At 42.5% G+C, this 258,894-nt stretch overlaps 11 protein-coding genes and 3 long non-coding RNA genes across 32 annotated transcripts; 8 read left to right on the plus strand and 6 right to left on the minus strand.

Annotated features, from left to right (window-relative positions):
* Positions 1-2,118: 2,118 nt before the first annotated feature.
* On the minus strand, positions 2,119-9,142 carry LOC122410646 (apoptotic chromatin condensation inducer in the nucleus). Of its 6 annotated transcripts, XM_043418944.1 has the most exons (10): positions 8,953-9,142; positions 7,691-8,259; positions 7,606-7,620; positions 6,717-7,525; positions 6,344-6,428; positions 5,905-6,226; positions 5,561-5,769; positions 5,054-5,284; positions 4,600-4,860; positions 2,119-3,927 (listed from the first exon to the last, which is right to left on the minus strand). In XM_043418944.1, exons 2-10 carry the CDS (start codon positions 8,255-8,257, stop codon positions 3,808-3,810), a joined length of 2,619 nt encoding a protein of 872 aa, XP_043274879.1. In that variant the 5' UTR covers positions 8,258-8,259; positions 8,953-9,142; the 3' UTR covers positions 2,119-3,807. The 6 variants fall into 6 exon arrangements, 5 of the variants coding, with proteins under 5 accessions (XP_043274879.1, XP_043274874.1, XP_043274877.1 ...); XR_006260996.1 differs by having other exon boundaries at positions 2,119-3,112; positions 3,642-3,927; positions 6,717-8,259; XM_043418939.1 differs by having other exon boundaries at positions 6,717-8,259.
* A 1,026-nt stretch (positions 9,143-10,168) lies between these two features.
* Positions 10,169-44,781, plus strand: Hr39 (Nuclear hormone receptor FTZ-F1 beta). Of its 5 annotated transcripts, none has more exons than XM_043419933.1 (6): positions 10,169-11,459; positions 33,056-33,503; positions 35,772-36,148; positions 37,091-39,031; positions 39,716-40,009; positions 40,139-44,781. In XM_043419933.1, exons 2-5 carry the CDS (start codon positions 33,320-33,322, stop codon positions 39,980-39,982), a joined length of 2,769 nt encoding a protein of 922 aa, XP_043275868.1. In that variant the 5' UTR covers positions 10,169-11,459; positions 33,056-33,319; the 3' UTR covers positions 39,983-40,009; positions 40,139-44,781. The 5 variants fall into 5 exon arrangements, with proteins under 5 accessions (XP_043275868.1, XP_043275869.1, XP_043275871.1 ...); XM_043419934.1 differs by having other exon boundaries at positions 40,142-44,781; XM_043419936.1 differs by lacking the exon at positions 10,169-11,459 and adding an exon at positions 15,701-15,826.
* LOC122411254 (uncharacterized) lies at positions 28,657-32,209 on the plus strand. 3 transcript variants are annotated; one of them, XM_043419940.1, is made up of 4 exons: positions 28,657-29,291; positions 29,376-29,449; positions 29,744-29,786; positions 30,205-30,302. In XM_043419940.1, the coding sequence occupies exons 1-4, from the start codon at positions 29,082-29,084 to the stop codon at positions 30,211-30,213; spliced, it is 336 nt and encodes a 111-aa protein (XP_043275875.1). In that variant the 5' UTR covers positions 28,657-29,081; the 3' UTR covers positions 30,214-30,302. The 3 variants fall into 3 exon arrangements, with proteins under 3 accessions (XP_043275875.1, XP_043275873.1, XP_043275874.1); XM_043419938.1 differs by having other exon boundaries at positions 29,083-29,291; positions 29,730-29,786; positions 30,205-32,209; XM_043419939.1 differs by having other exon boundaries at positions 29,084-29,291; positions 30,205-32,209.
* A 324-nt stretch (positions 44,782-45,105) lies between the features above and the next one.
* Positions 45,106-50,324, plus strand: VhaSFD (V-type proton ATPase subunit VhaSFD). Of its 2 annotated transcripts, XM_043419943.1 has the most exons (9): positions 45,106-45,339; positions 45,811-45,892; positions 45,974-46,163; positions 46,295-46,513; positions 47,384-47,485; positions 48,202-48,492; positions 48,676-49,082; positions 49,175-49,288; positions 49,359-50,324. In XM_043419943.1, exons 1-9 carry the CDS (start codon positions 45,282-45,284, stop codon positions 49,447-49,449), a joined length of 1,554 nt encoding a protein of 517 aa, XP_043275878.1. In that variant the 5' UTR covers positions 45,106-45,281; the 3' UTR covers positions 49,450-50,324. The 2 variants fall into 2 exon arrangements, with proteins under 2 accessions (XP_043275878.1, XP_043275879.1); XM_043419944.1 differs by lacking the exon at positions 47,384-47,485 and having other exon boundaries at positions 45,107-45,339.
* Positions 50,325-50,326: 2 nt separating this feature from the next.
* Positions 50,327-59,584, minus strand: RpI135 (RNA polymerase I subunit Rpl135). Its single transcript, XM_043419932.1, has 15 exons — positions 59,422-59,584; positions 59,024-59,356; positions 58,513-58,752; positions 58,080-58,402; positions 57,694-57,953; positions 57,364-57,606; positions 56,899-57,176; positions 56,593-56,790; positions 56,352-56,459; positions 56,093-56,269; positions 55,773-55,987; positions 55,554-55,692; positions 55,318-55,474; positions 54,821-55,239; positions 50,327-50,579 (listed from the first exon to the last, which is right to left on the minus strand). Exons 1-15 carry the CDS (start codon positions 59,488-59,490, stop codon positions 50,367-50,369), a joined length of 3,372 nt encoding a protein of 1,123 aa, XP_043275867.1. The 5' UTR covers positions 59,491-59,584; the 3' UTR covers positions 50,327-50,366.
* On the minus strand, positions 50,970-53,224 carry LOC122411255 (major heat shock 70 kDa protein Ab-like). The gene has a single exon (XM_043419942.1). The coding sequence runs from the start codon at positions 53,144-53,146 to the stop codon at positions 51,224-51,226; it is 1,923 nt and encodes a 640-aa protein (XP_043275877.1). The 5' UTR covers positions 53,147-53,224; the 3' UTR covers positions 50,970-51,223.
* A 650-nt stretch (positions 59,585-60,234) lies between the features above and the next one.
* Positions 60,235-65,331, plus strand: LOC122410980 (uncharacterized). The gene is made up of 3 exons (XR_006261045.1): positions 60,235-60,505; positions 62,955-64,581; positions 64,696-65,331. It is a non-coding gene; the product is annotated as an uncharacterized lncRNA (long non-coding RNA).
* Positions 65,332-65,444: 113 nt separating this feature from the next.
* Positions 65,445-68,603, minus strand: LOC122410979 (protein quiver). Its single transcript, XM_043419490.1, has 3 exons — positions 68,407-68,603; positions 67,896-68,081; positions 65,445-67,316 (listed from the first exon to the last, which is right to left on the minus strand). Exons 1-3 carry the CDS (start codon positions 68,465-68,467, stop codon positions 67,099-67,101), a joined length of 465 nt encoding a protein of 154 aa, XP_043275425.1. The 5' UTR covers positions 68,468-68,603; the 3' UTR covers positions 65,445-67,098.
* A 9-nt stretch (positions 68,604-68,612) lies between these two features.
* Positions 68,613-74,456, plus strand: LOC122410981 (uncharacterized). The gene is made up of 6 exons (XR_006261046.1): positions 68,613-68,781; positions 68,979-70,087; positions 70,614-70,950; positions 72,202-72,340; positions 72,845-73,081; positions 73,167-74,456. It is a non-coding gene; the product is annotated as an uncharacterized lncRNA (long non-coding RNA).
* A 14,678-nt stretch (positions 74,457-89,134) lies between these two features.
* Positions 89,135-92,225, plus strand: LOC122410866 (uncharacterized). Its single transcript, XM_043419316.1, has 5 exons — positions 89,135-89,168; positions 89,824-89,907; positions 91,332-91,526; positions 91,640-91,903; positions 92,034-92,225. Exons 2-5 carry the CDS (start codon positions 89,860-89,862, stop codon positions 92,223-92,225), a joined length of 699 nt encoding a protein of 232 aa, XP_043275251.1. The 5' UTR covers positions 89,135-89,168; positions 89,824-89,859.
* A 2,043-nt stretch (positions 92,226-94,268) lies between these two features.
* On the minus strand, positions 94,269-202,675 carry LOC122410675 (uncharacterized). The gene is made up of 4 exons (XR_006260998.1): positions 202,517-202,675; positions 94,822-95,088; positions 94,659-94,718; positions 94,269-94,567 (listed from the first exon to the last, which is right to left on the minus strand). It is a non-coding gene; the product is annotated as an uncharacterized lncRNA (long non-coding RNA).
* LOC122410673 (uncharacterized) lies at positions 118,994-120,528 on the minus strand. 2 transcript variants are annotated; one of them, XM_043419015.1, is made up of 4 exons: positions 120,384-120,528; positions 119,997-120,119; positions 119,745-119,915; positions 118,994-119,582 (listed from the first exon to the last, which is right to left on the minus strand). In XM_043419015.1, the coding sequence occupies exons 1-4, from the start codon at positions 120,432-120,434 to the stop codon at positions 119,310-119,312; spliced, it is 618 nt and encodes a 205-aa protein (XP_043274950.1). In that variant the 5' UTR covers positions 120,435-120,528; the 3' UTR covers positions 118,994-119,309. The 2 variants fall into 2 exon arrangements, with proteins under 2 accessions (XP_043274950.1, XP_043274951.1); XM_043419016.1 differs by having other exon boundaries at positions 118,994-119,667.
* LOC122410674 (uncharacterized) lies at positions 134,322-202,344 on the plus strand. Of its 2 annotated transcripts, XR_006260997.1 has the most exons (6): positions 134,322-134,733; positions 144,309-145,117; positions 176,874-176,992; positions 189,871-189,964; positions 193,337-193,559; positions 193,635-202,344. XR_006260997.1 is itself a non-coding variant. In XM_043419017.1 (5 exons), the coding sequence occupies exons 2-5, from the start codon at positions 144,896-144,898 to the stop codon at positions 193,502-193,504; spliced, it is 603 nt and encodes a 200-aa protein (XP_043274952.1). In that variant the 5' UTR covers positions 134,322-134,733; positions 144,309-144,895; the 3' UTR covers positions 193,505-202,344. The 2 variants fall into 2 exon arrangements, 1 of the variants encoding a protein (XP_043274952.1); XM_043419017.1 differs by having other exon boundaries at positions 193,337-202,344.
* A 35,487-nt stretch (positions 202,676-238,162) lies between the features above and the next one.
* On the plus strand, positions 238,163-245,470 carry LOC122410427 (synaptic vesicle glycoprotein 2C-like). Of its 5 annotated transcripts, none has more exons than XM_043418546.1 (13): positions 238,163-238,942; positions 239,195-239,506; positions 239,595-239,648; positions 239,924-240,085; positions 240,216-240,378; positions 240,704-240,825; positions 242,267-242,508; positions 242,664-242,824; positions 243,079-243,259; positions 243,466-243,583; positions 243,805-243,964; positions 244,255-244,382; positions 244,462-245,470. In XM_043418546.1, the coding sequence occupies exons 2-13, from the start codon at positions 239,437-239,439 to the stop codon at positions 244,551-244,553; spliced, it is 1,653 nt and encodes a 550-aa protein (XP_043274481.1). In that variant the 5' UTR covers positions 238,163-238,942; positions 239,195-239,436; the 3' UTR covers positions 244,554-245,470. The 5 variants fall into 5 exon arrangements, with proteins under 5 accessions (XP_043274481.1, XP_043274479.1, XP_043274480.1 ...); XM_043418544.1 differs by having other exon boundaries at positions 238,163-238,640; XM_043418545.1 differs by having other exon boundaries at positions 238,163-238,569.
* The last annotated feature ends 13,424 nt before the right edge of the window (positions 245,471-258,894 follow it).

A 258,894-nucleotide genomic window follows, 5' to 3' on the forward strand; every position in this document is an offset into this window, starting at 1 on the left:
CCGTAAATAATTTCAACAGAACAATTGGAAAAAAATTTCACAAATTTTGAAAAAACATTACATTAAAAAAAATACAAATCTGTAATTCGTTTGTAAAATGAAAAAAATTCAAATAAAACATGAGAAATAAAAAACCGAAATACCGCGCTTGAAAACATTTTGAAAAACGATGCCCCATTTTTCTAATCTTATTCTAACAACTAAATCAATTAAAAAAAAAATGGCATCTAAGTTACTTACAGCATTAAAATTAATAATATCAATTCGAGGCCAAGTATTTTCTAATAAATTGAAAAAAGTTACCACTTGAGGTACGTGCAGCACTAAAATTTATGATATCCAATCGCAGGACAAGTAATTTAAGTAATCCAAAAAAATCACATGCAAGCTAGTCATTTCTTACTCTATGGTGGCAGAAACTTTTAAGAAAATCGATTCAGACTTTCAGGATCTTCTGGTATTATTCATTATTCACAATATTCAACGTCGATTGGACCCATACAAATTATGTTTAAATATGAGTTAAAAGTACTTGTCCGGCTATAAGAAATGACTAGCTTGCATTTGATTTTTTTGGATTTAAAAGCTTCTTAGAACAATTTCATAATGGTGATATTTGGAGTTACTCATAAATTACTTGTCCTTCGATTGATATCATAAATTTTAGTGCTGCACGTAACTCAAATGGTAACTTTTTTCAATTTATTAGAAAATATTTGGCCTCGAATTGATATTATTAATTTTAATGCTGTAAGTAACTTAGATGGAATTTTTTTTTAATTGATTTAGTTGTTAGAATAAGATAAGAAAAATGGGGCATCGTTTTTCAAAATGTTTTCAAGCGCGATATTTCGGTTTTTTATTTCTCATGTTTTATTTGAATTTTTTTCACTTTACAAACGAATTACAGATTTGTATTTTTTTTAATGTAATGTTTTTTTCAAAATTTGTGAAATTTTTTTCCAATTGTTCTGTTGAAATTATTTACAGTTGGCTACATAATTTTTTTAAGGAATTTTTATTACATTTTTCGTGATATGATCAGGAAACACGGAAGCATCAATGTACTTGTCCCAACCGTTTTTTCCCTAAAGGTTTGATGAATATCCTTGATAATATTGATAATGAGAAAAAAAATTAATCTTTGAACTCAAATAACTCTTAAACCAATAGACTTAGCTAGAAATCATAAAAGACCTTTTTTGTAGAGCGTCAAATTCTCTATGAAAATATGTGTGTCTCGAAATTTTTAATTTATTTGTCCCAGAGTTATGAAATACTAAAGAACGAAAGGAATTTTTCTCATGTTATTCCCATAAGAATCTTAGGTTGGAATGCGGACTATCTTAGAGTTAATATTAAGAGCTCAAATTTTCAGGGAATTATTTTTAATTAATTTGGAAGCATCTAAGCCCCTGGGAGCAAAGAAATTCGAAAACACATCTTTTAAGGACCACCCTAATACATATATACATCACGAATAACAATAAATTGTACAAATTGGTAATAAGTTAAAAAAAAAAACCCCGAAATTCGATAGAAATAACTTTCTACAATTTCTTGCACCAATTTAAAAAAAATCTGACAAGTGTAAATGTGTGATAGATATTGCTTTTTCTCATATTATCTCTGTTGAGGCCATTTTGGCGTATAAGACGCTGTCTAGATAGCATAACTTTCGTACTACATTTGAGATTTTTTCACTCAAATTTTGTACTGGTGTTTTTGATTCTTCAGAATCACGTCAAATTTAGCATCACTATTTTTTGCATTCTAGTAAAACGGTGTTGCAATTGTTATTTTTTCAGCATTCTCACTTTTATGCGAGTCGTATGGACAATTGTCTCCTCTCAATTCTTGTACCAAATCCCAACAGTTCCAAATTCATTATATTATTCGATAAATTGCGAAAGCAGCATTCTAAAAAAAAACTAAATGGCCTTTAGTACGAGACATTATAAATGTAAACAAAAAAATTTAAATGCGACATATCAGATCTCGCTTGAAATGTATGTCGAAAATGTGAAAACTTGACATGATATCAGGTCGGAACAATTCTCCTTTCCACGATCAAATATGGTCAGGCTTTGTAGAAATGACATCGATGAAGAAACGAGGTGTGTCTTATTTTGGTGTTTATTGATAAATTTTACACATGAAATCATGGAATTCCGACATATTTATTTACAGCGGGTCTTGTGTCTATTTTTATTTTTTTTTTTTAATTATTAATGATTCTCTTTGAATGTCAGTGCGATTACGCTTACAAGCGACAATATTCCTAAACGTTCGCACGCTATTTTCATTTTGTGTTTTCCTTAAGATTTGTTTTTATAATTATAATATATAATTGCTGATTGATTTGTTTTTTTTGTTTCACATAAAACGTACTAGCGTACGAGCAAAATTCGTGGCTCAAGACTTTTTCTTCTACGAAGTCAAAATATTTTCAATCTCGATGAATTACTCAAAGGACTCTCAGATGACCCAACGCCCACCAACTTAGGTGCCTCTCGTCCACAAAACTCCAATTTCCATATAAAAGACAAATTTCTTGTTACTCAAAATCTATTATCACTAGTTTATCGTGACTTTGATAATAGCAGTGAGAGTAAAAACATCTCGCTTCTGGCTCGCGTTTTTTTGTTTTCTGTGTCTCTTGTTTCACGATTTTACAATGAAACTACGTTTGAAAATTTCTGTTCATTCGTGTATCTACGGATTTTGAATATTTATCATATTCACTGTTATTCCTGATGCTTATGGTTAAGCAATTTCGATGGTAACTAGTGATTTGAATTTGCACGTTTATAATTGAAGAAAGAAAAAGTGTCACTTTTATTATATTTCCCTACTGTTGGGTTACAAATTGGGTCTATTCATGAGCTGTACCAGAACTCCGATTAGCTGTTACGCAATACTATGTTTCGGATGATGATGGATTCACATCTTAGTTTTCATTTCAATATATAATCTCTTTATATTATAGAATCCCACGTTGCTCGCTGCATTACGATTATTCGTAATAATCAATAGCGGTCCTCCGTCAAACCACAGAGAATTCGTATTAGTGGCGCCAATGACGAATGTCAGAGAGGCGTACGTGGACGACCTGCAAGAAGCACTTTTTAATGCTGAGAATACGGGAATTCCTGGGAAATTTCCTCGAGTTTTCGGGAGATCATGCACGCCCGAAGGCGCGAGGGATATCGCGCTCACTCGAGTTACACAGTGGAAGAAGAACATGGGCAATTGAATGAACGTGGACGTAAACAAATCCGTAATTGAATGGCTAAAAAAAAAAAACTATTTAGAGAATCATCGGATGATTGATGAGAAAACAAATTTTTGAGGCAATAGAGAAAGGATATAAATGGAGAGGCCGTCGATTCGTACCGGTACCAAAATTCCCGTCGGATAGATCTACGAAATAATTGCAACGAAATTGAACGATAATTGCTCATCGTCATGATCATGTCAAACGGTAATGATCAATTCCACCGTTAAATAATATCGCGTTCAACAAATAGGCGTCCACACAACGTATATTTTTTATTTTGCTTTTTAGCTTATCTCGACAAAACGGACTTTATTGTCGAGGGGAGGGGGAAGGCGAGATAATCAAGAGAAACTCAACCCACTCAAGATCGTATAGTATCTCCGTTGATCATCCCCTCGCCCTGAATCGTCTCGACGACGATGACCAATATTTCTTTGACCCCTCCCCACTTGACGGCACGTATAATATAAAACCGAGGGTGCAAAGAAAATCAGAGAGGAGAAGGAGGAAAAACGTGTGGATTGTATTTATTTTCGTGGACTGCGGCGACGACGCGCATCACGATTCCTTTCTGCGCGTCTCATTTCCTCCAGTCTACGAGCGTGTTCTGCCATGTGCTGTCTCCGCATCTCTTCCTTCACCACGATCTGTTGAAAAAAAAAATTCCATTGTAATGTCACCGGTTTTCGCTCATTCTTCGTTTTCACAAAAGAGTAGATTTGGATGAAAATTCATTAGTGCTATTCAAAGATTCCTATTAGATCACCACCTCACAGGCGCTTATCACGATTTATGCGAGATGACGAGTCATAAAAGATTGTTGCCAGAAAATTGAATGTTTCTTTTTTTTAATTTTCAAATTTCACTAACAACACTTCTCAAAACGATATATTTGAAGAGCATCGAAATGAAGGATGATACATGTTAGGAAATGGTCCTGACTTGATGTAAAGAAAAGTAGAATCGTCAGTTTTTAATCAGGGTTTCATGACTCAAATGCCTTTTCCAGGTTCACATTACTGCTGAAATTTGAACTGATTGGGGATCCGAAAATAGACCTGAGAAAGTAATCTGGCGAGTATGAAGAAAGAAAAAAAAGTTTCCAGTATGAAAACTTCAGTGTTTTCTCTGTAATGAACCCCCCCCCCCCCCCCCGCCCCCCGGAACTTCGGTGGAAATCGTATTCAACTGATATCCAAACGAAGGATGAAGTTTGTAAAAAAACAAAAAATAATAAGTTCATCGACATTTGTTCCTAAGACCCATGTTTGAGATAAATCATTGACGAGGAGGTTAAAGATTTTGGAAAATTGTTTTACCTGCTCATTGGTAAGTGGTAGCCAATATATGCACGGTGTAGCTTTGGTTTTTCGGAAAAGATCATCAAGTAGCTTCGCAGGTGGTGGATCATCTTCCTTCTTTTTGAATTTTCGAGCTGGCGCTGGAAGGTGTGCTTCTAACGTTGGACTTCGACTCCTTTGCCGTCTCTTTTTTTCAAGCTCCTTCTTCTCGCGCTCCTTATCCTTTGCAAAATGTTGACCATCCTCCTTGCCTAAATCCCATTCCCTGACGACCGTTACCTATACAACGATCGTCACACAAGTTTCGTTATAAACGAAGGAGATTTTTAAATTCAATTTGAAGTTTGCATAGTCGGATACACCGATTTTTCGTTGCCTCCAACAATGCAAACTTCAATGTCGTTTTTTTTGTAATGGATCTGAAACAAATGTTGAAAAAATGATAAATCATTAAGCTACAAATATTTCGCACCTTCGTCGTGGAATTCGTTCTCTCATCTCGGGCCCAATCCTGCTGCCATCCATCGTTCACCGCCAGTGGCTCAGTTTTCCGTGACGCGGGTTGATCCTTCGCAAGCTCGCGTGCCATTTCCATGTCTTCCTTTGTGGCGTATTCTACTATTAATTTTTTTGGATTTGATACTGGCCACGATATTCCATGAAGGGCTTGCCTCGTCTCAAACGCCTGATCCTCGTTGCAATACTGTACAAATTCGAGATCAAACAAGCATTTTCAATGTTTGATTATTGTTCACAAAAGTATTATTCTGACATCGATATTTGAATGACTGGAACTATTTCTTGTTTTTTTTTTTATGATTAACTTTTATGTTCCCATGTTTTTTTTTCGAAAACCACCGATTTCAGGTGAGAAAGTTGATGCGCTTGATTGACAAATGTTCACCCATTTGTCAAAAACCAAGAATTTCGATTGCTTTAATATATTCCTGTCGACGTTAGATCAGTTCGATTTACGTACCTCTACAAAACACTTCGACTTAATGCGATCCATCCAGAACCCATTTTCTACGATGGTTCCAGTACGCGACAAAAGTTCCCGAATTTGATTCAAAGTAAAGGGTCGAACCAGATTTTTAATAAGAAGTATGCTCGTGGGTACAGCGGCAGGAGGACTCGGAGATTTGGCGTGTTGCGTGTCCTTCACAATGGAGATTTTCCGCCTTGAAACTGTAAATCGATGACATTATTGGTATTGATATTTTTGTCTTCTCTCAAATTTTGAAGAAAAAAAAATGTATTAGACTGAGAACTCCTATGAATATTCAAACATATAAATAATGAAAAAAAATAATCGATCCTTACCGATGTGATTGTCTCCTTTAGAATCTTTCTTTGATTCCGCGTTCTTCGGTTTTTCATCATCGCGTGATTTATGCTCTGTACCAGATTCACTCGTACTGTAACGTTTCTCTCGTTGATTTCGACGATCTCGCTCCTCGTCGTCGTCCTTCGAGAGACGAACCTCATTGATGGGCAGGGGCTTGGCGCCTGGTACAAGAACCTTGAGAGATTCCGTTGAAACCGAAAATGCTGGCGTAGGGTCGGTTGGTGTGAGAATCGTTCCCCAACGGCGTTTCTTTGGAATGGACTTAACATCATTTTGCTCGCCGCTCGCGTGATTCTCCTAAACATAAAGAACAACGTGATTTTTTTCAATTATTGAAACCCAGCATTTCACATTTTTCCAATTGAATAAAATTTTGATTGTTGAAATTTTCATTGATGAAGAATATTGACGAACCTTATCTTGATTGGCAAGATCGTTGGCCTCATTATCAGGAGCATTTTTCTTTGATTCCACGGATTCTACCGATGGTCTAGCAGCGCTAAAAGAAATAAATCGTTCGATTATTGTCGTTTCGAAAATGTTTAAAAATCCAGAAAAAGGAAGCTAGTGAATAAGTAAATGTGAAACACTAAAATATCTACATTAATCGCAATTTTACTTGTCTTGTTTCCCGATGAAAATGGAGGGGAATAAAATTGATGAATTACTTTTACCAATCGGGATATCCATTTTAAATATTTGGGCAAATCTTCTGTTTTAATGAATATTTGTTTTTGCTTTGATAGGAAATTAACGAGCTTGTTTTAAAATTTTTGCTCGAACTCACAATGATCTCTTCAAGTTGACTTTAGCAGGTTTGTAATTAGTTTGTGCCTGTACAACAGTAGCATTAGCTGCAGGAATTTGTTCGATTCGTTCATTATCATCGTTCGTCTTGGACTTATCATTCTCAACGATTTTTCTTTCATTATCAGTAGGAATATCGTTGCGAGTCGGTGACTCCGGTCGAATCTCGGGCGTTCGTGAAATATCTTTATTGTAATTGGATTCTTCGATGTTGGGCGAGTGATCTCTGGTAGAACGAGATTCCTCGAGGACGTTCCTCTTACTTCTCTTGTTATCTCGTTCGGGTTCGTCCTCGGATTCGCCGGTATCGGAATTGGACGAATCGCGATATTTGTCCCGATGCTTTCTCCTGCTGGTTGTACGTGGCAAAGGTGCTTTAGTAACTTTTTCTTTTTTATCGTTATCCTCAGAATTATCGTCGGAAGTATCGTCTCGTTGTCTCTTTAATGGAACGATGTCTCGACGTTTTTCATGTTCGAGTTCGTTCTCGTCGCTGCTGGATTCTTTGGAATCTCGAAGATCATTGTTATCGTCGGTTGTTTTAGCACTTTCTTCAAGGCTCGTTTCATTCTCGTTTTTGGAACAACGATCAAAAGTTTGTTGGTCATTAGGGACGACTTTGATCTCCGTATTTATATGATCCTCAATGTTATCTTTCTCCTTATTCTCCTTCTCAGCTTCCTTCTCAATTTGCCTCTCGGTCTCCGCTTCGTTGGAGATTTGTTCCTCATCGTGCTTGTTTCCGTCAGGATTCTCGTTGACGCTCGACTTCAGTTCGCCACCGCTTGGCTCAGGAATAGCATCGCTCGGTTTAGCATCATCTTGACGCACATTCGCGTTAATAACAATAGTCGTCTGGCTCGTCTCACCTTGATCCACGTAATCTATGTTTGGTTTCACGTCAGACAATTCGGCTGTTGCGATTTCGGGCGGGAACTCCTTGCTATCACTTACCTCTTCGCTGGAGTCCCGACCTTGTACAACGGAGGTGTTCTCTTCGGTCCTTGGAGCATCCTCAACGGTGGTCTTTGATGAGCCCACCGTCGTACGCTCATCGGATGAATCAATCTCCTCCGTTATACCTTCGCTGCCCTCATGCCATTTGCTACTTCTCTTCCTGCTCGACGAAGCATCCGATGTTTCTGACATATTGCGCTGTCTGCATAATTTTAATTTCTGTATCTCTCCAGGTGACGCATCTGCTCTAGCCACTTTCCATACTGAGCCAGCCTCTGTAGTTTGCTCCTCCTCCTCCTTGATGATTGAAATTTCTGTTGAAGTTACGCTACTCTTCGCTGTTTCATTTAATTTCTCAATGTCTCGACCCGCTAAATGCGACTGAGACGCTGTTTCGCCTTCATTTTCACGTGCCATTATTGCAACTGTGTCATTGCTGTTTTCTCGATCGGGCGATGTTGACGGAGACCTCTTGCCTCTTCTTCGTGTTGATTTTCTCGTTGGCTTCTCCACTTTCTTCTCCGGGGACGCTTTCCCCTTGTTTCTTTCGCTCTTGCGCCTCATTTCTAAAAGAAATTTAGAAAACGTTAACCTTCTCTGAAAATTCTGTTTATATTCAGAGTTGTTCTACTCCGATATGTACCACCTCTTTTTCTCTAATATTCAGTATTTAGACTCAGTAAAGAATATAAATGATAATATTCATTGAAAAGACAGAATTAATTTCAATCTGAGAATAAAAATAAGCGTGTAAGTGCATCGCCGATGTGCCAAAATTCTGCACCGAACTTGATTCAAGATGAAGCTTCTGAAGTGTTGGAGGATTGTAACACTGGCACCTGCGCCAAGACTAAAAATATTTGAAAAATTACTCAAACGTTACATATATGATAATGCAAAAGCCGATTTTGTCACGTATTCGCGCTAATGAATTGACCCTAATCGCGTTTTTATGACGTTCAAGGACGTGAGACAAGCATTCATCGATAGTGAAGTCGAAGTGGCCAATATCAACATTTACGGAGCATTCCATCGCGTCACGATTCCGTCGCGGCTGGAGATACACGTAACAATCGAGCTTCTAACACCACTAATCGCGTATGCATTTTTTCTGCATCGTTATGAATATGCAAACGTTTTGATTTCAGAGTCTGCTATAATTTGTGGTTACCCGAGGAGCGCGTACCCTGGGCATTTGGGTGAAAAAAAAAGGAACGAAAGAAAAAAATCTTCCGATGCCGGGAAAATCTTGTACTTACTTTTCCGAAGAGATCCCTCTAAACTTTCAAAGTTTCTCTCCCAAACTCGTTTGTTCTCGTTGCTTCGAAGACTTTTTTTCTATCTAAACACACATTTATCATTCATAAATGATATATCAGCGAATGAAAAATAGACGCTGTTTAACAATCCTTTAGGCAGGGGGGAGCCCACCGCAAATCTTTTTTTTTTCGATCAAACACGAACTTGATAAATTCTACCAAATGTCGAAGTCGAATGGAGAAGAACGTTTGTTTCTTACATTTTGTAGTTACTAAAACGGCCGACAGAGGGAAGAGAAAATTTGGTGGAATGGACGAATGAACATTGTCGATGAGATTCCACTGCATTCCTTTACAATTTATTATACCAAGATCTCAATCATTCAATTAATTTGTTCAATAAGTTTATAATAGTTGAGGATTCAGTGATAGTATGGAGCTCCGGGGATCAATGTACAAAATAACCAGCGTATACATATCGACAGAGCGAAGGATCTCCTGTCAATAAGCCAAATTCCTTTTTGATCGACGCACCATAAACGAATTCGCTTTTAGTTCCACATCAATCGCATCAAAAAATTAAAATTTATATCTGTTTCAAAGAATCGCGTAATCTATTGTGACGGTCAAAATTTCGAATAACTGTTATTCAATACTTAATGCATAATTTGAAATCCAGGAAAATGTCGGTCGATGATTTTATCTTCTACACGCAATACCTTCGTAATGATTTCTGGTTATTAACGTTTCAAAATTTTCAGTTTTAAGAAAACTATTGTTAATACAACATTTAATTCGAGTTTTCTGCAATTTCAGCCCCATATTCATAAAAAAATTGAAAAAATCATGCCTTTTTGTCTTATGTCGTACGCAGAAAGCAGAATAGACTTCTGAAAATCGAAAAAGTCATTCAGTTTTTTGAAACAATTTAACGAAAATGCAAATTGAAAAAAAAAAAAAAAGATTTTCTGACAACATTCGATGATATGTCTATAGAATTTATCGAATTTATCTAATGTCCAAGGCGATTGCGTGTGGGCAATCTTTCGCCACAATAAGGTGGCCTCTGACGGCGATGCACTGTAACGGAGGCCCGTCATACAGGAGCTTTGGGACAGCGCGACGAGAGTGAAGCAGCGGCACGGAGTAGAATCAGAGAGAGAGTCTCTCGTGGTGGTGCGGGAGAGCGCCGCGCCAGAGGAGTAAGGATATCGGGAAAGGCAGGCAAGCAGGCAGCAAGGAAGCACAGTACATCGAGAGACACGAAGAAAGAGAGTTCACGGTGTGTTTGTATGTGCGCGCGTGTGTTGTCGCTGGCCACGACTTGTGGCTTCTTCGTGTATTCTTTCAATGTTAAAAACGGTCAAGATAAATGCCTCGTTGACATAAAGTATCGGGAGAAGCCTGGCAGAAGGTTGAAAAAAGGCAACAGACAAAAAATAAACTACAAAGAGTTCAAGAAAAAAGAAATGAAAAAAACGTTCGCCAGCCGTTCTCCAAACGGTGACTTCGAGTCTCTCGGTGTTTCCGGTGGTTCCGTGTTCTCCTCGTGAGTCTCTCTCTCTCTCTCTCTCTCTCTTCTACCCCCACTCGACTCACCTGCTGAATATCCTCGCGACTCCTGGAGCGTTATCAAACATATTTTAGACAATGCAACAATGAATATGAATTTGCAACGTTCTCGACACGCGAGAAAACACGATTGTTTAGGGTGAAGCTCCACCTGCTTTATGGGAATTGCGCGAAATCTGTGTGTTCATAAGGATGAGAAAAAAACTCGCATCGATACCCCTGTGGAAGACAACAAAACTCACTTTCGTTATAACCTGCGAAAATCTGCACACGTTCAGTTAAAAAGAAGCGTGTTTCGCGCTGCAACAGAACGGATAAGAAACGGGAGTTTTTATTTTTTTTCTTCTCAAAGTTTTTTCCTCTTCTCCGCTGAAGTGTCGCGATATGGGTGCGAGCGAGAGGGATCGAAGAACCGAGAAATAACGCACCGACGTTTCGAGTTTAAAACAGAAGAAAGAAAAATATAATAGCCCGCGAGAGAAAGAAGGAGAGAAGTAAAGAAAGGAAAAGAGTGCGTAAGTGCCCTCTCGTCCGTCGCCCGGTTTACGCGTGTGTTTCCAACAAAAAAAATTTATTCCATGTGTGTCCGTGTGTGTCGCTAGTGTACCCGTTCTTTTCGGCGCGCAGTCGCACAACCGAGAATTACGCGCGTCGTGCATGTGTTTTTTATGTTCGCGCGTCTATACACGGATGTGTAAGCCTACATATATAACAGTTATGTGTTGTATACCCGCGCAGTTTAGAGTTAGTCTGCCCGGTGCGGTTTCTCTTTATATACGTATATTTCAATATATATCCATATAAATATACAACACACACGTACGCGACTGTACATGTATATAAAGTGGCCGTAAGATTCAATGTGTGGACTCGTCCAGGCTCACGCTCTGGCTCGCGCACACGTTCTCAGGGAGAGCAACGATAGAGAGCATGAGGTAAGTCACGAGCGAGGCCGATCACTCGCGGAGACGGAGACAAAAGTGGGGGCAACCCCCACTTTTTCCTCCTCGCGAGATTGCGAGTACAGAACTCGAGCGAGAGTGCTCCTGAAATCAGAGCGGTTATATTACATTGTTAGGTACCTTATATCTTGCACACACGAGGACTTTTCCCCCCGTTCATAAGGCTTTTTTTTTTACTTTTTTACACTCTCGTTCCTAACGGCGATTTCGGATAAATCCTCGGAACTTTGTCTCATAAGAGGACGACAAACGTTTCGTCCACACACTCGTTATGTCGCTCTCAAATGCTTCTTTTTATTATCTCATTCGAATACTCTTTAAACGTGATTTTTTTTTTCTTACGCGACGAAACGAGACCGCTGGGAGCAAAAGTTGACTCGACCTTCGAAATCGTTTAGAAAGGAATCGACGCAAGGGAATTTTCCATTTTTAAAAAATCTCCATCGCAAAACTTGCTCGCGTCGCGAGCCATTCTTTTTTATTTTCGTACTTGAACGCTCTTACCCCCTAAAATGTCGATTTTTAATTCGGCAATTTTACGAATGTCTTCGAACTGTTGTGAGCCGATTGAAAAACGTGTAAAGCACTCGCTATCCATTAAATCCAGTTTTTCGAAGAAACTACGATCCCGTACACAGCCCCGAGATTTAGGTCCGAAATGAAGCACCTGCCACGAGTTTTAGGCTAAAGTAACAATTGAATCTGAATTGCACACTCCAAGCGTATTGATTGCAGCGCGTGCACGAATTGTCAAAATTACTGGATGAATTTTCCCCCTAGCAGGAAAATGCTGATGTGAATAGTGAAAGCGCGGATTTAGGGGGTGAAGGAACCGAAGCGATTAAAAGTGGTTGAAAAAGATTGAAAAGGGTGGGGGAAAAAATGAGAGGGAAGTGGCGTGGCTGCGAAAAGCAAGCACTGCTCTCGCTCTCGCCTCTCTCGTGTTGATATTTCGGCATGGCGAGGCTCCTGGCCGGCCTTGAGCCTCCCCTGACGCTTCGTTCTCCGCTGTCTGTCTATCCCCACCATCCATGCGAACACACAGCTACATTAAAACGTGCACACATTCGACGATAATACGACTCCGGAGCTCTTTTCGTCTCGTCGATTGTAAATCGTCTTCTCTCCATTCTCGCCCGTCACATCGTCCCTATCCTTTGAGAATAAAACAACGCTTCCTCGAGTCTGATCAATTCGGCGATAAAAACTCGCCCGAAGTGGAAGAAAAAAACACCATCATCTAATAATCCGAAATGAAATTAGTATTTTTTTCACGTTCACTCAGCCCAACGTCGAGGGCATCGTACGAAATATTTTTTTAAGGTTAGTTTTCGTCCCGACTTTGAAACTTCGAGCGCACTTTCCTCAGTGAACGCCGCTCGGAACACCACCCGGCTTGTGATAAAAACTTGAATAAATAAAAAACTTCTCTGACTCTCGAAAATCTGTATTTTTCGAAAAAAACTGCTATCACTGTTCTTCCAGATTCGGCGCGAATGGCTTGAACTTCAAAAGATCGATTGAAGTTCGATAAAATCCTTTGTTTCATTTTTTCACCACCCCCCCAATTTTTGAGGTTATTTTTCTCACCCGAAGTGTCGGTAATTTCGAAGTGTCGAAGCAAGCATCATCGAGAATTTCAACGATTTTTATGCTCTCACATTTAATCCACGTGCGAAAACCCTCGAAGCGATGATTACGAGGAGAAAAATAGACAGAAAGATCGTAAAAGGAAACGGGAACGAATCGACAGGAGTGTCTCCGTGCGGTTGTGTCGCGCGTCGCCGCTCTCCCCCTCTCCTCCTCGTCCACCATCTTTTGCTCGTCCTCATCCCGCCTCGTTTCTCGCCTAGCGGTATATCGCGGTTGAGAAAATCCCTATTGGTTCAAACACTCGCGTCTCAACTTGCGCGTACATGATTCTGCTCTGCTACTGCTTTGACAATTCGATTTTCATTCATCCGCTCAAGTGGAATTACGAAAGTTTTCCAAACGAATTTTTCGTAAACCACCATTTTTCGGATTCCTTCAAATTTCATTTCCCGAAAAAATAGCACACGAACATTCCCGTGAGCGGGATCCTCCGTCAAATCGTTAAAAAATAAGCGAAACAATGAATTTTGAGGTTAGAATTTTTCGTAAGAGACGAAGTTTCATTTTCCAACGAATTTACAATCTTTAACCTCACTTTTCACTATTTCGCCTGAGCCGGTGACAGCAGTGACAAAAAACGAAGTTATCCGACCCGAAACAAAAGCTGTTGCGACTTTTTTTTCGATAATTCACGACCCTTTTCCAACTGACACTTGGCTAAACGACTGGAATCCGGTCCTCCATTTTGGCGTTGATTGCGTCATATTTTCTGTGTTCCGGCGGCGCGATGAATAATCGATCGAATCGCATAGTGATGAGAATCACAGTTCGGGCGTGTGAAAGAATCGCCGAAATCCGACAGGTCGTCGACGAAGAAAGACGAACGAAACGTTCGTTCTTACGAGGCTAATATGTTTACAGAGACGCAGACATATTTGCTTTTTTCCTCTGCGGAGAAATGCAAGAAACAAGAGACAAAAAGACAGTGCTCAAAGCAGTATATTTATACGAGAAACGGTAAAAGCCTAACGCAACAAGTTCGACCTTTCTCGATCGCAACAGTTTTACCCGGCGCATCTCTCGGCTTCTCGTCGTAAATTCACCGTCACCGTCTCTCGTCGCATACTTTCGCACTGTGAAAATCTTCGCTTCAGTTATTTTTTAAAAATCTTTCCGTATGAATATCGATAAAATGAAAATAGTCCCGAATCGTCTCGGCGGAGGTTCTTTGTTCGTCGATCTTGCCGCCCCCTTGAAACCGTGCGCTCGAAATTTGTGCTTTTCGCCATAAGGAGTTTTCGATTGGTTGTCACGGCGCGGAGTCTCGAGGTCTCGATGATCCCACGAGCCTCGTAATCGCTGTGCGCATCAGCGCGAAAAAATGTTCTTTTTTCCGTCGTTTATGTCCACGCCTCTCTCTCTCCCCCTGCGGACGGTGCTCGCTCTTTATTTACATACTTATTTACATTCGAGCGTTGCGAGAGACTCGAGAACCGCGCCGAGCAACCTTTGGAAGGTCGCGAACGACCGGCGTGAAAAACGACTTGTGAAATGTGTCACTTTTATTGGACATTCGCGGCTTTCATAATCGATATTTTTCCCTGAACACACGCCCGGTTTCCAGTGACAATAAACCCCCGATAAGTGCGAAAGTAAAATTGACATTTTTCCTAACCTCAAAAGACAGAAGTTTTGTTGAGCGTCACAAATATGAGGGACGAAAACCGTCCGAGAAAATTAATCCCCAGAAGCAAATTTGTCTAGCGATCTTTATTTATTCTCACGGGTCTAAGAGGCTCGCACGGGAGCTCGCGCGAGTCAAATCGTTTCAGATTTCCCACTCTCGATTCTCGACACACTCTGCTATTTAGCTGTTAAGTTTCTCGCGTGTGTTTTAACACATCACGCGAAATATACAAACGCAATAAATTCGACGATTTTTACGTCGGCCAGGGAAACGACTTATCACCGCGTACACGCTGATTCATAGCCGCGCCAATCGCGTTTCTATATCCCGTGTTGCGTGCACTCTCAGCACACACTACGTCGCTCCGTCGCGCCCTCTCTCTCCGTACGTGCATATATAAATACATAACGCGAGGTGAAATATCGCACACGCTCGAGCCTCAGTCCCTCAGCTTCGTGCCGACTGTTCTCCTTGGATTCATACATCTCGCTGTTCGCTCGCCTCCTCCCACAAATACCGTAATGCAATGGCGACATCAAAATGAACATATTCGTTGAAAAAACGCGATATAATCTGAGCAACTTTTGAGAAAAAAAATTATCAGAATTCTGTTGAGAAGCGAAGCAAATTTTTCGGGCGACGAAACTCATTTTTTAGGTTATGCAAGTAAAATGAAAAAAAATCCGATCGATTCGACAGTCACAAATGACAGATTCGCAAATTCCGATTCACTGGAACATTTGCCATCGATCGATTCAAAGAAAATAAAAAAGTGGCTATTTTCCCGAAAAACTGTCAATTTTGACGACGGAACAAACTTTTCTGAAGCACTAGTTGAGCTTTTCGGTTGCGAGCGCATCGAGCTTGGCCTTGGCGACTAGTTGGCGAGAGAGCCCAGGCCCGGGGTCACCTCGCCCCACAAGGAGCTCTGCGTTTCCCCCGGAGACTGGGAAGTTTACAATTAAAATTCGTTCGTGCCCAAGGAAAAGTCGAAAACAAAAAAATGGAGTTCGAAAAAGCTCGGTATTGCGGATCTACGGATTTTTCCACATTTTACAAAGTAAATATGTGTGTGCACGTGGGTGTGTATTCTTGGGCTTGGCACTCGAGTCTATATTTGCCGATTGATTCACGGGAGCGATCGTTCCCATGCGAGTGATCAAGTTTCAATATCCCTAGGAACAGCCACATTATCAAACAAATGTGCGAGTGCGTATGCGAAGACACGACGAAATAGTGATTTGGATGACGATCAGGTGGCTCGAGATTCCGGATCGGAATTGTTTCGACTATTTTCAAGTTTTCCCCTTAATTTTACGTGAGCCGAACAAAGCATATCGAGAAGTTCAATATTGACATCGACACATTTCATCGACACGGCGATTTATTCGTAAATATTTCGTTTTTTTAACCGAACCTACCTGGACCACACGGAAAGAGAGAGAGAGCTCCGCCGAAACATTCTCGAGACACGAGTCCGTCTCCCGCACTCGTTCGCGCTCATATGTGTGTGTGTGTGTTTGTGTATGTAGAGCTCTTAGCTCCCGTAATCGGCCCGTCGTCAGTTGCGCAAGTTGCCAGCAGATCTTATCGCATTCGCCGCCTCTCTCACTTACTCACTCTCACGAATTATACATTACGATATACGTGACGCGCTTAATACGTTTATATACAAATACAACGAGTTTTAGCAGCCGCAAAGAATTGTGGTAAAAGTATAAGGATCGAAGCGCCCCTGTGTGTTTACAGGCGAACTGGTGCTGCCGCCGCTTGGCAGTGTCGAGAAAAAGGGATACGTGCTCACGAGCTCTTCGCGTATTTAACCTCCGAGCACGAATAAAGAAGGTCCGCGTTGTGGGAGATTAAAGGGAAAGAGAAAAGTGTGGAAGCACACGTGGAAAAGTGTACAAAGGATATTGAGCTCGAAGAACAAAGAAAAAGAGCGAGTGAATTGGGAATCGTCGTTTGAGTTCATAAAGTTTCTTTATTTTTGACGGTTCGATGTTTTCTTGCTCCTTCGGAGGTGCGATCAATTTTCATGACTTTTGTCCGTTTCTTTCGACGTTTCGAGCCAAATCGATCGTCCTTGTGTCCCGAGGATCGGAGGTGTGTATGAGGAATCGAAAAATCTTCCTCGTTGAACGGAAGAATTGTGACTCGTCGAGACGTTCTTCGGTCGAAAGAAAGAGCGCGAACTCGCTGCGCTCGTTCGGCGTGTTAATCGTCGCGAATCCTTGAGACGAACGAACGATCGAACCGCACGAGAGAACACACGCCGGGACATCGCGCGCGCGCCCCGCCGCCACATATTATTACTTTATGAATATTGATGAACCTTTCTCGTAGACTTTGTGTTGCAGATGTCGCTACACTCGCGCTATCGCACCGTTCCTCCGGTGCACATCAGTTTACGGGCTATTCGAGACGAATTTTTCGATATTTTTACTCTCGTTTATCGCCAAGATGCTTGAAAAAAGTTACGCTCCGCACGGCTCATTTATATCGCCAATTTTCACGAAAATGTCGACGAAAAATGAAAATATAATCCTCTCAAACAAACGACTAATATTGACATACGTTTTTTCATTCGAGTTTGCTCGTCGAAGAATATTTGATTTGAAAACGAGGCAGCGAGCACGAGCACAAAAGAAAAATCGTCCGAATCGCTGAAAATTTCGTGCAGTCGCAGAAAAAGGTGAATCGAGCTATTTTTTTTGTTTTGAGAAAAAGACTCGAGGGAAAGGCAGCTTTTATTCGCGTTGAGTAGAATAAATTTAATTTGACAATGGGTTGAAAAATGAATAAACAATATTGCGAAAATTACACATGGAACAGCCCTTGTTTGCACGCATATCATTTTCCCTACAGACTCGGACCACGCGCGTTCTTCCCATGCCATTCTCCTTTGTCATTTGAAGAATTAAAAAAAAATCATTTTCCCTCTGATCTGCTTCGATGCGATGTGCATAAGGATTGCACACGCGCGCACGCACGCGGAGGCTTCGCAAACCGCTCACTCGCAGAGCTCGCAGTGGCAACTTGTGCAAACTGGTTAATAACTTTCATCCGTGGCATTCAATTTGAAAGAAAAAATAACCCGTCGCATATATTTATATACGCGCGTACACGTCGACGCTAAATCAAGCGTACGCTAAAAAAAAACAGTCGAATCGCTGATAATTCGTTTTTTTTATCCAACGAGTGCCACGAATGTCGATTATTTTTTGTCTTGAAGATGTATGGAACTGCTCGCACCTCGGCGGTCTCATTGACCGATTAGACCGTTATAACGATCATTTTTTAAATTCTGCACTTTCCGAAACCTACCGAATCTTCGTTACACAAAGTTATCATGACGTGTAAAAGAAGTTTTGAAGTTTTTGCCCACAAAAATGTCACTTCAATTGCCATAATAAGCAAAATAATATTCTTTTAGTTTCGGCTATAACAGTCGGAACAAAAAACGAGGTTAGGTTGCGTGTGCGGATCACCGACAGGGAGCGCAGCAGTCAAATTTTCCGTCCGAAGTTTGCCTCTTCCAGTGCCATAAATTTCGCGCCCCTCAAGAGCACGAATCAGACACTTGTTCACCTCGAATTTTCGAAAGTCAAATTTTTTGACACGGATTGACCGATTATAGAAAAACTCGGTCAACCCACGCAGGACGATGACAAAATTTAATCGGTCAATTCGTCTCAAAGAATTTTCCATTTGGCTTTTCTCGCGCTCACGGTGGCGCGACACCGACTGACCTAACCTCAAAAAATCGAGCCCACAAGCCGAAGATTTGGAACTCATTCGATAGTATAATTGACACGAGCAAAGAATTCTATCGGGTTATAAATAAAACAGCGGCACAATGGAACGTCGGGAATGGAAATAATGAAGAAAAAAGTGACCAATAACGACGTTTTAACTAGTTCATATAGACAATGTAAGATAAGTATACATGACAATAAATAGCTTATTAAATCGACGAAGTAACTCAAGCAGAAATACATAATGTTGTGCGAACGCCAACAAGCGGAGTTTTAATGGGATAATCTATAACGTTCTCGAAGAATAAGAACAATAATTCTAGCAGCGCATGTCTCGGGAGCGTTCGAAGCGTGCACTACTGTTAACTTCGTAACAGTACGTTGTCTGCGCTCTGCGTCGCGCTGTCGTCCCGCCGCACAGTATTTCCACGTTTCTACTTGTCTGTCGCGACCGAGTGGAATGGAGACTCGCGAGAGGGGAGGAAGCGCGGGACGATAGTCGTTTTTTCCTCCGTTTCGTCTCACACGGAGGTTCGTTCCGTGATCCTAGACACATCTACTAGTTGCACGTCCTGACCCGACGCAACGCAGGCTTCTTGACGTGAACTGCAACAACGCCTCCGAGAGTCTCACTTTTATATCTCGGGCGCTGACTTGCTTGGGATCCTGGCAGCCGATTGTGCGCGGAAAGCGAATAAGCCGCAGTTTCCTGAAGACGGAATGTCTTCGAGCGGTCTTTTTGTGGCTTGACAAATCCACGAATATTCCTGAAACTTTTCTCGGAATCGAACAATCGAATGAGACCTCGTCTCGGTCGGGACTTCGGAGACCCCTTGTACATGTCTCGCCGCACTTATGTCGCCGTCCTCGTTCACCTCTCGCTTATCCTCATAGGGAAACATTCTGAATTCCACGTACTTATTACACTGATGCTTATGCGACTAGACACTCGGGCATTGTTACGAAATTGCGAAATTCCCGCCTCGTTTGATTTACGATCGAACGATACGTCAGATGGCGTTCGAGTCGCGCGACGTAGCGTTGAGGTTACGTGGACTTGCAATTTTTTTCACCTCGTAATTTATTTGAATGTTACGAACAATTTTCTAGCAATTCAGTTCCGATTGTGCGTCCGTCGCGAATGTTAGGTTCAAACGCACGAAGCGCGGAAACTCGGCGTTTTTTCGTCAATTTTCGTGTTTTGTCGCCCTCCCGCGGACTCGCGGTGAAGCGCTGGAAACGATTCCCGCCAAATTGCTGATGGCGGTTGCCGCCATCTCGCGTGTAAACAAACTCGAACCGCGCGTGACAAATTCTAACAGTTTTTTTCCTGTGCACGCGCAACGTGCACGGAGTTGTTGCATTCGGCTCACCATCCTCTCATCGTTTATGAACGACGAGATAAATAAAGATACACAGAAAAAGACGAGCAGAGCAAAGGCGGCGTTGAGAGTGTTCCGAGCATGTAACTGTACATTTATGTTCGCTCTTCGCCCAACAGGGGAAAAGAGAAAGATACAGAGAAAATACAGATTGCTCTTTCTCTCTTGGTCCGCGAACTCGACCGTCGACCTTACGCTGTCTGGCTTCAAGACAGCACTCTCGTGACCCACGATTCCGTTCGTTCGTCCGAGCAGAGCTCGCTGCGTACATGCGCACACCGAGTCACTTCGCATCGCACGTGTGTCATCACCTTTTTTTCCATTCTTTCGGCAACGGGGAGCGAATCGTGGACGTTTGAACAAAGCGTTAAAATGGTCACCAACGAACTTTAATCGATTTTTGTGACGGAGCCAAAAGATAATCGAAGTGCAACGAAATTGACGTGTCGACTGAACATTTCGGATCGTCGCGAAAATTCCCCGTAGCAAACTCAACCAACGGACGAGTTTGACCGAATTCCGAAACCCCATTTTTCGCATCGCGAACTCAAAAACATCGAATTTTCATTGGATCTCGTGTAAAGGGAATGTTTTTCGATAAAGTGCTACAATCATCGATCCACGAAAATCCTCGGGGCGTGAATATCCACAGAGTTTGAAGGTCGATAAAAAAAAGTACCGAGGAAACGGCCAAATAGAAACCAAACGCCATTTTCCGTCGCTTCGATCCTCGAAAAATCATTTTTTCGAAGTACCGAAGAAAAAAGTGTTTCCCGCATGAGAAGCGTCGAGAAAAGTGAAAAAGGCTCACTCGGCGTCGAACGCTGCGTACGTAGGACTCGCAGGAGCGATCAGCGTAAGCAAAACTTTTGTAGCCACTTCGAGTAAGCCGCGGTAGCTCTTTACTCGGGCAAAAGAGCAACGAAAAAAAACATTAAAGAGACACATACGGAGGAGAGCGCGTGTGTGGGTAATGCACCGAGCACTGCAAGGCCCGACGTGCGCCCGCGGTGAAAGGAAAACACGCACGCGTTACATTTGTTACAGGTTTATTCAAAAAATTCGACCCTCCCGTTCCCGAATTCTTCGCGGATTCCCCATTTTTTCGTGTCACCAACTCCGGCGGCTGACTGAACCAAAAAATTTCCATGAACTGTCAAGCTTTGGGGTCGACGAGGTCCTGCTTCGAGCCTCGATGGCTCTCGGGAGGTTTAATTTTTGAAAAATCTTATAGAAAGTGCAAATCGAGGCTGGCGGAGACAGAGCCGAGTTTCTGGAGTGCGGAGGCCGCGGAATATGCATTTTCGCCTCTTTCGTATTCCATAAACAATAATAAATAACTACAGAAAGTGTGCGTACAAAGTTGAATAGAAACGCGAGTCAACATCTGGCATTTGAACAATGAAGTAAACGCGATTCCCGTTTTATTACGAAATAAACGTTGAAAAATCGTGATTGTGCTTTCGACGAGTTCAAATTGCGTCAATAATAACACCGTTAATAATAATAATCGAGGAACGAAGAATTACGAAATCGCAGTTGTCCAGAGTCATTTTTTCACCGTAAATTTTAATTACCTCCACCTCGGAGGCTTTTTCATTCTCAAAATAATGACGTAATGATTGAGAATTTGAAAAAACGACTGCACTCAAGGAGACACGCGATTTAATCGTTCGTGCACCGGTCTCTCGTCCCGCACACAGCCTCGCCGCTTTATTTTCCTTCCCATCGTCGTTCTCACTCTCTCCGTGTGTGTGTGTGTGTGTGTTTGTAAACGCACAGACGCGCGTTATGCTACTGGTACCTCAAAATAGAGACGTCGTGTTCGTCGGTCGTCGATCCCATCCGCGTTTTCACCACCTGCCACTGTTTCGTGCTGTTTCCTCTCGCTCCCCTGCGTTTCCTCTTCGCACTCGTTTACACCCCTCCGGGCGCAAACTTGTTGCGTTATTTGTTCTTATTCTTTCTCGGCGAGGCTCAGACCCATGTGTCTTAGGTCGTGCTACAGTCGAGGAAAACGGGGCGCAAAGTTTTCCGAGTTGGGTCACGATGGAGAGTGGAAATTGTCAACGGAACAGATTCGAAAAACATAGGAATTTCGCGGTAAATTTATGCTCGACTTTCCAATATTACGAAAGCCAGAACAGTGCGGATCCGAGCACAATTGACAGCTCGGTAATTCGTAACTGACGAGCGCCTCGCCCTGACCTCTGGTGGCCAAATTCTCAACCGCTCAATCCGAGTCGCCGCCTGTTGGGCTTTTCTATAACTAAGCGCATGAAAAATGGACGCTCGTTCCCCGTAAATTTGCTAAAACCACGCCCCCAGCGACAGTGATTAACAAAAAAATGGTGAAAAATAAGAAACCTCGATTTTTGGCTCCTCGATCCCAAAATTACTGTCCCGAGGGCAACTTCCCTAGCCTGAGTGTCGCAAGAAATCATTTTTATCCAGTGTGCAGACCGAATTTGGTATCGTCACGCATCGATACGGAAGGCTTGAAACAGCCCTTTTGACACGTCCCGAAGCGCTTCGAGATCTCTCAAAACAGTAGTTCTTAAATCTAATGAATTTCTTACATTCTTCTCCCTCGCCACAAACCCTAATCGAGGAACGAAATTCACAAGTTTCACACAACAGAAGCCTGAAAATATTGAAAAAATAATTAGGATCGCGCCTCGGTTGAGCAAAGTGTCATTTTTTCCCAGCACACTTTGAGATACGATTTTAGCCCCTCGTGCTTCGCCGGCTGACCGCCATTGTCCGTTATTCTCGCAGCCGGGCCGCGCGCGTTAATAGGAAAGCCAGTGAAAAGTATTTATATAGATAAACGCTGGCGCAATGTGCGGTGAGACTGAAGCGCGCACGCGGCCCAACAATCCGCGGCGTCGATGACCCGGGAGTGGGGATAAGGGACCTTGAGCCGCGTCACGTGACCCCTAAGGTGCACGGGGGCGAGGAGCGGGGTGGGGGGGGGGGGGGGGGGGGGGGGTTAGGGCGTCGAGGGCCTTGACCTTACCACCGGTGCCTGGGAAGAGGAGCCTCATGCTACTGACGCCACTGCTGCACGTTGCTCTTCCTTCCCTCCACTTTTTTCCCCCTTTTCCCCTCTTTCGCCTCTTCCTCCTCCTCCTCCTTGCTTCTCTGTTCCGTTTGGTCTCCAGCTCTGGTGTATCGCTGCTCCGCTGAGGATACAAAGCTGAAACCGAGCACCGTCTCGGCCTCGTCGTTGCCGCTTCCTCCCTTTTCTTTCTTTTCTTCTTCTCTCCTCCACCTTCCCCATCTCCGTCGCAAATCGTTCGATTACTTCTCGCGGTTACTCGACCGACTTACGCGGCCGCTCGCGCGGCTGCGTCCAAAAACATGCAAATGTTTTCGGGAACTCTCAGCTCGGAACGGCGTTTTAAATTACGAGGGGGAATCGAGACTCGTGCGAGGACCGGACGTTTTTTCTCGCCAAGGTCGACCCGGGAGACGGACTCTGCCGTGTCGTGGAGCTCGTCGAATCCTTGCTCCCAGTGAAACGGTGCATTTCTCGGCCTTGCTGCTCTCTGTGATCTATTGATTCTGGTGTCGAACGTAAGTGGGGTTAGAAAACCGTACGCGACGCCCCCGAGGCTCAATTTATCGAACTTCGATCCTACGATGGTTTTCAACGCGTCACGTTCGTTGGTGGAACTCGGGGGAAAAAAGCCTCCGTCTCCTCGTTCATCCGAACGCAGCCAGAGTTTCAATGTTTTTAAAAGCAGTCTAGACGTCTAGTCACTGCGTCGATAGCCCCTGATTACTCGTCAAAAGGGCGCGTTATTTTATAAACGAGCTTAGTGGACTTAAGTTGGGACGTAATATCGTCGAGAGTTTCGTATAACGAGTCTCCAGGACGAAGAAAAAAAATTTACGTGACGCGTTTTTTCGAGCGATTCGTCGAACGGAGTCGGACCTCGAACGGGCTTACGCTCGACTCATCCACGTAGGTGTGTCTCTTAATCCCTCTTCCCTTTCTTCTTCTTCTTCTTCTTCTTCTTATTTTTCTTCACTTTTTATTCTCAGCCGAAACGTCTGCGGTGAACCGAAAGAAACTGAGATTGTGAAGCACGGCGCGCTCGAGAAAGAGAGAGAAGGAACGAGAGACAATGAGGATTCGTGCTACGTTCGCTTTCACTCTGAATTTCAAGAGTGAGAGAAGCGCACGAAAGACAATGAGTAATAAACGCTACCCGTCGGCGGCTCCTCTCTCTGTAGTTGTGCTCCCTCTCGAGGATCACGCAGAAAATATATTCACGTCTCGGAGACCCCCCCTTCCCTCCCCAACTTTGTGCTTGCTCAATTTTTTATTTTCACAAATTAAATCCTTAGGATGATTCAGAGGGGGGATTAATGTCACAGACTTTTTATCTTTGCGGTAAAAAGAACGAGGGAATTATGAAAATCGTTGAATTGACAGCTGAATCTCGGAACGGGTTCAAACGATTGTTCTTGGGAGCACGGATCGTCGCCTAACCTCACTTTTCGAAATCGAGATTCTTCGACGCAGTTTGACCGAATAAAAAAGCGCTCTGTCAGCCTACGCAGGGCGATGGCAAAATGGGCTGACGTTTTCATTTTTTCGATGAGTTGTGGGAAAATGTCGCTTTCAAAATTTGCAGCTATCTCTCTCTCGCGCTCTGTAACCGTTTAGTGGAAAAGGTCGTCTGACGTATTTCTTAGAAGCCGCGAAAACTCGCCGGAATCATGAAGTTATTATTGACATTTTCGTTGAATAATTTACGTCTCAAATGCTTGAATTGGAAAGTTTCATGTCCTTGAATAAAACGAAAGAAGAGATCGATGAGGAATAATTTTTTTAAAGCGTTGGGTGTTGGTTCAACGGGGTTTGTCCAACGTTGTTCTCCCTGACAGTAGTACCTGACGCCTCGAAAAGTCACGAGAAAGAACGTGTGCCGCAGGTAACCGGGACGAATGTATCGAACAATGGCGCTCATTCATTCTCGAGGAAAAAAAAGGAGGACAGACAATGCTGGTTCGAGAGTTTTATTCTCGTATGTGCATAAGATATATGCGCAGTTGGTGTGACCTCCGAGTCAAGTTATCCCGATAATAACTAAAGTCTGGTCTGTAGGTTATAATATCATACCCACGGGAAAATGTCCCGACACTTGACAATATGAAACGATACCGTATTCAAAGTTGCGTCAACTCGAGCGTTTTTATTCTTTTCCGACGTCGAGGAGAATGGCCCTGGGTGGAGCGACACGAGCATCACGGGTCAATGAGACGTTCTCAGTGTCATCATAAAGCGCTGAAGAGAGGCCTGGGAGCGTAACAATCGAGAGAAAGAAAACAACGAAACACAGTAAAACTCGGTGGAACGAAAGTACAAGTGAGACGAAAGTGGCGCCCCTCAGCAGGGAAAAAAGGAAATAACACGAGATCTCACGACGCGGGACAAAATACACGCCCACAAAATGAGATAAACTCGCGGGGGGTACCCCCTCGCGGGAAAGGCTCGAAACTCGAACGGAAAATTGTTCTACCTCGTGGCTCTCGCAGTGTGTTTTGTGCTCGTGCCCGCAACAGGAGCCTGGACGGTGTTATACGAGGGAGGCCGAATTGACTCGAATGGGCGCGGAAATTGCCCCTCCTCACTGTGTAAAACGACCAACTCGCGGGAGTTCTCGGCGAGAGAGAGAGAGAGAGAGAGAGAGAAAAAGACAAAAAGAAAGAGTTGGGAGAGACTCGATCTCAGGCTGCCAAGAACGTATCTCGTGGAAAGAGAGTGGAGAGGCAAATAAAGATAAAGAAAAAAAAGGAATTTGAAAAAAATCACAAGGCAGGCAAGGCTGTGATATGTTCGTGGCGTTGCCCCGCACTCTTCTCTCTCACTCTTTTTCTCTTGTCGCGTTTTGTACCCTGTGGAGGGAAAGAGGTGGACCCGCAGGAATGCAGCAGCTCTTCTCTCCCTCTCGCTCTCGCTTTCTCTGCCCCCTGTCCGCGATTATCTATTTATTTTATTAAACGATAAAAAGTTGGAGAACAGGTTTCCGGCAGGCGTCGTTCCTTTCGTCTTTGCTGTCCTCGTCGAACCTCATCGTCGCCATCTCTTTTTCTCTTCTCTCTCTCTCTCTTCCTTGTTCTGTCATCTTCCTATTTTTGCCAAACGCTGGATGAGAAAAAATCTAAGTTTCTCGTTGACCCCGTTGTCACAAAACCTGTATTATAGTCTACGATCATTAACGCACGAAATGACATTCTCAATATCAGTGAAAAATTTATATTGGTCCTTCGTATCGCTCAATTGCGTACACGGACACTTGCAAAAGCGTTTCGTGTGTCATTTTGTAGTGGGAGAGGAAAAGGAATAAATAAAAATCGATTTAAAAAACCATTTTATTGATCTCACAGTAAAATTCGTCATTTTCCACCATTTTGTTTTCAGAACCCTTCTGTTTAGCATACAATCGCGACTGATATTGCATTTTTTATTTGGATTACACGGCCGTCGTGACGTGAACCTCAAAGTGCCTATTTTTTAACAATTTCCATTTCACTTGTTGTTTTTTTTAAATTTTTTATTTTAATTTTTGGTCCTGTCCAAGTGATTCTCTTTGCGAGCCTTTGAGTCCGAAAAACCAATGTTTATTTTATCACGAAGCACTTGTTACGTCGGGAAGTATTCGCTACAAAAAAAGTAACATTTTTCCGGTAGTTCCGCTCGAACGAAGTGGAGTTCAGTCTGCACGCGATCGTAGCAAAAAGGGCTGATTGCTTAACTTTCCATAAATTTACTTTCTCGTATCCGTGCGCTTTTAACCGCCGAGTGATTCTACGCCCTAATGATTTTTTACGTTCGACCTTACGACGACGAGGATCGCCAAACTCACGTGAAAATGTTCGTGGTTGCCTGCACAGCAAGAACTTGGAACGAGGAGTGCGTTTTGTTCCTCTCTCCCTCTGCCTCTTTCGTTATGCCCTTTTTTCTCGTGTGCGTACGTGAGCGTCGTTACATTGCCTTGTTCTTTTTTTCCCCGATTCTTTCTTCTCTTACCTCCTTCCTCCCCGACCGTTTTCCATTTTTCATTGCGTCCCAATCTTCTTCTCCCTCTCACATTCTTTCTTACGCATATCGCGCTGTTTCTACCTGACGCACTCGGTTCCCTCACTCATAAGAGGAGTGAGCAGGCCCTAGCGCCTCTCGCGGCCGGACCTCGAACTTTTGTACTTAACCTCTCGCGCTCGCCTTGCATGATCGAGTATTTATTAGACTTAATGAATCTGTGTTCATTAAAATCGTTCGTTAATTCCAGCTACGATTTGCTGTCATTAGATTTGGCAATTTGGAAGTGAATCTTGGAAAACGTATTTGAAACTCGCGTGCTTTCCAATAATCGGTTATTTCGCCTCAATCGTTGATTCGCGGTTATAAAATTGTACAATAATTTTCGAGCAAGATGTGCATTCTCGAAGCAGTTATGCTGAAAATACTTTTTCAAATCGCAAACTGTTCGCCGGCCACTAAAAATCCTCAGTTGATACTTTGGACGGAAATTAGAAAACGGATTTCTACTTCGTGAAATCTGAATTGATCGCTCCTCCGAATGTATACGAGGTTAAAACGGTTTTTCAATCAGGTTGAATAAAAAAAATGTCGAGTTATTGAATGTTTTAATGAATCGAATGATCCTCCGTACAAACAGAATAATCGTGTTTTCTCGAATTTAACGATCGGAAGAAATATTTTCCTCCTCTTTGTTTTTGACTTGTTTCGCGTCGCGTAAAGCCAGCATCCACGAGAGCAAGGGAATGAGAGACCCGCAATATTATACTCTAACGTGAGCCCGTGAGCCGAGGAATGCGTGGAATATTCTCGCTGTCGACCTCGCGTCAAGACCTCTCTCTTTCTCGCTTTCTCGTTCGTACACCGCTGCACCGGGCGTAGTAATATCGCAAATTTCCTCACAGCCACCGTCGCGATTTCGTTGTACGTATGCGACTCGGCCCGCAACCGATCGCGGTGGGCGCAACTATGGAGCTTCGAGAATACGACGCCAGAGGGCTGAGAAAAAAGACGAAGAGAGAAAGGGAACCACCGGTGATTCGCATGTCAGTCGCTCAAACATTGTTGAACGTACGAAAGTTGTCAAGTTTTTCATATTTTTTTGATCAAATAACTTCAGTTTTTTTCTCAATTTTTCATCGGTTTTTTAACCGTTCCTTCAAAATCATTCCGAAGAAACTCATCCGCAATAAGTAACAAAAGAGTATTCGAGAACGCCGGGTCGACATTTTTCTTCGATCGAACCGCAGCAGTCCGAAAATTCGTCTTTCTCGCGACGTTTCTGCACAAAATGCCACGTATACTCGAGGAAGAAGAAACCGTATTATAAACCTTGTCGTTTAGCTTATACAGAGACACACATGTAGTATTTATAACACGAAGTCGCGGCGCGAGAACCGACTATCCATCGTCTCTCCCCACTCCTCCCTCCTTTTCCCCCTTTTTCTCGCATATGTGCGTGTCCGTTTCCGCGGCGAAGGTCGTCCACAGGACCGGAAGTGGGCCGGCCTTGCCGGACGACCGTTACGCACGCTCTCCCAGAAAGCGCGTCGTTCGCATCCTCTCGTTCGCTGTCTTCTCCCTCTCTCCCTCCCTCCCAGTGTTGCCAACTTAGGGGTTTTCCCCCTAAATTTAGGGGCAACGCAGATGCCTAGGGGTTTTTTTAGGGGCAATTTTTTTTTGGGGGTTTTTTTAGGGGCAACTTTTTTCTAGGGAATTTTTTAAGGGCTACTCTCATTTCGAGTTTTCAAGTGTTCGGTGCGTGTTAAAGACGAAATATTCTACCGAGACCGAGACCGTGTTCCGATACTGTGAGTACTGTAAGCCCTATAGGGATGGTACAAGTAGACTACCGCGCCACTAGTGGTGAAAAGTGAAAATTTTTGGGGATCTTTTATCATTATTGTATTATTATTATATATATATATATTCAATTATTATGATTATATTTCAATCAAAGTATTGAAAGTGCTACCCCAAAAACTTATAAATTATGACATTAGAGGCGCCACGAGTACTTTCGACCTGCCCTCTATCGAATCTGCACCATCTCTATTCGCTCTGTGCGCGTGGGCGGAGCCAAAAATCTAATACTACTACACTAATAGTATTAGTGTGTTCATGCATACTGCCAGCGCCACCATAAAGGGGACTCCGGCGTTTTTGGAGGAATACGTATACACGACACACGCTCACTTTCAAAGTAGTATGTTTACGCGCACGGAGCGAATACCAAAGCAAATACTCGCAGTACTCACAGTCACAGTCAATATCGGAACACGGCCCGAGTCTCTTGATTCTGCTCGCTCGCGTACCTTCTCGGATTGCAAAGTAAGTCATTTTCGTTTTTTGAAGTATCAGCGAAAAAATAAAAAAGGTATTAATAATTCAAACTTATATTCAAATTCATTACAGCATGCCAAAAGAAAAAAACAAAAAATATCTGCAAAAATATGTAAAGTGTTGGGAGACCGATTCAGCGCTTCAAGGTTAGTTAACATGCATTTTCTAAATTCGAATAAAATATATATTCATTCTCAATTTTTTCTATTAAATATTATGTTTAATTATTACGCTCTGTCCGAACGACAAAACGGTTGTATGTAAAGATACATATAAAGATACGTGGAAGTTGAAAGTGAAAAACGAGGATCGAATGAAAATAGATTCAGTTTTTACGTTTACAAGATTATTAAACATAATCAACTCAAAATAATGATTGTTCCAATTCGGTTAGTTTAATCTATGAGATGAATGTTTACTACACAGGGATTTCTTCAAAGCTTGCAGATCAACCGAGGTTTTCAAAGTTTTTTCCTGAAAAAGGTAATTTAAGTTATGTGAACCAGTGTGTTCTGGTTCGGTTCGTAGAATGTGTTTGATTAAGAGCTTCATTTGGTGGTAGTTTCACTGGTTTCTTTTTTCCTTTTCATTCCAGGTAGTTAACCTCAATTTGATTCCATTTTCACCTCCTCGTCTTGCTTAGTTTCCTACAATTTTTCATCAGTATATAGACACTCGTACTCCTTCGATTCCTCTAATACTTTTAATGTTTCCTCCAATGTGTTTTCACCTAATGTTTTAATATTTCTTCAAGTATGCACTGTTTTAATTCTTCTTTATTTGTGATGGTCCGACTAACTATTTTAAACATTTGTTAATGTTTATATGGACTTTCGCAATTGATATTGATAAATATCATAATTTATTATTATTATTAAATGTCTTGTGGTTTACATTATAGGTTGGCTAGGGCCTGATCCAACTGATACATGTTCTGCGGTCTGCAAATATTGTCGAATATCGTTGAAAGCTCACAAAAAGGATTTGATGAACCACGCAAAGACAGAAAAACATAAAAAAGCTGTATCCTTGGACAAATCAGCAAAGACATTCGAACCGTTGACTTCAACATTTGAGCCAGTTCTGACAGAAGCAACGAAGATCGCCGAATTGAAAATTGCTGCATTTATTGCAGAACATAGTTCACTGCAGACTGTGAATCACATGATCGACATTCTGCCGCAGCTGGACCCTTCGTCACATATAATTTCGAATTTGAAACTCCATCGCACTAAATGTTCGATGTTGATCAAGAACGTCCTCGGGCCTTGTATGCTCCAAGAACTTATCCAAGAAATTGGCGACGGTCCATACTCACTCATAATCGACGAGAGTACTGATCTTTCAACGCAGAAGGTGTTGTGTATCATGTTGCGATTTTTCTCTTTCGAGAAACGAGAAGTGGTTACAACGTTTTATCGGTTAATCAAATTAATCGATGCCGATGCAAAAAGTGTGCATAGTGCCATTAAACTTCAATTAGAACAAGATGGTTTAAAAGTTGAAAATATGGTCGGCATTGGCGTTGATGGAGCGAGTGTGATGGTTGGAAAACACAACTCAGTTACAGCTTTGTTTAAGCGTGAAATAGATGACCTAATCGTTATGCCATGTGTTTGTCACTCACTTCATTTATGCGCTGAAAAAGCATCGGAAATGTTGCCTCGTCCATTAGAATTTTTGGTTCGAGAAACGCATAATTGGTTTTCTTACAGCCCCAAACGGTTAGAAAAATATAAGCTTTTGTACGAAACAATTAATGGTAGTGGAAAACCGAATAAAATTCAGGGTCTTAGCGGAACTCGTTGGCTTGCTCGATCCGAGGCTATCGATACCATCTTAAATCAGTGGGAAGAATTGCAATTCTTATTTTCAATTGCAAAATCAGAAGACAATTGTCACATGGCTGCTCAGTTATACAACATCATGATAAGGTTACCCTACAAAGCTTTTCTTATTTTTTTAAAATACGAACTGAAAAGTGTAACGCAATTAAATTTGCTTTTTCAAAGTGATTACGTAGAACCTACGAAATTACTTGAGGATCTTTTTTTGATGTTCAAAAACTTACTGCAAAAGCTCGTTGTACCATCGAGCTTGCAGAAATTAACTGACAGTGAATTGATCAATTTCGATTTTCAATCTTGTTTAATGCATACTTCAGCAATGTATTTTGGCTACGAGTTTCACGTCATTGCTCAAGATATTGAACCAACAGAATTATTGGATGTTAAAGAAAGGTGCAAAAAATTTCTCTGTACTTTGGCTCAAGAGGTTCAAAAAAGATTGCCGGACAACTTATCTATCCTAAAGACGATGGCCGATCTTCATCCTAAAATCGCATTATCGCGAATGAAACCCAGTTTAACAGGTATTATTGCAAAATTCCAACGCACTCACTTATACGGCAATAAGAATGAGACAGAGTCAGAATGGAATCAATTGCAAAATAAATCGTGGCCAAATACAGTCAATTCCGTTGAATTTTATTCAGCCGTTTTTGTAGATTATGATTCTGCTGGTCAAAAGCGATTTGAAAACATTGCCAAATTTTCAATGGCTCTACTTACACTTCCGATTTCAAATGCAAGTGTCGAACGCGCTTTTTCGACATACAACGTAATTAAAAATAAATTACGAAATAAGCTGTCTCTTGAAGTACTGCAAAGTATTATGATGGTACGGTTCACTTTACAAAGACAATCCGGATCTTGCGTCAAATTTGTTCCTTCTGCCCGTATGCTCGAAATGTTCAACGTTAGTATGTACGATTTCAAAAATGCAAACAATACTCAGAAACAATGTGATTCAGTCGATGTTGTCGACGAAATATTCGATAACTACATTGGCGAAATATGAAGACGCGGGAAAAAAATTCTTACAATAAAATGTCAATTGTTCTCTTATTAATTTGTTATTATAAATAACATTTTTCACTATTTGTATTTATTCCATTGTAAAAATTACATGGTGTAAATTAAATGATAATTTAATTCTCACTAAATGTTTTTTGTTCAATGTTTTTATTTTCCGATATTTTCATTAAATTTTCATTACAGGAATATTTTTTAGATTATTATAATAAAATTCATTATAAAAATGTTTATTTTTATTTAAAAGTATAATTTTAAGCAATATTCAATGTTACGAAGGAATATAGCGCTTCTTCAAAAATAGGGGTTTTTAGGGGGATTTCAGATGGATTTTGGGGGGGGACGGTCCGTAGGAGTTGGCAACACTGCTCCCTCCCTCCCTCGCGCGCTCTATCACTCTCTCATTTCATCTCTTTTCCTCTATCTCTTAATTCATTGAATATAATATAGCACCATATACCTAAGGTCGAGCAGGCTAATTACGATATCTACGCTTCATACGATTATTTTCTCTCCAGACAAAACTATTAGCCATTTTGTTTTTACCCCCTCCCTTTTTTCCACACCGTTACACGAGGATTTTAAATAATGACGAATTCGTAACGGTCGATCGAAGAGTTGTCGAGAGTCAGTGCCAATCAGTGAATTCCTCGAAATTTATTAGTGAAGTTGAATTTGTGCTGCTCCATCGTCAAAAAACACGCGATGAAATCGAAATTTTTCATTCAATAACGAAGAAATTGGAATTCGCGTAGATAACAAATTTTAGTTATTTTCGAAGGGAAAAGATAAATAAAAAAAAACGTAAATAAACGAATTTTTTCAGATTTTTCATCGAAAATGGTGGGTGACCGATAGTTTTTCTTTATTTTGTTGCAGATTCGGGTTCAATGAAATAAAAATTCTGTGATCACTTAATTATAAGATTCGAGATACAACGAATGTGTAACGAAGAAAAGGGGAAAAAAGTCAGAGACAAGCGTTCGATTCGTAAATTATAAATCTTTGGAAAAAGGTTTAAAAATCGAAGAGGAAGGAGGGAGCTACGGTGTTGCTCAGAATGGTGAGCTTGACGGTGAGAAAATACAGGCCCTCGAGTGACGACGATAGCGCGAGATACGCTTGGAGGATAGCCAGCTGAGAATGTCGGAACAAAACGGGCCTACGGAGGGCCCGGGCTGGTGGCCACCCTCGCAGTCCTGGAAGTCGGCTAGCAACGCGTCGTCGTCGTCGTCCTCATCGATTCCATCCTCGCGTTCACTCGAGGCTGGGAAAAATGTTTCTGTCACGACGATCAACGTGCCACCGGCCCAGGAAATGCACGACGGTACGTAAACACTTTTCTCTTCGGTGTTCGTTAGAAATCGCGACTCGTCTTAGATTCGTACCGGATTTTTTTCTCGGCCGAATGAAAATATTTCGGAAAAATCGAAAGTTCGAACGGTCGCCGATGAGGTGGCCGTCTGAGGAGGAGCGACCTCATTGACCTTGCGAGAAAGAGCGAATCGAAAAAGCACAACGCGCAGTCAGCAAAAATTCATCAAGTTGAAACTGAATGTCAGAAACACGCGGAACATTTTATTCATTAACACAACGAGATTCGTCTAATGAAAAGTGTCAGCGAACGAAATTCAAGAAAAACATAACCTCAACATTCATTTTTGGAACTGAAACTGGCACTTTTGTCGTAACTATGCTAAATTTTTAACTCGGTTAAAATATTGTCCACTAATGGAAAGAAAACTAAAATGCAAGCACGCACGGCGGCAACACGAACTTTTACCATGACACGGTCTTTACGCTCGCGGTCGAGCTTTCGAGACGTAAGTATTACCGTAGTTATTCCACACTGTTCAGAACCGGCATATATTCTCGGTTACGTATGAGTTGAAGCATTTGCCATAAAACGGGCGGCAAGTTGGCGGAGTCCACGTGTGTTTGGTCTTTAGAGCACGTCTCGAGTCTGAAAGTGGTAAACAGAAACGAGCTTCGCGAATAAACGACAATTATTGTTAGCCCTGGTTCCAGTGACCTCTCGCGGCGCTGCTGCTCTTTTCGTTCCCTTTTTTTTTTCCATTTATTTTCGTTGCACTGCGATCGTCGGATTTTTTTCCCTTTGATCAACTCGATCGTTTCTCTCTTCCTTCTCGTTTCTTGTTACAGAAATATGCAATGCGATTGTAAAGCTACCGGGTTGCTGCTGCTGCCACCGCCCCCGGACGACACAAGTTTGTACTCGGTGTCCCAAAGGTGGCGTTCGGGATCGGGGTAGCAGTCAGTTCGTTCGTGAAATTCCGAAAGGAAACGTCTTCGGCCATGTTTTTTTTCCGATTCGTCACTCGCGAAACGATTTGTTTGTATTTCTAACAGTGAAAAAGTGAAATTCTACGAGTTCCTGAGGATTTATTTCTCCGAAATTTCACGTTCCTTCAATTTTCTGAACGTCTACAGTGACTTATCGAACACCCTGTAATTTCACATGTATTTTGTCGACCTATGAAATACACGAGTGTTTTCACAGTCGCGAGAGCACCTTCTCTCCGCACTAACCCATAATTCCCACTCCATGCATTCCGAGAACTCTCGCAACGAAAGACTCGCAAATAAGAAGTAAACGACCGAGAGAGCTTAATTGTTTACCGCGCTACACACAACCGCTCTTGTTTTCAATATTATTTTATGGCCATTTCCTGCTGCTCGCTCGAAAAAGAAAAATCCTATCAAAGTCGAATTATATTTTTCAGTGTCGAGTTTTAATACGTCGCTCGTATAATTGTAGCAAAATCATTTTCTCTCGACAACACTCGACCAACGCTGCCACTCGATCGACACACGAGCTCGAGCTCCTCCATCCATAACGAACCGAGTTTCTCGCCGTGGAATTCGAACTGCAATTTCATATTACGAAAAATATCAAATAAAAATCGTCTATGATGCATCAACATTGACGTTTCTCATTGTCATTGAACCTCGTTCGACCGCCCCAAGCTTCCGTCTCGAATTCTCGTGGAACGTCCTTTTTCTGATGTACCACAAAACATTTCTCTCCTTCCGAGAAACAATTTTTCTGATTTACCTCCTTTTTTCAAAGCCGGGTGACCTAGAATTTTGTGCGGATTGAAAATTATCGCGAAATCTCTGAATTCAGAAGATTCGTCACAGATATTATTCCCGATTTCTCGGGCCTTTTCTCCGAAGAAAATTCAACTCAATTCACTCCTATTTTTTCTCGCCTCCGATTCCAGTCTCGCCAAAAAGCACCAACTTTCGATTGGTCATTTTATTTTTATCATTTCGAACAAAATCAGGCAGCCATTGTACTTAATTTCAATATTCCCGGCAACTCGAGCGTCTTTCGTCGTCGCTATGCGATAAAATTCTAAAATAAAACGCAAACGACATTCCGAAATAATTGATCAACTACTCGTGATTTAGTAGCTCTGTGAAAAAAAAAAAAAAAAAAAATATGTTGGAAAAATATTTCGCTGATTAATTTAAGGAGAAAATGTCGGAAAAGTTCGGTTATTCGAATCGAAAGAATTCCGTAAGCCCCCAACGATAAGATCTTTAAAATCGTACCGTTTTTATTGTGCAGGTAAAAGCGTATGCAAATATCTCGGAGGGCAGAATGGCGTGACGGTGTCGGTGGTCTCGAATTGCGGAAGTGGTCCAGGCAGCGCGATGGGGACGGGACCGGGAGGAGGGAGTGGAGGCGCATCTTCTTCGTGTCCGGAATCGAGTTGCCTCGAGGATTTTGAGGACAGCGACGGCGAAGTTAGTAAAATCGATTTTCGGGGGGTCAATCTACGAACGAAGAAGAAACGAGACGCCTCGGGTGGTGGTGGCGGATCGGAGAACGAATGCGGCGCCGTGGGCGCCGACAATCTCGAGCAACAACAGCCCGAGAGACCGATGTCATGGGAGGGCGAATTATCCGATCAAGAAATGTCTTCCAATACCATAACTAATCAGGTTCGTTTCAATTCTTTTCTTTCTCGAGACTATTTTAATGACATTTTTTTATCGCTGTGAGCTCGGCAGCCTCAGCATCCGCGTTTCATGACTTTTATGTCGTTTTATCAGAAATCATTTCAGACCGGATCGGGAGTCGAGTGTCGGAAAGTATTGAGAAACTTTTCATTCTTAATATCACTAGCTCAGACTACGGCAACAGTTTCTCTAGTCATTCAGTCGTATCTGTCAAGCTACAGGCCATGAGGTCATCCGTATAAGCCATCGGAGGCTGTGGACAGAATTAATAAATCTCAACCGTATGAAAAAAAACCATTCACCGTACGATCCGAATTTCGAAGTCTGGTAGTGCGGACATCGCTTCGTTTAGTCGGGATTGGAATGCCAGCTTTTCACTCGTTCGTTCAATGGGAAATGAATCCTGAAGAAACAAAATTTTACTTTCTTTTGTTACGCCATTTGTTTTTCAAACTTTTAAAAATTTGATGAAATTTGAGTAATTTATCAATGGGGGTTACTACGAACGTATTCAGGGAAATATGATCGTGGGGGAAAACCGTTTTCGATGGGATGGTTACCATTTATTCTTACTCGTATCTGAGAGTAGATAAGTTTGAATTCATTACGGAAGAGGGAAGCTCTATCCGGGAGTGTTTTGTCCGAGTTTTTGTGCTTTTCGAGGAATCGTTTTTCGTGGTAAAGAATTTATGGGTTCGAGAAACGTTTTGAGTATTTATGGTTTTATCACGTTTTTTTCATCGAAATATTTAGGTCCACCAAATAAATTTGACGACGAATGAAAAACATAAAATTCAGCAAGTTGTTTCGTTTTGTTACAAAAATATGTTCAATTAAACGGAGCTTAAAGTTTTGTGCGATTTGAAAAATGTTTGTAGAACTCGGGTTGATGAGAGGGGAAATGAGAAAGTTTTGTTTTCACAGGATCACGAGGAAACGTCGATGGAAGGGGTTCAGGTGTGCGGAGCGAGTCCGGGCCCACAGGAGCAAAAATTTCCGATAAAACCGGAGCCAGATTTCCGTTCGAGTCCGAGTTTATTGATAGGATCACACAACGACGGGAGTTTGGGGCTGTCGCACGTACAGCAAATGCAACAGCAGCAGCAACAGCGAGGTATCGATGGTTTGGAGTCGACGCAGCAGAGCGACCTGCCGTTGTTGGTTGGAAAGCTTTTGGGTGGTTACAGCAGTTCAACGCCGAATCACAGTCCGATATTGAATCCGCGTCATCATTTAACGAAGCACAGTCACACGAGGTCGCAGGTGCCCTCACCAGATTCGGCGATTCATTCGGCGTACAGCGTCTTCAGTTCGCCGACCCAAAGTCCGCATGCCGCTCGTCATTCGGCCCTGGGTGCTGGCAGTCCTGTGCCATCGTCGTCCTTGTCGCGTCACAGCTTCAACAATTCGACCTCATCGCTGTCCCTCTCGCTGTCGCATTCATTGTCTCGCAACAATTCGGACGCTTCGAGCAGTTGTTACAGCTACGGCTCGTTGAGTCCGCCCACCCATTCGCCGATCCAGCAACCGAGACACTCGCATGCGCAGCATCATCACCATCATCATCACCAACAGCAGCAGCACCAACAGCAACTGTCACAAGCCGGTAGCCCTCTGCATTTGGCTTCATCAACGGCCACCAATCCTCACAATTACGGTCATCAAAATTCGGAAATATCCTCCGAAGGCGGTCATCCCGAGGATCAAGAAGACTGTAAAATTCCAACTGCCACATCGGGCATCTCGACGAGGCAGCAATTAATCAATAGTCCTTGCCCGATATGCGGCGACAAAATAAGTGGCTTTCATTACGGCATATTTTCGTGCGAATCTTGCAAAGGTTTCTTCAAAAGGACCGTGCAAAATCGAAAAAATTACGTTTGTCTCCGAGGCGCCGGGTGCCCCGTTACCGTCGCAACCAGGAAGAAATGTCCTGCTTGTCGTTTTGACAAATGCCTCAATATGGGCATGAAATTAGAAGCCATCAGGGAGGATCGAACGCGCGGCGGTAGAAGCACTTATCAATGCACTTACACGCTCCCCGCTAATTTGATCGGGAGCTCCGGTGGCGGGATGCCGAACGATAAAATGACCGGTGGTAACTGCAGCCCGGCACCACCGGGCTCCGAGCACCATCATTCGGCGAGGCACCATTGGAATCACTCCCACAAAATTCAGGTAGTTCCACAACTGCTCCAAGACATTATGGACGTCGAACATTTGTGGCACTACAACGACAACGATCGCGTAACCGGCGGCAGTCAAAGTGGCAATGTCTCCGGCGGTGGCAATGGCTCGCCGATGCCCAACGACATCCCTGGACTTGGCGTTGGTGGCCTGGGCTCCGGTGCTGGCGCCGGAAGCCTCAATCCTCCAACCAACAACGGCAACGTTGACAATCGTTGTGAAACAACAAGGTCCAACAGTTCACCGTCCAGTCTCACCAACGAGCAACATCAACAAAACTCAACCTCCAATAACCCAACCAACGGCAGCAACAATCCGACCCCCAATCCCAATGGCAATACCTCACAAAATCCTGACTTTTTATCGAATCTCTGCAACATCGCGGATCATCGACTGTACAAAATTGTCAAATGGTGCAAAAGTTTGCCGCTCTTCAAGAATATCTCAATCGACGATCAAATTTGCCTGCTGATCAATTCGTGGTGCGAATTGCTCCTGTTCTCGTGCTGCTTCCGTAGCATGAGCACGCCCGGCGAAATTAGAGTCTCCCTAGGCAAATCCATCACTCTCGAACAAGCTAGACAACTGGGACTCGCAACCTGTATTGAAAGGATGCTCGCATTTACTAATAATCTGAGAAGGCTCAGGGTCGATCAATACGAATACGTCGCAATGAAGGTAATTTTTTCCATTCAAATTACCAAGTGACGCAGCTTTTTCACTTTATTGAACAGTATTATTGACAGTCTCTACTGAGTATTTAAACCGATCATGATTTTATGAACAATAATTGCGAACTGTGGAAAATTTTACAGTCGACAAAAAACTCCGACGATTGAATTGGTATTTTGCGTACCTTAGTTGCCGAAGTGAAGATACAATTTCGTCGCGTGGTTCTCGTTATCAGTTTCCAGACGTCAATTAGAAAAAAAAAACTCGATGATTTGGTAGTTCGTAATTAATGCTTAAATTCATATAGTGATTTAGTAACGATTTGTTTTCGGAAATTCAATGTAAAAATCATGCTTCAAATATAATGTTCGTTATTTATTACTTACCATTTTACGGACATGTTAAGACGCTTGAAGATCCGTTTGTCACGGCTTCAAATGAAAATAATATTTATTCTCTTTGTTGCACATTTGTTGACGTCATTTCGTGAAGCTGAATAAGGAAGTTATGCACGAATTACTCGCCTCATAATTTCAAGTTATTGTTACGTTGTCACACTGGCGTGGAATTAAAATTTCCATTGCGCAATCTTTTTTCGATGTTTGTTTATCCTTGTTATTTATAGCGAATGATTAACTACGTTCGAAAAATAAAAAAATGTAAATTTCATACGAAAAAACTGGTCCTCAGGTTATCGTTTTGCTGACATCGGACACGAGCGAGCTTAAGGAACCCGAGAAAGTGAGAGCTTCCCAGGAGAAAGCGCTGCAAGCTCTGCAGCAGTACACGATTGCGAGGTATCCGGAGATGCCGGCCAAATTCGGCGAGCTGTTGCTCCGAATACCGGATCTTCAGAGGACTTGTCAAGCCGGAAAGGAGTTGCTGAGTGCCAAAAGGGCCGAGGGAGAGGGCAGTTCTTTCAATTTGTTGATGGAATTGCTCAGAGGAGATCACTGAAACGTCCACAAGCTGCTGTTGTTGCAGGTAAACTTTTTTTCTACCGAAAAACACTCAAAGAACTGAATTTTCCATTCAATATTTCCTTCTGAACAGCCTTAAAGTACTTCAAAATAAATGAACGACAATAACGATCAAAATACTTTCTCATTTCAGCAGATTCCACGCTTATAGGGTCCATAAGCTCCGGGAATCAGGTTGTAGTAGTTAAGAAATGGGAAAGACAAAGAAGCTTTCCCGAAATATTGTTTTTTTTTTTTTTTTTTAATCAAGCAGACAAGATATCTGGATAAAAACAAAAACAATAAAAAAAAAAACAACAAACGACTGGTAACTCGCGCATAGTCCGTAATAGAGTTTAAGATAATGGTGAGGGGACTACTTTCTGATAGAACTTATTTTAGGAATAGGCTCATAGAGGACTTATATGATGATGATATATATACACCTAATGTATATATATAAATTTTATAAAACATTAAAAATGCTTCCATACGAGGCCTGAGCTCTTGCATTCCTGCCTTGATAAATCAGGAGTTTCTATGGCGGCCTATATTTGCATCTTACGTTCGTCCAACGTTACTCGAGAGTTGCGAGTGAGACTGAAACTTTGGCCTGGAGCGTCGTTTGCGTAAGAAATTAAAGAATGAGCAAAATAAAAAAAGGAAACACGAAACTGAGCTTCATATATATTGATACACAAATATAAGTATAAAAATATATATGATAGGGGCTTATTGAGATTTTTCAAAGCGAGTCCCGAGTGTGAGAAAATGTTTGCATACGTGTCCTCCCGTCGAACACTTATTTTTATGATTTTAAACAAACACAAACGTTGACGACGAATTACCAGTATTTTCGTACCGTGTCCTTTTTTTATGATAATTTTAAATGTTTACTTAATATCAATGCATAATTGTTCGTGTCCCGGTAATAAGAATGTACTTAAAAAAAATGAACAAACGAACGTTTTGGACGATTGATGTCGAACGAACTCGTTTAATTCTTCAAATGCTTTTGCATATATATTTATATACGTAATACGTATGTTCCGATGAACGAGCATTTAAAGAATAAAATTCGTATATTCGTTCATACGGATGCGTTGTTAACGGCACACGTATCTCGTCTAACCTCATCGAGGTTTAAAAAGTTCTTTTTGTTTGATGAGAAATTTCGTTGGAATGAAAGATAAATCCTTAGCTTGTAAGAACGCCGCGTTATTTTTATTACTTTTATATACGAAAATTCTTAATCCCCGACAACAGTTTTCCGTACTTTGTGTACATCCCTTTTGTTTTTTTTTTTTAAAAAAAGCATTTTTTGTAACGAATTTAGAGTAAGAAGTGTGCGTCCTGTGGAGATAATTCTCGTGCATTCCGGCTTTGGGAACGCGGATGAAAAATCCTTTTTATATATTCGTCATTTGCACCCGAGTTTATAATGTTTTTCTTTTCTCTTATCGTGGGCGTGCCTAGCGTGCCAAAAAGTGACGGAAAAAAAAAACAAAAAACAAATGCTATTTGTAAAGAGAGATTTAAAATCGTGGTCGAACGACGTAAAACACAATGTTCCGAGAGAGGTGAAATGATTTTTCACAAAAAAAAAAAAACATCATATAATACGAAAAAATTCATACGAACCGAAACCGCTGAAGGAAAATAAGAATGAAAATATCTCTAGGACGTGTCTATGAACCTGTTGAAAAGATACGATAAAGAGTATTGACATAGGCTACAAAAACAATAATAATAATAATAATAATAATGACGATAAGGATAACAATAAAAAGAAAAAAAAATGAGAAAAAAAACGCCTTGTTGGCCAGCAGGAGAGAAACGTAGTCTCCGTAATTGCCTATCTATTATATGTTTCACGCGCCGCGTATCTCTCGCGATACGCGTTGGCGGCCGTGCGTTGTTGTTGGCCTTTCAAAGCTCGCCTGGCATTCCGAGCGATGCCGGTTGCGGGCTGAACGTAGCTTTTAACTTTTAACAAATGAAGGAGATGAAAAAATGCTTTATCAGAGATCGTCACACTGAGAAAAAAAGATGCTGTTCCTCAAATTAGACCGTACAGAGTGTCAAACTAATTTTTAGTAACGATGGAATCTTCAAGTTTTTCAACCAACTAAACTTTTGGAATTGATTTGAAATTTTTTCCTACCACGGAATTGAACGCAGCGAATGCATACGACCGATCATTCGGGCGGGTTTTTTATCCGCTGTTCATCAATCGCTTTAGTTAAATTCTAGATTTTTAATCTCTCAGTGAAATAACGAGTAACAATCCTCGTTCCGATCCATTTTAAACGGAAAATGTAATGAAAAACATTTATTAAACAGTATAAGTTTATATTAATGCGTATGCCGAAAAAAGACTGCATTGTGTGCGAGTTAGAGCGAACGAGAGAGAGAGAGAGAGAGAGAGAAAGTGAAAGAAAAATGGGAAATATAGCTTTGTCGTGTTCGCAGCGCGCGGTAAAAGTTTCACTTCGCAGGTTGACACGCACCAAATACAAGGTCACACATTCCTCGTATTACGTGCCGATAGTGATCAAATCGATCCACAAATATCGTATTTCAACTGACACAAACTCAATGAGATTCAATATTTATAAACTTTGAAATATTTCATCGTTACAACCAATAACGCAACTTTAAATCATTCACCCCGTTATTCGATTAATCGAAAAAAGTGAATTCGACGACTCCTCCAACATATCTGCAAAAGAAGGAAGTTCTGTGACGTAAAATTTTTCGTGGGAAGAGCTTCTTGGTATCGATACTTTGTAAGCTATTAATTAGCGATACTCGAAATGTCATGACCCGTATAGAAAGCCTGCTGGTGAAGGTTTTACCGAACGATGCAATTTATACATTCATATAATGTGTTCACATATGTATGTATATATGAGATGTGCGTGCACGGGGGCAAACGTGCATTATGTAATTTGCTAATAGTCCGAATACCGGAGGGAGAAAGTATAATCCGACGTAACGTTTTGAGTTTTGTTTTGTTGTTTATTATTTGCAACGTTTACCATCTCCTCGCATCGATTGGATCGATAATAAATGCAGAAAATAAATGTAGGAGAAAATATCTTTTATAGATAAAATAATATTTCCTGGATAGCAAATATTACAGAAACAATGAAAAGCGGGCACGCGATTTAACGATTATACTTAATATTTAAAATAAAGAAAACGAAAGATCCAGTATTTCCAATGATTTATTTATGAATTGGTATTAAAAAAAGTGGCAAAAACGTCGATGAAAAATAGAGAGAAAATTGCGATTTTACAATTGACAGAGTCGGACGTTGTCCAAGAATGTAAATATTGAATTGAAGAAATGTTGAAAACGATGATAATAACATTGCAATCGGCGAGTGACGTTTCAACGTCGAGGAATATAGATGTACTAAGGCGAACGTGGGCGCGTCAACAATAATGTTCTCAGTGAACGAGAATGCGAGGAATAATTTGTTTCAAAGTGTATTGGCAATAGCGAGAACGAGAGAGAGAGAGAGAGAGAAAGAAAAAATGAAAAGTGCGTCGTGATCGATTTGTGATTACGTCCTTGAGCGATAGATGCAAACGAGCGAGAATGCACGATTTAGATAATTAAGATATAGATATTTGCCTGTTGAAAAAAATGACTATTCTATGTTTATATTTGATAGCTATTTTTACGATCTTTTTGGAATATTATACTTATATTTGCAATTTGAAAATTGTTTTATCATTCATACATACATATTAATGAGATGCGAACATTTTTTTTACATCTAAATGAATTATTTATCGACATCGTGAGCGCGTGATTTTACACGTGTGTCAGTTGAATGAATGGTTTTAACTAAACGCATTAATTTTTGTTTTTATTTCAACTTTTTGTTTGTTTTGTCAATTGACGCATGAAAATTAAGAATCTTGTGGATATGCTTAAACAGTCCATTTTTCCCATTGTGAAATTCCATTTTTCGTTATTGATATTCTCGTTCAAATGAATTTATAAAAAAGCTCTATACTCAGCGCGCATCCGAGACTCGCCAACGATGACAATATTCGGACAAATGTGTCCAAAAAATGAAAAAAAAAAAAAATTAATAAATATACCGAAATAATGAGACGGAATTATATTCGATATTCGAAGAGCTTAAAAACGTACGATAGACTGGTAAACGACAATTACATTGTAATGGAAATATATCAATATTATATACACCACGAAAATCTATAGTTTCAGAAACGTAGTTTAAAGAGATTAAGGAATTCGTAAAGTTATTAGAGTAAAAGAAGAAAACGGCAGTGTAACATTGAAGAAAGGTGGAAAAAGCTTGTTTCCAGCCCTATAAAAACACTTTTTTTTTTTTATAGTAATAACGATTTTTTTTTCTTAGATACTCAGACCTATCGTAGTATTTCTTTTGAGGAATACTGAAAAACACGAGCGCGATTACTCAAACAGAGAATTCAATAAACTCGGTTTTATATTACTATTTTATTTTTTCAAGCTGGAGAGAATATCGAAGTGGGCAATGCGACTGATTCATCGATTACATATGAGAGGTAGAGGACCATTTGAAAATTTTTAAACAAATTTATGATAACTGCACACCATTGACGTTACGTGGTCGACGTTTATTGTCAATTCCGTACTCAAGGTAGGAACACGGCTATTCGAGAGAAAAAACAATGAACAAGAACGTATATATACAATAGCCAGAGCGTACTTTTATACATACAATACGAATTATTATTGCAAAATAAAAGAATATGAAACTTTTTACTGAACATATGTTTTGTCCGTTTGTGATTTTTTTCGAATTCGATGGAAATTCACAGTTCGCACGATTTTTCTTATTTAGTTTTTTTTAGGTTAATTTTCAGGTGTACGAAGGTGCCGAGGTGGGAAAAACTTGTTTATTATAAATCAATTGATAAATTACGTGTTCTTCTTCACAGTTCTCAATCTTTATTAATTCCGTAGTAAACAACTATTCTTATTTTGCTATCTAATTCATACGACATCGATTTTTCCGCCATATTTTAGACAACAAAAAAACCCTAGACTAGTGACTCGAAGGGAAAGTTTCCATTCGTGCAGTGGCAGCACTGAAGTCATCAGGTCTTGTGATCGAACAGCTGAATCAAGGGTGGACCGAATTCATCTTTAGTATTTTCGGAGCTCCGACGAAGTTGTGAAATAGCGATAAAGTGAAAGAATTTTGAAGGCGATTTATTCAGACTGAAAAGGCAACGATTTTCAAAAGACAGAACGAAGATATCTCGAGATGGCCGTTCGAGCCAGTATAAACGACATTATTCCTGCTCTGCCAGATGAGAGAACCGGTAATTGTTTGTCTGCTACTGCTTCACGAGAATCTTTTAGAACACACATGACTATGCCACTCCCCACTTTATCGCAGATTTATTATTAAATCTTTTTTCCCTTTATTTTAAATCCTAGAATGTCCTCATATTTGTTGCGGAATTACGAAAACTTGAAATTCTCGTATATTCATTCAATACTCTATAAGCCTATTCTTTTTTTAGTTATCTCAAGAATAAAAATTAACATTATTTTACTTTCTTATTTATACACGTACCTTTAGTAATCGGAGAAATAAAATCGAGTGAAAAAAACGAATAAACGAATTTCTCTTCTATTACAATGACACAAATTTCAATACTTTCGCACCAACATAGTAAATCCTTCCAAATTATACCCAATTTTTCATTAGAAAATGTAAAACTTCATAAATACAAAAACAGGATAGAAAGTCGAAATGAGAACTCACAAAACCATTGTTAATGCTTTAGATATTATTTCGGCAACCAGCGCTCTGCAGCAGCAGGCTGCGGACATAAGAAATCAGCGCATCAATTGGCAATCGTACCAGCAGTAATGTCTTTTATCTAAATGCAATTTTACTGTGTCGTGCTCTTGTTCCAGAATGATTGGAGGATAATTTTTGTTTGTCAGGTCGCAGATGATATCACAAGAAGATTATCTGTTTATCGTTGGTTTCGACACTAACGATTCGGCAGCCAAAGATGCCAAGTTGAAAGAAAATCCTGGTCAGGCTGCAAAAACATTTCTTAATCTTTTAGGCCATGTCTCGAAGGATCAAACCATTCAATATATTCTTGTCATGATCGACGACATGCTCCAGGTAAATCATATTTGTTCATCGCACTTTGTGCTCAATTTTTGCCAAACGCCTCGGTACAATTGAAATCTCAATGATCATTTGAGAAAGTTTGACATTTCGTAAAATCGCTTTTTTGAATTTTCTGTGCACAGGAAGACCGGAGCCGCGTCGAAATTTTCCGCGAACATTCGACTCGCAAGCGCGAATCGGTGTGGGGCCCTTTTCTCAATTTACTGAACCGACAGGACGGTTTCATCATGAACATGACCTCTCGTATAATCGCCAAACTCGCGTGCTGGAGTCACGAACTCATGGAAAAAACTGATTTACACTTTTATCTCACGTGGCTCAAGGATCAATTGAAGCTGAGCGTAAGTCATGAACGAATCGGGCGATCAACAGCTCGCACGTAAATTCGTATTGTTACGATGTAATCTTGTATGAAATTTTTTTATCTCTCTACTTCTCTGTATTTCTTGTGAATTTTTTTTAGTGGATTGGTACTCCGTACGATTAATTCGTTGTTTGTTTCAGGTTATTTGCTTTTAATATTTGACGAATAATCATTTTGACAGTAGTCTTAGAACGTAGAAATATCAGAGATCGGTTCCTTTACAATGAAAATTCACGAATCTCATTCGATATACTCAAGACATACCCTCAAGAATCCTAGATTTTCAGATAAAGATGCCCATTGAACGAAATTGAAGATCACATCACAGTAGTGAATCGAATTAGTTGAATTATTTTAGAATTGTTAAAAACAACAAATTTTCCTGAGAACGCAATTAAAAAATTATTAGTGTTATTCAAATGATGAGATATGAATTTTCATTGGGAGGTAGCGGAAATACTGAATAGAATTTCATGTAAAATATCGCTTTTTCTCTGCATGCTTTCTAGCTTGATATTCGCTTGTGTAGAATTTAGATAGTTCGCGTATTGGGGTTTAATGATTGACTAACAATTCAATATTTCGACCAAATTAATTTCGGTTTTCTTTCAGTGTCCCCCCCCCCCCCCCCCTCAGACCAAGTTAAGTTTCTCTCTAATTCTTTCTCTCTCCGACGAATCTCGATCACTCCGTTATCGCAGCACCGCCACGTTGCTTTTTCGCGGGGGTTCACGGAATTTGTTTTCTCGTTTTTTTGTCTTCCTCTCTTTTTCTCTTGTCGTTGGTTTCCTAGCAAAAGCGTATCGTAGGAGATGTTATCGACGATCGAACGGGGGTTGTTTTTTAGTTTGACGCCGTGCAGGAGTCGAGCTTGCATGCGGAGATTGCGCAAGACACCCCACCAGCCGAGCTTGGAGAGGCAACTGACCTCCAAGAATTGCCTAACGTGGTTCGTTCCGTTGAAAAACCATAAAAAATGAAGAAAAAGAATTTTATTTAACGAAATCGTTGCTCGATCGTGAAATATAGTTTTTTTTTAAGCGTATTATCAAACTATTGCACGATTTTTTTCGCTCGTATTGTCTTTGATCTTTGGAACTAGCACTCACACCTTAAAAAACAAAATTGTTTCTAGTTTTAAGCTATTACTAAATTTTTTTAGATATAATATAGAAATTTACAGTGATAAGCTGCACTATATTAAAAGTATTTGGATAATACTTAATTATTTTCAAAAATCGAATTATTTTGGTATCATTTTCTTACAAGTTTCACATCAATGCCACTGCTCAGTTACAGAATAGGCAGTATTTTCTTTTCTGTATGAAAAAAATGGATTTTTGGATGAATTTTGCAATTGGAATTGTTTCACTTTTTTTTTTATGAGGAACCATGTTTCCTAGTAATGTCAAATTTGCAGAAACTCAATATCGAAATATTTCATTTCAGAAATAAATAAAAAGCCACAAATTTTGAGTTTTGTTTAATTTACTTTTTAAATTGCGTTTGAAGTTTCGAGATATAATTTTGTCCCATGAAAGATTAGAAAAAACTTTGAACTTATTGGTAAAAATGAATGAAAGTTATTAACGAAAAAGTTTAATGACCAGGAATCTCGATGCTGAAAGGGCAGATAATGAAATTGAATTTTTTTCCCCCATACAGAACAACGAGTACATTCAATCGGTGGCTCGATGCTTGCAAATGATGTTGCGTGTCGACGAGTATCGTTTCGCATTCGTCTCGGTCGATGGAATTTCTACGCTTCTAAGTGTCCTCTCAGGACGTGTCAACTTCCAAGTACAATATCAGCTCATCTTCTGCCTTTGGGTGCTTACCTTCAACCCCCTGCTTGCTGAGAAAATGAACAAATTCAACGTGATACCGATTCTTGCTGATATACTCAGCGACTCGGCCAAGGAGAAGGTCACTCGTATCATCCTCGCAGTCTTTAGAGTAAGGAAATTTCGACTTAATTTTATTCATTGTCGATTCTATTACGAAAAAATTCTGCACAGAATATTTTTTATCTTTATTTTTTATTCTAAAATATTTTTTATTCATATTTTTTGTTCCTTGCTTTGGAAAAACTGGAAAATTTGATATTAAAATATTAAAAAATTGAATTTCGTTTGACAGAATCTGATCGAAAAGGTGGAAGACAATCAGGTCGCGAAGGAGCACTGCATCGCTATGGTACAGTGCAAAGTATTGAAGCAGCTGTCAATTCTCAGTCAACGCAAATTCGACGACGAGGATATCACGGGCGACATTGAATTCCTGAATGATAAGCTACAGGCGTCGGTGCAGGATCTCAGCTCGTTCGACGAGTATTCGACCCAGGTGAAATCGGGACGTCTGGAATGGTCGCCTGTTCACAAATCCAGTAAATTTTGGCGCGAAAACGCGAGTCGTTTGAACGAAAAGAATTACGAGCTGTTACGTATCCTCGTTCATTTGCTTGAGACGAGCAAAGATCCGTTGGTCCTGAGCGTAGCTTCTTTCGATATCGGGGAATATGTTCGCCACTATCCTCGTGGCAAGCAGTAAGTTTTTCAACGATAATAAACAGCAAAAAAGCAAATTTAATCTCCCTTAATGATTGATGAATTATTTTGGACGTCGTTTTTTTCCACAGCATCATCGAGCAACTCGGTGGCAAACAACGAGTCATGCAACTCCTTGGCCACGAAGACCCCAACGTACGGTACGAAGCTCTCATCGCTGTTCAAAAACTGATGGTTCATAACTGGTGAGTTTTATATTATTTTGAATTCAGAGCCGAGGAGAATGAGCAATACTAACGAATCGTTTTTTTTCAGGGAGTATCTCGGTAAACAACTAGAGAAAGAAACTGGCACAACGGGAGCCTCGGGTTCTAAACCCGGTACGCAAGTTCCGACGAAAGCGTAGATTCGTTTTTCGAGTACTTTGCATCGTGTGCGAGATCACCATGAAATAACGTCTAAAAAGAGAAGAAGCACGAGGAAAGATAAATATAATCCTAGTAGTTCTTACAGTCCGCAACCACCGGGTGGATCGCAGCTTAAAATCCATAAATCGATTGGACCCAATTCGACGCCCGTTACATTCCATGAATTTGCGTCCCGTACCGGTCACCCTTCAAATTTCAAAGTAGCGAGTGAGAAACCTGATGAGCGAAGAAGATCGTACACGAAAAACCCCGAAAATCTAAACGCAAAAAAAAAATAGAAAAAGAAACGATCCCCCAACAAAACGTACTTCCGGAGCTTGTGTCGCAGCAATCCTATTTTATTTTATTTTTACAAACAAACCGCCTCTCAATTTTTTCCCTTCGAATATCCAGTCGAAAAACATTTAGTTTATCATTGTTGAAAATATGTAAATACACACTCGATGAGCATCTGTGTATAGGAATAAACAATACGAAGGCGTTTTAGCGCACAGATTTGGGACTAAATCGCGATGAGGAGAAAAAAAAGCGAAGATTGTGAGACCGCGCGTTACGGAAATTGTGTAATATAATTAATAGTGTGACGCTCTTGTAAGTAGAAATGAGTCTAAGCGTTGTTTTATTTCGTCAAGTATTAATATCGAATAAATAAAACGAGAATCGTTATTATTGTTAAAAAATATATACATACAAAATATATATATCTTTGGCTGATACCGCGAGGAACGTCACATTCAAACAGCCTAGTTTTTGACGTTAAATTTCTCAGTATAAATAATTACGTGTTCAATCATGGAAAGTTTCAACGCGTAAACAATAAAAAAGAAGAAATAAAATAAATCTAACAAAAATATGTTCCTTTAAAAATTTATTTTTCACCGCATTTCCAAACAATTTAAATCTCCGTGAAAGCAAGTTTTATATTTATGTTACAAGATGTTAACTGCGTTACTAAATAACGGAATATGTAGGGTATGTCGACTTCTCTAACACTGTCGTCCGTTCCACACAGTCTGCAACGTTTCCTGCTCTCGCCCCAACCTGTGTTGTTCATCACCAGCTCCGTCACTGGACCCAGAAGTGTTCCACACTTTTTACACACGAGAGTCTATGAAAAAAAAAAAAAATTCATTGCAACAATGGATTTTGTTTCGGACCTGAGACGAAAACTGGAATAAACCATTTCCACCGTTAATACTTCGAAGAGGACGAAAGAGAATTTTATCGCTGTCAAAGACACTTCGACGGTTTTGAAAGCTCGTGATGCTTATTCCAAATGGTCTCTGTACCAAATACGATTTTTGCAAGCAACGGCAAGAGTTGTTGAATGGAGCATTCGACTATTTTTGTGGAAATTTTTGAAACGATTTCGACCGTTTTACTACGAAGGTAGATACAATTTCGAGAAAATCTAGCGAGACGTTTTGAATGAAAATTCCAAATATACAAGAGTCGAGTTTAACATGCGGAAAGGATCATCGAAATGAATAACACAGGATTAAAAAAAAAATTATCTTTTATTTACATCACAGGTTTTATAGCGTAGACTTTATATACAGTATGATCGATTACGCTGGTTGTTATTCTAATAATAAATAGTTACAGAAAAATCAATGATCATCTGTCATGTTCGGTATTCGTAAACCGATGTTAGTTCTCAAATGCGATGTGTTAAACTTAAAAAAAATCAGTCTCAAGAAATATTTACAATGAAAAATGAATTTGATAATATTGGGATAGGATTTTGGATGTTTAATCAACTTCTTCGACGGTGGGTCCGTTGTAGTTGTTGTTGGCCTGTCTGTACTGAGCTCCACAGTCTCCGGGTCCGGCGGTCGCTCCGCCCTGGTGGATTTTCGTCATAATGGGAGAGCACTGTTTCTGCAGCTCTTCGAGTTTGTGTTTGTACTCTTCTTTGTCTGCGAGCGTGTTGTTGTCCAGCCACTTGATGGTTTCGTCGCACAGTTGTTTCACACTGTTCTTGTCAGACTCGTTGAGCTTGGAGCCGCTCTCGTCGACGGCCTGTTTCACCGAGAAGACGTAACTTTCGATTTGGTTACGAGCCTCGACTCTCTCCCGTTGTTCCTGGTCCTGGTCTCGGTAACGCTCGGCTTCGGCGAGCATTCGGTCGATCTCCTCCCGTGACAGACGCCCTTTGTCGTTGGTGATGCGAACGTCGTTGCTGCGACCGCTCGCGGTATCCTTGGCGGTGACGTGGAGAATACCGTTGGCGTCCATGTCGAAGGTGACGTCGATTTTGGGGACTCCTCGAGGGGCGGGTGCGATGCCGCTGAGTTCGAATTTACCGAGAATGTTGTTGTCCTTGGTCATGGCACGCTCGCCCTCGAACACTTGGATGGTAACGCCCGGTTGATTGTCCGCGTACGTGGTGAAGGTCTGCGTTTGCTTGCAGGGGATGCGAGCGTTGCGCTCGATGATCTTGGTCATGACACCACCCGCGGTCTCGATACCGAGCGAGAGCGGAGCGACGTCGACGAGAAGAACGTCCTGGAGACTCGAGTTCTTGTCACCCTCGCCGGTGAGAATTGCCGCTTGTACGGCGGCTCCGTAAGCAACAGCCTCGTCCGGATTGATGGAGAGATTGAGTTGTTTGCCGCAGAAAAAGTTTTGCAGCATGGATTGGATTTTGGGGATGCGAGTGGAGCCGCCAACGAGAACGACCTCGTGGATCGATCTTTTGTCCAGCTTGGCGTCGGCCAGTGCCTTTTCGACAGGTTCTAACGTCGCCCGGAAGAGATCCGCGCACAGCTCTTCGAAACGCGCCCTCGAGATTTTCGTGTAAAAATCGAGGCCCTCGTAGAGGGCATCGATCTCGATGGTAGCTTCGGTGCTCGATGACAGGGTACGCTTCGCTCTCTCGGCCGCTGTTCTCAACCTTCGCAGCGATCTCGGATTCGATTTGAGGTTTTTCCTGAATTTTCTCTCGAACTCCTTGCACAGATGGTCAACCAGCCTCGTGTCGAAGTCCTCGCCACCCAAATGGGTGTCGCCAGCTGTTGATTTGACCTCGAACAACGAGCCTTCGTCGATCGAGAGAATCGACACGTCGAAAGTTCCACCTCCGAGATCGAAGATCAGAACATTTTTCTCACCTTTCAAGTTTTTATCCAAACCGTAAGCAAGAGCCGCCGCTGTTGGTTCGTTGATGATCCTCAAAACGTTCAACCCGGCTATCGCACCGGCGTCTTTGGTGGCTTGACGCTGCGAATCGTTGAAATATGCCGGTACCGTGATGACCGCATCCTTGACACTCTGACCGAGGTAGGCTTCGGCCGTTTCCTTCATTTTCGTTAGGACCATCGACGATATCTCTTCCGGATTGAATCTTTTGTTTTCTCCGCGAAATTCCACTTGAATCTTCGGTTTTCCACCCTCACTTACGACCTTGAATGGCCAATGTTTCATGTCATTCTGGATCTTCGGGTCGTCAAACTTCCTTCCGATCAACCTTTTCGCGTCGAAAACTGTGTTCGATGGATTCATAGCCACTTGGTTCTTCGCCGCATCGCCGATCAGTCGTTCGGTGTCCGTGAACGCAACGTAACTCGGTGTTGTTCTGTTGCCCTGATCGTTCGCGATTATTTCCACTTTGCCTTGCTGCCACACTCCAACACAGGAGTATGTGGTTCCCAAGTCGATTCCAATTGCAGGCATTTTTATCACTACTTTACTCCTCACTTCTTCTTTCAATGTGTTTTGTTTCGTTTCGATTATTGTACTGACGCTCTGCCGGCCGCCGCTCGTATTTATACTCCCGCTCGGCGGCCTTCTCCCTCCACCGCGCTCGAGAAGCTTCCACTGTCGTTGCGACGGAGCTCTCTCGAATGTTCCTTCTCTCAACGACCGAATAAATTCATGCTTTATTCCTTTTTTTTCTCGAAGTAACTTTCGTAAATTCGATACTTTCAGTGTTTTATTAATTTTCTGTCTCCGCTCTAGAACGATTTATAAACCTAAAATTTCTACAAAGTGTTTTATGTGAATACAGTAAACGATATCGAAACTTCGGGAACATTCGACGAGCAACAGCCAAATCGATTTGTCCCTAAATTCCTTTCATTATTCAATGAAACTCTTGCAAATTCCACACTTTCGTTGTTTTATCGATTTTCCGTGTCTTTTGTTGCACTATTTATAAATCTGAAGATGTTATAAAGTGTTTCGTGAAAATTCAGGTAAACGACATCGAAGCGCCGAGAAAATTCGACGCGCTTCTCGGTCGACCTTGTTATTGTATTTCCTGTATACCCGGTTTTGTTCTCGTCTCTCTGTGGCGAACTGTTTTTTTTTCACGGTCAATGCTCCACTCAGTCGCTAAATTTATTCAAGGCCGTTAATTTCGTAGCAAAGTATTGGAAAATTGTTTGATTCATCGTATTCGAAATATCTTCATAAATAAAGTACGAACATTCTCGAATGAGCCGGAACTTCCTGAATTCTATATTTTTCCAGAGATTTCTGGGGCTTATTGATCCGAAGGTTATCGCGATTCTGCAGAAAATTTATTCATTCCTTAAATAAATCTAGCTAAATTCGTCAAATTTATGCAAACTACCGTAGTTTTTCTCCGTTCAAACGTTCTGGAATAATCTAGAAAAATTCTTGAGATTTATCTGATCTGACCATAGAAGCATCTAGAAGTTTACAATTTTCGAGTGTGCACTCCAGATTTGAATTTATGACGGACCTTCAATGAAGAGGTTCAATATTTTTTTATTGATTTTTCATTCTTTTATATAATCAAAATAATTTTTCAATATTCGATTTTTTTTCGTAAAGTTCTAGAGAAATCTACAATCTTTCAGGAGATATCAATGGAATTTCGAATGTTTTTCATATTTCCACACGATTCTATTCGCTTCTGGAAACGTCAACATATTCGGTATCATTATCACTAATAATGAGCAGTAAACACCTGCGTCGAAGGAGGGGGAACGTAAACCAAGTGAGAGAATATCTCAAGTGTTCGGCGGGTCAAAAGTAGGCATACGGAAACAGCAGCAATTGAGATAATGAGAAAAAAAATTTTCGAATTTTCACAATTCCTGAGAAGAACAGCAATTTCGCCACGTAGTTTTCCCTTTCTAGCAATTGCTAGAACCATTTATTCCAAAAAGTGGTGTGTTTTTTCAGAAAATGAATTTCTTGAGTTTTCTCGTTGAATATTGAGTATTCCATTTCTATCGTTGAGTGTGTTTTTAATATTTCTTTACACTCTGTGGTTTCTTTTTCAAGAAATTCATCCTCTTCGAACATACCCCTCAAATTATAATGTTGAAAATGCACAAAATGAAAAATTAGATTTTGAGACTTGGAAAAGGAACTCACCGTTGTTTTGTCGGAACAGTGGAACAGCCGATCTTGCAACAGGAAAGCACATCCATGAGATATCAATGAATCACGTTCCATTTCACCAAATCTCACGCCGCCACCTCTCCGTCGACCCTTGATGGGTTGTCTGGTCAACATATCGATGGGACCAGTACTTCGGACTTGCCATTTGTCCGAAACCATGTGCCGCAGCCTTTGATAATGAACCACACCGAAAAATATATCTGCTGTCAATTCGCGGCCGTCGATGCCCGAGTACATTCTTTCGGTACCGTAGTAATTATAACCACCGAGTTCTAATAATTTTCCAAAATAATCGACGGCTGTGTCGTCCTCGGTGAAGCGGAAAGGCGTCGCGTCGTGTACCAGTCCGTGAATCGCTGCTGATTTACCGGCCATGACCTCGATCATCATAGCTTAAAAAATGAATAAATTGAATGGAAGAAATCGATCGAGGAGAATAAAATAATTTTGATTTTTTTCGAAGCCCTTACCAATTGTCATACGACTTGGAAAACCGTGAGGATTGAAAACAATGTCGGGTACGAGACCAGTTTCCGTGAACGGCAAATCTTCGGCTGGCCATTTTTGCGAGCAAATACCTTTTTGTCCGGCTCGTGACGCGAATTTGTCGCCGACACTTGGATTACGCTGGAAGATGCGATTTTCATTAATCAGAAAATATTTGACATTGGCAACCTTTGATGAATGAAATTTTTGAATTATTTACTGGAACGCGGAATGTTATGCAGGCTCGTCGAGGCACGTGATTGTGGAACGTCCCACAAAGTCGCACATTATCTACGAAAATTTCTTCCTTGCCTTTGTATTTTCCAATCACGTATCGTGACTGTTCAGCATCGTACATGCTAAAACCGAGGAAGTGGGTAAATACGCTGATAAACGTTGAGGGGATACTCGTTCATGTAATTTAACGCGAATCAATTACCAGTAATAAGGATCCCCGTCTTTGAGCGGAGTTCCAGGATTCGGCAAACCGTCAGGCTCCAATTTCTCTGCAAGTTCTTGCTTCTCAGGATCACGAGCAAAGTAACTTTTTGGATCTTTGAGATCGATGAACTCGGACTTGTAAATCATGCCGTGAGCCAAACCTCGTTCGTAAGCTGATTTGTTTATTATCATCGCATCTTCCATGTCATAACCCTGAATATAGTGAAAAATGATCGTGTTTGAATTATTATTGGAGAACAGGAAACATTAAAATGGAAAAGGAAGAATTTCGTTCGACACAAAAAAAAAAGCTCTTACCGTGTAAGAAATGACCGCAACGATTGCGTTAGTTCCCATAGCAAAATCGTCCAAATTTATATTATCATGATGCACAGGTCTGAATAATGGAGTTCCAGGAGTCTGAAGTCTGTACAATTTCGTCTCGGATTGTAGTTGCCACGTATGGCAAGGTGTGCCCATTGTTTGTTTACCCATCTGCAATTAAAAAAATATAAAAAATATTTCAATCATCACTGCTTATTAAACACTATTTTGTCGTCTCAACAATGAAATTTACCTGACACTGGTACATGTTTCTTGGACTTTGATTGCAATCGGGCATGGGAATGAGACAAGCAAGATTGCTGAGAAACGATGTTTTAGCGAGCTCTTGATGTGTAGTTAACTGCAAAAGTTAAGGGTATTTTTCACTAATGATTCGTTGGGATCATGACATAATTTACTAAAAATGTATTATTTAAAAGAATGATAATACAGCAGTCGATAAACTAAAATTGTGTTATTCAAAATATTCTTACGCCTTCGTAGGCTTCGGAAGGTGTGACGGAAACGTGCATGTAAACTTGTTCAAAAGTTCCGATGAGTTCAACTTTATTTGCAATTAAGTTGAGAACCGGTCTCATCATGCGTGCAGGTCCGGTGAACAAAAAGAGACCTGGATACTGCGATGGCACGTTTTTCTTTGGTACCAAAACAATTTCCATCGTGTTGGGAACCTGGAAAATGATTCAGTACAGTCATTTCTCTGCGATAAATTTATTTGTACCATCCCAGTACACTTCTACTGTGCGTCAGAAGGGCAGTGGGAAATTCTTCAGACTTACTTGCTTTCCATCGATCTTCAATAAACGAAGTTTGTCAACAACCCGCGAAACAATTTCATCCTCCATGAGACCGATGACTTTTCCGTCGAGCATTACCGTGTACGAAGTTTTCCAATCGTCAGCAATGTTGATTGGAACCATACCAAGATCTAGTAGAACCGAAGGAATCGCAGCTTTCAATTTTGGATCGGGGTGACGTGTCAAGGTACAGTTCATCGTCAGATGGTTGAGAAGACCGCAAGGTGCACCGTCCGGTGTATGTACGGGACAGATGAAACCTGTTGAAAAATGCATTTCCATTCAGTAATAATATTAGATCAAGAATGAAGCGATTCAAAAAAACTCTTTTGATGAAAAAGCTCCATTTCGTCTCATGAATAATGAAATTTCATGTTTTTTTTTCATATTGTCGTGGATGTTTATCGTTTTTTATAGGAACCTCGTTGAAATGAACAATTTCATTACCCCAAGCATCAGGCAACAGTTGTCTAGCTTCGGTGGTCCTCATTTCCTGAAAGAATGAGCCTCTGTGCGTGGCTCGGAAATGGCTCATATATCGCATTCTATTGATGTTTTCTGCGACAATAGTTAACCCGGTGTTCTGCATCAGTCCCAATCCTGTTTGTGATTTGATATTTCCAGTGGCCAAGAAGTTTTCCATTTGGCTCTCGAAGGTTCCAGTTTGTTTCAAAATTGTGAGCATCTCCGCTGTGAATTGGGAGGTCTAAATGAGTCTTTTTTATTCGACATTGTGGAAATTCGTCGAGAGATTTTTTCAAGAATCAAAATACTTACACACAGTCAACTTGTACCCGTTGCCCGCACTTTTGGCTCGTCTCGTGATCAACATTCTGATAATGGTAAGCCACATTGACATTTTGTCTTTTAATACTTGTAGATACAAATGTCCACCGAGGAGACATTCTTGCATCATCACAGCATCAGCACCCTCTACTACGCTCTTTTCACCCGCACAAGTAAATAATTTTTGAGTCATGAATATGAGGAGATTAAATTTTTCCATTGGATCGTCGATGTGGATGGCAACGCATTGTCTAGAAAAAGGGGAACAACAAAATCCTTTATAAACAGTTCACATTTTGAAGAATATTAATTGAATAAAAATGAAGATCTTTTTTAGTAATTTGTTTCAGGCTAATGCAAAAAATATTGTTACGAACTTGACGATGTAATCGCAGACTTCAATGTCCGTTGTGTTAGGATCCAGTTCGTATAGTTTGATTCTAAACATTTTGCCCATATAAGCTTTACACTGTTCGTGCGAGTGCAAATTTTCGTCGTGTACTGCTCGTAGCATGTTGAGAATCGATCCTTTGTAATAAACATCATCTTCCCGACCTGCTATGAGAGCATTGTAAATATATTTATCCGACACGTCGGCAAGGCATTTGAGCATGAGGACAAGTGGCACGTAATATAAAATTTTACGATGGCTGAACATTAGCTTGGCAGAACCGTCAGTCACGTAATGCAACGTGTTCGTCTGTGAACAAAAATTTCAATATTATATTTAAAACTTTCAGTCTTGAAAAATTTTGTTTTGACTCAACATTATTTCATATTTTCAAAAAAATGAAGAATGATTTTGCTTACCGTGGCTGTATTGTCGTCACGGACACATCTAATCAGTAAACCCAGATCACTGAAATTGATTCCACGGCCTTTCCAGCCTGATCGTTTTATTGCAATAGGATAATTGCGTCTAGTCATTAGCAACATTCGTATGAGCCTTTCGTGTCCTTTAACTATAAAATATCCTCCCCATTCGTGTTCATGTTCTCCATGTTTTATCAACTCAGCAGGACTCAATTTATTCAAATGGCAACGGTTTGACTGTTGTTATAGAAAAGAAAATGTCAAATACTTGTACAAAAAATATGTATATCAGGGCCATGTGACATCAAAGAAATTTACATTTGAGAAAAACTTTGCAATCCTTGAACTCTTATCTGATAAAATAATTAGCCTGTTGAAAGAAGCATATATGATTCACAAAAATCTCAAGTAAATGATTGATCAATATTTGAGGTTGAAATAGGATTGTCATTGAATCACGAGCATGGGTTTAACTTTTTTTCGTGGTTTCTGACACGGAAGTATTTACCTTAACCATGATAGGAATTTCTCCCAAATCTTTTTCAATGTGCTCTTGTAGTCTTCCATTTATGGACCACCCGATTTTGCCTATGAGTTTGCCCTTGTACGTGGAGCCCCTTTGCCTACATTCTGTCGGATAGATTTTGTGATTTCTAATTCCGATTGTTCCGGTTGGTGCCATGGGCTGATATATCGTTGCATCTTCGATCCAAAGTGCAATTTTGTCATTGTTGGCAAGAGTTAAATGAACCGGTAATACCTCTTTCATGGAATTCTCTAGTCCATCGTCCAGCATATAATTAAAAGAGTCTATATGAGGCTTGCCAAGTATCTGCAAGAGCTGATAAACAATAATGTTTGGTTAGACGGTTTCATTAAAATTGTTTGCGGTGGTATTTTACTTACAGGATTTTGCGCCTCAGCAGGTTTCCCAAAATCTTCTGAGGTATTTGACAATACGGGTTCGACCAACATGTTTACATTAGTTAAATATTTTTGTGGTGTAAATAATAAAAAATTCGAGCACACGTTTTTGTACTCCGGTGCGTCGAACACGTGCTTGGGTTTTTGCGAGTGGCTCCATCATTTAGTCGTTGTTGGACCCAGCAGCCTACAGACTCACTGGGTAAAAGTTTATCCGAAAAAGTTCGACAATCGTCTGTTGATTATTCACTTTTACTCGATTAGTAAACGCGCTGCCGACCGGAATTAACTTTTCGCAATTAATTTCTTCCATGAAAACTCATCGGTAGTTTGAGAAAAATAATTATTACTCTACTCGTTCGGTAAATTACCGACAGTTGTTTGTACTGTAAATTCATATATTTTTTACGATTTGGGAGAATTGGTTTAATATTTTGGAATAACCATGGTGGATGCGTTTTGTTTCGTTAAAATGACTTTTTTTCTTTCTAATTGTACCCCTTAAATTTTTTCCATAAACTGTTTGAATAACCATTTCTGCTGGTCATTCCGTTACGACTTGGTCTTGTAGTGTCTCATTTCGCCACCATCTGCCTCAAGCGCTTTTTGCTGTTCGTGCCATTTTATTTGGTTGATGAAACTGCTACGGAACGTGACTGGTTTAGTCAATTTTTTTTCTTGCTGCTTCAAAACCATAAATTTCAATAATCGTCATCTCAAACTTGAATTTATGGTAACATTGGGTTCCCCATTAATTTAATGGAGTCCAATAAAAAAACCTGTTCCCCTCCAAATTGGTGTCACGTGGTTTTACTCATGAAAAACATTGCAGTTACTCAAGGAAGAAAATTCAGTTTTGTCAAACTTCCTTCCATTCGAAATATTTCCACCACTCGTCGTTATAGAACGAGATAGTCGCAGGTGATCACATGAAAACCCGCAGTAATCGGGTTCACCTTCGTACGTGTTCGCGTTTCAAATTTGCTGATTTAGCGTTTGAATTATTTATTCGGAGGGAAATAAGCAAGGAGAGTTCTTTGGCTCGCTTCGAATTCGGGGGTAATCGGTGAGTAGCTGAAAACACGTTTCTATCACGGAATTATTATTTCACGTGATTCGCTTGATTCCCCGAGGGGGAATCGTTGTACCCAAGCAGCCCAATGCTCGGAGAAAAATCTTGCCTCTGGTCTGCTCGGAACCTAATCTCGTCCACATATTTTACGAATATTTTTTTTTCACCATTGTTTATCATCGAAATGAGTGAAATGAGAGTAATCACTTTTCATTAGTCCCGAACGAAAAGTGACGAGTTTCTCTTTATACCGGAAAATCAAATCGACAGAGCATAACGAACACGCGAGAGCATGCCCTCTTCGTATAATTATTCCAATTGATAATTCCATTCTTAATTATTATTCTTATTATTAATTAATTTGTTAGTGTAAAAATGATGCATTAGGATTTTCATGCTAAATAGAAATATTTTCGGATACTTTGAGCCGAGTCATATGCGATGTGAGATGGAAAGAACAGGAGATAAATGAAAAAATAGAAAAATAGGTTGAAGCTCGGTGAAAAACAAGGCGAGGGGGTCATTCTGGGAGGTATTCGGTTATTGGAAACTATTCGTTATACGGGAGACGTTGATAACGAATGAAGTTTCCAATAATTTATCATCGTCGAGAAAATCGAATGCGTTCGATTGTTTTTTTCCTCATTTTTGCAATGGTTTTTACCTTTCATCGAGACGTTTTCTCGCCAAGAGAAAAATACGTGAAATATGAATACTTTTTTGTTTGTTTGATTATTTTTGTTTTCGAACAGTATTCGCATCTGCATTCCGAGTACTTCTGAGAATCGAATGGGGTTTGATTTATGAGTTCGATACTCTTGGTATCGAATAATATACGTCGCTCAAGCTTCCTTCGGTTCTCCTTACCGTTGGTCGTTTGTTTATATTCGACTTCGTAAACCGCCCTACGAAGACCGTACAGTAATTGACCTTCAAATTTTTCCAAGGGCACGTGGAACGTGCTGCTATGAATATGCGGCAAATTCGTGAGTTCTCGTCTGTTTTTCGATGCCTCCTTTTGTTGACAAAACATTCTAAAGAGACGATTTCCAAATGGAGAGAAATAAAATCTGTTGAAATGCTTGAGCTATCGATTCTTTAAGCTCGGCAGGTTTTTCCTCTCTCGTCATGAGAATCCTCACGGTAAATACGCGCGAGGGCGAGTGGAGGGCACTCGAAACAAAGCCGGGGAAAGTGCTTCTTATTTTAAGAAGTCTTAAAACGCAATTCCTATTTTTCGTTTTTTTTTTCTTCGTTCCACGTCGCCCTTGAACGTTTGACTGACAATGTCCTTGGACACGGACGCTCGTGGGCCCGCGAACGGTCTTCGAACTAAGAATAATAGAATTTAGCACAATCGTTGGTTTTTCGAAATTCCTTCAAATAAAATTAGCCGCGCTTGACCATGATTTTTGGTTTCATTTAGTGAATAATATTCCGGTCAATAAAAATCTGAGAATTTCGTCCCCTTTACCGCGTAATTCTCTGGCTTTGATTCGATAATAATTATTTAATATTTCACTCGAATTTTTAACTACCGATGAATAAATGAAGCTCCATCATCGAAGCGGAACTCCATACAAGAGTCGGACGTTATTAAGGCGTTCGGGGGAAGAAAAAAACGTGGGATCGAGAGAAAAGAAAGGAAAAAGGGTTGAAAGTACGAAAAAGGAGAGTAAAGAGCAAAGACCTTGCGGCGGGGGTCGAAAAGCCCTAAATGAAATATTAACGAACTCGAGTCTGGCCTGTATTTCCACTGGGAAGACCGGAGAGACATTCCACTGGAGTCTCAAACATCGAAGGGGGGGTGTTTCGAATCTCCTTTTGTAGCAGCTCGCCGAAAAGAGGAAAAATATCTGTATAGACGCGAGGGAAAATAAAAAACTCGTTAATCCCGATGCATATTTGGAATTCGAGGCGATATTCCCTCGTGTTTGCGTTCATCGACTGCAAACTAATTTACCTTCTCCGACTAGCTCCCCGCGCGGTACTCATGAAGCCGCCTTAATGGGGTCTAATGGAGAACCTTTTTGCCTCAATCATTTATTTATTCAAGCAATTGTTTCTCGATCTTGAAGAACCCAATTTTGTGCAAAATTCAATAATTTATATAAACATTTTTTAATGAAAAGGTCAATGATCCAGTTGAATTTTTTTTTTTAATAAACAAATTTCCGAAATGACAATTTTTGCGGTAATGCCAAAAATTTAATTTCTCAAACAAATGTATTTTCTATTATTAATTTTATTATTATTAATTAAAAATTGATTAATTTAAAATTCTGGATTATTAATTTATTAATAGAAACTGACTAATTAGAAATTAGATATTTATTTTCTCAAAGATTTGAATTTTGGGTGCAGGAAGTTGGCGATCCTTCGATCACTGCGATAAACGTGCCAATCGAGCCTCGAATAACCGTTTTTTTGTGATTTTTTTCAGGCAGAAGCGAGCTCAACACTCTCCTCGTGATCCGTCAAATGATCTGGGAAAAAAGGGCAATAACACGAAAATGAAATTCTCCCAGTCAAGGATCACACGCTTCAGGGGTGGATGGTGGCTTAATTCTGAGAGCATATTGGACATTATTAATCCATCCGAAGGGATGGGGCGAAAGATTTATAGGACTCGGCTATTTCAGACTGATAAGACTTGGACGTCAGGTTGCGCAAGGTTATAAAACGCGCTCAGGAACGTCGTAACGAGAGTTTCAAGTGCGAGAGGCCTCTCCTCAACTTCCGCCAAGCTTTGGGTAGTCTAATTAACCAACGAAGGGAAAGAGCACGAGGCAGAGAGAGAGAGAGAGAGAGAGAGAGAGAGAGAGAGAGCGAGAGAAGGGAGAAAGCACAAAGTGGAGAGACGACGTGGCCACGAAAACGGAAAAGGGGTTTAAAGGCTTCACCAACGTAGACACCCCAGCACACACACACACACACACACACACGAGAACACTCACCTTTATCCCGAAAATTAAGTGAGCCTGGCCCCAGAGCCAACAACTAACCTCGATAGCCCGCAACGTGTATACACAGTTATACATTTTAGTGTGAAATATATTTACAAAATATTAAATCCCAGAGGAGCTTTCAACTTGTACAAATGACACGAAACTCGTCCGGTTCGTGTTGATGAGGAAACGAGCTGCAAAGCCTCGATCGAATCGCACTCTACTCCTCTACACATTAACGTGCCAAAGTGTGTCTGTATATCGATGATTAAGAGGGGAATCGAGGTGAAAAAAGTTTGGCAGCTTCTCGCGTCCGCAGTCGAGCCACTATGCGGCAAACTGTTCGGGGATGTTTATTAGAATTGGGGCCAGCAACATCTTCGAGGAATCTTCCAATTTTTCCTTGGCACGTGAGCGAAAAAAAGGATTTTTTCCATATTTTTAGAGCTTTTAATGGATCGTAGCCGCTCCCCTGCGGTGTACACCTGCTGAAGTAGCTTTTTACGGTGCACGACAGTTCACTTGCATCCACTCACAGGAAACTACTGTTTCGAGTAGTTTTTTGTTTACCTTCGTACCGAGGCTCTTCAAAGGGCAGTTTTTTCGCCACAGTTGAAACTAATTCCGGGGAAATCAGAAGCCCAAGCGTTCCCAAAACACACAGGGAATTGCACAGAGAGGCAAAGAAAGGGGAGAAAAGAGAGTGAAGGGCCTTAATTATATAACGTGTTTCAAGCAACACCAGTCGCAACCGTGGCTAAAGCTGCTTCTCCGCTACTCTCGGCACACCGAGACGCTCCTCACTCCCCGGCGCGGCTGCATCAGCAAAGGGGTAAACCTTGCGAGATTCTCCTATAATATATGGAAGGGCCTAAACACCCTGATAGGCATTGTATTTTCTCTCGTATACACCGAGATTCTCCTTTCTCGTTTGCTAACCGGAGCATTAATAGTCTCGACGTATATTCACCTAGCGTAATTAGCTCTGGCGACCACCAAATTTCACGAATTAAGACAGAATCTGCCTCACGGATTATCAGACGAAAAAAATCAACGAACACTGTTAAAATGCGGAGTGAGCTTGACAGTTCAGTGGATCATGAAAAAGTCAAGAGTCCAACGGTAAAAATCAGTTTGATTGATCGATTGGTTCAAAAGTCCTTTAAAGATATTTGAAGCTTTGCCTTTATCAGTATTTTTTGTTCCAATATATATTTATTTATGTTTTTGATGCAGGTGAGCGGATGAGATTCCTTGCGACTGTGTACAGCTTGCGATTCTTCATCATTGTTTCCGGTGGCTTTGTCAAGTGGAATTTGATTTTCGAGATTTTTGGAAAATCCCGTGACTCCGGAAGCTGGAACTCATCGGACCAACGTTTTCGAGGCTCGATATGTTTCGTGCAAAGGAAATTTTGTGATCCGCAGATGAATCTTTGAGCGGGCGTTCCCACGCAGTAAGAATGCGACTAGTCTTTATTTACCTCTTCGGATTCTTAGGCCCGCAGCATAGAGAGGGTGGAAAAATAAAGTTTCTCCTTGATTTCCGGCTCACCGAGAGAGTATTTTCTCGCTCCACAAACTCGCTGTAGAATTAAGCAGTGTTAATCGTTAGAAGAAACAAAAGCTTCACGATCCCTCCTATTTTTATGATTATTATTATTATGATTTTGTATCCTTTTTTCTCTATTTCTTTATTTTTCGAAAGTAAAAGTTGCGTGAAATCTTTACGATCAAAGTAGAATACTTTTTCGTCCGTATTGTACGACCCTCTCGACGGTTCTTTCGCTTACCAGCCCTCCCTCCTCTCTTCGCCACCATTCTCGTGGCCCAATGCGCGATTACACTCTGGTGCACTCGTAAAAGCGTGAAACAGCTTCTCTAATGAAATCCTGGGCAAACGTTTTTTCTCTTTTTCTTTTTCAAGAGGCTAAAAGAGAAAGAGGCGAGCGAGGTTGTGTGGGAAGAATTGAAAAGACCCGTTCGTTATTTTTTTTGCGTTTTTTATTCTCGAACATTATCATCTTTCGTTAACTCAATAATTTTATAAAAATTCGATTATTCTAGCGGACTCTCGTCATTCGATTTTTTTGTATATGCATAATCATTTACATTTTTGTGCACGAGTTCTAGATCAATATAATTAAAAATTATACGCTAGTTGTTACGAGCGATTGGTACGAACATTTTTCTTCATTTCATATTTTAGAAATTATGAAACTTTCGATTGTACTTGTGTGGTTTGTTCTCAATTCAGTTACTTTTTTAATTTGTGCTTATATCGTGTTTTTTTAACACTCTACGAAATGGACGATTTCATATTTTAGAAATTATGAAACTTTCGATTGTACTTGCGTGGTTCGTTCTCAATTCAGTTACTTTTTTAATTTGTGCTTATATCGTGTTTTTTCAACACTCTACGAAATGGACGGTTTTCTGACATTCATTTTATTGTATTTTTTTATATTTATAGATACCTGACTTTCTCCTCGTCTGCAAGGGGATTTTCATAATTACAAGTTTTTCAATCGGGAAAAAATGGAATTTTCATCTCACTGTGCAACGACACGATTCGATAAATATTTGTGATGGAAACGCCGACGACGAAGCTTCGTAAATTGTCGCTGCAGCGATAAGGAAAATCTCTCAATTAATATTCTTTTTCTTTATTCGTGCCTCGAACTCGATATTTATGTTTATACAATATTTACAAGTATCGTAAATTTTTATGGACTTGGGAATCGTTGATAAACGGTTCGGAGGTTTTGTTGAGGGAAAGACGGATTGATGGCAACGAGGGTTGGTTTTCCTCGGAGGGCCATGAATTCTCCGAGTGTTTGAAACGCTCTGTTGGCAGTCGAGATTGTACGTAGTCTTGAAAATCATGAAGAGCAAGGAGAGAGAGAGATGCCTTAACGAGCGTTTTAACGAGGGGTCATTGTCGGTGCACCTAAAAGCCACCCACACGATTGCCACTCGAGTAAACTTCTCTCATCGAGCCTCGAAGACTCTTTCCCTCTTTATCTCGTTCTCCCCTAGCTTTGTATCAGCCCCAGAAACGTGATTTTTACGCGAAAGAATTTTCCCGCCTTTCTCTTTGACGAATTATTTCGCCTGCTCACCATCGTATATTGAGGGGAAACTTGAAAATTGAAAATCTTACGAATTTTATCGATTTACACTAAGCTAAATTACAATCTAATCTTCCAGGCAGTTTCGCTAGTCAATAAAACTTGTCATCTTCGAATAATCAATCCTACACATAAAAAACGATGCGATAAACTTTTGTTTCTTAAAAAATGATGAAAAATACTGTTTCGTCTGGAAATGTGGACGGAAAATTGATCGTCAAAGTTGTAAAAATCGTTTCGTTTGAATAACGGACGGAAATGAAGCTCATTTCGATGAGATTCTCCTCTAAAATTTCATCGACGAATCCTCGAAACTCCCCTGGCTTTTATCGGATTTTCAACCATTCGAGATTAGAGTCCCGCATTTGAAAAAAAAAAAAAACAAAACAAAACAAAACGGACGGATTTTCATCGTAAATATTGATCTACGATTCAAGTCAAGTCTTTTCATATGTCCCCGTTGTGGTGGGAACAACGTTACTTAACAAGTAACGTTTCAATGAAAGCATTTAAGGGTGGGTAAATATCGCGTACCAAACGGCAACCGTGATGAGAAATATCGTCGTCGTTGAATACAAACTCGATGCACTGTTGCAACCGTCCTCCGAGCATGTACATTCTTCCCAAAAAACACCGTTTTCTTCAACACCCCAGTTACAGACACCGGTTATACTTTTCCTAGCAACGGATGCACAACTACGCTGTACCTGTCGCCACCTTCCATCCCCTATAAAACAGAGAAACACACGAGAAATCTTGTTTATTTATTTTTTTTTCATTATGGGGTCTACATAATTAGACGGGCGAATAAGAGACTTCACAATTTTTTTTGATCGGTATGAATTATAAATATGGATATAAAAAATGTTAGGCCTAAAAAATATATTTTTAAAATACACAAAAAAAATTTTTTTATATTTATTTTGCTCAGTTTTCGTACAGAAAAATGGGGGAGACGACAGGTCCAAAAAAAATATGGGTGTGCGCTGTTGATAAAAGGTTTGTTTGGAGATTTTATGAACGAGCCGTCCAAAAACGTAATTTTGAGAAAAACAAGTTTAAACAGAGGCAGGTTCGCGTACCGCACTGGGCGGTGCGTATGAACAATCGATTTTTTGAAAATTCTAATTGGGGCAGACCCCTTAATTTGACTTGGATGAAAAAATTGGAGTAAAATAATTATCATTTTTAATGAATTTTCTTTATCAATCTTCGAGTAAAATGTACTCCATTTCTATGAGCCACAAAAATTCTTCATTAATGTTAAATGGTTGATTGAAAAAAATGACGAAGAAAAAATGCTTACAGATGAATCCACGAGGACTTTGCCTAGTGAGTTTCACGCAGAACGTGCCAGGAGTTACGGAATCGAGACTGCTGCACTCGACCGGTGAGTTTTTGTCTGTGTCATATTTCTTATAAGCCCCGCACAAGTCTTTTCCTTTGGGATCTTGGTCGCTGCCGCATTGATAACAGCGAATTGCTTCGCAGCCTGAAAGGACCGATGATTTTATCATAACAATAAATTAGAGTTGAAAAATTTTTCGATCGTAAGTGATGCGAGTGATTTTATCGATCGAGCATGAAACAAATGCAAACAAAAACGATGGAGCAAGAATCAATATTTTCTATGTTTTTTCAATGATTTTTTGTACAATTTTCACGCAGGTGATTCGATTTACAAATAGTTTAAATCATTTGTTCCAGTGCAGGAGAAGAAAAACGTGAACACGAAAATATCCAAGATGTCGACGCCCAGTGATCGAGCAAACTGCGTCCCCTGCATTGGATTCCCTCGAAATTCACTTTTACCTCACCTATTATCGAGCACAATAACGTAGCAACGACGAGAAAACTTGTTCTGCCCGGCAAACCCATCGTGAATCGAACTTGCACTTTTTCTTATCGTCACCCTCGCCAATCTTATTTTTATTTTAACGTCAACACTAATATTAAATATCAGGAAGCAACGTAGTCTCGACACTTGTTGTCAGCATACTAACGCTCGGCATACCTGACGTCATTCATTGGGCGTTGGTGAACTCGGCTGTGAGTCGTTCTACCTCCCACTGTCGAGCATTAAAACTGGGGAAAGGGCCGTAAGCTGTTTCTCGAATCGTGGGTACCGATCTCCATGGTGCCCGCGAGAACTTGGGAATTTGTTTCTTTGGTTTTCCTTTTGTTACTCGCTTGTAAGTCGAACGAAGAAATTTATGTTTTTCTTTTCATAAATGTTTTCAAAAATGTATAGAAAAGTAAATGCTATTGTCTCCCATCACGATAATTCAATTTCGAATGAGTCGCTAATTTTTCGTCTAAACATGTGCAAAATGTTGAATTCATTTGAAAAATGTTTTTCTAACTTTTTGATTTTTTTATGATTTTACAGCACTTCACACGCTTCCATTTCCACGTGAGAATGCCGATGGTACGCGGAACATTGAGAGCGTGAAAAATCGAACTGCTTTTCCAGTGCGTTGGGGGAAAACGACGAACATTTTGACTGAACAATTGTCCCGCTGATAATACCGGGAATAAGTCACTTTAAACAATTATCTTATACTCGAAGTACAAGTGCAATAGTAAGGAATAAAAATGCACAGATAACATAACTGACTGTTATAGTTGAGTTCCGTGGGGAGCGAGTGCTTCACGTGAAATTTTCCGATAGTTGTCCGGGCTCTCCTCGGAGCTGAGGTGGAGGTTGTACGTCATCGCAAAACTTTTCCCCGTTTAGATAAGAGAGGGAAGGATCCACAGTAATTTGAAATGTGTCCCGGCGGGGCTCGACTTTTGATGCTTCGGAATTCGATGCATTTCAGCATTGGATTACCAGCGAAAAACGATTACGAGAAGAAAATTTCATCGAATCCTGCTCGAGTTTCCCGTCGCTTGAATTTATCTGAGAATTCAAACTTTCGAATATCGTCGAATGTGTTCTTTCCCCTCTTATCGTCCATTCGAAACTTCGCGAATAAGCGAAAACGAAAGCTGCAGTACAATTGAACGGAGAGTGGCCAAATTCTTCTAGAAAATCTCGCAAAAAATTGAGAAATCCCCAAAGACTAAGTACTCCCAACGTCCAGAAAATAATGCCGAAATGACTCGATGGATTCGTTCAAAAAGCAGCAATAAACACCAATGATGAACAAAACGAACTGCTAAGCACCAACCTCTCCCAAAAGTGGGCCAAGTATCTTCGTCTCTCTCTCTCTCCTTTCTTCTTCAGGAGAACACCATCTGGCTTGATTATGCTATAGTTATGGCGTGTCCTCAGAATGCCTGAGATAAGAAGTTTTTACAGTAGCGACTCTCTCCGGCGTGACAAAGTACCGATGGGATGTGCAATCGCCCGGTGTGCTTTTGCGCTACTCCGCATGAACTCTGCAAACGTAGAATACATTCAGAAACAGAGTTACATGTATATAGGGGGGCCTATGGCTGGATACGAAGTTGGTGGGCTCGTGTTGAGAATCGTACTTGCCCATATCTCTATAGGTACGTCGGCATATCCAGGACGTGTTCATGTGCTCGAAGGTACATGGATATGTATAAATTTTGAAGTCCTTATGTATATAGTGAAGCCATTGTTCTCTCAACTACTTTGGGTAATTGGCTGTTTTTCTTAATTGCTCGACAAGTTTGCCTTGCTGCTCTCTTTCCTCCGTCCTCTGGCCTGCGCGTTCCCCTCTCATCCTGTAATATCCTGTGAGCGTTATCACAACAGTTGCGTTATCGCGTAACAATTATATTAACGTATAATAGGAAGAGAAAGCCTTTTCGCTACGAAAGCTGAGACAAATCTTTGGCTCTATCGAGCTCTGGAAACGTTTTCATTGTTCGCACACTTTTTTCTTCGTTCATTCGTTTTTATTCCTCAACGAGATTTCATGCCTCTTCATTCTTATGAAACGAGGGCTCAGATTACGGAAGGAGCTGATTTTTACTGGTTTAATTTTTGAGGGCCTGATAAGTGTTATTGCGCGACGAGGTTAATTTATTGATGTTCTTTTCGTTGTTCCAGGTTGCTGTGTCACCAACTTCTCTATAGTCAGAGGCCTCCAGTTTCAAAGGAGTGAGGAGTTTTCATTGGAATTTTCCAAATGTCATCGACAACGTTGCCTTTCCTTGGGTGGAAATGGAAGGAAATTCTGTTTTTCTGTACGCAACGGAAGACAATACGAGAGGAAAAGAGCGAGTGCGAGGAGGGAGGAGATGTAATCAACTGGCCACTTTGGCATCGATTCGTATCGCGTATTCCAATAAAGCTTTCTACTAGAGCTGCATATGCTTCCCCTGAGAGTGAGAGCAAAGTACGAGGAAGAGGAAGAGGCAGTTCACGTATACAGATATATTCATGGGTAAGCATTTTTCTCGATCTCTTTTTCGATCAAGAGAAACAAAAATGAAAGAGAGCGAGAGAGAGAGAGAAATGCTGAAAAAATCTGCTGCTGAGCGCGTGTCCGGTACGCTGCTTTCCATGGAGCTCACGTTTTTATTGCAACCCCATTTCCAGCCCATACAGACAAAGGAAAAGAGAGAGAGAGAGAGAGTTGGAGAGAATGACTAACTGACAAAGGGCGAGTGCCACGTAAAATCGTTATTACCTGACATGAACTAACCCCCGAGTAATTCCACATTTTTAAATCTCTTCGTTTTTCAGTATTTCCAATCACAAAAGAAATAACGACATCGGAAAACATCGGAAAGTAAATGAAGCCAAGTTTATTTAGTCAATTTTTCCATTTTCAATATTTCCATTTAGAATTTCCAGTTTTCCTTTGTTTATTCGCCTGCGCTTTGTAAGTTGATGCATATTTCAGGTTCGCATATGTACGTTTTTCGGTAAATTTACTCATTTTTTTCATGTGGATTTTCACTCTATAGATCGCACTGCACCAAGCACAATGCAGCTGCAATTCTGTGCCCCCTTCGTCCCTCTCGTTTTACCTGCCCACGAAGGTACGCTCGCAAAATAAATACCCATCGCACGAGAGGAAGCGAATATTCCCGAGAGAGAAAGTGAGCTCACAGCTCCATCCTTCTCTTTTCTCTCTTTCCCCTCTCCCCTCTCATTCTCTCTTATAAATATAGATACAAACCTATCTGCAGTACCCCTACGAGTTTCCCAGGTTTAAAAGGGTTTAATAAAAGTAATTGGATTTTATCGCTCGTAACATTTTCGCCCAGAGAGTATACGGGGCTCTCCTCTCTCTCTCCTTCCTCTTTCTCTCAGTACCCGCGAATCCCATGATCGCGTTCGAAACTCACGATCGTTCATTAACTCGAGGCAATGCATTAATATGTATGTATAAATCGACTTTTTCTCTCTCTCTCTCTCTCTCTTTCTCTCTCTTGTTCTCTCACCACCGAATGGGTCAACGATCGGTAACGCGCGCTCTTTATTTTTCGTTAAAACACACATAAAACCGTTGTTTTTTATCGTTCTTTCAATTTCGGCTAACGTTATTGTGTTAAGCTCCAATGATTTATAATCTTTTCTCTCAATTCCCCTTATACTTCAATTTTTTCCATCCCCCCATTTTTATACTGCCTCTTCTCCACCGTTCGTTTCGTTCGTCTAACGATCTTTTAATTCGTCTGCCAAACAGGAAATAATCTACGCAGAAGCCTAACGATACGTATGATCCAGCAGCAGCTTCCGCGAGGGATTCAATATCTATGGAGATATCGGTCGATGAGAACGATCGAAATTCTAATTCGCCAAATAAAATAGCAGCAAAAACAACGGTAACGTGTTTTCGTTGGCTCCGTAAAAAAACAGAAACGAAATTCTCTCCCCGAATACGCGTTGAAATCGATTTTCAATAATATTTACCGTGTTCGAAGCGAAAAACGATTATGAAAAAATCTATTTGTTTTCGTTGTTTATTCGACGGACGATTTTTATACTCGAACTCGATTTCGTAACGTCGGATATTCGGAGAACAAAATGAAGCATTTCAACCATGAAATATAACAAATTCTGGGCAAAGGTCGTGAATATTCAAAAAATTAATGAAATATTTTATGTATACGAAACAATAGAAATACGCGAACGTATAAAATTACAAATTTACGTTAATAATGAATTTTATTCGATGCCCATAAAATATGATGCTGTTGACGAAGGTTCGACTTTTCCATTGAAAGTCATGCACAGCTCGATCAATCGTACCCGCTGCTTACTACAAGGGAATTTACTGCGCTCGAAATACTTGACACTCTCTTACTTTGTTATTCTTTTTGTTGAAGGAATCCGCAGACGTAAAAAGCCGAGGTGTTTCAGGTAAATAGCATCTACAGGATCATTGTGCGGTTCGTTGTATAAGCATTTGCGGAGTTCGGTGGGATGCGTGTCGCTCGGGTAAACTCCCTGGAGGGGCCCGGCCAGCGGGGAAAAGGGTTAGGGGTGTGCGAGAGCTTTTACTGCTCTCGAGAGTTTTCTTCCTGGGGCAATCGTTCCAGACGCGAATGGGACGTTCAGCGACGGTAAATCTCCCTTTTCTCTTTATTTATACACGCGTCCGTAGATACATACGCGCACACACGTAAATGCCTCTTCACTTTCTCGTAGGTTTTTCCTGATGGCGGTGTTGCACAACAGCGTGTACCTTCGCTAAGGGTAGTTTTATTGTCGTAACCGAGCCCTCGGAGTAAAGGATTGTGCATCAGATTCCTGTGCCCGTAAACTTGGAGGATCGTGCGAATAAACCGTTTCGTCGATAGCAACAAATGTGAATCGTTGTTTTGGCCTATCGCTTCTCACGTTCCTGCGCGTTCGCGAATGAACGTTGGCAGAAGTGGGAATAACCCTTTTATTTATCGGCTGCATCGGAGGCCAGGAAGGATCGCTGTTAAACCGAAGCATTTTCTCATTGTTCCAAAATGTTTATCGGGACGATTGGTCTCCATCGAAATGTGAGTCGGAGTCAAGAGAGTTTTGAGTGATTGTTTAATCACAAAAAACGAGTGTTGCCTCATCCGAATGGGACGATCTTGCAGCATCATCTTCAGAGACGCGTAACGCTCTTTGTTTCGTCGAGGAGTTACTCGGAGACGTGGATTCATAATGCAAGATGGTGAAAAAGCAATTCCATCGTGTCGCAATGTCGGCTGGAAGGCTTTTCTCCTGCTTCCTGTGTAAGGACGTTTTTTCCACGCTTCTCTTTCGCTCTCTCGCATGGACTCGGGATCTCACCTGGAGGCTGCATGATACAGGACAAACGAGGAGAAAAATAAATTTGATAAAACACATCCGACGCTCGTCGGTCGTTTATGGGAGAGCCTTTTCGCTTATTCTCTCGCGTCGCATACGCCAGATGAACATGCACGCAGCATCCGTTTTCAGTCGCTCTTCTCCACACATATATACGTCCATTTACACGCACACTGCTCGCACATATTTTCAACAGATAAGGAGAGGCAAAATGTGGGAGAAAAAGCGTTGTATTATTTTTGCATGCACATACGAAACGCGGAAGAACGTATTCCGCAGAGTTTTCTAAATTATTCAAAATTTCTGTCTCTCTCCTTCTTTATTTTCTCTATGATCTACAACGCCCCTCTTGTCAGTTGGCAGTGCCAATCCATCCTTTTTCAATGCTTCACTTTCCTTCTCACCTCACTTCTTCTCTCGAGCTTTCTACTCCTCTGGGCAAAGACCGGACGAAATGCTAGGATGGTAACTCGAAAAAATGGTTTTTTCAATCATTTATTTTCGGAGCAAACTTTTTCACCGGTTTTTCTCATTTTCATTGGCTTCCCTCCACTCCGTTTTCTCGGTGGACCATTTTACACCATTTCATACACGTGTATTTCTCTTTTCACTTTTTCCTTCATCCCCCCTTTTCTGTTCATCCGCACAGTTTTTATCTCTCTCTCTCTCTCTCTCTCTCTCTCTCTCTCATTTTTCCTTTCTCTGACGATGCTCCTAGCAGGATCTAGTCCCAAGAGAATTTCTACTTTTCTGACAGAATCGTTCGGGCGCAACTTACGCCAATACACACCCACCCGCCCCATTTATCCCAAGCAGTATTTCCAGACGAGCTTACAAAGGCACCCAGAATCCAATAAGTCCGATAACACTCGTCCCTTCAATAATTTTTTCTATATACATGCTCTCTGGACGTGTATATTTATATTTTTTTCATAGATTTTTCTTTCGATGAAAAACAATTTTTAATCGTGTTCGCATCATCAACTGTTTACGCTTTTTCTCATCCGCATTTTTGCAACCAGCTTCAAATGTGCCTTTAATATCGAGCAGTACAAAGGATTCGTGTTACGAGTTCTCACAAGAGTTGTAAAATTAAATACGATACCGTACCAGGGAGTAGCGTTAAAAGAAATTTTAATTTATATTTATCATTCATTTTCATTTTTTCATTTTTTTTTTTTTTTTAACAAATTTTTCATACTACAAGATTATGACGCGTTCGTAGAACTCCAACCTTTGAGTTTACACAGAAGCGGAAGTGAGCTCTCGACTCTCCTTCATCTCTCGAGTCTTTGACGTCGAGTCTCTTCGCTCGCTCCCTCCTGTCATTGATAATCTTACCGCGAGGATTCCTCGTCTCTATACACACGCGGGATTCCATGTATAACTGTATTTTTTAAGGGCATGGGCTTTTCGAGAGACGTTGGACCAAGTGTCTGATTCTTTCGAAATTTTAACAGCTCATTGGTCGTCCAGAATTGGGCAGGGGCCGAGAAAATGATCGAAACTTGGTGAGAAACTTTTGGTGTGCCTTGTCATCGAGGATCGTGAATGAAAAAGTTTTTTTTTTTTTTATTTCTAGATGGATTGTGAAATGACGAAAATATTTGGTCGAAGAAAAATGAGGAACGATGAGAACCGGATGGAAAAATGGACAAATTCTCTGGGACGAAGAGCTCGAGGGTGAGAAGAAAATTCAACGGTGACTTCGAGTAACACGAAGAAGAGGATTTGAATTGAAAAGTCCTGTGTACGCATCGATGGAAAATCCAAAGGGAGGATGTACATTTTATATATAATCACAGCGGAGTTCTCGTCCCTTTGACTTTTTGCAAGATCGAAAAAGAAGTTGCGGCCTCCCGCGCGATCAATGCTTCTCCAACTTCTGCGGGGGTTTGAAAATATAAAAAAAATCGAATCTATCGTTACGATCATTGCCTCAAATGCGAGGAGGAGGGCTGCGGAGCTGAAATTGACATTTTCAGGGGTCAACCAATCCGACTCCAGAAAAACGTACCTTTTTTCTTCTTTCCTCGGTTCGTGGCTTCGCGACCAAGAGAGAAAAGACGAATGTTCTCGAAGTGGAATAAAATAATGAAAAAAAGGCTGCGGATTTGGGGCCAGCAGGAGGAGAGAAGGGTTCTAAAGTTTCAATCCCGCTGCGTAATCCGTTTATTCCATTGGCTTCGAAGGGTGGGCAAACGAGACTGGTGCGAGGGTTCTGTCTCACGCCACATACTCGATACGTCAGTACAGGAGACGCCAAAAGCTGTGAATTCGCTCTGGGAAACATTTGAATCGTCGAGTCCTCGAGAAAAGGGATTTTCCTTGCTCCCCTCATTTTTCTTTCCTTCGCGTCGTTCGTGCTATTTCGATCGATCAGTCCCAAGCGACTCGAGCCCGAGGACACAGTGCTGGGATGAAGCTCATTCGATTTATCCAAAATTCAAATGCCCCCGATAACTTTTGATTCACTCTGTAAACAATATAAACATACGAAGAGACAGACGCATAGAGATTGAAGGATCTCTTGCCCACTTTCCACCCTCGCGGTTTGCACCCCCTGGAGGGTTGCATTACACTGCACTCGTATATATATCGTTATATCAGCTTTGACAAGCGGTACTAAAAGTACGGAGGAAGCTTCTCTCCGCGGATGGCTGTATACTTAATTGCATCGGGGTGCATACGGAATGCATTTGTTTCCCTCTTCCCTGTTCTTTTTATCTTTGTATATTTGTTTACGCGAAGATAAAAGAGTTATTTACGGCAAGGATAGTGGGCGCGGACTGGCTCAAGAGCGCTGAGACGCTCGGAATTTCCTCCGCAGCTCTTTTTCTCTCTCATCTCTTACTCTCCCCTCAATTTATTTGATTTTTTCTTTATGTTTCTCCCACTTCGAGACACTCCATTCACCGCGCGATTGTTATTTTAATTCGATCTCTTTCTTTTTCGTCATTAGACTTTCGCTTATTCCTCCGTCTACGAACGTTTAAGAGGCTCTGCATCAAGCCCCTCGGCCCCGCACTCTTTCGCTCTCTCTTGTTGAGCTCATCTCTTGCAGCTTGTCACAGCACAAAGCTTTTTTATTCCCTTTATCAACTCTGTCTTTTTGCTTCCTTGCTACGATTCGAAGCCCTCTCGCAGTCTTTCTGTTCTCCTTTTCTCCACCTCTACTCATCCTCCTTCGTCCATTTTCTTTACTCTCTTTCACTCTTCATCCCTATTATCTAGCCGCTGAGAGAATCTCATTAAAATTATCTTCTACCGAGTTCTTCTCGTGTCGACTTTTTATCTCTCTCTTCTCATTTCCCCCCAGCATCCCAGTCTCCTTTCTCCTTCGTTCTTGCCTTCAGCGCTTTCCGAGCAGAGAATCGTACAAGAAAATCGTGAAAGACCGGGCCCAAAGCGATAAAACGAATTCAATGTTTCGCTCGAGATTTCTCGCATCGCTCTCTCGCGTATTCTACTTTCTTTGAGCGAGCAAAAAAAGCTTTTCGTTTCTCCCTCCGCTCTCATACCGCGTGTTAACGAATCGAAATATTACTTTTTACATCTATTTATCTTTCGTCACGCAGAGCCTCGAGGTCCGCGCGTATTTCATTTCTATTTCAATTACATTTTAATTGAATGCTCCATGAAGCACCAATTGAATGAGCTTCGAACTGCTGCGATGACTAAATTGTTACATCATTTCGAGCGGTAACCGTTGGCTATTGACCGGAGGCACGGAGTTGGGTTCTGCGTTGTTGAAAATTGAGCTCATTAAACGAAAAGTTTGCGGCTCGTTGAGTGGCGGGTTCCCGACGTTTTCGAAACACTCGTCGACGCTTCGAAATTTGCTTGGTTTCTTGGAAAACGAGCTCCCGTCGCACTATTTCTCGTCCGCAGGGCACATTTGCAGTTCCATTTGATTGAAAATTTCCTCCCATAACTTCAATATTATGGATATTCGACTGCTCGCAGGAGAAACGAAGATTTCGTTCGGTGCATTCTCAGGGAATGGTCAACTTTCGCAAACCATGAAACGAGAGTTTCCTCAAATATAGTTGGAGCTAATAAAAAAATTCGAGTCCCGAAGCTCCAGTGAATATTAAATGCTCCATAATCGATGGGAAAGTTAGTGAAAACACTTTTCTAAATGAAGCACTGATTTAATTAGTTCTCGTGTTAGCCTCTGCGCGGATGTATCTCGCAGAAGTTAAAAATATAAACTTCCCGAAGGCGAGTTTGCCATTCATTGGAACCTCGTAATTTAGGCAAAACTGCTGCTGGCCAACTTTCCCCAAATATTCGTTAAAGTGCATTTTCCTGAAGGTTATATACCCCCGGAATATTAAAGTTTCTCAAACTTTTCAACGATTCTCTTCCGATATCTGAACAACGGAAAATCGCTCGATGAAATCTCGCTCGTAGGATGTTTCTCACGAGCGATAAACAGGAGTAAAATGTGAAAAAAGAAAGTGAAAACTGTGAACAGGAAACGTTCAGTCTCCTCCCTCGGTGCGTTTCCTCCCATTTGGTCTTGCCGCCCCGTTTTCCCTTTATACCTGGGGCTCGCTACCGATGGATGTTGCGCATTGTCCGAAGGTCTTGAAACTTTTATGAGCTCTTGGCTCTCGTGCACGAAGCAGCAACTATTTATCGATGTATTTGCCCGCGCCCTGGACACCGAGAATCATCTCTTCGGGATCGCAGCCCAGAAAAGTGAGTAAGAGGACCGGCTTCCATTTTTATTTTTTCCAACTTTCAAAAAAGCTTCCCGCAGTAATGGGAATGAGAGGAAAAGCGAAAAATTCGACAGCTGAAAAACAAAAGGAAGAAAGAAAAAAAACGAGCAAAGATAAAAACACCGGAATAATGTATTCGTCTGGCGGATGCGAGAGCTTGCGTCGATGATTCTCCGTCTCCCTTTCTCCCTCGCCCTTTCCTTTCTCTTTACCTTTCTCCTCTCTGTAACAGCGTACAAAGCTATATGACGAAGTGCCTGAGGCTCGTTGAATATTTCATGGAAGTAGCCGCACCATGGAAAACCACAGCAGCCCCTTCGTTCATCCCCATTGCCTCTCTCTCTCTCTCTCTCTCTCTCTCTCTCTCTCTCTCTCTCTCTCTCTCTCTCTCTCAACATTCACACGTACATTCGCGAGCGTAGGAGTATTGTGCTGAAAATATACCGCGCCCTTCGGCTCTATAAGTTGCGGTGCAGCCTCGTGTGCACTCCTCTCGTCAATGTCCTGGCACACAGACACGCCGGACGCCTTCGTATCGCAGAGCTCTTCGTGGGGAATTCGGAAATATCCATCTCCGAGCTCCAGTTTTGGGACGGGAATGAGGCACCGTGGCTGAATGTTTGTGGATGAATTTTCGACAATTCCGACCCTTCTCGCTGGTCCAGACATCTCGTGTAACGTTGCGGTAAGCTCTCTTCCACGATCCGTATATCGCGAGGGACACTTTTCCCTTGTCGCTATACGACGGGGTATGAGCTCCGAAATCATGGACAATCGCCTATACGCGAGCTCTTTTCTTCCGGAGTTCAAGAATTTTCATTGCTCGTTTCCCTGATCGTGGGATCGTACATCAAATTTTTTGGGATCTTCGGATTTACGATTCCTCCCCTTTCATTTAGAATTTAGTGCTCATTTTTCATGACTTGTTACTAAATATTTCAATCTAGCGAGCCTTCTCGCGATGTAATATATTTCAATCAGCAATACATTTTTTCTCCTTTCGCAATATTAATTCCGAGGCCGTATAAAAAGATATTGGATCAAGAAGTTTTTCGAGTTTCCTCGATATATTATGCACGTACACGGTGTGAAGAAAATGAAAAAAATTGTTCAATTCAAACTGCTGATTTGATGGTCGTTCAATCAGCACAGCACTCTGGCCCAAAAACACTTTTCAATTGAATATAGGATATTTTACAGCATGTAAGAAAAAATATAAAAATATGTATGCTTATGACAGATTTCATAAAGAGTAAACGAGAAACGTCAATATTTATTCGTAAAAATGCACATTATAACTCAATTTTAAAAATCCTCTTTTTTCATCTGTTTTTCAAATGTCTGAAACGTCATCCGCCATGCTGGATTCCAACGTGACGTCACCGATAGTAAACAATCTAGATTTTTATCGCGTCCTCTGTGTTATTTCGAAATTTTACACTTTATTATCACCTTTGTGGACTTTTATCATTTATTTTATTAAAATCGCATCGCGGAAGGCGGCTTTGTGATAGCAGAAAGTACAAATCTAATACCACCAATGATAAATATCTTGACGGTGGTGACGAGCCCACAATTTTCGTGGCGTTTTTACACTTGTATTATTGCATTCAGGCACAAGACACCAATGATAAACGTAATAACTCAATATTTTCCAAAATCTTGTCACTTGGTTTTTCGCCATCGTATTGTTTACCATCGGAGTGACACGTCACAGACCGGAACAGCATGGCGTTTTCACGCGAAAATTCAAAATCATGAATAAAAAATATTTTTCAGGACACTTTTCGGTGTTATAAAATAAAAATAAAAATTCTACTGGTTCATTACGATCTCAAAAAAAAGTGTAATGCCCTACTGAACGATGTGGAAGCGCAGTCCAGTTGAAGCGACCTAAACGCCCCTCAAATCAACACAAAAATTGTTAATTTCGAAAACCTTTGCATATTGCATTGTCCGACGAAAAAAATTTCAGCTCAATGCCCCAGGAGAATTGGTCCATTTTGGCTTATGTAGTCGGGCTTATGAACTCGCAGTAGACTTTGCGGGTTTACGAGTTACGATAGGAAATTCGAAGTTGTCAAGCAGCGGTCCGGGGCACGCGAGTTTATGTTGCATACTGATAAATACTGACGCAGACACGTGCACGCTTTATTTATGTAGGAGTGCGTCAATGGAGTGGAGGCTCGTCCGTAGGATTGCCGATGCCAAGGGCGAGGGATTAGACTCGCCACTGGCGAGTGCGTTATTGTTCCCTCGTCTGTTGGCAACCCCCGCGAATGCCTGACGCCCGCGGAGGATCAAACGTCCAAATTTTGCGTATGCACTCACCCCTAACCCGCTCATCTTGCTGGCCGGTTTCTTCCCTTCGTATTTCATGGCTCCGCTAATCCCGCTCGGACTTTCGCTTGCGCATATACGCGCGGGTGAAACCGTCGAGCACGGTCCTACGAATCTATCGAAGCCCGAGGCACAAAGGGACGCGAATGGAGCGAGTTTGGGCACTCGGGGCAAGGAGCCTCGTGCCCTTTTGTCGCATTCACCACTTTAATAGCGTGTTTTTCGTGTAAGTCGGTGGTGCGGCTTAAAAGTTATCCCATATATTTTGGGATGACGAGAACGACGAGACTCCGCTGTGCATGTATACTAGGTACGCAGACACGACGCGTCAGAGCAGGGAGCTTTGCCAGTCGCGGTTTTTCAACTTTGTTATCGAACTTTCGCCTGCCACTGTAACACCGCCCTTTTCGGCAACGGGCCTCTGCAAAAAACATTTCTCCTCATATCTGGCCACGTTCACGAAGAGATTTTACGTGGATATGGATTATGCGTATGCGTACGGCATTACGCAAGTGTTTGCAGGATATACGAGGAACGCACGAGTCCCGAGAATATAAGGGACCGCGGAGGCGTGTCAGGATCCTTGTAATAAAATGCCCAGACTCCCGTAATTGATGTATCTTCGCTTCAATCTCTTGTTTCTTGTGCTGCTATTTTATAGCATTTTCCTGGAATATAAAATCCCGGGGGCACTTCCTTGCATGGGTTATTTCTGACAGTATTTTTTTATCCTGACGAGAGAGATTCGTTATTTTCCTGCTCGATCATTTTCCAGAGGGCTCTCCGCTGCCTTCGATACCCGGCGCACTTGTCGTTCGTAATTTAATGGGCTTTCAATGTGTTTCCGCGAATTTCCATGTTCCCACAGAGAATATTGACGGCGCGACGAGCTTCCACGAGTGTATTTAAAAGAGAAAAATATTTGAAAACCCTATAAAAATATGAAACTTCGTGTTTTGTGAAAAAGAATCTCCCCGCCCTCTGGACGGGATGATGCATTGTTTGGAATCCCCGGGCGTTACTACTACCAGCGAACTGACGGGGATTTAAAAAAATAAGGGAGAATGTGCATATAGAGGAAAAAACAAAACGAGTGAGAATGGAAAAATTGGGTACGAAACACTCGCCGAAAAAGACTCGATCCGACGTTTTGGCTTGACTCTTTTGTCGGTTATGCGTGCATTCGATCCGATTTCACGGACGTGTTTGTCTGCATATGCGTGTATTAAAATGTTGGATATAAAGGGTCGGAATGATGGATGAATGCTCGACGACGAGACCTCGTGTTTGACGGATCTCTTATCAAAACTTTCCGCGAAGAGGAGAAAAAACACAATTTTTTTGGGTTCTTTGGGAGTGCTGAAAATTTTCAAACATTTTCGATCTTGCCAACTCGCTCGATCCGATTCGCTTGATTTCTGCCCTCTAAGCGTCGAATTTAAGGCCGTTTTAACACTGCGACGAATTTCTCGGCGCGACGCTCGTAAAAATCTAAAATTCATAACATCGACGCGTCTAATCGGCAAAGGAGAATAAAAAAATGTATTTTTCCCTTTCGCCGGCGTACGGGAGCGCGATATCGGGCGAGGAATTTCAGGCTGAATGGCTCCGGTATCGGCCGACATTCTCGGCGCCTCTCTTTTTCTACTTTCCCTTCATCCCTCTGCCCCTTTCTCGACGACTCTCTCTCTCTCTCTCTCTCTCTCTAATGCTCGCGAAAGATTCGACGGAGCGTACAATTTATGTTTATCGTGGCGCGGAGGCGAGTGCGCTCGACGTAAGAACGTAAACGCGTTCTCGATTTTACATTGAAATAACTTAGCGGATCAGACGCTCGATATTACCTATGCGGAAAACGATTACATCGATCGACGCCCCAGGTCGCGAGGCTGCTCCTCCGGGCTCTCCGAGTCGCAACCTCGTCGCCTCATCTGCCGCTAAAATAGTGACGGTGACGCAGGGTATGGAGCACTCGAATTTTAATTCGATTCATTCGGAAGATTCCCAAATTCCCTGGATCGTTAAATCTCGAGGAGCGAGTGGGCGAATTTCGAAAAAAAGTGTCCCATTTTCATCGAATTCCACCAACTTTTTTTCCTCGATTTAACTTCGTCACCGCGTGTGGCTCTGTCAAAAAATTGTCCGCACCGTTTGGAACGATCGGCAGATGCCCGAGGCTGGGACCGGAAATTTCTCAGGCTAAAGTCGCGACTCGCCGAGCTTGCTCGATAGAATTTAACATTTTCCAGTCTCACCACGCCGATCACAAACTTCGGGGGGAATATCGAATATGAAAATTCTTACGTGAGATAAATTTTCCCACGGAGTAAGAAAAAGTATCATAGTCGAGTTAGACGGGGCTTGCTCGCACAGCTACACAGAGCTCGAGCAACAACCGCTGCTTTCCTTCTCCTATTTTTCCCGGCAAAGTTCTTACGATTCTCTTCCCATTGTCTCGGCGGCCCCTGGAACTCCTATTTTCGTCGATTTTGAATTTAGACTCGACGAGCTCAATTTCACGGCGGTGTACGCTCACAGCGTAGGAAGCTCTCGACGATCCGCTATTAGGTGGGAGCTCATAAAATTTTGAGTTTTTCCAAAAAAACTCGGGAAAGTAAAGCTCCCCGAGGACCTCGTTGCGAAGGCTTCCTGCCGCTTTTTACCCTCGCGATATTTCTTCGAGGATGAAAACATCTGGCAGGATCGACACGTGTCTGATTCGGCGATGTTGAAATCTCCGCTATTGATATTACGCGAGAGGATCGGGCCTCGTGTCTCGCTCGACGATATTCTCGAATCGGAAGCTCTCGAGAGGGGAAGCAGCGAGTGGAAACAGAGGGCGAAAGTATAGTGGTTGTACAGCAACGCTCGGCAAGTATGAGGTTTCCAAGATATTCTTGCCCCGAGGGAAGCCGCGTCCCGCGTTATTGCTTCGAGTCGAACAGTTCTCTCGGGTTCTTTGACGGGCGAAAAGCTTGGACGAATCTTCTCTGCGCAAGGTATCACGTAATATTATTGCTCGTGTACACCGCGCGCACGGGTTACCTTCTGTTCCTTCGCGCGCTGGATGGCGCTTCAGCGGATCGCCAAACTTCAATCTCTCCCGAACCGCCTGCTTCGCATTTTCGGGCTGAAAATCATTTTTAACGATTTTTAACGATCTGCGTTGAAGGAGTTTTGTTGAAGCGTGGAAAATCGGTTCGATAGCAGCCGCCGTGTGAGCGCTTCGATCATTCCGCGTTTTATCTCATTTTTATTAAAAACATTTTCATCCCGCAATACCGTTCGAGCGGTTATTTCCTAATACGATTGAGAAGAAGAAGAAGAAGAAGAAGAAGATTGAGGTAAACCCCGAGGAAAGTTTAATCGCGACGTCCGCATGTGTGCACGCTCCAAGAAACACATGCCCGTCGTACAAAAATGGTTTGTACGATATGAAGGCAGCCGCGTTATCGGGATTAGCTGGAGCGGAATGAAGAGACTCCGCCACCACGACGCTGGAGTTGTTAGCCAATTTGTATAGGGTCTTTTAAAACTCGCAGCCAGTCAAAGTCGCAGATGAATCGTTCGGCCAAGAAAAATCTTTTCGTCATTGTTTCATGTCGTGCATCAAGAGCCTCCGAATGGGGTGGGGATTGAGTGTTGGGATGACTAAAATTTCGAACAGCTAAAATCTCGAGCTTATAAACTTTGAATGATATTATGGAGACAGATTAATTCGACTAGAGCTTTGAATGTCGAAAATAAATCAAGTATAAAAAGTTCAAGGTTCGATGCACGTTTATATCGAAAATAGAATTTAACGATTGCCCATAGAACGACGACTAAAATGTCGGTTTTCCGAAAATTCGACTATCGCTCTTTCGATTGATAAATTATTACAGTCAGCAATATTGCGAATACTCTCACAATTTCGAAAATATAATAACGAACGACCAAATATTACTGAGGATGAAATACTGAAAGACCGAAAAGTCGAACAGTCAAAATGGCGGAAACGTTGGAAAGTTGACTGATCAAAATAAAAAAACGCAGCGAAACTCCAAATACACGCGTCGCATTCATTCATTTACTCAGACTGGTGATCTCGAATTTCAAACATCGCCATTTTGACTTTCGCTTTTTCGGGTCATCGTTATTCTGCATATCTAAGTTTCATAGAAAAATTCACTTTCGATTTTTTGCTACTCTACATTCTGTTCTGTCTACAAAACAACTGCTCTCCATTTTGAATTCGAAAATATGAACTTTTGACATTCGTATGGTCTGTTAAAATTGCATTCGAAATAAAAACCATGGAAATATATATTTTCGAGTAAATTTCAAAGAAGGAATCTTCAGTCAAATACGTAATCTGCTAAGTAGTCAATCGGAAACGAGAGTTTCGAATTGCTCGTTTTTCTCTAATCTGATACGACAACTTAAAAAATTTCGAAATATCGACCTTTCTACAATTTGGTTATTTGACATATCGAACCCTACCCATTATTCTCCCTTAAAAATCCCACCATTATTTGACGACTCGATCCCGTGCAATCAGGACTTTGGGACGAGCCTGTACAGGAAGCGCGCATCTCAAGGGGCTAAGCCAAGAAGCCAGCACAAGGATCGAAAGTATTCGGTGAAGGAATCGTTCGAATCGAATTAACTCTGGAACGGAGCGCGATCCCCGCAAGTTTCCTGCACATCGATATAAAGCAAGGTGTATTATGTACATGTGCAAGCAATGTGGCCGATACATATGAAGGAGCCGAGCTGAGAGCGCGATCGTGGAAAACTTTTATGAGGTCAAGTATACAGCATTTATTTCGAGGTAGTTTGGTAGCTTTGGAGCGGAGGATCGGTACAGCAACTTCCTCGGCATACGATGTATCGATGGATAACAAACAAAATGGCGCAGGGAGAGCGATTTAACGGGCCGATTTATGCTGCTTCAAGCCTTTTGTTTGTTAGCCTCTGTCTCTCTCTCTCTCACTTTCTCTCTGTTGAGTCGTTCACGGATGAACCACCTCGAAACATAGCGAACTCTGTGGTGCACCCTTTCCATCCTCGGTGGCTCGTAAATATTCCTAGGCAAGATTGCCCGATAAATTTTGCAAAGTTCCCCCTCTCCTGTGGCTCGCTAGCATTTTAATGGGGTGTTCAACTTTTTTATTTTTACTAACTGACATGCATGGCTCGTGTAACGAGAAATTCTGCATTTTTCTTCCCTCGCCTTCCGAGCCAAGATCGTCTGCTTATATTTCTTTCGAGGGTCTCTGCTGCTGGCACGCGCCAACGAATGAAGGTATCTGGTGACACAGTGCTCCTGCTGCTGCTTTCTTTCTATACGCTGTACATTTGTCCTGTAGATTTATTTTACAGTTGCTCTTTCCAATTTTTTTTATCTGTTCTTTCCTCCGTCTTCCTCTCCGTTTGTTTATTTTTCTCTTTCTTTCTTTCTTCGACTATCTTTAGACTCAACTTTGCTTCTCCCATGGGAAAGCTCAACTGTGACACGGAAATCCTTTTCGTACTGCAGTAAGAACGACATGCAAAAATCCAGCCGTCAGCGACCGACAAAAGAGTTCTCGTTGCTTCATTTATCAATCGAGTTTCGCAATCGATTGGAAAGAAAAACTTTTGCCTTTGGAAATCACTGAATTGCCGAGGTTTTCAGATAAATTAAATTCAACAGTTTCTCATCCGATTATCGAAGCTGAGGACCGCGCTGCACAGAGTGAGCCTTCAGAAAATTGCAAGTTTTTATAATCCTTGCTGGGGTTCTGTCTGAAATTTGTGGGCAGCAGCAGGTTCGAGAAAAATCGTTTCTTCACTAATATTCGTCGCGTTGCTCTTCCGGATTCAAATTCATATGCGTTTCCAGGATGAATCTCACGAATGAGAGCAGTGGCTTCGCGTGTCCCGATGGTAATAATTTCCGATGGGAACCGGACGATGGAAAGAGCTTGCTGCGTCCACAAATGGGCTCATGAAGGAGAGAAACAAGAGAAATGGCATGCAGGAATGTCCGGGGTGACGTGCAGCAGTAACGCTGGCTCGTACCACGTGCTATCAAATATCGTGTTGACCCTCCGCGTTCCAAATACTCTTCCGGCAGCGATCGATGCACCAATTTCCAATACTCCTCTCACCATTTATCCTCGTGTATCGAGAATTTGATTACAATTCGATCTCAGCCTCGCCGGTCACTCATTTATCTGATTCTCATTGAGGAATTTGACCAGTGAGAGCTCATAATCGTGATCGATGAACAGCTTAAATGTCTAAGCTTAGAACGCATCGAACGCGATGATTCAACTGAATTTTCATTCGAAGACGAATCACTGGCGAACGTCGCAAATGGGCAGGAATTTCTCCAGCTTTTGTAGTCCTTGACGATCTTTTATTCGCCCAATCTCAGCGGATATTCGTAGAGCAATATGATCGTACTTGTATGCCCGCGTGTCGCGATCGAACTCGCGCTGTTGAGAACACTGATTGGCTCGGACACTCGTGCTCGAAGCCCCAAATTCGTCAGCATATCATTAATAGAGGTCTCTCGCCAATCCAATGTGTACACGAACGTACATTGCCTGCAGCACTCGCTGCGTCCATTGCACACGCCGCTTTCCGTTAACTTCGTTCCACGAGTCCCGTCAATGTCCGACTGAATTTATGACCTCGGCTCTCCATGCGTGGTCCCATTCCCATAAATATATCACCACGAACAGAGCAAGAAAATCCGTGAAAGCAAGCCAATTACGATCGATAATGCGAAGTTACTATTTTTATTTTTTGTGCTACTTTTTAGCTCAGTTATCGGCAGTGGTTTTCCACGATTTTTCACTCATGTTTCGAGAACTTTGTGTCAATTTTTTTTTTTGGGTTCGCCTACTGTGAGAATTCTTGACAGATAACTTGCTGGTTTACTTGTCCCCTGGGTCCGCCGAATCTCGGCCCGATGGTCGACCTAAGGATTGATTTATTTTTCAAAATTTTGCGAACTTTTCGGCATAGTTTCAAAGATATTTCAAAAGTGCAGAAACATTTTTTTAATGTGAGAAATACTAATTTGTTCATGGTTTATGCGTGAAGTCGATTCTCGAAGTTTCCCAGCGGCGTACAATGTGGAGATCGTAATTATGGTCTGCAACAAAAATTCAAAAATTTTTTCCGTTTTTATATATTTTTCTTTCATACGAACCTATAAAAACTCGAAAAAATTGCGAAATTTTATATTTTTAGCGAGTTTGAAAAAAAGGATATCACTTCGACGTACTGTAAATATAAAATTTCGCAATTTTTTCGAGTTTTTATAGGCTCACATGGAAGGAAAATATACGAAAATGGAAAAAAAAATTGGAATTTTTGTTGCAGGCAATAATTACGATCTCCACATTGTAGGCAGCTGAGAAACTTTGAGAATCAGACTTCACGCATAAACCATGTATATAAATTAGTATTTCTCACATTAAAAAAATGTTTTTATGCTCTTGGAATATTCTTGAAACTATACCGAAAAGTTCGCTATGGTGGGTCATTTCAGTCTATCCAAAAACATTCCCGAAAAGAATCGATTTTTTTGACTTTTTAAATCAAGCCCCCCTTAAATCGATGCTCATCGCCAGCATTGAAATGAATCATTTTTGAGTAATCCACGAAATCCGAATTCGAGAACAACTTGCTAATGATTTTGCAATGAAACCGCGGCGAGAAGTTATTATGATTATATTTTAACGATTATAAATGTGAGAGCTAACTTTTATCGGTATGGAATACGTAGATGGGCTGGTAGTAGTAGCTGCACGTGTCACCTGTCGCGACGAGGAGAATCAAGGAACAGCTGTCGATAGTTCTGTTTGAACATTCCCGATAGAGTGCCGGTGAGCAACAGGGGGATCTTCCACAGTTTAAAGAGTTTCGATACCTGTTGACAAGTGTTAATAAATTTATAAAACTTGGTGATAATGTTCTTCAACATAACGTGCAAAAGCTCAATTTTTTTCGAAATTTTCTTCTACATAGTTATCGAGTAATGAAGCATTAAAGCAAAGTTCTTATGCCCGGAATGTATACTTATTATATATATTGAAACGCTATTCTCATACACGTGATCTTTCGAGTTCAATTACTCGATAACGGTGTAGAAGAAAAATCTAAAAAAAAAAAATGTGTTGTCGAAATTGGTACTAAAGAATATGTCCACCAAATTTTATAAAATTCTGAACTTTTTGAATATTTTTATGTTCTTAACATGGCTTAGCATGACAAAATTGTATGGAGTGTACCGAAACTTCTTAATTTTAAGGTAACTCCTACTTTCGAGCACTAAGTATCCATGCATTGGGTACGTGCTACGATACATTTCTCAACTCTAATTTACTTTAGTTTGCGAATCACTCTTTTGTGGGCCACGATTTCTGCTCCAGGCCGTAATTTCAATCAATTGGTGAAGACATTGATAAGTTTTCTCACTTTTTACTATTTTTATCAAGATTTTTGCGAACTTAACGATTTCCAATCAGTTTTTGTTGCTCAGAAACCACATTAAGGTACAGTGAGAAAAACGGTTGTTGATTTTTTTGAGAAGATTCCATTGATTCAACCACAGTGTTTTTGATTCAAATAAATATGCCATGGTATTAAAATCGAACAAATTCGTCTGAAAGTTTATAATATTGTAATGATTGTGTAGCATCGTGGGGGGTGAGGGCTCGCAATGGGATACAAGGTGAATAAAAGATGAGTTTCTTGCTCTTCAAATGTTTGCCATTTTTCCAAGTCTTCTGATAGAAAACATCTGTTGAAGAATTCGTTTGTTAAATTTTATCTTATCATCGATCAAGGAAAACGTGGTAGCGCTATCGCTTCTTTCCTATTTTCAACAGAAATTCACGGCAATTAGCGTGTCGTCAAATTTGTCCACATCGGAATCGAGTTGTAATTCACGTTTTTAATTTTAGTCTCGATTCAATTACGGAAAAAGAAGGATCGTCGAAATGTCAAGATTCGTAATAATTCTCTGGGCTTCCGTTCTCATCGCTTCGGTAAGTGAGCTCGATCGTTTTTTTTTTAAAGAAGTTCATCTGGTACCGAGTCAGTCAAAGGAAAAATTAGTATAATTGAAAAATGGTAGAAATGTAGAAGAAAAAACAAGTTTATGTTAATTATAGGGTAATATGGGGCAAAATGGACACTTAAGGATTTAAGCAAGTTTCATTGATGAGCATATGGTCTTTCAACTATTTTTGAGTCCCAAAATTGATGCCCAGTCCGTGTTTCCCGAATTTCGTAAAAAAAAAAAATTTCGGGACAAAACGGACACGGCCCCGTAGAGGCATAAAAATCGAAAAATCGACATTTTTCGAAATGTAACAGTTTAGGAGACAAAAAAAAGCTCACCAAGACAGCCAAGTCCTCGTCTTTTGAAGACGTTTGTTGCATTTTTTGCGAAGGGTTACAATCGTTATCCTCTGAAGATTGGATTTACTGTGTAACATGCAAAAAATGGGCACACGCCTTGTGTACAAGTGTTGAAGACGAAGATGTCAGCTATGAGTGCGATTTTTGTAAAAAAATGAATAAAAAATCTTCTTTCCTTATTCGTACCTTGATTACTATTGTGGTTTTTAAAAATACGTTAAAAAAGCGAATAGATAGTGAGAAAGTAGTTTGGGATCTATTTTGCTCTGAAACTCTTGAATTTTTTGGGGATGTCACTGTGGAATTCAACAATTTACTATGATATATAGTCAGGACACGATTTGGAACCGAAAAAAAAATTTTATGCATTTTATGAAATTTCAGTTTCGGGAAAGTCCATTTTGCCCCGGAATTCAACTCTATGTACACGTTCAAAATGGACACGTGGCAAAACGGGCACAGTGTCCATTTTGCCCCATATTACCCTACATCAATATTTTCTCACCCGTCTTCCATATATTATTGGAAGTCCCTAGTGTGAATTGTGTCGATCGAAAAACGTAGATTCCGGTTTCAAAAAGCCGAGTGGATGCAACGTTGCCATCATAAAAGTAACATATGCGTTAAGCTCCCAATAATCATCATTTTTCGTGAAAAAAAATCATTAATTGCGAACTTTATAAGTATTGAGTGGATTTAACGAAGCTGTAGCATATGCTTCAGATATTTTTCTATCACTTATGGAAGTTCGTCAATGTCTGCAAATTTCATTCTGGAGAATCCCTTTCAATTTTTTTCTCACGAACAAAGTATCCTCGGGGCTTAAAATGTTGACAGGATATTTTTTAGTTATACATTACTGTATACAAATTTTTAAATTGAAATCTCTTTGTTAATTCGATTACCAGATGACCTTATTTAAAAACTCATTTTCAAGCTAATTTGATCAGTCTCCATATTCAAAATCGTAGTAATGAGAAATCGCTCAATTCGTTTGCTGCTCAATGATTTTCTCATTCGAAGTATTTCGCTGTGTTTTACGATGTAGCAGGGAATGGCTGCCGATTTGAAAAATCCAGATCATGACACTGTTATTCGTCTGATCAATTATTCAATCACGATCATAAACGAAGGCTTCAAGGTATTCAAAGAACGAGTGAAACATCGGAGTCAAGAAAGTAATCGAATCCAATTGGAAGTTACTAAAGAGTTTACACAAAACATATCGGTTAAAGTTAACAACGTAAGGAAAAGTTTGTCTCAGAAAATTGCCTGATGATCATTAGATTCCAGTCACTGCTGCGAATCGTCATTTTGATAATTATGATTACTTCTTTTGCTGATTCTCTTTCGCAGACGTTTCTCACTATTCGAAGGTCGATGAACACTACGAAAGAGGAGTCAATTGAAGAAGATAAATGCAGAAAATGGCGTTCTGATTATCACGAGGCGGGAATAAAATTATTGGGAAATTTGAGTTCCTGTATCAAAAGTGCAATGGACAAGGTGGCCAATCCGGTGGAACGAATCCACGGGATAGCCTACGAAAAGATAAAAGCTCTGAGGCAGTTTAAAGCTACCGTACGTTTTTGTCATGAATCGGAATCTGATTGTGTTGATGTGAGTAATAATAAATTCTCCTACAAAATGGTTTTCAGTGCTTTTCATTGAGTCAAAATTGCCCTGGAAATTTGGCCGTGAAATTTAAAAATTGACCAATTAGCTTACAGCATTCGATGTTTTTTTTCAGGACAGTGAAGTCGTAAAAAGCATTTTTTACTGGTTCATCATACACACCCTTGAAGATTTTGATGATTTTATGCAAGCAACTGGCAGATCCAGCATTGTAAATGCCGTGTATAAGAGTCCCTTGTACGGTGACTTCATCGAAAAAGAAAACATTGTTTTTAAGCATACGGAGTGTGCGTTGGTCATCTCTTAGACCGATTAATGTCTTAGGCCATTAAATTATCAGATTCATTGGTATTGTCAAGTAATAAAAAATTCGTAATTTAGCCTAAATGCACTGCTAATTATTCGAAGAATTCTTTTTCAGTGAAAAATATTACATTCGTTTTCCAATTCGGTGTCGTTCTGTCGCCGAATATTCACAGTTACTCGAAAAATTTGTATTTGACCGAGAAGTACAATGAATTTTTAATTCCATTGGCATTTCCTTCGTGAATATTCTCCGTTATTCAGGTGATTTTTTCCAACTCCGTTATCATTCAATTAACATAATTTTCATTTAATTCGTCGGCCTTTAACTGTCGAATGTCTTTACAAAACGATTCTCAGCGGTAGGGATGAAAAGCCCAGCGAAATTCAGCGAATCGCAGAGCAAGTTTCAAGATGTTTGAAGAGCGTTATTTCAATCAAGTCCAAAAAAACTTTGCACAAGCTTAGGATGCTTGGAAGAAAAAATTTCGACTGGAGTGTTCAGCAAGATTTTTCCATTCGTTTGAAAATTGCGTAATTTATATAAATATAAATACCGGTGAAGTGCTGTCCGGTCCTCAAGTTTGGTGGCACAGTGGAAAAGAGTGTCCACCCAGGATCACACGAAATACGTCAATTGTCAACCAAACAGTTGAGTGTTATAATAATAATGGATTGCCGTTTACATCGAATTTAAAAAAAAAAAAAAAAACAAAAAAACGTGCAAAATAGTCAAAGTATTAAATTCAAGAATTCTCCGAATTTATAGAATTTCGAAAAAATCCTGCGCTTCAAAGATTGCAACAAGAAAATAATTTTTCTAGAAAAATGAGTCAGAGTCGATTCAATTTTTCTCTTAGAATAGCGAATACACAAATTAATATGAGTGTACAAAAAGCGATTGAACGAACGTTTCGTTGCCCGGACGGATGGATATGTGAAGTGACGTTTTTTTGATGGACGGGAATCGAGATATTGTATAATCGAATGTGGCGGGGTGCTTGCTGACACAACGTTCAACCGCGATCATCCTCGAGGGAGAAATATTGTCGACGAATTTGTAGATTTGGAGCAATGTGATAAATTCACCGTCAAATCATTCATCCTCGCGGTCTCTTCCTTTTGCATTGATTTTCCTTCCCTTGGGCTATTCGTTGATCCTTTTTTTGCCAGTACGACGAACCGAGTTGAAAAATTTGGTATAGAACTACTTGGATTCCGTTCCCAATGAAATCTGAATTTTTCAAATGGCAAAAGTCTTTTTTCCTCAGTTTCATCAAACACACAATGAGCTCCGTATTTTCGGGGATGGTTTTCGGTGAAGTGTGCTCCTCGTTCGAGACTTTCGCGTATGTTTCGTCATGAGAAACGAACCAATTAAGCTTTCTTGTCGTACGAGCGCGTGCATTCATTACCGATTTCATGCTTCAACATCCGATTTCTCTCTCTTTCTCTCTCTTCTCTTCGCTATTCTTGAGTGAGAGTTTCTACGAGTTATCGTACGAAAACGGCTCCATTAATTCGCCATCAATTTACACTCGAGATATGTCGCGTGCACGCATTCCTCGACTCGTTGCTTTTCAATCAACCGCTCGATTGAAGGAATCCAATGCTAACTCATATTTAAACAGTTTTTAATGAGTCACGAAGCAGATTTTCCTCAAACTCCAACGCGTCGCTATATCACTCACGAATATTTGTATATTTTTTTCAGAGCCTGCGAAATATTCGCGCGATTATCTAGATATTTGCGTTGGAGATCGAAAATCCTCGACGATGGAACACTCCGAAATTCCTCATTTTGACAATAACCGAGCACTTCAATCATTTCTTTTCACCTAGCAATGATGGGGACCATCAATTCACCAATTTTGTTCTCTTTTTTGGAATTTCTGACTGTACAAACGCATCAAAACATCTGCGAGAACTTTATAAAAAACTTCTCAATCCCTCGTCGATGGGTTACGAGGAATCGGAATTCAAATTCGAAAAAAATAATTGAAGTTGTGCGAGTGAGAATAAAATTGAAAAAACAATCTTTCGACCCTTCTCATTTAACTAAAAATGACTCATTCGAGTTTTACTCCATACAATCTTCAATCGTCAAGAGTTTTATCTAAATGCTTTTTCAGAAATATTGTTCTACAATCTAATCGATGAAACGTGATAAATTATAGCTTTGGCAGTTCCAAATATTTGTCTTCAATCCCATCGATGTCGTGTTTATCGGCCTCGGATCTACTGATGCTCGGCAACCGAATATAGGCTTTTCTTATTCCATTGATTGCATACGACAGAACATTGACATTTGAGCTGAGCTTGAACGTTACTTACTCAGCTCGAAAACTGGAACAAAGAATGAGTGCAAAGCAATTATCGTTATCGATTAATTCGTCACTGATGACTGCATGTTCGTTTATCTCATCGTCATACGAACTCGTATTGCTTCGGTTCTCCGACGCCTTTGATCCGCCAAAAAATCAAGAGCCCACCGGTCCTAGGGATACAATTGGACAATCAGATTCTCGGAAGTCTCGCTCCTCTAAACTTCTCAATCGTGGTTCTGCGGTCGTCTCGTTACAAATATCGACTTTCCTTACCTGCTCGAAAAAAGGGCAACACGAGGGCCATCGATCGCCCTGAACTCTTCATTTCCGCTAACACGACCTGACTCCAGGAAGAGCTACATCGAGGCGCCATTTTCTCACCGGCAGCGATTCGGGTTCCGAAGTCACTGAGAAAAACTTGAAAGGATCGTTGTTCCCTGTCTGGATCATGAACGACTCCGTCGACCCCTGGTTGTACGTCGGTTTTTCCATCATCATCGCCGTGATTTGGGCCTTAATCCGCTACAGCGTTAAAGCGATCTGTAAAAGATTGTGGGACAACTGCTTTAGATCGATGAAAAATAAGGCCGTAAAAAAATTTCGGGATGCGGCGACTCAAACGGAGCCGATGACAGCGTGGCAAAGTTCGAGTCACATTTTCGACGGTCTAACCGCGGGGATTTACTGAAACTTTGAGATTTACGGAAAAAGTTTGTGAAGTGAGGCCAGCCCCGAAAACCGTGTAATTAGTTCATGTTTTTCGTTAATTTGTAATTTTCATGAATAAATTATCATCCACCGGAAGCAGATGATTTGAATCGTAATTTTTCCAAATTTTTTTGGCTTTTTCTTTTCTCTAAAAACTCCCTCAACGTTTGAACAAGGTTTGGAAGGTTTTATCGCATGTTTTTCAAGTAAACAAAATAACGACTAGTCGGAAAGTGGCTAATTTGGCAACAAACCCGTCGTCGATGTGTTCGCAGAGGTACACGACGTCTTCGGATAGGCGCTGCCAAGTTTGGTTTGTACTCGGGGGACAATGAGGTCCGCGAAACGCGCCAAAACGAAAAACAGAGTGGAATTTTCGAAGAGACTATCGTCGCTGGCGGTGCTCTCGGTGAAAGTAGAATGAGGATAGTCGTTGAACGGTGGAGCGAAGGGGAAGGGAGGAGGTGAGAGAAAACTGGGCTGGAAGCTTCCGGCTGTTTCTCGGAGTCTCTCAAGGGCCACGGAAAGGATTTCCTCTTAAATTCCTCGAGCGACGAATCTTCGTGAGCTCTCTCTCTCTATCTTCCTCCCTCACTCTCATTTTCTTTGACTCTATTTCCTCTTCTATCTTCGCAAAAGTTACTTCCGGTTTCCGTCTCGCAGCTGTCTTACCGGTAAAAACCGGACGGGCACGTATACCTCGTTAGCAAATCATTAGCAGACTCAACAACCAGACGGATGCCAAAACCGTTTTTAAGAGCCTTCCCTTTTCAGCCAACTACTTCAATTTTTTTATTTCCTCCCTTTCAGAATCAACGGAAATGAAACTCTTTTCGTAATTAACAAATTTCGTGTAAACTGCTCGGATTCGCGAGGCTTTCACTCAAGATTCACAAAATTTCGTGAAATTATTAAATTTCCTGAAGCATTACAATACCCGTTGGCACAGTCACCAGGATAATCGGTCTCGACCACTGGAATCTCCTTTGTCCCCGCTTTATCACGCATACAACGCGGCATTTCGATGGAAAAACAATTTACGATTCACATACGTTTACACAGCATTATTTGAGGGGCTGAAAGTTTTGTTGGATAAAAATCGAGGTAAAAATTCTTCCTTACCGGCTTATCTTCGAGTACAAATCTCTGCAGAATAAGTTTCGTTGGAGGATTGAGAAAATGCGGCGGATACTATTTTCAGGGTGACAAAATAAGAAGAGCTGTTGTCTTCGTGTACCGAGCGTGCTATGTATTCAGCTGAAGAGAAAACTGCAAAACTCCATTCACGACTCTCCTCTAGTTTTTAGTTTTTGCCCAAACTTTTCTACTGTGTTTATACGGATAGCTCTGTATACGTATATTCCTTTAAAGAGGCTTGTCTTCCCTTTCTTCAGCACAGAAAACTAATTCAAAATCGCTGCGCGAGAGACAGCCATCCCTCTCCCTCCCTCCCTCCCTCCTTCTCTCTTTTTCCAGCTCCCTCGCTCTCTCCACCTCGTTATACAAAGTATGAAGAAACTTCCTGTGTACGGTACACACCGAGGAACTTTTTCGCCCAAAGAGGGAGAGAATCTTCCGAGAAGGATCGTAAAAAGGGCTTTTGTTTCTTACAGTTATATACTTTCTGCCGGAACATGTTATTCCATCCGCTCGAGGAAGTGACGTACTTATATACACATTTAAATATAGCCATGTACGAACCGGAATGCTTCGCCCCACTAAAAATATCATCCCTTCCTTAAATCCTTAGGCGACCTCGATTCCCCTCATGAACGAATCTAAGATAAAGTGGGACGAAAAATGAGCCAGTGAAGTTCTGCACGAAATTGAGTTATCTAATCAGGTATAAAAGACACATTTTCAAAGATTCAAAGCACGTTTGTCATTTTAATTACTCACTTTACGATTGTTTCTGGTATTGATAGGATTTTCTAACTTCCGATTTGCAATTGTAGAAAGAATTTGCGTCCTCGGTCTGTAGGGGAAGTGAATTAAGGGAGCGTCGGAGCTGATTTGACCAATTTTCGGTACAAGCTTTTGAGTTCACTTCGTATTCCATGGATTTGGAAAGAGATTTTGGTTTTTCATACATCGGAAAACCCATGCGTGTGCACGACGGAACGTAGGGATGCGAATAAAGAAGGAAGGAAGTGGATAAGGAGGGAAAACGTGATCTGGAATCTTCTGTGTAGTTTCTCGCTGTACGAATACTATATCTCGATAGAATCAAACGGAATCCCGATCTATTCTCGGAGCAGTAAGAAATAGCAAGCTGAAATAGTACGCGAAATGGTGAAATACCCATAGGAACAACTTGTTTTATTTTCCTGTCGCCTGTACATGCTCGTCGCTGTATATATATGAAATATTTTTTCCGGAGAACACACAAAACCAGTGGCTCGGGTCGCATTTTTATTTAAATTTCACCGAGATCCGTGACCGCCCAAAGGCTTTTTTTGCGCGTTTCATCGAATACCGCGTACATCTGAGATGGAAAATTTGGACCGAGGAATTTTTCTGCCTCGCATATTCCCGTGAGTTTCTCAATCCGCGATGAAATTCTCGGTTGAAAAGAAAATGAGTGGATGCTGGGAAGGAGTATCGATCTGGTACTGGAAAAATTCATTGAATTATTCAATTCGGCAGGAGAAAAAATTCATTCGTATGATTTTTATGAAGAAAAAATAAAATAATGAAAATTGAGGGGTCCGGGAGTCGCTGATTTAAATATTAATCGATTGGCTTCAAGGGTTACCGAATTATTGAAATTTATTGGAAAGTTCGTAATCGCTCGAACGTGAGAGTAATTTATATAAATTCGTGATGAAATATCGAATGAAATTACACTCGAATTGGATGAAATTTATGTGCGTATGTGATTCGACTAGCATAATATTTAGAGGAAAAATAATCCTCGTTTCAATACTTCTCTCATTGCTGCGGAGAAGTTGGTACGATTTCACGAGCGGACGAAAGTTTGCTGAGTCTATAAAAACTGCAGTGAACTATAACTTGAGTAAATAACCGTCTAAATCACCAAAGTATATTTTTACGAAGACACACGAAAAAACAAAAGCTATCGACTTTAAAACCGGAAATTTATCTCTCCGGGTTCGAGAATAAAGGTGGAAAAGAGATCGAGAAAAGAGAGAGAGAGAGAGGGCAAGAAAGACAGGAACTTTTATATCCTCGAATCGAGGGCAATCCCCTATCTGGCTTTTCTCCTTTTCAGCCATCTTCCGCTCCACTAGTTTTCTTTATATTTTTCTTCATTCATTTTCTACTACACACTCTACCAAGAATATTGAAGCGAGTCGAATTAACTAAGAGTTCTCAGATGAGGACATGAAATTTAATAAATTATCCAACTATTTCACATGAAAGTGCATCACTTTCTCAAGAGCTCTCGAAGCCTTTGAGAAATTAGTAAAAAGTTGAACGATACAACGAAAATCGAAATGTTCGTCGATCAAAATGCAGTTTGGTTGAACAGAACTATGGTGGATTAAATTTTTTTTGTTTTTAAGCTAACTACTGTGCTGCATGCTAGCCAAACGAGTGCCAAATTTTCAAAACTCTTTTAGACTAAGTTCACAATTTTTCAAAGAACTCATTCAATTTTAAATAAAAAATTTTTTCGCTTAATGAACAATTAGATGCGACAGTGAAGCGATTAAATTTAAAAAAAAATCGTGGTGGATTTGTAGACGATCAGTCAAGGAACAAAATGAGACGTGGTGCAATAAAATCGGTGAAAAAATGCAGCTCATTATTTGACAAATACCAGTGAAAATGTGTCATCGCGGAGATTTGCATTTATCAATTGATGGTTTTGTAAAAATGTCGTTTTTAATATTTTCAGCTTTCAAACTCATTGTCATTGAAAAATAAAAAACAGTTGAATCCACTAGATTTTCCTCTGCAAATGCATTTTGTTGAACAAACGAATTTTTTTCTTTTACGAATCGGAAAGGATTTCGTGATTTTTTTTGAATTTTCGAAAGTGAAATTCTTCGTCATGATTCAACCGATTACAAAACTGTTTGGTCAGCGAATATTTGCCATCGTCGCTCGTCCGCTGACGGAGCTTTTTCTGTAACCGATCGACCGGTCTTGAAGAATCTCACGTTCAGTGTCACGAGGCTCTTAAAAATTCGTCTGCCTTAAAATTGACTTCGAATGTGTTTTCGTTGACGAGCCGAGTCGATTTTTTTTCTCACTCCGTGCCGTTTTCATGCGTTTTTTTTCTCTCTCTCTCTCTCGAAATAAGCCGCGAGTTTTCGTTGGTGCGCGAAACAAGAGAAGAATGAACTTTGGCGAAATGACCGTTCACTCGCCAGCCCTTATCGTTGCTCCCCCTCGAGGAATCCCTCCCGCGCTCTTATACTTTTTCGCATCTCCGCAACAACTCACGTCGGCGAGATAAACTAGCAACGAGAGGGACGAAGAAAAAGCGAGGGGGAGTAACGCAGGAGAAAGAAAAGCAGCGAAGACTGTCTTTGTAGGCATTACTCGTGGCCGTGGAACTGGCGCCGCGTGACTAGGGGTAGTTTTCTCACCCCCTTCCTTTATTTTACTCACTCTTTGTATTTATGAGACGCGTGGTTATCTTCACGGGCCGTTATACCGTTTTTTCCGTCTCTCCTTTTCGGGGATGCCATCTTTTATAGCTTCTCGATCGTCTCAGCCGGCGCCTCTTGGTCTCGCGGCTCAATCTTATTTTCCCTTCAACAATAAAATCGATCTTCCGATTCCATAAACATGTTCGTATATATTTACTGACACTAAATCGAGTCTCTTCACTCGCTTTCTCTCCTCTGTCCTTCGTTTTTTGGCTGATTGCCAATGAGCGGTCGCGATTCAATAAAATTCGAGTATCCACGAGCATTTGTACGTCCAAGTGCGGAGAAAACTACTGCAAAATTCTCCCTCAACTCGCATCTTCCGTCTTCCTCCCCTCGAGTCTTTCATTTCGATCTCCAAACCCCAAGTTGAACACTTCTTTGGCCGAATTTCGTGGAAGCTCCATAAAAAACGTGTGTGACGGACGTCGACAGAAGTTCCGAAGAGATGCGTGTCCACGAGAAATTCGAGTGACAGAATCCCTTTCTCAGCCGGCGATATTCGTTTCAGTGGCATCATGAAATATGAGATCGAAAGTGATACGGAGTTGGAATATCCGAGAGGGCAATGAAGAAATAGAGCGGTACGCGCGCGCAGAGGCAGAAAAGCTTGGAGGAATGCGGCGGGGAGGTTGGGATGGGTGCTGATAGTTTTCAGCTAATTTAGCACCCCGTGGCTAAGCACACGAAACCCGCTCGTTCATCACGCCGCTTTTCTCTCTTTCTCAGTTTCCTTGGGAAATATCCTGTGGGATTGGAGAGGCAGCAGGAGCAGGCTACGGCGGGAGGTTTGTCGGAGGGAAAAGTAACTCAGCGGGTGCGGGGGCGGGTGGAGGCAAGACAAATTGCGTTGGTTCTTCGGGGGAGTGGGCCGGAGAAGAGGGGAGTATATCTTGGGCAATTGGCAAACGTTGGGATTACCAGCCTTTTTTTTCTCTTTTGTCCTCCCTTTATCGGGCTGATATGCCCTTGGTGATTACATACTTTCTGTACATACACATATAAAAAGTGGATTCGGATCGGGCGCCTCCGGAAGGCCACAAAATGGCAGGCTGCTGCCACTTGATACGCCCTTCCGTCGCTCCAAGGGGCGGAAGAGCGCGCCATCTCATTTGACATCTACAGAGCAAGCCCGCACCCTCATACCTGAACGTGTGTGATTGCAGGAGGGACGCGCTCTTTTCCACGTTTGTTTGCACCCTCGTCGCGAGAGGCTACGGGGCAAAAAGAAAAGAAGGAAAGAAGTTTTTGTTTTTTTTTCTACTTCTTTTTTTGCTTCTTCTTCTTCTTCTTCTTCTTCTTCTTGGCCGGAAGAGCGGACGATTTTCTCCGATCGGCCAAACACACCGACGCACATACTCCGATACTCGAACCTATACATTGTATGCCCAGCGAGGTTTAAACGTTTCTTCGAGAGAAAAGAACGCAATTTATTGCGAACAGACTCTGCGAGAAAAGCACAACGAAGAGAGACATCAAACTCACCGGAGAGTTTCGTCGTGGCTCTTTTCGAGCGTGCTATAATAAAGACGATGCTCCTTTGGGTACACACACACACATCCAACTTTATGTTCTCACATTCCCTATATGTTTATATACACTCGTGTATGTCTCTTCGGTGAAGTACGAGTAATATATCCTTCAAGAGAAACGCTGCGCGGGGCTGCAATGGGATTGAGCTTTCGGACAGAGTGGCAACACTTTATGGAGAAAATAAATAAAAACGCGTGCTCCAGCACTGAAATGAAGAGAGAGCGGCCTGATCTCGGGGCATCAAACGCCACGCATATCGGATATTAAAAGTCAGGGGGCCATGCGTCGCAAAAGCCATTCCATTTTTGAGACTCGAGGCGCTTCGTCGCGGCCTCGTCATCGCGAATATTTTCTTTTTTCGTCATTGTTTCGAAACGGGGACGAAATTCTGTCGCAGGAGCGTCGACGATGCGCCGTTTTTTTGATCAAAGATTTCGTGATAAAGGAATTTCACATTTATTTGAAATTCGTCTGCCCGGCCAATTACGAATGAGAAAGAACGGTTCGTACGAGAGCTTGAAGCTCTCGGAAATTATTCGACGCACGATTTCCAGTTGGCGTGAAAGAGCCTTTATAAATAGAGGATTTCGGGCGAGAAATTTCGGACAGAAGAAACACAAGGCACGTGCGAAAAAATTGGCTGTAATGAAAGAAAAAAAATTTGATTCCCGGCGTTATCGAGGGCCAGGAGGCGAACGTGAAGAGGGAGAAATATTTTGAAAGAGAATGCGAGGACGAGCGAGCCCGAGGAAAAGAAGAATAAAGTATTTTTTTTGGGGATGAAAGTGGGCTGTGTGTAGAACAACAGAGAGCAGAATGTCTCTGTCCCACTGCGAAATCACTTGGAGGCTTTATCTGTCCCGAAGAGGGTGACGCGGCGTGACCACCATCCGCGATATCGGACCTGCCAGCGCGTTGCGTCGCTCGATGCTCGATTTTTGCACGGCCTTAAATTGTCTCCGCTCCCGGGCGACGAACCCTCGAGAATAATCTATTCGAATCCTCCCTCTGCCTCTCGCCACTTTCCCTCTCGATGGCCGTTGCCTCGAGTGCCTCGAGTCCGTCGCGACAAGCTTTTCTACCATTTTTCCTGCCCATAAAGAATGATAAAGAAAAATAAAGAGCAGGAGCCCGAGAGATGAAATGTCAGAAATATTTCACGATAAAACATAAGGGCCCGTTTATGAAACATTTTATTTTTCCACCCTTCATTTCTGAGCTCAAGTGTTACTTGATTTCGTGGCATCTTGGCCCTCTTTTTATTAATAAAAAATGAGTATAATCGAGAGCGTTGGGATTTTTTGTATTCAGAGCTTTCCTCGTCGGATTAAAAATTTATTTGATTTTGAAATATTTCAGATTTATATTTATTTCTTATAAATTAAATTAAAAAAAAAACTAAACTTTTAATATTACTTTTTATGTAAAATTTTTATTTAAATAGAAAATTATTCAATAAAAATTCTAATAAAATAAATAGAAAGTATTCATATTGTTAATTGAATTATTAAAGTTTATATTTTAAATTAATTAAAAGAAATTGATTATTAAGTTCTTTTTTTATTATTTATTAAAGCCATTATTGCCTTTTAGGCTTCAGAATATTTTATGCACATCCCCCTCTCTTCTCCCTCATACTTTATTCAGTGGTTTAAAGTAAAAAATAAAAAAACATTCCTATTCTTTATACTCGTACTCCTCGCTCGACTTTCTCCTTCCTTCTCTTTCTCAGCTTTATTATCACCCTTCATTTTCCCTATTCGTCCATAATATCCTCTCTGTTACTTCTCTCTCCTTTGTCTTTAATTATTAAGTTAAAATAAATAAAAGATGAACAATTAAAGCTGTAAAAAAATTACTATAAAAAATTTTTAATTCTCAATTTTATGGAAATTAATGTTTTATTTTACTCACTTTGTCTGTATATTCAAACGCAAGTCCTCCAAATGTGGATTTTCAAATTCTCTCAACCTCCACGTCGATAATGACACTTTGCTTTTCATCACGAGTCAAACAAGACCCTTTGGGAGAACGAAAATAATCGAGGCTGCACGAGAAACACGCTTGGACGAAACCGTGGATCGCAGGGCGACAGGAATGGACATGCTGACGATCGCCCTTTATTAAAGAGCGAGAGAGAGAGAGAGAGAGAGAGCCAAGCACGAAAATGATAGAGGCTTTATATCAAGTTTGCAAACCACGTGTGTGACAAACTTTGTGTTTCGCTTGCCGTTAGACCAAGTTTTGGGATGGAGGGAGATCAGGCTCAAAGTCTGCAATCGCTTCCCAGTGTCATAGCTGTCTCGTCACGCGTCGTTTCACTTTCAAATTTACTATTACACTAAATTCCTCTGATAGTTCATTAAACCCTTGTACAAATAAACTCGAATTCGTTACTGTTGATTTTTCTGTTGCTCCAAACAGAGGCTGTGGAATAATCTTTCTCAACAAATCGATCGAACTGAGGATAGTGCAGTTGCTTCAAATCACTTGAATCTCATTCGAAGTCCGATCTGCCAGCATAAAAAAATTTGAAAGTGAAACTTCCAACGACAACGACCGTCGATACTCGACGATAAAAAATGCGATTCTCAGGATTCGAGTTATGTTGCTCTCCCACAAAAAGCTATTTCTGCTTCCACCGAAATTTGGGCCATTAATACACTCATTATGAAGCTATTCATGTCAAAAGGATAAAACTCCGTCGTGCTGACGTTCACCCATGACCTGCGGCCGACCACGTGACCACACGCGTTTTCGATCGCATAGAATTTACGGTGAGGTTCTTGGCGAGGTGCGAATTGGCTGAAGGACGCCAGGAGAGAGCCTTTTGCATTAAACGGGAGGAAAAGGATGTGAAGGGGCGTGCGAGGTCGGGCTCGCCATCTCGTCGCGGTTATTCCACTTCAATCTCACTCTCTTTCTCTCTCGCTCTTCGTCCGCCTTCTCCTTTTTCCATCACTTTTCCCATGCGATATGGGCAGTAGACTGGGCTTCCCTGGAGTGTGACCACTGAGTTTCGGTCCCCGTGTCCGCGTTAAATCGTTTCCCATCGTTGTACGTGCTAATGCATGCATTTTACCGCCACAAAAGTCATCTCTCCTCCCTCTATATCTATGGATCAGTCGATATAACTCGTCGCGGTTCGAATTTTCCTGCGAATCGTCCACCCTAACAATGGAAGCAATTTCATCTCGAAATCTGAATCGATCTCGTGATCCAATTTACCACGAATCCTCCATTTCCCAAAATGAAAACGCCTTTCGTTATACCTACACGAAAATATCTCCGAGCAAGAATAAACCCGAAACGGAAATATCCCCGAGCGAAAATATCCCCAAACGAAAATAATCCCGAACGAAAATATTACTGGCCCAAATATCCCCTGGCTTAAATATTCCCTGGTCAAAATATCCCCTGGCTAAAATATCCCCGGGCCAAAATATCCCTGGGCCAAAATATCCCCGGGCAAAAATCTCCCCAAACGATAATATCCCTAATCCAAAATATGCCCAAACGAAAATATCCCCTGGCGAAAATATCCCCAAACTAAAATAATCCCATACGCAAATATCCCGAAACGAAAATATCCCCGGGCGAAAATATCCCCAAATGAAAATATTCCCAAACAACAATAACTCCAGACGAAAATATCCACGAACGAAAATAACCCCAAACGAAAATATCTCTAAATGAAAATATCTCCGAACAAAATATCCCCGACCGAAAATATCCTCAAACGAAAAAACCCCAAACGAAAATAACCCTAAACGAAAATATCCCCGACCGGAAATAACTTCAAACGAATATAATCCTGACCCAAAATATCCGCAAACGAGAATAACCCCGAAAATTTTAAAAATGATCTCCAACTATGGATTTCAAACATGTTTCACGCGATTCGATTCACGAGTCGAATGAGACAAAGTTGTACCGACCGAAAAAAAAATTTCGAAGGTAGTAGACTATGAAAAATTGTCAAGGTTCGAAAATTTTTTTAATTTTTGAAAATTTCAAAAATCAAAAAACGACCTCCCACGATGCGTTTAAAACATGTTTTACGTGATTCTGAGTTGAATGAGACAAATTTTTAGCGACCGGAAAAAAAAATTGTGGAAGGCAATAGACTATGAAAAGTTGCTAATGTTCGAAAATTTTCGAATATTTGAAAAATCAAAAAAATGACCTCCAAATATGGGTTCGAAACATGTTTCACGCGATTCTGAGTCGAATGAGACAAAGTTGTAGTGACCGAAAAAAAACAAATTTTCGAAGGCAATAGACTATGTAAAATCTTCAAGGTTCGAAAATTTTGAAAAATTTCGAAAATTTCAAAAATTTAAAAATGTCCTCCAACGATGGATTTAAAACATGTTTTACGTGATTCTGAGTCGAATGAGACAAATTTGTAGCGACCGGAAAAAAAAAATTGTGGAAGGCAATAGACTATGAAAAGTTGCTAATGTTCGAAAATTTTCGAATATTTGAAAAATCAAAAAAATGACCTCCAAATATGGGTTCGAAACATGTTTCACGCGATTCTGAGTCGAATGAGACAAAGTTGTAGTGACCGAAAAAAAACAAATTTTCGAAGGCAATAGACTATGTAAAATCTTCAAGGTTCGAAAATTTCAAAAATTTAAAAATGTCCTCCAACGATGGATTTAAAGCATGTTTCAAGCGATTCTGAGTCGAATGAGACAAAGTTGTAGTAGTGACCGAAAAAACAAAATTTTTCAAAGGCAGTAGACTATGGAAACATTCCAAAGATCGAAATATTTGAAAAATTTCTACAATCGAAAAAATGACCTCCAAAGGTTTGAAACCTGTTTCACATATCCCCGAGCGAAAATATCCCCAAACGAAAATAACCCGAAACGAAAATATCCCTGACCGAAAATATCCTCAAACGACGATAACCCTAGACGAAAATATCCCCGAACGAAATTAACCCCAAACGAAAATATCCCCAATTAAATATAGCTGTAAGCGAATCGATAACGACGAAATGGAAATTTCATCGTTACGGATCGAAAATACACTTCGTTTTCGAATATTTTCATATGAATTAAAACTCTTTCATTTCTCCTCGTCGTTGCGACTTTCAATTGTTGATTTTTCGTAGTTATTTCGAAAATTCAAATTTTCGAACTCCGTGGAAGTGTGAGAATGTTCAGGGGAGAAAAGCGACTGCGAAAATCATTTTCGAAAATGGGAAAAATGAAGAAGCCGAGCGGATACAAACGAAGAGAGCAATAATTTTTTGTGGGCGAAGCTAATAAATAAATGTGGGGGGGGGGGGTGGTTTAATTATTCACCGCCTCCAGCGGAAGACTGGCGGTGGTATATAACTTCATTATCACGTCGCTATATCAGAATTAGCGAGCGAGCGAAAAAACAGTAACGAAGCTCTTGCGAAAGAACTACTGAGAAGAAAAAATGGCGCGAGATCGTTGGCAGCTTCGCTTTTGCTTCCTTTATTTATTCGATTTTTTCGGAGCCACCCCATTTGGCAAAAAGCCGATGGAAGATGCTCGGGGAAAAATGAACGAGATTCGTTCGACGTCCAGGTTTAAAATATAGAATTTTTGGGGGCCCTGAACCTTCCGTGTATATCCAGCTCGCCCCGGCCATAAATAAATTAATTCGCCTGGTGCTGGCTAATTGACAAATCGGTAATCTTGCGGCCTGTTACATCCGGAATCGTAAATGATGGCGCAATAAAAGAGCCTTCTGGCCCAACCACGTGTTTGAGAAACGTAGGAGCTATCAAAGCGTGGATGAAACGACGATGTTGTGAGAGAGTGAGAGAAAAAGGAAGGAATAGAGAGAGACGGAGAGCGGAAGAGCGGACGGGAGAACCGTAACCTCGCTACGGGTGGTCTTTTCCGCTCAGGAAAATCGGCTCAAAAGTACGTCTCACATCCTAGCCTGTTTCAGGTGTCGTTGTCGTCCATATACAGGGTGTTACATTATGAATATTTAAGGGGAGTGTCAGTGTGACAAGCTGAAAAATGAGGCATTTTTTGGGATTTTTTTTTTGAAAAAACGTCTAGATCAAATTTTTTGAAATTTTGTGTATTCATTCTAGAAGTAATAAAGTATATGAGGAAATTTCTTTTTATCTTAGTACATTTTATTAAGGAGAGGAGCGCTCGCAAAATGGCGTCTCACAAAGACTTCCCGACGGTTGTTATTAGCAGCCAAGCATCTGAAATAAAAAATTCAAAAAGATTATTAAATTATAATAGTACTGCTGTGGCAGCATCGCAGGAAATTGAAAAATTTTGATTAGAAAAAGAATGGCGACGACCATTTGAAAAAAAATCGAGTCTTACACAAAAATTTTGCAGTCAATTGTTATTAAAAAAAAGTAAACAATTAAGAAAAACTCTACGATGCGACGATAGCGATAAGTTTTCTGAAGAGAATCCTCTTTGACCGAAGTAGATTGGACAAAATTTGACAGTGTTGTCCTGTCAGCCAGGTCAAAAAACATGCTTTCGAGAAAAACGGGTTTAAACTTCTGAGACGATGAAATTCAACGATGTAACTTAAATATTAACATAAAACAAGTTCTTACCGATTATTCTGCTATCCCTGGACCATGCAGAAGCTCTTCTGCGCCCAAGTTCTTTCTTTTTTTTCCCACTCTTATATTCCCCCTCAACACAAATTGAGCTCTGGATCAAATCTCTCATCAGAGTTTTCTCAATGAATCGGAACTTGAGCTCGGATTCACAACGACGGACCAGTTTTTTGACAATTCATTCGCTGTCAATTATTTCGAAACGTTTTCAAATGAGAATCGATCGGAAGAGCGCAGTCCAAAAGATTCGATTCGATGGACGACCTCGGACCGAACGTTTTGAGAATGAACCACTCGATGGAACGTCCTGTAGAGGTTTTGTCCACGAGAGAAAGGGAACGCGCCACCGACGAGGGCAAATGGCCAAAACGGTAATGTGCCATTGCCCGGGGGAAGAGGAAGAGAGAGAGCCTCGTTCGTTATACAGCTGGAAAAGCTTGCACGCGAAGAGCGCGGGAAGGAGAGAGGGTTCCATGAAGCAGAGACTGGTAGTTCTCATTTCCGGTTTTGCGGTCGAATTCCCGCCTCGTTTATATGTATATTGGACATCTTTCGAATTTTTCATTAAATCGATCTCGCGATCCTATATTACTTGCCTTTTTATTTCTCTCTTTTTTCCTCCGGATGGGGATCACGAGCGATCGGGGAGAGAGACACGGAGAAATTCGTGGCGAACTGGAGCAATTGATAAAAGTTGACATTAATTGAGAAGGTTTTGGGGTTGTGTGCGTGACTATTTCGGTCTCGAGTTTCATTTTTCGGGAAGATATTTTCAGGGGAATTTCAGGCGCTGGAAATGAATGGTGATTGATTGAAATTTTCATGAATCCTCTTTGAAAAAATTCAATTGATTAAGCCTCATCAATGGAATTTGATCGAATGTCTTTTTTTTTGTGCCATGTTTGATTGAACTGCCGTGATCGAGGACGCGAGCATCCTCGTCGGTGGGAGCACCAGCAATCTAATTACAGGCACGATTTTCATTAAGGCAAAATGATAAATTTTTCATCGTATTGACTTCTTGCTCGAGGCTCAATTGACATCGAATAAAAAAAGTCGACCCAAGGCTTTCTCTCTAGTCGATTTAAATGTCACGGGGGTTGGGGAGTCGAGTTTTTCAGATTCATCTCATCGTCTTATCCATTCGACAATATTGCTATTGGAGCAATCTCGTTTCGCTGACGTTGACTAGGCAGACATTGATTCGACGAGCTCAGGTTTGTGTCGTGCAGCTCGTCACGTACGTAAACGCACGTACGCAAGTTACCGAGGGACTCTGAATAGAGAGTGTTCCTGCGTATATATTTGGATGAATATATACATGGGAATCGAGGCAAAATGGAATGTCGGGGAAGCAAGGGAATCTTTATGTTCATTGACGATCCTAAATATTTTATTCAAACGTAAGAATTTCGGGTAGTGAAACGTCTTATTTAAATATTATGCCGAATTTTTGTGTTCGAGAAAAGATTCAAAAACTATTGTTCGGTGGCTGCAGCTCTTTCTTTCCGTTACTAAACTTTTCATTGAGATTCAAATTAAAAAATGTTCAAATCCATGAATTTTGGTAACTTTTCTCAACATTTTTTGATCCTCGATGTTTGCCATTTGCTGGCAATCCTGATCGAGAATCTTCAGCTCCAAATTCAATGATTTTCCTTCCAATTAATCTGCAATCGATTTTTTCGTTCGAATCTCACGATAAGAGGCTTGAAAATGGGCAAAAACGCCTAGAAAAATGACGAACATGGTCCATTTTGTGCACACGTTGGCTGTTCACGTAGACACGAAGAGGGATTAGTTTGGAAGGGAAGAGAGTGGAGGAAAAAAGGGGTTGGAACGCGAGCGGAGAGGGGCGGGGGTAAAAAAGGTGGAAAAAGCAGGTACTGGAAGGTTGATCGTTCGAGAAGCGAGTATTGTGATTCAATCTAGTGCGCGACCTCTCAATTTTTCCTCAACCCTGTTGGCCCCATGTGAGCAGTATTGGCATACAGTAATATACAAACGCGTGCGTATGTATCTTGCCTTATAGGGTATTAGAGGCGAGGGGGCGCGTGTTACAGCGACCGGGAGTGAGAGAGCAGGAGGAGGGGATTGGGAGAATGAAAAAAAGAGTGCAAAATAAGAAAAAAGAGAGAAAAAAAGTGACTAAACGACTTTGCTTCGGTCCGAACAGCCTCGAACCGGATGCAAACGGAATAGAAATGTCTATTTACTATGTAAAGTGCCACTCTCAGTTATACGTGAATGCAAAAAAGAGAAGAAAGAGTTTGCCGAGGGGAGGGAAAGAGGGAACGAAAGAAAAACTCTTCCCTTATGCCCTCTGCCACGGTGCGCCTTAGTTTTTTGTCAATTTTCAGGGCTTTTCAAAATTTTCGAAACCCTCTACCACCTCCGATTTCGCGTTAAAACGAGAGTGATTTATTTCCGCGATACAAAACACACGCCCGAAAGTGACCTTATTTTTTTAACGTCGCCCCAGACACTTTTTTCTGTCGTATTCTCCTCCTGTTTTTTTATCATTCTTTCTCCCTCTTTCCAACGCGATAATCGATCACTTCCAATTTCAAGATCTCCGTCGTCGTGTCCGTGGCCCGTGACGAACTTCGTCACGGGAGGCTGAGCACCGTCGCGACTTTGCCTCGTCTCCTAACTCTCCGGCTTTCTCACCTTCCCCTCCCTCTTTTACTCCTCCGCGCCTTTCTCTCTTCGGGAACATATTTCATTCCCGCCGCCCCCGGGAAAACGTATGCTTCATACATCCTTTATATTTATATACGCTAGATTACATCCACCTATACGAGTATATTCATTTATGTATAGCATTACATTGTAGACAGAGCATGGAGTGCGCTTTAAAGCCAAGCCTTCCGACGTCGTAATATACTACCTGATAATATATTAGAGGGTTTATCATAACTTTTGCCCAACTTTGCACACAGAAGTAGCCAAATCCTCGCGTTTCTATACCCCTCCATGCCCCTGCCTCTCGTCTTCTCGTGTCGTTCAATTTATACTTGAACCTTTTCACCTACTTTGCAAGCAATTCGAGCAACGAGCTAATCGCTCTTCTCCCATTGTTCGCCCACATTTTTGTATTACCACCTTGCCCGATTCCTCCTCGAGTGCTTTCGAGCTTTCGCCCGTTTTGTTTTGCCCACACGCTGCGGCTCTGTTCCAGTCTTTGGAAATTTTCTCCCTATCCGAATGCCAGATCTTCCGGGCTAAAGGCGACAAACGTGGCGAAGCACGGCGGCGGGGAAGTAACGACAGAGTCGCAGGGAAGCCTGCGCCAGGGGGTTAAAGTCGTTGAAGTATACAGGAGGTTTAAAGTGCCGGATTTTGCTTGCTTACGTAAGAGTCCGTACGTACGTGTCCTGGATATATACGTCTGGTCTTCCGCGCTATCCTGAGCATCTCGAGGCGCACGTATACACGTATATATCGCGAGACGTCCACGAGAGCACGAGCGAACGAGGGTGGAAACGAGAGCGAGGCGATAATCTCGTAGGAATCCCTGGAGAAGTCCTCGGGACACGCACAACGATATCCTCGCCCTGCATGCCTCCCTCCGACCCCTCACATTTTTACTTCATGGGACACACAGCTCGCTCTCTTTTTTCTCGTAAGTAGAAAACATCCGTGCGTAAACGGACCTGCTCTCGGGTTCTGGCTTCCCTCCCCCGTCGCCCCTCCGAGCTCTGCTTACATCGCAGGATTACGAGGATTACATTTATATTATTTATCATTATTTTCTCACTACTTCACTTTCTCATTTATTACTTTTCTTAAGACGGACGCACTCGAGGGAACAGCCGAACTCATCTTTCTGTCACAGGATACGAATGAGGAGTGTTTACTCGGGAAATTGATTTTTTGGTTGCTATAACACCCTGGCGAAGCTAGTGGAAATCGTTGACGATGAGAATTAACGGGAAGTTTCTGCTTTTGAATTTACACGAAAAAATGATAATTGCGTACTTTTAGATGAAAAAATAACGATTTTATTCGAAGACATTTAAACGTGATGCGCACCGTAAAATTCACTCAACGTTTTGTACATTTTACTATCTGCAATATTTGCTATTATAAAACTGAAAATTCCGCGAAATATTAAAAACTTTAGAGCGCGTTCCTCAAAACTTGCTCTCGCGACTCCATGAAAAGGTACTTCAGCACTTCTTCAACATTTGCATCACTTTCGACCGTACTTTTGCGCTCAAAGTTTGAAACAAAAATGTCGAAACGTCGAGAAACACTTGACTGCGAAACGACAGTTGGATAAAACTAGAATTAGGAATCCACTTTCGATGGCTGACTTTCCAGGGTCTGTAATACACTTTGAATAAGCGATTTTCATGGCTGCAAGGTTCGATCGGCTCTCCGTGTTTCTACCCTGGTCTCCTCGGGACGATCTCCTCTTTTGGGCGATCAGGTAGGGTGACAAGATGTATCAAGAGGGTGAAAAAGTAGGAAAAAGATGCGGAGAGAAAAGAAAAGTGTGCAGGGAGGGAAATGTCAGAAACTCGAATACTGCTCGGATCAACCGGGTAAAAGTCTGACGGTTTTCTCAGCGTCGCGTCTCCTCTGTAAGGGTGCTGCAAAACGCAGCCTCCTTCTGTATCCCTACCGAGAGCAAATATTGATGTGACGGGTGATATTCGATCTGTCCTGCGGAGAATAAACGTTTCGCGAGCGTGTTAACGGCTCCTTCCACTAGATTTCGTGAATGTTTCCCTTCCTCATACATGCATTTGCGTCAATATTTAAAGGTTTGAAAAATTTATGAAACGCTTCTTCAAAGCGCTCGAGTTAGCCGAGAGCATCCTAGTTGTTTTATTTCATGGATTTTTATCGTTGCAATTTATATTTCGTGCCAGTTTGGTATTAGTTGCTGATTGTCATTATCGGCTTTTATGGTTATTCGGTCGATAAATTATCGTGGAATTAGCGTAAGAAGGAAATTCGTTTTTTCTGTTTTTGCAATGAGATTTTTTATCTGGTACTTTTGTTTGGTATCGAGAACATTTTCAATGAATTTTTCCAATAGTTAAGGTGCCCGAAGGATCGTATTTTATGGGTGTCTAAATTGGATCGATTTTTACTTCCTAATTGAAGATATAATAAGCACTAAAAATTGTAAATACGTTTTTTCAAAACTTATCTTTTAGCGAATGAAATTACGAGCCATTCATTAATCGGGATCCATCACTAACTGAACCCGAAATTTCACTCGTCCCTGTCGAAAATATAGTTTTTTATGTAAAAAATCGGAAAGAGAACACAACGGGAAATGGATCAAGAAAAAAGTATTAATAAAAAGACAGAAGGCTGTGACAGGAATGGACCAAATCTCAAGACGAAAAAAAATAATACCGAAATAAACAAATACGAGTGCTCAATACCAATTTCTTTCAATCTTTAAGGTAAATATCTTCATTACTAGTAAGACAATCGTCTCGAATTTTTTCCCAAACCTTCATTATACACTTCATTGTATTGTGTACTTTTTCGTAATTTCGTAAGAAGCGTTCATTCGTTATATGGAAAGATGAACGATTTTTTACGCATAGTTCCAATAAGCCTGTGTATTTTTTAAAATATTTAAAAACGTTTATTTCAATAACCAATAAGACGAACCCGTTAAAATTTGAAATGCGTATCAGTCGACTAGCCATTTAAACTCAGTGTAAATTTCAAGACATAAGAAAATCGTTTCGTGCTTGGAACTACCTGAACGAGTTTGGATCGCAATTCGATTCGAGTTTTTCAAATGCTTTCGGTGATTTGGACGACTCTTGAAATCTCTTACAAACTTTGTCAAATATTGAAAGAACGTTTGAATTTTATTGTGCTTGTAAGAGTGATTCTATTGCTCGGTATAGTTGAATATTTGCTTAAGCGTAAGAGAGAATGGGAAAGGAGAAGAAAGGCTTCAGGCCTGGATCCGGATGAGAGGGATGATCTTGCCTCAAAGCAAAACGCGTTGTCGTGTGGAGGATGAGAAAAGCGATGGCGTTGAAGGCTGAGTGATGAGACTCGCGACGATTCACTGTTGTAGCCTTCTCTCGATGATTTTCCAATACGACAAGCTCTTCATCTCTTTTTTCTCCCCTATTTTCAAACACTTTTTTTCCTGTCTTCTTCCTCCTTCCCACCATTTCCGTCTCTGTCTATCGGTCTTCCTCCCTCCTCCAAACGCCTGTTCCAAACTTGTGTACGATTTTCAGATTCTCTCGCTCACATCCCACTGGCTTCGCAGCAGCAGCAGTCGCCGAGGGATATTGGTTATCAATAACAAGACGGGACGTCACCGCGCGTTGGCGGTGACACTGAGAGCTCATGATGTTCTTCATTCCACGTAAGAAAATGCAGATCGAATAGGGTCTGGTTTTTTAAAAATTGAATGCCGAATCTCCGGGATTCAAGGAGCCGAAGAAGAATCTATTTTTCGTGATGATTTTGTGAAAAATTTTCTTATTTATTATTTGCAGGCTCTTTTGATGTTTCAAGACTTTTGATGCTTTTGGAGAAGCCAATCGAAGTTGAAGGGAAAGTAAAACAACGAAGGGAAACGAGTGGTCATAGCGATACGCGGTTGAAAGCTTCTGAATCGTCGATCGCATACATTTGATAGGATGAAAATAGCCAAAGTTCAATTCCCATTCGGAAGGCGGAGCTTCGATTTTGAGATTCCATTACCGAGGAGAGAGCATTGCTGGTTACACAGCCGACGCGAGAGAGGCCTCGAGAAATCAATATTTAAATCTCTAATGGAACTGGCTAGCTGTGAGGCAATTAGACCTCAAGAGCCACTTAATTCGTAACGTAACGTCGTTTTGCGATTGCGAAACTCCCAATTCTCTCCTCTCATTTTCCTCTTGGTTTCTCTCTCTCTCTCTCTCTGTTAACTCAGTCTGTAGGTACAATCGTTTCGCAATTCCGTATCTCCCCAATGGGTGAGAACTCGTTAGTTTTCGTAGGCATTATGACGAGTTTCCATACGTATTATAACCAGCGACGAAAATAATTTGAACCTCGCGATAACAAATCTCTTGAGAATCGTGTCGAAGCGATCCTTCAGAAATTCTATTAAACAAGCTTAGAACGGACTCGACCCACGAATAGCCTCAGGCGCTCGCTTCATTGATAAAAATATCCGCATGAAATTCTCGTCGATGTTTTGAAGAAATTTCAAATGAAAATTAAATTTCTACTGCTTCTTTTTTCCTCCATATAAATTGAGCTGAGCGCTGCTCTCGAGAGTTTATTGGTCATATAAGAACTCAATTGAGAGTCAGGAATGTGTACACTCTTTTTATAAGATTTTATTTTTACTCGACTCTCCACGTTAATGGAAAAATGATAATAAAAATGGAGAATCGAGACTGGCCTGGCTCGTCTATTCGGAAAAAGTCTTTGCTCCTTTTGCTTTATTCCTCTTCCTCATTCCTTTTTATTCTCTCGTCCCTCCCCCCATTGCTAATGAACTTTTGTCTCGCTTTCATTTTCTCTGTTATTTTTATCTCTCTTGCAGCCCTTGTCCATGTAAATTGTCGGACGATATGATTTAACGTCAATTTGAATGGAGAACGTCCATAATGTCGGTTAGCATATATTTGAATAAATTGTAAGTTACGGCTTTATTAAGCCCCGGACGTATTTTTACAAGCTCCACTTTGCTGCCAGTGCCTCACTTCTTTTATTCCTATTTTTTTATACAACTTCCGGAGCTCGCATCAACCGCAACTTTCTTACACCCGCGCCCTCTGGCTTATAAATAAGCTCTCCTTCTCTGCTTCGTTTTTTTCTCTCTCGCTTCTCCTCACTATTTCTCAACCTGTGTCCCTCCGCAATCTCAGCTTTTTTGTCCCAGAGGCCTTCTTCCATTCTCAAAAGTGCCTTTTTCCTTCCCTTTTTTACTCTCCTAATTCTCGAGACCCTTCGCGCATCCCTTAAACCCGTCTCTCCATTCCGCATTCTAACTTCGTCAAAAGAAACTCTATTGAAAATTCTAATTACTCTAACGAGAAGAGCCGAATCCCTGGGGCTAATACAGCCCCGCACCACTGGCTTTTTCTGAAACGAGAATTTCCAAATTCACCGTTTCATAGCCCACCCGAACTTCGCATCGGCATTCAATTTATTTCTCTTTTTCAGCATCCAATTTCTCATCCTCTCACGACCGCACCAAGGCAATTGTGGATTAGAAAAATTATTCTTTCCCTCGGCAATTGCTGATGGGAGAAAAAAACGTTTTCCCATCGCTAATCAAACAATCCGGAATTTCAGTAACTAAATTTCCTTCGGTTCAGACTAAATCTCAATGAATTACAAATATTGGCGGAAGATTGATCGGTTTTATTGGAATGTTGAAAGCCGGGAGTAGCTTCAGTGGAATAGTGACAAGAGAGAGTTTAGCTCCCTTTTGTTTCGTCTCTCTGTTATGGTGGATTCGTGCGTGGATCAATAAATCGCGCGTAGCCAAGTGGTTTGGGTAAAGCTTCGGCTGTGGAGACGAGACGTCGCGAGAGACTCTCCTTCTGAGCGGGATTCCGTGCACGGGAATACACGGGGAAAGGTTCAACGGGAACGAGAGTGAGAGGCAAAGTCGAGCGAGAAATCCCCTGCTCGGGAGATCCTTTCGCCCTGCCGAGGCCAGACGAGACGATGCTAGACCTCTGACTGTATGTGCATCTTTGTATATAGGGATGCTGGGAGTTCGGGGAGATTCAACCGATTCCCTTGATGATACGCGGAGAGTCCGGTCGACCCGGAGCGTCCCATTCAAGGTTTCAGTCGCTTCTACTTTTTTCTCACAACCCATTTTCAAGCGCTTTTTTCTTGTTTATCCTGGCCAACACTCCGTAATTATAGCGCATTATGGTCGTGTAATCTCCTCGAATCCTCGGAATTCATTCGGCTCCGCGATCCTCTCGGCAACGAATTCTACATTTTTGTGTGGAGGAATTTATCTTCGGAGACGGGAGCTTTTGATTTATTCGAGTTTCTAAACTCACCGTGGAAGTAGGTCGAAAATTTGAGAGGCGATAAACGACGATTCAATTTGATTGGAAAACGGGGCTGGAATTCGGGGAGGGTTTTATGAGTTATCGGAATCATCGGTCACCGCCCTGGAAGCATCTTCGCTCAATGAATCACCAGGGCGTTGCTGATTTATTCATTTTCTTGAATTTCGTCTCTCAGGTGCATTTTTGCCATGGAGCTTGGTAGTGACGCGACGGAGGAAAGCTTAACGCATTAACGAAATGAAATAAAACTTGATTAAAGGCTTTGAGGCGAGTGCACGAGTCAAAACACCTTTTTAGTCCTCGTGTATATATGATAAATCTCATTCGTCTACTTGGCTTTATCCGGATAAGGATTTACGTAATTGCTCGATCATGCCAGGTATGTTGGAACACCAGGAAGAGGGAGGAGAGCAAAGTAAAGTGGAGAATGAGAAAAGTGGAAGAGCAGACGCTACCGGGGATTATATCTCGACTATCGTTTTATTTATACGGATTACATTACATCGGAGCGTGGGAGGAGTGGATCCCTGCCGATTTCTTCCCGCTCCTCTCCTCGGGGTATCGAATTTTTTCTTCCCCTTGGACTTTTTTCTCCTTTTTTGCCCCTCCGCATCGCTTATCGATTCAATCGACTCATTTCTCAAAGTTATAGCGTTGAATCTTTCATGAGATCGAGCGAGAATTTCTTCGATTGTTATACGCGTGTGTTTCTCTCGCTCGGTCGCAACGACGACGAGAAATACGCGATCGAACTATTATTGGCCGACGGATAAAGCGGGAGAGGGAAGGAGAGCGAAGCCGTTCGAGCGCCTCCCCAGGATTATGGAAAACACCACAATTTTATTCCGGCAAAAACGAACTGAAAGAAAAATAAACAGATAAAAAACAACGCTCCACAACGACGCGGGGAACGACTCGAAATTCTTTCACTATTGAAATAGTTTATCGTAAGCTCTTTATACATAGCTCGACTCCTTGTCGTCGCCCAAAAAGAGAAAACAAGCGTTTCGTCGAATGTGCCAAATCTTCTGAAAGTCAAACTTCTCTTCAGGAAAATCGGAACATTTATCGACGCGCGGAGATATGAAAACAAAAGTTGAAACAATTTCGCTTTTCATGGCCGAGCAATTTTTTTTTTCTTTCCGCATTCAAATTCCTCTGCTCCGCTACTCGTTTTTCGTAGAGTTCGTCGAAAAATGAATTTCTCAATCGCGCTCCATTAATGACTTGTTTTTCGTAAGAGGAATTTTGATACTGAGTTTTCGGAGGATCGGTTTTCGAGGGATTTTCGAAATAACGAAACAGAGTTTCCAGTCGGGGGAAAATCGAACAAATTTCTACCTTATTCAATTATACGTAGGCGCTTTCATCTTTTTTACTTTGCCCGCCCGCCCGCCCCGCCTCGCGAACCTCTTTTTAGTCGCTTATGGCATTTTCCTTTCACCACCGCACACGCGCGTTCACAAGATAGAAGCTGCATGAAAAATCGCTGCCGGTGCCCGCGGAGCCACACAGACCTCCGGGAAATGAACTTTTCTCCCTTTTATATCTCGTGGCAAGAGCTAATTAAATGCCGAGCCTGCCTCGAGCGTTTTTGCCTATGTATTCGCGTGTGCGCCCGAGCGACCGTTTCAGCGGGATGTTTCACGAGAAAACGCCAGCAGAAAGCGAGAAAGAGAGAAAACGCCGGAGCGAGAGAGAGAGAGAGAGAGAAATAGCAGCGCGTTGAATCGTTTCTCATGCTTCTCAGTAGTTGGCTCTTCAAAATTGGGTCACAAGCGACTAACTGTACGAAGTTTAGATGCTAATCGCTTCTAATCCTTTGCGCTCTAGTTTCGCTTGTTTTACTATTTTCTTCGCGAGAAACCGGGAACAAACGTTCGTTCGAAAGGACAGAAAAAAAAACAATAAAATTAGCAACAATCGATGCGTCGTGCGGGAAGGAATAATGGAAACGAAGATTTTAATCGAAATTCATTGGATTTTATTGAAACATGCGGTTTATCTATTTTTTTTTCGCCGAAATTCGTGTTGGCAACTTTCAACTAGCGGCTCAACAGAATTTCATATCGCCCAATTAGCGATAATTTATTGTTGTTATTTACAAAATTCCATGTCGTTACGCTTTAATCAACTTTTATTACTACAGCGAAATAACTCGTTCCCGTCGTCATAACTCCCAACCCAAAAACGTTTCACCAACGCGTACGAATGCCAAAAACGTTCGTGCAGGATCGCTGTCCCAACGTGCTTTCGCTCCATAACTAATCTACGTACTTATTTGAGAAATTTCGTGACAAATAGTCCGATAACCAAACCCGGTAAAAGCAAAGATAAAGATACGACCGAACTCGCGTTGTCGATGTCCGTTTGGCTCGGGGGACTCGATGCATTGCGAATGTTTGAATAAGCTTGAAACTCTAGTATTGGATCGCTGTCCGGAGCCTGATCGACGTGCTCGATTCTTATAGTGAAAAAAGTGTTTCCAAAATCCGAGCCATCGTCTCCCGGTAATTCCGGGAAAATGGCGGGGTCGATCAGTCGAATTCCCTGGGGAAAGAATCGCCGCAGTGTCATCGAAAAAAAGTTAACGAGAAGATTGGAAAAGAAAATTTTTCGTAGTTTTTTTCACTGGCTGAAAAAAAACCCCTTCAAATGCTAAATCCAAATGAGTTTTCGCCGTCGATACCAGAATTTTTCAGCGGTTTTTACCTTCTCAATCGGACACGATTCTCCCTCGAGCCCCAAATAAGTCATCACCGTATTTTGCCACGCCAAAATTGTCGGATCGTCCGTTTGGATGTTCAAAATATCGCACAAATTACGGGCGTCGTCAGCATCCGAAACCCTCGAAATGTCTTCGTCGGGAAAAATGATGCGACTCTGGGCGCCAGAACGGAATAAAAAAATTCATGAAACTGCCCTGCTGAGGAGGCCGATTGAAACGGATTTATCGCCACCTACCATGAGCTGCGATTCTGGATTGATTTCTTGCAAAAATTCAACTTGAGATGGATACCCGGACTCGTTGGTGGACATTTGTATGTACGGGTTGTCTGATACCTTCGCGACGGTGCTGTTGCTTTGCTGCAATTAAAAATTACAGTATTTGCTTTAACTTTTGAAAATTTTCTTTTTGCCAATTGTGCTTGAGAATATTCAAAATTATATTCGAAGCAATTTGTCAGCCGTACGGTCGGTAGAAATTCTGACTTTTGCCTCGAAGGAGCTCGATATTTAAAAAAAAATGACGAAAAAAGTGTTTCTGTTTTTCAGTTATTTCTCCGGCACTCGAGCAACTGACAGATCGCCTCAAAGCTATTCGATGGGAAAAATCTCAAAAATATTCACTTGTTTCCCGGAGGAAAATGCAACGAGGCTCAAAAATACGAGACCAAACATTTTTTTATCCACTGTTAAAACGCTGTTTCTATCCTCACATACTCCTGAGCACGAATGACCAAAAACCGTTTCTCGATAGGCAGTAAATGCAAAATAGCGTATATTTGAATGCTCAATTATCTGATTAGATTAGACTTGGTAGGTCAAACGAAGAACCTGTTTACCTTCCACAAGAGTCTTTTTATGACTCACTCGCAAGTAAATTATTTGAAAAACTATATTTCACTCTATTTTAAAATACCATTTTCACGCAGACTTATTAATTTATGAAAATTTACGTTTTAGTATTAGAAATTAGTATTAGTATTAGAAAAATTCACAAAAATCGACAATTTTCTTTCCGGAAATTGATATTGGTGCTTGAACTTTTTTTCCATTAATCCCGAAACATGTTTACGACAACTATGAGAGTATTGTCGTCAATCGAGCTTTCTTGTTGAACTGATTTCAGAAATAATCTTCAGCGACATAAAAAAATGTGCGAATTTGATATTTTGTCCCATGGAAACTGATTTCGGTGCCCGAAACTCTTTTCCATCAAGCAACAGCAATTCTTTCGATAATATAAAAAAAAAAGTCTCACTAACCGAGTTTTCTCGTTCGATTATCTGATTTGCAACGATTCTCCAAAGACACGAAATCGCATCGGTTGATTCGCATCGGATAAGCGTGACCGATGAGGTCAAGCAATACCTTTTCCACGTATACACACGAATGTAGGTGGAGAGGCCCGTGTGCGTGGCGATTCGATTCATAGAGAAACAGATATTAAGGGGCCGGTCGGTAGGGTTTGATAGTGCGGAGTTCGGTCGATTGTTACAGTGTGGGAGCAGCATCTCGTCCACTCAATTTGCATGGGAAATGGCCGAGGATCGTGCGCATCCTCTGACCCAATAATACAGGGAACTGCGTTGTGTTCCGGTGGTTGTGTATTGTACGTAGGGCGTGTAAGAGATGTTCGGAGAAGCCGCGAAACGATCGCACCCCAGTTGAAATTCAATTACGCGGGTGTGCCGTTGTTTCGCCGAGTTGAATCGAGACGCGGGAGCAGCAAATATACGCACGGTTAAATACCTTTTGCTCCGAACAAACGTAAATAATCGAGGAATCTTCGATAGGGGAAAAGGTATATTTCAAGTGTTCCGGGACGGTGGTTCACGATGGGACGAGACGAGGGACGAAAAACTGTGTCAGAAAGTATCCAGGAATTTTTGGGTCCGCCCTGACATCTGAAGAGACGTCAACCGAAGTCGAGTGACTAAAAGGCTCAGTGAGCAAAGGGATGACGTGGAGGATGCTCAGGGAAGATTGGACCAGCTCTGACTCTGTTGATGACTCAACGAATATTCGACCTCCGTCAAAACTTCGATGGGCTTTTACCTCCTGGATTTCATCCTCGCTCTGATCCTTCGCGTTGACCTTCAACTTAGGGACACACGTTCGAGTGGTGGGAAAGCGTGGGGGGATAAATCTCAGAGAAGTGGCTGTTGTAAGGCCTCGTGTTGTTACGTACCCGGCACGAGGAGAAGACTCGTCCTGCGTGGGCGTTCGAAACACCCTCGAAGCTTCCCTCCGTCTCGTTGTTCCTTATTTGTCCCTCCTACGTTCCGCCGATGATTAGTGGTTTCTGGGCAAATCCAACTCGCCCGGAGCGCCCACGACTCGGAATATATCCGGTCCTGTTTACCCCCGCGGAACTTTCTGATAAACAAAAACTTTAAATCGAAGCTGCTAAATGGCAGCTTCGATTTAAAATTCTTCGGACGGGCACGAAGAATCCGGAAATTCCAAGTGCCCATCTCGACTTTTATCTTGAAACGTCGAGTCCATCGTGAAATCTCATTTCATTCGATACTCATTCGAGGTGGTCGAAAGTCAGTAGATCAGTGTTAAGTTCAGAATATTTAATGAGGGAGCAAACATCGAGGGAAATGCTGAAAATAGAGTGCATCGGTTGATTCAGGTTGGGCATGCTTTATTCGTGTGTACAAAGTAGGGCTGAGGAATTCCGCGTGTATATACAGCGACGCGGAGCAAGAGGCGTGTGTTTTAGTGAATCTGTATACACGCTTCTCTCGGGCTCTTGTTCGGCGCATTACGCAAATCGTTCAAGGGACCGAGCGTGCTCCATTACCAAAAGCTCCCTGGACGAGTACGAAATTGCTTTGGCCAGCAGGTGAGCGATTATGCGATGGGAAATTGAAACAATGCTTTGGGAAAACGGGTTATATGCCCGCCAGAATCTATCCGCTTATCCATTAACCGGAACAGGAGAAAGAGAGAAGAGAGCAGGAGGGAGGGAGGGAGGGAGTCAAATGAAGTTTTTCGCCAGGGGATATAATGAAGGAGCGAGCAGACGAATTTCGTGCTCGGCCCATGCAGAGGGCGCTTATTTCATGATCCGAGCAATCCCCGGCACGGAGCCGCCCTCTGTGAATGGAAATCAGCAGGGCGGAGGAAAAAAATGAATAAAAAATTGCTGCCAGCGGGCGGTGCTGCTAAATCTAAAATAACCGATTAATGTGATATTAAAATTCGGCATTGAATCCAGCGGATGGTACCTTTGGCCGATTGGCAAACACACGCATTTATTCAAAGTTCACCGGCCCTTCAAAATTTTCCTGGCTTCATTTGCCTCCCTTTATCTTTTCATTTTTCCATCCCCCCTGCATATGCATGTATGGGAAAGCGTCTCGTCTATTTTCCGAAAAATCAAAGGGCTTCTGGAACCCAGCCAACCGGTAGAATGAGAAAGCGAGTCGGGCGCGAGGGCTCGGGACATTGTTCGGGAGTTTGCTGTTTTTTCTGCTAAAGAATTCGCCGCAGTCGGCGACTCGTTATTTTCCTCTTTTCATCCTCCTTTCTGTTTAGCCTTCCAGAATATTTTTCTTTCAGCTTGTTTGTCCATTTTTTCTAATAACCGCGTTCTCTGTTTTTTCAGTCTCTTTTTTCTTCGTAATTTTCACACGAGAGCGTTGGCACGTTTATTTCGTCGCATAATTTCTCCACTGCGCGCATTTCTTCATTTTTCTCACCAAAATCGTCCGCTCCCCTCACCTCAAATCCGCTCGTGGAATTCACGCGGTTTTTACGCATTAAAAAAAACTAAAACACGAGATTATCGCGGCATGAAATACCCAGAGAACCACCTTCAAATCTGAATACGTGCATTCGTTATTTTTCATTGCCCCTTCGCATGTCTTCGCTTTGCTGAGCTTCTGCCATCGCTCCAACCGCGCTCACTCATCTTCACGTGTAAACTTTCAATCGCCAAGTGCCAACAGCTCGAGAAAATGCTTTCGTCCCAGCAACGTTGGTCCGAAGCAAGATCGACGATTAGCGAAAAGCCGAAGCAAATCAGCCAAAAAATAATGCAATTTTCACTTCATAACGATCCGACGAAAAACCAGAGTGCTTTCTGGTGCATCATCGCCACGATTTAGCGTCCATCATCCTTCAACGTTTCATAACTTTGACGGTAGGATTATTGGCAGGAAGACGAAGCAAAGCGTTTTGCGTTGGTGCTGGAATTTTGAAATGTGGCGTCACACGCGGCAGATGATTCGGGAGTTTGAGACTTCGGAAGGCAGACTTATCGGCGCGCATGTATATCGTACGTACATTGCAAGCACCGTTCATCATACGAATAACGGCTGCGCGCGATGTTTCTGCTGGAAGCAGCAACAGACAAGCGTATCGGGCTCTTGAGCCACCGTCTCTTCTGCTTTGCGAGCATCACCTGGGCGTCTCGAAGCCACACACACACACACACACAAACACATACATTTGCACTGGGAAGCTCTCTGCTGTCTCGGAAAGAGCGGCACAGTACACTCGTTGCTGAAACGTGCAGCTCGAGGCGATTTCGCTCCTCTCACTCCCGCCTTTTCTCTCCCCAATTTTCTTCTCCTCTTTCTTCCCTCTCGCTTCGCGAACGATACTTGTGCAACGTAAGCCCGAGACGTACCGGATGAGAGATCGGTGGAGTGGCCGTACGACCACGAGAGCAATGCACCGGAGCCGCAGATATATAGACACACATCGATTATGTACGGGGAGGAGTGGGAACTCGAAAGCTACACTTTTCGAGGGGCGCCTTAATCGAGTATCGAGAGTCTGGCTCACGTACTCACTCTCAAATCCCGTTCTCGTCGTCATCACACCCGACAATTTTACTCGGTTTTCATACTGTTTTTCTTTGCCTCCGCGCCCTCGCTCTTCGTATCTTTGCAGAGTAGCGAGTGCCTCGATGACAATCGTCTGGAGAGCTGGATAAATACGCGCGGCTTCAGGGCCAGAGTTTTAGAGGTTTTAAATTTATTGGTGCGAATTGTTGCGCGGTGCGGGGTGGAATCGCTTTTCTGGGGCTTTTGCCTCTCGACGAAGCAACTCGCGAGCCGGTTTTGTCTATTTAAAAAACATGTGCTTTCGTTCCTCGAGTAATTGCATAGGTCACGTTTCGATTTAATGGACATCGAGTGCGTCTATCGCGGGACCGAAAAAGGGGCAGCACGGGCAACGAGGCTGGAAGCAGTGCAGAGGGGATTCGACCGATTCTGAGTCATCCCTCGTCCTTTATATATCGCTATAGAAAAGCTGAGACAATGAAGGGCTCTGGTTTTAAGTTGTATTATTAATCAAGGAGGGCAAACGTTTCTACGTGCTCGAAGACCCTGCTCAGCGGAGGGGGCTACTGCCGCTGCGTGCACCCCTTTCATGCGGTCTCTTCCTCGCCTCTTCTCCCTTTCATTATTCGATGCAAATACGTTCGTTAGCCTCTCCGTTTTTGAGCTCCGGAGAACCTCTCCTCCTCCTTATTCCAGAGTCCAAAGGACCAAGGGGGCAAAACTCCCTCGATTCTGGCGCCCTGAAAGGGCGACAGTCTCGAGGGCTCTTCCCCGAGCACGCGCCGCCTCTTCAACAACGTAAACTCTCCTTGAATAACAACAACTACTCGGCTTTTTTCTCAATACACGCTCATATTCGTACGTTTGCGTACTGAGATTGGTTTGGAGACATTTTTAAATCGAATTACGTTTTCGTTGTTGCGATTATGGCAAGATAATTCGAAAAAATTATCAAACTTTCTCCGTAGGAACAGTCTCGCTTAATAGCAAGCTGAAGTACAGTTTTTATTTTTTTTTTTTAAGTTTCTACAATGTTCACAACAGCTTTGTGTTGAACCCTGGTGGAGTGCACTTGACACTGAAACAAATTAAACATTCAACAAGTTCGTCTCGCATTTTTCTGATCAGGCGACTCGTTAGCAATCAAAGAATTACGATTAACGAAAAGTTCCAATTAGTATAGGCATAAAATTATGCTCGATATTCAAGCTCAACTAGTTTTTAATTGTGTAATCATTAAAAATTCATCAAATTCGCGAGTCTTCGTATAGAGGGTCAAGTTTTCCAACACAGGGTCCATTGAATGAACACACATTTTTGCATTAACGTTCGTTACTCCTTATCAATGAAAATGAATAAAAAAGCTAGTAGGCATGCGAGTGAAAGTTGTGATGTTGAATGTGAGTCGATTCAATGGGTCGAGTGTTCGGTCTTTGGGATTCCGGGTATGACGTTTCTTTTTGCTAAAATTTCTGGAAAATGCGCCGACAGAAAGAATCAAACGAATTCGTACCCAATATTTAATTCGTCCTTGAGCGCAGTAAATTCGGTTTGAAATGTTGGGAAGTAAAAAGATTAAATTTTTCGCTATCGATGAATTCGAAGGTGATGAAAGCACATTTTTTCGTAATGCTCTGAGAACGATGAACGCGAAATAACTCAATTTCGATGCGATGCTCGAGTGCGCTTAAATAATTGAAACCGCGAAGTCTGCCGTATAAAATGAATTCATTAGTTATTAAATAACGACAAATATACACCGAGGTACAATGAGAATCGAAGATAATTCAAAATCGTCCACTGTTCGGGGCTTCGTATGAACATGATTGAAAATGCAAATGAGGTTTTCCTGCTTCGTGAGCGTTGCGATACGCGCACAGCCATCGATTGCACAGTATGCACAGAACGTCGATCGTCCTCTTGCGTCACCATCACTCTTCTGGCTCGTCATCCCGTTGAGTGGACGATCGAGAGTCGCGCGCGCGAGAAGGGCGAGCGAGAGCGGCGGGAGGCGACGCGACGAGACTGAAACCGGAAGTGGACGCGATCACGTTTCATCGGACGTCCCTTGCGTTCATGTGTGTAAATATGTATTCGCAGCATCGATTACCTCGCACCACACGAGAAAGTACTTGCCGCGTTAAATCCAAGCAACTTCGGCCCTTCTGCTTGGCAAAAACCTCGGCACATATTCGTGCACATAAATACACGAAACTCTTCGAGCCGACTGAACATGTGTCGCTCCATATTTCACGACTCATGACACGTGCCCCGCTGTCGGGCAAGAGTCTTCGAAAGTCGCTTCCAACATTCTTCTTTCCTTCTACGTCGTGCGGTGTACAAAATCCTCCAAACGGAAATAAATTCAATGAAAATTTCAACGATTTCAACGAGTTCAAAGTTTTCAATAACTTTCTGTAAGATTTTGAAGACAATCATGATTCAGCCACTCAAAATTTGACGATAAACGGTTTTTTAGTGCAAAAAAACCCGGAAGTATCAATCTTCCCTCAGATTTATCGAAAAGTGGAAAAATCTTGAAGACCGAAATTCTAAAAGGTGCAATCAAACAACTTTGCTGACCCGTGCGAACCCTCGTAACGAATGCTCGGCATGGAACGTCCGATATATTAGCGTATTCCCCGATGTCCGGCGCCCGGGCGAAACGCGCGGGGGGAGACGAGCGGCAAATAACGAAGGGGGATATCTGTGACACCCTGGCACTTCCTGCTTCTCTCTATTATCGTGTGTATATATATAAACGATACGTGGAAGCTCGACGAGCGATGCAGACTCGACCGTTTGGGATGATAGCAATTTGCACTCGTCCATATCCTCCCTCGGCCGCACTCCAGTCTCGGAATTGTTGGACGTCTATAAAGAAGCTTCGTACGTGTGTGTTGGTATGCTTGTGTGCGGGTACATAAAGTTGTAATCTACACCCTGAGAAGACAATACGAAAAGAAGAGAAATGAGAAGACGCCGAGACCTCTTCCCACTTTTTTCCATTTTTCTATCCTCCTTCCTTCTTTCTAACTGAAGGCAAAGAAGCGTTGAGTGAATTTCAGACATGAACGAATACTTACCTTGGCCCCATGGCAAATGGGATGGAATTTCTGATTTCAGGGTCCAACCAGCCCGCGAGAAGAACGCGACTCGCAATCGAATTTCACAGCAGCAAAAATTTTTAACTAATCTCGTTGGTACACAGAAAATAATATTTCAAATGTGACTTACACAATTGGAGTCTGGAAAGCCTGACGGGCGAGCTCTCCTGGTCTCTGCGTTGGAGGAAGTTTTCAACTGTGGAAAGTCACGTGTATACATGGGCTCACACATACACCCAAATTACACGTGCACATGTACAGATATTTGGTCCATTGACATCAGACATGCTGACGTGATAAGGGATGAGGGCGCGGATGCTCGAGAGAAACGTCCAGGTCGAACGGTCTCATCCTTGTATGCACGTTTCCAGAAACGTGTTGCGTTTGCGTGTACAATATTGCTATGCTCAACGCGCTCAACGCCTGCTCCTGCAACATATGTATGTGTTACCTGCATTTACGTATATATTACAGTGGCAAGACGATGCAGCTGCAAGCGCTCTGGAGCAGCAGGGAATGGCCACGGTTAGACAGTTACAAAGTCACGGTATCCCCATATGGGACATTCCACACAAATTGCTTCTCTTCCCTTTGAAACGATTTTTGTTTTCTCCCTCTTTTCTCAAGTATTCCGAAACTGTCAGGTGAGAATTATTGTTTTTTTTTTTTTTTTTCATTGATTTTTGCCTATTTTTTCAGATCCGATGAGATTCTTCTATTTTATGAAAATTCATTTTATGAAACTGCAGGTTTCCATAAAATGAAATATTTTCGAAACAATGAAATTCCATTTACTTGGACGCTGTCGAGAATTTTTGTTCCCCTCCGCGGAAACGTTTCTCGAGTGCTTTTTTCCAAGTTTTATTACTTCTCTGTGTGCTGGAAAAAGTCGAAAGATTATTCAGTGATCTTTTATTAGAGTTTCTACGAGAAAAGATGAGCTGGCTCGTGACGAATTTTCGGATTTTTTACTCGCACGCTTCGTCCGTCAACGGTATTAAAAACGACGCAATGACGTCATAAAACGAGCATATTCGCTTTTACAAGATTCCGGCAGAGCTCCCGCTCGATTTTTCTTTCGATCCTTGGCATCGAGCCATCGCCCTGTCCCCTGATATTTCGATAATTCATAAGCGATTTCACGATGTTCGAGGGTTCATATCCCGTGACGTTACATCCGGAGGTTTCGACGTGGAGGGGTCTGTGGCAGTGACAGTAGAGAAAGCTTCCGTGTGCTCTTCGGCTGAGAAGTCGCAGGAGGATGGGGCCCGGTGCCAGATCGAGGGGGGGCGCGGTGCAGTCAATAACCTCGCACACAGTAATTCTCGAGCCTGGCCAATCCTCTGCGAGTCCTTGGGGATCGTTGCATTGTTTAAGGGTGCACGAGACCAGAAATGGGCGAAGGGACTTTCTCGCATTAAGGCACTCCCCCGCAACCCCTTTTCCTCTCGCTCCGCTCTTTGTCTTTCTCCTTATTTAGTCTTTGCCATCTCCCTCATTTTTTTTTCATCCTCTTTCGTCCTCCAGCTCTATTTACGCTTTCCCCAGGACTCTCCCTCTTCCGTAGACTCCTTCCGAATATAACCTCCTTGCTTTCGACGAATCCACCCTCGCAACTACCCTTTACGAGTCTCCTGCTTCGCCCGCATAGAGCTTTGTCCAACTTCGACAACGGAGCAGCACTCGGATCACTTGCCAACGATTCTCCGCGTATCCCTCAGCAAACGACGAGCCTCACTCTCCTCATAATCGCATTGTTAGACCTCTGCACTGGGAGGTTGTTGGGCGAAGAGCCACGGAGAATGTCTCTTGATACCCGAACAGAGATCTCCCTCAATGAGAATGAGAAATTCTCGACACTGGAGCGACCGAAAATACAACTGAAATTAATGCTTCCCCATCCTGAGTCTTCCGCGTCGATAGTTTTTTCATCACCCATAGAAAATTGTTTTACAACATCCATCATCGATCGACGATTAACCCATCGATTCATCATTTTTTCATTCAATCATCATAACGATGTTATATTTTTATTATTTATTCGAAAGAAAGATTGAGAATTCGACCGTTCAGATATTTCAAATGCAACAGAATTTTTGCATACGAGTTCACACATTGCACATTGTACATTAGTTATTTCGAAGAATTTGAGCTTTTGTGAGCTTGCCATGGAATTAATTACTGCATGATACAAAGCTAAAGATCCTCTTATCTCCTGATTTTTTGAGTATCCCACGTTGGCTCTTTCACCTCTTATTCCAAGGCGACCTCGCAGCTTTAGAAATTGATGACAGATTCGGGTCGCCACCGCGATATCTGACGAGTGCATTCAACAATTCCCCAATCGAAGATCAACAATTTCCTCCTTAAAATCGAAAACCCCGAGAAAGAAATGCCCAAAAAATAATCGAAGCTCACCCTGACATTTGGTCACAGTTTCAACTTCTTCCTCAACGCGTTTCCCCACAGTCCTTTCATCATTCGAACGAACGTACAATTCCGATATAATTACCGATCGGAATGCAAGAGTGTCCCTTGATCTTGGTCTTGTGAGTGGAGGATTCCTCAGGGAGAATCGAGGGTGTTCGAATAACACGCGTATATGTATGCACATCCGGAACAAGATGCCTTGTTCTGGCGGTGAATGTGAGCGCGCCCGCGCCCGCCCGCGCGCGCCGACAGGGTGCTTGAATAGAACATCGTTATCTAATAGACCTGGAGAATTAGATCCAATTTGCCTCTGGTTTCACTCCGTCTCTTGCTTCTCTCTTGGCGATATACGATACACACAATGCACAACGCCATGATAATAGAGTGCTTTACACCCGTGTACGTGTGTACGTGTATTAAGAGGTACGTGTACTGTGGCGTCTAAACAAAACATTTGTCCGTGCAATGGTCTATGCACCGAGACCACATTGTCACCGCACAACCCACATACTGTCGTCTTACAGAGTCAGCGAGGCTGCTGCACACTGAAATTCGATCCTAAACCCCCCTGAGTGGACGATCTCGCGCACTCGATGTCTGACTCTGAACGGCACTCACTACTGAGAGCCTTCCTCTTCCATGTATTATTACAACTGGAGAATCTTCGTCAACCCCCTGCCTGACATCCTTCCCGGGTGGCTTCTGAGGAAAACGAATATTCATAATTCGACGTCTCAATGAGTCTTCGCGCCAGGGCTACGAAAATGTGAGGAATCTCGTGACAGCGAGCCTTGGATACGGGGCGAGAAGGAATTTGCTGGTTGAACAAATTTTTTCGACGAATCGTGGGCGCAGATTTTCAACTAAGGTTTGTTGATTCAACCATGTTTTTTTTTGGGAGAAACATTCTTTGGAGCCAGTGCATTCGGTCGTGGGGCCAAAGACATTTCTGTTGGGGTTGAAGCTCCATTTTCTTGTGCTGCTATCCAGTATGGATACTGAACTGCTGCGTTGATTCGAAGAGCAGTAATAACAATTGTTGCATCCACCATGGTAAAAATCAAATACCCGTACCTTTTATTCAAAGGAGTCGAGAGAGTTTCTTTAGGCGTAGTAAAAACTCTTCTCAGTCACTTCAAATGTTCGTATTGTAAAGCTTGCTCGGACAAACCTAAAAAAAAAACTATATGTTTGGTAAAATGTCACACGTATTCGGTGTATATTCGTGTATTTATCATAGAATTTACTATGCTGACGGTGAAAATTAGTAATTTACAATAAATTTCCACTTATCAGTAAGTGCTAATCTGACGTGATGAATAATAGTTGAAAACAAAACGAAGCATAGTTCTCACGTGCATCACTTTTTGCTCCCACATAAACTTGTTTAGAATCGAAGTGACGAAAAAGTGGAAAATTCAAAAAATACTATGCTGTTTGTAATCGGTGCCTGCGAATACTTTGAAAATTCTTGAAAAATAATACACTTTTCACCATACAAAGCGAACTCGTTTCCTCCGTGTACTTGATGGAGGAGAATGTAATAAGTGGGACGTTTTCGTCGGTTTTCGTCATGATTATTTTGTGATAAATATCCAGAGAGTTCGCTCATCGGAAGTTCGATACGATGCGATATTAACGAAGAAATAGTTATAATAATGACGGAGATTAAGCTCTCAATCTCGATGCGGTAATTGAATTTGTACACGCACATACACTTATATGAAGGAAGTTTAATAGTGTTAGGATCCTCTTGTTAGTTTGTCGATGAGCGAATAAAGGTCACCAGGATTTGGTTCGCGTGTAACGAGAGAGCGAAACGAAGAGAGTGAATATTCTCTTCTCGTCGCCTTGAGGTTTCAGTTCTCGAAGCGAACTTTGGCATACCTTACTAATCGGAACTTGTCCTTACGTAGCCACACAAACTTTCAAGATCGCCTCAAAGTTGATGCTTGCAACACGACGACGACGACGACGACGACGCTCAGCAGAGAAACCTCGTCAAGGCGAGATACCGACCGGTGTCTCTTCATCGCCTCTCGTGCCTGTGCCACCATCGAACTTCTTAATTATCTAATCAATTCGTCACCGTTAATACTAGCCAAACTCACCCCTCGCTGTACAAAGAGACCGCCACTTCACTCAACTACCTCTTTGACCCTCCTTCGATAACAAAAGGTGGTGCGTCATTCAAACTCGACGCGAAGTTTCATGCTCCTTCTCTTATCACACGTCAGAATGGGGCCGTTTTTCGAGGCCCCAAGAAGCTCTAATCGCGCTTAATTCGTTGGAGATCGATGGGAACATGGAAAAAATTCATTTTTAACAGTCTCGTGATGATGAAAGTTCCCAGAAATTTCGAATTTATCAAAAAGTTATACTTTTTTAAGAGGGGGAAAAAGGTATTTTTCGCGAAATTTTTTAGGGGGGATGGAATAATCTAATCATTTTCAAATTTGGGCGTGAGTTTACGAAAACGGTCGAGTTTAAAAAAAATTTTTTTTGAAGTGACTAACACAATGGCGGCGTTATATAATGGGTCTTCGGGCCCCTGTTTTCCGCGACATCGAAAACTGCTCCAGTTGTCACTCTTTTTCTGTTGATCTGTAAATGATTTATAGTAAATGTCATTCGTCTACTGAGACGTTAAGGGGAAGGACGTACCTAAAAAATGATGACAAAACACAAAATTGAATATTTGGGAGCTTTTTTACTTTTCGCGAAATATTTGAAAAATTGATTTTTTCAAAATTCTAAAGGAGTTGCTCGCTTCAAGCCTGATTGGAATTTTATAAAAATCGTCGGAATATCGTTTCGTCGTATTTTTTTTTGGTGCCTGGAGTACGAAGAAGCTGTGCTGTTGAAATAATTTATTTGCCATCGCATTATGATAACGAGCTCGATTAATAATTGCTTCGTAGCAGGAAGAGTCTTCGGAAACTTTTAATTGAGAAAATTTGTATTCCACGATCGAAAATAAACAGCAGCCGTTTCGATTATTTATTCAAATGACACGGAATCGTTGACCGCAACTATTTGGAGAGCGTAGAGTGCGATGGAGGCTGAAATAACGGAGTTGACATCGCGTTATGATAATCGAGTTTAATCGCAGGTGGGGAAGAATTGATGAGCGACATAGAGAGTGCGAGGGCGACTTACACGTGAGAGGCTCCGTGACTATCCAGCTGTAAAAATGGCGCGCATGAGCGCCCACGGGGGGATCAAAGAAAAGTGTATTTTCGTTGAACTTCCGGGTTGAAAGATCCGAGCTTCAAGTAAGAAGAGCGAACTAAAATAACAAGAAATTACGAAGCGTTTTATTTTGTTTTTCTCGGGGCGTGCGATCGCGTGCTACGGAACGGGGTCGGGAGTCGAGGGCAAGTTTTCCTCGGAGAAGCCTCCGGCGGTCGTTCCTCGCGCCCCGGGACTCCGAGCATAAAAGTCAAGCGCACCTGTTGGCACCGTAATTTCGAGCTTCTAATTTTCCGTCCTTCACGCGTCACTCCATATGCGAGGGGTCTGCATCAACTTTTTCTTCGCCCTCCCCCTCGCATATCTCGCTTCTCCCTCCTCCCTTGGGAGCAGAAATTAAATCGACTGGGGCACTTTCACCAAGCCAACCCTCGTTTCCGTATATCCATTTTAATGAAAACGAGCACGACAGTTTTTCCGTAGACTATCAAAAGTGATCGTATCGGAAATTCATGCCTTTTTCTTAGCTAAAAATTTGCGAACAAACCATTTTTTCTAACGATTTTGTTCCTTCGCTCGAGCGCCGAATATCACTTTCGATACTTTTCATCTTAAAAAAATGGTGTTTGACAAAACTCATGGAAATCTGAAGGGAAAAGATTTTTGTTTCGCGATTATATGGAACGGTGAAGTGAATTTTTGAGGGCATTTCCGTCACCGGATTTCACAGCCTCGTCGAAGCTCGATATTTGCGCCTGAAAGTGAGAAAATTCGTAAAATTTTCGGAACAATTACAGGGCCTCCTCCAAGTGATTTAGTTTTCGGAATTTTCGTCGCATTCTTCCATGCACGAGCGTCTCATCGCGGGGAGAAAAAACGTTGGGCGAGGAGGGGTGCGATGGAGAGAGGCGCGTGCGTACGAGCGTCATCGGAGCGGGGAGGTTTTCCCCTCGCGTTTATCGGGCGCTTGTTTTCGTCGGGTTCGAGCGAACCGCGCCGACGACGCGACGTCAGCGTCGGCGCCGGTCCTGAAAGCGCGCGCGACCGCCGAGCTGTGCTATCTCCACACTCTCGGCTCGGTGGAACGCGCTCCGAGCGCTCAGTACGTCCTGCGCCGTTGTAAGTCGCGCCCACGCATTCGGGACGACCCCGTAGCTTAGTCCGCGCCGTTTCGTATTACTCGACTCGACTTTGGTGCACGAATAGTGAAACCGGCTCGAATCTCATCTCCCAAGGGTCGAAGATCTCGAGCATTAACTTATCAAATTAACTGAAAACGACTCGCGCGATTCGCTCTCCTTTTAAGCTAAATCACTCAAAGTTTTTCGTGCAAATTAAGGTGCGAGGTTAACATTCTCCGCTGCAACGATGACACTCGAAAGACCAGCTGGTCGTGACGTAACCACGACGCATGAGATTCCGACACGAGAAACACCGAAACAGGTGCTTAACTTTATTCCATTTTCAATTTTCTTCTCTCTCTCTCTCTCTCTTTTTCTCTCTTTCTGTCTGATTCTGCCAGGTTTTTGAATTTCTGTACGAAGTGGTGCCTGTGTGAATGTGCGTTCGAGTCAGTGCTGTTTTTTGGAAACGATGGGCCAGAATCGCTGGAGAGAATTAAGGCGCGATTCCGGCTAGGAAAACTTTGATTTCTTGGCTCCAAGGCTCGTAAGTGTTGCTCTGACTCGGCTATCAAAAGTGGAGATTCGGAGGAGTTATCAGGCTTTTAGGACTTCCAGTTATGTCATTAGCATCGACTTCTCAGTTGTAGAAAACTCGAGCTTCCTCTCGGATGATCGTTGTAATTAGCGACGAAGTTCCCCGTACATTCGCGTAAGCTTTGCTGCGACTTTCATAGACTGTAATTAAAATGGAAAACTGCCATTTTCGAGTACATTTGACTCGTAATTAACGTTACTTTTGACACGTAATTGGCGAGGTTGAATGAGCAGGAGCGAGTGCGGGAGATCCGAGACTGATATACGAATTGCGCTGGCTCCGAGAAGCGTGTCAATAAAAACAGGCAAAAACTTTGGTTTCACGAAGTTTTGGAGCGCTGTGAATGAGGCGAATGGAAAATGTAACTGCGCCGTGTTATTTCCCGTGGAAATTCAGACTCGCACAGAGTCAACGTTAATCCGTATTTCACGACTGCAAACATCAGTAGCACTCGTTAGCCCGAGTGTGTCGTTTCGACAGCGTCATTTCTCACTCCTTTTCTCGCGTTATCGCCAAGATACGCTTTCAGCTCTCCCCAAATCCTCGTCCACCTGCCAAGGCCTCGTAAACTCGCTCGAAAAGTTCACTCGCTGCGAACGAATTTCAAGAATTTATCCCCGGCATGAATCCTCGGGAAAAAATGGCCCGAAATTTCACCAAGTGATCCACACTCGCGATGAAACTTGCGATAAAAAGTGTCGTGTGGCATTTTCTCTATAGAAACCAGCATCCTATCAGCAGAAACTTTGCTGCGGATTTTTTTCTCGCCGGATGCTGCACTGCGAGAGGGAACCCGATAACGAGATTCTCCTCCGGGCTGCGACCGAACGAAGAAGGATTATATCGTCACCCCCCCCGACCCTCTTTATCTTTTGCCTTCCTCCCTTCCGTGTGATGCGGTTCGGTTCTCCTTTTTCCTTCAATTTTTTTACACCCTCGCCGTTATGTGTGTCGCCGCGCGCTCCGGCTCCCGACCTCATACATCAATGTGTCCCAGGAATAAAGAGAGAGAAAGGGAGCCGAAGAGCGAGCAGTGCGATCCGCGACTCCACAGCGCCAGGTGCACATGATTCCTGAGAATTGAGGCCTCGGAAAAAGCATTCGCGAATGTTTTTCGTTCCAGGCTTTCTGGACACGAAATTCGAATTTATAATTTTGGGATTTGAGGAAAAAAATGTTTTTATGCGAGCTGAAAATTCTTCGTTGTTGTCGCGATTAAAGCAGAGCGTCACAGAAACTGTCAGAATTGATGTTCCGGCCCAAAACCGTCCAGCTATACGAAGACGATTATCGACACCAATAATTTATTATGCCGGAAAAAACGGTGTTCGGAGCTCGCTAATTTTTGGTGTGACCCTCCGAGCATTTCTGCGGCGAAGAAAAAGTTCGGTTTCTCGGAGTTCCGAGGGGCGGAATATCATCGTCTGACCACGAAGTACACTTCCTACTGGACCGGGAATTCGGATCAGTGACCTTAGCGCCACAGTCGTTGATCGAGGCTCGCGAAGCGCCTTCGCAGTAGTAACGGAAGTCGGTAGACCGAGCAGCCACCGAAGTGGGACACTGCGGGGGCACGTTTTTCGAAGTGGTAATCTCCTCTGTGCCCGGACAATGATCTCCGTCCCTACTTCATTCCTCACATCTACTTTCCTTACATTTTTTTCTTGCAGTTCACGTTTTCGTACTACTTCCCGGTTCGCTTTCTAACTTTCGGTGAAAAAGCGATAAACAACTTTTCTCATATGCTTTTCTTTGCTGCTATTTCCTTCCGACCAAGTACTTTTGTGAGTTTCCACCCTCCGAACTCGGATCGACCGAATGAACTCGAGATTAATCACGAAATAAAGTCCAATTTTCGAAAATTCGTTTCGACCGAAGTGCAACTTCGTCTGATGCAATGAACATTGACGAGGCTCCGAAAACTCCGGGAAATTTGTTATAAATAAAATCAATTCGATCCTCGGCTTCAAGATTCTCGAAAATTTCAGTTTTTAATACATTCAGTTTCTAATTGCTTCTAAAAATATCGTCGCTAGAATTCGTCGTTCGAATATTCCGGAATTCCCTGGATAAGTTTCGAAGAACGAGAAACGTTCCGTTCTCCAGTCGCGCGTTAATAAGCAAGTAAAAAACTAAGAGATCCGAGTGAAAAGTAGTTTGTCTGTATCGTTTATTTCCGTACACAAATTCAACGGAGCATCGTCGGCTGATGTAGTTTCCGTAGTACGAGAGTTTTCGGGATGTTCCACGAGCGCGAAGCTTAATTGAGAGGGTCTCTGGGCGTCTCTCTCGCTCCCGCGTTTCTCCATCTCTGTGCGGTTGTGTAGTTGTGCGCGCACGAGTGCGATGGAAAGTTTGTGCTCACGTGTCTGGCAGGTTTATATATCACGGGCTGTCGAGTTAAACAAAGTTTCTCGATTGTCGTGTGCATGTGTCCCGCAATATTCCGTGTGGGTATGAGTGTCATTTCGAGTTTGCTCGAAAACTCTCGAAATAATTTTGAATCAATGAGAGCTCGCGCGAGCCAAAGTTTATCCAACTGTCGGACTCATTACAGTTATGGAAGCTTTTATTACACTTTGTATACGTTTCACCACGATTTTATATTTCGTCACGATTGTTATTGTGGTTTGCAAGCGTGTTGTGGCTGTTAACAAAGCATTATTTCATGGATGTGAGTATTCTAGGAAGCTGAGATGAAAATATCAGGATGATTTTGTGCTCAATTCGAAATTGTACGATAGAAACATTCGGAGCTTCAAAAAAAGCTCGCACGGAATCGTTGAGCCTTTAGAATCTCGAATGTTTCTGTTAATTAAAGGTATTCGGGTATCAACGCGCGTACATTTTTTTTCCATGCGCAATATTTATCTAGAGAATAACAAATATGCTGCAGGAGGCCGTTGATTAATCAGTTAATTAAACGGTATGCAAACACATCGAGCCGGGGTGCGTTCATGCGCGTATACTTCCGGCAATAAATATTTCAATGGGCGCGCATTCGATATTTTCTTTTGGCAAACAGACTACGCCGAAATTCCAGTTATACATCGACAGAGGGTGGCTCGGAAAGGGGGCAAAGGCAAAATGGCGGAGTAGAAAAAATGGGAAGAGCAAAACATCGGTTGCGCGCGGTGGTTTTTTTTCAAGGATTTTTGTTATCAACAAGTGACTCGTTTGAAATCGATTTTCATGCAATCACAAACGGCGAAACAAGTCCGCTGACAAACAAGAGTCTCGCACAAGCTGCGACTAAGCTCGGAAGGGGCTTCGGCTTGTTTCACTTTCTCTCCCTTGTCCTGCATGGACCATTGGACGTCAATCTTGCTCCGCATACAGGCGAGCCAGCACTCGGTGAGCTTACCGTATTTGCAACGACAAGGGTACAAACCGACGTTTGTGTTTGCACAGCACGTTTAACTGACACGGGAGAGCAGTACAAAGAGTAAACTAAAGTGTTTTCTGCTTCTCAGAAAGAAAGTGCAAGGGAGAGCGAGCTGCACAAACGTTTGTAAAACAGGTTGGCTCGAGGGCAAACAGCAAATTCCGAAGTCCAAATACCCGAGAAAGCTTTGAATCGGTTACTCGATTCCTCGAACCACGCTCGCGAGGCACAGGGCATTTTGAAAATGCTTTCACGTGGATGAAGTTCAAGGGGTGTTACCTATCAACGCGCGTCATTTGGGCTAACGGGGCTCCTCTTTTATCGTAGAGCCCGCAAATAGCGAATTCGAGTAATTTCATTCTACGATATTCCATAAAATAATAATGGAATCAGCAAATTCAGAGTTTCACTTGACTCTTTGATGAGAAACAGCCGTACACGCGGGCTCGTAATCGTTTTAATGCGGAGAAAAGCACATGAAAATATTGGCTCCAAAGGATTATTCGATTTCGACGATCATTCGGCTCGTTTATGTTTCATTTCAAGTTAAGTCGTGAAATGTCCTTTGGCCAAATACGAATTTATGAATATGCCCTCGTATGTAACACGTGTGGGTACGAAAGTTCGAATAAATATATAAAATGGGGATAAAAGCTCGTGAAAGTGTCGTGAGAGTTCGCATTGTTAACGCGTCGCCGAAGCTCTCCCACATTTGCGCTCCCGCTCGCTCGCTCGCGAGAGCGAGCCTTCTGTGTTTTTCATCCGTTGCATAGCTCGCTTTTCCCCCTTCCGTTGAAAAACTCGCGATGCGAGAGCGAGCGAGGGAGGGATGACACGGTGCTCGTCGTGTGAGCTTTTCCCTGGGAAAGCTTCCGCGAATTCGTTTTTGTTTTTCACCGTTTCACGCCTTTTTTCAGTCTGTTTTATCTCGTTGAGCGATGCAGTCTCCCTCGCTCTCACTTTCATTATTTTGATATTTCCGTCCCTCGCGGCGCTGCTTGAGCCGCAAATTTCGGGGCCGTGATCGCGCACAATCGTTCGTTCGGACCCGCGATCCGCAGCGGAACAACTCTCCGCTATGTTTATTCGCAAATTACTCGCCAGATATTCCCCCCGTTTCAGTGCGCTTGTTCCATCGAACTTTTCCCAATTAAATTTTCCCTCGTATAACGAGCCGCGGGTATCGAGACACTCGCACAGACTTCCCCCGACTCACTCTTCGTTTCCGTAAAGTCCTCTGCTTCTGCATCTACGCTCACGCACTAAATCGTCCAACTTTTCTAGCCTCAGGTATCTCATCCTAATCGCATCGTTAACCCAAGCTCCGCAGCTTCATGCTCCAAATCAGGAAAACCCGAAGCCAAATATTCATTTAAGCCAAAGAACCAGTCACTAAATTGTTTCGAGCAAACTTCCTCGAGGCCAGCTCCACATTTAGTTCAATGATTTTGGATTTCCTATGCGGAGATGAAGTCGTGCCGTTCGGCGTAAGAGAGTCTGTGTATACGAGCCATAAAATCGAGAGCATCGAAGGATAAGAGCGCTCGCCGGGGCAGGGAGGAAGCGGGGGCGCATATATCGAGGGCATTTGTTCTGGGGGAAGTTACGGGGGTGAGCCTGAGCAGACCGTTACGTGGTGTTATGCTGCGGTGCTGTTGTTGCCACTGCTTCTGGTCATACACACTTTTACGAGCTATAAAAGTCGACCCGATACCTGACACGAGGTCAGGTGTCGTCTGAACCCTCGGCAACCACCGGCCCACGAGTATATATCGGAAAATAAATATATTTATGTATGTATAGACATAAAAACGCTTGTATATAAACATTTTCGAAGAAACGCGCCGGGCTTTCCTAGCGCTCGCGCCCCCGGAGTTTAGGTACACCTTCGCATATAATCCGTCCGCGGCAGTCGATTTAAGCCCACCAGTATCCAATTTCCGTCAAATCCGTCAATGCACGGCCCCCTCTCGCGCGCTCTCTTCCGCCGCGAGCGAACGCGCCCCGCGCCCCAAAGGGAGAAAAGAGACACGGAGGGCGAGAGAAATCCTTCGATAATCCCCGGGCGAGAGAGGATTTATTGAATTTATTTTGTGTAACAGGCTCTTGTCCAAAGTTTTTCAAGCTTTTAAAACGTATACGTCGCGATGTCGGGGGAAAATGGATCGAGCGGGGTAGTGCTGTGAGCAGCACTGAAAAACACAGAATCGCTGGGAGTTATGCCGATGCGAATTAATTGAGGATAAATGTCGCAGTTTTTTTAACTCGTTCATTCGGCCACTCATTATCTCGGTGTTTTTCTCCTCAGTCGTTTACTCGAAGACGGAACTAAATTTGAACAAAGTTTGGCTGAATGAAACAACGGAATATATCAGCGAATAAAAGTAGAAAGAGTCAAACGCGCGATGCTGTTTGGAGAAGCAGAAAATTCTCTGCTCTGCCTCGTCGCAGGGAAGAGAAAATTAGGATTTTCCCAACGAAAACTTCCCTTTTCGTCAATTTTCTTTACGAGCCTGATTCACCTTCCTAAAGCTCCATTGACGTATGAACGTCACGGCGGGGCGAGGATCGTTATACGAAAATAATAATAAAAGCCGCACGTTCCTCGAATTATACATCCAACGTTTTATGTCCTTAAGCTTTTGTTTTCCCAACGAGCGAGATACGCACTAAAGGGGTGAAGAGCTCGATGAAAAAAGTAGCATCGTAAAAGTATTGTGTAACGTAAGAGGATCACAAAAAACTGAGAAAAAAGTGAATGTATCCCGGACTTCATGCGGAGCCAGGGAATTTCTCTGTGAATTCTTTGCTCGAACTCGAAAGCTCTATTTGCACATAGGGGCTGCTCTCGGACTGGAAAGAAAAAAGGAATCTCATCGGCTGTACACGTACTTCATCAGGATATTCGAGCACCATGATTTAAATAAACCACACCCACTCGCTTCGCAAATACAGCAGCGACTAGCAAACGAATAGCGTCCTCTCGTTTTCGATAATAAACCAAAGAAGAACAAAGCAGTGTACATTTCCAAGAATTATGAGAAAAAGAGAAAGGGCGAGAGAGAGAGAGAGAGAGAAAGTGACGAGAACAAAAAATGCGTGGATAGACGAGGCTCAATTTCCCAGTCTTTCTCTCATGAATTGCAGATTTTTTCGTACGAATCAAACTTTTGCGTTTGCGTGTGCGGCGAGACCTCGAGAACTCGAGAGCAGCAGGAGCAGCCTCGCTCGCTTCTCTTCCCTTTATATTTTATCTCGAGGTGTCTCGCATTTCAGACTCCGAATTATTCGCTTCCTGTGTTTTTTTTCTCTAGAATTATAAATCTTCCTCCTCCGCCCTCAAATATACTATTGATATAGTTGGCTATCGATTTTCCTCGGAATGAGAGTTTCACTTCAATGAAATGCCTCCGATCGAATTGCAAATAACGTCATTAAATTCCCCGTATATTGCCTTTTGTTTCCGATTCTTCATACATTTTGTATGACTCTCAACTCTGAAAGCTTTTATTTTAATGCATGCACTCGTTATTGAAAACAATTCACGATAATGACAAATTTTTCATGAACTCAACACATACTGCGCGGTTGCCATATTGCTTTTAATTTATTCCTCCGTTCAATTGAACCTTCCGGACACCGAAATGAGTATCAATAATTTCTCTAGCGACTGATGAATATTGCGCGTTTGCATTCACGATCATAAAATTGCCATTTTCATTCGTACATCCGATCTAAAATTAAGGTAGTTCACACACGAAACGATTTTCTTAAGAAAGTCTTGAAGTTTACAGATGAGATTAAGGTAACTCCTGTACTGCATGCTAGTCAAATGAGTGCTAAATTTTCAAAACGTTTTTAGACCAAGTTTAACGTACCGATTAAATGTATTGTTAGTGGATTTGTATTACAGCATATCTTATTAAGATGTAAAAATATTAAAAACGCTAGTTTTGCAAAAGCATCAACTGACAAATGCAAATTTCCACGCTGACACATTTTCACTGGTATTTTTCAAAGAATTATCTTCGTTTTTTGATCGATTTTATTGCAACAAGTCTCATTTTGTTCGTCAACTGGTCCTCTATGAATCCACCGTGTAGTTGTTTTTTTAACTCGATCGTTTCACTGTTGCATCTAATTGTTCATTAAGTGAAAAAACTTTTTCATTCATAATTTCTCTCAGGAATGAGTTTAAAGGAAAATCTACGTGGTGAATTCGTATAAGATCGGTTGAAAAATAAAATGAGACTTGGTGCAATAAAATCGATGAAAAAACGCAGATAATTATTTGAAAAATACCAGTGAAAATGTGTCAGCGTGTTTAATATTTTTACATCTTAATAAGATATGCCGTAATACAAATCCATTAACAATACATTTAATCAGTACATTAAACTTGGTCTAAAAGCGTTTTGAAAATTTAGCACTCATTTGACTAGGATGCAGTACAGGAGTTACCTTAAATGGCTAGTCGATTGACACGCATTTCAAATTTTGAAGGGTTCGTCTTATTGGTTAGATAAACGTGTTTAAATACGAAGAAAAATACACAGGGCTATGCGTAAAAAATCGTTTATCTTTCCATATAATGAATGAACACATCTTACGAAGCTTATGAAAAAGTACACAATAACAATGAAGTATAGAAGGTTTGGGAAAAGTTCGAAACGATCATCCTACTAGTAATCAAGATATGTTACGTTAAAGATTGAACGAAACTGATAATGAGCACTCGTATATAATCTGACGTTTGCTCGTTTCGTCATTTTGTTTATTCTTGGCTTGGCCCATTCCTGTCACAGCCTTCTGTCTTTTTATTAACGCTTTTTTCTTTATCCATTTCCCGTTGTGTTTCCCTTTGCGCTCTCTAATGCGATTTTTAACATAAAAACTGTAGTATTTTCGTCAGGGACGAATGAAATTTCGGGTTCAGTCAGTGATGGATCCCCGATTAATTAATGGCTTGTAATTTCATTAACCAAAAGACAAGTTGAAAAAATGTATTTGCAATTTCGAATTAATAACTCTGACATTAATTTAAAGTGACAATATCTTTAATTAGGGAGTAAAAAATTGACCGAATTTAAACCCCCATAAAATACGATTTTCCGCGCATGATCTAGCTTAATCGATAAAATCTCGTAACAATTCGTAAAGAACGCATTTTAGTGGGTCAGTAAAGGATTCCGTGTGTGTCTACGCGATAGGAATGTTGCCATTGAGGATCGATTTGTGATTCACGCGTTTGAGTTAAGCCCCCGTTTTCTCCAGGTCATACCCTCCGATCACACGATTCTTTTACAATTGTCCAGGCTCAACGAGGGATGTACAAGTTTAATTGAGTTTCTCTTTGAATTTAATTAATTTGACGTACATACCCGGAGGAGCGAAGAGAGAGAGAGAGAGAGAGAGGTCTGGTCCCCATCGATCTTGCGTTCGTTCCGGAATATAGACGCTCCAAAGAGCAAGAAAGAGAGAGAGAGACAGAAGATACTTTTACCTTTTTTTCTGCCTCTCCTCTTTCCCTCTCTTTCTTTCTTGCTCGATTCCCTACTGGCATTGTTACGAGAGCTCACGTCTGCGCTCGCCTCTCGTCTCTTATCGTCGAACGAAACTCTTTCGCTCAAACTCCAGAAAGTCGTTTGCAAAGAGCTTTCGTCGAGCAATGACTCAAGAAGAAAATAAGAAGCCTTGCCTCGCTGCAAATACTTTTATCCCGTTGAAAAAATGCCTCTGTTGGCATCTATTCGGGGGATGGTTCGATCGATCATTTTACAAACTTTGTATCAAGCCTTCCATAATTCTCGATAATACACATTTGACATTCCTAATCCCCTTAATTATCCTGAAAAAAGTCACGAGATCGTAACTTTCCTCTCATTGATAACGTGCGGTTTGATAAATGTTCCAGAGTGCTGTTACATCGACGGGGGAAAGTTAGTCAAAAAACGAATAATCGAAGGAAAATCAGCCGCAGGAGGGAAACAAGTTGGAGAAGCAAAGAGAGAATCCTGCCAAAGAGAGCTCAGTGACGAGGGAGGAAGAACAAAACGAGGAAGATTGAAAAAAAAAACGAAAAAGCCCGCATCAAAGTGAGTCTCAAGGTGGACAAAAAAAGTGGAGGGAAACGAAGATCAACAATAAAGTGACGCTCGTCGAAGGGACCTTTGAAAATAAGCGGAAGTAGCCGGCCATCTTTTTCTCTCGTGTCCCTCTTCGTGTGGACTTTACCCGACAGGCTTTTTCTTTCTCTCTCGATATTCTGCGAGAGTGAAAGGGCGACCTGAGCACAGTCGAGATGAAGGTACCCGGACGAACGAACAAGTGACTCCGCTTCGAGCCTCGAAGCCAAAGTGAATCAGCCAGCGGAAGTTGAGAGAAAAAAGGATAAAGCCGAGAACGGGGAAAAGGGAAAGGGATACGCGAGCGTGGCGGGCTCAGCGGCGGCCTGGCGGCCAAAAGTGTTGCTTCTTTCACTCGGGCAAAAGGGCCCGTGTGATGGTCTCGGGGTGGTGCCCGTGCGTACCTCTGGGGCGCCGGGAATCCCCGCGCCCACAGTCCAGCATCCATACTGCACACAATTCAATCGGCTATCATCACGGTGGCCCTTACACCGTTAGCGCCGCCACCGGTAACCCGGAAATGGTTCAGATGTTCTACTACGAGAATCGCGGCAAGTGCTGCAAAAAGTTACTACGTTACGACGGATACCCCAACAAAGTGAGTCTTTGCGATCATGCAGTTTTTTTTAAATTATTCTGCAATGCTCATTCGGACCTTTGGTTTTTCGATATCCGTCGAAAAATGATTATTTTTACGTCGTGGAAAATCTACCGTGATGCGGAAATCGAAAATTCCAATTTTGGGAGTTGAAATTTGGATTTCTATTCCTGGAATATTTATATAGGATCTACTGTTTAGTTCTGGAGAAAACAATTAACGAAAATCACATTTTTTGAAGCATCATACATAGGCTCTTGTGGCAAGCACACTCGCTGAGCAACGATGTGTATTAAATGAAATTGGATTTTCTCAACTTTAACGCCTTACATACGTCCAACAGGGCCTAAAACGCGCTAAAAGAAAAACTGTTTTTAGAAAAGATAGCAGGAGCAATTAAGAAAAATCATTTTTACATATTGTTTGTTAGTATCTAAACTTTCTAAAACAAAAATTATTTCATTTTATTTTCGACAATTACAAGACAAAAAATCTTGTTTCTTGAAGCATTATGAAAAAAAGTTGCTTCACGGTCTGCATCATTTCTTCTTGAAACGTTGTTAGATCTGTAACAAGTAAAAAAAATTATTGTAAAATAAAGTTGTAGTTATAGTCTGTCGAGTCGGATTTTTAAATTCGATAAATTTAGCAATTTACGACAGTTTAAAAAGTGTGCATTTTGTGTCATAAATTTCACACTTTAATTATGTTTGTAAAATTTTTAAATCACCGTTTCAAAAATCTGACTTGACAGATTTTCAATATTTAAAAAAAACCATCAAAAATTAAAATTTTACTATCGACTTTCACAGAAATACGCCTAAAACTATAGAGAATAATGATCTTTTAAAAATCAATTTTTCAAAAAAATTCAAATCAAGAAAAATTTCAAATCAAAAACGAGAATAAGAAAATAGAATGTTTTTATGACATGAGCCAACCCAACCGATTTCGAAAGATAAATTACACATAATACAAATAATGGCGAGAATAAATTTTAATCGCTTCTTTCATCATCAAAAAAGCAAGAAAATTCAGTTGCTTTTTTGAATCACAAGTAACGCACGATCTTCCTTAACAATGCATTTGGCTATTTGATCATTCGAACAATCGATGAATTCTTTTTGCGCAATTATTTTCGCTGTTACTGAATTCGGAAGTTTCCTCAAACTCGAGGATGTTGGAGAAGATGTTTGAAGGAGATAAAATTTGCAGACACTGGAATCACGAAAGAAAAAATGCCTCGTGAATATTTTTCAACTCTATCGCGAAATACTTGAAAGTTCATATGTTCCGGGTCATTGCACACCGCAATTTAGGGGGATGTGAAATGTTGTAGTTTTCTTACACACAATGGGCGTGCGCGGCTTGTCGTTTTATTTGAAAGTTCTCGCTTGAGTATTTTGCGAAATCGTTACCAGACACGAACGTTCTTTTCCTCGCGTCTCTCTCCCGCCTCAGTTTTATTTTTCACAGCCTTTCCGCGTATACCGTGACGCTGCCAAGAACAAGCATTAAGGAAAATTCAGGTTCGGAGTGTTCCGCGCGCGCGGGGCGATATCCTCGTAAATTTCCGACGTTTCGTCGGATAAATTTTATCGATGGGTTTTCACTCCGCCGCCATTGCTCTCCGGCGTTCCGTTTCTGGCATTTGTGGGATTCGTGGAGGGCTTCCTTCTCACGGAGCTCCATTTTCTCCAGCATTCGTCACCGTTTCTGCATAATATCGAGCAAAAACATTGTCCGATGCGAGGAGAGAAAGAGAGGGAGCGAGAGAAAGCCAGAAATACAGAAAGTTGGATGAAAAACGAAGAATCGAAATAAGGGAGAAAATGTAGGTCGGAGAAAAATGCAACCGAGAGAATAGCCCGGAAAAATAAGTAAAAATGCTGACTCCGTGATTGGCTGGAGCCCTCGGTACGGCTGCGAAATTCTTTTTGTCTCATCTCTCCTCCCCCACCTATTTTTCTCTTCGATCTTCGTCTTCCTTTCTCACCGCACGAGCAGGACGTAACGGGTGCTCGGAATTTCGCGAAAATCCTCCGGGGCTGCCCGCGAAAGAATCGACGAGACGAGAATATCGACGACGCGTCCCGGATACTTGCATCTCTCTCTCTCATTCAAACTTTTTTTCCCCATCATTATTATTATCTTCCAGCCAATAACTCGGCAAATTTCATACGAAATTGGATGCAATGGTGAATGGGGAGTTGGGACGAGAGCTACGAATGCCCCAGGCTTGGCATACAGTCTTCAGCATCTTTCGCTTTTTCCTATTCCATCCATAGGCTGTTCGAAAACTGCTCGACCATTTTTTCTTGATGGGATTATCGCTCCCTTGGAAAAAAAGCAATAAAAATGAAGCGAAAAAAGCTGGAGCATCGATTTCTCCCGAGATCCTTGCAACGAAATTGACGAGCGCAGAACTTCGTATTCCCGTTAACTTTCCCGAGTCCAATGACCAGCATTCTCGTAACCCGATAACCGATTGTCGATTCCCTAATCATCGATGTTTCTTAAAAATGTATTTTGCACTAAACACAAGTTTCTTGGTCGAAAAGTAAAAATGCGAGTAACGACGATCAGTTGCGATGGTCCGAGTGCTCGAGGGGCTGATTTTTTAGAAGTTGGAGCGCAGAGCGAAGCGAGCGCGGAAAGTTCGGAGCTCAATTTGGCACGAAATGACCTGTACGAAGAAATAACCTTTCGGCTAGTAAACTGAAGGTTGCGGAGATGCGGAAAGGTATTCTTTGAGAAGGCTAGGCTCTCTCCTTGGCTTGGCAAGACGTCAGAGGCAAAACCACCGACAGAAATTCAAATGAGTGCTCGGTTGCTTTCTTGAAAGTCGAGCGATGAGGAGAGTGAAGAGGAAGAGGCGAGGGTGGGAGGAGAGGAGTTAAGATGCGAGAAAGGGAATAAATGTGCTCTCGTTCGGCTACAAACGACAGGACTCGCGTATTTAAAATAGACCGCGAGTATGGGGGATGAGGGAGGAAGTGGGTACAGAGAACGTTAAATTCCATGGGGAAACCCTGCTCTCGTGGAAACTTCTCAGACGGTTTTTAGGGACGAATAAAAATGAAATTTCTCGTTCGCTATTTTTTTCTTTCTTTACCCAACTAAATAGACATAACTTTTGCTGTTGTTTTTTACAACGGCTCTTTAATAGCAAAATATGACAAAACTTTTTTCGCCCCCCCCCCCCCCCATCGACCTGGAATATTGAAAAGCTTTGATATAAACGATTGAAAATAAAAGTCCGAACGCGTAGTCTCGTTAGAAATGAGAGAACATTTGAAAAGTTGTGGAAACCCGATGGAAAATCGAGCGTTAAAAAAATCAATTGAATGCAAAAACCGTGTGACTGGGCGCCTCGAGGACAGAAGCGAGGAGTTTTAAGCAATGGGAGAGTTACGAAACGAGGATAGCGAGAGTGAAAAAAGTTGGGGGAGTTGAAAAAAAGCATCGAATAAAAAAGATTCTTCGTACATTTGCTTCTGCCAAATATTTCACTCATTTGAATAATTCAAGCCTTTCCACCGGCTTTTTTCGCTCTTCGTTTTCGTGTTTTCTTGCCTCCCCCCGCTGGCACCCTTTCGGTGCTGTGCGCGCCTGCCCCATCGCTTTGGCCACACGACCGTGAGCGGGGAACGCGGGGGCACTAATTTCGCACGAGAACATGCTAAAGCAGCGTCGAGAGTCGAGACTCGTCAGAGAGTTAACGAGATGTCATATCTATGTGGATGCGGGGGACCGTGCGGACACGCCAACTTCCTGTTTAACGAGCGTACGCTTCGCCGAGAGTTTCCGCGTGCGCGCAGTCCAGTGGCAGAGAGCCAGATGATAATACACATCCGCGCCGGCGGGGGGGGGATGAAAGAAAACTTTTTTACTTTCTCTCCCTCAGTGGCACTGTTGTCGATCGAAATCCGCTTAGTTTTGCCGCCGCGACTCATTGAATTTTCTTCATCGTCCAAAGCATTATGGATTCCTCGACGATCGAAGGCGATTCAGCGCCCTCAAACTCCTCGAGGCTCTTCCATTAAGAATGTAAATTTTATCGAGTACGGTTTTGCCTCTCGACGTCAAAAGCCCCTGCCTCCATTCCTTTTGAAGACCCGGGGAGAAGCGACGCGACGTACGAAGACAGACGACGCAACCCCCGGTTCGCTAAAGGCCTCAAGCTTCCCGAGCTCGCGCCCAAAAGTGCGCAACTTTACGCCCCTCTGTCCAACAGCGTTCGAGGGCGTCTCGAATGCTCGCTCCCCTGGCGGTGGCGTTCTGTATCAAAATGTCCAGGATGCAGCGAGAGATTGTAACTATATCCTCGTGCTTTGCGGCAATTCTACGGGGCGGGTTGTAAACCCTTATCTTCTCCTCTATCCTCTATAGCAATGCCAAGAACTCTCGTCGTCGTCCCCGTCTTCGTCGCGCGGAGTCGTCGAGGAGATATAACCAGAGGGGGGCGGCCGGGCTTGTTGGAACTCGGCAGGAATATAGAGAAGGAACTTTAGTTGCTGAGCTGGTACGGCGTGGACGGAGGGAGAGACATTTTCTTAGGAGAGGGACGACGAAGGGGGGGGGGGGGAGAAAAGGAGATTTGAGAGTGTAGCATCCCCCGGAGCCGCGAGGGAATAAATCGATTCGAGATATCTGAATAGCCATTATGTGCTCATGCCAGTCGCTCTTCCCCCTCGCGGAGACTTGACGCAGAGCCACCACTTCCGGGTGCAGCGGGGGGCACGAGAGTAAGTCACACGAGTCTGTTCCTTCGAGTCGAAGAACGTATATATATGCGCGAGTGTGAGGACGCGAAGGTATAAAAACCCCACGGTCCTATCGCTCTCCTTTTTCCAACCGCGTTCCGGCCTCTTTCTCTTCTTTCTCGCCCGGTCACAGAGGGTCGGTTCACTTGGAAACTGGGCTAATGCTTTTCCTCGCAGCGAGGAGCCTCAGGTTAGGGAGAGCAAGAAGGTGAAAGACGAGAGTTCCAAAGTCCTCTCGCATCGGAGCCTCCTTTTGCCGGTCACACGATGCTTTTTTCTCCCTTTTCTCTCTCTCTCTCTCTCTTTTTCTACAGCCTTTCAATAATGGTTATTATTCAACGGGATCATTTATTACCCTCTAAGATATCCCTCTTTGGAGTTTACGCCCCTTTTTTTGCCCTCGCTCTCACTCCCTTTCCACCCCCGCCCACCTCTCTCTCCCTTTCTTCCTCCCCAGAGAGGTTTACCTGACAGTGTACTTTAAGCTCTACTGAAAATCCGCCCGGAAGCTCTTTCGCTCCTCGTGAACCGAGACACAGACTCACCTCGTTCGTTAGAATATACCGCTGGCTCCACCGAAGATGAGAGACGCAGCCTTCATCAACGGGGTGTCCAGAATCCTGCCTTCTCAGCTCATCCAGTCGAGAAATCATGAAAAATCCCAAGACAAAAGTGACCTCATGCTTTTTCCTCTTCGACGGACAGCGGCGAGTCTCGTGCGCTTGACCACACCCACTCCGATTCCTGATCGTCGCGTTCCGGATTGCGAGCAGGATGAAGCGATTCGTCGCGTGTGCCTTAAAGCATCAACGGGATTGAGACCGTTGCGCAGGGACTTTTATCCTTCGAATCTTGAAATCTTCGCCGACAAACCGTGCCTTTTGCGACCTCCTGTAGTACACCCTTGTAAATTCCTATCTGCATGCCCCGTACACACACATACTCGGGGATGGCCAGAAGCAAAACTCGAGTTCCTCGTACGGTGCTGGCGGGATCTCGAGCGAGGATTTTTACGAGGACGATAAGTCGCCATACGGCAACCTCTTTTCCCATGGAATATCCAGTCCTGGTGAGCTTACTCGTAAAACTTGAGATTACGCGCGCGCGCGCGCGCGCAGTCTCTGCTGCTATGTGGATGCTCTTTATACGACGAGAGAAAACCCTTTCGAGATGTACGATCTTATGCGTTCTCAAAACAATATCTCAAGTCTCTTGTCTTGCGGGGGTCGCCTTTGATGACCCAGTCGAGAGGAATTGAATATTTTAGTGCTGCGGATATAACGTAATCGGTATTTCATTCTCGCATTTCGAAACTTCTCTGGATACTACAAATTTAGTGACTTCGTGTTACCTCGAAGGGCGAGGGATCGAGGAATATCTCTTTCCCGACGATTTTCTGTGGTTCCGCTCCACAATTGCGATGGGGAACGCCGTCAGAAGATTTTTTGCCATTCTGTCGCTGGCAACTCCGCGGCGCAAAACGAAAATCTTCTTTTCTGCAATTCCACTCGATCGTTGCGCCTCTCGCAACGATTCGGGGTGCGTTTTGATCCGAGGAAAACTCGGGCAGCTGGCAGCTCGGGAAAAGAGTGGAGAGTGGATTCGCGCGGAGTAGAAAAATCGAGAGGGAAAAAAACAAAAGCGATTTAGTGCTGTCGCAAGTAATTTTGAAATCCCATTCTACCGAGTCACCGATCCGAGACCGGCCTCGGGAGCGAGAGAGATCGTTTTCGCTACGAAGCGGAACGGAATTCCCGTAACTCAATTCATTTTCCACAGGCTCTACGGAATAAAGAGAAAGAGCGGGAGCGCGCGGGGGGAAGCGGGCCGCGAGGGGAGCGAGGAAAAACGAAAAGGAAGGGAGCAGTGCACGAGCAATCTCGTTTTCTCGTTGGGTCCTCTCGTGTGACATTTCACTTGAGGAAAGTGGCCCGAAAGTCTATGCATAAAGAGGGCCACGGGAAAAGGGCGCGGAAGGGAATGAAGCGTATGATCGCGTTCAAAATCTATTTTTAAACACTTCTATCTTTACGGCGCGAGAGTCTCTTTAGAGCTTTGCGCGACTCGAGGTCGCCCCGTTTGCAACTCGCGTGCTAATGCAACCTCCGCGATACGTCTGTCCACGCCGACGACGACGAAGACGACGCCAACGAAGACACGCCGGAACACGTGCTCTAACTGTTTTATAAATATACGAAACGCCCTCTCCGCTTACGGGCGAAGGCTAATTTATTTATAGAGCCCCATCGTCCAAGAGTGCTTTATCAAAGAATTTCTCCGACACTTTTTGCTTATATTTTATCATGGATTCATTCCCAAACAAATATCTTCACCGACAGACCTCTCTACTTTAATTCTCAATTTACATTCTTACTTCCATCGTAAACCTTTATTTATCTTTTTAAATACCAACATTATGGTGATTCAAAAAAAAATATTTTTTTTCTCAAACCCACAAGTTGTTGTTTTAACACGTAATTTCAAAGTAATTATCTCAAAATTTGGGCCATCCAAACAAGTTTTTAGAGGTGGCGTCAACGACTTAAAACTTTTTCTTTCTTCTTTTATTTCAAAACGATGATAAAAAAAGATTGATTGTTTGGTGTTGCAACGACAAAAGTTAGCACTCGATCAAGAGTTGATTCTCTTAAATTTTGAGCTTCGAGGAAAAACATCTTCTAGAGGTCGTCCCAATGGTTTTTCTAAAGTTTTTTTTTTCGATTTTTCGTAATCATCTCGAGATAAAAAAAATGAATCGCTTTGTTTCGCAGGTTGATATGTTCGCGTGTCATGAAAACATTATTTTCTCAAAATTTGAATCACCTGACAAATTTATTTTCGAGGTGATATTTACACATTTTCTTTTTTTTATTTTTTATTTTTTTTTTCAATCATCCTGATCAACATTCTACTTTCCGTTGATGCTTTCTCTTCTATTTTTGTTCGAAATATTCGAAACTTCGAGCACAACGTTTATTTCATTGTAGTTAAAAATTTTAGTGACTTTCTGCACCTTCGTGCACGTGCAAATGTATTCTTTGGACAAAACGAGGAGGAATTTCGAGTACTCGAAACACCTTAAAAACTCGATTTTCATAATGATAAAAAAAGAAACAAAGGCTGAAGTAATCGTGCTTCGGATTATCGATCGCAGTGGGTACCGATCTTGAGTTTCGAGAATTTTCAGAATTGAAATTTTTCGACACGGTTTGATCGACCACGAAAAGGTCCTCGGTCAGTCGACTTTTGCCCTCGTCTTGCCAGGGCTGACAGAGCTTTTTGTAATCGGTCAAAACCTGTCGGAGAATTTCAATTTCGAAGATTGCAGGCTAGCAGGTTAGGTGCCTGATTCACACTCTCAACATGATTAGTCTCTCAAGTTATGGCACTAATGAACCCGACGATGAGCGAGGAGGACAGACAGAGGGAAAGAAAAACGGTCAATGAAAAGTGTGTTACAATGCTGGATGAGCTCCGTGAGAAACAGCATCGGGCTTCCCTCTTTACCAGAGGAAGAGAAAGATCGAGAGAAAGCGAGAAATCGTGCGGCTGTGTGTGCGTGCATCTCGTACACATATTCACGCTCACAGCTAGCTGGATTAGTGCTACAGCTACAAAGATGAGGAAAAGAGAGAGAGAGAGAAAAGCACGAGGAAGAGAAGAGATCTCTGACCCTGGAGAAGCAGTGAAGAGTTCGCTGCTACACAGCCATTCCCGTTCTCGATTGTTCGAGGGGGAGAAAGAGAAAGAATGAAAAAAAAGAGGCAAAGAAAAGTGTATAAAAGTCTCGGCTTCGGGTGCGGGGAAAAGAAAGGGAGAAAAAAGCGGGATCTGAGGGTGTCCACACGTCGAGACAGTCGCCTCCGAGCGGCGCTATGTGGTCCAACTCATCCTTTCTCCTTTCCTTCTCCTCCATTTTCTCCTTTATTCTTTTTTTCATCGCACGCGAACCCACATGAAAGACGTTCCCGCTTCCCTCCTCTTTTCCCTCGCTGCTCCCTGCGTCCTTTCTTCCCCTTCTGTAGCTTCAGACCGAAAAAGATTTAGAACCTCTTTCATGGACCTTATCTTCCTGTCACTTGAAAGCATTGTCCTCCCGATACTTTCCTCTTCGTAGCCACCTACTCTCTTGCTCCGTATACTCTTAATTAAATCTTCGATCATCCATCGACCCTTACCTCCGTCCTCTTGATTTAATAAATCTGTCTCCTTACACCCAGGGACACGTCGAATCGACGCACTCAGGAAAAACGTTAACGTCACTCCTTTAGGCTTCCTACGGCTTACGCTCCGCTGGACCTTCAACAACGAAACTTTTCCGATTCTCTTACTAACGCTGTCTCGTTGCCTTTCTTCCTAATGAAACAGTCTTCGATGTATTTTCTAACCGAGCTTCCCGAATCATGACCACAAATTTGTCGAGACTTTCTCTCCGAGGACTTTCGCAAAGAGGAGAAAAAATCTTTTCCCCCATCTCAGCTTAACGACCAGAGGTCCTTTTAATATTAATTCCCTCGCACATTTTAGCAATGCATTTTTCAACGTCGACCCAGCTAGTGATCCTGTGTCCGTTGAGCTCGCTTCAATTATTCGATCATCTCATACATACGCGAAGTACAACGTCATCCTCATCCCTGTACGTGATTAATTACTCGTAGCTGAGCGGACTTAGCGTTCCAGGGACATGTGTTTCTCTGTGACGAGCCTCTCGCGCTGGCTGAAGCAGCCTGACTCCTCTCCGTGTACGTAACGTTCTTAGTAGTCGGGGGCTCTCTGGGTCATCCTCGAAATCCTTTGTGACTGCCCAATCCCTCGCTTCAGTTCCGAAGCTCTTTTCTGCCTCCATTCTCCACACGAGAATACGCTCGCGTATTAAGGTATATAGCAGATGCGGATTTATTCGCGGAGGAATAAAATATTCCGTGGGTCCGGAATGCGGAGAGACATGATTAATCGACGAGTCTTCGTCGCTCGTGTGGACGAGCGGCAACACACGAACCGGGGAATACCTAACGTTAAGGGGGGAGGATTTTGGACTGCGGGGGCGGCGCCCTCGTTCCACGGTTTTACGTCCACTTTCGAAGCCATCCGGTCTACCTCGGCGTTATTAACGATCGGCTCGGTTTACGCGACGCAACTCCACCGAACTGTTTCCCCGTTCCGCGCTCCTATTCGCCTCTGCGTTTATTGAGCATTTTTTTCTAGCCCGATAGCGTGTGCTTTTTTTCGTTCTCTGCCGTGCAACGGAAAAAGCTTGCTCGCACGTGTTTGTCGAGTTCGGAGTCAATTATTTAGCAGTTACTCGTGTAAGGATCGCGTCCGAATGTGTGTCAATGAAAAAAGCGTTTTTCGAGCGAGCTTTGAAGGTTTTTGCTCTGGCAGAAGATTTTTTGGCTCGCTTGCAGCTTCGATTTCGGTGGGCCGAGTCGCGATTTCAGTGTCTCGCAAATCGATCGACGTTCCTCCGATTCTTCTATTCTTGTATCGAAGTGAATGGGAATTCGGCATTTGTAGAATAAAATAAAGCAGCACGAGCCCCGACGGGATGGGAATTTCGCTAAACTTTTCGCAGGCTCCCGGACCCGATCTCGCGCGACCCCTTTATCCCGAAACAAGACTTTTCCTATTTTCTTTTTATCGCTACTTCGGAGCACGACCACCAGCACCAGGCAAGACGAGAAAAGTATAGGACAGGAAAGAGAGAATAAGGAGGAGGAAGAGAAAAGCGCGGACGCGGCGAGAGTCGACGACGGTGCGGCCGCCGTCGGGTTATCAGTGGTCGTATATAACCGGATCTCCTTTCCACGATTTCGAATCTTTTCCTCCTCTCTGATCTCCTTTCCAGACATACGCGCGCGCGGCGAGCCGGGCTTTTTCGACGAGAGCTTTTCCTGCTTTTCCCACCGTCTGCTCTAATTTTCCTTCCTTTTTCACATTTTTTGTCCCCTTCTGTACCAATTTCGTAACTTTTCGTTTCTCGCTGAAGTTCACCAAAATTTTCCTCGCCCCTCGAATCCTCGGCGCGATCTCGCGCGTTGCAATTTTTTCACTAGTTTTTGCATTCCTCGCTATTTCACTTCGTTATCTTTTCTCATCACTATATGCCAAAACGTAGAACAATGGCTCTAGTAATTTATCACGAGATGGAACAGCGAGGAGGCCTCTTGATGAAAGCAACATTCACAAAGTTACCTCAGGGACTTTCCCCTCCCCTTGCACACTTTTTTGCTCTCACTCCTTCTTATCTTTAATAATTCAAAACTTATTATGGACTCTGGACCTTGCCCTGATCCCCGAGGACTTATTTTTCTTCATAACATTTTCACACCGAGCACCGTGTTTCCCTCATTCGCCTTCGTCTTTTGCTCCTCGTTCTCCCCCTCCCCACCGCTTTGCCTCTCTTTTTTGTTGTTGCGTACAAAATTTCTCAACAGCCCCCCTCATTTCCGTTCCACCCGCACGCACCATCCTACATCCCTAAACCTTTTTTTCTCGCACTTTGATTTATTCCCTGAAAACGAGCTTCTTTATTTTTAAACGCAGTAAACTTTCATCAAGCTCCCTTCTTCGAGAGCAATACCTTCAACTTTTTTTCTCGTAGCAGAATAATCATGAATAATAAAAAAAAGTTTGCCGCAGTAGGTTGCCGCAGGGACGTCGAGGATGCTGCGAACAATTATTACGTTCGATGGATGCTGGAAGTTGAATTACACGGGGCAACACAAAATTTGACATTGATATTTGAATATGAAATTTTGGTAGATTGCATGATATTTGGACGGAAACAAATGACATGGTATGAAAAAGTTTGCTTTTGTATCCAGGGCAACGTTTGAACGATATTTTTGAAAATCAGTGATTTCAATGTTTATTTTATAATAAAAGCGTGACACTGAAGCTTGCAACGTTGGAGTCCAATGAAACGATCTGAAAAAAACTCTCCAACAATTGCAGTAATTGTCCAATTCTGTTACCTGCCTAATTTGCAATTCGTTGTTACTCAGTCTACATCACTGATTCGTGAAATAAAAAAATTGGTGAATTACAAATGTTGTTTTCGCTAATTTTGTTGGACTCCAACGTTGCAAACTTCAGCTGGGTTTAAAACCATACAAATATAAATGGATATTATTTTAATTCTTTTCAACTATCAAACTAGCTTACAATAAAGTGGAAAATCATTCAAAAATGAACACGGGCCCTGTTGTTCCATGTAAATCTATGTTTCTCTTGATTGTAATTTATCACTCGAGTGCCATCTGGAGACACTGTGTGAGTGTAAGAACCCCACTTTCATCCCGGGCTATTATTGAATGTATCTAAGTTAATAAAATTCTTATGAATACATGAAAATGAGTATTATTATTATAAACATCACAAAAGCAAATTTTACATGAAATAAGGGTATTTTTTTATTCGTTTTTGTGCCTAATTAACCACAAAATCATGAAATTAACTGCAGGAGAAAAAACAAATTTTTTTTTTTGTAGAGTCGTGTTATTGAAGAAAGTGCGACAAAAATGTTTCATTCGCGTTACCAATATTCGTTCAATCTCGTTGATTCGATATTGTGATCTGTAAATTTAAGCCAATTAGCACTTAATTTAATATTGACGCTCAACTGGATTAATCAGGCGATTTAAAGGTCTGTTTGTAAGTAGGTCAAAGAAAGTAAATAAAGAGGATGAGGGGACGTTTGAAAGTTCTTAATATTTAAGGAGAGCGAAAGATAAATAATTCCGAGGTCGTCTTTCTCGTATTTTCTCTACGGAGCGTATATATCACGTGTAGTATGAAACTTGCCGCACGAGAGTTTCCTCCGCGAGTTTGTTTTTTGTTTCTTTTAATCCCGCTTGTGATCTCTTCGAAGAGAATTTTGTTTGTCGAGGATGCAGGTTGCCACGGCGCTGTTAAGGTAACCGAAGAGTTTCGGGGAAGTAATTACTTTTTAACAAGCGTGTGGATGAGTTTTGGGTTACGCTTGAATTGCGGCGAGAGTTATCGACGTGTGTGTATCTTTGCGGTGAGTTTTGGACGTTTGCAGAGAGGGGGGAGTCGGGGATTTGGAAACTTCTGGGACTCGCAAGCGGACAGTTTTATCCTCGGGGTTGGTTGGAGGCTGCGACGCCGTATCATGGTCGAGCCTTGTTTGTGCTCGGAAAGATCGTTCCGCGGTGGATTCTGGGAGAGGAGCGCGCATATCCAAGAATATTGCGCGGGAGGCTCGCGGTGTGGAATTCTTCTTCAACGGGAGCATATCAAAGAATCCACAGAGGCAAGTATTCTGCGGGGTGGCGCGTTCCCAAAAGGGTGTTGGGACGAAATACCGGTGAAGAGAAACGAGTATTCAAGAGAGAGAGAGAGAGAGAGCGAGTGAGTAAAAAGGATACTCTGGAATAGCGCAAAAACAATAACAAAAACGAAATGGCGAGCGTGCGGTTGGAAAAATAGGGAGTCGGCGTATGCCGGGGATTTTAGGCACGAGACAGAAAGAGAAGCGAGCCAAGAGAGAGAGAGCGACCGACTACGGGGATGGATAGCTTTTCTCCGAGCGGAACTTTCGAGTTGAGGGAACAAGCGGAGAAAGAGAACCATAGAATCTGCACCTCCAGGGGATATGTATGGGCTCAGGGGACGGGGACGGATGAAAAAAGAGAAACGAGGCTCGATTCCACAGGCTAGTGAGAGAGAACCGCTGTTCCTAGCGTCGGGAGCTTGCTACCAGGGTGCGCTTTCACTCTCTCCCTTTATTTCCGTCTCTATAGTTCCTCTCTCTGTTCCCCGTTAGATCGCCATGGCAACCGACCCTGAACAACCCTCCGGTCGACGTGGCGCCTCTCTCGCTCCGTCCCCTTCGCTCCTCTTGTTCAACTGTACACCAGCCAGCATCGGGAGCTTTGCTTTTCGATGATAGTAATAATGTATCCCCAGCCGCGTTGATGTAGGTCGCAGCATCGTGGCCCTCCCTGCCTCTCTCCCTTCGCCTTCCTACTCGTCCTATACACACTTTCATACGCACACATACACACGCGACCAAATACCTGTACGACTATTTATCTGTACGCATACAGCTGTACAGACACATGAGATACGTGTACACAGATAAAGCTCGAGGTAAAGCTGATACTACGAAATTCTATGGTCGAGATCGTTTGGCACCCAGCTCTCCGGTCGGCTATTCCGCCGAACTTCGCTCTTGCTCTTCCTTATGCTGCTCCCTTTTCTCGTAAAAATCATCTTCTCCGTCTCTCCCATATCATCTGTACATATTCAGTTTTACTTTTATCGATGAAATAATGATTTATTGAGTTGGGGGACTTGGATTAACGGAGCAGGTCTTCGGACTGTATGAATTCGGGTTTCTCCCGAGAGCTCGATGAAAATTGATGTGTGTGTGTGTGATGCCAAAACAAAAATCGTACGAGCGCGAATGAAATTATGCTGGCAGGACATTTTTAAACACTTTGGCGGATCATCGCAGCTTGTGTTCGAGTCCCTCAAGTTTGACTGTGTTCAAGTGTAAATTTTCATTGTGAAAACAGTACTAACCATAGCAAAACGTCATTAATAATTCTACTTTGCAGTTCGGTGAAGTTCGTAGGAAAATATTGCACAGTTTCAACCTTTGTCGGAGCAAAATACGCAGTTTGAAAGCTTTTGTTCGAAATCGACTTGTAAATGACTTTTATTTTTTTATATTTTTTCAATAGTTTTACCACAGTAAATTTTCAAACACTTCGGCGGATCGGTGTTTCTTGTATTCGGGCTCTTGGAATTTTACTATGCTCAACTGTAAACAATTGAGAAATTCTTCATCTGGAAACGACCCGAATATTACAACGTTTTTGGTAAAAACCTCCAATATGGGCGATATAGAAGACTATGGCGGCATTGCAATTCTTACTATTTTTTCTCTCCGTGTACAAACGAAATTTGCGTTGGTCACTGAATGCGAGTGGGCGGGGTTTCTGGAGCAAATGACGATTCGATTTGTTGAATTTTCTGAAGCTCATGAGCTTCCTTAACTTTGGATTCGTTTTTGTGATGCGTTTTTGGTAATTGGAAATAGAGTCGGAAGCGAATGAACGATTATTCGTAGAGGAATTGCATTTGGATGGAATAATCTCTGGATCTTTTTTGGCTGGACGCTTTAAAATGTTCGCCAAGCGTGCTGGTTTTAATAACTTTGTTCCCTCGGATTTTTCTCTCCTTTGTTAAACGCGAACTATGTTTTTTTGAATACGTGCGGATACCGGAGAGTATTTTTCTATTTTGGTTTTCCTTTTAGTTTTCATTCGAACGATGAAAAATGGGCGTCGCTTGATTCCCTTTGTACCGACACGGTCAAAGGTTTCCTCGTCGTGATTTTTAGTGGCGCAAAGCATCGAATTTCCAGTGCTGGACTTTACCCACCCGGGATATATAGCAGTTGATTTTGGTGCAGTGGCAAAGAGCGAGAGAGCGAGAGAGAGAGAGAGAGAGAGAGAGACGAAATTGGGCAAGTGCAAACCTTTCCCTATTCCTCCCTCTTCCCCTGCCCTTTGCTTTGCCGTGTGTGTGGTTGGCGCATACGAGCAACTGGCATTTGTCGACGTTCCAACGCCTTCATCCCTTTTCCCGTAACGAGGGAAAGAGACACCGGGCAAAAAGAGTGAGAAGGAAAACGAGAGAGAGAGAATGGAAAGGGGAGAGCAATGAGAGCTTCGGTTTCAAAGGATGACCTGGCGGCTTTTCTCTGTGCCTCACTATGCAGTTAAACCGTAGAGTTTCGAGCTTTAAACCTACGAGAACTAACTTGTATATCTACTGGAAAAAACAAACGAGCTCCGGCCAAGAGTACACGAAAGAAAAGAGCGATTCGTCTCTTTCTCTCGAGAAAACGTCGTCGTGGTCTCGGTCTCCTAGCACTAGAGAGAAAAAGTAAAAAGCGAACGAGCAGAGACTAAGGCGACAAGGCAGTTTTTTCCGATAATGTTGATGATGCTTCTACTTTTATCTTCATTTTTGCCTTTTTTTTACTCGCGGTTGAAAACCAACTCGAGAGTCATTCTGACGTTTCGGCCAGTGGAAAAATGCCACCCTGTTTTTTATCATCGCCCCATTTGTTGCAATAACTTTCCGAGCCCCCTTTTTTCTCACCGTCACTTCCTCGTCGTGAAATATCACCGTGAGCTCTGTGCAACGATCGATGGGCTTTCGACGATATTTATATCTATAAAAGTATATAAATAAGGCTTGAAATATGAAACAAGTGTTTTGGTGCTGGTGCTGCTGCTGCTGGTGGTGCTGCTGCTGCTGCGGAGGATCGAAGCAAAACGAAAAGATAGACTGTGTCGCGCCGCTGTTTGTCGATGCGAGGAGTAGTAGTGTCGGCATTTTCCATCGCCGCCACTTGTTTCTAACGACCCTCTTTTGTTTAAAGCCCTCTCTCGCCGCACTCGAGAGAAAAGCAAGCCTGGCGTGCAGCACCCCAGCCGAAGCGCCGCGGTCCCCCTGCTGCGACGTTTCGCTGTTACGGCTGAGCACAGCTTGGCCATGCTGCCACCGCGTCGCGACGACGCCTCCTTCCGTTTTTCATCCCCGCGTATGTACAATAGCCACAAGCTATTCCTACCCCTAAATCTTTCTCGCAATGACGCTGCTTCTCCTCCCATGCTCGACACTTTTTCATCTTTATCTCGTATCTTTTTGTCATCCCGCCAGTCCTTCGGAGTTTCCCTTTCACGTATTTTTTCATCCGGAGCCGACGACCGGACACGATTGTCGTTCGAGCCTTTGACCTGCTCTCACTCTTTTATGAAAGTAAATTGAAAAATGAGATTTTTGGGTCTCCTAGAAAATGACTTATGAAAAAGACTCTCGTCTCCATCGCCGCTCGAATTCGGACTCCATTCCCGTTTCAGGGGACTCCAGCCCTCGTATTATTTGACATTTGAAATCCTTTCCCTCCGTTTCTTCAGTACTCGAACTGCTGCGAGCCTGGGATCGGCTGATTTTTAGGAGCGCCCTCTCGCGGCTCCACATTTCAAAATCACGTTTCCCCCTCGAGTCATATCCTGAATATTGGTTCTCGTTAAATGAATTCACTTTACGAGGAAACAGCCAGGGCGGATGCGAGCGGGGCGCTCTCGCACTGATTGAAGCTGCTCGTGATAGGCCTCGAAAATGGTGAGATTGACGAGAGTAAAACATGATAAAACGACGAGAATGAGGTAGTTGCGACTAAACGGGTGACGTGTGAGACAAGAGAAGGAATATAAAAGGGGTGAGGGGTCGAGACGTCGGGGATGCTCGACGCTTAATTGCTCAGGGCGGCGACGGGAGAGCGGCGGATATGCACACGGAGTGACGTCTCGTGGTCCTTATCCCCGTGTCGTAACGAGGGTTAACGAGCGCGTCACGCGTACGTGTTGGGGATGCTTTTTCCGCTTTTTCTTACATTGGCCTGAAAATCAGTGTTCGTTCGTTGAAAATTGCCCGGAAAAAACTTCCAGTCTCATTCTCGTTATCATTTCGTCCCTCTCCTTGGCCGCGTGGCTGCCTGATATTCCGCGCGCTCGTTCCAGTGTCAAGAGGGTAGCAAACGAAAAATTAATTAGAGAAATCCGGGTATCCCGAACTGAAATAACCAGAGGAGAGAATGCTCGTAAAAAATGTGCTCCGAGGCCCCCGCCGCCCCCTCGCCCGCGCGATGTCCATCGCTGTTTCATCTTTTCTTCTCGCTCTGGTCACGTATATTTGAGGAACGTGGCTTAACTGGGAATGAGAAAATATTTCATTGGGAGCTTCTCTATTTTACGGGCGAACGAGTTTTATCGAACATAAATTTTTCCATTCTATATTTCTCATCCTTTTTCATTACATCTCATTGGGCGCGTATCGCGTCTCTGCGACGTCATCTCCTTCCTCGTTCGTCGATAAAACGCCCGCGGAGCAATACGAGGCTTTAATAACGTCGGTACTTTGTGTCATGCGCCTCGTTGGGTTGCCCTAATTTGTTCCTTGTAAATGAATTCCTCCGGACGAGCTATAAAATTACGTTTTCCTATATACATTTTTATTGATGGCTCTTTGACAAAAGGCCACAAATCGAAATCCCCAAGTCGGAAAATTCTAGTAGTTACGGCCTTCCCTCCTCCTCCATAAATACGCGCATGTATACGAGCCCATAGAAACCCCTCGTTTGTATGCCTTCGTATATAATCGCGTCGGTAATCTTCCTCCGGCGTGTGAACGAGTGCAAGCCGGAACCGTTGGAAAACGAGGGATCGAGTCCGATAAAGCTCCTGGGATGGGAGAGACTTTACTACGGAGATGAGAGAGAGAGAGAGAGAGAGAGACGAGGACAAGCTGAAAGAAGGATCAGCAGAGGATGAGATAGTGGAGAAAGATTCTCCGGATTGCGCGAGCTGCCTGGGGCCCCCCGCTTGAGTACTGGAAAACGCCGAGGCGTCAGAGAAGAGGGCCGACGTTGGCTTTCAGGGTGAATGCGCGAGGCAAAAGGATTGATTGAAATCAATGACGAGAAGCTCCGAAGCCAGGCTGCTCTCGAGGCTCGTGATTGGCAAAGCGTGCCCGCCCATCCCGGATAAATGGAGAAAACTTCATGATATATGTACGAATGTATATCTATATATGTGCAGACATAAAACACCCTGATGGAGCGAAGCCACGGAAGTTTGCTGAACTTCCCTTTCTCTTTGTCTCTCTCTCTTTCTCTCCGCCTCTGCTCGCGCTCCACGCTGCAAACCAAATGGCTGAATCCTGTGAGATTTTTGAATCACGACCCCCTTTGCCTTTGTGCCTCGATCCTCTGATGAGCTTTTCTTCATGATCAATCGCACTCGAAGAATTTTTAAAAGGTTATCGAGCCCAAGCAGGGTCATCCTCACCCCACAAAACTGCTTTCGAATAAGATGAATTTTTCATTCACATCGTCGCAGGGGTTCATTGGCAATTGATAATTTTTTCAAGTCCACGCCCACTCGAGCAAGACTTACCGTTTATTGGATTAAATTAATCGCGAGCTCTATAATGAAAGAAAAACGAGTCTCGATTCCAGATGAGCAAAAAGTAGGCGCTGTTTCCAGTGAAAAACTGCTTCGCGGATGCCACTTTTAAACCTCGCTTGATCAGTGGAGCAACTAATTGATTAACGACTCGATGAGAGGCTCTTATAACCGAGGCTGGAAAACTCAACGAGAGCCTGAAAAACGCCGAATGTTGATAGCGAATCATTCGGCTTTGAAGCAGAAAGAAAAGTGCACGAATAATGGTGAATTATTGCCAATCAAGTAGAGTTTCGAGTCTGCGGTTTCCTGAAAGGATTTACCTGTCCCAGATTTATTCCGGATGCGCCAAAAACGGGAGAGAGCGAATGAAAAAGAGCGAAAAGGGGAGCGAGAGAGCGGCTGGCAGGCGGAGGTTTGCGCGATGAAGAAATGGAGTACTGGGTTAGTAGGGCTCTGTGGCAGTAACTTCCGGTAAGCCGTAGTTTGCTCCGGTGATCAGAGTGAGATAAAGGAGCGAAAAACTTGCAGATATACACATAGAGAGACAGAGAGAGAGAGAGAGAGAGGCCACGAAGATCTGAAACGAGAGGTGGAAGCGACATAGCTTATTGGGAAGGGATGAGAGAAAGAGAATGTCTCACCCCGGGGGGTGAGATTTATTGCCAGGCTGCTTGGGCTATTCAGAGCAGAAAAAAGCGACAGGGAGTAATGAAAAATAGAAAACCGCGAGTCTTCAACGTCACGGGAGCTGCACACGATGGGAAGAAAGAGAAAGAACGAAAAAAACGAAAATTCAAACGAGATGGGAGCAGGGAGGTCGAGGGGGAAGTTTTATTGGCAGATTACCTGGGATCGATCTGTATTGATCGACCTCCTGGGGCGGTCTGTTTTGTATATCACCGCTCTATATCCTGCGACCCAAGGATTAAGCCTGCCAAGTTAATTTCGTCATTTTGTACCAAGGATCCAACCCTGCTCCCCATAGCTTACGTAATGTGTATAAAAAGACAGAGAGCAGACGAGTGGGGGGTCGTTACATCGCTGTGGATGCGAAGGGCTATTAGACCTTAAAGGATAATCCTTCAGGTAGATTCCTAATTAGGTTTCTCGACGGAAAGCAGGTGCAAATTGTGGCTTACCTGAAGTTATGGCAAAATCCTCGCCCCTCTCCTTCTCTTTGCTTCCCTTTCGATCCTTTTCGCCCTTAATGTTTATTTGTGGATAGCCTCGCATGTGCCTGTCACACCGGTCCATCTGGGAGAGCAGCAGAACTGGAAGGCTGGATTTGGAACAGACGATTTCTAGGATTTCTAATCCTACCTTAAGACCGGAGGAACAAGAGCACGAGGGAGACAAAGGGAATGAGCTCGATTTCTCTCCACCTGCTTCGCGTATGTTTATATATTTCTGTCGTTCTAATTGGCCTCTCTCCAACCAAGTGAGGAAGGACGAGACCTCTCCTTCCACTCTATCACCCTCCATTCCTCGTTATTACCAAACGGTATATCAAAGGCATTAACTCAATATGGAGGATCGGTACGCGATGAGAGAGGATAGGGGGGAGTTAAGGAGGTAAATCGATATAGAGCTAGCCAGTATGTAGTGTACTTTTAATTGAGGCATGCGAATTTTATTCATCGAAGCACTCTCAGGGCTTACTTCACTGCAAATATAAAGTGGTTAGAAATGTGACGTCGAGCACCTTTCATCGAAATTCTCATGATTTTTCAATGTGGAGGAAGATCGCACGCGAGCGAACGAGAAATCGTGCTCCTGGCGTCAGATTAATCGAGGAGAATACTTGAAAAAATATTTTTATCGTTTTGGGTTACACGGCTCTCGTCTTATCGCTGTACTGTCATGCTCAGGCGAATCGATATTAACTAAACTGAGAAAAAAAATTGTAGATTCAATAAGAATTGACATAATGGGGGAAGAGTCTTCTTCATTTAAATGCAATGTTTTTGGAGAGAGTGAATCTACAGTTTGATCTAAAACTCTTTTGTTCCTTTAAGGTATTCCTTTCGCTTGGCCGCATTTTTTGGTGGCGTAAATCAGGACTTGGGACACTCCAAATTTGACTGATTTTTAACCTCTGAGGAGTCGCGGCTATATACGAAAAGCTCCTGCCATTTTTCCAACTTCTATCGTTAATATCTCTTGATGTTAATATCTCATGAATTATTTAATAGAAATGTGGTCATGATGGAATCTCCATAAGCTCTCGCATAAATTTTACAATTTTCGAAGTTTTCATTCTTTATTAAATGTTCGATAACCTGACTTGAAATTTCGCCAACCTATTCGCATGCACTTCTACTTTACTGTTATTTAAAGTCAGTTATTTGTAGAATATTCGTCTCAGTCATATTTAACCTTGTGACGATCATACATTTCATTGGCACCCCGTAATGCCACATTTCGTTGTTCCAATGACGTTTTTTTTCTTACTGTAGGACTAGCAAAATTCATTTGTTCCGTTGATTACTTTTAACTACAGGCATCCATAAATCTATTGAAATTCATTCGTGTCCCTTGAATAACGTTACGACAACACGTTTATGGGCCATTTGTCGATAATGCGAGCCAACAATATGCACATGGGGCGTGTACCAACGCCAAATCAGTGAGCTATTAGACGATTAGGTAGCAAATTGCTCGAGAACGAATAGATCCCTGGCCTAAACTCGTAATGTGTTCTGTGCCCTGTACGAGAGATCCGGAACATGCTCATCCGCGCACGAGCCAGGCGTAACAATCTATAGCTGAATTATCGCAGCGTGTTGAGAAGCTGCAACTGCGACAGGAATATCAAACACCGGAGACGGGAGCGGCGCATATTGGTGACGCAGGTAACTTAACTTTGAAGTTGTGCTTTTCGTTAAAGGGCGCAATGTCCGAGGTTGCGTGTGCAAACTTGCTTCCCCTGTCTTCGAAGTTGCTGCGAGCTGCGCCAATCGCCGGGGCGGAATCTGTGGATAGTCTCTTGCGGAATTGCGCCCTTATTTTAAGGGATCGCCACCCAGTTCCAAGGAGCACGAGGGCGTAACGTATAAAGTCTGACCCACACCGTTGAGCCTTCGATTTCGAAGGATGCTCTCCCGCCCCAGGATCGAAAGGGCTCAAAATATCCAATTTTGAATTATGCGTTACGGCTATGATTTCGCGGGGGAATGCTCATCGATTACTTCACGGAAGCTGTTCCATAACAGCTCCAGGACAATGCTCGACTATGTTAACGATCCTCCTCGAATGTTTGGCCGATGTTACTAAACGGGATTGCAACGAGATCTTCCCTCTGCGTCTCGCATATACTCGCGCGAGACACGCAAAGGACTTTACTCGCTTTTTTTCTGGATCTGGATTTCTCGTGATGCTGCTCTGAAACTCAATTTTCCCGAGTCACGTTCCTACAAACGTTTTATAAATTATGACGATATTATCCCCACTTTCGACTCGAATGCGCTGCAACAAACATTGCGCAATCGACGATCACAGTGAGCTTGAGTAATCGCTAACAGAAGACACTCATCAGATATATTTTTATGTCGCCCGACTGCTCGTATAGGGCCAATAAGTCGGGTTTCACTGCGATCAGTGGGTGAGGAGATTGTTACGGTCAGTGTCAAATAAATAGTCAATCAGTTTTATTTTATGGGTGTCCAAATTTGGTCGATTTTCTAAATTAATGTCAAAGCTGTGCATTCAAAATTGTAAATAAATTTTTACAACTTATCTTTTGTGATATTAAATGGTGAATGAAATTATAAGCCATTAATTAACCGGGGTTATATCACTGACTGAACCTCACATTTTATTCGTCCTTGGATAAAATACTATACAGTCTTTTATGTCAAAAATCGCTTTAGAAAGCGCAATGGGTCAAGAAAAAAGTTTTAATAAAAAGACAGAAGGCTGTGACAGAAATGAGCCCAGTCAAGAAGAAACAAAATACTGAAATAAGAAAATGAGAAGTTACGAGTGCTCATTTTACCAATTTCATCCAATTTTTAACGTAATATATCTTTATTACTAGCAAGACAATGGTCTCGAATTTTTTCCCAAACCTTCGTTATACACTTAATTGTTATTGCGTACTTGTTCATAAATTTAGTAAGAAGCGTTCATTCGTTACATGGAAAGAAACCATATTTTCCGCATAGTCCCTACAACTCTGTGCATTTTTCTTCATATTTAAACACATTTATCTCAATAGCCAATAAGAGGAACCCTTTAAAATTTGATACGCGTTTCAGTCGACTACTCATTTAAGCTCTGCATACTTTTCAAGACTTTCTCAAGAAAATTGTTTCGTGGATGAACTACCTTAACAAGATTGGGTGGTTTATCCTATGACAAAATACAATGCGACGTGTATTGCTCGAGGTTCGTACGTCTTCTGTGTCTTTGATCTTGTTTATTACAAAGGACGATCGCTGTCAAGGAACATAAGATCTTCATTTTAGTAATGAGACAATACATGCACATGCAAGATATTCCTTTGTCTCCAGTTTTCTCAGAAACTGTGATAATTGTTTTGACCAATTTTTTACATAACTTTCTATACATCCTGGACAGTATTTTATTTGTCGTGTGTAAAAATTCATCGCGAACTTTTTTGTTTATTTAACTTGAACATTATTCATAATTATTTCTTGGGCGTAGATCCAAAAATATCTTTCTTACGAATCACTCGAAGAATCTCGATTTTTCGTGTTGTAGAGAAACAAGAAATTAGCGTTGCTCCAAATCCGTGAATTTTCCCAGGATTTCACTCCGTTTTAACCGAAATCGCTGCTCGTTTTGTTCTTGGTTTCTCTTTTACTAAACTCCCAAAAGTTACGATAGTCGTTACATTGTTGTTACGGAAATACGCGAAATGCAAATGGGGCTGGACTTCTGAGTATAAAAAGCCGGCGCAGCGTCTATTCATGACCCAGAAACGACGACCGGCGTCGAGAACCCTCGCTCAGTATCTGCTTTCCTTCTCTCACTCCGATCTCGATTCTCAGTTTACCGGAACTCGAATCACGGTAAGTGCGATATATTGAATGACGCGAGCAGCCGTGAACGCGTCATTCATACTGCTCGGGAGTTCTCGAGCAGCCACAGGTCCCCCCGGCTCACGGCACGCTATTAAATAACATCGCTGATATCAGCGCGTGGCGGGTTTCTCTCAAAAGTTTCTAAAACATGGACGTGAAACATGAATTCTCCAATGGAGATTCTTCTGCCGAGATTTTAATGGGAAGCGAATAATGCTCGAGCACAGCGTTCGAATCCTTGAAGGAAAAATCGATCAATCGATATTCAACATCGAAATGCAATCTGAGAAAAAAACAACCGTGACAGAAAAAATAGAAAATCCGTGATTGCCCCAATCTTTGTTGAGGATCCGGGACTTTTTGTTAAATTCCCATAATTTTGATACTCGGCCCCTAAAAAGGAATATTCCCGTTCAAATGTTTTGGGTTTCCGGATTGGAATCGAGGCCGTTACGCACCCAACGAGAGTTGACGATGGTGACCGATAGAGCGAGAGGGAAAGATGGACGTGAGGGAGGATTATCGGATTAAACGGGATGCAATGGTCTGATGGGTGGTTTGGAGGGCAGAAAACAGAGAAACGCTAGAGGCTGGTCAATTCGGCAGAGAACCCGGATCGGTGGTGTTCCAAGCGCACGAATAGGAACGACGATGCGTGGCTATCATTCACTCCCGATCTCTCCGCTCTCTCGCTCTTCCTCTTCTCTCTCTCTCTTTCACTTTATCGCCATTCTCCTTCCATTCTCATATGTTTTTTCTCTCTTCTATTCGAGTGTCTTCTCGTCTTTTTGCTCGTGTCTTTGTGTCCCCCTCCCTGTGTCTTTTTTTCGCTCAGCGTTTCCGCTTGTGTCTTTCTCTCCTCTGCCTTTTCGTTCACGCGTTTTATTTCTCTCTCCCTCGCAGTCCCTTTCTATTTGCGTCTTTTGTCGCTCTCTCCGGATCCTAAAATCGTTCGCTGTGCACCAGCAAGCTTCGCCGAATGCTCGCAGATCCACGCTCCAGGAAATACCACATCGCGTTCGACGAGCATTGCTTTCGTTCGACTGTACAGAGAGGATGGAAGGAGCATGAGAGCCTCGCGCGACAGGCAAATCCAATCGAATTTACATTCGCCTCTGCGCGTGTGTACCTAGTTTGGTACACATGAGCTTCCGCCGGGGACCGGAGAGCGAGGAAGAGACGCGGAACGGCCGGGAGCAGGCTCGAGGGCGTCAAGGCGGTGCCCGCTTCTTCATCAGAAACCTGCTTCAGGACGAATGAAGCGGACTGTGTACGCAGTGGAAATCCTCACTTCTCACTTGCCAAAAGGACCAATATTACCCAATTCGACGGCTCGCATTCCGCTCCCTAATTCCGTTTTTTCCATTTTCAAACATTATTGCTAATGCTCCTCTAACGGGAATTCGTTTTTTCGACGCTCCCTTCAATTCGCTTAAAAACTTCCATTAAGTATAAATCCAAAAACGAAAGAGACGTCGCGATCCGAGTTCTCTGAACTCGAGCTTTCCATTTCGGTGCTCTCTCTGCCCAAACAGATTACAGGTCGCTCCTCTGATGCGTGTTAATTAATAACGATGCAGTACCCAATTCTCAAATTTTATTCAAAGCGTCCGCTTCGAATCGACGACTCGGAAAAATCCTCCCGATTCCCTGCACTCGTGTTTCCCCATTTAAATCTTAACACGAAGCTAGTGGATCTGGAATAATTCACAGAGAAAGTGCTTTTCCGAGCTCTGACTATGGAAAATGTTGGCGAGAGTCGAGCATTAATTAAAAGCCTCAGAATATTTCCAATTTTTCAACTTTATTTGCCATTTTAGTTTATTTTTCGTAGCTCCCAGTTAAAATTATTTCCGGATTTTTCAACGAGAATTATTATAATCCACTTGGTGCACTCGCGTAATGCATACCCACTCGTATTACGTACACGAACGTATTCATCATGGACATGGAAACATTTCCGGTTGAATGGGCAAGTGTGAGAGAAATATCAAGTTGGATATAACCTGGTCGTATAGAATTTGGTGAGCTCGTCGGGCATGCACGCGCGCAGAGAGCGAGCGAGGCAAAATGGGAAATAAAAGCTGCGAGTGAAATTCACAGAATATCCGGGAGCCCTGAGTTCGATCCAATTTACGGAAAATTCGTAGTGGCTGATGTAAATTGCGATTCCATCTATCGAGGATGTGCTCTCGCGTGTATGCTACATTCACTCACCGATGGTCCATCGAGCTTTGACGTTTGAGCAAAAATACTGCGGTACGAACGTCTGTCAAGTTTTTTTGTTTAACGCGGCGACGCATATCGGTGGGTGCGTGGTGCTGCGAGTGCTTTTCAAAATCTTCGTTATTTGTTGGTAGTCTTGCATTTATAAAATAACCGTATATATTGACACTGGGTACAAAACGAGGGTAAAAAATGGGCAGCATCAAAGCGATAAAAGAAGAAAAAAACGAAAGTCATTCATGCGAGGAGAAAAAGCTTTTTGGTACGGTTAGAAAGGGTCGTAGGAATTCCCCTTGGAAAATCTCCCACTGAGCACGCCTGAAAAGGAAAGAGGGACAGCGAGAAAGAGGGACGGAGGGCAGGAAAAAAGGCTCGGGGTGGCGTCTGCGTGATGCAGGATGCATGCATCAGGGTCATGGCACCCCTCGAACCTTTCGCTGCTCCCTCTCCCATCCGCAGCCAGAAAGAAAGAGATGGAGGGAAGAGGAAAGAGGAAAACTCGAAGCTCCGGCAATATTCGTAATTGCGATGAGAGTTGAAGGTTTACATCGACTGCTTGGCATGTTTGCCAGGACGTTGCATGCTCAACTCTCGTTCCAGATGTTACGCAACGATGAAAGAGACCAACGAGATATGAGAAGGAATTTATTTCAGGAAGGACATTCGCCTTGCCAATTTTGAATGAGTTTGAAAATTAGCTGCTGGGATTCAACTCTTCTATTTTTCTTCAACGTACTCTCACATTTGTTTTTTCGCCATTTTTTTCTACACTCATTAAGACTCGGATGGTCTTCTCAGTTGAGAGCTATTCAAATATGAATTCGAGAGGATTCTTTGAAAATCACTGCCGCAAGGACGATTTTGAGTACGAAGTTTTTTTCATTTTTTACTCAAATTAATGCTCATCGCTGACGAGATTTCAATGCTGGGAAATGAGAAATTTCGTCGATGTTAGAACTTTGAGAAATTTATAGTATCATTGACCGTCGCAACGATGAGTGAACCAACGACTGGCAGTTGGTTAAGGGTACATCATGCCCGAAAGATCGTATTTTATGGGTGTCTAAATTCGGTCGATTTTATAAATTAATCGTCAAAGTTATTCGTTCAAAATTGTAAATAAATTTGTTCAATTTATCTTTTGGCGAATGAAATTACAAGTCATTAATGAATCGGGGATCCGTCACCGACTGAACCCTAAATCTCATTCGGCCCTGGCGAAAATACTGTAGTTTTTTATGTTAAAAATCACATTAGAGAAAACAAAGAGAAAACACAAGTGGAAATGGATCAAGAAAAACGTATTTCTGTGACAGGAATGGGCCTTGTCAAGAAGAAAAAATATACCGAAATAAGCAGATGTGAGGTTGTGCCAATTTCGTTTAATCTTTAAGGCAGTATATTTGTTATGTGGAAAGATAAACGATTTTTTACGCATAGTCTCTATAACTCTGTATATTTTTCTTCGTATTTGAACGCGTGCTTATTTAAATAACCAATAAGACGAACCCTTTAAAATTTGATATGTATGTCAGTCGACTGCTCATTCAAGCTCTGCCTGAATTTCAAGACTTTCTTAATAAAATCGTTTCGTGCATGAACTACCTTAATTAATCGATCGATAAATTCGAGAAATTTGGAATTCCCAAGTATTTTTTCTAATTCTTTTTTCAATTTCTCTTCCCAAAGTGCTTGATATCTTTCGTCGAGTGCGTTCTACAATTTTGATCACGCAGCGATGCAGCCGCGAGCATGTTTTGGCTTTGATTCAAAATTCTCATAGTAAATTCAAAAGCGATCATAGCCGAATGGCTTTTCCTGTGGTGTCTCGTGGTTATCGTAAGTGGATTAAAGTAGTTGCGAGAGGAGTGGGAATATATTTTTCTTCGATTCGTGTGACCATTTTCGTTTTCTCGTTACACTTTATTTATTCACGAGGCCAGTAAAGAGTGAAGCCGGAGAGGGGTGGGGGCTTTAGCAAGACGAAAAGCGATGTTAAATAGCGTCTGCAGCCGTTTTCCTTGGCTGCATATAACTCAGCCTCGATCTATGTCGCGCAGTCCAACAGCTCGAGCAGCCCTTCCCGGATGATTTATGTACGCGACCCTCGCGCTGAGCTGTCTGGCTCTCGTCTCTCGACGCGACTCGACGTTTTCACTTCATAGTATAACGACGACAGGAACACAGAAAACTTTTAGCCACGTCTTTCAAACGTGAGGAGCGATCTCGTGCTAAATTATGTGAATATGCGAATAAATATTGGAGGGAAAGAGAAGCAAATAAGCGGGACGGGAGTCGGATCACTTGAATTATCATATTCTCGGAGTGCCGGCCGCACTCAGGACTACGCATAAACCCACGTAGATACGAAAACAAAAACATGTTTTTTGACAGGTAAAAGAGCTCTCGTGTCCCACGTCAGTTTACCCTGTCATAAGCCCAGGCGGTTATTCATCCATATTTTTTCTCGCTCGTTCGCTCTTCTGTAACGGATCACCGTTACAAAAAACGAGGCTGCGTCGAGACTTGGACGCAGCTGTTTTTCAACTCTTTCTCTCCAGGCGAAGTTTTTTTCCATTAATAATCGAATAAAAGTATCCGCCGCGCGGGGCCGGTTGGGGGAAGAAAATATCGGTGAAAAATGTACGGTGACAGTGACGCGACACGTTCGCCATGTCCTGAATAAACGTCGCGTTTACCCGCGGCGAGAGAAGCTTTTATCCCTTAAACTTTTGTGTTTCGTTTCGCGAACTGCGAAGCCACATCAATTATTCATTGTCCGGAGGAAAAAACGTTGGGCGCGTTAATGCTCCTCGCATTATGCTCCCCGCGCGAGTATCCCCGTGCGGAAAAACAAACTCGCGGCTTTTAATCGCTTGAAATATTTGCGAAGGTTCGCCTCGCGCCCATCGGACCGAACGCGCACTGCGAGAGCTTGAAAGTTTCATTAGCTCCGGGAGCTTTTCAATTTTCACCGTCCTCTTTTTAACATGTGCATTCGTAAATTCGCCCATATGGATGCGAGAGAATATCATAGAAAATGGACGCATCAGCTCTCTCGAGCGTAATACGCGAATAACGCTCCCGCGAGGTCGTTCAAATATTTGCTAAACTTCGTCAATTATAAAATTCCTCCGGGATTTACCTGGATGTGTACAATGCAGCGAAAATATCGACGAGGGATTCGTGAAGTAATACATGCCTGGGGAAGGGCCAGGCCGACTGCGAGGCGGGGTGATCGTTATTATAACGAAAGTGGGAAACACAAGCCCGCGAGTACGCGGCGCGGTGGCGAATAAACGCGTAGATAAATCTTGCTATCGTGTAACCCGCGCGCGGTTCTCGCGTCAGCAAATTTTCTCCCTTCTTCCATGCCCGTTTGCGTGTCGACGAAATCGCGTAAACGAGAAATCCGCGAGCCCCCCCGTCGTTTCTCTAGGCGTACTTGTTTACTCGCTTGATCGGCTAAATTTTTCTCACAAAAGCGAACAAACTTGCCAATAAAATTCCCTCAAATACACCGAAAGTGGAACGGTTGCTTTGCAACTCCGAATTTTCTCTGCTCCCGAATGTCGGTGTATACGTGCGCGCCTCATGAGTTTGATACACGATAAATCGCGACCACCAACTTTGCTTAAGAGTTTCTCGTTGAAAAGCTCCCGAGTTTCCTCCTCGTTGCCCAGCATCCAGACTTCTCTTTGCGGATCATACCTGCTCGGAAAGTTTGCACTTTTCGCTGTATTTGCGAATATATTTCAATCCTTCTCGTTCCGGCTGAGCTCTCTCGATTCTTCTCAGATCGCCTTGCGGCGTTTTCATACTCGATGAGTTTCATAATATTTTTCCCCTCGCGCGTCGCATCGAGCTTCATCGACCCGAATTAATCGGGGCACGGAGTCGAGAAAAAAAAAAATGAGAATCCGATTGAGAAACGTTTTTCGCGATGGGGAACATTTTTCAACGTCGCTTCTCAAATTGATTTATTAAAAGTGGTAATTGCTCAATGGGAATATCGACTGGGAAAAATCATCGACCGCGTTTTCCTCACCTCTCGACATCGGAACAATAAAAAAATACCGAATAGATGCAGCCACAAAAAAGAAACGTGACTTTTCCTCATGAATCATGCTTCCTCGGGAAAAACCATTGAAAATCGTGTACCGAGAAATCGTCCTTTTTCGGTTATGGCTGGACTATATTTCTCGAGATGCAGGCGAGAAATACTCGTGTTAAGAGTCCTGTTCGTACACGATACTAAAGTGCGGATGTGTATGCTCCTGCACACGGAGCAATATAAAAGCTACGTGTGTTCGCCCGAGGTACGAGAAAGGACTCGTGACATAGTAAAAATCGAAATGGGCTGTGCATGTATGAATGTCGCTGAACCATCACAACCCACTTTCTTTTCTTCTCTTTCACCTCTTCCTTTCCCTTGCAGCGCCGCATTTCCATTCGATCTTACCGAGGCAAAGCACACGCGCGACTCGAGGGAATTCCAATATTTCTGCCACACCGTCAACCCCGTGGGAGCGCAAGGGACTGAGGTGAAAAAAAGCGGAAAATAAATAAATAAGTATGGGAAAAAATCGAAGCGAGGAGAAAAGAATGAGGGAAGGATGAGAAGCGAAATGCGGAAGAGTGGGTGATGCCTCCCTCGTATGCTCCGAACCTTTACGATTTTTCCACGATCCTGAGCGTGACACACTTGCCAAATATATTTCTAAACCATTCTCCCTCCTCCTTCGCTCTAGCCTCGCACATTCTTCTCGCCCTGCGAACGTGATACTGTACTGTGAACTTTGAAAAAAATATGAGTTGCCAAGCACCTCGTCGACGCTATCGCATCGCTCGAGATAGTTTTTTGATGAGCTATTCTGCTGAGTGAGTCATTTCTTCAAGATCGGAGGGATCGAGGAAGCCATTTTCCGCTGGAACTTGAGAAAAGTTTTTTCAAATCACCAATAAAAGTTCATTCAATTAAAAAGCTCTGGACAACGATCGACTCCGGACGCTTTGGTCGATTCGCAAACGAGAAGCTCCAACAACGATATAACGGCCTCGTAAAAGTGAATCAATGAATTCTTTGTCCAACCGCCAATTGACGCAAGTGCAACCATTGCGCCAACAATTACACCAAAACAAGCCCGCGAGGCAAACATTTATTTCGCAAATATTTATGCTTCCATTAAACGCTCATCGGAACGAGGTTTTTTCCATTTAACGATGAAATAACGAAGGAATAAAATGTTGAAGTTTGTAATTAATTTACGTTCATTTGAACCCATTCGAAATTGCGAGCCTCCTAATTTCTCGTGTTCTCTCTGGCAGTGACACTTTGTCGATGCTATACTATTCTCCAGTTTTTTTCCTGTCATCCATTTATGCATGTTCCACGTACCTGGGTCAACGGTCCGTGAGCTTTTTCATATTTCAAACATTTCGCGCAGGCTAGGATGACGCATGTGCTTTCCAACTTTGACTAACCCACTCTCCTTTCTGTGTATTTCCCTGATGTATTCTCGAGATCTAACATTCATATATACAAACATATATTCATGCGTCATATATCGCGTATGTATGTAAAAATATGTGGACGTACGGGGCGAGTTCGTAAATCGTATCTCGGATAGACGCACACTCGACCTCGTCTCCGCGTGAATGAATACTCAACTTTTTATCTTCTCTCTCTCTCTGGCTTGTGTTTAAGGTACTTCTATTCCCTGACGAAGGTTGGGCAAGAAGCGCGAGTAGTTCCTACTGGACTCTGACGCCGTTCTGGTGGAGTAGAAGTCGGTGCAAAGTCGTCGAGGTCGCCGGAACCAGGAGGTAAGAGATGAGAAGGAAAAAAACAAACTTTCGAGTAGCAACGAACGCGCGAGCACTAAATTCGCGGCTGAGCGATGGAACAATGTTCCCTGTACTCTCGAAGCCGAGTCCAACTGTTTTCTCAGCAGCAGATGAGAAAAAAATTAAAGTTTTTCAAAGCGCAAACGAGCGTGCACTGGCGGCTCAACTTTTAGTGCGCGAGAAAAATAATTTTTACGACGAAAAACTCGAAATTTACATCTAAATATACTGCTCTCTTCTGGGTGCTGAAGAAAGTCAGAAGGAAAAATAAATTCCGAGGGAAAGCAAAGTAGATGTCGTACAGCTCGTTAAATTTTCTCATTCAAAGTTCTCTCTCGCCGTATGACGGCTCACGCCCGAACAATGTGAAAATCGTAATGGCGCCGCCGAGCTCGGTCCATTTCGCGTCGAATTACATACTCGTTTTTATATCTGTACACTCCCTATTATAAAAGTCTTACTGCTGTAGCGTATGAGTTATACTTCCATGGGAATGATTCGTGTCGTGAAACTAATGGGGTCAGCTCGAATGGCGACGAAAAGAGCGACGGTGTCTGTGCATGGACGGAGGTGTGTGAGCAGCAAACGAACGTTGTTAACAACGTTGCGAAGGGCCTAGTCGAGTTTCAGAGTCCTCTTGGCTGTAGTCGGACATCGGGCTTTCTGGTAGTCGCCGGCCGACCTGGACCACCCTGCGTGGTACGTGCGCTGTATATTCAACGGAACGTGGCCTCAACACTGTTCTGCTCGCGACGGCCTCCGACCCTCTTGCCTCGTTTTCTGGCAACTGCTAGAATTCGGGCAGTTAGAATTCTTGGTATTTAAGGTTGTCGTAACTCTGGAAAAGCCAGGTTGGGGGGGACCTTGGTCTCAGAGTCTTGGGTCTCAGAGGCCCTTTGATGGAGGCAGGACGCTGGTAAACTGCGGGCTCGAGTCAATCTTTCAACTTGATTTTACTCTTCCTGAGGAGAAGTGAAATCCTCAGTGGATAATTCGCTTTCCAATTGGACTGACTACCCAGTCTCTTTCTTTTGTAAGGATATTCGCCTGAATACAGATTGCCGATTGATCCGGACCCGAGATGACTTTGGGCTGGGCGCTGTAATGGACCTCGATGAAGCACACTCAGGGGGCCGAGGATTGCGAATCTCTTTCCGGTAAGGGATATCTCTGTAGCTATTTCGATAGGAGCTCCAAAACCACAGGAAACGAGGGGGCCATATAGAAAGGTTATTCGTATGCCGAGCTCTCCAGATCTGTGCGCGTCCATTCGTGTAAATGTGTCCCAGGATGACGATATGCCTCGCTCGTGGTCAGGTTGAATTTAATTCGTGGCACACGCGATATCGGATCCCGGTCTGAGAAAAGGCCCCGCAGATTCACGGATCTCTGCTTCTCCAGCCGAGCGCTGTGCGGGGGCCAAATACTTTGAGGTTGTTGGTCACGTGTCTGTCGTACACGAGATGAATATGTTACGGAAATACGAGACCTGCCACTTAGGGAGAGACCATTTGTCCGAGTTTATGTCTTTCCAAAAAGCTTCTACGATTCGTAGACGAGGGATGACGCACGGAGGAGCCCAGGAGAACACTTTTCCCGGAATTCTCAAGGAAGAAAAGAGGCTCGGATAAAATGGGAGAAAACGGGGCTCCGGACACGAGGATTTTTTCGAGATCCTCGAGGTCCAAGAGGAATGTCAATCGGGACGTGCCAGCATCAGCTTCGTCCAGCACGAGACTTTGTAACCTGCAGCTTCGTCATCCCGGAGTGTCTTCTCGCGGTGGACTGCGGCGCAGTCTCTTCGGGCTAAAGTAGCCACACCTCGTAAGGGAAGCAGCAGTTGGAGGTCGGTAGGAAAAGCACGATGCTCGTGCATCTCTTCACTTGGAAGCTGCTCAGTCGTAATAGCAATCTTTGACGACATCCAATAAAGTAAGCTGATAACGCAACTATCTCGGCTTGGGAGAGGAGCAAAGTTGTACAGTTTTCATGCACCTCGAGTATGCGAGACATGCCTGTTTCGATTGGAACATTTCTGTATCGCGACGATATCAAACGATCCTTAACTATTTACGAGGCTCTTGCCTCGCCCCCTCTGCGCTTACTATCTGCCCGTCCTACGGGCAAAAGCGGTTTGCATTGAATTCCAGGCACGCTGTACCGATTCAGTGGGTAATGTTGGGGCTCGTAACGTTTCGTTGGGTCGCTCCTGGAACTTCTGTACACACGAGGCCCTCTGGAATATATTCGTTATCAGGTGACTCGTATGCCTCGTGGATCCTCCTGCTCAGGCCATTTTCTCAGTTCTGGATATCCGTTCACATGTTCTTTCCCAAAATATACGAGCATATGTTGGAGCTTTGGGAGTTTTCGTACATCGAGGCTTCAGGTTTGGCCCCTCCACTCGAGTAATTACTGGGAAAGCGATGATTTCTCTTGATCCTTGGCTGACCTGGAGCACAGAAAGGACGTTTTCGCCAGAGACAACTTTCTGTGAAGCATTAGCAGCTCGCTCGTGTCGGCCTCACTCCTTAAACATAGAGCTACCTCGGCAGACTCTGGCACGAATCTCCTCGCATAATCGGAACTCATCCAACTTGCGAAGGTCACAAAGGGTCGCTCTGCGACTCGAGCACATCAGCAGAGGCCAAGATTACGTGGTGTTGCTTTGGGCCAACCAAAGTTGATCCTTTTGTCTTCCGGTGGCTCCTGCATGACCCACAATCGGAACTGGCTCTGCTGGGAATGATAACGACCACCAATTTCGTACTTCGCGAGCTTCCCGCTCACCAACGCAACACGGATCCATCAGGACCTTCGACCATCCTTCGCTCCACATCCCCCACGTGTGTTTTCCTCCATCACAATTTCACATTCGCTTTTGAAAAGGCGTCGCTACCCTTCAGAGCACGGCAATCAGCCGTGCGGTTTGATTGCCGCTTCAACGCACACATGATGGACCGATTAAACGGCTCGTTATCGCTGGAGTCACACCAAACTTTCTTTCAACGAGCTCCGTGATATCGATCGGGGCTCAGGACCCCGAGGAATTTCGAGGTCACGCGAAAAAGACAATTTCGAAACTGCTGACTTTGGCCGTTACTAGGCAAAGTTCGTTGATTTATGCCGATGAGCGAAGAAAAACATTTTTCAGGGGTGAATTTCGCATGGTGTGAGGGGGCTGACTGACAACACTTGCCAGACATCTCCGCAGCTGACTTAACCAGAGAAAAAGGGCTTAAAACATGAGTACGGTAAAACGTATCTGGGTTCGAAAACACTTTGGTGTTTGCAAGAGTCATCTGGTGGATGACGTAACGCATCTTCCGTTCATTCCACCCACAAAGAGTATCCAAGAATTTATTGTTTTTGTGTTGTTTTTCCACTCCCATTTTATCCTCCCTCGTTTCACGTTCGACCCCTTATTCGCAGTCTTTTTGGGCTGAATGTTTACGCAACAGCTTAAGGCATTCCGAGGGGGTGGGGCTCCATTATCACTTCACCGCTTCTTCGCCTCGCGACTAATAATGAAATCTGCGAGAGTAGGCAAGTTGACAAAACGAAGCGCTTAACTCGAGAAATTTTCATCAATCACACAGATTTTCAACAGTTCCAGCGAGTGCGGAATATTTAGCGGAACAATATCGCGCCCCTCTCTGGCTCTTTCAATTTCACTCTCTCCCCTCGCTCCCTCCATAAATACGTACGAATAAAGCTCGTGAGAGCCAATCATGAAATCGTTGAGCCGTCCCGATCCGATTAGCTCATCCAAAACGAAACGACGGAATAATTAATGGATCGCTTCGATATATTCGTGGAACAACCGTAGGATAATTATTATCCGGTATATGAACAAAAGACAAACCAACTGGATTTATCGTTGTGCACTCTTTTCACAAAATCATTAACCACTTCGACCCCTGCCAAATTGACAGAGCAAATTCACCGGTTATATTGGCTACCTGTTCGTGCATTCTATCGAAATTTCTTTTCTCGCTCCATTTAACCTTTAAATTCACATATTAAGGCGATGGATATTTTTTCAATGAATTTTTAAAAGCTTCTTTCTCCTTCATTTCATGATCGATTTTGATGCAACAAAGCTCAAAATGTGTGTTTTTTTAAAACCGTTAGGCTGACATCCGCCAAATTGCGATTTTATGGATATTTACTCAGTTATTCTACGATTACTCAAATAAAAAAAAAAAAAAAATAAAAATCAATGTTTTCAAAATTTCAATTTGCGTATACCGACTGATCCATCACCTTAATGGTTTTGTTCCCACGCAACTCGTCGGTTCTTTACAAACCCTATGAACACCGTAAACGAATTTTTTTACACCAATTTCACGCCGTCAATTACACTCATTTCGTCAAAACGTTACACGCATCGTGCGATAATCGTTTCGAGATTTCTGTCAATCGAACGCATAGTAGAGCGTAAAATTTATTTATATCCAATTCAGTGGCAATTTCTCCACGAAATCGTACCCGATGAGGGCTTTCTTCAACAGAAAAGAAGAAGGTGGCAAAGGTACATGAAATCTCCAGGATATTTTATTCACACTTTCATTTTCTCCTTCCCTCTCTTTATCTCTCTCCCTCGTACACTCTCAAGCTCATCTCTTTTCTGCACCGTAAGATATTAAGATCAAATCGTGTCTCGTTAAAAGGAACGCTTCGTTAAGCGGAAACATTATCGTCGTTTTATACGCGAGGAGTCACCTTGACAAGAAGAAGCGCCTCAAGTCGTTTTCTCATTCGCAATACACCCACCCACACTCACACACATACACACAGATCCGTTAAATATACCGTATACAGTCGGTATATTTAACGAGTCTCCTTGAGCCAGGGCTTGGTTTACATAAGAACTACGTTCACCTATATACGTATATGCACAAATATATAAGCTTATACGATTCAACGTTGGCGTGAACTCTTATTTGGCTTGGTCGCCTTGCTGAAAAGGTGAAAACCGAGAGAAGTGACAGCTTCGTACACCACTTTTCGTCAGAAAGGGTTGGATGAGAAAGGAGGAGGAGGGGGGAGGCTGAGAGAGAGCGAGCACCTGGATTCTCCTTTCGAAGCAAAGCTTTCCACGACGAAGAAAGCTCTCGCTCCCTTTTCACGCTGGTAAACCAGTGGTGTGAACTTCTTCACTCCTTTCAACCAAGAAAGAGAGCCCCTCATCGCCCTCATCTGTTTATATACGTCAGTTGGAAGCACATCAGCTTCGCACCTTTCAATTTCATGAGTTAGGGCCTTAAGATTTCCAGCTGAAAATTTAGCAGGGCCATGGATATTCATGGCCTCCCAGGCACAAGGGCCGCATCCACATTCTTCACTGTTTTATGCGAAGTGCAGTCTTTTGCATTTAAGCAGGAAACTCATCAAAGAATCAACGTATATTCGCTCGCCCCCGGTGCACGGCGACCGGGGCCTAACCCACTATTTTTCTCTCCTTCGTAATCAAGCTGCTTTACACGTTTCGCATCGTTGCGGACATTTGTACCTCGTCGGGAATTTAGAAAATGAATGGACGAACTGCCAGTTTGAGCCTACGAAATAGCAACGTTTTCCTATTTCTTTATTCACCTCTTAAACCTTTGCTTTATCAGCTGGGAGTTTGCACGTGTTTACTCACAGATAAAAGAAAAGGTTCTCAGCTCTTTTTGTATCTCGAACAAAGTGAATTGAGCCCTCGCACTTTATGTGTGTAATAACTGTACGTATATAAGCACGCATTCAAGTTTGAGTGAAGAAAAGCTCCTCAGCGAAGAAATTCAAGACGCAAAGCTCCGTGGTTAACGCTGCTTCACTTGTTATCCGCCGTCGCGCCGCACCAGAACGTACCCGCGCGCTTCCTCTCCGCTCGTCCCACCGCAAGCGCTCTCCGGACTACGTCGGATTAATTTTACAACGCGTCATGTAAGAACCGCGAAGAGCGAAAAGGCACGGGCACGCGGGGACAGGCAGAAGCTTCGTTTAAAATTTTAATGAATGGAAAGTCTCGTAAAAGCGTATGCCGGATAAGCCCATTACCGCGTGGACTTTTCCGTCCGCTACTCCCGCAAACCACACACTTCGCGTCTCACTTTCTTTCCCTCTTTCTGTCTCTTTTTTCCTCCCTTTAACGCGTTAAATTAAACGCCATGGGGGGGATAAAAACGCGAGATAATGCCCATGCACACGGGCTCAACTCGCCGTTGTTTCCTTCAGCTTTTGACGTCTGCCAAAGGCCAGCTGCGCAATGCTTTCTGGGCATCGTCTTGATTGTTTGGAGCGGTCTAAAGTTTCTTACTCCCAGCTTAGAAATGTCATAAAATCATGATTTACTCGAAATCTTTTCGATCTTTCTTCTCCTCGTTTGCGTTGCTTTTTTCCTCTGGAAATTTCCCTCCAGTTTATTGTGCGCGTCGGTGAAAGCGTGAAAAATTCTTGCTTTCGATTCTCCTTTTTCCTTCCTTTGTCGAGTTAAAATGTCTCGCGTGTCTTCCACATTTTACCACTCAACTGAAAAGTCTTTGACGGTAAAAATTAGTCCCCATGTTAAATCATCTTTTTCGAGTCTTCCCTTTCAGCGCGCGAGAAGCAAAAGCCTGTACCAAAGTCAACGCTGAAAGAGATAGCGGGAGTTATGAGTCAAAGAGACCCCCTATATAACAGGGCTAGTAAAATTTACGAAGCTCTACCGTGCAGCCAGAAACATCGCGGGGATTTACGCTCGCACACTTCGATACTAAAACGATTAAACTTTTAATGATGGTCGTTACCGGTTTGAAGTTTCGTTGGAATAAGCCAACGCTCGACTCTTTCCCTTTTATTCTCTCACGCTTACATTATATTTTTGATAACTATTGGGCAGGGAATCCATTTTTTACAGTCGATAAACAAGCGGATCAAAATTTTCGAGGTTTTCTAAAAATTTTTCAAAATTCAGCGGAATTTTCAAGGGGATGAATAAAGACTTTGTTTCGTTACTGTAGAAACGTCTCTGTCGATGGAACCAGTCGGATTCCTGCAAGTTATTTCCCTTCTTTTTGTCTCCAAAATTCCAAATTTCTTTTTTCATTATTTTTCGCATTGAAAGAAATCAGCGACGTGAAATTTTCCGCGCCTGGTTTGTCTCTGGAAGTGCTGACGTGTAGATCCTCATCTTGCATAGCTTGGGCACGACTAGCAATTAAATTACCACGGAGACTTGAACTCTCTCCTGCGCGCGGACTCGAGATATGAAATTCATCGGGCAAGACTCTTGATCATTCTTCGCAAGTTAATGTTCCGGAACTAGGCGCAAAAGGAAGGAGATGAATGGACTCGGATTGAAGTTGGGGACGGAAAAGAAAAAAGCTTCGCTTTATTAGTATCGAGAGTTGAGACGAAAATTTTATAATTACCTTAGCAAATACTTGCACTTTTATGAACTATTTTTAATTATATTTTTGCGCAACCAAGTGGATTAAATTCTTGTTTTTAATCAAGCACCATTTTACCCCGTATTCAGGTCAATTGAGTTCCGCAAGTTGCGAAGAGTTACTGTTAAAATCTTTTCGCTGAGAGATTGACGGGAAAATAAATTAAAAAAAAAGGCCGCGTGCACCAGCCAGGCCTGCGTAATTGTTTATTTCTATATTCGCATGCATGAGATTTTTCGCCTCTAAGCTGCACAAATTGTTGATGAAATGTGAAGTAATTGAAGTATCAACGAGAAATGTAGAGTTTTTAAAACAATGGTAAAGTGCAATTATTCAGAAAATCTTGTACAATTACGAATAATTGGGAGCTTTTCTTCGCGTTCAGCGAGTCGTTGAATTCTGCACGATTTTTCACACACGCACGCCCGCCCAGGAGGCTTGTACGTGGCAGTTGATTTTTAAAAATATCAAAGCTCACACGAGCGAAAGCTCCGCTCGGAAATCACAATGCGGTTGAATCGGATAACAATGCTTGAGGGTAAAAAAGAAATATTTATAATTAACGAGGGCTTCGGAGCGCTCTCCTCGCATTGGGTTATTTGGAACGTGATAATTTCCCATTATTTATCGGCTAGCCAGACTCCCCCTTCGTTCCACGCTTTTTAATCTATCACAGAAGCGCGTTAATGCACCGTGACATCTGGCCAAAGTCACCCATTGTGTGAATATTTACTGACGATCAGAGTTGAGAGCACACGAGAGAGAGAGAGAGAGAGAGAGAGAGAGAGAGGCAGAGAATCGTACTGAAAAAGTTGCACGAGCCTGCATAAAGCTTGGTCAACGCTGGACCATGCAGAGAATGCATGCATGGGCACTCGGCTCTTTCTTTATACAATGTACATCAATGCATGGCCATGTATATTTTTTTTTTAAATGAATATACAGCAAGCTCCTATCAAGGGGTTGAAGGGCCTTGGACAAAGGGAAAAATATTGAGGTATCAAATAATGCTATAAAATATTTTACTTATTCATTCAATTTTGCTTTACATACGTCCAACAGTGGGTAAAACGCGGTAAAAGAAAAATTGTTTTTAGAAGAGATGGTAGAAGAAATTAAGAAAAATCATTTTTACACATTGCTTATTAGTATTTACACTTTGTAAAAAAATTTATTTCATTTTGTAAAATAAAGTTGTAGTTGTAGTCGATCGAGCCGGATTTTTGAAATTCGATAAATTTAGCAATTAACGACAGTTTAAAAAGTGTGCATTTTGTGCCATAAATTTCACACTTTAATTATGTTTGTAAAATTTTTTAATCACGATATCAAAAATCCGACTCGACAGACTATAGAGAAAACAATTTCCAATATTAAAAAAAAGCATCAAAAAATATTAAAAACTCGCCCTCTCGTTGGGCAGTCAGGTTTTCTGTAATAACTTTCGATCTATAGGAAATTTTTACAATCGACTTTCACAGAAATATGCCTAAAACGATAGAGACTAATAATCTGTAAAAAAAGTCGATTTTTTGAAAATTCTGGACGTATGTAAGCCCTTAAAAAAATTTTCGATAAAAAAAATCCAATAAAATTCGTAATCAATGAAGTAACGAAGCTTATTGCAATAATAATGAAGATTCAGGAGCGATTTTGACTTGGTGAAAATGGAAAAACGATTATTATGGATTCGCAGGCAGTCATTTCCTTCACGATCGATTTGCACCCCGAAAGAGATCATTTCAAAGGAATCTTCGATAGAAAGATAGTTCGTGGACACGAAGTAAGAAAGTAATTTGAAAAAGCTCCATCTTAGAAGAGCGTTTGAAAGCTGCAAGATATTTGGGACGTTATCTTGTCCTTCGCACGAACTCACCTCGATTCTTTCAACACGCTGCTTGATCCAATAACTCGAGCAGCATCCTTGATGAGGCTGTGAGAGCATCTACGAGACTCGAATAAAGCTTTTGCACCCGGTGAATTATACATAACGTGAAAATTGGCTGGATCTTATCCACTGTTTCGTATTTATACATGCGCAGTTCTTACTGTTCTTATCATCATTTTCGTTACAGTCGTATATAAGAAAAAACCGAAATTCTGGAAAAAAAACTTTGAAAAATTATTTCGGGTGAGGTATAATATGTCGAACAACCGAATTGTAGAATGGTAGATGTTACGAAATTTAAAAAATTGTCATATCAGATTGGAGAAAAATAAGTAATTTGAAATTTTTATTCTCCAGAATATTCCTTCTTTCATTTCGTATTTTTTTACTCGAAAATATATATTCCGATAGTTTTCATTTCGAATGCAATCTTTACGGACCATACGAATGTCAAAAGTTCATATTTTCTAATTCAAAATGGAGAGTAGTTGTTTTATAAACAGATCAGAATATAGAGTAGCAAAAAATCGAAAGTGAATTTTTCGAGCCTATAAAACGAGTAAGTGAGTAAGTGGAACGCGTGTATTTTGAGCTCCACTGCGTTTATTCATTTCGATCGGTCTGCTTTCCAGCATTTCGCCATTTTGACCGTTCGACTTTTTGGTGTTTCAGTATTTCAACCCCAGTAATATTTGGTTTTTCGTTATTATATTTCCGAAATTGTGAATATTCGCAGTATTGTTGATTGTATTAATTTATGAATCGAAAGAGTGGTAGTCGAATTTTCGTAAAATCGATATTTCAGTCGTCGTTCTATGGCCGATTGCTACATTATATTTTCGATATAAACGTCTTTCGAACCTTGAACTTTCTACTTTATTTATTTTCCACATTCGAAGCTCCAGTCGAATTATAATCTGTCTCTATATTATCATTAGAGGCTTATAAACTCGAGATTTTAGCTGTTCAAATTTTAGTAAAAATGAGAATCAAACGTTTTCTTCAATCGCGAGATCCCGAACGGATTTCATCTCCAGCTTTTTGAGCAATGCAGCCCAAGACGCATTGTGCTATTTTGTTGATTAACAGTCGACTGAATATCTCGTTTCCGAAATCCCGGGTGTTTCTGTATAAATTCATGGAGAATCTTCGGCGGCGAAGAGGCACACAGTAGTTAGTGTCCGTGTTGGGGCAGACCACGGGGTAGGAGCTCGATCTAACTCACTCCTGTAATTGCACTCTGGTGTGGTGGTGCCGGTGGTTCTGAGTATCCTCGGGGAGTCTCTCAACAAACCACGGACTAACGTAGTCTCGTGAATTTTCGGAGAAACGAGCGAGTTGCGTATATAGCTCCGATTTCTCGGGGCACAAGAGCGAGAGAGTAACGATTGGGGAGGAATGTCGAGAGAATTGGAGTGTTGACACAATTGAGTTGGCACAAAGTTATCATCGGGATTGAAGCCAGATCGAATGGGCAATCAAATTGATGAATTTTCGAGAAAATCTAAATAAGTAAGAGGGTTGGATCCTCCATATTTCCGGCGAGGGGAGTCCTCATCTGTCTTTCCAAATGACGATTAATCGTTGACGAGATTTTGAGCGAGAATCACGAATTTCCATCATTTTTTCTGCCACCCCAAATAGCCTGAAAATCAATAAAAAAACACGAACAAAGTTCAGTCCAGTTGACCCGGATCCTAACTTTTGGCGAGCGTTTCGTGAGCTTAGTCCGCAGTCGAAATGTGTCAGAGCCATTTAGAGTGGAGAGTGCACCGCACATTAGTCACCGCTTAGTCGTAGCGAGCTTATATACGAAGCCTGAGGCTCATAGAAACGTAAACGCAGCGAGACCTGCACGGTGAAGCAGAGGAGACTAAAACCTCGTGCCCGTGGAAGTCACGCTTCGAGGATCTTCGGTCTCTGGCATGGGGCGTTGCAATCGAGCCGAGGATAGCTCCAGTGTCAACTCTATCGATCAATTTCTTCAAGCTCCAAAGGGCCTTTGTGCTTAAAAATAATGAAAAATCGAGTGTCACGCCTCCGTGGATCTCAGCAGAGATACATGCCCTCATATTATCACGCGGGGCAAGTCTTCGGGGTGGTTTGTATATGACGTATACACCCAGGAACGTACAGCCACTGAAAGTAGCGTGTTAGCCTGGAGGGAGTGTCGGTTCAACCGTCGTTCGTAGGTTCTCGGTTCCCCTTTGGGGCATACAAAATTATTGCGAAATACGAGGAATCCCTGCAACCCCCCCCCTCCCCCCTCATCCCTCTCCGACTCTCCACCAATCTCGATCCCTCTCTTTCCTCTTCATGGAAAATCGTAACGTTGCTAATGTTGCGTGTATCATACGTACATACGTGCTCGTACGCTGGAGCTTCCGCCCCAAGGAACAGTATGTATGGATATTCGTAGATGTCTTTGCCACCCTAGATTTCGAGGGGCTTGGAATTGCATAGTCTAGAAATGATGTAGGTACTACTGTAATGCTTGTATACCTTTTTACGTCTCTCTCTCTCTCTCTCTTTCGCTCGTTCCCTTGCGCTGCGGAGAAGCAATAGGTAGACTCACCTATTTGTACCCAGCAAATAAGCCTCCTCTTCATACACTGCATGCATACGGCCTCGCTCAGTGTTTAGTTAACAGTAACACAACTGGATGGAGCTGCGTTGAATTTACGCGTGGAATGTACGATGCGTGGAGCTCGAGAATGGCTCTCGTGAGCCCGAGTTATCAGCAAAATGTTATGAGGTTTATTTTACCCGATGGGGAGAAAGAGAGGACGGGAGAGGGAGGGAGCAGTCAGGGAGGGGCACAATTCGCAGTCATATTGTTCGCTCCACTGATCCTTCAATTACGTATACAAATCCTGCACCGCAGCACGCTAAATATACATCCGGGAATAAAATTCATTTTAATTAACCAAATGTACGCTCGGGGCACGCGAACAATTTTACAAAAATAAATATTATAAAAAATATACACTGCATTCCTCGCGAACGCTATGAAAGCAAACTACGCTAATTATACACTCTTTCGTATCATCCATTTTTTTCTACATTGTCAATAATGCACGTACACGCTCGTTATTGAAATAACATTTCAGTTACGGGTTTGTATATTCGATATCCCGAGTTGATGAGACCTTTTTTCACTCCCAATAACAGCTCACAACGATAACGAACTCTATGTTTTTCGATGAAATGCTTTCTTTGCTTAAATACACTCAGAATTTTTCGTTCATACAACAAAATCCATTTATTTCGACGAGGCAGTGGATTCAATCATTTTTGTTTTTATATGCCAAATCATTGAGTTCGTTGTACAAAAAAAAAGGAGATCGACCCACTGGACTTTCGTCCAGTTACCTGGATTTTGTTCGGCGAAGAATTTTTTTTTTTTTCGCGCTATTTATCAACGTCGAGAAGTTTGCAGCAATCAGTAAATTCCCTCCTGATATCGCCACTTTTGATTCAAGTTTTTTCCGGAAAAGTTCGTCGTAACGAGCTCAATTATAATATTTTTTTCCTTTATTCTATGATTGCAGGTACAGCACGCAAGCGAAAATGGTCGACACGGGTACGGGGACGCTCTACATCATTGGGTCATTCAAGAGGATGACTGTTGACCCAGATTTCAAGGTACGTTGAAGAGCTGAAGATTTCTATACGCGTATGAAAATAAATGTCATATTCGAGAAAGAACGTTTTTAGAATGGAGGTTTCGAGTGGATTTTTTGTAAAAAAATCAGTCCTCTTGACATCATTGATAGATGCTGAAGAAAATGGAAGACGCCGAGTGCGAGGGAGAGAAAAAAATTTGGCCACGTGAAATTTAGCGCCGGGATAAAATACATCGGACCCTGAATGTTCGAGCAGATGCTATTGTACGTTAAAATACCTTACGGAACATCGCACGTAGGAGGTGACACAGGGTTTTACGAGAGCACTAAAATGCGCGGGAAACACCGTCGTCCTTGTCGTCTCGTCTCTTTAGTCTGAGTCGAAGCTCACCTAAATTCGTTCACTTTTTCCCCCTTCTCTCTCCCTCGCTCCCACGCTCTTCGTGTGCAATCTCTCGCTCGATCCACTCGCCCCTGCGCAAGCTCTTTTCGTATGTGCTTTGCCTTGAAATTTCTCTTGTATGAGAATTCCCGTGAGCTGCTATTCGGAACAACAGCATAGTAGCACACTATAGAATACGCCACACACGCTTATGCAAATATCGAGTGCCGGATGCGAGCAGACGCAACTCAAGCTTCTCTGCACATCCAACGATGAAAGTTACGCCTTTTCAGGCTCCACTCCGCGTGAGAATGAGCAGGACGTCGGCGGGTTCCTCGGAGCCCCAAATCTCGGGAGCACGGCGCCTCCGGGCAGATTCAAATTGAAAAATAACTTATTCAAAAAATCTTAAAATTATGATTCTCTGTGCGCACCGATCAATTCTGTTAAAATTAGTCATTACGAATTATAAATTTTCGTAAAACTGCAACTAAATCGAAGCACAAAAATGTGAAGCTCGCGGAATTGGATAAAGTGGAATGCAAGTTCTTCCAAATTCGGTAAAATCGTCGTTTCTTAAGGTAGTTCGATAGCTAAGTGGGGAGCAGCCTTCTCCCTGTGTGAGCATTATTCGTTCTGTAATGTGTTCCAAAAATCATTCAAATTATCGCGTCAATGATCAGTAAACAAATATGGTTACGATATTTTACTATAATTTTATAATTGCTCGTAATTTTGGAATTTTTATATTTTCCCATTTGCGTACGCAAAAGAATACATCATTTTCTTGCCGTATGCACATGTACACAGGCAGCTGTCTGAGACGAGCTCAGCGTCCCAAAGTATAGTGATAATCGTGGCTTGTCTCCTGCGACAGCGTTGCCACGTCACGAACCTAGAAATTCTCCCACTCAAATTCTCATACGATTTATATTGCAATAATATTTTTCTCAAAAACTAGACCGTTGATCATGCTTTTTTCAAATTTTTTCTTCAGAAGATACTCTAACATTGTGTCTTAAAATCAAAATCGTAAGAACCGTTTTCGAGTTATTTCGATACACATTTTTTGTTCGACGATTACCATGCGTTCGGATGGAGAAACCATACAACTTTAGCTTGCAATATCTGAAAAACTGTAAGTTAGAACTAATTTTTTAAAAATCGATTCGTTAGATTTTTCTGCACATATATTTTTTCCAAAATTTCCGTAAGAAATCGGGTCTGGCTATTGAACAACCTTAATCAAGCTGTTTTTCCAGGACAACTGAAACACGAGAGTTTCATTATTTTAAGGCACACTCCCGTGCCCTGTAACGTGCTACAAGATTCGGTGGAGTTTGGAACGAAGGAAATGAAATAAAGCGTGAATTGCGATAGTGTAAAAATCTTTCATCCCAGGATTTTGTGGAGCTCGTAGAGTTTCTTCTCTCGTATGCACTAAACGCACATATAAGCCGGTTGTATACGCTCGAACGACACATGTTCTCGTCTACGTTATACGTCTACATGTTTACTTGACACACATATAGAGAGACCGAGCAGTATATGCAGACGTGTACATGGACGGGTTTCTATGTACTTTGAACTTCATATCGTGCGCGCAGTAACGTTTGGAGTGTGTGTTTTCACTGCTACAGACATAAATACGGGTGCAGTGTACATTACTCGTTGAAGGATGCAGTCGAGGGTTGTATACATTACGTGTAATAAGTACATCAGTAAGAGACCTCGAATGTGTGCACAAATGTTTTTGACGTTTCCAACTTTCCCCTGCAATTTAGCTTACAAACATGGTGCTGACGTTTTTGTTACTTTTTTTATTTACGAATAAGCGTGTTAGTTCTCCCATCAACCGAAGATAATGTCATTCGAATATTCAAACGTTTCCTTTTTATTACACTCGAAAGTTACAAGCTCTCCGTTGGCGCGCGACACTCGATTATGTCATCCGCACATAAGGGCACAATTCTCTCGGGTTCCTTCCCACCCTGCACAGAGGCGCGGCCTTTTTTACCCTCGAGGGATAGGGAAAGAGGGAAATGGAGGAACGACAAACGTATCACGTGTCGACTCTCACTCCGCAGGGAGACAATGCGGATTATTAATTGATGAGAATTCGATATTGCGAGCCCTGTTTACATTCGGCTGGCCAGTCGGACTTTGTCTTCCACGATCATTACGTTGAGCCTATGAAGTCTCAACGGACTTGGAATTTCGTTTGGTCAATGACAATGGCTGGGTCTGAATTGACGGGCTCAGTGTTTGAAAATTTTGGATTATTCTGTTACGAAGATAATATTTGAGGGGCTCACGAAAGCGGAAGTCTTGACTAGTATTATAAATGCGAGTTTATTTGTTTATTTGTTTGCCCTTGCTTCGCGTCCTAACAAAACAACCAGTCGACTCGATTTTTTGCATCGTCGAAAAGACGTAGAGCAGCATAGGCTACTTTTGGTCCTGGAAATACTTCAAATAGAGATTTACAGGAATATTCGTTAAATTGTCCTTTCTTCACGTGTCCCATCGAACCAAAGAAACGACTTGATTTTTGGCATAGAAATAGTTGAAAAGACGGAGAGTGACGCTGGCTCAATTTTGAGGTCACACACTCACCACACTGGTGCAAATTTCCACTTGGACTTTTCACAACTTTTTATTTCAACCATGAATGCATGGAGCTAATCTTACAACGAGACTTTTTAGGGGTAGCTTTAGCAATCGATTAGGATAATTAAAAAAATTGAAAATTCAAGTTTTATTGTAGAAAAGTGGCCGAATTGAAGAAAGGAATTTTGAAGTTTTAGACACTCGAAATTTTCGTGGGTGCAAATTTGCACCAATATTCGTATTTATACAGTAAAAATCGCTCTCCTTCGCGTCCTAACAGAGCAAAGCGACGTCATTTCTGACACAGTGAGTGACGGTTGAACGCACGGAGATTTGCATCTCCGAGCTAATTGTGCGATAGTAACGAAGGCAATAAATGTTTGTTTGTTCTGTCGACAGTTGTATCTAACATCGAACGTGTCATCGAGCGACTTCAACATGGGCTACAGCATGACGGGCACCCTCGAACGAGGCTGCAAAAAAACAAACACCTTTCAGATGACGCATTTTGCAGTTATACGAAGACGCGACTACGAGAAAGCCTACGAGGATCCGAACCCCACCTAGTGTCCGTCCCCACCCGCACTCTCCGAGTGTGGGGATTACGAGCACTACACGTAGGGTGCGTCTCAAGTCGTCGTAAAAAATCATCATTTTTTGCTCCATTTACTTTTTTCACGAAGCTCTTTCCTTTTAGTTTTTCGCCTCGATACTCGGGCTCGCGATACATTTCAAGTGGGAAGCAACGAGGAAAGTACGAGACGGTGTCGTTGCAGTGAGAAAACAAAAGAAATATCGAGGCGTGAGTCATTCCAAAGTTTGATAATCGGTCGAGCTCTTCGCTGATGCGGAAGTCGTTAGGATATCGAGCGGAGACTTTATCAATCACGAGGAGAGAGAGAACAGGTTTTTAGAATTAGAAAACAAAAATCGTTTTTCATCGTCACTCACGAATTATCGACTGGTCGAATTTCGAAATCTCTGCATTTTTGACTCTCCATTTCTCATAATCTTTCAACGATAACAGAAAGATTCGAGGACAAAAAAATCGAACCTTGATTTTTGGAATAGCCACATTTTTTTCGTAAGAAATACCATTTTGATCGGAGCTCAATTTCCTGTAAACGTTTCAAAATTTACCAAAAAATGCGTCAGTTAAACTGAAACAATAACGAAACGAAAATCGAAATTCAAGTCGCACGCGAATCTTGTTTTATTTTTGCTCAAAAACAATGAATTTTAACGAATCGATGGCTGTTGTCTGTACGTAAAAACAGCCACTATTATTATCTTTACTTTTATTATGATCATGAGGCAAACGGGACATTTTCTCGGTCAGTCACGTTCGTTCACGATCGTCGGTGAGACTGAGGAAAATTCACGGAAATTCCGGATCCGCCATCGTTCCAAAACGAGATCGTCCTTTACGAAGGGAAGAGAAAAAGAGACAAAGAGCGGGGGCGGGAGAGGGAGAGGAGAATGACAAGTCGTGCCGACGTGTCTCGTTAATCATGGTCCACTCTTTCACTATCTGTCATCCGGTGGATTATTTCCTCCAATTATATTTCTCTCCCTCTCTTCGTCGTACATTCTCGATCAAGTGGCATTTGCGACGAGTCGATTTTTCGCTAGTCCTCACTCGCTGTAAATCTCATTTGTTCCGCAGACACGAGACTTTTGTATAGTGCAGTAATATCAAAAGAAATAAGGATAAAAAAAAGAGCGTGCGGAGGGAGCGCGAACTTACGAAATCCAAAGAAACGAAAAAAAATTTAGTGACGAAACAATTTAATTCGATTCATTTCTGACAGCGCGAATCGCGCGTTCTAGTCGATAGTAGAATGCAGAAAGCAAAGAATTTTAAAAAGTTTTAAAAAAACGTCGTAAAATAGTCTGATATTGATGATTTATCTGGTCTCGAGAAACGAGAAAAAAAACTTTAACGAGTCCGAGACACCCCAGCAGCTACCGAGCCAAACGTCCATTGATAGTCTCTAATTTAGATGGAATAAATGATCGAATTGTTTAGGTGGATTAAAATTATTGTAAATGTTTAAGTGTATAAAAATTCAAATGTGCGAGTATGTCTGTGTATGCGGGAGATAAATGAAAAATGAGAAAGAATATGAAAAAAAAAAAAAAAAAAAAAAGAGAAAAGAAATCAGCTCAACGAGCGCAATTACCTAACGAGCCAGCACGGGCGAAAAGTATACAAAAAAGTGATTGAAACTTAACCAAAGTATTAGCACGTAAGTCAACCAGAGCCAGGCATTTTTCCATTTATTTTGGCTCCCATCTCTGAGCGAATGCGATAGCGAAAAAAAACCAAAATATTGTGTACGAACGAGATAAATACGAGAAAGAGAGAGAGCTCCTGTTTAATAATAATACTAAAAATAATAACGATTATCTTAAGAATAAGGTAACATTAACGAAAGCAGACGCCAAGAGCTTATCCATAGAGCATTATGCCACCGAGAATGCACTGCGGTTCTTCTTAGGCGCCTGCTCCATCAAAGCTTCTTCGTCGATGAATCACTAATAGACGATACATAGTGTAAGCGAAAGTCACAAATAACTCAACTTGCAATCGATAATTTATTTTTGCTAATGTGTAGAAAGTTTGCGCGCGTTTGTTCCGCGAAACAATCAAAAAGTTGAGTGCGACAGAGCAGTCGAGGGAAGAACATCAAACGTCATGACAACTGTCCTCGGTTTTTCTACTTTACGGAAAAGTTTTTCAGAATTTCATTCGATTATGTGTCCATCCAAAAACAGGCAAATCTGCTGGTACATTTTGTGCCGGAATATTTTGTACTGTTAAAAATCATTTTGCAACATCGTCCGAAGATTTTAACATTGAAAAAATCTCTTTAAGGTATTCACTCCTATTATTTTTCCAGACTTTTTCATCTTTTTTTGTTTGTCTTACAATTAATGAATTATTGAGTTTTCGAGTCTAGGCGAATTCGTCAGAATTTGACGAATTGATGGAATATTCTGTTTATTAAGCGGTAAAGCCCCTGGATGGACACATCCCAGTATTGCCACAGCTTTGCTCGAAGCGTACACAGCATCGGTTAAAAACGCCACCGCATTATCCAACCGAACCCTCCCACTTCGTCATCGTTTATTGTAATACGTGAATTCTCACCCGTGCCAATAGAACCCACCACACCGTTGTTCCAATCTATTGAGAAATTACTCTTCTGTTCAAACCCACATGCCCGTTGGTCGTTCAACGAAATTAAGGTATTCCTTTCGCGAGCCCGAATATTCTACAAATAACTGATTTTAAATTACAGTCAAGTTAAAGTGCATGCGAATAGATTGGCGAAATTTCAGGTCGGGTTATCGAACGTTTAATAAAGAATGAAAACGTGAAAAATCGTAAAATTTGGGAGCTTATGGAGATCCCATCGTCACCAATTTTCTATTCGATAGTTCAATTACTGAATCATTTTAAATTCTTGATACAAATTGTCTCTGAATCAGTCCAAACTTCGAGTGCCCCAATTTGCGCAACCAAAAAATACGTTCATGCGAATGGAATACCTTAACGAACGCAATGCACTAATCGTATTTTGCGAATAGAAACGAGCGAGCATTGTATCGGAGTATAAATTTCTAACAGGCATTTTTCGAGTAGTCGTTCACTACGATGCAAAAAAAGAAAAGTGTCAAAAAACCGTCGATTCCGACGCAGTGTTTTAGGTTCTCCAAATTACGTTACAAAAAACATCGTCGAATATTTTTCTAATCAGAATTTCATCTTCAACCCACAATAATCAGTGTAAAAAAATTCCAGACTCACAACATTTTATTTCTGAAGGAAAAATAAGCAAAAAAACGAGCGAATGAAAAATTTGATCTCAAGCACAGGTGTTTCAATCTCTAGAAAAATTTTGGTCAATTTTTTGAGAAATCTCGGTTCAAAGAAGACGGAAAAATGCTTCGCGATCACTGGCCGGGGGACGAGGTCGTTTTTTTGTCGTTTAGATCGCCGCCAATGAAAATTTCGTTGTGAATGAATCGCGCACGGGATGCATTGAGTGCTTATCGGTATAGTGATATTGAAACGTGAATTCGCGTTACAGGGTTTAAGCGAGTTGAGCTTGACGAGATCGATCTGAAATTCTATAAAAATTGTGCAACGATCGGCCTCATCGCCTAATCCTATATAAATATATAAAAGTCGAGGGAAAAACAAACAGAGTATGGTAAATTATTTTTGTGTCTCTGAAAGGAGTGCGTGTTGAAAAAATGATCGAAAGCAGATCGATCCCGTCGAGACGAGGGACGGAAGTGAGAGAGGAAAAAAAATCTTTCAAATATTGAGGCCATCGTCGAGAACCGCTGGCGCAGTTTGTGTGAAAAATAAACATTTCTCGTAGATCTCTAATAACGAATCGTTAGCGATAAAACAAAAGTAATTAAACGTACTACGATATTTAGGTGATTTATCTGTCGGTGTTTAGAAATCTCGATGTCAAGCTTAACACTCACGGTCTTTCTAGTCTCATAGGAACATTGTGGAAATTTCGGGTTTCTCCATTCATTGGAAGCGTCAGTATTTTTTTGGATTTTGAGAGAGACGATTTGATACTTTCATGAGAGTCGTTCGATCACAATTGATGAGAAACTTTATTGAATTTTTATAAGAAAATGAGATTTTTCTCGAGAAGGAATTGCTGAGGAATAAAAATGAATTCAGTATCGATTCGATGCCCAATTATTGTGACTGAATGAATTTACCTTCGATTCGAATTTTCCTTCATATTCGTCGCATAATCTCCGGTTATATTCTGCATTTCTTTGCCCTGGTTTCGTACTCGAGCTTTTAGCATTTTCACGAGTATTTTCTTCGCCGTATAGTTGATCGTAATACCGCAAATTTCACCGCTAATGGTCACGTCAGAAGTGCTTTCTCTCTCTTTGCCTCCCCCCCCCCCCCCACCCGCCCCTTTGGCTTCCTCGCTCTCACTTTTGGTCAGCATTCGCGTTATTTTACGCCAGTAGTTACTACACGCCACCGTGTCTGACTCGCGGCCAGATAAATTCGCGTTGGACCATTTGCATTCACGGATTAACGCTCTCCGCGCTCGCTGCTTCTTCTACCACGTTCACGTTCACCCGTCCGCGTTGTGGTTTGTTACCGGAATATATTATACTCGATTTAACGATGCATTTCATCCGCAGTCCCGGAGACAACGCCACTGACACTTTTTCCCCCCGTTGCTTTCCCATTCGAATATTCTTATTTTCACGATTAATTGAATTTTCCTTAATCGAGGTAGTTCTGCAAAATGGTCCGTCCTTTTTTCCTCCGTTTTTCACGGCGACGTGAATAAATCGGCAAACTTTTGTGGGCGAGAATTTGTTCGCGTATCAACTTCGTGACGTTTGGCATCTCATGAAATTTCTTTGTTTTTTACGAATATAAAATTCTCACAATTCATTTTCTATTCGATTATCCGCTTAAGGTACTTCATGCACGAAATTATTTTATTAAGAAAGTCTTGCTGAAATTTACACAGAGTAAATGGATAGTCGATTGATACGCATGTCAAATTTTAAACGATTCGTCTTATTGGTTGTTTAGATAGACGTGCTTAAATATGAAGAAAAATACACAGGGGTGGCAACGGGGGTGTGAAAAATCATTCATCTTTTCATATAACGAGTGAACGCTTCTTACGAAGTTTATGAAAAAGTACACAACAACAGTGAAGTATGTTATGAAAGTCTTGGAAAAAATTTTTAACATAAAAAACTCGTAATTTCATTATCGCCAAAAGATGAGTTGAAAAAATGTATTTACAATTTTGAATGAATAACTCTGACATTAATTTAGAGTGCTGATAATATCTTTAATTACGAAGTAAAAATCGAGCGAATTTAGCGACGCCCTTAAAATACGATCGTTCGGGCATGATCTACCTTAAACCACTAGAATTGATCGGGTGAACCGAACCTTTTTCCTGCTTTTTCCCCATCACGCGACAACAATGACGATAATTCGTGAAATTTTGACAACTCGCAATAATGAAACGCACGAGACCAAAGTAAAATATGAACACTCGAATTATCGTGGCACGAAATTGGAAGGTGTAACCGTGGGATAACGCCGAAATTTCAAGCCCGCCCGCGATCGCTACAGATAGTATTTTCTAATCAAATAATTTTCGTTTGAATGAGATAGCGAATCGAAATTCTGTGCGATATTACGAGCGCGTTAAATTATCACGAGTATTCGGAAATGCTCGATAATCACGTTTTCACGATTCGTATATGTATGTAATGTACATGCCCCTGTGTATACCTGTACACACATATATTTGCGCGTAAACCCGATCCGAATAGTAAAAGCGATTGGGGAAATGTTACGAGCTTTCCCAGTCAAACGAGGGCCAAAGTTCATTTATATAACAAGTCCCTTGCACACGTAACGAATCAATTAACGAGACTCTCCCGTCACGTACACGCATTTATGTGTGTGTATGCAGATATTAGCGAGAGCAGAGAGGGGAGCAAAGGCTAGGGAGAGTGAGTCGTTATGTTCGAGGGGTTTTTTCTTCCTTCCAAATCCGAGGCTAGAATCGTCGTGAGTTTCATTTTGCGCTTAGCTAGTCGCGCCTCTTTTTCGCGATGTGAGGGGGGAAAAACGAAAGCATCGTTGCGCTAACTAGAGTGTAATAGGGGGTTGAGTAAAGGCCAATTTTTCGCTGAGTCTACGTAGTTTCAGTGTTGTTTAGCGGAGCATTAAAGCAAAAAGACGAAGCGCTTCATCTCGTTGTGTATTAAAAAAGCCAAAATGATAATTCAAGTCCGCGAAAATTTTTCACTAGTCGAGTATCATAGGGGAAAAAAAAAAGAAGAAAAAACGAACGAAAAGATTAAAAAGTAACAGAACATGAAAGTGCATCGAGCGATGCATTATTCTATTCTTTCGTCTAGTTTTAAAACTTTAGGATACTAAAGAAAACGTTTTTCGTAGGATGTTTTTCGATGATAAGTACACGTCCGATATCACGGTCCCTCCTGAACTACTTAGCAGTAGAGCAGACCCAAGAAATGCACGCTTTCCTCGAGACTATTTGAATGAAAAAAAAAGAAAAAGAAAAAGGCAAACAGTCGATAATCTTCGTCAGCTGATGCACTCGGGTCTTCTAGTCGTTTTTATCTTGTTTCTCAATAATTTTGTCTCGTTTATTCTCTCCGTTGACTTTTTATATCTCACAGTGAACGCAATCCTGTTCCGACTTCCGTCCGAACGGACTTAAATTAATAAGCTCAATGAAAATCGACCCTAAATTATAGAGAAAATTCTTTATCCGAGTTAGACGTTTTTAGAAAAAGTATTTTAGACGATGGTTGAATGTTTCGTTACGTTTTACAACGATTTTATTTTGTACAGAGACGCGCTCGTATCGTTTGTAGTGAGCTTGACCTTTATGCGCGGACACGATTCGAATCGATACGAGTTTGGGCGGAAGTTTGAATCGGAATGATTCCGAGAAGCGTGAAATGTGTAGATTAGATTATTAGATCGATAGTGTTTTAATAGTGTGTATTTATTCGTGTAGCGTCGACATTGATCGTCCGAGTCCTTAAAGATTCGATAATTCGAATGTGTGAACGTTGTAGATAGACATTTTTCGTTGTTCTTTTATTTCGTTATCTTGAAAAATCAAAATACTTTTTGGGACTCGAACGAACATTGGATTCGATAGTCCAACCGGGCAAATAGTGCAATTGGAAAATCTCCGTTCGTTCCACGAGGAACGAACGGCGGAGATCACTGGATTGGGAGAGGGAGAATCAAAGTTTCGAAAAGTGTAGAAAATTTTCGAGATACCTTCGCGGTAATGAGAAATGAAAAAAAAACGAAAACGAATAAAAAAGCACAAAATTTTACTATCGCAATCCAGCGTGTCGGATTAGTCATCGGTGTGTAGAAATTCTAGCAGCTAAATAGTAGAGAACTGAATTTATTATTATTCTTATTATCGCTATAAAGTTACGATAATTGGTAATGATCTTGCGAAATAATAAAGAAAATTGCAAATGTTTTTGCAATTCGGTTTTTTTCAATATTCGTATTCAAAGCTATGGCTGTGATCGTAAAATTAATTGATAAAACAAAAAATAAGATAAAAAATAAGAGGGGAGGGGCGGAGAGAGGGGGCAGAGGAAAAGATAAAAGTGGTTCATATATGTGTATATTATAATGTATTCGACGATTATGTGCATAGAATTACGTTGTACAATGTACATTAAACGGGAGAGAATGGGGGGAAAAAAAGTGAAGAAATATTTTGAAAACGCAATCGTTCAATAAGTTTATTTAATATATTCAAAATTGTAAAGTGATTCTTCCTTATGAAAATCTACAAGTGCGAAGAAAATTGATTGAACCCGAAGGAGTCAAAATTCGGGAAGGATCACTCCAAGTTTTTTTCGTTATCGAGAGCCATTGAGTATCTCGAAATGAATTGGCAAAATGTTGAAAATTTTTTACGTTTATTTTATGAAAAATAGTTGTAAACTGTAAATAAATAATGTCCGAGGTCGCTCGGTGTCAACGAAGTGAAAAGGGGGGGAGAAAGAAGAGAAAATAATCGTTTCCGGTGTGTGAGAGAATCAAAGGGTAATTCGACGATTGTACGAGTCGCTCGATGAAATCAAATCTGTAAATAGTTGACAAGCGCGATCCTCGATTCCGCAATCGTAAAATATTTAATTCCAGAGAGAAATAAAAAAAAAAAAAAAAACTGTGGAGGCAATTAAGTCTCCTCGCGATGCGCAACGAATGACGAAACGCTTGATTCCTAAAGAAAAAAAATGAGGCGACAAGTGCGCGCTTCCTTGTAACGATTTAACTTCGATTTCGTCGTTCGTCAAAGCCAATGAAAAATAAAATATTAAGTTGCGAAATACTAAGCGCTCAAACGATCATGGGAAGTAACGGAGAAGCCAAAAACCCAACCGAAAATCCGTAAACGCATTACGAATCTTGAAATAATCAGTTTTCTTACATATTTTGAGTAACTTTCAGTGACGTTCGCCGAACAAAAGCACCGCTAATGCGCCCATAGAAAGCACGCTATTTATTGACAACTACAAACCAAAAACAGGTACGAAAAAACATCGACGGATGAGACAAAGATTGTTGACAATTAATCAAAGAATTATCGAAAAGAAACGAATAACTCGTGCGTCTTACGGTTCAGGAGCGCAACAACGATCGACGGAAATGCGTTTACGTGAAAACAGAGCCAAATACTTCGATGTATTTTCACTACAGTCCTGTCTACAGTCAATTCATTTTGTATCTATACCTAATCTATATGTATCTATTGTCATAATTTAATGCCAAATAAATGTTACATTTACGCAGATAAAAACGTGATTTTTGTGAGTCGAGAGAAACGCTGAGAGAAGAATTTCGGCGTGGAAGCAGTACGCGGAAAAGGTGAGTGCAGAAAGTGAATTCAAGCATAAATCAGCATTTCGATAACCGAGAAATATTTTCACCTCTTCAAGTTGAATTATGAAAAATCTTTGAGTTTTGCGTACCGCGTTATTAGAAGAGCGTTATTTCTAGTTCGCGAAGTTGTCATCCTCGCAGCCGCCGTCGCGTCGTTTGGTTCAATGAAACGCCCGCGTAATTAGGCTGTACCTCGTTTGTGTTCAAGATCCACTTTTCTCTCGCTCTTTCCCCTTGTGCGCGAAGGGAACAACGATAAAGTTTTAACTGAGGACTGTGCTCAGCGAGAAGAGTTGACAAGAAAGCTCGGCTCGAGCGAGCGAGGGTGGCCCAGAAAATCGGGGAGAGACGCAACGAGACAAAGAGAGAAAGTGGCAGGGGGTAGAAGAAACTCTGGGAAGTGTGTATGTCGAACAGCATCCGAGAGCTTTGCTCCGAAAAGTTGGCAATAGCAAGCGCGAGCGCCTCGAATAAAGCCTCCGGATCTTTTTGCACAGCGAGCTACATTTCTCTACGTGCTGCTTATTCACACCCTTCCATCCATCACCGATATCTCTTTGTTTCTCAAAACTTGGAGAGTGCCTCAAAGTCTCGTGTGAAAATGAATTTACGTTGCGCCGGAGCTACTCGATCTCGCGCTCTCTCTTCCTTTTTCACTTTGAAGATATATAATCGAGTTGTCGCGATCGTGTGTCAACAACGAATCTGTGGAAATCAAGACGTGAGAAGACTAATACCACACAAATTGGTTACTTCGACTGGCGTCGCCGTATATTTTCGGATTTAACTTTTGGTACGAAAATTTGTATTTTGTATTCAATCGAGTCTTCAGTTTCGACATTTGCCTACTAAGCTCACCACCGAGTCAGAACGAATGTCAAAAGTTTAAAAACGTTTTCAAACGCCCAACTAAAAATATTGGTTTTCATAAATTAAATATGAAATTCCAGAGTCAGAACGACTCTTCGAGGATCAACAATGTCCTCCGAAAATTGATTTTGGGAACAATTTCCCTTCGAGACTTTGATTATCTAATAAGAATAAAATAAATCATTTTCAATGAAGACACGCGAATGGGCGATACGTAAACGGCTTTTCTCGACGATCGCGCAAGATTTATTTAACGAGGCTATAAGATGAACGCTCATTCGCAACGAGACGTGGATATCCGGCTTGTAACCAAGAAGCTTCGGTGGCTGAGCTGGCGGCTCCTGCGAGTTCCACGAGGCTGCTGGAGTAATAGCGATGATCTGGTAGTGCGATGGTGTTAGTAACAGCAGTTGCAATAGTCGTTATAGCTTGTGTCGAGTGTAGCACGTGGTCGTTGCTCCGTCTCCGGCCCTTTTACAATGTGGAGTAAAGAGAGACCGAGTGAGGATTGTGAGGGAAGGGGGCAAGAGGATGGGAGAGTTCCCGAGAGTGAGATTAACGAATATAGAGTGTGAGAATCGGTGTAATTAATTCGGCGCGTAACGTCATTTGCCTCAATCTGCCTTAATGAAAAACGATTTGAAATATACCCTCCCCGCTGGGTATGTACACGCTATTCTATCTCCGAGGTCTTCTCTTTTCCCTTTTCTAAACGAACACTTGTCGGATCTGATCGATTTTCCCCGATTAATTCAACCTCCGACGCCGCATTCACTGATACCGGCACGTTTCATCAGGGCGAGTGTTAATTACGGTGAGAGTGCAAAAAGTAGGGAGAGCATAGGAAGGGGAGGAAGCAGGGGGGTGAGAACGAGAGAGAGAGAGAAAAGAGGAGTAGAGTGGAGCTGCGAGCAGAATCCTTAATTACTTCAGCCAATGTCTATCCGCGCTCGCATAAAATTGAGCATTCTCTATTTTTTCCCCTCCACCTTTTCATTCACCGTGTACAGATATACGGAGCATCGTCCCCGCACGCGTTGTGTGTTCGAGTTTGTCCCATCGGTGATTTAATTGGCAGGTGGCGCCAATCACGCCACCACTAGCGCGTTTTTCTCAATAAGTGCTTGCCCCGCGTTATAGCGCTGCAGATGCTTCCGCGGTGGTTAACCCTCCGCCAATATTTTATAGAATAGCACACGAAATTAAAAGTAAATTGAATTATAGATTGAATTTCGGTATGTGTACAACCGCGCACCATTCTTTTCCAACGGGACTCGCTCTCCTTCTCTTTTGCCGTAGTTTTGCCGGGAAGCTTCCCGCGTGGCTTCCTCGAGAATCAGCGATTCAACGCGCAATATACGAAAAACATAAATCTGGAGAAATTTACATAAACTGGGCCGCGCGCGCGCGCGCGACCCCGTTGAATTCGAGCTCTGGAATACTTTGCATACAAAGGTTCTACTTTCTCTTCGTTTCTCTCTCGCTTATTTCCCTAGCCTTATACCCCCGTCTTCTTTCAACATTTATCTCTTCCTCTCTCTCCTTTTGTCACTTCCCCTCGTTTCTCCTTGTCACACCCCCCGTATTTGTGCTCCCTTCAATTTCTGCGTCCTCGTAATACGGAAAACCCCTTTATCCAGGGTCCCAACTTCCTCTCAAGGTGCACATTGTTCGAGGAAGAAGGGCTCAACCGGCGGAACTTTGGTCATTTGTTTCAGCCGAGATACGGCTTTTCGAGCCCTTTCAGTAGCGAGTGGTGTTCGTATACCAACACCACTCGCTACTTACGCCCTTAACGTACAATCGCATTATTTCGAAACGTGCCAGGCCCAACGGCCAACCCCCTGCGGGGCGACCCTTCACTCCCTCTATTCTTCTCGATTTATATACGCCCTGTAAATGTGGATCCTGAAAGCGGGGCTATTACGGCGGGGGTTATTTCCATATGAAAACATTTGTGCACACAACTCGTACGATTGTTTCGCATATTCAGAAGCTGCTTCCAAGGCCCTGTACAATCCACACTCAAGATTAGTGTCGAATGAAAAAGATCAAAATCATGCGACGATGAAGAGCTGCAAGCAATCAGTGGAGTACTTTCATTTTAGAAATACTGAGAGTCGCGGTAGCGGCTCGACGCGCCAACCATTGAAAGGAAACGCTGCAGCAGCAGCAGAATTCCCTGGTTTCACGAGCCTTGGTAATATCAATGGATTTTTTGTACATTCCCATTAGCACGTGAATTCCAAATTTTTCTGAATCAACCCACGGGATAAGAATAAGTCACAGGAAATGGGCATGAGCCGCATTGCGGTAATGACGATTCCGGCTGTCCGCTCTCCCAAGCCCGAGCAATATATCCGCACGCGAAAGCATAAATTATCGTGGGTGTAGCATAAGCGTGACGCATAACTCGTTATTGTATGTATACGTGAACGTATCTATGAAATGTTGTCGCGCCGGTTATTTCGTGCGATTAAATCGCTTCCACAGCGAGAGCGAGGAGAGCGATGCCATTACGCAAGAGATACCGGAGTGACGAGTCCCTCGTTAAACGTTCGAGGATTTCACGCGTTCAAGTCTAATCGCGACTAATGAGTTATGCGAGCAATCATCGAGCTCTCCGAATCTCTGCGGTGTAGAAAATCGAGAGATCGACGCGCATTGTTGAGATAAATCGTTGCGACGCGACCAGTTTTTTCGACGGACAGTATGATCGACGGGTTCTAATTATTACGCAACGGAGCGTTTCGAATCGCATTGTGAGCTCACGTCATCGATTTTGTAACGATTCTCATATCGCGATCCAATCATCGAATCAATAATGGACCGCGGCTTCTGCGAAAATAATAGCCCCGCAGGGGGAAACCGCGAGACAAGCAACGAGACAGGAAGTAGATTCACCGACACAGATTGGCCGTTGAATTTCCTGCGTAACCGTTGCTCACCTGTACGTGCCCAGGATAAGATCGCTCTTGCTCTCGCCTCCGCGCCGATCCTTAATGGGATCTCAACGTGAGGCTGGTTTTACTCTCGTGAATTTATACTTATTACGTCCCTCGTTTCGAGAATGCACGATAACAGAGCGCTCGTCGTTGATCGTACATCGTGGCAACTCCCATTTTATACAAGAATTTTCGGCGCTAAGGAGCTGACTCAACTAATGAATATCGCGGCGGGAAAGAAGTTCCGAACGTTTGCCGAAGTCCCGAGACACGAATTCGTCAATACGCTCATTGGCCCTTGCGCTACAAATCTTCGGTCGATGGAAACGAGGCGCGTAAATTTCGTCTAATAAATTTTGGGGAATCCGTAAATCTAGACGAGCCCAGGACAGCGGACCAGGCCAACGCGTAAGTAACGCTCGAACTTTTTTTTCACCTCGAAATATTTCCTACTTCTGTTCTTATTCTCACTTCCGGCTCCCTAACTCTGCCCTACTGCTGGGAACGAGAGTCATCGCGATAAAGAAAATGTACAGTGTTGCTAGGTCTTCCCTCGGACTAGCTGGCGCTCAACAACAAATCAAAATGTAGCTGCCGGAGCCCCCGAGGGACGCTGACTGCGTCAGGGGAGGGAAAATTCGTTGAATCCACAGAATGAAGAATTCCGTATCAATACTTACGACTCCGAGACTATAAAGAACACTTTTTTCGCTGGCCCAGTTTTTTGAAACTTTGATAAAGTTCAGCAGTTGAATGACCGATTTTAACTGTTGCGTGTCCCACGCTGAATAAACTTTCGTAAAACTAAGATTTTAATTATTAGTTTTCGAGTGTCATCCCCGAATGCGCTGGCTCAGGTCGAAGGATCGATCTTCTAAATCTTAAGAAATATGAATTTGCTGCGTACTTCGGAGAGCCATTTGTCCGATGACGAGAACCAAATTTTTTACTAAAAGATGTTCAAACTTTTCATAATTCTCGCTCCTTCGGCTGCAGCAGTTTTTTGCTGGTCAAAAGGGAGTCAGTTAAAAATTGAATCTCAGAGAGGACTGACATCCTCGACACGACAATTGAGGACTGAATCGAGGTTGGTTCCGCACAAGTTTGATTGTAACATACTGTAGATTTCTCACTCACCAATTCTTTCTATCAATATATAGGATCGCATATAATGAATTCGAAATGATTTATTTTTAAATTCAATTTCAAACGAATCACAATATTTTTTTTAAACGACTTCATTCTTCGAGGTTCTTTTTATCATTGCTTGTTACAATGTGAACGTATCACATTTAGAATACGTTTTCTCTTTTATGTTTCGTTTCCACAAATAAAAGTAGCGACGTTTATTAATTGATGAATTGTCGATTGTTCATTTACAAAACGAAAAGACACTGTTGCGAGTACCTGCGTCGTGAAAAATAAAGTATCTCACCGTACAGTAACATATCTTGAATGCAATTTTACTTCATTTTTAAATGCGAGCTCCATGAAATTTCGCTGAAAACAAAAATCAGAATATTTCGCTGTCAATTTTGAGGTTTTTTCAAAACTCAAATTCGCTCGGTCTACTGCGCACAATTATTATTTCTGTATTCACGGGGTTCGGTTGGAAGATCGAGGCTTTGCCTCTCAGCCGGGGGTGCATTGAAGTTCGACAAAGATTTGCGCATCACTGTTACGAGCTCGGCTAACACGATTTTAATTATGTTCTAATTAAGAGAGAGCTATCGAGTTTATCAAAAACGTAACGCTGGTATTAGTGCAGCGTTTTAGTGGAGGAGCTATTGATGTTGACGAAATAGTGAAAATGGTTGCTTCTGCTCTGAATTTTCGAACAAGGCGAAGGGATGGAAGAGCCGATATGGAAAGGAGGTTTGATTGTGTGGATCTTCTATTAACAACGAGATCGTTAGGCAGCTGTGAAACTAGTTGCCAATCCAAAGGGCTCGTATATTTAATAAGAGCGCGAATAGGAGCGAGAGAGAAAGATGGAGAAGGGCTCGTATGTGTGTACGAATGGGGAGGATTCGGAACTTTGTATGCTAACGAGGGAGCCTCCGAAAGCTCGCAATCCCCGCATGTCTCAGCGACGTGTATTGCTTTCGAGAATTATTTTGATACTAATAACGCGGCTAATTTGATTCCACCGAGAAGATAATATCGGTCGGTCGCCCCGCGAGAACAGACTTCGGAAGTCTGTAATCTCATCATCGTTCCCCGAAGCAAACTTTCGACGGGCCGAGGAGAGGAGTGTCGAGAAAAATAGTCGCAGAGTCTGAGAAAAGTTCGAGCCCCCGAAGATTCGGTCGATGTAGCAATCTGGAAAGCGACGTTAATTAAGCATTTAAATTCTTACTCCAACTCGCTCGCCGCCTTGGATTATTGCAGGACTTTTTTACGCGACCAGTCAATTAAATTGAGTCTGAATATAACTCGGAAGAAATAACATCAAAGTCCGTTATAAAATCTTTTTTTTGCCCTCTCCACTTTTTTTACATTTCAATTTGTATCGCCATACGCACAGGCCCTTTAAGGAGTCAAACGAAGTCAGAACTCAAAGCCACACCGACTTGCTCTCTCGCTAGGCGACCAAATTGATCCGCTTTTCGAGGCTCTTCATCTAGAAACCGCCGCCGACGCCGATGCGGCGAGTGTTCTCTGATGCGGGCTCGGAGTCCCTCCCGGAAGCGGAACGGGAAGGGATGGATCGAGCCTCCAAGAGGCTTCCTCTTCTCTGCTCTCGGATTTCAACTCAGCGTAACCGCACGTCTTGCCACTGATCCCGGCTGCCATCTAAAAGACGAAAAATAAACGATCGATCCACATATTCAATTGCGGCAGTTCAAAAGTTTTTTTACAATCAGGCGACTTTGCCGTTTTCATATTTTTTCTCTGTTGGAGAATTCTTTGGTTGTTTCAAGTGGCTAATTATTTAAAAAGTTTTTCCAACGAGCGATAAAAGTTTTCTGAAATTATCGGATCACCATTCTCGAAGGTAGGTCAAATAGATGATCGGAGCTTGAGATCGAAGCGGAGATTGGCGGAGCTCGGAGCCGAGAGGTCTCCGGGACATTGCTAACGCTCAATAAACTTCATAGCCCCGACATTTCCGTTTGAGCCCTACGTAAAAGGTAGCGAGCTGGAAGAAAACGCGTCGGATAGAGGTTGGCTCTCGTACGAGTGTACCGAAGAAGATGGGGAGAGGAAGCGAGAGGGCATTTCGGTGGATAATAGTTAAGGTGGTTAAGCACCCCCGAGCTCAAACCTTCTTTGATGAGTCTTCCGTCCAAGTTCCTATCTCGCGTACTTTTCAATGCATTCCGGTACTTGGAAAAGAGCGATTTGCCCTCCAGTCAGTATCGAAGACGATCGTGATAATCGTCAAACTTAGTCTCTCCTTCGCCTCCTCTCTTTTTGATGTTTGCAATGCAATCCCTGTATAACGAGAATTCTACGATTAAGTTTCTAGGATTGCGCGAGCTGCTTCCGCCTTGCCTCTATTGCTCGCTCGTATTTCCCAATAGGAAATCATCTTGAAAGGGATTCCTGATAGTGTGAATTCGAATTGTTGAATTCGAGGATCGAGATTTAATCGGATTCCTGGCCGCGCGTATGTCCCGGAAGGACCGACTTAAAAACAACTCGGGAAATGGACGTCACCCAACGAACAGTTTTTTTCCAGGTTTCAGACCCCGAATGAAAAGTCCCGTTGCTAATCCAAATGGAAAGTGCTGCGAGCTAAATGGCTAACGAACCAACATGTCCAGGCATCCAAACTCGAGTTGGATGCCAAACTGATTAATCGGATTAAAAATAGTACAACAACATCGTGAGTAGTGTTTCCGTCGTGCGTTCGTGTAAATCTCGTTTGGCGAACTTTCCATTTGAGAATTAGGAGGGGCGAGGAGGTTGATTTAAAAAAATAGTCGCTCTTCCCCGTTGAAGTTTGTATCGTCTCAGTGGTAGCAACGAAAGAAGCTTGTAACTCTCAGAACTATGGGAATGAAGGGAATTGAAGAGGAGATGTTAGCGAGATGAAAGCAGGAGAAGATTCTGCGACGTCGTTTTCTTCAGGGGGTATAACCACATCTCCCAAGTTGGTGGCTCCCAGAGCCTTCTCACTTTCTATCAATGTCCTCGTGAAAAGTTTTCCAAGCTGGAGGGAAGCAGGGAGCGCGCTGGCGAGAGGTCGACTCCTCGAATTTCCGAGTTTCCGTCTCATTCTTAGATCCCCGAGTCCGTTATATGAGAGGCTTGCTATACATTCTCCTCTCGTTTGCCGCGCCTTCGCTCTCTTCTCCTCTTTTTATCGTTTGAACCTTCGACTCCCGCGAGTCAACATTGATCTGTCTGGTGATTCACTAAATTTCCAAGTATAAATCTCGCCCCATGTACAGTTACACGTACATAATGGATCTCTTATGTACGGAGGTGCGGATGCCTTCGTCCATAATACATCCACACATATTTACTCGTAAAATCGAGTAGCATTCGTGTCGAATCGCAGGCAACACACGCCTAGGATCGATTCACTTTCGAAGCTATTTGAACCTCGCACATTCTGGCTCGAATCGCCCAATAATCCGGCAGCATGTTCCACCGTTACGGAGTGATAAACCTGATGGGAATCCTCTTGATGAGGTAAACCTGCTTATACGTGGTGAGATATCGCGAGGCCTTTCTTGTAGTTGGAATGCTTGATGGATTACTCGATCCGAGTGAACTGACCGATCATGGTTATGTCCTTTGCTAGGGGCGATCTTCTTTATGTGCTTTATATGTACAAAGCTCACGTGCGCGGATGAATATACGAGGAGGAGGATCGAGCTACGAGGATTGAGCTGCGAGAGACCATTTCCGGATTTATTCCTTCCATTACGGAAGTCGGTGATCCTAAAAATATTTTAGCGCCTCTTCTGTCCTTTTTTCAAGTAGTACAGCTCGGCCCCGAGTCAGACACGGCTCCCATTCCCGTCCGTACATTTCCAGCTGATGTATAACTTCGCTAGGGCTCTCGGAGACCTCTGTCCTCGCCAATAAGAGCTTCGCTTACAGCCCCCGTGACAGAGCTCTCTAATGGACAAGTGATCGATTGTATACGGCGGAATACCGACGGCCGTATCCTTTCGACGCTGGGAATAAAGGAGTTCGATGATGCTTGCCTTGAATCGAGAATAAAGTTGCACGTAGACACGCGTTTCTCTGAGCACTCATTCGCAAAAGGATCTTCCGGGTTCACTGACGCAGCGCAACCGTCGAAATGAACTTTTTCGTTTAGCGGATCGACGAGTTTTTGCTGAAAAAGGATTTGGCAGGAGGAACTGCAGTTTTTGTGGCAAAGTCGCGATGGAGCGTCACTCTGTGACAGACGGTAATCTTGGCAGGGGGCGCATGGAAACTTTCTTTCGACTTTCGATGATATTATGAGATTAAACGCTGAGAAATTCGAGGTCAAATCGAAAGGAATATTTTATTTCGGACGTATCACGTTAAGCACTAATCGGAAAAAGGGCAACCACTTGAAGAGCTTCGGATTAAAAGAGCCAAAGAGAAAAATTGCTGTGCCGCTGCCGCACGATGTTTTTTCTCGCTTTCATCGGGCTCCTCGTTATTCTATTATTCCTTTGGACTCATTACTATTGCTCCCGGTGGAGCTTTTTGCCCGGCACTTGGCCTATATTTAGCCGAGTCTCGGGCAGGCTCTTTTTATATTTCTCACTTTCGTCACACGTACACAGTTCGGGAGGAAATGGTACGCCTCGAGGACGCGTCCCCTCGCCTTGATCGTTTCTTCTTGCAAATCAGGGCCGTTTTCACGTTGAGGTGAGCTTTGCCAGAGGGAGGGGAAGGGGGTGGAAATTCAAACTCCATTCCTCATTTTCTCCGGGAACTCTCGCTCTCGACACAATAACTCATCGACCCAGTTCGAAGCGCCGTGTCTTTTTCCTCTCCCATTCGCGGCACCGAACCGACGCGTTTTATAGTGTCGCTGCTCCGGAGAATATGAAAAAAATGGAAGCCGACGCCGGGGAATAAAGTTGCTGTGGGGAGATGCGATAATTTCCAACATTCGTTCGCCATCGTACTTCATTTTTTACGTGAGCGCTCAGAGAACTTATTTATGAGAGACTCGCCGAATGTGGGGAGAGAGTAAAGTAGTAAAAACGATACAAATTCGCAGGTGCAAAGCGAGCGCCTGGCTCAATCGGGTTTGCAAAAAAGCTGCGTCTCGAAAATGTGACGAGGTAAATTTGATAGAAAGAAAAACCCACGTCGATACAGACTCGAGTATCCTTTCCACCTCCCACCCATTAATCGTCCTTAACGACGATCTTTTTCGCCCCGTGACACGTGTACTTTGTTCGCTTCTTCGCGCGCAAGAGTGGAGCTCGGAAGGTAAAAGCACGTTCCCCTGTTCACCGATGCCGTCATATAAATAAAGTGCAAAATGCTCCGCCGTTTTTCCATCACCCGGCTCCCAACAAAAGAATCGCCCTCTAATTTGCCACGCACGACTTTACGTGCAGTGCAACATTCATTGGCTTCCCTTTCTCTCGCATTTCCCTCCTCTTCGGAGGAGAACTTCTTCAGAGAAACTGCGAGAATAAAGTAAACACTGTGAGAAAGAGAGAGAGAGAGAGAGAGAGAGAAAAAATATGTGCTCGGAAGTAAAGAGAAACTGGAGGTTTCTCGCTGGCATAAACTGCTCGCGACGCCGAGGAAGCTTTCGCGGAAGACGACACTCTGCTTTTTTCCTCTTCCCAATATAGATATTCGCATCTATAATGTACGGTGAACTTGTTCGTATGAACTCTCTTACTTTCCCTCTGCCCCGCTGCGAATCGTCTCCGTCCCTCGCTCGTTGCAAGCCAGGCGAAAGAACACCCGGAAACAGGGAGAGCCCTTCGCGTCATTCTCTTTTCACGAGGCAGCAAACGAGGAAAAGAAGGAAGGGAACATTACGTATGTACAGAGCTACGTACATGGAGCGAGGAGGGGAAAGAAATGGGGATAAAAAAGAAGAAGCGAGCCCATGCCCAGGTACGAAATTCCGAAGGTCGAGCTACCGAACCTCCTTTTTCCTGCCGCACGCTCTACCTGGCAAATCGTTATGCGTTATGAAAAAAGTACTGTAATTTATAGCGACTCCCGACAAGAGCTTATTCCGGCAAGTTGGAGCCTGCAGGAAAACAGAACAACGAAATGCATCGCGCGTTACTGTCCAAGGGGCTCGAGCACGAAATGTGCCGCAATGCAAGCGCGCGTTTATCATCCGCAAGCTTGATTCTCTTCCTCTAGATTGTAGAAAAGTAAGGGGCGGGAATATTCTCGTCTCTTTGCTACGTCGTAATCGAATTTACCACTCGGACATGAATGCTCCTCTCAGCTGAGATCTCTTTTCTATCTTTACGTCTGTGTGCGCTCGCTTGCGTCGGACGTGTTTGTGTACATTGGATCTATGTGTGTAGGAAGATCGCGCCGGAATGATGCTGCTCTGTTGGTACTCGCTCGCTCCGCGGTCTCCGAGGGACAATAAACCCGTCCGGGGCCGTTACTTCGCAGCGGTGTACGAGGGGGAGCGAGAAAGAGAACGGAGAAACGAGTTTTTGCCAGTCTTCACGAATATTTTATGGTTCCGCGGATCGCCTACACTCGTATTTCTCGATTTACAACGCGAGAGATACACACGAGACGGGGTCAGTGCATCCACATATTCAGAGCTCTCATTTTCCTTCTATCTGTGGCATTCTCTCGCGTTTTGTGTGTTAAGTAACAAGAACAATATTTATATCCATTGGGAGTAATCCCGATGGACGAGTCTATGCATCATTCTCGTGGTTTGTACGCGAGATTTTTAATCCAGCTTTGTTCTGGTTAGCGGATCATTCGTTGGCGCGCCCCCGGTGCGAGCGGAGTTTCTCATTCCACCGATTGGGACGACGGAAAAGAGAGTCTTTACGGGAAGAGATAATTGGAAATCGGAGCTCGGGGTTTGCGCCAATTCGATGTAAATTAACGAGTGCTTTCGCCTCGATTTTGTTTAATGCAAAAATGTAATAGTCTCGCTTTTAATTGCTCTCTGCTTCCCTCCAACAGTTTTCCACTCTGTTGTACAATCAATTTTACCGTGCGAAAAGTCACCCTTGAAAATTGATAGCACTCATCGCCCCCCCGCCCCGTGAGCTCTTTCCCCATGGACAAATTCTCCAGTATCAAAGCTTCAAAGGAAGTAGCGAGCGATGCTTCACCTGGGAAGCTCTCATTGCGAACGTTTCAGTGGTACATTTTACCGGATCTCGAGAACAGCTACTGACGTATTGTCAAGCATCGATTTCACACGCCTGCACGGAAATGCCGCTGGTTCCTCATGTGACATGATCCCGAGTGCGACTGAAAACGGGAATGAAATAACGGCAAGGCACCCGATCGAGGAGAGCTGCGCGAACCAGGTATGAAGCACGCGAGAGGAAACAGCAGACACGAAAAGAGACGAAATAATCGATGCAATAAATCACGTAGAACACGGAGAATAGAAAATATGCTGAAAAAAAGTTCAAACTGGTGCATTTACTGCTCCTTAATAAAGGTTCCGGGGGGGGAGTAGAGACTTTTCATTGCTAATGTCACAGGTATTGCAATGAAATTATATAGGAATGATAATTGTGGTTGTAATAAACTATTACAATGACACTTGGAAAAAGTTTAATCGAATGAATCAAGGTGGTAAATATTTACAGTACTTACTCTTGCTAAAAAGCATGCCAAATTATTTGAGCATTATCATTGATAAAAAATGATGACGCGATTAATTTTAGGGAGGGGGGAGGCAAACATTTTATTGAAAATTGTCTCTTGAAGTCTGAAAAAATCACGAAGGGGAAGGTAGCAAAATCAAAACTCGAAATAAAGAAGATATGTTCCGGACTCACCCAACGATACTGCACACACGTTAAAAGTGTTTCGAGCCCACCGAACTACTTCTCCGTGTTAGAGACAAGGGGTTACGTGGATTTGGAAAAATGAATACTGAAAGAATGGATGATTACAGTAGCTGAGAAATTGAAATTTCGTGCATAAAAACAAAATTGTGTTTTTTTACCTTTGTCATTCTTAAAATTGATAAAAATATAATTTTTTATTAATATTACACGTTGACAAAAATTTTGGTATCATTTTTCAATAATGACCATAGCGAAGCAACTGAAATTTCATTCGGATTTTTTCAAGATTTTTCTTTCGTTCCTTCCCCCTCCTTAAAATGAACGCCCAAATCGTTTTTTATTGATGGTAGTGCTGAAAAAAAATTTTAGAACCATTTTTAGCGAAAGTATTGTTATTTATCATCAAGGTCTCAAGAATACATGCAAAAAAGTATTTTCTTCACTCAATAAACGGTTTCATTATTTATCTAAATTCACTGATGAAAACTACTCATCGAATCGACTAAGGAAATTTTATTCTCGTGGATTTTACAACACAAGATTTGTGTAATTTACTGAAATAATTATTCAGCAAAACCAAATATTGCACGAGGCCATTTGGTCCATTCGCAACGTGTCAAAATAAATGATAATTCCTCCTGTGAATCTTTTATCACGAATGATTGTCAAACGTCAACGTGACAGGTGGAATTGAAAGAATTTTCAAAGTGAAAAAATAAAGGAGAATAAATCGAGTTACCCGTTTCATTTTTGGGGTGAACTAACGAGCGAAACAAACACTAGTGACATTTGGGTTTGTTTGGGTACTGGTGCCTGTGAGTACTTGTGTGCAAGATCACGAGACTCTCGATTCTCCGCTGAACGATAATTTCGTTTCATCGTATATATTCGAATGATCTACAACTTAGCACTTACGAGAAAATTTCACTCGATTTACGCCATCTCGTGACTAATTCCAGAAGCACCCTTCGATCGGCGTGAGCATCGTGAGTTCTTCGACGTAACCGTGACATCTAGCGATAAAAATGAGAACAACCTTCCACCTGTGAAAATCCCCGCGATAAATTAGACAGAATACTTAGATTCGAAACACAAAATATGAGCAAATTATACTTTGTATTTCTATATTGACGTTACTAAACCAAATTACGCTTGAAACATTGTCGAATTACTCGTTTCACTTTACACTTCAGTTTGCATTTAAATTCCATTTTTCCTAACATTTTAAAAGAAACAAAAGAGGTAAATATAAAATTTTTTTTCGACGTCGATATGAATTGCTCGAACGTCTTGCACTTTTTTACAGTAAAAGTACGATTTGGTGAGCCTTCGGCGGGCAAGCGATTTTGACATAAAATTGATAAAACCATTATTTTTAATAAACTAATTAAACTTTGTTATATTTCTCACTAAATTATGATAAGTATTTTCCACGTTTGACCCACATTTTTTAACGACAAACCTCCCTTTGTTTATAGACACGACGATGGATGTGGGTAAGCATGGATGCGATCGAGGATAATTTCACTTTGATGCGGATCGTTGAGTCAGTTTTCCTTGCAATCTCGAGCCCGTGCAAAGTTTTTTCTTAGAAATGTTTCCACCGATTATGCTCGTTTCGGGTTTAATCGAGAGAGAAATTTTTGTTTGGCTTCACTTCAATTTTTCAGTTGTCAAAAGAGCTTCCGAGCTTCGTAATTGAGCAAAATAGCATAAAAATATTGACCTCACGACCTCGAATCTTGTTTTCTTCGTAGATTAAAGAGTCTCGGCGAGCCTCGAGCCAGCAGGTGACAGGGGCGTCAATGCACTTGTTTCGAGACTCTACCGAGCCTCTTGAACTCTCAATGAGCGTGGGAAAATTCGTCGTTAAATGGAGGAATAAAGCCTGCCAGACTCGAGGATGCGGAGCGTGACCGTTTTTCCCTCTTAACCGAGTATGTGGAATATTTGTCGAATGTGAAAATTCTCCGGGTCTCGTCGAATTCGTTAAGGGGAGGGGGGAGGTGGGCGAGCTTCACGCGTGACTCTTTCGGATCGTTGAAAAATAAAAGCACGTGCAATTGGGTTTGCCGAGGGTGTGCTGCAGTTGCGAGCCGTGCGTTCCGTACTTTCGAGCAAATCTGTGTGCACGTGGAGCGAGCCACACAGGTTTTACTAACGAGAATCGCTGAGCGTACTTTTGCACCAGAATGTGATAAAAAACAAGTGGAAGAATGGGAAAGTGAGGGAGAGAGGATTCCCTGGAAATGTATCACCGCGTCGGACACGCGAGTGACGATTGTGATTTCATAAAAATAATGTTTCCATATTTCGCGAGTGTGGGTCCTGCCAGGGGACTTAAAATTTCCATACACAATCGCATCTGTAGGTATAAAAATGCTGCTGGTTGCCCGGAAAATGAATGGGAAGGAGAGCGTTGCTGCGATGAGAATGCGCGCAGGCACTGGGAAAACGAATCTGCCATGTAATTCAGCGGGGAGCCTGCGTGGACGGTGCCGAGAGACATCCTATTCCTATTTGGATATGTATGTACACGTATATCTGTTTGAAATACACTTCCATAGTCGTCGGAGCGAGACAGCGGAAAAACGCGGCGTGCGCGTAAACTCGAATCGAATTTTGTTTTCCTCTCTCTCTCTTTCTCTCTCTTGTTTCCTCGTTTTTTTCGAGGACGTCGGTCTCGTCTCTCTCTCTCTCTCTCTCTCTCTGCGAATCGCTCCGTCTCGAGCGGGCGTAGCGAGAGTTTGGCCTCGCTCGAGTCGCGGGAGACGTGGTTTCTCTCCCATTCGAATTCCCTCGAATGAACGTGGCCTGTTCGATTTTTTCTCGTTCCTCAAACCCTTTTCTCTCTCCCTCTTGTGCCCTCGAACGCAAACGATGGAGATGAAAGTAAAAAAAGAGAGGAAAAAAGGCGAAGGGCCTCGACAACTTCCACGGAGAACACCCTGCAGAACGAGCTTTTCAATTTCACGGTAGTTTCTTCCGCGGTTTAACGTAGTATTTTCTCTCTAGTGGAAATGGTTGCGTGTGCTCTGCTGCACCGGGCGCGCATTCTCCTTCTTTCTCGCCTTTTTCCCTCCTCCCTGGCATCCCTCTCTCCATCCTTTACTCGTTTCTCATTACACGTTCCATGCCCCGTCTACTCCCCCGCACCTTTCCCTGCACACACAACGTATCTGTGACGTTAGCCTTGATTAAAATTACAATAATGGAGAAATAAAAGAATCCTCAAAACGTGGGACAGCCTCGTGCGATTTTATTCAGAACCAACTTTTTACAAATTCGTTTAAACGTCGTGAAAACGAATGTTGAAACAAGATTGCTGGCTTTGGACTGATTGGAAGCCCGCGACGACTTAATTCTCTGCATTTCAATGAAAATTAAGAAAAGCCCCGTCGTCCGATGACATTTTTCAGTAGATACCGTCGATCCCAAACCACCCAGGATTCCCTCGATTTTACATTCCCCCAAAAGCATCATTTCCCGTAACAAAATAGAATTCCATGAAACTGAAACAAAATGAGCTCATTTGATTTTACCTTAAATAATCTATATCCACGAGAGGCAATCCAGACATGCATTTCTTTCGAGCAGGGACCATCAACGGTACTTATGGTGCACTTGGCTTCCTTATAGAGTACCAAAGGTGAACATATACATCGGTCTGGTGAGGTAGACTATTCACCAAGCCAATGCATAATTCAGGACCGTTTCTCAGAGCTCTTCTCTCTCTCTCTCTCTCTCTCTTCGCTTGCACTGTGCAAGTACTGTCCAAGAATGGAGTAAGTTGATGTACTCGTACCTTTGAGAGGGCGCTCGAGCAAAGTCGCATGTATTCCTCGTCGTGTGTATGCAATATTTATTTATATCCATGCATTATACGTATACTACGTCATTCGAAGGAAAGATGGGCTAAGATATGTTATTGCAGGAAAAGTGGCGATCCACTGAACTCTTTCTTGATTTTATGAAATTCATGGTACACCCGATGAGCTCTGGCCAAGATGGCTGGAACATATTTTCGTCGATATGATATCGAAACGACAGATGTTTCCTTCTCGTCTTTCGTTAAATATAATTGAGAGATATCACCGGTTCGCTTCAACTCTCACGTGGATCGTTCTGCCGGTGCTTCCGGCCTGGGAAACTCAATATCGTATATATGCACTTATATATATGGGTATATATTATTCAGGAAAGGTAGAATATAGAGAGAAAGGTACATATACAAGAGTGAAGAAATATAAGGGAGGATGGTGGAAAGGCGAAGAGGCTGGCGGGTCACGAGTCCCTTATTCCTTGCCGCGTAATTGGCTATTCCAGGACGGAAGCTTCACGCTCGAGATGACTTTGTACCGGTTCGAATAGTATTAGGGATGTTGCTGGAGCGCGAGGAGTGCGATAGCGCGCTGAGAACTAAGGGAATGAAACTTTCTTCACGGAATCTATTCGTTTCTGCTTCGTGGCTGGTGATCGAAGTGACTGGCTTTCTTCGGATCTGCATCTGTTAATCGTCATTTTCGAGTCGAAGATGGAAGCGGCATTTTGCGAGAAAGAGCTTTCCGCGTCTGCTTGAGCGAGAAACTTTGCGACGGCGGGAGTTAACGTTACAATGGAAGGGTAGAAAAATTACGTTTCTGCGGGGAAATCGTTGATATTTGTGCTTCGGTGAATGAATGTGTTTCGGGAATGTAGAGGAAGCCCGAGGCTTATCAAAATCGTCAGCAACGAGGTGCGAAGCCCCCTCGCACCCCGGGAACTTCGCATTTTTGGTATTCCCGCCGCGAAGCCTCCGGGAAGAGCCTCGAAAAAAGACTCCGCCGTAGATTTATTCGTCCGGAGATACACAGATGTAGAAACCGGGGCGGGGGATGGAGCGACGTACTGGAAAACGGGACCGAGATAAAGAGAGTTACGATAATTGCCGCGTAAAGAGGTCGCTTTCTCTCCTTTTCATTTTTGCTGCGGTGAGGTGTACCGAAAGAGAGCGCGCGAGCGGCCGGCTCCGCGTGGGAGACTTGCGGAAGAACTATAATCGTGTGGATTTTGGCAAAGAGGAAAATTGTAGGCTGCGTCGGGCTGTTCCCCAAGCGCCCAGACATATATAAAGAGGCGAATGAGGTAAAGGGGAAAAGCGACGAAGGGTCGTATAAAAAGGGATGCTTGGCAGAGGCCACCGCGCGGATACGCTCGATAGCGCGATTTGTTGGGATTAGTGCGGTCGAGGCGATAGCCGAGGGAAATATGCGTTCACCGAAGCAGGCCTGGCTGCTGTGTGTGCTGGTGGAGAGCAGGAATAAAGGGGCTCGGAAAAGCCCGAAGGCTTACGCTAACAGATGTGGTTCTTGCATCCCGTAAAATTATCCCAGATTCACATTAAAGTGTGCGTTATATCGCGCCGGAGAAGCCGAGGCGAATGAGGAAAGGAGGAGGCGCCAAAAAAACACTTTTCGCAATCGCAACCCTGAGCTAAATGGGAGAGACGAAGATTCCCGGAGATAAGACGTATTTTATGGAGACCGGTTGCGCCTCCGTTTCGCTCGGGAATTTCTTCCCCCGAGCGTCGCATGCACCCGCTGAAATATTTGTTCTCCTTTCTTTTTTGTCTACTATCCCAGAGCTCAATCATCCTTTGTTGTTCGAGTTCGCGGGGATGCGGCGCGCCGTCTACGTCATACATCGCCCCCGCGACCTTTGAGCTTTTCGGAGAAACGCCCGTGTACCGCAGCGCGTGCAACGTCGAGGGCAGAAGAGGCTGTACTTTGAGACGACGGTGTTGAAGCGCGCGAGTTAATCAACTCGAGAAGCAGCAGCAGTAGCACGTCCGCAAGACAAAAGCCACGGGGAATGGATTGCGAGGTGTCAGTGGTGGCGTGCGCCACACACACGAAAAACACCGACAGACACACGCGCGGCTTCTCCAGTTCTCTAGCATTTCTCAACCCCGTGGATTTTTCTGGGAAGAAGAGAACGCTCGGCTCACAGCTCGGAAGATGAGTCGCGTTCGGGTCGAAGAGAGTTGGCGAGACTCGAGAGGCGCAAGGGAGAGAGAGAGGCTCGGAGGATATGATAGAGGGCTGGGCTGGATGGTTTGCACGAAGCTTTAGAGCCACGAGGAGAGAAAGAGAGAGAGAGAGCGAGCCCAGAACGGAACTGGATGAAGCAGAGTAGTTTTCACACCTCTAGAAAACTCTCGCTGACGTCGAGTGTCCTTTGGCACTACGTCCGTTTTCTGACGGCAAAATGGGTGGAGGATTTAGCTATAGGAGCAGCACGAATGAAGAGCAAGCTCCGAGGAGTTATATCCCCTGAGGCTTGCACGAGGGAAAGGGAAACCGATGTTCTGAGAACCCCAGCATCACACGCGGAGAGCCGCTGCTACCGTAGGAATTGAAAGGAGTCTGCGATACGCCAAAAGAGATTTACCATTGGACCACCTGAATACACGGATACGCAGAGATGAAATTCCAAAAGCGATTTCGATCCTTCTTTCCAGCCCTGTTACAATGCGCTTCTCAGAGCACAGTCTCATCCCTCCCATCGCAGCTCTCTCGCCTCTCTAAATAAAAAGCCACATTGCCCACTGGCAGATCCATCAACGAAGGACGCTTCTCTCTCTCTCTCTCTCTCTCTCTCTCTCCGTCCTGAAATTCCTCCTGGATAAACTCACGTCATACTGCGGACAAATAAACGCCACGTCAGCTATTGTTCAACGGATTCGGAGCCGGAGGATTCGCATCGAATGAACGAGAGATTGCATGTCGCTGCGACCACGGGCTCCACGCTTCTCTCCCCTTTCCCTCCGCACCCCGCAGCGTGTGCTGCCCTGTTAGCTGCGAAAATACGATACGTTTTGGACCATTTAGCTCACTCCGGGTGGACGCGCGACACACGTAGGCGAACTTGCGAACGCGCGCGCGCGCCTCTCTCCCTCCGCGAACTCTATTCATTATCAAAACCACCGGGGACTCTGTTGCGAACCCATTTCCCTCTCTCTTCACGAGATATTGCACTCTCCGAAGCTCCCTCTTCGAGCTCTATGTCCCGATGAGAAGAATCTTCGTCTAGCCAACACCCCCTGGGCCGTGAATCCATCCAGTTTGTATTACTTTCGCTACCGGTCTCCAGACACACGCTGTTCCACTAGGAAAACCATAATCCGTAATCGGATAAAGTTATTCGTGGAATAACTTTATTAATGCGGAGGCCGACCGAGCCATTAGCGGCATTAGTGAGTCGCGCGTGCCTTCTCGCGCTTGCACAGTTACAGGACCGTCGACAGCGAGTTTTTCAGCGGCTATCTCGACCAGGATGAGCCCTTTCTCAGGGTGCTCAAGTGCAGAACTCACATTCGCTGCTTCTTCGATTAATCAACCATCGGAATTAGCGATCACGATGAAATTAACCGAGTACTGATCACGTGTGAATCGACCTGTACAATAAAGTGATGGAATTAGTGAGCCTCGGCGGGCCTTTCTCGCAGACACAGGAACCAGGAGCTACCGCGATACGTTAGGCTTCCTGCGGAGGAGGCCGTGCTGAAAGCGATCCCCCACGAGAGGGAACGACGGAGACGGGGCGAGGAAACCTCCACTATTAATTCATTAGACTCTCATTCATTCGCGGACTATTACTCCCGACGACGCGGACTTATAGCTTCGGTAGGACTTGCTCGTTCAAACAATTATACCCAAAGTGGTGGAGCATCAAATGGCAGTACGTCACTTGCCAAATTGATTTGATTTCATCGTCGTTATTGTGAGAAATATGTTACTTTTGAAATAAAAACAATCGATCGGATCTTCCGAAACTTTGTCGAGTTCGTATCGCTCCGGGTGCATGTGACTTTCCAACTTTACGTCCGGGAAGTAACAACAAACTAAAGTTGGCTCATCGCCGGTTGATGGCCTCCCCAAAATTCATAAAAAGATAAATCGACTGAATGGCAAATATATTTCACCCGAGTTCATAGCGGCATCCTCAATGTCTTCCGTCTGGTTGGTGGCCAGCCCCGTTTCAGAGGTTATTCGAGCAGATTAACAAAGGGAGCCTACGGCGGACTTGAGCATTAGAAAAGGACCCGGCACATCTACATCTTGTTTTTCCGCCAAATAAATATCAAAGTTTGGGCTTGCAAAAGGAATGCCTGTGAAGCATGCTCAACGAGGAGCCAGAGGGAGAAAAAGACGGGGGAAACAAGGGCATAACTGGGTTACCAAGAACACCTGCGGGCGACCAAAACTTTTCGTCAAACAAAACAAGAATTCGAGGATGGTCTGTCGCATCTCTTCTCACTGCTTTCCAACTCCCAACCAAATGGGTTCTCAGATCCCGAAATAGTTCCGATTCTTTGAATCGGTACGCTGGCCACGATGGCTCTCGGACTAGCACGCATCTTCCGAAGATTTTCAAGATTTTCCCTCTGAACCGGCCCTTTTAAGCGTGCTCACGATGCGCTTTTTCTGGCGCTTGAACCAGAAACCAGAACCGGAAAAAATCATCAAATCATCAATTTCTGCGATTGTCTTAACCTTGCTATTCGGAAGCACCCCCAAAAGATCGAGGCAATTCATCCACCGTTGCAGTGTACTGTCAATGGAGATAAAACCGAATCTTCCAACGTGAACTTTCGGGCGTTTTCTTCCACGCGAACGTGCAGAATTCAAGGAACTTCAGGCTCATCAAGTTTGCGTTTCATCGATCCACAAAAATCAGGGTCTAGAAGTCATTAATGGTCTTGCTTGCGCGTAGCAATTAAGAGTTGAGAAAAATCGAGGCACGTGCCCTGAGCGGACTGGAACAATCACCGCGTCTAACTTTATAACCCAAAGCGGTATTTAACACAAATAATGATGGACAAGGAAAAAAGGAGAGGGGGGGGGGGGGGAAGGTCGGTAGTAATTACTTCTCTAACGAGAACGTCGATACTCTATCGTTCAATTAGTTTCTCCAATCATATTCGAACAGGCGCGGAGCGAGTAATCGAGTAATTTCTGATCGCTCGATGAACGCAGTGTACATGGAGCAATTTTGTTCGCTGGGAAAGCTACGTTCGAGCTCTCCCGATCCGTTCAAATTTTCCAAACTTAAATGAATGTTCTACATGACTTGTAGGAATTATGGAGTTGGGTCGTTTCATATTTTGTGGGGGTTTCTGCACGGTCTAGTTTGCAATAGACCCACGGCTAATCAATGGGCGACAAATTTTCATATTCGTCTATTTAACGGGCGTATCGAAATAATTGCTAGAATAACAACAAATTGTTGGTGTAAGCGTGATTACAAAAATACAGAGATTGCGCTATGAGGCCCACGCGTGTATACCCCCTGAAACTCAAATTCATAACCAATATGAACGTAACTCTCAAATAGCTCGTCATTATCAAAAGGTTAATTTGCTCTCTCATCAAAATGCCATGAATAATTAAACCTAATCGTGATTTTCAGCCAATAATTCTTGCTGCGGATATTTGAACTCGTTCGCCAACGTGGAAACATGAATTCATTGAAAGCGAATGCTGCGATGAGAAACTTGTAGCAAGTACAGTAATTAAAAACTCTGCCATCAATTAGCGATGTTCCACGAAGCTCGAATGCTTCGAGGGGTTTTGTTGGCGATCGCATGATTATAAGTTTTACCTTTCTCCGGAAATTGAGAGCCCTCGCTGAACAAGTGTACACGGCGGATAAACTAGCGGAAGAAAACGAAGATGCGGATGGATCGGCGCAGGATAATCTTAGAAAACATTGTTAAGGGGGAATATCAGTGTGACAGGCTGAAAAACGAGGTATTTTTGGGATTTTTTTTCGAAAAAGCGGCTCGATCAAATTATTTGAAATTTTAATTATTGAAGTAATGAAGTATACGAAGAATTTTATTTTTTTATTTTTAGTACATTTTATTAAGCAGAGGAGCGCTCGAAAAATGGCGTTTTAAAAAAGACTCCCTGACGGTTGACAGCACAAGTGGCACAGCAAGCACCTGAAATGAAAAATTCAAAAAGATTATTAAATTATAATAGTACAGCTATCGCAGCATCGTAGGAAATTTGAAAATTGTGACTAGAAAAAAATGGAGGCCATTCAAAAAAAATTCGAATCTTACACAAAAATTTTGCAGTAAATTGTTAATAAAAAAACAAAAGTAAACAATTTAGAAAAAAAACTACGATGCGACGATAGCGATAAGTTTTCTGAAGAGAATCCTTTTTGAATGAAGTCGATTGGACAAAATTTGACAGAATTATGCTGTCAGCCAGGTCAAAAAACATGCTTTCGAGAAAAACGCGTCTAAAGTTCTGAGAGGATGAAATTGAATGATGTAACTTAAGTATTAACACAAACCAAGTTCTTACCGATTAGTCTGTTATCCCTGGACCACACAGAAGCCCTTTTGCGCCCAAGTTCTTTCTTTCACACTGACGTTCCCCCTTGAAACGGATACTTTGGACGTCGAACTTAAAACTCGCTATAGCCAAGAGCTGTTTTGATAATTATAGTTGTCCGAGCTTCTCGTGTTTGCATCGTCGTCTTTTCTTTGAAATACACAGGAAAAAGGAAGGAAAATAATGAATGTCAAAAGAAATTCACCCAAAAGTTAGATAAGTTGAATGCACCGCAGTGTCTGACCGACCCAATGATTCGTTGAATCATCATTCCATCAACATGGGGACTTTGGCATCGTGTTTGCACGCGACAACATAGACGCATATATGAAATACGTGAAGCACCGCAGCAGAGAGCGTGTGTCGCGGTGGGGTCTGTTGCAAACGAGTACGTGCGCCTCAAGAGCCAAAGCCCGAGATACGGCGAGTTTTCCTGGTGCTGTTTCGTCTCTCGTGTTTTCGCCCTCTCGTTGAAACCGCTTTCGCGTCTGGATGGTGGCCACGCGCGCGCACACACACACACACACACACACACACACAGGGAGAAACAAGATTATCTTTGTATCATTAGCTTTTGACGCGAGTCCAAAGCCCTCCCTCGACAAGCATTCAGTTTCTCTTTCACTCTGACTCCCCTGGCTCCTCGTCTCTATTTGCATACATTGATGAAGTGAGCTGTGCGAAGCCTCCGGAGAGTAGGGAGCGAGAGAGCGAGAGGAAAGATGGAGCAGGGGGCGTCGGGATAGGAAACGAGCCGAAACAACGTTTCGCACGTCACTGGACCGGTGTGCCAGACTAACGAGACCTACACGGTTTAATATCAGCGACAGACTCGAGTGTCCTGAAGATAAACGGATATTGATACCGACAGACTTGATGCGATCGAGTCTAAACGAATTAATTCGCCAGCTGCGCCCGTTCATTACGGGCCTCCTGATTATAAAACTCGCGAGTGTTTAACAGCCCGCGCTTCTCTTTTACGCAGAGTTCATTATGCCACGGAACAATGATAACCCGGCAATATCACATGATTATCTATCGACCCATGCGTAAGTGTAATTAAGCTGCGGTCACTGTAGACATGCACGTTTAACTGCCAAGCAAACAATGCTCCAAGTTCTTTCTTTCCAAACCACGTTATTATTATGACAGGTACGAAGAGGGGGGGAGACAGGACGAGTCGAGTTGAGTGAGAACAAGCGGATGGTTTGAGGAGGTCCATAACACGTCCTAATAACACCAGGCGAGGAAGAGCCCGTTGGCAGCGCGTACACGCGCCGCGGAGTCGAAACGATGAAGCCCAAAAGTACCACAAACCTTTCTGTGTGTTTCCATATCCTACGTCGCACACGACTACTTCTACACGCACGTGGAGAAACGAACGTAAGAGCGAATGGTACAAAGAGATGTACAGAAAACGTGGTGAAACGAGCGTTAGAAACTCTGCTCGCTTCTCGTTTTATTATAACGGGGATTCCCTCCCGCGCTACTCACGCTCGCGCCATCGTTCGGACTCGAATCCCTTTCTCTCTCGAACGTTTCACGACTAGCTCGAGTTCCTATCCGCAGCTGTGGTTCACTGTGTTGGAACTGGTTGATACGAACTCAGCTTCCTTCTTCCCTCGAACAATATACCGCGCCCTCCCCCCCCCCCCCCCCCCCCCGGGCCACAATCGTTACACGGACGTCCACACACGTACGTGGGAACTAACGGCCACGCGTCCTTGCCAATTATCTCAATTCCCCTCGACTCTACCACCCCCTGGCGATGGCCTCGCAGAAACTCCAACCCGTCGCCGCGGTCCACGACACATTTATCCAACGCCCCTGCATGCACCTGCGAATTCTGTGTTGTCGAATTCTAACGCGCGACAAAAAGAACAAATCTCCATCATTCCGGCTCTTATAGTATGCGAGTTTACGACTTTTAGTTTCGTAGCTAAATAAAAGACGGGGAAACAACCCCCGAATGCTATGGAAACGTGCGAGTCAGATGGTATTTTCTCTGATTGCTTTTTACGAGCACTTTTTAGTGTTTCACGCTAGAACGAATCAACTTATTGCTTTGTCACTCTTTTCTGTCTTTTTCTCGTAGGATTCACTCTGTTTTTCAGATCAAACTGACGTTTTTTGCCCCTCCCTACTTATATTGCTCATGTAATCTTCCGTTTTTTATTTCGTTTCGCCTCGCCGAATTTTAAGGAAGTTGAGGCTGTACAGTCATTTTTTTATCCAAAAGTTATGACCTGTAGTACCTTTCAATAGTTAGGCCAGTTTACGGTTTGGCAATGTAGCATACACTTTAAAGAAAAGTTGGGGAAAAAAAAGACGAAAAACTGGTGAAAGCTCAGTCGAAAACACGAACGGTGACGATCCTAGCCTCACAAAACTGCACGGGAAACAGAGTATTATTAATATAATCTGAGTAAATCTCCTAATAAATCTGAAAAAATTGACATTATTCAGCAAGCCTTGCTCATGTTGCCCAAAAAATTTCATATTTTTAGCATCATTTTTAACGGAGATATCACCGAATGTGTCTTGACTTTCATAAGATTACATGTTGTTTGGCCCAAATTGTTATTGATTTTTCTCAGCAACGACGCTCCTAAACTGTCTGAAAATTTAACTGATTTCTTTTTTTTTTTATACTTCACTTTATAAGATACAATCGGTTTAAAAGCGATGACATCATTTTCATTCTAATGCCTCAACTTCCTTAAAGTTATCATGTTTTCTCCCTTTTTTACATATTTCGCCATCATTCTTTTAAAATAGTTCGGCCCTCCGATTAAGTACGGTGAAGGTCCACTTGTTTTTGTGGTAAATATGAGGATTTCAGGTCCCCTGACAACGATAAGCGCAGTTCCGGGGCCTCTCTTACGATACGATATATTACTATACATTACTCTTACAATACTAATATTAATTGTGAAAAAATGGCACGGTGTTCGAGTTTCGGAAAAGTTTACATCGTGAAGAAAATTTGTCACAGATTCCGTTTTTTTTTTTAAAAAAAAACATTACCTTGCGGGGCTTTTCAGAAAGAAAACATGAAAAAACTTGAGTTTTTGACACGTCGAAAGCGGATGTCAGTCACTACGTTGGACTGCTGGTAAGAGTTGATTGATCTCGGGCTAATTCGCCCGATTCATTTAAAAAAAGTAAAGCTTTGGAATCCTCTATATGATGAACACTTTTGATCATTTTTTATCTTCGATCTCTTAATTCATCCTTTTGCCTTGTGTTATATTAATGTTTCTCTCCCACTGACTGAAAACCTAATGCATCTAGCACATTGTAGATTTGTCGCTTTCAGACATTCCTCTGTCGCATCAGTATTTTCCGCCAGCTTCCTCTTTGCTCTTTCCGAATATATTTACCAATTAACGTCCTCAAGGAAGTCACTTTTTTTAGACAAAGGTTTCTATGTGCTTTCATTGTTTTTGTCACAAACTTCTGATATATCGCGGACGCGGGGCATTGGTTCGTTAACTCTCGCATGCAACGGGCGTCCAGGTCAGTGTCCGTGAGGCTTTTCCCTCGGCTTTCTACTATCCCTGCTGCTGAAATTCTCGACGCCTGCGTCAAGACAAATTGAATTTTCCGTGCTTCGCTGGCCTCGAAATGAGCGCCGGGGATGTTTATACATCGAAAAGGTACGAGATGGATCGCGAAAGAAAATAACTGTGTTTTCGCTAGAGTATGAAGCGAGTAATTGGCTGGCGGAAAACAGTGAGAGATTGGCGTGACCATCAGTTTGTACATCTTCAAAAGCATCCCCTGTCTTCCAAGATTTCTTTCGAGGGCGCCTCCTCGCAGCACTGACTCTTAACCCCACTCGAGAGAGCTCGAGATAAAAGTTTTCAACACCCTTTCTCACGGGCTCATGCGAAGCTATCAGCCACCGCCTTTACACTCGAAGCTCCTCTCTTTCTGTCGGGTTAACTTTCCGATTAACCGAGAGAAACTCCGAGACCCTTCCACCGAACTTTCTCGTGCGATTCTCATTCGGAAAAAGAACTGGACGAGCACGCGAATAAAGAATTTAGCTGATGGCCTCGATCCTCGGGTTCTCATCGAAGCTTCATTACCGCAGCGATTCTCACGACGTCTCGAATTTCAATCAACCCTTTTCCGTGCCTTTCTGCTTCCAGGTTCTTGCGAATTTATCAGGATACACGAGACTATTGAAAGATTTGAAAACACTGAAACGAGCAGCTTCAAAAATGCAGAAAAATCGTGAAGATTCGGAGAAAGTTGACTTATGGCTCGGAGCAGCCTCCGGCCTGCAGACGTTGATGACAATCGGATTGGACGAGGGTCAAACCTGCCAGCTCTACACAATATATACAGACCCATGTATCCAATATGTAATGCTGCCCGACGATACTTCCTCCCAAATACCCCATAAGCGACCAAAGCTGCTGGACTTTCGGTGTTCCCTCAGGCGCGATAGATAGCATTATTGGGGAAGGCCAGCGCCAGAGATGTCGAGAAGACTGACGCGCCGTGCACAACGTGCGCGCGTGTTTCGGTTTATGATGGATCGAGCGTCAGCACAATTTAGGCTCCCTATGAACCCTCGTAGCGACTATTAGGGGGTGCATAACTTTCGAGTGTCCGATTTCAGCCGGCCTCTTTTATGTGTGTGAACAAATATCAGTTTTCCCTATTTTTTTGCCTGCATCGATTGAATTTTCAATGGGGAAGAGCCTCCAATAAATCAGGAGATATTCAGTGGCAACTGAACATGAAAGCATCGAGCGCATCGATCTCACCTTTCTCCCCTTTTTATCTCGCACTAATTTATGCTTCGGTTAAACAATTATTAATATTCGGACGGAAGGTGTTGGCTAATCGGTGCTTTAGTGGGATAACCCTCGTGCGGCGCAAATGGTGGACATTTATTAGAGTTATAGGCCGAGAATAATTAGCCTTAAAGTACGAGTTATTCGGGCTCATTTGAGGACTGAACAAAGGTATATAATTTACTTGAAATTCCGAGAGGATAGCTCGACTCCCATTAATCTGTCGTTTGAGCATAGATTTTATTCGGGAGAATATATTTTACGAGATTCTTTGATACGCGAGTGTTCGAGGTCCTCAACGGCTGTCACAAAATCTCACTGATTATAGCAGCGGACGATGGAATCTGTCAGGGGTTGATTGAAACTGTGCTTTCTTGCGTGGAAGCCACGCGAATATATACGTGTTTATAGCGAGGCCGGAAGCCCAGCAGGGTGGTGGTGGTCGGCTCTCAATGCTCGGGAATATTAAAAGGCCAGACCGCCGCGCACAATTCCGTGCTGTAACAGTACGGAAATTGAGCAGGAAGGATATTAGTTCGGAATGAATGGGAATCGTTTTGATTAACGACCCATGGCCCATGGGCTTTTGCACGGAAATCAGAGAATCGTTGGCAAGGCCGCGAGAGGCTCTCGCCGTCGTGCAGCCGCCGACCATTTTTTAATTGCTCGCTCTCTTGTTGCTATCCCAGGACGGTGCGGAGCAGTAGTGATTCGGAGAATAATAACGAGACTTTGTGATTAAATATTGATCTCCTCGATGTGTACGTATATAAAAACGTGCACGTTAATAAAGGGTGGAAAAATTTCGAGCGTTTTCACCGCTCGCGAAAGCTTTTTATGCGGCTCCTCCTTCGAAAAATGAATCGACAATCCGGCTGGTTGGATCCCCGAGAACCGATGAGGCCACATTTAATCGCGGGATCCGTTCCCAGGAAGCAGATTTCCAGCGACATTGTAACCCGCGAGCACATTTACCGTAATAAGGACTCGAGATAATTGTCTATCAAAAAGTAATCCGAGATTGGAGTTAAACATTTTTTACTCACGGTACAACGTCCTCGTCGTTTTTTTCGTTTTCAGTCGTAAGACTGATATGCGACGATACTCAGCGACTGCGAAAGCGCCGAGGCAAATGCGAGAGTGGATTCTCCACAGCGTGAGAGGTTTCTCTCTGAAGAGCAGCAGAAGAAGGAGGAGGAGAGAGGGAGATGGAACAAGTTTGAATAGAGCCCGCATTCCGCATCGAATACCCGAGAAACTCATTTGTGAGTTACCCCATGACTGCTGGGACTCTCGTCAACGTCCTCTTTCCATCTCTCTCTCTCTCTCTCTTTATTTCTCCCTTGATATATCTTCGTCCCTCTCATCGCAATGCAAGAGTACAGAGTCGAGCTACTCTCCTCAGCTTCTACCTGCTTCCTGTTGTTCACGCTGCTTACGCGTAACAACCGCCCAGAGTTTCTGCGACGTCTCTCGTCCTCTGCTTCCCCTCCTGCTCCTTGCGTATACACACTAAACTACAGAAATATGCAGAAATATACATCCAGGCGAGAAGAGGGACTAGCTGACGGGCGTCAACGTAAGTAGCTGTCGTACCACTTGCGCGCAACCATCTATACCGTGTTCCACATTGCTCGTAGTCCTTTGTCATGGAAATTTGACAACGCGTCCCGAAATACCTCCTTGGGCCATAAACAATCTGTAAACATCCACGATTCTTGTAGCTTTGGTTAATTTTAAATAAGTAAATGGACAGGAGAATCATTTCGTGGTGGCGGAGCCATCGAAATTCTTCGGAGCTGGGACTAGCGTGATGGAAATATTCAATTGTTCGTTCGAAGGTGCGACTGCGATGAAGAATTTTAAGGGCTTCTTTCAGCAACGAATCGCATACAAAGTATTGTCCCAACTCACGCAGCGGATCATCTCGCATTAAATCAAACTAGGGAAGCGTAACTTTTCTGTGTACCATTCTCAGTGTTATGTACAATCAACAACGAGTTACGAGACATATGTATAAGTTAAGATCCCTTTGCTCCGAGGTGAATGGGTCCTCGAGGTACGTCACAGGATCTCAACGCCTTCCTCGTCCTGCTCTATCTCTCGTTCTTAGCAAGAGGATTGTTGGGAAGAGTAAGAACTCCTGCGAGGTTCGAAGTTCTAGTGCAAGGATCGCGTCACGCGAGCGTTTCCCTTCTCACTCTCCCTCCGCGTCTCTTCGTTAAGGGAACGTTCTCGAAAAGCACATTGTCCTTGTCACCAACTCGCGTTTCCGGTTATATATCTTTATGCAAATCCAACGTGTCGTCATAGTGCAAACAGTTTCCGAGGAGAGTCTCCCGTGGCTGCTCGTTGCTGAAAATAATATCGCAAGAAAGCGATACGCGCAGGATCATACGAGGGAGAAGCATCGACGTAAAACGATTGAAACTTGCGAGATATTCGTTTCAATGAAATTTTGTCATCGGCGACTGATTAATTGATTCAATAATATTCGGTCAGTGGAACGACCACGAGACATTGAAAAAAACTTGGTTCGATCGTCATCTGTTTAAATCCTATGTTAAAATTTAGCAGTTCCAGTTTCGTGTTTCTCGTGACCATGCAATTTAAACGTTTGACTTATTTATCATTGATGCGGGGTCATCGATGTTAAAACGCGCTCCGCGACAGACATCTCGTGATCAGAGACCGTAACTCGAGATGTTATAAAATAGATGGATCCGCTCAACACCGTATGACACATGTGCCACCGAGTCTTTAAGGTGGAACGGCACTGTATATATAGAAAAAAAAAAGAATTTTCATGCAAATTGGTAGATACGTTCGAAAGTGTACGAACTATTTGCTCGCGAAATTTTAACGGATTCGATCATAACGTTTGTGAGAAAATTTAATTAGTTCTTTACATTGGATCTTATGGAAAAGTGTAAAAAACGAAAAAAAAACCATTGAAAAAGTACTGTTAAAAAGTCACTTTTTGACGAAACGAACATTAGCATACGAACCGGCTGCCAATACGACTCTCTTGAAATTTGCAGTGATGTGCAAAAGGAAATTAATAAACGAAGTTTGGCTCTCTCTTCTCGCGGACACAGCTTCAAACGCGGCAACGTCGTATCGGCCAACGCACTCTCGAATAGCTATACATGAACAGTGCGACTTACAGTTTGCCCTCGAGCTTGAGCAGAGCAGCCAACAGTCAAAAACTGAAACCACGACCCTGCGTTGCGGCTGTCAAAGCAAATTTTTGATATTTTGAAATATAAAGCGGTGAGCTTTATTTCGCCAAAATTAGGAACATTATCGTTGAAATAGTTATTTTTTCATCTAAAAGTACACAATTATCGTTTTTTCATGTTCATTGGAAAGCAGAAACTAAATTCACGTGCAGTTGGTAGACGAGAGGCTTTCCATGTTAAGGCCCCTCTCACCACCTGCCCCGCAAAAAAGTGCCGTTCTACCTTAGCTTATCTCGAAGCGATACGATCGTTACGTAACTCCAATCCAAAAAAGGGGATCCCTCGCGCGGTATCAATGTTCAATATAGTCATGCAGGTACTTGACACGTTCTGTGCGATCCCCCATCGCATGGGCGTCACAATTAAGAGAAGTGAATCATCAGAGACGTCTTTGTCAGATAAAAATCTTGTTTTTTCAAGTGCGCATTACCGAATACGAGCCTGATAAAATCGTGGGTATATATTCACACTTTCGTATCTATTTTTAGACCCCATTAAATTCGAGTTTGCCTCTAATCAATGAAAACTTACTTTTAGACATCGTTTTATCTCATAACTTCTCTCACTCTCCCTTTTTCTTTGATTTCTCCATCCACGTAACGTTTTCGTTATAAAATAAATGATCGATCCCCAGCCTCGATGTTCAGGGGATTCAGTGTGCATGCTTATATCCGAGGAGATTCGTGCCCGGTTTCTGGGGGAGACAGGTCAGCAAACGGATGCTGCTGCATGCACTCCAGAATATTCGAAACTTCGACTTGTTTCTCTCTCTCTCTCTCTCTCTCTCTCTCTCTCTCTCTCTTTCCTTCCCATTTTTTCCTTCGTGAAATATACACCTGCATATACCACACTCGAAGCTCTATCAATGTTTTCAGAGATAGAAACACAATTCCAGACTAACGCTCTCGACATATTGCTCTGCGCGCGGGCGCTCGCTTTCGATGAAAATCAAAGCCAAACGGTAGAGACCAAATCCCGAATAAAATAATCCATATACAGTCCTCCCTGTCTCCGTAGTGAATGGCAGTTTCATGTCCTATCTCCTAACTGGGTCAAAAGACTGCACATAACATTTCTCTCTCCCCGGGCACTTTAGTTACGTGAGTGTTTCCATACAGTATTTGTACATGCGCTGTATATGGTACACGAGGCAGGCCATGTCGAAGCAACTGCTTCGTATAAACCCTCAATCCCTTTCCATTCAATTTTTTACTTTTGTGTTTCGATCCTTCGAAACGTACTTGAAGCAGACACAGACACTCGGCATCGAAATCCTCATTTTGAGTGAACCCGACGTCGAAACTTTCTTCAATTGCAGATGCGTTGGGTTCGTTACTACTTTTCCCTTCTCGGATGGTGATGAGCTCCCATGTTTTCTGTCTCGCGATCTTTTCGCAGGTGGATTTCCCAAGATGAATTATTCTTTGTATTCGGATGAGAATTTCGTGTTGAGAAGCATCTTCGAATCGTCAGATTAGATAATTGTGAGGTGATTTACTGGCAAAGGTCGTGGAAGGTCGCACCTGATAATGGAGGAAAATGCGGGAATTCGTAAGCCAACAATGCAAAACGAGAAGCGTTCGTTTACTTCGATGTTTCGTGTCAACAGCAGAGTAGTTATCGCGCACCCACGAAAGAGATGGGGACCGATAATGATCGTGTGCTCTTCTGAAGCCACGATATTGCCAGTGTCTACCGATTAGCGTTCATTTCAAGTGCAAACTCCAGTGAAAAAATTTTCAAGAATATTGGAAACTCGGAGATTTCAAAGAGTTTTCGGTGGTCCGATGAACGCCGAAGGCTAAGAATAATGGAAAAAACTGGAGAAATAAGGAAGGAAAAAAAAATCATTTGCTAGGAGAGAAAATAAAATTAGACCAGCAAGTAAAAACTAAGAACGGAAGGTGTTAACTCCGACTCACGAGTTCCTCGGCTTAAGCGAGCACCCTTGAGCCAACACGATCTGGAGGTCCCCGAAAAAACAAATGTCACATGCTTCAAGCTCTGTTGAAACTAAAAGAATTTCCTCGACGAATTATCACCGAAAGCGCAGATAAGTCTCCATAAATCCGTCTTTTATCGTTGCTAATCGTTAGATAAATAATGTAGAACAATGTTTCGTTGCTATTTCGTAAAAATAAAATCTGTGGAAACGGAGTGTCATGCCCAGAGGTTTTTAAAACAGAGAAAAGAAGGAGGATGACGACGATCCCCCAAAATCCTCCGATTCAATATAAAACAGCGTGGATTTGAGAACGCGCCTTTCAGTCGGGACATCGCGAAATCCCCAGTAGAAAAACCTTTCGAAAGTAACGAGCCGTGTGAAAGAGTTCAGAGAAATTAAGGTCAATGGTCCATTTTGGGATAAAATTTAAAAAAAAACGAGTTATGACGAGCTTTGATTCGGCGTGAGGTCGATTTGTGAGCCTCAAACGAAAAGCTGCGGATTTGAGGATTTATTTCATGCTCGCCGGGGATCACGTGACTTCGAAAACTGACGCAATAGTCGATCAGTCGCTGGAGATAACTGCAGGGATCTCTCTTTGACGGAGTGCGCAATGCGACACGCAACACGAAACAGTTTAATTACTTAATTAAGCCGCAAGAGAGCATCGGAGGGATGATCAGGTAAGGGAGGAACGGAAACGGGACTGGTGTATACACAGAGGCTTGTCCAATTGCTCGAACTCGTCACTTTGATCCTATATCGCTCGCTTCGTCGCACTTACGTGAATATTTTTATACATATATGGATATGAATTAAATACATTTGGACGGCCTCGCCGATAGTCGATTAATCCACAATCGACGGTTCGTGATAAAAAAACTGATTAAGGTAGTTCATGCACGGAAGGATTTTCTTAAAAAAGTATTGAAATTTACGGAGTTCCGATGGGCTGACACGCATATCGAATTTTAAAGGGTTCGTCTCATTGGTTATTTATATAAACAAGTTTAAATACGAAGAAAAATAGAGTTATAACTTGCGAAGTTTATGAAAAAGTACATGACAATAATGAAGTTATTATGTATTTTTAACAATGAAGACACGTCACGTTAAAGATTGAACGAATTTGGTAAAATGAGCACTCGTAATTTCACATTTGCTTATTTCAGCATTTTGTTTCTTCTTGGCTTGGCCCATTCCTGTCATAGCCTTATGTCTTTTTATTAATACTTTTTTTTTATTCATTTCCCTTTGTGCCCTTTTTCTCTTTGTGCTCTCTGAAGTGATTTTTCACATAAATTTTTTATATAAATATTTTAGCCAGGGACGAATGAAATTTCGGGTTCGGTCAGTGACGGATCTCCCTTCAATCAATGGCTTGTAATTGCATTCGTCAAAAAATAAGTTGAAGAAATGTATTTACAATTTTGAATGAATAACTCTGACATTAATTCAGAGTGATAATATTTTTAATTAGGAAGTAAAAATCGACCCAATTTAGACATCCATAAAATACGATCCTTCGGGCATGATCTACCTTAAAGTTCGGGCTTGTTTGTTGTCGTTGAAATCGATTGAAATCTTCGGCGAGTCTCGCGACTCTCGCTCGCAGTAATTTTGCACGTTGCGTAAAAGCTCAAGCGGAATATTTTCGCAGTGCGATAAATGAATGGTTGAGTTTTTTAAATTTTCATTATTTTCAATAAGTTTTGTGTTTTCATATTCGCGATCGTTTCCAACGGCGAGGGACTCGTCATCGTTTTTTGGCCCCTCGTGAAAAGGGCACATGGACCGTGAATCTTTGCATGCGAAGCAATGCCAATTTATAATTATAGGCCTTGTACACTTGGCTCACGAATTTAGCTTTCAAGTATGTCGAATGACGAAGGTCCCTCGGACCGACACTCGCTTACATGCTTTTGCCACAATTGATGCTAGTTTCGTTAGTGCGGATATTCATTTCGCGTCGCACACATGCACATCGGGCCATTCAATCCCCACTTCGCATCGCGCGCTTATCAACAACCCGCATAATAAATTCATTTCTCTTGACCAAAGTGTGATGAGCGCTCGATCGGAATTATACGCGGATAATTATTCGAGCGATAAGATCCACGAGCCAGCTGTCATCACATCACCGCATTTCATAACTCACCTGCGACGTTTTTTCCTTTTCTTTTCTTTACCTTTCAACAGATAATAAATTTCGTCTCTGCCCAAAAATTCGCGACGTGTGAGACTACGACGCGTGTGTCAACGCCCATTTTTCATTATCGACTTGCAACATTTCGCGGCCGAACAATATTCTTCAGCCCCCCCGCCCCTCTTCCTCTCCTCGTTCCCACGAGGATTTTTGATTTTTTAATTTGCTTTATCACCGAAGCTTATAATCGCTCGCTCGTATGCGTGAGCAAGGAGCTGGGGAATAACGAGCAAACTCATCAGATCGTTTGATCCGTTTTTATTGGGTCGTATTCGCCGTAATGCAACAGTCCGAGACGACGACGCGTCTGACGTATTTCTGTTCGGCTCACGTGCTCCTCGCCGCTAGTGAATCGCGGGAAGCACGCCAGATACACGATTCTCTCAACTCGACGCACGGGCGACGCAGTCCGAGAGGCTCTCGGAAGCAGCGTTTTTCGCATAAACGTTCGCGCGCGCACAAACGTCCAGTTTCTCATTGTCCCGTCCGGGGATCAGTGTCGCAACAGTCTTCGTAATTGATTTCCTCGTCGATATACGCGCGGCCCAACGATACGAAGAATAAGACGAGTTTGCTGCTGTCGGGACGCAGTGTTCGACGCCGCTGGGGACAACAACTATGTCGCGTCGTGCCATTTACAGAAAAACGACAAGATCATCGTACACGTTCCATACGACGGCTGATTATGAATGGTTAATCAGCTTTTAGAGGGGAATTCAAGATTTTATTCACACTCGTGCGCGCGCGGTGGGAGAACTGTCTCGCGGAGCAGGAACAGTGAAACAAAAAAGTGAGAAGGCGATCCAGTCGCGATCAGCAGCTCTGAAACTTCCTGCGACATTTTTCCACGAACCGGGACACGTACGATCGATTTCCATTTCCGCAACAATTCGTTTAAGCCCCCCTTTAAATTTCGACGATCTCGTACTTTCGTTAATTCGTCGACGACACTGGATCCTAAATCGAGTTGGCTTCGGAAAAAGTCGTTTGACTCGAGTCGTTTTTAATGAGGCGTCGCCGCGTCACTCCGCCGGCTCCGGGACTGTCAATTATTTTTTAAATCGACTCGGATTTCTCGAAATTCCGAACGGAATTATCGTCGTCTGAACTATCGTCCAGGAGTTTTTGAGCTCAGCACCGTTTACTTTTGATTCGTTTATCAAGTATTGAATAATTCAAAACAATCTATTGGTTCGAAGCTGTTATTTCTCTCGGTATCTCCGAAACGATTACGTTCAACACTGTGAAATATCAAACGTCTATCCGTCCGACGAAACGGCCCGATTTTAGGAACTGTCATTCGTCGAATTGGCAGGCGCAGTATCCGAAATCAAACGATTCACTGAGCACACGAAACACTGTAATTATCCTAGCAAATTGTTTGTTCACGTTGTTGAATTACTTTGGGTTTTCAGGTGAGCGTGCGAAGGGACGGTTATGTTAACCACCGTACTGCGATACCCTGCTTCGTTAGAAATGTTTGGAAACTTGGATCTCGACGCGACAAAAGATTCTCTGTATAAAAGATAGCGCGACAGTGAGAGCGCCGTTACTGCGAGCCGGAGTCTAACAGTTCACAGCTTCGAGCTCGCTCGAAGACTCTTTTAGACGATTCGTTTTTAACTCAAGGCCCGTACACGTGTACAAAACTGTGATAATGGTAGCGAATGGAGTCCGAAATGACACCAGAAATAACTCGATCTCAGGAGTGTTTACTAATGAAACGCGTAATTTTCAGTTTTATCGTGTATTTCGAAAATATGTCGGTTTGTTGTTCCGAGACGAGGTGTAATATATTTCTTTTTGTGGACACAGGTATTCCAAATAACGACGGGCCAGCTGACTACGAAAAAGCGATCGCAGCGACGGGTGAGTTTCCTCGTTGTCAAAAGATCCACGCGAATAGTGCTCCCGTTGAAAATTCAAGTTTAGCGTAACTCAGTTTGGACTTTTGAAAATAATTTTCCACTTTGGAGCGACGATTACGAATACGAATCGTAGAACTCGATAATTCGACCTTTTCGTTTCTCGAAACGATTAGCGTTCGTTCGGCTGTCTAATGTAAACACGAAGATTTGAGAGATCTCCAACAATGACGACACCCAATTGAACGGTCCAATGAACTCGAAAATTTGCACAATTAGGTTTCGGCACGTATAATATTGTTCTCTTACTGGCAACGATACCGGCCGGCTTGGCGAGCAATTTCGATGTGACGACGGCGGCATTTATCTTGGCATCTGCCGAATGCGACCTTGAACTCACCTTAATACGAAAGGGAGCCTTGGTCTCTGCGGTTTACATCGGTAAGAATCCCTCCAATATTTTCCACCTTCGACGACACGAAGTCGCCGTCGAAAGGGAGCAATTTTCACGTCGATTTCATCCTTGTTTTATTTTGTTTTGTTTTGTTTTTTTGTTTCAACCCACGGGCAGGAATGATCGTCAGCTCCTTCTTCTGGGGTTTCCTTACGGACAATGCGAGCAGAAAACCTTTTTTTATCCTTGGTTTGTTGGCTGACGTGTGCTGCAATATTCTAAGCACGACGGTCGACTCTTACCAGTTTTTTTTCCTCATTAAATTTATCACCGGTACGATGTGAGTAAATTTTTGTTCGTACAGTTAGTCGAATCGAATGCAATTTGTCGCGAGGATTTATCGAGTCATCAATTACTCAACACTTTGACAATACTTCGTCTCGTGGTTGGCTCTTTTTTCACCTTCGACATTTCCAAAGACTCTTCATAATGCACTTGCAAGATAATAATTTTCAATTTTTTATTAAAAACTACGGTTCATGAATCGAATTTCTAATGTTCAATGCCATTGGAAACGTCGTGTGTTGCTATGGAAGTTCGGGGACGAAAAGATCATGGGATTTCAATAAATATTGTTTCTTCGTGAAACCTGATTTTTATTGCAGTGTCAGTGGACCATTTGCTCTGTTGGTCCCTTATCTTGCAGAATTTCAGCCGTTATCTCGTCGCGCTAAGTTCGTCGGTTGGACTGGGTTTATTTATGGATTTGGAAATATAATTCCAGCTTGTAAGTTGTTTTCTCAATTTATAGTCATAATTATTCAAAGTATTTAAACGAATGTCAAGTCTAACGTGATGGAATTTTCATGGAGTTTTCCCTCGTTTTTTCAACTTTACTTCTCCTTCGAATAACAAAATCTCCATTTTTGTTTCTGCTCCTTCTCAAATGATGTAATACTCTGATCCACTCACTGAATTAATTATTAAAAGCAATACAATTTCAAGCTGATTCAGCAAACTTGTGCACAACTAATGAATTAACATTAAATTAGCCATCGAAGGAGCACCTTATGCCTGCTCGGGATTGTAGCACGTGTATCGTCGTATAAATTTGAATACTAGTCACTTGAGGTAAACTGGTTCGCCCATCATAATAAAGCACATAACTCCATAATTCAAATGCACTATTTTTCATACCGATATACGCTCCATTCCTTGACTCTCGCTTCATTCCAAATGCTAATATTTGATATCAGGTTTGACTTATTACTTCATCGATAAGTAAATAAATAAACGATGCATGCGTGCAGTTCGAATTATCGAGCACAGATTTTTTTTCGATCACCAAATAACGCCCTATTCAATAAATTAAAAAAAAAGAAAAATTGATTGTAAAAATGGAAATGTGATTGGATTGAAAAAATACGAAGTCATTAATATCAATAAGACTATATGAAGTTACATTAACCAAATCGGTTTTCAGATCAATTATTACGTCAAGTTTAAATAAATTTGATCAATTTTAACACATTTTCGTTGATCACATTTACCAATCCTTTTTTTTCAGCGTATCGTTGTAAATTGTATAAATTTGAGTTGTATAAATTCAATTGAGATTTTATCGCAAGTCGAATAATTTTGTTTCGTGTAGACGTTACGCGAGCTCGCTCCAAACTATCTCGTTTGTCGAATTTGAGACTCGCTTTTCGTCACAATCATCATAACAACAACGGTAATAATAGATTCACTCGCCTTTGACACCGAGCGACGAAAAAAAAAGTGAAAATACTTATGAATATTCTCTGTTGGTGCTAGCAACTGTCTAGGGACCGTCTATCTAAATGCTGCCACGTGGCAGGCGCTGGGTTCTATTGAGTTTTCAATTTTCTATGGTTGGAGATAAAGTAGACGAAGGTCATTATGAGCTATGATGGAATGATGGGGAATACGGGAGCGAAGAGATCGATATTCTCGTGATGGAAAATTTTTTATATTAATGAACGAACAACGATAATTAGATTGATTAGAAATTTATCAATTCGTCTTCGTCGAGACATAAGATTCTCTGGATCGATAAATTAACGAATTAAATTGTCGGAATCTTCGTAATCACTTAATTAACGTCAGAGACGTAAAGTTCGTTCGATGGTTGACTTAATTTTGCGTTCGCCGTCGAGCAAGAGATCAAACTACATTTTGACCGAAAAATGAATATTTTTTTTCTCTAGTTATTGGAGCGATCGTTCTGCCAATGGCGTCGCTAAGCTTTACCGTGTTCGATCATTCGTTCAACGTCTGGCGTATCTACATACTTATTTGCACAACGCCAGCGATCCTCGGTCTCGTGACTATGAGCTTTTTGCCAGAGAGTCCAAAGCAACTTATGAACAACGGGCAAACGGAGGAGGCTCTTGAACTGATGAGGAAGATGTACGCGATGAACACGGGGAATCCGCGGGAAACATTCCCTGTAAATAAACTCAAATATATTTTCGTAATCTTTATTTTTTTCCGGTGAAGATTGGAGAAATCAAGGATTTTTCATGATTTATCTAATCGCCTCGTATTCTGCATTCATTTTTTTCCCTATCATTTTGATGCGTATCTTCTAATCATTTCTTACAGATAAAAAGCATCGTCGCAGATACGAAATCAATGATGGACAGAAACAAAAGTAATTTCGAGAAAATACGAGACAGCTGGATCGATTTTAAAACACTCACACAATCTCCGTACCTCGGAACGTTTTTCGTCATCAGTTTTCTCCAATTCGGCAGCATGTTAGGGTGAGTATGAATTCCGATATGGATGACACGCCACTCGACACCGGGGAACTTGCTACTTGATAAAAACCGTGGCAGAAAGACAGAAAAGCAATCAGTAGCCACATCAAAGGTCGATGAATTTATTCTCCTCGTCTCAAAGTTGCTCAATTGACAGCCTCAGTTTTTTCTGGAATGTCCGCCTCGTTCATTGGCCAGACGTATTGTTCGGACAATAATGGACTAAAGTTGGAAATCGTATTATTTTCGGAGCGTAGATTCAACACGATGAGGCTGTGGGTACCGCACATGTTCATGATAATAAACAACTTTGATTACACGCTGTGGGATTGGTCGCGTGGTATGCCAACCATGTGCGAAATGTTGATACCGGGTGTAGTGCCGCCGGGATTGGACGATCCTACCATTTATGCAAATATCACGGACACCTGCATTCGGGTAACGTAAAACGCAACTGAAAACAATAAACTCGTCTACGAAAGCCTCCGCCCTTTTCTCCTCGCTCCCCGGCGGTGCTTTTCCTCTCGCCAATTTTCTCTTACCCTCCAAGGATCCTCTCGTTATATTTGAAATATGAGCTTTTCGAAAACTATTCTCGTTACGAGGTTGAGCCGCTTCGTTAAAACAGCATTAAACTTTTGCAGTGGCGCATCAATCCCATAATATACGTAAACTCGACGATCATAGCTGCCTCCGCAGTTGGATTTTCTTTCTTCATTGTCAGACAGCTTGACACGAGAATTAAAAAAAAAGCCATACTACGTGAGTTCACTAATTTTTTATCGTCAGCTGGAATATTCTCTTGTCAATGGTCATCAATGAATTGGATGAAAAAGCATCGTTGCTTCGGCAGCTTCTTCATCATTTTCAAAATGAATATTTTTTTCGCCTCTTTTTCATCGATTTAGTGATAAATGGGATGCGGAAGTTTTTCGTTCTCGATAAATTCAAAGTAAAATTGTACTTTTCCTTTGACTTTCCAGTCGCGGGTTTCGTTATAGGAACAATTAGCGGATTCGGGGCAAATTGGGCGCAACTAGTGCCCATAATACTGTGCCTGTGCTCGAGCATTGCCGTTGTCTCGAGAATAACGGGTAACATAGTTATCGCCATTAACGCCACCGTCATTCCAGCCCAGTTAAGGTAATACTCTTCGCCCTCGAAGTTCGAGGGACTTTGCTCCGTCGTTATCACCGCGAAATATCTCGTAAATTTTGTCTTTTTACCACCAACTTTCGTAATTGAGATTCCGAGACACTCGTATTCATTTATTTCTTATATTTGTTCCATATTAATTATTTCAATATCATTTGAATCAGATTGCAAGAGGGTTGTTAAAGATATACGAATTGAGGGCATACGCGTAGTCTTAGGGTGAGAAAAACTCGAGCAGCCGATTGTTTTTATTTGAACGAACGATGATTTTATTGAAGGGCAACTTCAACGAGCTTCGTCACGATGATCGGGAGCCTCGGCACCGTCGTAGGTAATCTAATTTGGTCGACGCTTCTTGGCCTCGATTGTGTCGTCGCTCTCATGTGGATCGGTTCTTCCCTCTTACGTGAGTATCACCGTCCTCGAGGATGAACGAAAAGCACAGAGTTTTTAACGACTAAAGCAATTTTTATTCCTCATTTCAGTCTGTGTCTTCGTCGCTCTATTCGCCTTGAAACCACCGACAGAATTACCCGAGCCAGAACCGGACGAACCCAAAATGGTGACTAGATTTTGACGGGACTTAGTTTAGATTTTAGAATCTCCAAGGGACACTTTTCAACCAAGATTTACTTTGTACACGCAACTGTCCTAGCTTAGTACCCAAACAAATTTGTACATAGCTTTATCGGTGACGACGAATTACTGAGTCAATCCGGACCACTGAACGTCCAGATGCACCTAGGAAGGAATTACGATCATGAGCGTGGGGAACTAGAGCAATAGAAGATTGAAAAGACCACTGCCTTCGATCGTAATAATTGTGAAAAAGTATTCGTTACGAGAAAAGTAACGTTTTTTCTTTCGAACTTTTGTGACGTTTTCCATAGCACGATTGGTCATGTTTTCCAAGCCAAAACTCGATGGTACTTGATAGGAAAACTTAGAGTAATAGTTCAGATTATGGAAAAATAATTGAGGGAGTTCGAGATGACGAAAGTTTGTACTTATCGATGGCAAAAAATTGCCATTTCAAGATATCGCATCGAATGGAAGAGAAAACGATTAAGTGACAAAGGATTAGTTCCCGTAGGAGCAGAGAAAACGTCCCTGCGAGTCGTCCTCGTCGTCGTCTGTATATATAATTGCCAAGAGTTTGCAAACCTCGAGTTTCATTCCCTATCGAAATTAGGATCTATCGGTGTGTACCTCAACGGTTATCCATCCATCGAAATCTCGGCACGATCCGATTTCCTATCGAAACTTACAACCTCGCGAACCGAGCTCAACTCGACACGACAATGAACTTCTCGTCAAATTCAATTACCAAGTAGAACAATAAATCCAACTCCTATTAAGATTCACGATTCCAATCTTAAAATATTAACGATTGCAATACTCTTGAGGAAGATCAATTTTTACAATACCTCTTTACGACTATACCAATGCCAATGTGCGTTCTACAGAATCAATAAAATGTTATTTTTCTATTTACTAATCGCTTGGTTCCTTTCAAATATTTCCCAACAATTTCCAATTTTATTCGAAATTTTATATTTTTGTCGTTCCTTTACTTCTTGAGAATTCGAAACAAACTACTGACAACCTTCATCCTCTATGACCATTGAAAATTTCTTGAAAATCTCTATTTCTACCTGATTTCCATCGTTAAACCTTTCCATTATAACATTATTTTTGTAGCAATGGCAAAATCCTAATGTGGGATTTTTAAATCTTTATTATTTTACACGCCATCACAATAAAGAGATTAACTCACCCGAATTTTCAGTCGTAGAATCGCTGATGGGTCAAACAACGCTATTAGCCCCATAATCCCTTCTCCTGCGTCACTCCCTAATCGAGGTTGTAACGAGCAATCCGATTTTCCTGAATTTTTGAAAGTTTTTCATGGAAAAATGCTTTCACTCTCTACTCTCTAGCAAAATAAGCCAATAAAAATACGTGAAAAATTTACCTTTCCCATCGACTCTTCACTCTTCGCCAAAAGATTTGTAAGATTAAAAAAGTTTTGCAGGAAGGGCTGAGCCCTCGAAAAACCTCGAAAGAATAATTTTTCACGAAAATTATTACTTTCCATTTTTATCTAGCAAACTCGAGAATTTAATTCGGTCGTGACATCAGACATTTTCATTCATTTTTCCGCCACTGATTTTAAATTAAGCCTCCTTTAAAATTAGCCCTTCGACTTTTCAAAATTTTTCATTTCACATCCACGAATGTATGGAATCAATCTTACAACGAGACTTTTAAGGGGTAAAAATTCCTCAGTAATCGATTACAATCATTTGAAAACCTGAAAAATCACGTTTTATTATAGAAAAATGTCCAACTTGAAGAAAGCAGTTTTGAAAACATCTTTTTTTCATTTTCGTGGGTGCAACTTTGCACCAGTGTGGTGTCTACCGGTTAAAATACAAAGAGCCATACCCGCGTGTCACCGAGAAGGATTTTGGAGCTGCACACTTCCAGGAGGAACAAATAAACAATCTTCAGCACTTACGATGCTTCAGCAATGAAAAGTTAACGATTCCGTTCACATCCCAAGACGGTTGTTTCAATGAATAACGATTGACGTTAGTCAAATCCAGTCTGCTTAGGGTGCTTGGACAGAGTTGAAGGGGGTACGGATACACCAGCCCACATTTCCATTCGTAAACTGCCCTCAAGAGACAGAGGCTCATGAAAAGGTGTCAAACATATCCAGGAACGAAATTTCATTTGGAAAATTAAGCGATAACGTTGCGATAGTACACGGGATGTACAAGCACTCGCGTATAGGTAAAGTGGCGTTCGAGGAGTCTCGGAGATTTCGCTCAGGCATCAGCACACCCGGCAACCTATCGTGGACCACGATCTAATTTGCCAGGAACGCCAAGGGAGATTGGGATATTACAAGTTGTTTACAGCCGTAGTTAATTAGCTCGGAGGCGCAGGCATCCGGCTGTTTACCCTTGGTAAGTTTGGCTCCTGGTGCTTCAAGAATCTACCTCGCTCTCTCTTTGCCTCTGCACAACACGAGCTGAAATGGTTGCACGTGTGGTGCAGAAGCAAGCTATCGTTGATTCTACAGTGCCCTCTGGGCTGGTTGTACACATTTATATTCGTCTCGTCGTCATTCACTGCTCTCGAAGTATTACAGAGGAAGAGAGAGAGAGCGACGAAATTGGAGAGAGAAAAGAAGGAAAAGAGGGGGGGGGGGGAGGGAGGAAGAGGCTTTCTGTAAGCAGTCAGGGCACTTCTGCTCTGTACATAAACATCGGAAGTTCAGTAGCAAATTACTGCACCCTCTAGCATTATCACAAGCCGAACAAGGAGGGAAAGAGCAGAGCACAAGGCAGTGCTTTTGGAACTTGTTGAAAGGGGTCACAGCATATAAACCTCGTGTGGGTCCAGGCTCGTGTGGAAACAAAGTGCTCCGGTTCCGCTGCACCGCGTTGCACATATTTGATCGGTAAATTTGGCCGCCTCGCGTATCGAACTAAAACTAGTTTTCTCTCGAATTTTTATTTTTCTTTCTCTCTCTCTCTCTGTCTCTCTTGCTCAAGCAGGAGGTTACGAATTTATGGAAGAAATTGGTGATTACTCCGGGAATGAATCTCGTAAATTAGAGCAGCTCACGGTGTCCCTGAAAGAAAGTTTCGGTGCGGAAGGACTCCCTGCTGCGGGCTGCAGGAAGTTGGTTCATTCGGAGTTTCCACAGAGAAATGCGCGAATACCTACTCGCGTGTCCGGCTCGAGTTAATCAATGAAACTTTGCCATCGAGACTTTTGTGAGATTCTTCTCGAACGGAGTTGAAAACTCGACTAATTTTCTCTTCATATTGAGCTCGAAGAATTTCGGAAATGACACGACTGAAATGGATCTTCTGAGCCATCGATCGGACGATCGATCTTCACGATTATTGTCGAGATCAATCGAAAGAGCAGTTCCCTGGAAAAATGGCTTCGGGGTCCAAATAATCGTATTCATGAGAACCTGGGTACGGTTTCACACGTGAAGTTTCAAGATGGCGTTGAATTATCCGGAGGATGCAAACGACCACAAAGTTCAGTGTACCGGAAGCAAGGTTCAATGGACAAGCTGGCGGTGGGTTGGGCGAGAGATGAAAATTACACATGCCCAGCGACACCAGAGCAGTGTCTCATCTCGGTTATTTGAAGTATGCAAAGTTATGCACTTTCGTATTAAGGTATCCGCAAAAGGCTGCGGTTTAGTCGCGTCCTGCGACAAGGAGCCTTAAGAGGAGCCTCATTTTGCTTCGTACGACATCGGGGAATTCGTTTACGCTCGTGCTGCTGGTCCCTCGTGTGCGAAAATGCAAATAAAACGAGTGAAATAAAGCTGGATGGTGAAAAGAAGAGGGAGAGAGAATATTCCGAGGCAGACTCACCACAGGCCAGTGGCTCGTTCAACTTAACACCCATTTGTAATAATAGTCCGAGGGACTATGGACAATCTTCAAATTCGTGTTACTCCAGTAACCTGACATATCTCAGCCACGACTTTTCTCCTCACATATTTTAGCCCCCTCGTTATTATCTTCTTCTTCTCGCCTGCTTGTTACATTTCGAGCCAACTCCCTTTCCTTTCCCCTCGAGTTATGTAATCCCTTAATCTCTTACATGTTATCCCCCTGACCCATTTTCCACGACCACTAATATCGTAATCGTTCAGTCCTCTCTCGCGAGCTTTACTGCGCTCTCATTAATAAATCTCGTAACGCGCCCTCCCGCCCCCTTTAATTGCTCGTTGCATCGCAGACACGCTATACCGAAGCTTCTTCACTTTTTGTGTGCCTCTGATGGGACTTTGATGATTCGTGTTCAAGTAAGAAAAACCATTTTTTCTACATCGAATGTCGTCGCTTGACGAAATATCGAATCGTCCAATATCGTTGGGAAGATTTTTTTATTTACTCTGCGATATGAAGCTTCTGAGTGAATCAATATTTTCAACGGATACTGTTTTACTGACATAAGACCGAGAAAACCATCCCCCTTTGAGTATAATCACTGTCCATGGAGAAAATTGCTTTGTTCACGTGGTGCAGATGCACTTTTGCAAAAGACGATGCAAACGGAGTTTGACAAGTATAAAAATCCAATTTCACCCCGCTCCAATCGTTGGTCAATCTTCCGGAAATTACTGTCAGAGATATTGGAACTTTTGTTCGATCCAGTATCGATTTATACGTGAGAATTTGAGGAGAGAAAATTTATAGAAAAAATAGAAAAATCGAACTTTACGAGTACTCAGATTGTTTGTTAACTTTATGATTTTTTTGGCCAACTGGTATTGTGCAATCGTTTTTTTATGAGATATTGCACGATCTTAACGTTCAGCTGACAAATAAGGAAGTGTAATAAACAAATAAATCGATAAGATTCAACGATTTGAATAATATTGCTGAAAATAATCGTTATTGATAATTGTTTCGAGTGGAATTGGATCTGTTTTGTGTGGGAGTCCCGATTCGAGACAACAACCCCGTTATCAATCCCCGTCGATTTTCCTCTTATTTGATTTATCCGTGAATTCGTCACGATAATCATCGAATATTAAACTGATCCCGAAAGAAAAGTTGAGACGGTGAAATCGGATAATTTTGGACTTTGTGTATTCGCTGAGAATCGAGTAGAAATGTTCTCCTCGGATTTGGTTTTCTCAGTTTCATTAAAACCTTGGAAACTTTTTTGAAGCAAAAAAAATTTCTCGAAGCAAAACTTCGCATTGACCGACCGACGGTCACTGCCTTTGCGTGCTCCGGGGCACGATACCGACCCAAGGTCAGGCCGAGATCTGTGGCGAGATATTCGAAAAACTGTCCCCCAAGAGAATGTAAAAAAAACATAAAAAATGATCCAAAATCCACTCGAAAATGTAGCGCACCGAAGCGTAAAAAAAATTACCATCGACCAATAGAATTGTGCGTTATTCCATGGCGTTCCATTGACCGACCGACGCTTCCGTTTATTCTTCTCTGCGCCTCATGGATCACTTGGTTCAGGCAACGCTGCTCCCGAGTGAGTCAGCAAACGGTAAGTTCGGTTCCAACGTTATTTGCAGTCGAAATGAGAGCCTAGTTGGCGCGACTGAGACTTGGTAACATTTGATCGATCGACGAACTTGCGTGTACCGCGGGACAGTGGGGCCATCGTGGTCGGGAAACTGCAACATTTGAATTCCCGAGGTGCCAAGCAACTCTCAAAGCACCACGAAACTTAGCAAATGAGAAGTACGAACTGTCCGATAATAAAGAAAGTCACAATCTGACAGTGAATCTGGCGAGTTTATCTGCGATCGGAATTTGTGGCTTGCTCGATTTTGTAGGGGACAACATTGAGGATGAAACTTTACGATATGAAGTTTAGTGCTCTGTATATTTGCAGAGAATCTCGCGCATAAGTGTGGGCAGCATTAGAAAATCTTGATCGTCACGAGCGCGTTGTAAACTTCGGTCTTAAACCCCGCTGGGCACGATCCTCGGAGATAAATTTCCGAAGGTTTAACGAGCAAATTTTTTCATCTTACAATGTAGTAAACGTCTATTTCGCACACGTTTCATAATGAAATTGAAGGATTGATAGCCCTGTAAATTGGCCTTCGGGATCCCAGTGAGAATTAAATTATGAGGACGTTAAACGAGTCGCGATTATTTCCGGAAGAATGCAAAAAAAGGAGGCTATACCAGGGGAATTATCAGTCGAATTAATTCCCATTGAACCGACCCCTTCGAGTGAGCGATCCTTAAAAAAGATCCAGTCCCAATGAGCTTAATCGCTTTCATATTTTTACGACGAAAAAACGACTCGGAATGAAATCCTGGAAATAAAACGAAGACACAAATGTGCGATAAAAAGATCGATTAAGCGGAGCATTACGCGTGTTGGTGGATTCGAGGATTTGTAATATTCCATGCGCACATGAAGAATAAGGCGAGTGCGAAGCGTGTACGCTAATAGATGGTAATTAACCTGAATACACTTAACGCGATTCCGTGACGTTAAAACGCGAGGACAAAAAACGTTACAGCCATAAAACGCCAGCCGGACACTCCCTTTCTTCGGAGCCCACGCATCGAAACGCATTAAGGGAGAGACACGGACGACGGAACTTAATATTCGCGAGGATCTCGCTTTTTTGTGTCTCTTCGTCTCGTCACGTTAGATTCGAATTATGGTGGGGAGGCTCGAGGAAGAAAAAAGGATTGGAAACATGACGAGCCGCAGGAGCAGTGTTGAGGAGGAATTTTCGTTAATTCGCGAGTCTCGAAATGTTCGTCTAACGAGTCGCAGGAAATGAGAGGCAGCTAAAGAGGATGTGAGAATCCTGTTAATTCCGAGTCGGTTAAGGACTCACCGCGTCCACACGGCGAGAGGGTTTATTCGTACGAGAATGAAAGCAGGAATTTCCCATTGGCGTCTGACGAGCTGCTCTCCTGGCGGGAAGAAAAGGGGAAAATAGTCCGAGAAGAACGTGCGTGATGCGGTCGGCTCTTACGCGGTGCCAGTAAAACCAGCATATTTTCGCCACCGCGCGCACAGAGACATTTTAATTTTCGTTAAAACATTCCATCGCGCCCGAGGTGCGGAGGCACGCTCTTTTGATACCGGAAGAAACACGAGATCCTCGAAACTTTATGGGGGGAAAGAGAGACGCGGGAGTACATGGCACAATTTTGAAAATGAAAAATGTGCCGTAACGCGCTACGTTTATGTACTTCCGACGAGACTTTCATGAGCTCCGTCCACCGGACCTCGTCCAGCTACGCACCCACGGCTCGTCCAATTACAATTATAATTAAAACAAAATAGCGTCGACCCCGTTTCCCAATGAAATAACGCACGTAACCGCAGGCGCTGCCTTTTATCAACGGGAAAAATCATCCTCTCGCTCGCAAAGTGACGAAGAATCGGAGAAAAAAAGCTGCCGCGCGTTGCACGCTTCATAAGATTATTTATAGCCGTGTTACTTCCGCCCGTGCATTTTATAGCGGAGACTAAATTGGATGAAGTAAAAGAACAAACATTTTTGTACTCTTTCGAGAGGAATTTTTGAATGAAATTTTCAAACGCTACGGGACTGTGTACGCCCGGCGAGATGCATACACGTTAATAATTCATGCTGACAGGCTTCGGAAACTCTGCGGAGCACTGCTGCCCTGCCCCCGATGTATGAATATCGAATGTGACCGAGAGAGAAACACTGCAAGGGAGAGCCAGAGACACAGAAAAAAGTAAAAGTACCCAAAGACCATTCGGGTATTTGTGAATTTGATAAATTAACATATTCATTTTGTACGTGTGTGGCATTTCGTCTCCTCCTACTTATCCCCTTACATAAAACAGCAGCGTAGCAGGATGAACGATACGCTCGAACTGTGTCGACGGAGACGAAATAAAAAATATTTTAGTCCACGACACTCTACATAATTCGCCACGTCACGAGCCCCTCTTACGAATCCTGCGAGTGGCTGGCATTGAGAAACATTGAAACATTGCCAAAATCGCTCTTCGTCATTGCGCCGACGTTTTCTCTTCGTTTTATTTTATTTCGCTCGGGTACGTTCCTAACGACAGACTCCAATTAATCAAATATGGAATCCGGGAGGAAAGATTTTCGGCGGGGATCTTTGGATGTTTCTCAAAAAGTGGAACATCGTAAGAGAAAATATCCCCGGGAGTAGAAAAGTGCAAAAACGTGGTTTTTCCATTTTCTGGATCGTCGCAGTGGACTCGCTCGCACGTAATGGCGAGTGTACCCTGAAGGCTTTTTATTCCAGTAATAAAGAGAAAACTCGCGCACGTGTCTACGAAACGTTGAGGCAATAAATGCCGGGCAGGCTTTTAAATAACGGTCCATTAAACAAAGCCCTTAATTCGAGAATGAATATTCACCCGTGGAATAATCGAGGCCGCGGAGTTTCGATTTTTATTATTCACCGTCTCTTCCTTCTAATTAATCCTTCCTTGAACACCTGCACGAAGGTGGTTCGCGGGAAATACTTTTACCGGCTCAATTAACACTTTTCCGAGAGTCCGTCGTACTCCGAGGACGAGCTATCGGAGTGAAACGCGCAGGGATACGGGATTTTTTTATCGCTCGACCAGGGGGACGATTTCGATGGGTCTGACTCATCGGAATTTCCCGGGCGAGTTTCGCAACGCCAGGAAGCTGCGAGAACGGAAGCTCCGAGAACGCACGCGGAAAAAGGGAATGACTGAGCAGTCGAGACACTCGGAAAAGTTGCAGGAAGAAATTCCCCGATCTCACCGCGAGCCACCCTCGTCTCCTGCCCTTTTTATATACACACATAAGCGAACGCACGCACACGGAGGGAGAGCGAATGCGTTGTACTTTCGATGGAGCGATAAATTACGTTGGAGAGACGAGACACACGCGTCGTCGACCTCAAAGTCCTCTCGCCCCCCCTTCCCGGCTCTTCCAATTCTTATGCCTGACTGGAAAAACTATCGCGTTCGTCTTTCCCCGGGTGATAAAAGCTTCGAATGCACATCTTAAGAGACTTGTTCCACGTTATAAATAAAACTCTAAATGCCAACAGGACAAATGGATTGTTTTGAGAATAAACTTGGAGAAAAAAAATACGCCAACGAATAATTTAGTGTTGGGACATTAAATGGGATGCTGAGGGAAAAATGCCCCTAAAAATACCGTCCCCTGTGCACCTGATTCGGGGTGTAGCCCAGGTTTACAATTTCCAAAATAGATGCTAAAAAAACACAAATTTTCATTGCTGAGAAACATTACTTTGTTTGAAACCCCGCCAAAAAAAATACTTCGATTTCTTTCCCTGGAAGCTCAAAGCAACACTTTGACAGAAAATTTCGTTCTTGTGCACCTGCTGAAAAATGTCATTGCCGAAAAAAATCATTTTCTTTTCACAGCTTCGTCGAAATTTTTATTCCTATTTGATCCCCTGTGTGAAAAGTTCACGAAGATTCTCGAGGAAAATCAACGATGCAGCGCACCAGTGCAAAGAAATCGTTGGAAAGACCAAACGTAAATTCACTTTATCTGAGTAATTAATGCTTCCAGGCCGATACGTGTACAGCTGAGAATAACTGCGAGGATGAACAGCCACTGCGACGCCCACCTACGCTCCTGTACAGCTAGATTACCACGATATTTCCGACCCCAGCAGTGAAGCTTCCATACGAACCCTCGCGTAAGAGTGAGTAGTCGCGATTACATTTTTTCTCTTTTTTCCTCCCACAGATTTTCAGACTTCGAAAGCGTGGCTCTCTGGTTTGGTGAAGTAAGCGAAATACTCGCGATTTCAATGAGAGGTGGAGTCACGTGATAAATTTTAATGAAGACATTAGAGGAGACTTTGTAATTCAACGACTTAATATGACGACGAAAGAAAAAAGCTTGCAAGAAAGTGGTACGACCATGCACCGGTGAAAATCGTGAGTAGCGATTGCACCGCTCGGGGAGCTCGAATAAAATCAATTTTTCTTCAAAGTATACGGTGAAAACGAGGCCGAAAATTCTAGAGGAAAGTTCTAGGAATACAGCATCTCGGGAACAGTGTGTACATACCGGATTGCAACATTGATTCGAAGAGCAGTGATAAGAATTGTTCTATCCAATTACTTCGAATGTTTATATTATAAAGTACGACGTGCGTAATAATTACGTACGAATAATTAATAAATAAGTGATATAATTGTATTAAAAAAATTAAATTACAACTATATCATTAAAATATAAATATAAATATCAGAAAATAAATTTATAATAAGAACATATATACTTTATGTATAGATTATAAAAGTGTTAAAAATAAAAAATTGATAAATATTTAATAATTGAAAACAAAAATTTTATGATTTATTCGAAGAGCAGGAATAAGAATTGTTCTATCCACCATAATAAAACGACCAATACCTGCTACACCTTTTATTCAAAAGACTCAAGTCTTTTCTCTATAAGCACAGTAAAAAATCTTTTCAGACACTTCTTACTGTCGTGCATAACTTCTTGCTGTCGACATAAAGCTATTTAGAATTGAAGGGACGAAAAATTGTAATGTTAGAAAAATACTACGCTGTTTGTAATCGGTCCCTAAGTACTTAGAACATCTTTGAAAAATCATATATATTCCTCACTGTACAAAACGAATCCATTTTCTTCGCGGAAGTTTTCCTTTTTTCCTTCGTCACCTTTTGTTTTTTACTTCGTCGAACTTTAATGAAAGTTGTGGCAAGATCGTTAATTACGAAAGATCGAATAGGTCAGAACAAAGTCCAGGGTTCTTGGCTCCACTTTTTGTTTCCGCTCCCGTCCTTTGTTGTTTCGATATCACAAGGGTGAAAATGAAACGTGAGGGCTCCTCTTAATATCTTTGTCGAAGCTTCGGGGGATAACTAAGTGCTTGAGAGTTGTCCTTAAAATATTGAGAACTTGTTCCGAGGATAATAAGAACGAAATTAGTTCCGAGGGATCGCAAACGAGCCCTCGAGCCCCCGAAACAATGGACGGCAACATCGATATATTTTTTGTTGTGCAAATGCCGTAGCGATTATTCTTCGAGAATTTCGCCCCCGTTCAGTTCCGTTCTCGGCTTTCTACCAACTTCCTAATATTATTTCCGCTTGCTAGAGAAATCCTCTGTGCAGTGGACTGAAACTTCATTAAATGCGAAAATCCTCGAGCCATTCGTCTCAGTCATCGTTATATATTCTCGTCAACCGCCCCCCGCGTCTCCTCGTTGCAAAGCCCTTTTTATTGTTGTCGATGCCGCTCTCCCCCTTCGACATTTCCATTCAAACACTAAATGCCAAAACTATTGAGTCTAAGGCAAAAAGAAACCATGAACACTGTCCTTCGGTAATCCGTGACTCGTCTGTTTTCTGCATTATGAAATTGCGACTGATCGATGAGGCCCAAACTCGATTCGCGGCACCATTTTCAAAAATTAAGGCTCCCAATTTTTTGGGGAACAAAGTCAACGTTCCTGACCCCGGATAAATCGCGAGCCACGACTTCGAGATTCGAAATCTCCCAACTTTCTTCATCGCGACGATAAAACAACTTTTAACTAACAAACTCGAAGTTCGTAAAACTTCAAAATTTTACAAAATGCCAAAAACTATTTGGATTGAATTTTGGAAAAAAAAAAGTGAACCGAGTCGCAGCAGTGACTCGGTTCAGTGTTTAAAAATCCTTCAAAATTTGTTCTTTCAGTAATAAAATATTGACGGAGTGCTTCAGCGGATACTGCGAGTTCACGTTTTTTCACGATCGAAAGAATTTTCATTTCTTTCGATCATGACCTCTTCCAACTGTGTAGCTCAACCCATTTTGAAAATTTTCCTTTTTTTCATTTTTTACGTTGCACAATAAAATTGTCAATTAAAAAATAAGTCGGTCGTTAACGACGAATAAAAAATAAATTGACGCGAAATTTCCGAAATTCGACGACTGCTCGCGCACCTTATTCTCCAACGTAGCAAAAGCGTATCGATTATTTCAGTGACACTTTTCCATTAACCGTAGTTTCAATAAAGCGCGTGTCGTACGTATGCCGTGTGTGCAGCATTGTTAAGGTTTGCGTGCGAGTTATCATTACGTGCAATGAGCAAAGATGGTGGAGCTACCCTCAACGGTCAGCGGCTTAATGTACTGCTACGTGTGCGCTCATTCGTAAGCTCTAAGAGAAAATCTTTTGGTATGACGCGCATCCAGAAAATGATCCCTTAGTTACGAGGGAAGATGAAACAAAGTAAAGAAGTGATAAGCAGTCGAAGGCATGAAACTCCGGAACGTGGAAGCCGACGACGCGAGCGCACTCGAAGGTCCGACGATTCTGAATAATTCATGGAATTGAAATAATTGAGTGTGGAGAATGGAGAGAAAAACGGTCCATCGAGTAGGTGCTCTCCGTAAAGGAGCTTTCTGACGATAAATATACGTCGAATCATGCGCATAATGGACCGGAAATACAAAAGCTTTTGTTTACTGGCGTAGTTTCCGTCAGACTCATTCATCGGTTTTGGTGAATCGAGCAAAAAGTTGGAATAGTGCCGAGAGTCAGGCCGGGGAGGGGAATTGGTAAAAGATTGTCATATCGGTCGAGTGCTCGAAGCGGTCCGAACACTCTTTTCCAACAACATTTCCCGCTCGTTCAGCTCCGACTGTCTTTTTCCAACCTTTTATATTCGCGCGCAAAAAGATTGTCTCGTTTGAAGAGTGGAGTGGTTGCGGGAGCAAAATCTCACGCGTTTTGCGATTGTCATTGGACGAATTGATTCGCAGCGAAGCGTAAACCGGAAGTGATCGTAACTCGCTTGCTTAGGATCTTCGATGACGAGTCTTTGCACGGCGGTCGTAACGAAGCAACGAAATTAATGGGCTCCGTCGAAAGATCGTTTCGTAATGTATCGCGTGTCGAACTCAACGTGATCTCGCATCTCATTCGACGCGGAAAAAGAGCGCGCGGAGCCGGCATTGTAACGTCACCGGGATTGGAAGCGAGGCGGGGAAACTTGACGACAGAAATAAATACGCAGTGGACGAGACTCGGGCACGTGGATATACAGACGGAAAGATCGAATGGAGAGAAGAATGCGAGAGGGACGAAGCTCGTGCTATGTAAGAGGATTATACCAATTGAGGGATCTCCTTAATCCATCGTGCCATCATTTAGTCGACGCTGCAAATGATCTCCCCTTGTTTATTTAACCACTCTAAATATTCGATCGAAAATCCTCCCCCGCTTATTTCCCGATACAAAGTACTCGCCACTTTCAAACACTTCCAGGAACCGTTCTCATCCCAGGAATAACAATCCAGCGCCAAGAATTTATAATTGGCCTCGTTTACTGGTTCGAAATGAAATACTGAATCGATCGATCAAATTCAATGCTACGGAGCTCCTTCCTAATCCTTTACTGCTCATTAAGGTACGTTTCTCATTACGCTCATTAAATACTCAATCCTTTTAGTACTAGGAACGTCGTATAAATTCTCGTAAAAAGTATTATCATCAAATGACACGAAGCTCTAACTTTTTTCTCTTCAAATCCATTCCTCCTTTTATTCTTCGAGGGATCACTGCAGATGTACGTTATTTACATAACGTCAATTTATGCACATAATTTTCTCGCTCGTCGTCTGCCATTGTACACACTTTTTTAAACCTCTCTTTCATCCAATTTAGCTACTCAATTTTCGAAATGCACGACGATCTTATCACCGCGATATTATTGAGAATAAAAACACAAAACTATACGAAAGATCATTGAAAAATGGTGTCCAAGGAAATTTGATGTTTTCAATCCTCATTTTATCGAGTTAATTATTATTTTTCAAGAATAAAGCTTCTGCCTTAAAGTAGTTCGGCTGTTCTATGACTAGTCGGGTTTGCAACTATTTTATGTTGATTAATTTAAAGTCTAGATTTTTAATTAAATTAATAAACACACATTGAGAATATTTTTATCATAATAATGTAATAAAATATTTTAGAAATGTCATGAAAGATAATATTTGTACTTCAATTTGATTAGTTAACGATTGAGTCGGTACCAGTGACATTTTTATTGCGCGAAAGAAAGTTTACATCGGTGTAATGGCACCGAAAAAATAAATGGTTAATTCATTTAAAAAAAAGTGAAGCTACTAGACGAATAAAAGTCAGTCTAAAAAATAAATTTGATGAAATTCCCGTGATTACCAAATTTGCCCGAAGTTCAATCAGCTGTTACCAGCAGTTCAACCTATAATCACTGACTGAAGTTCGAACACTGTACAATTTTTTCACAATTAATATTATTACGAGTTCTCCCAAAGGGTACCATCTTAAAAACTCAAAATTGTAAATGAAATAATGCAAAATTTTGCCCCGTAAGAGGCCCTTAAACTATCA

The sequence above is a fragment of the Venturia canescens genome, chromosome 5 (assembly GCF_019457755.1).
Source record: "Venturia canescens isolate UGA chromosome 5, ASM1945775v1, whole genome shotgun sequence".
NCBI classification, from domain to species: Eukaryota; Metazoa; Arthropoda; class Insecta; order Hymenoptera; family Ichneumonidae; genus Venturia; species Venturia canescens.

Bases quoted from the DNA above. Each gene is read 5' to 3' on its own strand.
- LOC122410646 (XM_043418939.1), bottom strand. From the start codon at position 8,257: ATGAGGCGCAAGAGCGAAAGAAACAAGGGGAAAGCGTCCCCGGAGAAG. The intron at 6,429-6,716 runs GTGAGTTCGAGC...TATTTCTTTTAG, and splicing joins GTCAACTTGAAGAGATCATT to CGCTGCTAGACCATCGGTAG. The intron at 6,227-6,343 runs GTTCGTCAATAT...CTTTATGTTTAG, and splicing joins ATCTTGCCAATCAAGATAAG to GAGAATCACGCGAGCGGCGA.
- LOC122411254 (XM_043419938.1), top strand. From the start codon at position 29,377: ATGCCAAAAGAAAAAAACAAAAAATATCTGCAAAAATATGTAAAGTGT. The intron at 29,450-29,729 runs GTTAGTTAACAT...TTTACTACACAG, and splicing joins GACCGATTCAGCGCTTCAAG to GGATTTCTTCAAAGCTTGCA. The intron at 29,787-30,204 runs GTAATTTAAGTT...TTTACATTATAG, and splicing joins AAAGTTTTTTCCTGAAAAAG to GTTGGCTAGGGCCTGATCCA.
- Hr39 (XM_043419933.1), top strand. From the start codon at position 33,320: ATGTCGGAACAAAACGGGCCTACGGAGGGCCCGGGCTGGTGGCCACCC. The intron at 33,504-35,771 runs GTACGTAAACAC...TTTATTGTGCAG, and splicing joins GGCCCAGGAAATGCACGACG to GTAAAAGCGTATGCAAATAT. The intron at 36,149-37,090 runs GTTCGTTTCAAT...TTGTTTTCACAG, and splicing joins CCAATACCATAACTAATCAG to GATCACGAGGAAACGTCGAT.
- VhaSFD (XM_043419943.1), top strand. From the start codon at position 45,282: ATGGCCGTTCGAGCCAGTATAAACGACATTATTCCTGCTCTGCCAGAT. The intron at 45,893-45,973 runs GTAATGTCTTTT...TTTGTTTGTCAG, and splicing joins AATTGGCAATCGTACCAGCA to GTCGCAGATGATATCACAAG. The intron at 49,289-49,358 runs GTGAGTTTTATA...GTTTTTTTTCAG, and splicing joins AAACTGATGGTTCATAACTG to GGAGTATCTCGGTAAACAAC.
- LOC122411255 (XM_043419942.1), bottom strand. From the start codon at position 53,146: ATGCCTGCAATTGGAATCGACTTGGGAACCACATACTCCTGTGTTGGA.
- RpI135 (XM_043419932.1), bottom strand. From the start codon at position 59,490: ATGTTGGTCGAACCCGTATTGTCAAATACCTCAGAAGATTTTGGGAAA. The intron at 57,177-57,363 runs GTAATGAAATTG...ATTTTTCAACAG, and splicing joins ACTGTTGCCTGATGCTTGGG to GTTTCATCTGTCCCGTACAT. The intron at 56,791-56,898 runs GTAAGTCTGAAG...ATCATTTTCCAG, and splicing joins TGAAGATCGATGGAAAGCAA to GTTCCCAACACGATGGAAAT.
- LOC122410979 (XM_043419490.1), bottom strand. From the start codon at position 68,467: ATGGGTTTGCCGGGCAGAACAAGTTTTCTCGTCGTTGCTACGTTATTG. The intron at 68,082-68,406 runs GTGAGGTAAAAG...CGGTCCTTTCAG, and splicing joins GTTATTGTGCTCGATAATAG to GCTGCGAAGCAATTCGCTGT. The intron at 67,317-67,895 runs GTAAGCATTTTT...TCTGTTTTATAG, and splicing joins AAGTCCTCGTGGATTCATCT to GGGATGGAAGGTGGCGACAG.
- LOC122410866 (XM_043419316.1), top strand. From the start codon at position 89,860: ATGTCAAGATTCGTAATAATTCTCTGGGCTTCCGTTCTCATCGCTTCG. The intron at 91,527-91,639 runs GTAAGGAAAAGT...TCTCTTTCGCAG, and splicing joins TATCGGTTAAAGTTAACAAC to ACGTTTCTCACTATTCGAAG. The intron at 91,904-92,033 runs GTGAGTAATAAT...GTTTTTTTTCAG, and splicing joins CGGAATCTGATTGTGTTGAT to GACAGTGAAGTCGTAAAAAG.
- LOC122410673 (XM_043419015.1), bottom strand. From the start codon at position 120,434: ATGTTTGGTCTCGTATTTTTGAGCCTCGTTGCATTTTCCTCCGGGAAA. The intron at 119,916-119,996 runs GTAGGTGGCGAT...TCTGGCGCCCAG, and splicing joins ATCCAGAATCGCAGCTCATG to AGTCGCATCATTTTTCCCGA. The intron at 119,583-119,744 runs GTAAAAACCGCT...TTCTTTCCCCAG, and splicing joins AATCGTGTCCGATTGAGAAG to GGAATTCGACTGATCGACCC.
- LOC122410674 (XM_043419017.1), top strand. From the start codon at position 144,896: ATGGTCTCGGGGTGGTGCCCGTGCGTACCTCTGGGGCGCCGGGAATCC. The intron at 145,118-176,873 runs GTGAGTCTTTGC...CTTGTGTTTAAG, and splicing joins ACGACGGATACCCCAACAAA to GTACTTCTATTCCCTGACGA. The intron at 189,965-193,336 runs GTACGTTGAAGA...TTCTGTCGACAG, and splicing joins CTGTTGACCCAGATTTCAAG to TTGTATCTAACATCGAACGT.
- LOC122410427 (XM_043418546.1), top strand. From the start codon at position 239,437: ATGGTAGCGAATGGAGTCCGAAATGACACCAGAAATAACTCGATCTCA. The intron at 239,649-239,923 runs GTGAGTTTCCTC...TTGCACAATTAG, and splicing joins AAAAGCGATCGCAGCGACGG to GTTTCGGCACGTATAATATT. The intron at 243,965-244,254 runs GTAATACTCTTC...ATTTTATTGAAG, and splicing joins GTCATTCCAGCCCAGTTAAG to GGCAACTTCAACGAGCTTCG.